The sequence below is a fragment of the Gossypium arboreum genome, chromosome 8, assembly GCF_025698485.1.
Source record: "Gossypium arboreum isolate Shixiya-1 chromosome 8, ASM2569848v2, whole genome shotgun sequence".
NCBI lineage: Eukaryota > Viridiplantae > Streptophyta > Magnoliopsida > Malvales > Malvaceae > Gossypium > Gossypium arboreum.
This window is the reverse complement of record NC_069077.1, coordinates 49,202,595-49,490,952: the sequence shown is the minus strand read 5'-3', so window position 1 is coordinate 49,490,952 and position 288,358 is coordinate 49,202,595. Positions and strand designations below refer to the sequence as shown.

Sequence of the window (288,358 nt, the reverse complement as noted above, 5' to 3'; positions counted from 1 at the left end):
AAAAAAAAAATTCACAAAAACCTAACCACTTTCCCCTTTTCTTTAACGTTTGTCTCGATTCATTACAAACTCGAGCATTGTGTAAATTGATATTGAGAGAGAGAGAGAGAGAGAGAGAGAGAGAGAGTAACAGGACCTAAAGAGGAGGAAATTGAGCAGAAGGAGCAGCTTGCTCAAGAAGCTTGGTGGATGAGTGGAGAAGATCGGTCCAACTACTCATGCCTTGCTCACTCGCCATAGCTCTCATGTGAATCACTGATGCGAGGGAAAGCTCAAGAATTTTACTCTTCAATTTATATTTTCTAAAACATATACAGAAAATGCAAGAAATGTATTTTTAAAATAGATACAAAAAATAGAAGTTTCTAAAACAGATTTGAACTTAGACTTACTAGATTTCGGCGAAAATCAAAGGGATGGAGATTTAGAGAAGGAGATTTAGAGATGGAGATTTAGAGAAGTAAGAAATGCAGTGAGAGAGATGCTGAGGATTAGGGATCAGTATGGCAACACAGAAATGGTGGAAGGATTTTGATTTGGGGATTTCGATTTGGGGGAAAAATTAAATATGTTTTGGGGATATCGATTTTAGGGGGAAATTTTAGACGTTCCAATGGGTAAAATTTGGGGATAAAATTAATAAGGGATTTTGGGGTTGTGGTTTAGGAGAAACAAAATAGGTTTTTAGTAGAGTAAAACGGCGTAGTTTTGTTCCAAGTAAAATGATTTTTTGTGACGTTTTTCATAAAAACGCCACTATTGCTTATCTTTTGCAGCTTTTTTCATAAAAACGCCACAAAAAATCATTTTATTTATTTTGCTTAAAATCCCTTGTTTTGTCTGGTGAAAATTATTAGTCAAATGATTTTATAAAATATTTATCATTAGTATTTTTATAAATTTATTTGATAATGTAATGCTGAATATATGAATTTCCTCTGAGACAAAGCCTAAAATACTAATTTAAAATTTTGTTTTTAGTGTTAGATTTTATAAAAAAATGTTGACTTTTTTTGTCACTTTTGCTCAATTTGAATATAGTATTGAAGTCGAAGCTATTAATTTCCTTTTACTTATTTGAAAGATAAAACCAAAATAATAATTTATATTTTCTTTTGGTTTAATGTATAATTGGAACCCGAGTTTGATATTTTTAGTATTTAATTCGAGTTTTAGAGTTAATTTGATGATAATTCATGTTTAGATAATAATATTAGTTAATATTTTTGCTAAAACAACCCTAAAATCATAATTAAATTACATCCATGAATGAAAATTTAAATAAATTCACAATTCACAATTGGCGTTGAATGTTAATTGCTAAGACTCAGTCAACAGTTGGGTGACATCCGAAAACCATCAAACATGTCGTCTAATTTGTATGCCAACACACCAATGTTGTTCAATTGTAGTTCATGTTTCAAAGGTTTAGACCTTTTTCTTCCCTTTCAAACCCCATTCAGTTTTAAGCTACACTTTTTCAAATCGAAATTCTTTAATTGTATGTGATATCATTTCAAACCCCATTCAGTTTTAATTCCATAATTTATTATGAACATAAGCTTTTACATTAATATCTATGTATATACACATCAACATCCATATGATATTTTTTGGAGTTTAGGGTTTTAGGGGTTATATTTAGTATTTAGGTGTTTTTAGGATTTAGGGGTTTAGTGTTTTAGGGGTTATAGATTAGTGTTTATTATTTTTTGGGGGTTTAGGGTTTTAGGGATTATATGACTTTTAGCGGCGTTTTGCCAAAAGCGCCGCTAATGCTCTGGTTTTTAGCGGCGTTTTACCAAAAGCGCTTCTAATGCTCTGGTTTTTAGCGGCGTTTTACCAAAAGCGCCGCTAATGCTCTGGTTTTTAGCAGCGTTTTACCAAAAACGCCGCTAATGCTCTATTTTTAACGGCGTTTTACCAAAAACCGCTGCTATTGCTCCGTGTTTTATAATTTTTGTGGCGTTTTTTGATAAAACGCTGCTAAAGCCCTATTTTCCTGTAGTGGAAGGATGGTTCTATGAGATTGTGTGTTACTATTGGCAGTTAAACAAGGTGACAATCAAAAACAAGTATCCGTTGCCAAGGATTGATGATTTGTTTGATCAGCTAAAAGGAGCGACATTGTTTTCATTGATTGACTTGAGATCTGGGTATTACCAGCTGCGAGTAAAAGAGCCGGATGTGCCTAAAACTGCTTTTAGAACAAGGTACGGTCATTATAAATTTTTAGTTATGCCATTCAGGTTGACAAATGCTCTTGCTGTGTTTATGGATTTAATGAATCGCATATTTCAGCCATACTTGGACAAATTTGTTGTGGTGTTTATAGATGATATTTTAATTTATTCAAAAGATGAGACAAAGCATGCTGAGCATTTGAGGATAGTTTTGCAAACTTTGAAAGATAAGCAGCTGTATGCTAAGTTTAGTAAAAGTGAATTTTGGCTCCGGGAAGTTGGATTTTTGGGTCATATTGTTTCAGGTGACGGTATACGGGTTGATCCTAGTAAGATTTTAGCCATTGTTGATTGGAAACCATCAAAAAATGTAACCGAGGTTAGAAGTTTCTTGGGGCTAGCTGGCTATTTTTGGCGGTTTGTAAATGGATTTTCTATAATTGCTGCTCCTATGACTAGACTACTCCAAAAGAATGTTAAATTTGAATGGACGGAAGAATGTCAACAGAGTTTTGAAGAATTGAAAAAGTTATTAACTGAAGCACCAGTGTTGGTACAACCCGAATCAGGTAAAGAATTTGGGGTGTATAGTGATGCTTCTCGAAATGGCTTAGTATGTGTACTTATGCAAGAAGGAAAAGTGGTGGCTTATGCTTCGAGGCAGTTAAAATCTCACGAAAGAAATTATTCGACTCATGATTTGGAATTGGCTGCTATAGTGTTTTCTTTGAAGATTTGGCGACATTATTTGTATGGTGAAAAGTGTCGATTATATACCAACCACAAAAGTCTTAAGTACTTGATGTCACAAAAAGACTTGAATTTGAGACAGCGAAGATGGTTGGAGTTATTGAAAGATTACGAGCTTGTTATTGATTACCATCCGGGAAAAGCGATTGTGGTTGCCGACGCTTTAAGCAGAATTGCTATTTGCTTTGAGAACTATGAACACTCGGTTAAAGATATCAAATGATGGTTTCATTCTAGCAGAGTTAAGAGCAAGACCGATGTTTTTACAAGAGATTTCTGAAGCTCAGAAAAATGATCAAGATTTGCAAGCCAAGAGAAAGCAATGTGAAGCTGATACGGGATCAGATTTCAGAATCGATTCTGATGGTTGCTTGATGTTTAAAAATCGAATTTGTGTATCGAAAAATGATGAGTTGATTCAAAAGATTTTGCATGAAGCACATAATGGTTGTTTGGTGGTTCATCCAGGCAGTACGAAAATGTATAATGACTTGAAGAAAATGTACTGGTGGAGTGGAATGAAAATAGATATTTCCGAGTTTGTATCAAAGTGCTTAGTTTGTCAACAAGTGAAAGCTGAACACCAAGTACCTTCGGGATTACTCTAGCCTATCATGGTTCCTGAATGGAAATGGGATCGGATTACTATGGATATTATATCAGGGTTGTCGTTAACTCCAGGGAAGAAAAATGCCATCTGGGTAATAGTTGACAGACTGACTAAATCGGGTCATTTTATTCCGGTATGTATGGATTATTCTCTTAATAAGTTGGCTGAATTGTATATCCGTGAGATTGTTAGACTTCATGGAATACCTTTGCCAATCATTTCGGATAGAGATCCGAGATTTACTTCACGGATTTGGAAAAAGTTGCAAGAGGCATTAGGTACAAAGTTAAATTTCAGCATTGCCTTTCATCCACAAACTGATGGACAATCAGAGAGAGTAATTCAGATTCTTGAAGACATGCTCAAATGTTGCGTATTGGAATTTCAAGGTACTTGGGAAAGGTACTTACCGTTGGTAGAATTTGCTTGTAATAATAGTTATCAGACGAGTTTGAAGATGGTACCTTATGAAGCATTGTATGGTCGTAAATGTCGGATGCCATTGTATTGGACTGAACTCAAGGAAAATCAGATTTATGGAGTTGATCTAATAAAATAAACCGAAGAAAAGGTCAAAAGTGATTCGAGATTGTTTGAAAGTCGCTTGGATAGATGAAATCTTATGCGGATTTGAAACGAAGGAAATCGAGTTTCAAGTTGGTGATAAGGTATTTTTGAAAGTGTCTCCATGGAAGAAAGTCATTAGATTTGGACGGAAGGGCAAGTTAAGTCCGCGTTTTATTGGACCATATGAAATAATTGAAAAAGTTGGACCGGTAGCATATCGGCTAGCATTACCACCTGAATTAGAGAAGATTCATGATGTGTTCTACGTATCTATGTTACGTCAGTATCGTTTGGATCCTTCACATATAATTTCAGCGACAAAAATTGAACTACGACCGAATATGACTTACGAAGAAGAACCGATTAAGATTTTAGCTCGAGAAGTCAAACAATTAAGAAATAAAAGTGTCGCTCTCGTGAAAGTAATGTGGCAAAAGTACAGGGTAGAAGAGACTACATGGGAACCTGAAGAAACTATGAGAAACCAATACCCACACCTGTTTACCGGTAAGATTTTCGAGGACGAAAATTCTTAAAGGGGGGAGAGTTGTAATATCCCGAATTAGGGCCTAATCAGAATAGTGGTTTCATGACCACAAATTCGAGATAGAAATAATTATTTTATAATTATTTTGATGTTTATGATATGATTGCATGATTGTGTAAAAATTTCATGATGAAATCCTATGCCTAAAGTGCTTAAATTTAAATTAGGGACTAAATCGAATAATTTGCAAAACTTGCATTCTAGGAGTTTTTAGTATGAAATTGTTTTGGAATATTAATGAGGAGGTCATAAATAGAAATTTGACCAATTTCTAAGTCTATGGACAAAAATTGGACATGGATGGAATTTTTGGAAAGTTTAGTAGTAAGGGCATTTTGGTCATTTAGTTATTAAAATGAATTAAAAACAAAATTAAAAGCCAATTTTTGTCCATCTTCTTCATTAGGATGAAAATTCAAGGGTTCTCCATGGTTAGGGTTTGTTTCAAGCTTCCAAGCTCCATAGTAAGTGATTCCGAGCCCCGTTTTTAATGTTCTTTACGTTTTTGGAATCCCGGTAGCTCGATTAAGCTTATGTTAGTAATAATTCAACCTAGGGTTCATATTTGGAAAAATACCCATAGGTGAAATTTGTGTATTTTGGTGTTTTATGACAGAATATGAGGTTTTAAATTATGTTAGACAACTTGTACTACTCGGTTTTAAGCGAAAACGAGTAAAAGGGCTTAATTGGTAAAAATGCCTAATAGTCATAAGTACATGTTAGAGTGTGAATTTGATGTTGCCATAGAAGGGAAAAATGATCAGCATGTCATAAAACATAAGAATAAGGGATGAGGTTTAATTCCCGAGCCTAGGGGCAAAAGTGTAATTATGCAAAAGTTTAGGGGCAAAAATGTAATTTTGCCAAAGTTCGTATTAAATGCTGTTTTGATGAATGTATGTATTAAATAAGATTAATTTGGCATTATAGATCAAGAGAAATGAGATTCAAGTCGCGATCGAGGGAAAAACAAAGTTTACAAAGAATAGGCTCGATTGTTAATAATTTTGTACCGAGGTAAGTTCATGTGTAAATGTAGTAACATAATTGTCATTTTAGGTAATTTAATGTTGTTTATATGATATGATGCTGATTATTATTATGAAATATTATGCTTTGTGGTTATTGTTGAATAATATGTAATTATGTGAATTACTTGATGAGTATGAACTATCACCGAAGTATCGATTTCGATATTCTGTGGAAGACGGCAAAGGTGTCACTAGGATGGTTGAGTTCCAAACTCGTTGAGTTGAGTCCGAGTTCGTGAGATGTAACTAGGCATCCGAGCTCGTTGAGTTGAGTCCGAGTTCACTTATGGATGCGAATGCCCGAGCTCGTTGAGTTGAGTCCGATTTCACTTATGGGCGGGTTACATGGTAGCTTGGCTACATAAGTTCTGTAGGCTATTGAGTTTGTCTAGCTGCGGGTATGGCTCTTATGTTCATGAGATCCGCGTATTCAAATTATATTCCGATGTGTTCAACGGGTGAATCTTACGTGAATAAGAAGGAGGCCTAAAACAAAGGTGACATGTTGGTAAGTGTGGTAAATGAGAAAATTTGACAGGTATGTGCTTAAACCCTCGGTTAAAAACTTGGTATGATGAAATCGTAGAAAGATATTAAATGTAAATGAAACATGAATGTCTTGGTGTTGTTTATGCAAATGATGTTTTATGTGAGATTGTGTGATTATGTTACTTGCTATTTGCATGTGAACTTACTAAGCATTTGTGCTTACTCCCTCCTTTTCTTTCATTGTAGCTTTGACAAGCCGGCTTGAGAATCGAGATAGGTCGAAGACTCGTTCACACTATCCGAAGTCTTAAATTCGTAAAATGGCTTGTGTATTTTGAATGTGGCATTGATGGCAAAACACTCACTTTCTGTAATTGATCTTATGATATAGCTATGGTTTGGTAAGAAAACGGTTTGCAAATTATTAGCCATTGGAATGGCCAATCTAAGTCATATTTGATGTTATGTATGTTTAAAATGCTATTTAGTCCATGAAAATCCTTATTAAAGTGAAATTTGCCATAAAATGAATCTAACAAAAAGAGTGATGTAAATTTGAAAAATCACTAAACATAATAGAAATGGAATTAAATGATGAGTAAGTTATGAAATTGAAGCTTAATTAGTCTATTTTCATATGGATTGAACAAAACAGGTATATAAATTATATTTTATGAGATATTTGAATTTTTGTGAAACAGGGCCAGAGTGATTTCTGGATCCCCTATTCTGACTTTAAAAATTCATAATAAATTGTAAAAACATAATTAGAAGTCATGATTTATAGTAAAGATCCCTTATTGAGTCTAGTTTTAAAAGAAACAAACTTAATAGTCATTGAAATTCTGTATAGAGAGATATCTGATTTGTAATATACAGAGGTCAGAGCAGTTAAACCCTAAAATAGGGGAGAATTTAACTAATAAACTGTACTAATTGGCTTGACCAAAAATTCTAGAAAACAATTAGTAAATAGATATATGAGTCTAGTTTCAGGGAAAATTTACATAATTGGATTTCGAGTTTCAGAACTCAAGATATGAATTTTTAACCGACTGTGACGCAGATTGCTAGCTTGACTGGAAATTTTAAAAATAAACTGTTTGAGTTGTTTAAGTAATGAATTAAGTCTGTTAACACCTCGTGTTCGACTCTGGCGACGGTCTCGGGTACGGGGCGTTACAAGAGAAACCTCCGGTAGACAAGATCCGAAAATAAGGGGCCGAGGAATTCTGGGCTAGCATAGGTGATGACCCGGAGAGGGTAGAGTTTTGGCTAGAAAATACCATTAGGGTATTTGATGAACTATCATGCACACCTGAAGAGTGCGTGAAGTGTGCAGTGTCGCTCTTGAAAGATTTGGCTTATTAGTGGTGGAACAGTCTCGTGTCTATTGTACTGAGAGAGAGGATCGTGGGAATTCTTCCAGGAAGAGTTCCGAAAGAAGTATATTAGTCAACGGTTTATAAACCAAAAGAGAAAGGAATTCCTAGAGCTAAAGCAAGGCCGAATGTCAGTGATAGAATATGATCGTCAATTTGTGAGGTTCAGTAAGTATGTGCAGGAGTGTATGTCTATAGAGGCCACTATGTGTAAGAGATTTGAGGATAGGCTTAATGAAGACATCCGAGTGTTTATTGGCATCTTAGAGCTATGAGAATTTGTAGCACTTGTCGAAAGAGCCTGTAGAGCAGAAGAGTTGATTAAGGAAAGACAGAAAGCAGCTTTGGAGTCTCGAGACTCAAAGAAGAGACAAATGAGGAAATCACATCAGTCCTCATCTAAAAGATTGAGAGAGTTTACTACCTGATCGAATGCTTCGGTGGCATATTCGAATAGGAACAAGAACCAGCAGAACACAACTTCTAAAGCCCATACCACTTTGGTCGCAAGTGTTGGTAGCACTCGGTCAAATAGACCAGAATGCTAGCAATGTGGTAGGCGTCGTTTTGGCGAGTGTCGAGGGAATGAAAGGGGCTGTTTCAAGTGCGGATCATTGGAACATTTCATCCGTGATTGTCCTAAATTGGATGAGAGAGAGAGAAAATAAGATATGAAAGCGAGTAGTACCCCTTTGAGGGGTAGGCCAGAGAAGAACCCTGGAAGTGGGGCTAGCAATAGAAGCATGCCAAGAGATGCTGTAGTGAGGTCCGAGGGCAAAGTGCCTGCAAGAACTTATGCTATACGAGCTCGAGAAGAGGTAGAGTCTCCCGACGTGTTCACGAGTACCTTTTCTATCCATAAAATATCTGTTATTGCTTTAATTGACCCGGGATCTACCCACTCTTATATTTGTATGGAATTGATACCTCGTATGAGTATGCTAGTAGAGTCCATTGAGTTTGTAATAAAAGTGTCCAATCCTTTAGGCAGACATGTACTAGTGGACCAAGTATATAGGAATTACCTTTTGACAATTAGAGGTCATTGTTTTCCGGCTAACTTGATGTTATTGTCGTTTAATGAGTTTGATGTAATCCTTGGGATGAACTGGTTGACTTCTCATAGTGTTAAAGGTGATTGTAGAAGAAAAGTTATTAAGCTGAAATGTAAAGACGGTAATATTCTTCGAGTTGGACCAGATGACTCAGATAATCTACCTGTAGTAATATCGTCTTTGACTACCAAGAAATATTTGAGGAAAGGATACGAGGCTTATCTTGCTTATGTGTTGAATACTCAAGTGTCTGAATTGAAGATTAAATTGGTACCAGTGGTTTGTGAGTTTACAGTTGTGTTTCGGGAAGAATTACCCAGATTGCCTCTGGTGAGGGAAATAGAATTCGAAATTTTGTTAGTCTACGGTACGACACCCATTTCTATTACTCCGTATAGAATGGCCACGACAGAGTTCAAAGTACAGCTGCAAGAGTTAACAGATAAACGTTTTGCAAGACTTAGTTATTCACCGTGGGGCGCACCAGTGTTGTTTGTGAAAAAGAAAGATAGGTCGATGAGGTTATGTATTGACTGTAGACAATTCAATAAGGTAACTGTGAAGAACAAGTATCCTTTGCCAAGAATAGATGATTTATTCGATCAGTTGAAGGGAGCCACGGTGTTCTCCAAGATAGACTTGAGGTCTGGTTATTGTCAGTTGAGAGTTAAAGAGCAAGATGTATCGAAGACTATTTTTCAGACAAGATACGGGCATTATGAGTTCCTCGTCATGCCCTTTGGTTTGACTAATGCACCGATGATGTTTATGGATTTGATGAACCGCATTTTTCAATCGTATTTGGACAAGTTCGTGGTGGTTTTTATTGATGACATGCTGATTTACTCGCGAGATTAGAATGAACACATAGAGCATTTGAGAACTTTGTTACAGACTTTGAGAGATAAGCAGCTTTATGCCAAGTTCAGTAAGAGTGAATTTTGGCTTAAAGAGGTCGGATTTTTAGGGCATATTGTGTCGGGTGACGAGATTAGAGTTGACCCAAGCAAGATCTCGGCTATTGTTGAGTAGAAATCGTCGAGGAATATAACTGAGGTTCAAAGCTTTTTGGGCTTAGCCGGATATTATAGACGGTATGTAAATGGATTCTCTATGATAGCTACATCGATAACAAGGCTGCTGCAAAAGGATGTCAAGTTTGAATGGACAGAAAAGTGCCAATAGAGTTTCGAGAAATTAAAGGCTTTGTTGACCGAAGCCCCAGTGTTAGAACAACCGGAGTCGGGCAAGGAGTTTGTGGTATATTGTGATGTCTTCTTGAATGGTTTGGGGTGCGTGCTTATGCAAGAAGGTAAGGTCATAGCTTACGCTTCAAGACAGTTAAAGCCATATGAGAAAAATTACCTTACGTATGATTTAGAGTTGGCTGTCATAGTATTCGCGTTAAAATTTTGGAGACACCATCTATATGGTGAGAAGTGTCGGGAGTTCACTGATCACAAGAGCCTTAAGTACTTGATGACTCAGAAGGAGTTGAATCTAAGGCAACAGCGATGGTTAGAGCTAATAAAAGATTACGAGTTGATTATCGAATACACCTGAGAAAAGCAAATGTGGTTGCCGATGCGTTGAGTAGAAAATAATTATTTGCGCCGAGAGAAATAAATGTCAGTATGGATTTGTCTGATGATGGTTCGGTTCTAGTAGAGTTGGGAGCTAGATCGAAGTTTCTTCAAGAAATCCGAGAAGCTTAGAAGGGTGATGAGAAATTGCAAGCCAAGAAACTCAATATGAGTCAGGAGTTGAATCAGATTTTTGTAACATCCTGATTTTAGGCTTAGTCAGAACAGTGGTTTCGGGACCACAAATTTGACGAGGAAAATTTCATTTTTATTATATTTTTATGGTCTACAATTTCACGGAATGATTTCATGAAAATTTTGTTCAAAAATTTCGACGTTTCGGCACTCAATTTCGTCAAAAGGACTAAATTGTAAAAAGTGCAAAAGTTGAGTTTTACATGTTAGAAGTGTTTAATTGTTATGAGTTTTTAAATCAAAGGTCCTTAAAATGGTAATTAGACCATTTTTAAGTTTGTGGACAAAAATTGGACATGGATGGAATTTTTTTGAAAGTTTAGTAGTAAGGGCATTTTGGTCATTTGTATATTAAATGAAATAAAATGGGAAAAATAATACAAAATGGTCAACTTCTCCATATGGAGGCCGAAATTAGCATGGGGAAAGCCATGGCTAGGGTTTTCAAGCTTTCCAAGCTCAATAGTAAGTCCATTCTAGCCCTGTTTTTCAAGTTCTTTACTTTTTTAGAATCCCGATAACTTGATTAAGCTTATGCTAGCAATAATTCAACCTAGGGTTCGTATTAGGAAAAATACCCATAGGTGAAATTTGTGTATTTTGGTGTTTTATGATAGAATATGAGGTTTTAAATTATGTTAGACAACTTGTGCTACTCGATTTTAAGTGAAAACGAGTAAAAAGGCTTAATCGGTAAAAAAACCTAATAGTCATAAGTGCATGTTAGAGTGAGAATTTGATGTTGTCATAGAAGGGAAAAATGATCAGCATGTCATAAAACATAAGAATAAGGGATGAAGTTTAATTCCCGAGCCTAGGGGCAAAAGTGTAATTATGCAAAAGTTTAGGGGCAAAATGGTAATTTTTCCAAAGCTCGTATTAAAGGCTGTTTTGATGAATGTATGTATTAAATAAATTAATTTGGTATTATAGATCAAGAGAAACTAGATTTAAGTCGTGATCGAGGGAAAAACAAAGTTTACAAGGAATAGGCTCGATTACTAATATTTTGTATCGAGGTAAGTTCGTATGATAATAATAATGCAATGTTATGTTTGAATTATATTTCTTACTATTATTGCATATATTGTATGATTTAATATATTGGAAAAGTTGATGGAATGGTGTTTATGATGAGGAAATATGACATGAAAGAATGTTACATTGAATGCAAGAAAATGATGATACATGACTAGTGATATATGAAATATGTGATTTATGTTATGTAAATTCTTAAAAGCTGATTTTCTATTTGAGTTGTGTCTTATTATACTATGAATGGACAATTGGTACTATGGATAGTGAGATCGACACTTCGAGTAAGTTCGTATATAAATAATCTATCGATTCTTTTTATGTCAATATATTTTGATATCATATGAAATGTGGCTGCCTATCAAATGGTTATTTGATGTAAATTATGAATTTAAATTGATTACGGACATTTTAATAAAATGTTGAAAAGTGAGGAATTTCCCGATTGAACCTTCGGAATAGAAATGATACAAATGAGCTATTGTGAGGTCACGTGTGTAGTACTAAGTGTAGGCTACTACGTGTACCAGATTGTTGGTCGCATGTGTAGTACTAAGTGCTGGCTACTATGCGTACCTGATAACTTCGATCACGTGTGTAGTACTAAGTGTAGGCTACTACATGTATCAAATGGTTAGGTCACGTGTGTAGTACTAAGTGCAGGCTACTACGTGTACCAGATAATTGGTCTCATGTGTAGTACTAAGTGCAGGCTACTATGCGTACCAGATAGCTTCGGCTCCAAGTGTGGAAATGAGAAAATGTATAGGCAATTATGTATCTGTTATTATTCCGATGAGTTCAATGGGAAATCGATTAAGTGAAAATAAATGTGAAAGTGATTATGTGATGAACAAGTGCAAGTATATGTTTATTTAAATTTATGAGCAATATGCTCGATATTTGAGCGAACCTCGGTAAAATGGAATGGATTAAGTGAAATTGTGTAAAAGTGAACTTTAGTAGTAAAACAGTGTTGGACAACAGCAGTGCATGAATTTGAAAATTTACCAAAAATTGTGGAAGTTGAATTAAATTTCAAATAAAATATGTAATTAAATTTTATTTAGTCTATTTTCACATAAAACAAATAGGGGAAGCAAATGAATCCATATTATGTGATATTTGAATTCTTGTGAGACAGTGTGTGAATGAATTCGAGATCCCCTATTCTGAATTGGAAAAATTGTTAAAAATTATAGAAAACTAATTTTTGGGTATAATTTATATGCCTAGAATCTTGGATGAGTCTACTTTTAATAAAAACAAACTAGAACATCATTCGAGTTTTGTACTATGAGATAAATAAATTTTAGTGAAGAAAGGTCGAAGCTGTTAAACAGCAAAATAGGGGTGACTTTGAATAATAAAATGTACTTATTGGAAGAACCAAAAATTCTGAAAATTTTATGGTGGAAAGATATATGAGTCTAGTTTTTGGGAAGATTTATAGATCTTAATTTGGAGTTTTGTAGCTCTAAATATAAATTATTTAGTGACTATTACTCAAGAAAATAGCTTAACCAGAACATGTGTAAATGTACAAATAAGTTAGTTTTATTGTGGGAAGCATGTTAGTAAATTTCTTATTATTATTTCATGTGAGCTTACTAAGCATAAAGCTTACCCATTCCTTTCCATTTCTTTTAGTGTTGTCAGGTTAGCTCGGGGTTGGAGACCGTCGAGGCAAAGATCACACTATCAAGCCAACACCTTGACAGTATAAACACATATGCTAGAATTATCAATTGAGTGGCATGTATAGGGACCTAATTTTATACCATGTGTTATTATAATTTGGCCAAATATATTGGTCTTTAGTGAGTTAATGATTCTGACTTATAAATCTAGTTATTTATGTTATGTTTGATATTGGTGATGTGCATATGCTTGGTTGTTATGCATGGTTGGTAATAAGTTGTTTAAGTTGTTTAATTGATGAATTAAGTTTAGTAACACTTCGTGCTCGACTCCGGCAATGGGCTCAGGTACGAGGGTGTTACAATTTTCATATTAATTCTGATGGATGTATAATGTTCAAAGACAGAGTTTGTGTACCCAAAGACAATGAGCTTATTTAGAAGATTTTGAGAGAGGCACATAGTGGTTGTTTATCCGTCCACCTAAGCAGTGTGAAAATGTACAACAACTTTAAGAAAATGTATTGGTGGTCGGGTATGAAAAGAGACATTTTAGAGTTTGTGTCTAAGTGCCTAGTGTGTCAGCAAGTGAATGCTCAACACCAAGTACCTTCGGGACTACTTCAGCCTATCATGGTCTCCGAGTGGAAGTGGGATTAGATCACTATGGATTTTGTGACGGGTTTGCCAGTAACCCCGAAGAAAAAGGATGCAGTATGGGTTGTTGTGGATAGGCTAACTAAGTTGGCACATTTTATACCGGTACGTACCGATTACTCCCTTGAGAGATTAGACGACTTGTACGTTTTTGAGATTGTGAGACTTCATGGAGTGCCGTTATCGATTATCTCAGATTGTGACCCGCGATTTACCTCGAGGTTTTGGAAAAAGTTACAAGAGGCTTTGGGAACAAAGTTGAATTTTAGCACAACTTTCCATCCGCAAACCGACGGTTAGTCAGAAAGAGTAATTTAGATATTAGAAGACATGTTGTGGTGTTCCGTCCTTGAGTTCCAAGGTTGTTGGGAAAAGTATCTACCGTAGGTTGAACTCGTCTATAATAACAGTTATCAGACAAGTTTGAAAATGGCACCTTATGAAGCTTTGTATGGGCAAAAGTGTCGAACACCCTTATATTGGACTGAGCTTAGAGAGAGTCAAGTTCACGGGGTCGATTTAGTTAGAGAGACTAAAGAAAAATTTAAAGTAATTCGTAACTGCTTGAAGGCCGCCTCAGATAGACAGAAATCCTACATGGATTTGAAATGAAATAAAATTGAATTTCAAGTTGGTGATAAGGTATTTTTGAAAGTGTCCCCGTGGAGGAAAGTCCTTAGATTTGGTAGGAAAGGGAAGCTGAGTCCTCGTTTTATAGGGCCTTATGAGGTTATTGAGACAGTAGGACCAGTTGCCTAACGATTAGACTTGCCACCAAAATTGGAAAGGATTGACGACGTGTTTCATGTGTCCATGCTACATCGTTATAGATTAGACCCTTCGCATGTGATTTAGCCGTCAGAGGTTGAGATTCATCCAGACATGACCTATGGTGAAGAGCTGGTCAAGATTTTAGCTCGGGAAGTCAAACAGTTGAGAAATAAGAGTATAGCACTTGTGAAAGTTTTATGGCATAGACATGGAGTCGAGGAAGCCACATGGGAACCCGAAGAGACTATGAGAGATCAGTACCCGAACTTGTTCACCGGTAATATTTTCGAGGACGAAAATCCCTAAGGGGGAGATATGTAGTAGTCCAATTTTGGGGCTAGTAGGAATATTGGTCTCGGGACCATAAATTCGAAGTTAGAGAAATTATTTTATTATCAAAATAGAGTCATAGCATGGTTATAATAGTGCATGAAAAATTTGGTGAGCAAATTTTAACGTTTGTGAGCCCAATTGCGAAAAAGGACTAAATCGCATAAAATTTAAAAGTCCTAATTTGATAGCTAAAGATGTCAAATAGCTAGGGGATAAAATTTTGGGGTCTTTAAATATCAATTATACCCTTAGAAACTAGGATGGCCTGCCATAGGAGACAATTTGATGGGAAAGTCAAAATTAGGTGGTGTTTGGTCACCAATTTTGACTAGTTTTAAATTAAATAAAACAAAGGCCACATCCCTTTTATATTTATTCTTCTTCATCGATTTTTACCAGCCATAGGATGGTTTTGAACTTCAAAATTTTCAGCAACTTGAAGCACTCACAAGTGATTTCTATGTCCTTTATTAATGATTTTTGTATTTTTGAGACCCTTGAAGCATGAGGTTTCAAATGAGGGGTATATCTTGAAATATGGTTGAAGGTATAGGGTTTTTCCATGAGAGCATTTAGGGTGTTTTCTGAAATTTTATGGAAGAATATGAGTCTTAATTGTGTAATCGACAACTTTTGTGGAAGGTGTTACCATGAAAACACCTAAATGGACTATTTTGCACAAGTTGTAAAATAGTTGATAAATGTGTCAAATATGATGAATTTGGAGTTTCTATAAGAGTAAAAAGAGTTCAGCTAAGCTTAAGATGCAAAGAAATTTGATAAAAATAGATTTTTGAGCATAGGGGCAAAATAGTCATTTTTGCCAAAGTCTAGGGGCAAAATGGTCATTTTACTGAAGATGTGAATTTTTAATTGCTTAATTTTATTTAGAGATTAAATGAGTGTGTTTTGCTATTTTAGATCAAGAATTGCCAAATCCAAACCTAGACCAGGGGAAAGCCAAGCAAATCGACTAAACCGACTAGTCGTGTACGTTTCGTAATCCAAGGTAAGTTGCATGTAAATAATACAACTACAATGTTATTATATGTGCTTGAAATATTATAGCATGAATTGCTTGATTGTGAAATTGAGAATTATAATGATAAATGAGATAGTAGAATTTCCGTTGGAACCATAGGAAGTAAATCAGATATTCATGCCATGACATTTTGGGTCATTCGTGTGTGAGCTAGTGTAAGAAATGTCTGGGACATGCATTGGCCACATTATGAGAGCCAGTGTAAGACCATGGGACATGGCTTCAGCATTGAGACGAGGGCTAGTGTAAGACATGTCTAGGACATGCATCGAACTCAAGGAATAAGCCAGTGTAAGACATGTTTGGGACATGCATCGACTACGAGATGATAGTCAATGTAAGACCATGTCTGGGACATGGCATCGACTTGAGATGTGAGCCAGTGTAAGACCATGCCCGGAACATGGCATCGGCACCTTACCCATGTTTGAGGTTTAATGAATATCCGGTAGTATTCCGAATGGTTCAACGATGAAAGTTATGTTCTTAATCTAGTGAGGAAAGTATAACCGTGTTGTGAGTGGCACAGGTACCTAATTGGTACGTATGAGATATGAGCTCATTGTATAATATGTGATGTGTATGGATGGTGATGAGTAAGTTATGTCTATGCTTACCTTGGTATTACGAGCATGTTGATTATTGGTATATCGTTGTTGTATATTTATTTATATGAAACTTACTAAGCTTTTATGCTTACTCCCTTTCCTTTCCATTTCCTTACAGTGTCGCCAACTAGCTCAAGGATTTTAGAAGCAAGAGATATCGATCACACTATCAACCGAAGCATTTGGTATAGTTGGATTTATATTTTTGAATATGGCATGTATAGGACTTAGATATTATTATTTTGTGTTATTGAGGCTTGGCCATATGTATTGGCTTGGGTTGTAAACCCTTCAATTTGTATTAAGCCTTGAATGATGGCTAACATTCATTTTGAATTTATAAAAGATGCATTCTCATGGTTGAATGAATGTCTATTGTGGCTGATTTAGCTATAGGCGTTATACTTGTTTCGATATTGGTCAGTATTTGTATGGAACTATATTTGTAAGGGTAGCAAGGAGGCTTGGTAAATAGCCTTATACTGTGCACACGATAGGCACACGGGTGTGTGTCTAGGCTGTGTGTGACACACAGTCTGCCCCATGGGTGTGTGGTCTAGCCGTGTGTCCCCTACATGTAAAGATTTCAAGTCAGTATGCATGATAATAAACACACGGGCAGAGACACGGCAGTGTCTCTCAGCCGTGTGGAGGGCACGGCCTAGCACACGGGCGTGTGCCTTCGCCGTGTGAGATCATGAGCATGCTGATGTCAGAAATAGAATGTTCATGTTTTTGCACACGTGCATGTCGTGGCCGTGTGAGGGACACGGGCCAATGACACGGGTGTGTATCTGGCCGTGTGAAAAGCCCTGTAGGTGTGAATTAGAAATTAATTCTACACGGGTATGGGATACGGACGTGTCCCAGAGTGCTTAGACCGTGTGAGTCACACGGGCCATCAGCTCTGCCATGTGAAAATGGTCACACTGGCGTGTTACCCTTCCACACGAGCGTGTGTCCCTGTGTTAAGTGACATTTTTCTATAGTTGGAGAAAGGGGCCGAAATGGTCCTAAATTATTTACAATGTGTGTTTTGGGCCTCGTAAGCCCATATTCAGGATGTGATGATAAGTTTTAAAATTGAACAAAGTTTTAGTAACTCGGAATGAATGAAAGCTTGAGTTTAAATTTGGGTAACGCCTCATATTCCGTTACAGTTTGGGATACGAGTATGGGTTGTTAAACAAATCACAAATCGATGCCAATGTCCCAGACATGGTCTTACATGAAATCACATATCGGAATCCTATATCATGACATATGTATCTTAACTATTCCAAGAGTTTGTACGGGGCTTTTGGACGTCGTAACTCGATCGATTCAGGCTTATAAATACTTCTCCATACTTAAACAAATTCGGCTTGAACATATATATACAAGCAATAGTTCAATTCGACACAAATATAATATATACGATCGAATTTAACGACATGTATTTACTTATGAACTTACCTCGTACGAAGACGAACAGACCGAGTCGACTATTCAATAACTTTAGATTTCCCCCAATACAAATTTTATTTTCTCTTTTCTTGATCTAAATTAATATAAATTAAACTTATTGAAGCAAATATTCAATCAAATTCATCCAAAAACACATAAATGGGCTAATTACACTTTTCCCCTAACATTTCACATTTTTCACAAGTTAGTCCCTATTTCACAAAACACAACGTATTCAAAATTTAACTGCAGCCATGTTAGGCCGAATTTACCCCTAGCCCATATAAGCCCATATGTTTCATTTATTTCACATTTTGACCCCTCAATTTGCAAAATTTACAATTTAGTCCTAAATAGACATTTTTATCAAAAATCACTTAATTAAACATACTAATCTAACTATATATATTTATTTTTCATCATCAAACACAAAAATCATCAAGTTTTCAACAATTTCAAAACACAAAATCATCATCAGTTTCCAAAATTGAGACATGGGCTAGCTAGAACACAAAGCAACAATATCAAAAACGTAAAAATCATCAAAAACTGAGCAAAACACATAACCAAATTATGCTTCAAGAATACCGAACCCTAAAACTCCGTGGATGAACACTTCCTTCTCAAGTTTCGGCAAAAACAAGGATGAATGCCACTAATCCTTTGTTTTATTTTATTTTATTTTATCAACATTAGTTCATAATTTACCATTTTAACCTTAATTAAATAATATAATCACTTTATAATGGTTGTCCATTTTTGTCCATGCATAATTCTAATGGTTAAAATACCACATAAGGATTCCATATAATAAAAACCATAGCAAATAGGTACTTTTTACATAAAGCATGCTAGTTTTGCATTTTACTCGATTAAGTCCTTTTTTCAAAATTCGACACACAAACGATAATATCAATTCAAATATTTTAAACAAGAAAAATAATATCAAAATATTTTTCTAACTCAAATTTGTGGTCTCGAAACCCCTGTTCCAAATAGGGTCTAAACCGGGCTATTATAATGTGTCTCAGCCATGTGTGATAGTGTTACACGGCCGTATGTCCCCTGGTGTTGAATTTGAAACCAAGTCAGTATGCCCCACACGGCCTCACACGCGGGCATGTGACTAGGTCGTGTGGCATAAGTCAGTATACCCTACAGGTTTGGTGCAGCATCACACACGGCCTAGCACACAAGCGTATATGGCCATTTTTAGGGCACACGAGCATGTGTGTCGGCCGTGTGACCCAAGTTAGAGAGTTACATGGGGTCAAACACAAGCTTGTGACACGACCATGTACTCCCATTTCAAATGTCCACACGGCCTGTGACACGGGCGTGTCTGGTGACCGTGTGTCTGGCCACACGGGTGTGTATCCCCTATTTTGGAGAAAATTTTTTAAAGTTTCGTAAAAATTTCTTGAAGTATCGGTTTAGTCCTGAACCACTCTCAATGCATGTTTAGGGCCTCGTAGGCTCGTATAAGGTATAAATTGTTTGAGATTGAACGATGATTGTATGTAATGATTGAGTGTATGAGAAAAGTATTTATAAATGTATTGTAAGTCTGGTAATGCTCTGTAACCCTATTCTAGCATTGAATATGGGTAATAGGTGTTACATCTTCAAGATGGAAGAAAAGGACAAAGCAACAATGGAGATATCTTAGAAAGAAGCGAGAATCAACAAAGTCTGATCGCTGTTCATCTGTAAGCAAAAAGGACATTATTCAATAGACTGTCCAGAAAATGAGAAGAAGGCAAAAAAGATTGTACAAATGATTCAATAATCACGAATAAAGATAAAAAAAAAGAATATGATATTAAGTCTGTCTGTTCCATTGGAGATGAACCTTCAGACAGGACTATTTGCAGTATTCCTGTATATTCTGATGAAACTCCAAAATCAGAATTAGAATATTCAGATGTTCATATGTTACAAGCCCAAGTCCAAAAAGGCCATGACAGCATAATACCAGTTCCCAATATTCCTGTTAAAATCTACTTAGACAAATATAGTAAGCTAATTACTATAATTGTTGTAACAGCCCAATTTCGGTGAAATCAGAACTGTGGTCTTAGGACCACAAATTTGAGCTGAAAAATATAATTTATTTTTATTTTATTAAATGATTCATATTATACTAGAAATTTCACGTGAAAATTTTGATAAGAAAATTTTATTGACTGAGTGCTTAATTACAGAAGGACTAAATCGCATAAAATATGAAAGTTGAATTCTAAGAGCTAGAAGGATCAAATAGCTATGGAATTCAAAACTTAAGGTCCTTATATGGTAATTAGACCATTAATAAAAAGCATATAGATATTTTTGGATGATTCATCCATGGAAAATGAGAAAAAGGCTAGGGACTAAATTGAAATTGAACTAAAAAAATTTAATTAAAAAGTTGAAAAGAAAATATCATCATATGTTCTCATCTTCTTCCCCAAAATAAATATGGAAACCCTTGGAGAGAGAGAAGAAACTTTCATGGCCAAATTTGGTAAGTTTCCTTGGCCCGTTTTTAGTAATTTTGATATTTTTGAAACCGGGATAGTTTAATCTATCTATTTAGAGGACTAATTTGAAAAGTTATCAAGGTATAAAAATTGGGTCAAGGATGTATATGCTGGAAATTTGAAATTTATGATAGAAAATGAAAGATTGATGATAGATAAACAACTTTTACAAAATGGTTTTTCATGAAAACTTGATTTAGGGACTAAAATGAAAAATGGTGAAAATCCATGGAAAATGCTAAAATGTATGTGCTGTAAAATTTGTATGTATATTTTGGGTACGCTTGGGTAGAGGGTCAGATTTCATGAATTTCATTTTCCGAGCCTAGGAACGAAATGGTAATTTATGGAAAAGTTTGGGGCAAAATGGTAATTTTGCCTGGGTTGTAATTGATGTAAAATTTACTCGTATAGATTTGGATAGACCAAATTCAGAGTTAGAATGAGGAAAAAGAGGAAAATGTCGAATTAGTAGATGTTTGTACACGAACCTTTGTCGAGGTAAGTTCGTGTAACTAAATTATGTTTATTTACAAGCTTGTTTTGATTGTGATTATGTAAATTGTATAAATGTCATATATATGTGAAAGGATTACATATCCGATCAAGCTTGATAAATAAAAATGTTCAAATTAATTGATAATTCCCGATAGATGTTAAAAGGGTAAATGATGAAAATGTTGCTTTTATGCTCGGAATGGATGTGGAATATTATCACATGAATTATATGGATGTTAAAGATGTATGAAATGATCACATACTGGAAAATGCTTGGAAATGTTAAATCCCGTTTGAATAAATGAAAATCGATGAATAAATATAATTGCCTAAAATAAATAAGGTCTTGCATTTGTTGTAGAAAGGATTTAACTCGGACGAGTAATCCTATTGACCTCATTTCTGAAAGGATTTAGCCCGGACGAGTAATCTTGATGTAAGTCCTCTTGAGTATATGTTATGTATTGGATTTAGCCCGATTGGGTAATCCAGATCAAGCTCTTTAGAGCATATGACATAAAAAAGATTTAGCTTGGACTGGTAATCCTGTTGTATACATGTGTAGCTCGAGAGTGTACTATCTGAGAATTTTACCTTAAGGGTACTATTGGACAATAATTGACGGATTCTGATTTCTACACCTTAGGTGTACTACCTGTGTATCCATTGATATTTCGAATAAAATCAACGGGTAAAGTTTTGACAAAGGAAAGGATGAATTTAAAACAAATTGACATGGAATGATACATATGATAAGCAAATATGATATGAAAAGAATATTACATGAAATACAATATGATATTTGTATATGGAAATTACTTGATGAGAATGTTCATCCTTGATCATAGACCCGTGCACCTTGAATGTACTACTACTTATGTGACCTTAATACGCGAATAAAATGAGTAAAGTCCTGACATGAAATGATCTGAACTCAAAATGAACTACTATGAAGCTATACTTGTAATAATAAGAGATGATCTATACATGTTAAATGAATACATGTTGTGAAAAGCATATGTGCATGGGAACTTGATTGTTGTTAAGCCCAAACATGTCTTGATGTTACTATGGAATATATGACTAACAAGGGCAATGAAGATGTGTGTAAGGCATGAGATCAAAGTGGTTGAATATGCCTTACTTTGTTACCTCAAATAGGATGAATGGTAAGTTAAGTACTGTAACACCCCAAACCCGTATCCATTGCCAGAACAGGGTTTCAAAGCATTATCGAAACATTGAGAAACATTTTCAGATAATTCATAACAATTACAATTCATTTACCAAGATCATTCATAATGTCCCTTGATTGGACCCTCGAGGCCCAATACAAGCATTAGAATCGAGTCAAGACTTAATCGACAACTTTAAAAATCATTCGGGCCTTTTCAAAATTTTTCCAAGGTGCAGGGCTCACACGCCCGTGCTAGAGGCTGTGTTCGACCTCGTGTAACTCTCTGACTTGCACACATGGCCATCCACATGCCCGTGTGCTAGGCTGTGTGGTTAATTAATTCAATTTGAAATTAGGTGTAGGTTTCACACGGCCAAGACTGTAACACCCCTCACCCGTATCCAATGCCGAAATAGGGTTACCGGGCATTATCGGACTTACAATACATATGAACATACTTTTCTCATGCATTCAATCATTTCATAAAATCATCATTTATCTCCAATCTTTTCATCCCTTATACGAGCCTACGAGGCCCTAAACATGCTTTGGGAGTGGTTTGAAACTAAACCGATAACTTAAAAAACTTTTACGAAACTTTCAAAAATTTCCCAAAATAGGGGACACACGTCCGTGTGAAAGGCCATGTGGACATTCGAAATGGGAACACATGGCTGTGTCCCAGCCCGTGTCTGACCCCGTGTAACTCTCTTACTTAGGTCACACGGCCAATACACAAGCCCGTCTGGCTAGCCCGTGTGCCCTTAAATCTGCCACAGACGCTCATGTACCAGGCCGTGTGCTAGGCCATGCCAAACCTGTAGGGTATACTGACTTGTAACACACGGCCAAGTCACATGACCATGTGTGAGGCCGTCTGGAGCACACTAACTTGTTTTCAAAATAAATACCAGGGGACACATGGCCATGTAATATGACCGTGTGTCAGACATGGCTCAGACACACGCCCATGTCTCTGCCTGTATGGACAAAAATAGACCATTGACCAAGCCATTTTTCCACCCATTTTGCACATACCTATACAAGTTCAATTGGTACCATTTTAAAACACAAATATGCAGCCAAAAGTCATCAACCAATAAACAATCATACTATATCCATTTCAACCAATTCAATACTCAATTCAATGATATTTACCTATTCAAATACCTATCAACTCAACTTGCTTTACTATACATAATTCAAATATATAATTCATTTAGTTAAACCATTCCAAACATGCATTATCAATTCAACCTCATTTACTCAATATAGGTCAATTACCTAACTCAAAACAAGCCTTTTTCACATATTTATACATTAACAAATTCATCATCACAAGCCAACTCAAATGGCTTAAATACATGTTCATCAAACATACTAAAATGACACAAGCCTATACATGCCATATACCATATATACACAACTTCAAAAGTACCAAAATAGATGTCCGATAGTTTGATGAAGTCTCTGACGATCCACGGATCCGAGCTAGCTTCGTAAAACTATAAAACATCGAAAATTAAATAAAGTACGCTATAAAGCTTAGTAAGTTTGTATATAAGTATGAAATAATCACAACATTTATTAACATTTTGAAATGGATAACATAATTAACATTTAAAGCATAAAATAATGAACTAATTAAAGTTTATCCATATCATAACTCATAAGTTCTCTTCTTCTTCTAACTTGTTACCTGAATTAGTTTTTCGTACATACCTGTACCGATACTTATCTATTTCTCAACAATTCTCTTATCAAACAACTCCGGCTTATAAATGCTTACGATACAAATACTTTGATTTTTCGATGCCATAGTCCAACTATGGTCTTACACATACATTGCCAAGGCCCTGCAATGGTCTTACATTCATATGCCATAACCCGGTTATGGTCTTATTATTCGATTTGCCACAGCCCAGCTATAGTCTTATTCAGCATCTCGTTTACTTAAACCGTACATTAAATTTAATATCTCCACATTTATCTATTAGAATAAATGCTATCTCAATTTCATCCATCAAATAAATAGATACACATTTAGATTCAATTATACGAACTTACCTCGTGTACTGAAATGACGAAACGGACCGACTATTCAATTACTTTGCTTTTTCCCCGATCTAAGTGCAAATTCCTCTTTTCTTGATCTATAAGTAATCAAAATCAACTTATTTATTCATGTATTTATTCAATTCAATCCAAAATACATATTAGTGTTATTTTATACATTTGTCCCTAAACTTTCACATTTTTACAAATTAGTCCTTATTACACAAAATCACAAATTCATGAAATTTCAAGACTAACCCATGCCTAGCCGAATTACCATTATACCCCTAGCAGCCCGTATTTTTCATTTATTCACACATTTAACCACACATTTTCACATTTTCACAAATAAATCCCTATTTTGCATTTTTACTCAAAATCATTTTACAAAACTTGTTTAACTATCAACAACTATTCAAAATCTATCATCAATCATTAAATTACCCAAGCATTCAACAATGGCAACATGATAAATCTTTAACAGTTTCTAAATTTAAGGTACGGGTTGGCTAGAATACGAAGCAACGATCTCAAAAACATAAAAATCATTAAAAACAGCGCAAAAACAAACTTACAATTGAGCTCTAAAGTGACCGATTACTTCAAACCCTTAAATGGTTTATTCTCCGTTCAATTTTGGCAATAAAAAAGAAAGATGAACAAAATTTTAACTTCGGTTTTACTTATTATTAATTTATTACTAAATTACTTATTTAACCTTAACTATTAATATTAAAAACACTTAATCTCTTGTCCATCTTTGTCCATTTAATGTAACAATGGTACAATTACAACATAAACCCCTCAAACATTTAAATTCATAGCTATTAAACCCTTTTAACTTATAGAATAGTACTTTTGCATTTTACGCGATGTAGTCCTTTTTCTCAAATTGACTATTTAAATGATAAAATTACTTCACGAAATTTTCACACAATCATATATTCATGCTATAGACCTTAAAATAATAATAAAATAAATATTTTGACCTTAGATTTGTGATCCTAAAACCACTGTTCTGATTTGACTAAAAACGGGCTGTTACAACTTTCCCCCTTAGGAATTTTCGTCCCCAAAAATCTTACAAGTGAATAGGTTAGGGTACTGTTTTCTCATAACTTCCTTGGGTTCCCACATAGCCTCTTCTACTCCATAACGTTGCCATAAGACTTTTACTAAAGCTATGCATTTATTTTTCAATTCTTTGATCTCTCGAGCTAGAATTCTGGCCGGTTCTTCATTGTACATCATATCATGTTGAATTTCAATCTCAGACGGAGAAATCACATGTGATGGATCAGATCTATACCAATATAGCATCGATACATGAAACACGTTGTGGATCTTTTCTAACTGTAACCCCGGCCTGGACATTATGGCCGAATTCGGTGTGTCACATTGAAGTGTTTTAGCGAAAACCGTGTTTTCATTGAAAACCCTTCTTAAAATAAAAGAAACCCTAATTAACTAAAAAAAACCTTTCAGTTACGAAAGCCTTGTTTAAAACATTTGACTTTTTTTAAAAAAAAAAAAACTTAGTACGTAGAAAACATACTATAATTTAAGAACTCCATGTTCAACTTCACGTAATTACATTGAAAATAATAATAACATAATGAAAACCTTATTACAACATGGTTTGAACACACTTAAAAAGAAATAAAAACTTAAATGCTAAAAAAAAAACCAAGTCTGAATTATCTTGCTAGCCGGCCACCTAGACTCCCTCAAAACATCGAACCTTCTATTGAGCATCACCTGAAAATAAAATAAAAGAAGGGGTGAGTTTTCCCAAACTCATTGTGTGTAACCCTCGGCAAAAACAAGCATTCAAAAAAAAACATCATTCATCAATCATGCAATACAATCCCATCCAAATTATCCATCCGCTACACACCAGCTCCGTCCCCCGTCACACCATGTGGGGATATAAAATCGACCAACCCAGCCCACACACCATGGTAGCCCGGTTGCGGAACTACCTTCATTTACATATTGGGCTTTAAAAGCCGTTAGTGAATCCACGATTGTCAAGCAACCATGCGATGCTTATATACTTCCTCCGTTCCATAATTCTCACCCATATGCAACCTATGCAGAATATCTTATGTATGCATATCACATCCATAAAACTTACATTCTACACCTAAGGGTATTTTGGTCATTTTTTTCCCTTAGGGGCATTTTGGTAATTTTCCCTTAATTACGGTTTTCACTTACCTTGGTCCGTTAACGAGTCTCGTGAGCTAAGATGAACGAACACTATGCACCAGGTAGGATTCTAGAGAAGAGGAGGTGAGTCAGTAAGACCGCTTAAGTACCAAGCTCTCCCTAGATCCAATCCTAGACCTGCATATACCCGTTGCCACACATTAACCCTTTGACTTGTCCACGGTCGCAACATATTAATTAATTCTTATGTGGATATCATATACTAGGCCCAAAACCCCTTACAATGCCCAAACAATTTCACATACCTGTATCTGGCCCATTAGGCCCAATCATATTCATATGGCCCATTAGGCCCAAATCACCTGTATATGGCCCATTAGGCCCAAATCACATTTATATGGCCCGTTAGGCCCAATCACATTCATATTCATGCTCACATACAAGTTCCTATCACATAGCATCAACATTCAGTTTTTGCCTATTATGTGCCCAACAGTCCATCGGGCCCATTTAGCCCATTCCGGCCAATATGGCCAAATCACAACCCAAGTCCACGGAATCGCTCGTAGGCCTCAGGCAACCTATCAGTCTCCCCCTTACTAGTGTTCATGCACTCGCAACACTACCGTAGCCAAACTTTCAGCTTTTCAGCATTTTGGCATTTCGGCTTTTGCCGACACATAATGTATGTGCAGTGTATGTACACGCCTGGTAAGCAACCGTGATGCGATCTCCTTAGCCCAAACCTACAATCGATATCACTCAAAGATTAATCACACGTACTTATCGATTACTTTACCAAAAGCCAAAATCTCACCTTAAACTTACCTGAACGCCAAGCCTTTACTAGCTTTTACTTTGATCACTAAACACGTGTATTTCTCAGATCTGAAGAGTAAATCGATAAGAATCCAAAACCGAGATCTGACACTAATTCCCTACCAAAGTTGATTAGAAAGAAGTGTGGGACCGAATACTCGATACTTATCAAAAATCGATTAGGAGAGCGAACACTTACACTAGAACTGACTGGGTGGAAAGAGTAGTGGCAGCACCAAGGGTATTCGGCTTTTAGAGATTTGAATGGCAACAATTGATTACTCAACACCAAAGAAGAGAGGAAGAAGAATCAACCAAACCAAGGAAAATGTTGAGTAGAGGAGGGATAAGAATTCGACACAAAGAAAGAAAAGAAAAAAAAGGGTTTTCGGCTTTTTAGAGAAAAGGGTTTTCGGCACAAAGCTTTTCAACCCTCCAATTCGGCACCTATTTATAGCCCTATAGCTGAATTCTTCAAGCCCAAGTTCCCAATTCGGCTCCACTTACTCCTCACTTCTCATCTCCTTGTTTTTCTCCTTGATAACCCCTTGATCCTTTCCTTAATTTTCTCTTCTGAACACTCCCCTTGGAGTCCATCTTCACACCACTTCCATCCTTCTAGAAGGCCAAAATTAAACTTTAAAAATACTAAGCTAGGATTCGAACCTTGGACCCTCTTTCTAGCTATTAACGCCACCTCACTACACCTTATGTGGCGTCATTTAACCACTCCACCACAGGCTCTTTTTTGTGTCCAATTGTTTCTTCATTTATTCAAAAGCCCACCTACTTGTCAGCCCTGATTCTTTTAACAATTAAATTATAATTTCTTCTACCCCTTAATTCGAACTCGAACTTAGCTAAGACCTATTAAAATTATCGCTTGGATAAAAATATTAAACATAATTTTTATTAAAATCGAAAATAATGAAAATTCGGGATTTCGGGATTTTGGGATTTTGGGATTTTGGGATTTTTAGATTTTAAGATTTTTGGGGCTTTACTACTCTACCCCCCCAAAAGAAATTTCATCCTCAAAATTCACCTGATTCAAATAGTTGAGGATGTTGACATCGCATTGCTTCCTCAGGTTCCCAAGTAGCCTCCTCAACCTTGTGATTACACCAAAGCACTTTGACTAATGGAATGGATTTCCTTCTCAGTACCTTAACATCACGACCAATTATTTGTATGGGCTCTTCCTCGAAAGTTAGGTCTGGTCTGACCTGTAACACCCCGAACCCGAGACCATCGCCGGTGTCGGATACGAGGGGTTAACGAGCCATATCCACATATTGCACCCACCAATTTGACATTTCCAGACAGGCTGGAAAACTGCGTCACTGTCGCCTTAAAAATCATATCTCGAGTTTCAAAACTCGGAAACTGATTCCATAAATTTTCCCTGAATTTAGACTCATACATCCTTCCATGGATTTATTTCTAGAATTTTTGGTCGGGCCAATTGGTACAGTTTATTAGTTAAAGTCACCCATGTTACAGGGAATGACTGCTCTGACCTTCGCGCGTTATAACTTGAATATCTCTCTTTACAGGGCTTTAATACTGGTGTCGTTTGTTTCTAATGAAACTAGACTCAAAATGGAATCTACAAATATAAGGCATGACTCCTAATTCTTTGTGGATAATTTATAGTAAATTTTTAAAGTCACGACAGGGGACCCAGAAACCGTTCTGGCCCTGTCTCACGATAACTTTAATAACTCTTAACAAGTAACTCCTATGACCGTTTCGTTTCTTCCATATAAAAGTAGACTCATCAAGGTTCATTCACATAACTTATTCACTATTTAATACCATTCCTACAATTTTTTGTGATTTTTCAAAACCACACCACTGCTGCTGCCAGCATCTGTTTTCAAGGTAACCTTCACCTATTTCATGATTTCACGATTCAATTGCCCCTCTTTGCATACATAGCACAAAGTGTGATCATGATTAACCATTCCAATGGCTAATCTTCTCAAAAAAATTCCATACCCCATAATGATTAACATACAACGATTATAGTATCATACTAAAAACGTATATAAGCCATTTTCGCATGGCTATCCAAATTTACACAAAACCGAAAGGTACATGACCTTCAACAATAGGGTAGTCCTATACATGCCATTTCAAAGTTCAACCAAAATTATACCAAAATGGAGGCTTTGATAGTGTAGATGACTTCGACTTTAATGATCCCGAATCCGATCGCTAACGAGCAAAATCTATAAAACAGAGAGCCAAAGCAACGGGGTAAGCATTTTTATGCTTAGTAAGTCCCAAGCAATAAAATCAGCTTTAACTAAAGCATTACATTCACATAGCCAAATGAATCATTTCATTAATACACATTCACATAATCATTCTTACTTCACACTTCATCATTATATACTTTCACAAGATGTCAACCAAATCAATAGCTGAAAACTCGTTAGTCGATTGAGCGAATGTTACTCAAACATATCGACTTTTCCGATGCACATATAAACATACCTTATTCTTTGGGCTTTTCAAGCGTAGTAATTAAATTTATTGTAGCAACCAACGCTCACCTCCAGCCCAAGCTTCTTCGGAATACAACCGGATATAACCACATGCACGAATGCCTTCGGGTCTTAGCCCGGATAGAACGACTTGCACAAATGCCTTCGGGTATTAGCCCGGATTTAACCACATGCACGAATGCCTTCGGGTCTTAGCCCGGATAGAACGACTTGCACAAATGCCTTCGGGTATTAGCCCGGATTTAACCACATGCACGAATGCCTTCGGGTCTTAGCCCGGATGTAGTCACTAGCACAATGGCCTTCGGGTCTTATCCCGGATATAATTACTAGCATAAATGTCTTCGGGACTTAGCCCGGATACCATTCAATTGCTCATGCACACATATACATCAATAATCATTACACGTCCATGTTTCATTTTCGTTGCTAAGGCTAAATCACAAACATATCACTAGCATAATCGCCTTCGGCACTTAGCCCGGGTATCATTCAAATACTCATACACACATAAATCAATAATCATTACACATCCATATTTCATTCCACATAATTCGAGTAGGGTCACTTCTTGAGGACTTACCTCGGATGTCGTCGAACGGCTTCAACGGCTATTCGACCACTTTTTCCTTCCCTTTATCGGATTTAGCTCCCCTTTGCTCTTGAGCTTAATGAATACAAGTAGAAGTATTCAATATTTTTATCAATAATGTTTACTAGTAAATCACATTCGGCATCTCATATCATCTCACTTTATTATAATTTATCGTTCAACCTTTGAACCAAAACGCCATTATATGGCCACATATACATACATCCATAGATTTAAGCTCAAGAATTTTAACATAACATCAAGTGCTCACATTACTCATGTGGCCGATTATACATGGTCATAAATACACAAAATCAAAAATAATTTCAAGGTTTTTCACACTATACATGTACTAGGCCGAATGTACATGCAAATTTCACAACATTCTTCAACAAATTTCTTCTTTAAACAAACATATTTATCACTTTCTTCATAATCAAAATATCATGTGCAAACATATATACACATATAGGTGCAAGGCCGAATTTCAAGGTGTCCATAACCATCCAAAACACAAATTTTAACTAACATGCAAGAAGCACAAACCATGCTCATGAATGCATCATGGCCGAATACATCACAATCATGCCCCTTTCAACTTCGGTCATGGTTAAACAAAGAACTCAATGTCTTACTCAAGATTGCTACAAGGAAATTTCAAGAGTAGTCAATCCATCATTGCATGCATCATTAGCAAGCTTCACATTTAGCATGCAATGGCTTTAACCCAATAACAACCTTGGCCAAATACCATTTCCATGGCATAACAAGGATTTGAACCATGGCTAACATGAACATCAAGTTAGCAACTAAAACATGCATGAATCTCATGACACAACCTCATACATACCTTAATCTTGATGCAAGTTTAGCCAAATCCCCTTCTAGATCTCTTCTAAACAAGGAAAATAAAGCAAAAAATCTCTTCTTCCTCTTAGGAATTTCGGTCAAGAGAGAATGAAAGGATGATCAATTTTTTTTTCTTTTCTTTTCTTCAATACACGGCAATAGGGGGGGTTCATTCACACACATTTTTTTTTCATTCATTCTTTATTACCCATGCTTATTTGTTTATTTCTTTTCTCCCTAGTGCACCAACAAAACATGTTTCATGACATGTTTTGCCCATCCACTCTTGCCATGGCCGGCCACTTCATGTTGGGGGGGGAAATTTGACATGCAAATCCCTTATTTTTGCATGCATGATCAACTAGTCATCACACATTTCCCCATCATACTTTCAAAGTTCACTACTAGGTCCTTTCTAGTGAAATTCACATTTATAACACTAAATCGAAACATCAAAAATGTTGCACACAAATTAACACATATCATAGGCATCAAAATAAATTTTAAATTATTTTTATGCCTCGGTTTTGTGGTCCCGAAACCACATCCCGACTAGGGTAAATTTTGGGCTGTCACATGACCTCAATTTCTTCTATCACCATGACATGGGAAGGATCCAAGCGATATCGTCTCAGCATAGAAACATGGAACACGTCGTGGATCTGGCTTAGTTCAAGAGGTAATTCCAACTGATAAGCGACTGGCACAACCCGCTTTACAACTTGATATGGTCCAATGAACCTTGGGCTTAGCTTACCCTTTCGTCCAAAGCTTAACACCTTCTTCCATGAAGAGACCTTAAGAAAAACTAAGTCTCCCACTACATACTCTATCTCTCGATGCTTAAGGTCAGCATACGACTTCTGCCTATCCGAGTCCTCCTTCAAACGATCCTGAATCAATTTTACCTTATCCTCAGTATCGGCTACTAACTCAAGGCCCAAAACTCTTCGTTCACCCAACTCCGTCCAACATGTTGGAGTTCGACACCTTCGCCCATACAGTGTTTCGTATGGAGCCATCCCAATGCTTGCTTGATAGTTATTATTGTATGCAAATTCAGCTAACGGTAAATAGTCCTCCCAACTACCTTGGAACTCAATCACGCATCCCCTCAACATATCTTCCAACACTTGGATCACCCTTTCCGACTGTCCATCAGTTTGAAGGTGAAATGTCGTGCTGAAATTCAACCTAATACCCAATGCCTCGTACAGCTTCTTCCAAAATCGCGAAGTGAAACGTGGGTCCCTATCAGATATTATGGAGACTGGCACTCCATGCAATCTTACAATCTCCGCCACGTACAGCCTAGCTAGCTTTTGAAACGAGTAATCAGTGCGAACCGGTACAAAATGGGCAGACTTGGTTAACCGATCCACTATAACCCATATTGAGTCTTTCTTAGCATGCGTCAAGGGTATCCCACTAACAAAGTCTATACCAAAGTAGAATCTTCACTGTCTAAAGCAATCCCGAAGGCAACTGATGTTCCACTTTCACCTTTTGACAAACCAAGAATTTACCTACGAACTCCATAACCTCGCGCTTAAGTCCAGGCCACCAATAAAGCTCACGCAAATTCCAATACATATTGTTTCCGCTAGGATGCATTGCATAGAGACCGCTATGTGCTTCCTATAGAACAGACTACCTTAGATCATCGTCCTTTGGTATACACATTCTCCCACAGAAACATAATACTCCTTCACTATTCATCCCAAAGTTCGATGTCTCCCTACTCTCCACTTGCTTAAAACGAACACTCAAAGTCTCATCCACTAATTATTTACACCTTATCTGCTCAACCCACACCGGCTTTACTTGAAGCTCAGCTAACAAGCTACCATCATCTAACAAACTTAAATGGGCAAGCATAGCTCTCAAGTCTATCTTAGCCCTACGACTCAATGTGTCGGCTACCACATTCACTTTGCCAGAGTGGTATTCAATCATACAATCATAATCCTTCAATAATTCCACCCACCTACGTTGCCTAAGGTTTAGCTCCTTTTGGGTAAGAAGGTACTTCAAACTCTTGTGGTCCAAATAAACTATGCACTTCTCCCCGTATTAGTAATGCCTCCATATTTTAGGTGCGAACACCACCGCAGCTAGCTCTAAATCATGGGTTGGGTAATTCGCCTCGTGAGTCTTAAATTGTTGTGACGCATATGCAACCACTTTTCCTTCTTGCATCAATACGCAACCTAAGCCTACATAAGACGCATCACTATAAACCGTAAACTCCTTCCCAAGCACTGGTTGGATCAACACAGGGGCCTCAATTAAAACTTTCTTGAGTTTTCCAAAACTCTCTTACTGCTTATCTGTAACACCCTTCGCCCGTATCCCTTGTCGGAACAGGGTTCGAGGTGCTACCAGATTTAAACTCATCCATTTATATAAAACCAGACCGTAAAAATTTTTGATCAATTTTAAACTTTTCATACACACGTATATTATCATTTAATCGGGCTTACAAGGCCCAAAATATTCATGAGGCATTATTAAATATTTACCAATATCTTAGTCTTGTATCATTTACTTACTCAACTTTACAACCCTATACATGCCATAGACTCAAAACACTAAGATTTATTTACGCCGATAGCGTAGACTTGACAATGTGATAATATCTTTGACGGCCTCCAACCCGAGCTAACCTGGCAACCCTAGCGAATATGGGAAAGAAAAGGGGAGTAATCTTTACGCTTAGTAAGTTCATAAGAAAACAATAAGCAACTCATTAACAAGTTTTATCAATGTTTACAACATAATCACAAATTCACTACAAGTTGTCTTCCTGAGAAATAGTCACTAAATTATTTATAATTGGAGCTAAAAAACTCCAAATAAATTTCCGTTAATTTTCCCTGAAAATAGACTCATATATCTTTCATCCATAAAATTTTCAGAATTTTAGGTTTGGCCAATCAATACCAGATTTTTCTTAAATTTTCCCATGTTTCATTGTTTGACTAATCTGACCACTCTTCACTACGAATCAAATTTCTCATTGTACAGAATTCAAAATATGTTCTATTTGATTTAATTTGAAACTAGACTCATTAAGGAGTCTAAGCATATAAATTTTATCTTATAACCATTTTTGTACAAATTATAATGATTTTCTAAAAACAGAACAGGGGACCCCAAAGTCATTTGACTCTATACCACGCCACTTCAAATATCTCATTATCAGCAAATCTTTTGCTTACACGGTTTCTTTTATAAGAAACTAGACTCATTAAGCTTTAATTACATAATTTATTCAGCTCCTAACTCAACTCCAACAATTTATGGTGATTTTCCAAAATCACGTTACTGCTGCTGTCCCAAGCAGATTTATTACAAATTTACTCTTTCACACATTCTTTGCATTCACATTATTTAAACATGTATATCACCAATCAATTTCGTCACATATCTATAATTTCACTCAAGCGTAATCTCAATACAATACATCATGCTCAATGATTCGCACAAAACCGTTCAAATTAGCAATTATAAGATGATTCTGCACATAGTCCACCCTTATCGATAATTTACGATGGTTTTGCCCTTACTCACATATATGACATAGGCATTTCACCTATGCTTCTCATTTCACACTCATAATTCAATTCCAACCGATCTAACATGCATAAGAATATATCACATACCTGGCCAACTTAATGCATTGAACAAATTCAATTGCCGATTTAACACAAGGTCTCATAGTCTTAGACTTTTATCAAATCACCGGCATTTAGCCTGCTAGGTTTTAAACCCGATAATATTATTCACCAGCTTAAAGCTTGCTAGGCTCAAAGTCCAAATATCACCATTATAAAGTCGTCTCATAAACAATTCATATAATATAGCATGTATACCTGTTCACTTTGCTCTATTTAATCATTCAATCACAATTTATAATTTCCCTTTGAATCATTCGATATTTTGCACACTAAGTGTCATTCTCAATATCTCGCACACTAAGTACCATTCTCAATATTTCGTACACTAAGTGCCATTCTCAATATTTCGTACAATAAGTACCATATTTGATTGCCCCGCACACTAAGTGCCACATTTTGTCGATATGTCATCAGACGTTAAAATATTCACGTATATACAATTTATACGATATTAAAGCATTAGAAACATAAATTTAACAATGCTTATTGCATACGAACTTACCTCGTTCATGTAACGATAAATTAGATCGATTTAATCGATGCTTCGTTTTTCCCTCGATATAGACTCGCATTGAGGCTTAACTTGATCTAATCAATCAAATTCAACTATTACAATTCATATTCTATTCATTTTAACTCAATTTCATATTTTGGTAAAATTACTATTTTACCTCTAAAGTTTTACTTTTATTCAATTTAGTCACTGAGCTCAAAAAAATGCAAATTAACTATTTTTAACCATAATTAAGCTTAACCGAATATTCATGGTATTAAAACAGCCCATAAATTACTTTATGGAAAAATTACATTTTTGCCCCTGATATTTCAACTTCTTTACAATTTAGTCCCTAAGCTCGAAAAATTAAATTCATTCAATTTTTGGCCAAATCCATGCATAGACAAATTTACTACTACTTCATAACAGCCCATATTTTCATTTATTCACACTTTCAACCACATAATTTCAATAATTCACAATTTAATCCAAAATTGACATTTTTACCAAAATTCACTTTACAAAACATGTATATCCAACAACAATAATTTATTTTCCATCATCAACTATCAAAATACTCATGCACTCAACAATGGCAACATTCAAATACTTTAACAGTTTTGAAATCGAGATACAAAGCTAGCTAGAATACTGAAGCAACGATCTCAAAAACATAAAATTATCAAAACCTAACACAAAACATACCTAAATCACTTCATGCAAATGCTGAAACTAAGGAAGCTTCAATGGCTTTCTTTTCTCCTCCATATTCGCCAAGAGATAAAATTTGCATGGCCATTTTATGTTTTATTTTTATTTAATACATTTTAATATTCCATTTACCTTTTGTCCTTTATAATAATACATAATTTCATATATGCCAAACCACCAATCTCCACTATCATAAAGTAATGGTTTAATTGATAAATAGGGACTTATACTTTAGTAAATCATGGAAAATAAACACTTAAACAATTAGAATGTAACTTTTTCATTTTTCGCGATTTAGTTCTTTTTGCTTAATTAACTATCGAAGCGATAAAATTTTTCAACGAAACTTTAATACCATCTTTTTGTCACTCCATAAATATTTATAAAAATATTTACGACTACATTTATATAAATGAGGTCTCGATACCTCATTTCCTAAACCCACTTGACCTTAGGGTCATACCACTTGAACTTAATAAATCACTTATAAAACAAATATCACAATATCAAAAACATTTTTAAAATCACAATTAACTCATAAATATTAAATATAATATTTACAAACCTACTCGCCAGATTTGGTGGCCCCGAGACCACTGTTTTGATTAACCCTAAAAATGGGCTGTTACATTATCTGTCCAAACAAATGGTACCTCCTTCCTTAACAACTTAGTTAAGGGTGCAACAATTACTGAAAAGCCCTCAACAAATCGCCTATAGTATCCTGCCAAGCCCAGAAAACTCCAGATTTTCAATACCGACTTGGGTGTTTTCCAGTCTAACACCACTTCAATTTTTCGAGGATCCACCTTAATCCCCTCGACTAACACCACATGTCCTAGAAAAATAACCTCCCTTAGCCAAAATTCACACTTACTAAATTTGGCATAGAGCTGCTTCTTCCTCAAAGTCTGCAACACAATCCTTAAGTGTGCATCATGCTCATCCTTATCTTTTGAGTACACCAAAATGTCATCTATAAAGACTACCATGAACCAATCCAAGTAGGGTTGAAAGACCCAATTCATGAGATCCATGAAAGCGGCAGGTGCGTTCGTCAGCCCGAATGGCATCACTAAGAACTCGTAGTGCCCATAACGAGTTCTGAAAGCCGTCTTATGAACATCTTCCTTCTTCACTCTCAATTGGTGATATCCAGAATGCATAGCAATCTTCGGGAAAACAGAAGCTCCCATAAACTGATCGAAAAGATTATCGATTCTCGGTAGAGGGTACTTGTTTTTAACAGTTAACTTGTTTAACTATCGATAATCAATGCACATTCGTAAGGTTCCATCCTTCTTCTTCACGAATAACGTCGGTGCTCCCCATGGGGACACACTTGGTCATATGAGCCCTCGATCCAACAATTCCTGAATTTGTGCCTTAATTCCACCAACTCCTTTGGTGCCATCTGATAAGGAGCGATGACACCGGTGCCGTCCCAGGTAATGACTCGATTCCAAATTTTACTTCCCTGCTGGGTGGTAACCCTGGCAGCTCCTCGGGAAAGACATTCAAAAATTCCCTAACCGTTCTCAACTCCTTAACAGTAAGGCTCTTAGCCTTTGTATCACTAATATAAGCCAAAAAGGCTTTCGTACTAACTTCTCAGCCTTAACATCGAAATCACGTTCGATAGATAGTTCCGACGTTCACCAATCACCACTACTTCCTTATCCTCCACCATTCTTAACACCATTCGCTTTGCAACACAATACAAGGTGGCTCAGTGCTTTACCAGCCAATCCATAACTAAGATTAAGTCAAATTCACTAAACGGCAATTCCATCAAATCTGCTAAAAAAGTAACCCCTTGAACTACTAAAGGTACCTCTCTAAACATCTTATTCACTCCTACAGACTGCCCTAATGGGCTTATCGCAGTCATCTCATTCGCAATAATCTCAAACATATCACCCAAAGACTCAATGTTATTGCATGCAACATATGAATGCGTCAATCCAATGTCAATCAAGGCTGTGTAAGGTAACTCATATATAAGAAACATACCTGTTATCACATTTGGGGCATCCTCGTCTTCTCGACGACGAGCAGCATAAACCAAAACTGGCTATATCGCCTCTGCATGGCCCATATTTTCGCCTGGTGCTTCGAGTCCACGTCCATTGTAGTTGCTGCCTTGGCCTGTCCACGGCTCCTTGGCGGCAGCTGTCCACCCCTTGGTGGCTGAGAACCTCCTTGACACACTACTAGCTCTCGACCTAGCGTTCAAGGGCAATCCTTGATCCTATGCTCCATAGAACAAACTCCCATTCACTTCCAACACTCGCCTCCATGCCTTCTCCCACAATCAGCACAAGGTGGCACTACTGGATTAGCAGCAAGAGGCCCTGCTCTAATTGGCCAATTATTTCTGGCCCTAGTCCTAGGCCTTTGTCCAACACCCGGGGTCTCAGCCTCCCTTTTATTCTTACCCCTTTCCTTCTTCTGGTTTAGGCGCTCAATGCGAGTTACCTCCTCTGCTATCTTTGCTTTCTCCATCAACTCCGAGAAAACTCGTTCCCTTTGTAGAGCTATCAGTACCCTGAGGCTATCTCTAAGCCCATCCTCAAACCTAATGCAACGCTCATACTCCATTGCCACCATTACCCTTGCATACCTACTAAGGTGTAGAAACTCCGCCTCATACTCTGCCACCGATTTATTTCCTTGGGTCAAGTTCAGGAACTCCTTCCTCCTAGTATCCACATAGCTTGCACCCACATACTTCCCTTGGAATACAACTTTGAAAAACTCCCAGGTGACCCGCTCCGATTGGGTGCCCTCTTTCACTGTCAACCACCACTGGTAGGCTTCCTCCCTAAGCAATGACACTGTCCCTTTCAAATTTTGCTTAGGTGAGCAGTCCAAATCCTCCATTATCCTTTCAGTGGCCTCCAACCAATATTCCGCCACATTAGGAGCCACGCCAGCCACGCCTTTAAAGATCTCAGCCCCATTCGATAGAAGTCGTTCTAGAATGGACCCCCGATTTTCGTTGCCATTATTAGGCCTAGCGACCCTTTCCAAAATCCTCAGCATTGCCTGTGACAATGCATCTTCTCCCGCAGCCCGATCATACTATCCATTCCCAGTCACAGGTGAGGCTGGAGCCTCTTCTACTCCAACATCGGGCATATGACCCGATGCCGACGATTCAGCCTAACACTTCCGCGGCCTCGGCCACGGCCCCTTGCACCTCTTCTAGCACTCATCGTCAATTCGTGTATTATCTGGATTAAAATTTTATGAAGTTTTAGTTAGTTTAATACTTACACCGATGTTTTAAGAAAATATTTAAAGAGAAGATCATTTTCGAAAATCCTCTACAGTTTCCAGATCCTACGGGCTTTAGTTCCATTCTAACAATCAACTAAAGTAGCCCTCTAAATATCTACTATATAACAATTTAAATAAACTTAAATCAATAGAAGTACTTACTTGGTTCAATGTCAGAGACTCGGTGCGCCGCTCAGCAAGATTTTCCCTTTTCTATAATAGCGTGATCCAATTTTTTTTAAACAAAAAAAGAAACCAAATAGTAATAAGGCTCACTTCACAGCCCGAGTTTTACAACCTGGACTCTGATACCACTAAATGTAACACCCCAAACTCGGCCTGGACGTTATGGCCGAATTCAGTGTGTCACATTGAAGTGTTTTAGCGAAAATTATGTTTTCATTGAAAACCCTTCTTAAAATGAAAGAAACCATAATTAACTAAAAAAACCTTTTAGTTACGAACGCCTTGTTTAAAACATTTGATTTTTTTTTTAAAAAAAACTTAGTTGCGGAAATGTAGAAACATACTATAATTTAAGAAATCCATGTTCAACTTCTCGTAATTAAATTGCAAATAATAATAACATAATGAAAACCTTATTACAACCTGGTCTGAACACACTTAAAAAGAAATAAAAACTTAAATGCTAAAAAAAAAAAACCAAGTCTGAGTTATCTTGCTAGTTGGCCACCCAGAGTCCCTCCAAACATCGAACCTTCTACTGAGCATCACCTGAAAATAAAATAAAAGAAGGGGTGAGTTTTCGCAAACTCAGTGTGTACAACCCTCCGCAAAAACAAGCATTCAAAAAAAATATCACTCATCAATCATGCAATGCAATCCCATCCAAATTATCCATCCGTTACACACCAGCTCCATCCCTTGTCACACTATGTGGGGATATAAATATCGACCCACCCAGCCCACACACCATGGTAGCCCGGTTGCGGAACTACCTTCATTTACATATTGGTCTTTAAAAGCCGTTGGTGAATCCACAATTGTCAAGCAACCATGCGATCCTCATATACCTCCTCCATTCCATAATTCCCACCCATATGCAACCTGTAATAGCCCAAAATTGGGTCTAGTTGGAACAGAGGTTTCGGGACCACAAAATTCGAGATAGAAATAATTATTTTATGATTACTTTGAGGTCTATGATATGATTTCATGATTGTGTGAAAATTTCGTGAAGAAATTCTACGCATAAAGTGCTCAATTTGAAGTTAGGGACTAAATTGAATAAGTTGCAAAACTTGCATTCTAGAAGTTTATAGTATGAAATTGCTTTGAAATATTAATTAGGAGGTATTAAATAGCAATTTTACCAATTTCAAAGTGATGGAAAAAAATTGGACATGGATGTAATTTTTGAAAGTTTAGTAAGGAAGGGCATTTTGGTCATTTGGTAATTAAAAGAAATAAAAAGGGAAAATAAAGCAAAAACTTACTCATCTTTTTCATGGAGGCCGAAATTAGCATGGGGGAAACCATGTCTAGGGTTTTAGAGCTTTCCAATCTCAATAGTAAGTCCGTTCTAACCCCGTTTTTCAAGTTCTTTACGTTTTTAGAATCCCGGTAATTTGATTAAGCTTATTCTAGCAATAATTTAAGCTAGGGTTCATATTTGGAAAAATACCCATAGGTGAAATGTGTTTATTTTTCTGTTTTATGATAGAATATGTGGTTTTAAATTATGTTAGACAACTTGTGCTACTCAGTTTTGAGTGAAAACGAGTAAAATGGCTTAATCGGTAAAAATACCTAATAGTCATAAGTATATGTTAGAGTGAGAATTTAATGTTTCCATAGAAGGGAAAAGTGATCAGCATGTCATAAAACATAAGAATAAGGGATGAATTTTAATTCCCGAGCCTAGGGGAAAAAGTGTAAATATGCAAAAGTTTAGCGGCAAAATTGTAATTTTGCAAAAGTTTGAGTTAAGGACTGTTTTAAATATTAAATTAATTAAATAAGTAAAATTTGATGTTTTAGATCTCGGAAAATGAGATTTGAACCTAGAATGAGAGAAAAATTGAAACTTAGAAAAGTTGGTAAAATGGCCGTTTTAGTATCGAGGTAAGTTCATATATATAATAAGCATTAATTTATGCATGTTTCAATTTAAAATTGATATATTTACTATGATTTCCGAGGTATTGTAAGTATGTAAGTTGGTATGATAATAATACAGCAATAGTGCTGCAATTTATATTTGAAAGTTAAATTTAGTGAATTAATTGAATTATGTTAAATTAAATGATTATGGTGCCCAGTTTATGAATTGATTTAAAAATATGTCTATGGTACATGAAGTGCATTGAATTATCATACATAAATGTGATTTCTATGATTATGGATATTATGGGAAATTGTAAGTTCATATGATTTTTAGTAAGGCAATGCATAATTTAATGTTATTGCCTTGATATTAAATGAGATGTAAGTTTATATGTAAGTAATACATCAATATTACTTGTATTATGATATTTTATAATAATATTGGAAATATATTTGTGGATAATTACTTGATTGGTGAAATTGTTGGAAAGAGAGAATCCGGTTGAACCTTGGAAAGATTGGATGATCTGATAGTATGTAGCTAGGTCACATGTATGGTGCTAAGTGCACATCATGTGTACAAGAGAGCTACAAGACATTATGATGTAGCTAGGTCACATGGGTGATCTATGTGTACACCATGTAGACAAGAGAGCTACGGGATATATGTAGCTAGGTCGCATGTGTAGTACTAAGTGTAGGCTACTACGCGTACCCGATAACTTCGATCATGTGTGTAGTACTAAGTGCAGGCTACTACGTGTATCAGATAATTAGGTCACCTGTGTAGTACTAAGTGCAGGCTACTACGTGTACCAGATAATTGATCGCATGTGTAGTACTAAGTGCAGGCTACTATGCGTACCAGATAGTTTGGCTACATATGTGGCACTTATGTGCAAACTTTCCATGTATCCGAATTATATTCCGAAGTGTTCAACGGGAGACTCTCTATGTATTGCTTTGTGAGTTTTGTGATGAATAAGTGCAGGAACTTGATTATGTGAATATGTCTTCATTAAGTGACCAGGATGTGGTGAGGTTATAAACAAGTAAGTTATACATGAGGATGATTTTATGGTGAACTTGTGATCATGGGCCTATACTTGTGTTGTATGAAATGTGGTGAAAATGATTTGTGATATGTATGTTAAAATGAGGTTAATACAAAGAAAATGTGAAAGAGTGAATTAGCAATAAAACTGTTTTGGACAGTAGCAGTGACGTGATTTTGAAAAATCACCAAAAATAGTAAAAATTGAATCAGAGACTGAATGAGATATTAAATTAAAGCTTAGTAAGTCTGTTTTCATATAAAAGAAACATGTCGATAAAAAGAGTTCTATATTTTGAGATATCTATGTTTTTATGAGACTGGTTCAGAATGACTATGTGATCCCCTGTTCTGACTTTGGAAAATCACAAAAATTTGGATAAAAATAATTAGAGGCTTAAACTTATATTTTTAAAATCATAAATGAGTCTATTTTCAATAAAAGTCAACAAGAACATTATCCGAGTTCTGTCTTGTGAGATAATTAATTTTTAGTGAAGAGAGGTCGAATCAGAGAAAGTGAAATAGGGAAATTTTAATGAATAAAGCAGACTAATTGGCTAAACCAAAAATTATGAAAATTTTATGGTGGAAAGATATTTGAGTCTAGTTTTAGGGGAAATCTATGGATCTTAAAGCTCGAATTATAAATAAGTAAGTGACTATGACTCGTGTGGATAGTTTGATGTGAGCATTTATTAGTAAATTGTGAAATCTACTTACAAGAATGCTATATACATTAAGGATGTGGAATGGGGAGGAGGAGGAGGAAAATAAATATATGTGGAATACATGGAAACTATGGTATATGAAATATTGATATAATAAAATAAATGATATGTGTTTATAAGAAAACAGAAAGAGAATGATATGAATCATGACGTGTATATATATCTAGATATATATATATATATATGACTAGTCTCAATGTAATGCTTGTTGGGTATGGAGTTGAATTGAATTGTTTCAGGAAAACATGTTATTTTGTGTATCCGAATTGTGGTATTTTATAAAGATATGATCTAGTTTTAAATATGAATGCTTGATGATTAAGCTAAAGATATTTCGTAAGATGGTAATCTTGGTATAAATGTATAAGTGGTACTATAATAAACAAGATAAAATGAGTATGAGAGACACATGTATGATGACATACAAATGCTATGTTTGTGGTTTAACTGAGAATATTTAGTCATTAAATGAATACCATGTTATATGTTTTTGATTTTGTATAAGTGTGTAAGAGATTAAGGTTGACCAAAGCTTGGAAAATAGCCAAGGTATATTCCACACAGGCAGAGACACAACCATGTGTCTTAGCCGTGTATGGAACACGACTTTGGGACATGGGCGTGTGGAGCCTTAAAGCATGAAATTTTCAAGATTTTCGTAAGTTCTCGGTTTAGTCCCGAACCCTTTCTAATGTATGTTTTGGGCTTCGTAGACTCAAATAAGGGACTATGTGTAAGTGAATGAATGTTTTGAAATATGAATGAAATTTTATGGCCCGTATTTTAGTTTAATGTTTGTATGTTTGTCCGGTAACGCCTCGTACCTTATCCCGGCCTCGGGTACGGGTAAGGGTTGTTACACAACCTAAGCAGAATATCTTATGTATGCATGTCACATCCATAAAACTTACATTCTACACCTATGGGTATTTTGGTCATTTTCGCCCTTAGGGGCATTTTGATAATTTTCCCTTAATTACGGTTTTCACTTACCTTGGCCCGTTAACGAGTCCCATGTGCTAAGATGAATAAACACTTTACACCAGGTAGGATTCCAGAGAAAAGAAGATGAGTCATTAAGACCGCTTAAATACCAAGCTCTCCCTAGATCCAATCTTAGACATGCATATACCCGTTGCCAGACCTTAACCCTTTGACTTGTCCACGGTCACAACATATTGATTAAGTTTTATGTGGAAATCATATACTAGGCCCAAAACCCCTTACAAAGCCCAAACAATTTCACATACCTATATCTGGCCCATTAAGCCCAATAATATTCATATGGCCCATTAGGCCCAAATCACCTGTTTATGGCCCATTAGACCCAAATCACATTTACATGGCCCGTTAGGCCTAATCACATTCATATTCATGCTCACATACAAGTTCCTATCCCATGGCATCAACATTCAGTTTTTGCCTATTATAGGCCCAACAGTCCATTGGGCCCATTTAGCCCATTCCGGCCCATATGGCCAAATCACAACCCAAGTCACAAAATCACCCGTGGGCCTCAGGCAATCTATCAGTCTCCCTCTTACGAGTGTTCACGCACTCGTAACACTATCGTAGCCAAACTTTCGGCTTTTCGGCATTTCGACATTTCGGCTTTTCGGCATTTCGACTTTTGCCGACACATAATGTGTGTGCAGTGTATGTACACACCTGGTAAGCAAACGTGATGCGATCTCCTTAGCCCAAACCTAAAATCAATATCACTCAAAGATTAATCACACGTACATATCGATTACTTTACCAAAAGCCAGAATCTCACCTTAACCTTACCTGAACGCTAAGCCTTTACTAGCTTTTACTTTGATCACTAAACACGCGTATTTCTCAGATCTGAAAAGCAAATCGGCAAGAATCCAAAATCGAGATCTGACACTAATTCCCTACCAAAGTCGATTAAAAACAAGTGAGGGACCGAATACTCGATACTTATCAAAAACCGATTGGGAGAACGAACACTTACACTAGAATCGACTGGGTGGAAAGAGTAGTGGCAGCGCCAAGGGTATTCGGCTCTTAGAGATTTGAATGGCAACAATTGATTACTCAACACCAAAGAAGAGAGGAAGAAGAATTGGCCAAAGCAAATAAAAAATTGAGTAGGGGAGGGATAAGAATTCGGCACAAAGAAAGAAAAGAAAAAAAAAAGGGTTTTCGATTTTTTAGAGAAAAGGGTTTCTGGCACAAAGTGAAGGGAAATTCGTCATTAGCTTTTCAACCCTCCTATTCGGCACCTATTTATAGCCCTATAGCCGAATTCTTCAAGCCCAAGTTCCTAATTCGGCTCCACTTACTCCTCACTTCTCATCTCCTCGTTTTTCTCCCTGATAACCCCTTGATCATTTCCTTAATTTTGTCTTCTGAACACTCCCCTTAGAGTCCATCTTCACGCCACTTCCATTCTTCTAGAAGGCCAAAATTAAATTCTAAAAATACTAAGCTAGGATTCAAACCTTGGACCCCCTTGCTAGCTACTAACGCCACCTCACTACACCTTATGTGGCGTTACTTAGCCACTCCACCACAGGCTCTTTTTGTGTCCAATTGTTTCTTCATTTATTCAAAAGCCCACCTACTTGTCAGCCTTGATTCTTTTAATAATTAAATTATAATTTCTTTTACCCCTTAATTCGAACTCAACCTTAGCTAAAACCTACTAAAATTATCGCTTGGATAAGAATATTAAACACAATTTTTATCAAAATCAAAAATAAAAAAAATTCGGGATTTCAAGATTTATGGATTTTGGGATTTTGGGATTTTTGGGGCATTACACTAACTCTAATGGTAGAGATAGTCGATATGCTACTGGCCCTATTCTTTCAATGATTTCATACGGCCCGATGAATCTGAGACTCAGTTTGCCTTTACGACCAAATCAAAGTATTTTCTTCCACGGGGACACTTTTAGAAACACTTTATCACCGATTTGAAATTCAATATCCTTTCATTTTAAATCCGCATACGATTTCTATTGATCTAAAGCTTCTTTCAAATAGTTGTGAATTAATTTACTTTCTCATCGATTTATCTAACCAAATCAACCCTGTGAATCTGTTTCTAATTAAGCTCAGTCCAATACAATGGAGTTCGGTAATTGCGACCATACAAAGTTTCATACAGTGTCATTTTATGCTCGATTGAAAACTGTTATTATACATAAATTCAACCAGTGATAAATATTTCTCCCAGTTCCCTTCGAACTATAAAACACAACATCTGAGCATATCTTCGAGAACCTGAATTATTCGTTCAGACTATCCATCAGTTTGTGGATGAAAAGTTGTACTAAAATTCAACTTCGTACTTAGGGCTTCTTGCAATTTCTTCTAAAATCGCGACATAAACCTCGAATATCTATCCGAAATAATTGAAATTGGCACACCGTGCAATCTCATAATCTCAGATATGTACAATTCAGCCAATTTATCAAGTGAATAGTTTGTACGTACCAAAATAAAATGTGCAGATTTCGTTAGTCGATTAACGAAAACCCAAATTGTATATTTCTTCTTCGGAGACATGAGTAATCCCGATACAAAATCTATCGTCACTCTATCCCATTTCCACTCCGGTATCATCACAGGCTAAAGCAAACCTGAAGGCACTTGATGTTCAGCTTTCACTTGTTGACAATCTAAACATTTCGATACAAACTCTTAAATGTCTCATTTCATACCTGACCACCAATATAACTATTTCAAATCGTTATACATTTTAGTACTTCCCTGATGTACGGATAAAAAACCATTATGTGCTTCAATTAAAATCTTCTTAATAAGCTTGGAATTCCTCGGTATATAAATTCTTCCTAGAAACATCAAATAATCATTAGGTCCGATTTGGAACTCTGAATCAAAAGTCGACTCACACTGAACTAGTTTGGCTTTCAATTCACTATCACATTTTTGAGCTTCACAGATTTGCTGAAGAAATAACGGTCTTGCTTTCAACTCAGCTACAATTAAACCATCTTCAGAGAAAGCTAACTGTGTATTCATCGCAGTCAAAGAAAATAATGACTTTCTACTTAAAACATCAGCAACCACGTTCACTTTCCAGGGATGATAATTAATTACTAGCTCATAATCTTTCAGTAATTCAAGCCATCTTTTTTGTCGCAAATTCAAGTCTTTCTGAGTCATTAAATATTTTAAGCTCTTGTGATCTGTATAAATGTGGCATTTCTCACCAAACAAGTGATGTCGCCAAATCTTTAATGCAAAACACAATCGCGGCCAACTCTAAATCGTGCGCCAAATAATTCTTTTCATGCGGTTTCAACTATCTAGAAGCATAAGCTATTACTTTGCCTATCTGCATCAATACACAACCCAGACCGTTCAACCATGCATCACTGAAAATTATGAATTCTTTACCCGACTAAGGCTGTACTAAAACTAGTGCCTCTATCAATAATGCTTTCAACTGTTCGAAACTTTTCTGACACTTCTCAGACCATTCGAACTTTACATCTTTCTGAAGTAATTAAGTCAGCGATGTAGCAAATGTCGAGTACCCTTTAACGAAACGTTGATAGTAACTAGCTAGTCCCAAAAAGCTTCTAATTTTGGATACATTTCTAGGTGGTTTCTAGTTAACAACTGCAGAAATCTTGCTCGAGTCAACTCTAATACCTTCGGCTGAAACAATATGCCCCAAAAATCCAATCTGTCAGAGCCAAAACTCACATTTGCTAAATTTTACAAACAATTGCTTGTCTCTCAAGGTTTGTAACACTATCCTCAAATGCTCAACATGTTTAGACTCATCTCAAGAGTAGATCAAAATGTCGTCAATAAATACAACAAAAAATTTGTCTAAATACGGCCTAAAAATCTGATTCATCAAATCCATAAAAATGGCAAGAGCATTAGTCAATCCAAAAGGCATAACAAGGAATTCAGAATATTCGTACCTCATTCTAAACACTGTTTTCGGCACATCTGAGCCTTTAACTCGTAACTGATAATAACCAGATCTCAAATTAATCTTTAAAAACACTGTACCCCTTTTAACTGATCAAACAAATATGAATTCTCGGTAGAGGATATTTATTCTTGATTGTCACTTTGTTGAGCTCTCGATAGTCTACACACATTCTCAAAGAACCATCCTTTTTCTTTACAAATAACTCTGGTGCACCCTAGGGTGAGAAACTCAGTTTTGCGAATCCTTTATCAGTTAATTCTTGCAACTGAGCTTTCAACTCTTTCAACTCTATCGGAGTCATTCTGTATGGAGCTATCGATATCGGTGAAGTTCTCGGTACTAAATCAATAGCAAATTCAACCTCTCTGATCGGTGGCAAACCCGATAACTCTTCTTGAAACACATCTGGATACTCAAAAATAACTGGCACTGATTCAATCTTTGTTTCTGACACTTTTGTATCAAGTACATTTGCAAGATATGCATCGCATCCCTTTTTCACATACTTCTGTGCTAACATTGAAAAAATTACAATTGGTAAACCTTTTAAATCATTTGATTCGATTCAGATAGTTTCATTATTCTAACATTTCAACTCAATTACCTTTTGTCTATAATTTACTATTGCACCATGCAACGTCAACCAGTCCATACCCAGAATAACATCAAACTCGTTAAATGGCAACAACATCAAATTAGCCATAAAGCAGTAACCCCGAGTCATTAACGGATAATTCTTGCAAACTGTCAACCAAGACATATTTACCTAAGGGGTTTGACACTTTTATAACAAACTCAGTAGAATCAACAAGTCAATTCTTATTAGACACTAAGTTCACACATATATATGAATGAGTTGATCCGGGATCTATCAATGCAACTACATCAGTGTCATAAAGTGAGAAAGTATTGGTAATAACATCTAGAGATGACGCTTCTTCGCAGGCGCGAATAGCAAAAGTTCTAGCAGGTGCTCTAGGCTAGAATCTCACAGCAGTATCTCATGTCGCACCTCTACCACCACTCACATTTCCAACATTATGGGATGGTCTTCCTGTCAAAATCGGGTTGTTTGATCTTACATTCTGAGATTTATCTTTCTCATCTAACTCAGGACAATCTCGAATGAAATGTTCAAGTGAGCCACATCTAAAACAGGCTTTACCATTCAGTCTACACTCTCCAAAATGTCATTTTTCACATCATCCACATTTAGGTTTATTCGATCTAACATTTCCCACACTTTCCACTGACATAGCTGGAGTTTTTGAACCCATAAATTGCTTCCCACAATCTCTATTGGAGTACTCCAATGATGCATTTGATTGACTATATGAATCTTGAGATTTCTGTGATGAAGAGTGATAGGGTTTATTCTTCAATCTCTTTCTCGAATCTCTAGCTTCAGAATCAACCTTTCTCTTTTCTTTGCCCAGTTCTTCAGCTTTACAAGCACTTTCAACTAATACAACAAATTCTTTTAAATCTAATATCCTGACCAAAAGTTTAATACCTTCGTTCAACCCATCAAAGTTATCACTTCAGTCGAAACATACTCTCGAGCATATTTACTTAACCATACAAATTCTCTCTCGTACTCAGTTACAGTCATGCGGCCTTGTTTTAGTTCTAAAAACTCTTTATGCTTTTGATCTAGAAATCATTAACTTATGTACTTTTTTCGAAACTTGGTCTGAAAAAACTCCCAAGTGACTCTCTCTCGGCGCCAGAGATATTAATATATTCCACCATTGGTATGCAGTGTCTCTCAAAAGGAATATAGGACACTTTAAACATTCAATCTGTAACACCCCGTACCCGAGACCGTTGCCGGAGTCGGACACGAGGGGTTAACGGGCTTAATCCACTTACTTGCACAAGACATTTTAAAATTTCCAGACGGTAGGCTAATCTGCGTCATGACACCTTAAAAATCATATCTTGAGCTCCACAACTTGAAAATCAATTTCGTGATTTTTCCCTGAAACTAGACTCATATATGCATCTAAAAATTTTTTCTAGAATTTTTGGTCGAGCCAATTAGTACAGTTTATTAGTTAAATTCCCCCATGTTACAGGGATCGACTACACTGACCTTTTCACATTATGACTTGGATATCTCCCTGTACAGGGCTTCAATACTAATGCCGTTTGTTTCTACAGAAACTAGACTCGAAAAGGAATCTGTACATATATGGTATGACTTCTAATTATCTCTGGTCAATTTATAATGAATTTCCAAAGTCGGAACAGGGACTCCAGAAGCGGTTCTGGCCCTATCTCACGAAAACTTAAATATCTCTTAACATACTGTTCATATGATCATTTCGTTACTTCCCTATGAAAATAGACTCGTCAAGGTTCGTTTACATAATTTATTCACTATTTAATTTCATTCCTACTATTTTTAGTGATTTTTCAGATACATGTCACTGCAGCTGTCAGCATCTGTCTTTAAGGTAGGCTTTACCTATTTCATAGTTTCCATGATTCAACTAGCCCTTTTACATATATAGCACAAAATATGATCATGATTAACCATCCCAATGGCTAATCGTTTCCAAACATTTCCATACCTCTTAATGATCAACATACAAATGATTATAATACCATGCCCAAAGTGTATATAAGTCATTTTCGCATGGCTATCCAAATTTATACAAAACCAAAGGGGTATGTGACCAATAACAAGAAGGGTAGTCCTATACATGCCATTTCAAAGTTCAACCAAAAGTATACCAAAAGGAGCTTTGATAGTGTGGGCAACTTCAACTTCAAAATCCGAGTCCGATGGTGACGAACCAAAATCTATAAAACAGAGGATCAAAGAAACAGAGTAAGCATTTAATGTTTAGTAAGTTTGAGTCATGAATTTAGACACAACCAAAGTATAGCATTCATGTAGCTAAGCAGATAATTTCATATGCACAAATTCTCAATATCATACTTACTTCACATTACCAACCCTTATATTCATACACAAAGATCAACTTAGCCAAAGGCCGTAGCTCATTTATCAACCGAGCGAATACTTATTTGTAAGGGCTCAACTAATTCAAAGCACATACGAAACATACCTCATTGTTGGGATTCTACAAGCGTATTAGCTGAAATTTTTATAGCAAGATCAATCATTCCCGAATCACGTACCTTGAATTTAACGGATATAGCTACTCGTTCAAAAGCTTTGGGACATAGCCCGATTATAGTAACTCGCACAAATGCCTTGGGACTTAACCGGATTTAGTAACTCGCACAATGCCTTGGGATTAGCCCGAATTAGTAACTCGCACAAATGCCTTCGGATCTTAGTCCGGATTTAGTCACTTAGCACAAAGCCTTCGGGACTTAGCCCGGACATCATTCGAATAACCATGCACATTTATCAATAAATCATGACACATTCGTATTTCATTTTCGTTAGCAACACTCTAACACGAGGCACTTATCACAATTGCAATTTCGGCCCAATAGCCACACACACAAAGAGCATGATTTTGATTTGCTTAAAACATGATCTAATCAAATCATAATCTAAGTTCCATTACTCGAAAACTTACCTCGGATGTGGTCGAACGTTTTCGGCGGCTATTCGATAACTTTTTCCTTTCCCTTATCCAACTGTGGTCCTCTAAGCTCTTGAGCTAATTCAAACAAAGTTAACTTATTAAAGTCTCGTTATGCTAGCTTATGGCCGAATATGACAAGGAGTTTGATAGGTCATATGGCCACCTTCTAGCTCAACTACACAATGGTCATATGCATTTTTAATCACATCAAGCAATTTAATACAATTCATTCGAACATCAAAAAGGAAACCTCAAGGTACTTAGCCCATATATACTTTAGGCATTAGAGTCACATATATATATGGAATCCCGAATCAAACTCAACATTTTAGCTAATATTCCCCCTTGGCCGAATTTTTCTAAGCCAAGATAAAAGCATCAATATGCTTGCCTCTAACCGAATACATGCAACCCCAATCTTCTTCCTATGGCCGAATATGCATGTCTATGTTGAGGCCGATTATATACTTAATACCACACATAAATGGCATACATTTTACTAACCAACGCATTACATATTATAACTCAATACGCATCCATCATTTACTCCATAACCGAAACACCATCATATGTAAATATATACCTTGAGATAATATATAGGTCATACCAATACATCGTGTGCAATCATATATATATATATATATATATATATATGTGCAAGAACCGAATCACAAAGTTGATTATAACCAAATATAAACATATATCCAAAACATAAATCTTACCTACCATGCAATAAGCATAAGTCATACTTATGGATATACCATGGCCGATACTTCCAACAACACCAAATAAAAAAATATACTTCATGGATCTAAGGTAGAACCAAGAAAGGAACTCATAATCATCAAGATGTAAGCAAACTACCATTGTTCATCTAGATTTAGCATGAAACACTACCATCACCCTTATTAATCTCCATAGCGAAAACCTTACTTATTCCAAAATCACAATTTCAACATGGGTTTACAAAATCACTTGATATCAACTAAAATTTCGAGAGCTAGTACAATCTTCCTTACCTTAATAATGACCTAAGATGACCGATTGCTTCACTCCTTCTTCTTCCTTTCAATTCGCCAAGAAAACCAAAGAACACCACTTGTTTTTTTTTTTCTCTCTTCCTTAGAACATTCGGCCAAGAGCTATGAAGAAAGATGGACACTTTTTTTTTTGTTTTCTTTCTTACACTCACGGCAATGGGGAGGGGGAGAAACAATCTCTCCATTCTTTTCCTTTTTCCATTTCTTTATTACCCATACTCATTATTTAATTGTTCCTAACATACATCACTACATAACATGTTTGTGACATGTTTCCACTCATAGCATGGCCGGCCATTAGCTCAAATATTGGGCAATTTGACATGCAAACCCACCATTTCTATAACATGCATTATTAAGCCACTTTACATTTGCCTAGCACATTTCTAATTTTTCTCACATAAGTCCTATGTACTCCATTCACATGCAATTAACTAAATTGTAGCTTAAAAAATTTCGGGCATTCATATTCACATATTTTAAACAATAAATATCATATTCAAATAATTTGGTGACTCAGTTTAGCGGTCCCGAAACCGCTTTCCGACTAGGGTCACTTTAGGGCTGTCACACAACCGGTGTGCAAGAAAGTTTATCAAACACTCAGATCATATGTTAAAGCCAAAACTCGGCTCTCTCAAGATCATCATCAACATTAGCCCTAAACTCTTTAGCCCCATGCTTACAAACTTTATCGACTAGCGGCTTGTTTATTCGTATTGGATCAATAACTTGAGGAACTATAAAGATTGGTTGAGGATTTGGTAGGGTGGAGGTTGTTGAGCAGCTGAATTTGTCCAGACATATTGATGAACCACTCATTCATCATCTAGAAAAAAGCTTCTTTAGACTCACCTCCGTGACTATTCGATACGGGTCTAGATTCAGAAGGCGTTGTCCCTTGAGCGAGAGTTGGCACATTACTCTCAACAGCATCTACTACAACTTGTTCGAGATCTATTACTATATGGAATCATAGTTTATAATGTCAGGATTCATCACTATGGAATCATAGTTTATAATGTCAGGATTCATCACACTATCACAGGTTATATATGTCATGTATAGCTAGACTCTCACACATGCTATGTTAGTCCTAAAATTGACTAAATCGTAGCTTTGATACCAATAAATGTAACACTCCTCACCCATATTCAACGCCAGAATAGGGTTACAGAGCATTATCAGACTTACAATTCATATAAACATACTTTTCTCATACGTTCAATCATTTCATACAATCATCATTCAACTTCAATCTTTTTATCCCTTATACGAGCCTACAAGGCCCATACATGTCTTGATGTTACTATGGAATATATGACTAACAATAGCAATAAGGATGTGTGTAGAGCTTGAGATCAAAGTGGTTGAATATGCCTTACTTAGTTATCTCAAATATGATGAATGGTAAGTTAAGTACTGTAACACCCTAACCCGTATATGTCGCTGGAACAGGGTTTCAGAGCAATATCGGAACATTCAGAAATATTTTCGGATAATTCATAACAATTACTATTAATTTATCAAGATCATTCATAACATCCCTTGCTTGGACCCTCGAGGCCCAATACAAGCATTAGAATCGAGTCAGGACTTAATCGAGAACTTTACAAATCTTTCGCGAATTTTCAAAATTATTCCAAGGTGTAGGGCTCACACACCCGTGTGGTCCAAGGGACATACCAATGCTAGAGGCCGTGTTTGACCCCGTGTAACTATCTGACTTGCACACACAGCAATGCCACATGCCCGTGTGTTAGGCCGTGTGGTTAGTTAATTCAATTCGGAATTAGGTGCAGGTTTCATACGGCCAAGACTGTAACACCCCTCCCCCTTATTAAATGCCGGAATAGGGTAACAAAGCATTATCAGACTTACAATACATATAAACATACTTTTCTCATACAAACAATCATCATTCAACTTCGATCTTTTTATCCCTTATACGAGCCTACGAGGCCCTAAACATGCTTGGGAGCGGTTTGGGGCAAAACTGATTTATAAAAATTTTACAAAACTTTGAAAAATTTCTCAAAATAAAGGACACACGCCTGCGTGGCCAGGCTGTGTGTCTTACACGACCACCAAACATGCCCGTGTCACAAGCTGTGTGAACATTCGAAATGGGAACACATGGCCGTGTCCTAGCCCATGTCCGACCCCATGTAACTCTCTGACTTGGGTCACACGGCCAACACACACGCCTGTGTACTAGGCTATGTGCTAGGCCGTGCCAAACCTATAGGGTATACTGACTTATACCACACGGCCAAGTCACACGCCTGTGTGTGAGACCACGTGGAGCATACTAAATTGTTTTCAAAATCAACACCAAGGACACACGGCCGTGCAACATGATCGTGTGTCAGACACAACTGAGGCATACGCCCATTTCTCTTCCCGCGTAGACCAAAATAGGCCATTGACCAAGCCATTTTGCGTCCTATTTTGCACACACCTATACAAGTTCAATTGGTACCATTTTAAGACACAAATATGCAGCCAAAAGTCATCAACCAATACACAATCATACTATATCCATTTCAACCAATTCAATACTCAATTCAATGCAATTTACCCATTCAAATACCTATCAACTCAACTTGATTTACTATACATAATTCACATATATAATTCATTTAGTTAAACCATTCCAAGCATGCATTATCAATTCAACCTCATTTACTCAATATAGGTCAATTACCTAACTCAAAACAAGCCATTTTCACATCTTTATACATTAACAAATTCATCATCACAAGCCAACTCAAATGGCCTAAATACGTGTTCATCAAACATACTAAAATGACACAAGCTTATACATGCGATATACCATATATACACAACTTCAAAAGTACAAAATAGGTGTCTGATAGTGCAGTGAAGTCTCTGACGATCCACGGATCCAAGCTAGCTTTGTAAAACTATAAAACATCAAAAATTAAATAAAGTAAGCTATAAAGCTTAGTAAGTTCGTATGTAAATATGAAATAATAACAACATTTATTAACATTTCGAAATGGATAACATAATTAACATTTAAAGCATCAAACAATGAACTAAATTAACATTTAAAGCATCAAAAAATGAACTAACATAAAGTTTATCCATATCATAACTCATAAGTTCTCTTCTTCCTCTAACTCGTTACTTGAATTAGTTTTTCGTACATACCTATAACGATACTTATCTATTTCTCAACAATTCTCTTATCAAATGGCTCCAGCTTATAAATGCTTACGATACAAATACATCGATTTTCCGATGCCATAGTCCAACTATGGTCTTCCACATACATTGCCAAGGCCCTGTCGTGGTCTTACATTCACATGCCATAACCCAGTTATGGTCTTATTATTCGATTTGCCATAGCCCAGCTATGGTCTTATTCAGTATCTTATTTACTTAAACCCTACATTAAATTTAATATCTCCACATTTATCTATTAGAATAAATATTATCTCAATTTCATCCATCAAATAAATAGATACACATTTAAGTTCAATTATACGAACTTACCTCGTGTACTAAAATGACGAAACGGACCGACTATTCAATTACTTTGCTTTTTCCCCGATCTAAGTCCAAATTCCTTTTTTCTTGATCTATAAGTAATCAAAATAAACTTATTTATTCATCTATTTATTCAATTAAATCAAAAATACATATTAGGGCTATTTTATACATTTGTCCCTAAACTTTCACATTTTTACAAATTAGTCCTTATTACACAAAATCACAATTTCATGAAATTTCAAGACTAACCCATGCTTAGCCGAATTACCATTATACCCTTAGGAGCTCATATTTTTCATTTATTCACACATTTAACCATACATTTTCCCAAACAAATCCCTATTTTGCATTTTTACTCAAAATCATTTTACAAAACTTGTTTAACTATCAACAACTATTCAAAATCCATCATCAATCATCAAATTACTCAAGCATTCAGCAATGGCAACATGAAGTGACCGGTTGCTTCAAACCCTTAAATGGTTTATTCTCCCTTCAATTTCGGCAATAACAAAGAAAGATGAACAAAATTTTAACTTTGGTTTTACTTATTATTAATTTATTACTAAATTACTTATTTAACCTTAACTATTAATACTAAAAACACTTAATCACTTGTCCATCTTTGTCCATTTAATGTAACAATGGTACAATTAAAATGTAAACCCTTCAAACATTTAATTTCATAGCTATTAAACCTTTTTAACTTATAGAACAATACTTTTGCATTTTACGCAATTTAGTCCTTTTTCTCAAATTGACCATTTAAACGATAAAATTACTTCACGAAATTTTCACACAATCATATATTCATGCTATAGACCTTAAAATAATAATAAAATAAATATTTCGACCTCAGATTTGTAGTCCCAAAACTACTGTTTCGATTTGACTAAAAATCTGCTGTTACAAAGACACACGCCTGAGTCTTCGTCTCTATGCCCAATTCTGAGCATTCTGTTTCTCAAAATTAAGGTGCAGGGGACACACGGCCTAAACACATGCCTATGTTACCAGGCCGTGTATCATACACGCCCGTGTGTCTGCCCGTGTGGACAAAATAAAGTCATTTCTAGATTCATTTCTCACCCAAAATTTCACCCAAGACCTGCACTTGAAAAACACATCCAATACTAACCAATCCAAGCATTCAAATTAAGCAATTTCATCATTCATCATGGCATAGCAAGCACAAGTTTTTATAAACTTACCTTGCTTAACTTAGGCACTAGCATCATTTGATCACATATACATAACATATCACGTATGTATATATATATTTCATAATAATCTACTTAGTCATACCAAAATGAACCATTACTAGCCATTCCAATAGTTAGGTTACAAAATAACATTTCAAGCCACTATTGGCCAAGTTGTCCTATACATGCCATTATAGCAAAATGTTTTTTATTAATTATACCTAAAGTGCCTAGTTGATAGTGTGACATTGCTCCAGTGATCTTCCAACTTTATGAGCTTCCGAGCACTATAAAATAGGGGAAAATAAAATGTAGTAAGCATTACATGCTTAGTAAGTTCATATAACGGAGACTAAACTTACCAATCTTGCTTCTTAAATCCAGGCATACATTGTTATGTTTCCCATCCAATAGGCTAAATTGCCTAATCACATACTTTCAATCAAACATGTTAGTCACCAAAATCTTCATATCAATCAAGTAACATGGATGAGCTCATCAACCAATATTCTTTCAAGTCATTATCATATCATATCAAGATTTTCATGCCATGTCAAGAGTTTTATATCCATTGAATCATTGAATTTCGATGGATGCTTAAGTAGTACACTCGAAGTGTACGATTCAATAATCTGTCAATTCCTTATTCAAGGGTACCCATTAGGGCACTTAACCATGAGCCACTTATCGTATAATATGATTACCAGCCAGGCCAAATCCTTTATATAACGTATGCTCAGAAGGGCTCGATTAAGATTACCAGTCTAGGTTAAACCCTAATAATAACATATGCTCGAGAGGTATTATATCGAGATTACCCGTCCAGGCTAAATCCTTTCTATAACAAGGTCATTGGGATTACTCGTCTGAGCTAAATCCCGTCCGCAACAAATGCAGGACTTTATTAGTTTCAAGAAAGAACATATAATCATCAAAATTCAATATTCAATCGGGACTTACCCCTTTATCATCATTTCAAGCATGAATTCAAACATTCATCATAACAATCAAACAAACCATATCATTGTAAGTCATATTACATACACACACAACATTTAATTAAACATATTTACAAGTTCGATTAAGTTACCCGAACTTACCTCGACACTTGTTCGCGTAAAAGTCTACTAATCCGAAATCCTTTCTTTTTCTCGATCTAAACTCGAATTAGTGTTATTTGGATCTATATAAATAAATTTAACCATCAATTTCACACATTTCATATTTAAATGGACTCAATTTACGTCCTAGGCAAAATTACCATTTTGCCTTTAACTTTTCCAATTCTGTAACACCCCTAACCCGTATCTGTCGTTGGAGAAGGGTTAAGAGGCATTACCTATCATAGAAAAAATTAAACAGACATTCATTTCAATACTAATCATCTAATAAAATTTTAAACCATTCTAACATGCTTTGATTCTATAATTCATACAATTTCCAAATTAATATTCAATCATTATAATTAAGGAATTGTGGCAATCGAATGCTTAACTTATAACCAAGTATATTTCATATCATATACCAATCATATATTAAGACATCCACTCATATAAATATAATTCATTAGCTACCTTTAAAAAACACTATTTATAGATATGCACTTCTTCACTATTTACTAAGTCAAGCCAAACCCCATATATAAGGCATATTTTAAACACAAACATTTAACTTAACAACTTAACCTTTAATAACCGAATCACAAACAAACATATCATAAGCATATAAAGGTATATTTTACCTATTGCTATCCAAATATACACAGCCCTTTACCATTTCCAAAATACATATGCATAGCTAATCTTTTAACAATATATTCGGTCATAAAATTTATTCTTCGATAATTCAACCAATTACACAATTTAAATCAAAACTCATTGTACCATTTATAACTGTACCTAAATGACCATCAAATAAATTACAAAACATATTCATACTTTAACATTTCAAACTGTACCTTAACAAACAATATGCAGCTATCACATATACATAACCTAGCTTATATGAGCATATGTATTATATCAAAACACATCATTTACCATTTATCTCACTTAAGCCAAATTTTATAATCAACCACCACATAAAATATACCACAAATCATACTTCCAAAATGAACTACTTTCATGGTCGATTATATTTCATCATTTACACATCTCATTTCCTAATTATATAACCAACATCACAAACATATTTAACATGAAACATACCTCTAAATTAAGCTTATAATATGATCATATATATACATGCCAACATTAGTATCATGATCAAGCCATTTTTTCATGGCTTATATAAATACACATACCAAAATCAACATATCCAAATATAATCTAGCCTATACATGCCATAGGTTCAATAATTCAGCTTATAAAGTACCAAAAACAGTCGATAGTGTGATAAACTTCACTGGCAATCCCCAAGCTCTTAACTTGACTCCAAAATCTATAAAACAGAGGCAAACATACACACATAGTAAGCTATCATAGCTTAGTAAGTCATAAGCAAATAAATAACTCAATAACATAATCAACTCAATTAATCAAACCAATTTATAATAACATAATCACATTTAATCTCAAGCTTAAAGTTTCATATAAAACATATACTTTCGTATATAATATAAATTTTACCTTGGCGAATATATATATCTATTATCAAAGTATCATTCAATTTCAAAGCCTTAATATCATTTTATAACCAAATGTCAACACACTCATATGCAAATACTAATGAATCCAACTTTAATATCACATACTTATTCATAACATGTGGCCGAATATAATTCACTAATACACATATATTTACATTAGCATCATGTTTAATTTGCATCATATATCAAATAACCAACTTACCTTATTTTCAAATAGATCAAATATAATTCACTAAAACACATCATTGCCCGTTGAACCATTCGGAATTGAATAGGATACTCAGATAATCATATATATCGTACAATGCCAACATCCCATACGTGGTCTTACATGCCATCACATATGGATGCCACTATCCCGGACAGGGTCTTACACGAATCAAATACGATGCCAATGTCCCAGACATGGTCTTACACGTAATAACATATCGATGCCAATGTCCCAGACGTGGTCTTACACGAGAACACATATCAGAAATCCTATGTCATGACATATGTATCCTAGTTATTCCTAAGGATTGTATGGGCTTTCGAACGTCGTAACTCTGTCGAATCGAACTCGTACACATAGATTTCAAGCTTATACATATTCGGCTTCCACATATATATTATCACATTATTCATTTTAGCATATATAGTTCATATTTAATCAAATAAATAAGATCTATTTGCTTATAAACTTACTTTGGACAATGATAATCGGAACGAGACGACTAATCGACAACTTTGGTTTTCCCCCGATCCAAATCCGATTTCTTTGGTTCTTAATCTAAACATATTCAAATTTTAAATCCAAACATAATTTTATTCAATTTAGTCCAAAAACACATAAATGGGAAAATTACCATTTTACCCCTAATATTTAACACTATTTACAATTTAGTCCAAATTGCACAAAACACAAAACATGCAAAATTTGCACACACCATGCTTATGCCGAATGCTACCCACATTCATACAAGTCCATACATTTTGTTTATTTCACATTTTACTCCCTCAATTTATTATTTTTGCAATTTAGTCCCAGTTACTCAAAATCATCAAAAATTCCAATACAAAACATATTAATCCAAAACATATCTTTCATAATTCATCAACTAACATCACAAAGCTCAATTATTCATCAATGGCATAAATCAAAATATTCATCAAAATCAGAAATTCAAGCATGGGCTTTGTACATTACATTGCAACGATCTTAAAAAGATAAAAATCATCGAAAACCGAGCTAGATACATATCTTAATCAAGCTCAACAATGGCCGAATACCCTAAGCTTTATTTTCTTTCTTTCTTTCTCAAGTTTCAGCAAAAAAAAAGATAATATGCATGGTTATTTTAATTTTATGTTTTATTATATACATATTTTACATATTTAACCTTTAAAATAAAATATAAAACCATTATAATATAAGGTCACAACCATCCATCATATATAATTGTGGTTTCATTGCAACTTAAATACCTCATGTAATAAAGACAGCATCAATTCGACCCTTTTACAATTGACCATCAAATTTTCATTTTACGCGATTAAGCCATTTTTATTAAATCGACACTCAAACGGCAAAATTAAAATACGAAAATTTCACAGATATAAATTCACATATAATAAACACAAAAAATAATTTTAAAATATTTTTCTGTCTCAGATTCGTGGTCCCAAAACCACCATTCCGAATAGGGTCTAAATCAGGCTGTTACAAATTCTAATTTTGTCCCTAGGCCCAGAAAGTGAAACTTGTGCAAATTACTCCCTATTCCAAGCCTAACCAAAGCCCCATTACAAATTTTCCAGCACATGTATTCATAAAATTTCAGAATTTTTCATCAAATTTTACAACTTTTCATTTTAGTCCCTAAATCATGTATTCATCAAAAACCACTTTGTAAAAGTTGTTTATCTATCAATAATCTTTCAGTTTCTACCATAAATTTCTAATTTCCAGCATAATACATCCATGACCCATTTTCATACCTTGATAAATTTTCAAATTAATCCCTCAAATAGAGAGATTAAGCTATCCTGGTTTCAAAAATACCAAAATTACTAAAAACGGGACAAAAGAACTTACCCAATTAAGCTTTAAAAGTTCCCCCTCTCTCTCCTAGGGTTTCCATAAAATTTTAGGTTGAAGATGAAAATAATAAGATGATAGTTTCTTTTATCATCTTTTAATTAATTTAATTATTACAAATTCCAATTTAGTCCTTGACCTTTTCTAATTTTTCTATGGATGTGTAACACTCATCACCCGTATACAACGCTAGAATAGGGTTACGGAGCATTACCGAACTTATAACACATATAACCATACTTTTCTCATACATTCAATCAATTCATACAATCATCATTCATTCTCAATCAATTTGTCCCTTATAATAGCCTACAATGCCTAAAACATGCTTTAGGAGTGGTTCGGGACTAAACCAATAACTTATAAAACTTTTATAAAACTTTGAAAAATTTTCTCAAAATAGAGGACACACGCCCGTGTGGACACGCCCATGTCGCCAACCGTGTAAAAACAAAGGGTACATACTGACTTGGGTCACACTGCCAAGCACACGCCCGTGTGTCTAGCCCGTGTGCCCTTCGAAGTGGCCACACACGTCTGTGTGCCAGGTCGTGTGCTAGGCCATGCCAAACCTATAGGGTATACTGGTTTATGCAACATGGCCAAGTCACACGCCCGTGTGCTAGGCTGTGTGCCAATTAGGGGGGTAGACTAACTTGTACCACACGACCAATCACACGCCTGTGTGTGAAACCGTGTGGAGCATACTAACTTCACTTCAATTTCAACACCAAGGGACACACGGCTATGTAACATGATCGTGTGTCACAAACAGCTGAGGCACAAGCCCGTGTCTCTATCCGTGTAAACAAAAATAGGCTATTTGTAAAGCCATTTTGCCACCCTATTTTTACTTGTAAAGCCAATTTGCCACCCTATTTTTACATACCTGCACAAGCATAATTTGCAACATTTATAACTCAATAGGCAGCCAATCCACAACATTTCATACACATTTTATACCAATTCAACATAGTATTCAAATACCTAATTAAAATTATGCATTTTCCATTCGTATGCTTATCCCATATCAAGAAAACATTTCATATTTCTATTCCATCTACTACTTGCCAAAACATACCATATTTGAGTGCTTATACACAACCAAAACATTATACCAAGTTAAGCCAAATCACATGGCTTTAACATATACAACAACATGTATGAAAATCACCATCTCAAGTAACTATAACTTTCATCTTTATAAATAGCCTATACATGCCATATTTACATATATTCATAAGTTCAAAGGTAACAATCGGCAACTAGATAGTGTGATGCATAACTCCTACTTTATCCGAATCGAGCGAGCTATTGAACCTCTATAAAACACAGAAAAGAAATAGAGTAAGTTTATAGCTTAGTAAGCCCGTATAATTTAGAATTTAACTTACCATTTATACATAATCAAACAATTAAACAAGGTATATCAAATTCACTTGTCAAATGCCTATACACAAGCATTCATCAACAAGTTAGTCACATAAGTATATGTAATCATCCGTCATCTCAGTTTAATACTCAATACATTGTATCATATCAAATACATATATCATGTGCATCATTTGTAACATTTCACTCTGTAACGCCCCGTACCCGAGACCATCGCCGGAGTCGAACACGAGGTGTTAACAGACTTAATTCATTACTTAAACAGCTCAAACAATTTATTTTTAAAATTTTCAATCAAGCTAGCAATCTGCGTTACAGTCGCTTAAAAACTCATATCTCGAGTTCCAAAACTCGAAATCTAATTCTGTAAATTTTTCCTAAAACTAGACTCATATATCTATTTACTAATTTTTTTCTATAATTTTTGGTCTAGCAAATTAGTACAGTTTATTAGTTAAAGTCTCCCCTATTTCAGGGTTCGACTGCTCTGACCTCTGTGTATTACAAATCAAATATCTCCTTGTACAGAGTTTCAATGACTATGCCGTTTGTTTCTAATAAAACTACACTAAATAAGGAATCTCTACATATAATTAATAACTTATAATTATCTTTGAACAATTTATGGTGAATTTCCAAAGATAGAACACGGGATCTAGAAATCGCTCTGGACCTGTTTCACAAATATTTCAACATCTCATAAAATATAACTCATATACCTGTTTTGTTCCATCCATATGCAAATAGACTCATAATTATTCAATTCCATATTTTATTCATCATCTAATTGTATCTTTACTATTTTTAATGATTTGTCAAACTCACATCATCATTCTTGTCTCGAATCTATTTTATGGTAAATTTTACCTATTTCATGGTTTCCATGGATTAGCTAGCAATTTAGCATACATAACACCAATATGATCATGATTAGCCATTCCAATGGCTAATCATTACCAAGCATTTCCATACCACTCAATAACCATATCATAAGACCATATATACAAAATGATTATAATGCTATACATGCCATACTCAAAATATACAAGCCATTATGCCAAGATGGTATACGGATAGTGTGAGTGTGCCTCCGACCGTTCCCGATTTTCGAGCTGGCTTGTCAACAATACAAGGAATGAAAAGGAGGGAGTAAGCATAAATGCTTAGTAAGCTCACATGCAAATAGCAAGTAACACAACTATATACGCAAACATAAAACATCATTTGCATAATCATCACCGAGACATTCATATCACATTTTCATTTATCATCTTACCATATTGTTGTTATATCGAGTTTGCAACCCGAGGGTTAAGTACATACCTGTTCAAAGTATTCATTTCACAACACTTACTAATACGTCCCTTTCATCTCGAGTATTCCTCCATTTGAGTAGAATTTTACCCGTTGAACACATCGGAATATAATTCGGATACATGGAAAGTTTGCACATAAGCACCACATATGTAGTCAAGCTACCATGTAACCCGCCCATAAGTGAACTCGGACTCAACTCAACAAGCTCGGGCATTCGCATCAATAAGTGAACTCGAACTCAACTCAACGAGCTCGGATGCCTAGTTACATCTCTCGAACTCGGACTCAACTCAACGAGTTCAGACATTCGCATCGATAAGTGAACTCGGACTCAACTCAACGAGTTCGGATGCCCAAATTTCCTAGTGACATGTCACTTGTATCCTAATCCATTCCTAAGATTCAACGGGACCTTTTTCCCAATCATGTGTCTCAACCATCTTTTACGGAATGCCGTTACCGATACTCGGTAGTATTTCACATTTTCCAAGTATATCACATAATTTGACATATTAACAAACAATTATCACAGTATAACATTTCATAATAATTATCATATCATTTAAATAACATTAAAACATTTAAAATAATAACTATGTTACCAACACTTACATATGAACTTACCTCGTATGCGAAAATCGCTACTTATACCATTTCGTCCACAACTTGGTATTTTCCCCATTTTAGCCCGAATTTTAGTTTTCCTTGCTCTATCATTTAAAATATAGTATAATTAGGACTCACATTATACAAATTGACCCAAAATCATATTTTGGAAAAATTACGATTTGCCCTAAACTTTTGCATATTTACACTTTTGCCCCAAAGCTCGTAAATTAAACTTCAGCCTATTTTCTTATGTTTTATGACATGCTGATCATTTTTCCCTTCTATGGTAACATCAAATTCTCACTCTAACATGTACTTATGACTATTAGGTATTTTTACCGATTAAGCCCTTTTGCTCGTTTTCACTTAAAACCGAGTAGTACAAGTTGTCTAACATAATTTAAAACCTCATATTCTATCATAAAACACCAAAATACACAAATTTCACCTATGGGTATTTTTCCAAATATGAACCCTAGGTTGAATTATTGCTAGCATAAGCTTAATCGAGCTACCGGGACTCCAAAAACGTAAAAATCATTAACGGACTTACAATCGAGATTGGAAGCTTGAAAAACCCTAGCCATGGTTTCTCCTTGCTATATTCGGCCATGGGGTTGAAGATGAGCAAAATTGGCTTTTAATTTTGTATTTTAATTCATTTTACCCCTAAATGACCAAAATGCCCTTACTATTAAACTTTCCAAAAATTCCATCCATGTCCAATTTTTTTCCATAGACATAGAAATTGGTAAAATTGCTATTTAAGACCTCCTAATTAATATTTCAAAACAATTTCATACTAGAAACTTCTAGAATGCAAGTTTTACAAATTATTCGATTTAGTCCCTAATTTCAAGTTAAGCACTTTATGCATAAAATTTCTTCACAAAATTTTCACACAATCATGCAATCATATCATAGACCTCAAAATAATCATAAAATAATTATTTATATCTCGGATTTTGTGGTCACGAAACCGCTATTCCGACTAGGCCCAAAATCAAGATATTACGACTCTCCCCCCCTTTAGGTATTTTCGTCCCCGAAAATCTTAACAGAAAAGTGGTCTTAACTTTTAATCTCATATTCGGTGCCAAAGAACTTTCACTTAGGCTGTACCTCCAATACATCTCTTTAATATTTCACATGATCTGAAAGCTTACAGTCTCAACTCTCAACTGTTCTTAAATTTTCAACCCTTCTCAGTTTCCCATGATATCTTGACATAAAACTCGGATCTTAACTTGATTAATGGAGACCGAAATTCCAAGAAATCCAACAATCAAAGAGACCTAAAATTCCATGAATCTGATGAGTAGGAATTCATTCAGTACAGATATGATTTATAGATCTCGCTAAACATTTAACAATAGGATACATCACATTTTCCTCTTTCTGCTATGGAATGAATTCTGATATGGCCTCAAGAATAATCCTTCTCATTTCCATCCCAATATCAACACTGACAAGGATAATTCTGATAGATCCCAATGCTCGGCTTTAACCCCTTTAACAACTCCGATTTTATGTAATATCGAAAGCTCTAAACTATCACATTACCCCATTATCTTGAAACACATCACAATTCATACAACGGTACATTACTGAAAGTCAGGAAGTCTTTACTCAATGTAGACTAGTCTAGTTCAGATGCTTCGGTTACCAATATTCTCATCTATCCAAACTCTATCAAAATGTAATAAACTTTTCAGCTTTCACATGACGAAAACCTTATCATTCGTAGTGACTTTAACTAATATCCAACTCTTTCTAATAAATATACACTTCTCGTTCGGACTATTTACTCTTTTATCAAGACAAAATGAAATTATATTATCGACTTGAGAAAATAATCCGACATAATTGTCACATGAAATCTTTCAAATAAATAATTAGCCATACCGATTGAAACTCGCGCTTTTATCACCTATGCCTTTACTTGATGTCAAATCCTTACGTAAATTAGAAAAAAATCCCAATACTAAAATCACCACATTACCAAGATCAAATTAGAAGTATAGTCATATTTGACATGATTATCACGAGCTGAAGAATGTACTTCGAACATGAGTCATTATTGACAAATTATAGAACAAAGATAACAAGAAAACCGAATAAAGAAATCCAAGATACGATACTATGCCGGAGAATCGAAAACCAAACTCATAGAGAAAATATAGAATACCCCGATAATTCTCCAAAGAAAGAAAGTCCAAAAGAAAACATCATTTAATCCCATTGGAATCAAATATAACAAGAACAATAGATCTTCCCATACATATATATCAGATGAAGCATCAAGTAGAAGAAGCAGAATCATAATATCATATGTATTCTCTCATCAATTCTTATCGATTTAAATGGAATAGAATACCCGATGAAATAGAGCAAAATAAATTATAAACCAAATCAGACTACCAATGCTTTCATCCAACACTAGAATTAGAAGACATTCCCATATAACAAGAATTTCTTCAAAAGATCAATAGCCATAGAAATATTTCTGAGAACGGGTAAACACATAGAACATCTCAAAAGAGATCGCTAAATCTGTCCAGGTCATAATCATCACACTCGGATAGTTCACATTTCAAATATCATTTCCTCAACTAGTTTTGCCATCACAAATTTCATATTAAACCATTCACTAAAGAAGGTCAGTTCTGAATAAATTTTGATTTACACTTTTCTCGACCATGCACCTGAGTAATTCGATTTACCAAAGAGAATTTCCTTCTCTAACTGGGATAGTGCATAATTCCAATAATCTTTATATCAATCCGATACTTTACTGACTCTGACTTTACTTATCAGCTCATTTTCAATCTTTAATCATACTTATAATTATTCTATCACTGAACTCTTTGGGTTCTCAACCGGAAACTTATTCAATACAAATCTCATGAAATTCTATTATAAGTACCACTTCGGTAAGGGGGAGGGGTTGTAGGACCTCTGACTCGACTTTCTTATACATACACATATGACACAACTTCCATCATCATAGCAACATCATCAAAATCATGTCATTCATTCAGGCAATGCAACATTCATGTTGGCTTACACAAATTTTCCTATTGTCCCATTTAGACAATATACTTATGCATACATTCTATGTTTTCTAGATAGCTTTACTTATCCATTCATTTAATTAAATTAATTCATGCTCATGACATCATATATGGCCAAACAAACATAGATATTTGCATCACAATCACAACATTCATTTCATGCATCATCATGTACATATTATTACAATCATATAATTCAGTCCAACAATTTAACATAGATAAGTTCATTTCATTATAATCCTTTATCTTATAAAAATTATATATCATTAGCATTCATCAACATTCGACATCCAAATCAAGACAAGGACATTTTCATTCGTATCATAATATTATGACTTTTATTCATACCTCTACTACTTTCTATTTATTCCGTTCATCTTATCAAGTAAGCCATATACACTACATCATATAAGCATTAAGCAAATATGGATATTTATCACATATGTATCATAAACTTTTATTCATACTTTTCTGAACCGAGACTTATCATAATCATAATTTTACTCAAATACCTTCACATAACATTGAACATGGTCGGCGCAGCTCGGTTGGAGAGTACCCTGTCTAAATAAGACGGTACTCATACGCGTCGGAAGACATCACACTATCACAGATTAGTGGCATGTATAGCTAAACTTTTACACATGCTAAGTTAGTCTGAGAACAGACTAAACCTGCTCTGATACCACCAAACGTAACGCCCCGTACCCGAGACCATCACCGGAGTCGAACACGAGGTGTTAATAGACTTAATTCATTACTTAAACAGCTCAAACAATTTATTTTTAAAATTTTCAGTCAAGCTAGCAATCTGCGTCACAGTCGCTTAAAAATTCATATCTCGAGTTCCAAAACTTGAAATCCAATTCCGTAAATTTTTCCTAAAACTAGACTCATATATCTATTTACTAATTTTTTTCTATAATTTTTGGTCTAGCAAATTAGTACAGTTTATTAGTTAAAGTCTCCCTGTTTCAGGGTTCACCGCTTCGACCTCTGTGTATTACTTAATCGAGATATCTCCTTGTACGAGTTTCAATGACTATACCGTTTGTTTCTAATAAAACTAAATTCAATAAGGAATCTGTACATATAAATCATGACTTATAATTATCTTTGAACAATTTATGGTAATTTCCAAAGTCAGAACACGGGATCCAGAAATCACTCGGACTGTTTCACAAATATTTCAACATCTCATAAAATATAACTCATATACTGTTTTGTTCCATCCATATGCAAATAGACTCATAATTATTCAATTCCATATTTTATTCATCATCTAATTGTATCTCTACTATTTTTAATGATTTTTCAAACTCACATCACATTGTTGCTCGAATCTATTTTATGGTAAATTTTACCTATTTCATGGTTTCCATGGATTAGCTAGCAATTTAGCATACATAACACAAATATGATCATGATTAGCCATTCCAATGGCTAATCATTACCAAGCATTTCCATACCACTCAATAACAATATCATAAGACCATATATACAAAATGATTATAATGCTATACATGCCATACTCAAAATATACAAGCCATTATGCCAAGATGGTATACGGATAGTGTGAGTGTGCCTCCGACCGTTACCAATTTCCGAGCTGGCTTGTCAACACTACAAGGAATGAAAAGGAGGGAGTAAGCATAAATGCTTAGTAAGCTCACATGCAAATAGCAAGTAACACAACTATATACGCAAACATAAAACATCATTTGCATAATCATCTCCGAGACATTCATATCACATTTTCATTTATCATCTTACCATATTGTTGTTATATCGAGTTTTCAACCCGAGGGTTAAGTACATACCTGTTCAAAGTATTCATTCCACAGCACTTACCAATACATCCCTTTCATCTCGAGTATTCCTCCATTTGAGTAGAATTTTACCCGTTGAACACATCGGAATATAATTTGGATACATGGAAAGTTTGCACATAAGTGCCACATATGTAGCCAAGCTACCATGTAACCCGCCCATAAGTGAACTCGGACTCAACTCAACAAGCTCGGGCGTTCGCATCCATAAGTGAACTCGAACTCAACTCAACGAGCTCGGATGCCTAGTTACATCTCTTGAACTCGGACTCAACTCAACGAGTTCGGACATTCGCATCGATAAGTGAACTCGGACTCAACTCAACGAGTTCGGATGCCCAAATATCCTAGTGACATGTCACTTGTATCCTAATCCATTCCTAAGGTGCAACGGGACCTTTTTCCCAATCATGTGTCTCAACCATCTTTTACAGAATGCCGTTACCGATACTCGGTAGTATTTCACATTTTCCAAGTATATCACATAATTTGACATATTAACAAACAATTATCACAGTATAACATTTCATAATAATTATCATATCATTTAAATAACATTAAAACATTTAAAATAATAACTATGTTACCAACATTTACATATGAACTTACCTCGTATGCGAAAATAGCTACTTATACCATTTCGTCCACAACTTGGTATTTTCCCCATTTTAGCCCGAATTTTAGTTTTCCTTGCTCTATCATTTAAAATATAGTATAATTAGGACTCACATTATACAAATTGACCCAAAATCATATTTTGGAAAAATTACAGTTTTGCCCCTAAACTTTTGCATATTTATACTTTTGCCCCAAAGCTCGTAAATTAAACTTCAGCCTATTTTCTTATGTTTTATGACATGCTGATCATTTTTCCCTTCTATGGTAACATCAAATTCTCACTCTAACATGTACTTATGACTATTAGGTATTTTTACCGATTAAGCCCTTTTGCTCGTTTTCACTTAAAACCGAGTAGTACAAGTTGTCTAACATAATTTAAAACCTCATATTCTATCATAAAACACCAAAATACACAAATTTCACCTATGGGTATTTTTCCAAATATGAACCCTAGGTTGAATTATTGCTAGCATAAGCTTAATCGAGCTAAGGGACTCCAAAAACGTAAAAATCATTAAAAACGAGGCTAGAACGGACTTACAATCGAGATTGGAAGCTTGAAAAACCCTAGCCATGGTTTCTCCTTGCTATATTCCGCCATGGGGTTGAAGATGAGCAAAATTGGCTTTTAATTTTGTATTTTAATTCATTTTACCCCTAAATGACCAAAATGCCCTTACTATTAAACTTTCCAAAAATTCCATCCATGTCCAATTTTTGTCCATAGACATAGAAATTGGTAAAATTGCTATTTAAGACCTCCTAATTAATATTTCAAAACAATTTCATACTAGAAACTTCTCGAATGCAAGTTTTACAATTTATTCGATTTAGTCCCTAATTTCAATTTAAGCACTTTATGCATAAAATTTCTTCACAAAATTTTCACACAATCATGCAATCATATCATAGACCTCAAAATAATCATAAAATAATTATTTATATCTCGGATTTTGTGGTCACGAAACTGCTATTCCGACTAGGCCCAAAATCAGGATATTACACACTCTCAATCATATAAACAGTAAATCATTCGATAACAGTAACTCATCTGTTTAAACAGTACTTCATCCATATAATAGTAATTTATCTGTATAACACATAACTTTTTCACATAATCAATAACAGAATTTATGTCTGTTGAACCTATTAGAATATCGATAGATACACTGGTGATACACACTAGGTGTATTAATCGGTAATCTATCAATTCATCATCATATCCACTCTTTCAAGCTATGATCGGTAAGCTCCTCCTGAGCTGATGAATAATAAGCTCTATGGAGTTGAAACAGTAAGCTCTGACGAGCTGAGAACAGTAATCTCTTACGAGCTGATATATCAGTAAGCTCATACGAGCTGAGGTGAGTCCACAACACATGCAGGATCTTGACCTAAATAGTAACCCTGGTGACATGTCACTCATATCCTACGAAATCCTACGGTTCAAACGAGGCTCGTTAACCGTCAAACTATATCCATAAGGCATTCGTATTTCAAGTAGATCATTTATTCAATTACATACATTTCAATTACATACATTCATTTCAAATAATTACAAGCATTTAAAAGTTAGATTTTAATTATATGAACTTACCTCAAATTGCTCGGATAGAAATTATCAACTATTTGTCCACTTTTCCTTTTCCTCGATCTAATCCCGATCTCAGCTTATATTGATCTATATATTATCAAATTTAGCACATTAAATATTCGGTCTATTCAATTTAGCCTATAATTCATATTTTGGCAAATTTACAAATTTGCCCCTAATGTTTCACACTTTTACAATTTAGTTCATGCAATTAATCATAAACCCATGCTTAATCGAATTTTAATAGTGTCCCTAGTAGCCCATATCTTTTATTTATTCACACTTTTAACCACCACATTTCACGTTTTCTCAATTTAATCCCTTTTTGACATTTTTGTCAAACACCACTTTAGAAAACTAGTAAATCTATCAATAAATCTTCATAATCTATCATTAATCATCAAATAAATCAAGCATTCAACAATGGCAACATATTAATTCTTTAACAATTTCAAATTTTAAGGTACGGGCTAGCTAGATACAAAGCAACAATCTCAAAAACATAGAAATCATTAAAAAACTGAGCAAAAATGGACTTACATGCTTAAAGATTTATGGCCAAACATTTGAAGCTCTTTTAATGGTGTTTTGATTCCTAAACTTGGTTATATGAAGAAGAAACAAGATGATATCTTGTTTTTCTTTAATTTAATTCATCATTTAATACCAAATTACATTATTAACCTTTGTTATAATTAATTAAAAATCATTTAATCATGTCCAAGAACGTCCACGTACAAAATTAGTGGTATAATTACCACATAAGGACCTTTACTTTAATGTTCTATAGCTACTTGACACTTTTAGCTAGTAGAACACAAATTTTACACTTTACTCGATTTAGTCTTTTTTACCAAAATTAGCATTCAAACAGTAAAATTTCTTTACTAAACTTTCAGACAGTAATTCTATCATGCTGTAAACTTTAATAAAATAATAGAATAAATATTTTGACCTCAGATTTGTGGTCTCGAAATCACTATTCTGATTTGACTAAAAATGGGTTGTTACAGGATGAGTCACCAAGAATCTACATACTTTTCTTTAATGGTCTAATTACCATGTAAGGACCTTAAGTTTTGAATAGGTATTTGATCCTTATAGCAACTAGAATTCAACTTTTGCATTTTATGCAATTTGGTCCTTCTCGTAATTAAGCACTAAATCGATAAAATTTTCGTATCAAAATCTTCACACGACTTATCTACCATATTAAGGACCATATAATAAAATAAAAATAAATTATATTTTTCAGTCGGATTTGTAGTCCTAAAATCACTATTCTGATTTCACTGAAAAATGGGTTGTTACACTATATATTATTTGATTAAGAAAGGGGAAACAAGTATGCTTATTAAAGAGTAAGACTGTAAACATGAATGCTTGTGATGATATATCATGTTGAATAATAGAGTTTGCATATCTTGAATGCTTGAAATGGTTGGTATTTGTATGTGTGATTCAAGCGTAGGTCATGGGTGAAATTTTGTGTGGGAAATAAAGTTAGAAATGGCTTTATTTTGTCCACACGGGTGTGTGTCTAGACCGTGTGTGACACATGGTCTGGTAACACAGGCATGTGGTTAGGTCATGTGTCCCCTGCACCTTAATTTTGAGAAATAGAATGCTCAGAATTGAGCACACGGGCAGAGACACGGGCATGTGTCTCAGTCGTGTGTGCAAGTCAGAGAGCAACCTAAATCAAACACGGCCTGCAGCCGGGCATGTCCTAGGGTCACACGGGCATGTCCCTTAGACCACACGGGGGTGTGAGCCCTGCAACTTGAAAATTTTTTGAAATGTAGTGAAAAATTCTTAGAGGTTTCAATTAAGTCCCTACTCAATTCTAATGCTCAAATTGGACCTCGAGGGTCTAATTAAAGGATGTTATGAATAATCTTGGTTAATGAATAGTAACTTGCATTAATTATTTGGGAAATATTCTGAAAAATTTTGGTAACGCTCCGTAACTCTGTTCCAACAACGGATACGAGTGAAGGGTGTTGCAATTGCATACTGGAGCAGTTGAAACCATTATGAACCCAGATGTTTTACCTACAGATTGATGGAAGCCACATGCCAGGTATTTTAATTCTATTACAAACCATTCTTTTGCTACCCACTTGATTAGTAAGCCCATTACTATTCAGTTCTTTCCAGGTTGTTGTGTTAGAACTACAATATTGGGTTCAAAACTTCCTGGAAAAGATATTGTAGTAGGTTTTGACCTCTACACAAAAGCCCAACACTTAAGAATTCTTCCTAATGGAGTACTTTTCAAAAATCTATTTCAACCTTTTGTCTCCACACCCAAACTTTTCTCCATCTAGTTAGAAAAAATTATTTTCAAATTGTCCAAGACCTAAAAGAAAAATCTTGTGTAGACTCTCATTCAGAATTCCTGCTCAAATGTCCAAATCCTTTATGGAAATATTCTGAATTCTTTATTACCCTTTCATTTAAGAAAAATGAAGACATAAAACCAACAAAAGCCAGTCACATGGGTATGGATCCGAATCATTTGTTGTTAGCAGAACAAAAATGCAAAGAGCTTCAACAACAAGATCTAATTGATCCATCAAATTCTCAATGGGCATGCGAAGCTTTCTATGTAAATAAAAGATCTAAGAAAATTAGAGGAAAGTTAAGATTGGTTATTAATTACCAACCTCTTAACCATTTCCTCCAAGATGACAAATTTCAATTGCCCAACAGAAATTCTGTAACACCCCGTACCCGAGACCGTTGCCGGAGTCAGACACGAGGGGTTAACGGGCTTAATCCACTTACTTTCACAGTCCATTTTAAAAATTTCCAGGCAGTTGGCTAACTGCGTCACTGTCACCTTAAAAATCATATCTTGAGTTCCAAAACTCGAAAATCAGTTTCGTAATTTTTCCCTGAAACTAGACTCATATGTCCATCTACAGAATTTTTTCTAGAATTTTTGGTTTGGTCAATTAGTACAGTTTATTAGTTAAAGTCTCCCCTGTTACAGGGTTCGACTACACTGACCTTCTTGCATTGCGACTTAGATAACTCCTTGTACAGGGCTTCAATACTTATGCCATTTGTTTCTAATGAAACTAGACTCAAAAATGAATCTATACATATATGGTATGACTTCTAATTGCCTCTGGTTAATTTATAGAGAATTTCCAAAGTCAGATCAGGGGATCCAGAAACCGTTCTGGCCCTGTCTCACGAAAACTTTAACATCTCATAATATACTGCTCATATGAATGTTTCGTTACTTTCCTTTGAAAATAGATTCATCAAGGTTCGATTACATAATTTATTCACTATTAAATTCCATTCCTACTATTTTTAGTGATTTTTCACATCCACATCACTGCTGCTGCCAGCATCTATTTTTAAGGTAAACTTTACCTATTTCATGATCCTCCATGGATCAACTAGAGTTTGTCATACATATACCAAAAGTGATCATGAATAACCATTCCCATGGCTAACCGTTACCAACATTTCCATACCTCTCGACGGACAACATACAAAACTATTATAATGCTATGATCAAAGTATATTTAAGCCATTTTCGCATGGCTATCCAAATTTACACAAAAGCGAAGGGTACATGACCAACAACAAAAGGGTAGTCCTATACATGCCATTTCAAAGTTCAACCAAAAGTATACCAAAAGGGGCTTTGATAGTGTGGGCGACTTCGACTTCAAAACTCCCGAGTCCGATAGCTGAAGAACCAAAATTATAAAACAGAGAATTAAATAAACGGAGTAAGCATTAAATGCTTAGTAAGTTTTGAGCAAAGAATTTAAGCACATCTGAAGTATAGCATTCATATAACCAAACAGATAATTCCATATATACATATTCTCAAATCATTCCTACTTCACATTCCAACCCCTATATTCATACATAAGGGATCATCTTAGCCAAATACCGGAAGCTCATTACTCGACTGAGCGAATATTATTCGAAGGGAATCAACTATTCCAATGCACATACGAAACATACCTCATTGTTGGGATGTCACAAGCGTATTAACTGAAATTTTTACAGCAAGATCGCTCATTCCCGAATCACGTACCTTCGGAATTTAACCGGATATAGCTACTCGTTCAAATGCCTTCAGGACATAGCCCGGTTATAGTAACTCGCACAAATACCTTCGGGACTTAACCAGGATTTATTGACTCGCACAAATGCCTTCGGGACTTAACCCAGACTTAGTAACTCGCACCAATGCCTTCGGGCTTAGCCCGGAATTACTAACTCCCACAAATGCCTTCGGATCTTAGTCCGGATATAGTCACTTAGCACAAAGCCTTCGGGACTTAGCCCGGACATCATTCGAATAACCATGCACATTTATCAATAAATCATGACACATCCGTATTTCATTTTCATTACCAAAGCTCAAACACAAGACACTTATCACACTTGCAATTTCCGCTCAATAGCCACATACAAAGAGCATGATTTTGATTTGCTTAAAACATGATCTAATCAAATCATAATCTAAGTTCCATTACTCAAAACTTACCTCGGATGTTGTCGAACGGCTTGGCGGACTATTCGATAACTTTTTCCTTTCCTTATCCAACTGTGGTCCTCTAAGCTCTTGAGCTAATTCAAACAAATTTAACTTATTAAAATCTCATTATGCTAGCTTATGGCGAATATGACAAGGAGTTTAATAGGTCATATGGCCACCCTTTAGCTCAAATACACAATGGTCATGCACATTTTAATCACATTAAGCAATTTAACACAATTCATTTGAACATCAAAAGAGGACCTCAAGGTACTTAGCCCATATATACATTAGGCATTAGAGTCACATATATATGGAATCATTAATCAAACTCAACATTTTAGCCCACACTCTCTTTTAGCCGATTATCTAAGCCAAGATAAAAGCATCATTATGCTTGCCTCTAACCGAACACATACAACACAAATCTATTTCATGTGGCCGAATATACATGTCTAGGTTGAGGCCGATTGCAACACTTAATACATTCTACAAGTATGGTCACTTGTATTGACTAAACACCATTTTGTTTTAAGTTCAAAACTTGGCTAATACACATATATACACTATTAAAGCATCCTCTCCCTTTCCATCAATTCAACACATGCATTACTCATTAATATACAAAATTATATTCGGCCTTGGCACACAACTTGCTAGCCGATTCTTCTCCATCTAGCAACTAATGCACATATGTGCTCATTTGTTAGACTCTACTTCATCTAACAACAACCATATTTCCTTCTACTTCCTACCATGGCGAATGCATCACAACACCATACCATTTCAATTTTGGTCATGGTTAAACAAAGAACTTAATGTCTCACTCAAAAATGCTAAAAAGAAGATTCAAGAGTCATCAATCCACCATCACATGCACCATTACAAAGCTTCACTTTTAGCATGCAAATGACATCAACACAATCCACCTTAGCCGAATGTCATCTCCATGACATAGTAAAGATTTGAACCATGGGCTAGTTAGAACTCAAACTAACAACTAAAAACATGCATGAATCTCATGGACAACATCAAACATACCTTAGTCTAGCAAACCACCATAGCCGATTTTCTCAAGCTCTTCCCCTTCCTTTCTTTCCTCTATTCGGCCAAAGATGTTCAAGAATGAACACTTTCTTTTTTTTTTTTGTTTTCTTTCCTTCAACTCACGGCAATGGGGGGGGAAACAATCACACACATTGCCCATGCTCTTTATTTTATTATTCCTTACATAATGCATTAACCCAACATGTTTATGACATGTTTTTAGCCATAACATTTTGTCCACCCATGCTCATGGCCGGCCACTACTAATTAGGGGGGGAAAATTGACATGCAAGTCCTTCCTTTTGATTACATGCACTATTAGATCCTTATAGATCAGCCTATCACATTTCAAAAGTGTCACACAAGTCCTATGTACTACATTCACATGCAATTAACTAAATCGAAGCTTAAAATTTTTGCACATTCATATTCACATATTTTAGACCATAAATATCACATTCAAATAATTTGGTGACTCGGTTTAGCGGTCCCAAAACCGCTTTCCGACTAGGGCCACTATAGGGCTGTCACAACTCTCCCCCACTTAAGAAATTTTCGTCCCCGAAAATCTTACCGGTAAACAGGTTTGGGTATCGTTCTTTCATAGAGTTCTCGGTTTCCCAAGTAGCTTCTTCGATTCCGTGTTTGAGCCATAACACTTTTGCCAACAGAACCCTTTTGTTTCGCAACTCTTTCACTTCACGAGCTAGGATACGAATCGGTTCTTCTTCATAACTCAAGTCAGATTGAATTTCAACTTCTAATGGTTTAATCACGTGTGACGGATCAGATCTATAACGTCGAAGCATCGAAACATGAAAGACTTCGTGAATCTTTTCAAGTTCAGGGGGCAAAATCAAATGATACGCAGCTGAACCAACTCATTCGGATATCTCATATGGCCCGATGAACCTCGGACTCAGTTTGCCCTTACGACCAAATCTGAGTATCTTTTTCCAAGGTGAGACCTTAAGAAACACTTTGTCTCCCAACTAATACTCAATATCTCTTCGTTTTAAATCCGCATACGACTTCTGACGATTTGATGCTGCCTTCAGACTTTCATGAATTATTCTTACTTTCTGTTCAGCATCTTTAATCAAATCCACTCTGAAAATTTTTCTTTCACCGAGCTCGGTCCAAAACAATGGTGTACGGCATTTACGCCCGTACAAGGCCTCGTAAGGTGCCATCTTAATACTTGATTGAAAACTATTGTTGTAAGCGAATTCAATCAAAGGTAAATACCGCTCCCACGAACCACTGAACTCGAGGATGCAACATCTCAACATATCCTCAAGTATCTAAATTATCCGCTCAGACTGACCATCGGTTTGTGGATGAAAAGCGGTGCTAAAATGCAGCTTGGTACCCAAAGCTTCTTGCAATTTCTTCCAAAATCGCGAGGTGAATCTCGGATCTCTATTCAACACAATAGAAATCGGTACCCCGTGTAATCTCACAATCTGAGAAACATACAACTCAGCTAGTTTATCCAATGAAAAATCCGTGCGTACGGGGATAAAGTGAGCCGACTTAGTTAGTCTATCCACAACAACCCAAATCGCATCTTTCTTACTTGCCGATACTGGCAACCCAGATACGAAATCCATCGTGACGCGATCCCATTTCCATTCGGGTATCATGATCGGCTGGAGTAAACCCGTAGGCACTTGATGTTCCGCCTTCACTTGTTGACATACTAAGCACTTCGAGAAAAAATCAAAAATGTCTCGTTTCATACCATGCCACCAAAACTGACGTTTTAGGTCGTGGTACATTTTCGTACTCCCCGGGTGAATTGACATTCGGCTACAATGAGCTTCGTTCAGAATCATCAAAATGAGTTCTGCATTTCTTGGAACACACAAACGACTTCTGAACTTCAAACAATCGTCTTCATCAATTTGAAACTCTGATTCCATATTTGGAACACATTCAGCCCGTTTTGCAACCAATTCATCATTGACTTTCTGAGCTTCACGAATTTGATGAATCAATAATGGTTTGGCCTTTAATTCAGTTACTAACACATTGTCGGGTAGAACAGACAAGTGTACATTCATCGCTCGTAAAGCAAACAGTGATTTACGACTTAAGGCATCCGCAACCACATTAGCCTTTCCCGGGTGATAGTCAATGACAAGTTCATAATCTTTCAACAACTCAAGCCAACGCCTTTGTTGCAGATTCAAGTCTCTTTGAGTCATCAAATATTTGAGACTTTTGTGATCCGAAAATACATGCCACTTCTCACCAAATAAGTAATGTCGCCATATATTCAAGGCGAATACGATGGTAGCTAATTCGAGATCATGGGTCAGATAATTTTTCTCATGTGGCTTTAATTGTCTCGACGCATAGGCCACAACTCGACCTTCTTGCATCAATACACAACCTAACCCAAGTAGGGGGGCGTCACTGTAGATGACAAACTCTTTGCCTGATTCGGGCTGCACTAGAATTGGAGCTTCATCAAATAAGTTTTCATTGATCAAAACTTTTCGACATTTTTCCGTCCATTCGAACTTAACATCTTTTTGAAGTAGCTTCGTCATGGGTGTGGCTATCATTGAGAAACCTTTTACAAACCGTCGGTAGTAACCGGCAAGTCCCAAAAAGCTCCAAACCTCAATAATATTTCTCGGAGGCTTCCAGTTAAGTATGGCCGAAATCTTGTTCGGGTCAACTCGAATACCCGATGCGGATACCACATGGCCCAAGAAGCTAACCTCTCTTAACCAGAACTCACACTTACTGAACTTAGCATATAACTGCTTATCCCGTAAAATTTGCAACACTAATCCCAGGTGTTCAGCATGATCGGTTTCATTTCTTGAATAGACCAAAATATCATCGATAAACACAACTACAAACTGATCCAAATACGGTCTAAAGATTCGATTCATCAAATCCATAAATATCCCAGGGGCATTAGTGAGCCCAAACGGCATCACTAAGAATTCGTAGTGACCGTATCTCGTTCTGAAAGTAGTTTTGGGTATATCCGAATCTCGAATTCGCAACTGGTAATAACCCGATCTCAAATCTATCTTTGAAAACACTGAGGCTCCCTTTAGTTGATCAAACAAATCGTCAATACGTGGTATCGGATATTTATTCTTTATTGTCACCTTATTCAGCTGACGATAGTCGATGCACAACCTCATGGTTCCGTCCTTCTTTTTCACAAACAATACTGGTGCACCCCAAGGTGAGAAACTTGGTCGAGCGAAACCTCTATCCGTCAATTCTTGCAACTGAGCTTTCAACTCTTTTAACTCGGTTGGTTCCATACGATACGGAGCTATCGAAATCGGCGTAGTCCCAGGTACAAGCTCAATACCAAACTCTACTTCCCGAACAGGTGGTAAACCTGGTAATTATTCGGGAAAAACATCTGGGTATTCACAAACCACCGGTACAGATTCGAGTTTCTTTTCCAATTCTTTGTCATCAAGTACATACGCAAGGTATGCTTCGCACCCCTTTCTAACATATTTCTGAGCCAACATTGATGATATTACAGCTGGCAACCCCTTTAAGTCCGTAGACTCAACTCGGATTATCTCATTATTTGCGCACCTCAAATCAATAGTCTTGCTTTTGCAATTCACAACCGCATCATGCACGGTCAACCAATCTAAACAGAGGATAACATCAAATTCATCGAACGGCAAAAGCATCAAGTCCGCCAGAAAATAGGAACCTCGAATTACTAGGGGACATTTCTTACACACTTTGTCGACAAGCACGTAACGACCCAAGGGATTTGACACCCGAATTACGAACTCAGTAGACTCAATAGCTAACATCTTACTAGATGCTAAGGTTTCACATATATATGAATGGGTAGAACCAGGGTCAATCAAAGCAATCACATTAGTATCAAAGAGAGTAAAAGTACCGGTAATAACATCTAGTGAGGAAGCATCCTCGCGTGCGCGTATAGCATAAGCCCTAGCAGGAGCATGAGCCTCAGATCTGGTCGTAGCATCCTTAGATCCTCTCTGACAACCACTAGCATTGCCCGTATTTCTAGATGGTCTACCTCGAGCAGTGGTAGCACGCGGTTTCCCACTCTGATTTGTATTCTGTTTAGACAACCGGGCAATCTTTAATGAAGTGGTCAACTGACCCGCACTTGTAACAGGAGCGGTCACAGAATCTATAACTCCCCGAATGCCATTTACCACAATACTGGCACTCTGCTCTGTCTCAACGATCAGTTCCAACACTGGCGACCGAAGTGACTCGTGCACTCACAAGGGGTCAATCGCGATCTCGTCTAGAAAAGCCCGAAGTGTCTCTAGACCGGCCTAAGCCATCTCTAAATTTCTTCGATGACTGTGGGAAGGGCTTCCCAAGACCTCTTCTGAAACTCCTTGCTCCCCGCCTCGGCTTTTCTTTTCTCCATCTCGAGCTCCTCGGCTTTGCAAGCTCGCTCGACAAGTGCCACAAATTCTCGGATTTCCAAAATGCCAACATACAGCTTTATATCATCATTCAATCCATCCTCGAAACGTTTACACATTACAACTTCTGAGAAAATGCATTCTCGTGCGTACCGGCTAAGCCTTACAAACTTTCGTTCATAGTCGGTAACCGACATGGAACCTTGTTTGAGTTCAAGAAATTCCTTCCGTTTTTGGTCAATGAATCTCTGACTGATATACTTCTTTCGAAACTCGGTTTAGAAGAACTCCCAAGTTACTTGCTCTCTGGGCACAACAGAAGTCAACGTGTTCCACCAATAGTAGGCAGAATCACGTAGCAAGGAGATGGTACACTTTAGGCACTCATCGGGTGTGCAAGATAGCTCATCGAGTACCCGGATAGTGTTGTCCAACCAAAATTCCACTTGCTCAGCATCATCGCTGTTTGTAGCTTTAAATTTAGTAGCCCCGTGTTTTCGGATTTTGTCAACTGGGGGCTTATTTGACCTTATTTGGTCAGTTACCGGAGGTATTGTAGGTGCGGGGGTGGTATTTGTCGGGAATGGAGGTTGTGGAACAGCCGTATTAGTTCGAAGGTATTGGTTGAACCAATCATTCATCACGCAATAGAAAGCTTGTCTAGCTTCATCATTCGGATTTCTAGCATTAGGTTGAGAGTCCGCCGGCGCTGTCCCTTGTGCGGGAGTAGGCGCTACACTCTCAAGATCATCAGCTACCGCTCGGTCGGGATCGGGATCCATTACTATAAATAAACACATTTGCAAATGTCAGAAATCACCACACTATCAAATAATCACATAAAATGGCATGTATAGCTAAACCCAAATCATTACAGTAGTCCTAGAATCGACTAAATCGTAGCTCTGATACCAATAAAATTGTAACACCCGTGCACTGAGACCGCTTTGAGTCGGACACGAGGGGTTAACGAGCTTAATCCACTTACTTTCACAAATCCATTTTAAAATTTCCAGGCGGTTGGCTAAGCTGCGTCACTGTCACATTAAAAATCATATATTGAGTTCCAAAACTCAAAAATCAGTTTCGTAATTTTTCCCTGAAGCTAGACTCACATTTCCATCTACAGATTTTTTTCTAGAATTTTTGGTTTGGCCAATTAGTACAGTTTATTAGTTAAATTCTCCCCTGCTACAGGGTTCGACTACACTGACCTTCGTACATTGCGACTTAGATAACTCCTTATACAGGGCTTCAATACTTATGCCATTTGTTTCTAATGAAACTAGACTCAAAAATGAATCTATACATATATGGTATGACTTCTAATTGTCTCTGGTTAATTTATAGAGAATTTCCAAAGTCAGATCAGGGGATCCAGAAACTGTTCTGGCCCTGTCTCACGAAAACTTTAACATCTCATAATATACTGCTCATATGAACGTTTCGTTACTTTCCTATGAAAATAGATTCATCAAGGTTCGATTACATAATTTATTCACTATTAAATTCCATTCCTACTATCTTTAGTAATTTTTCACATCCACATCACTGCTACTGCCAGCATCTATTTTTAAGGTAAACTTTACCTATTTCATGATCCTCCATGGATCAACTAGAGTTTGTCATACATATACCAAAAGTGATCATGAATAACCATTCCCATGGCTAACCGTTACCAACATTTCCATACCTTTCGACGGACAACATACAAAACGATTATAATGCTATGATCAAAGTATATTTAAGCCATTTTCGCATGGCTATCCAAATTTACACAAAACCAAGGGTACATGACCAACAACAAAAGGGTAGTCCTATACATGCCATTTCAAAGTTCAACCAAAAGTATACCAAAAGGGGCTTTGATAGTGTGGGCGACTTCGACTTCAAAATTCGAGTCCGATAGTGAAGAACCAAAATTATAAAACAGAGAATTAAATAAGCGGAGTAAGCATTAAATGCTTAGTAAGTTTTGAGCAAAGAATTTAAGCACATCCAAGTATAGCATTCATATAACTAAGCGGATAATTCCATATATACATATTCTCAAATCATTCCTACTTCACATTCCAACCCCTATATTCAAACATAAGGGATTATCTTAGCCAAATACCGAAGCTCATTACTCGATTGGCGAATATTATTCAAGGAATCAACTATTCCAATGCACATCTGAAACATACCTCATTGTTGGGATTTCACAAGCGTATTAACTGAAATTTTTACAGCAAGATCGCTCATTCCCGAATCACGTACCTTCGGAATTTAACCGGATATAGCTACTCGTTCAAATGCCTTCGGGACGTAGCCCGGTTATAGTAACTCGCACAAATGCCTTTGGGACTTAACCCGGATTTATTGACTCGCACAAATGCCTTTGGGACTTAACCCGGACTTAGTAACTTGCACCAATGCCTTCGGGCTTAGCCTGTAATTAGTAACTCCACAAATGCCTTGGATCTTAGTCCGGATATAGTCACTTAGCACAAAGCCTTGGGACTTAGCCCGACATCATTCAATAACCATGCACATTTATCAATAAATCATGACACATCCGTATTTCATTTTCATTACCAAAGCTCAAACACAAGACACTTATCACACTTGCAATTTCCGCTCAATAGCCACATACAAAGAGCATGATTTTGATTTGCTTAAAACATGATCTAATCAAATCATAATCTAAGTTCCATTACTCGAAAACTTACCTCGGATGTTGTCGAACGGCTTCGGCGGCTATTCGATAACTTTTTCCTTTCCCTTATCCAACTGTGGTCCTCTAAGCTCTTGAGCTAATTCAAACAAATTTAACTTATTAAAGTCTCATTATGCTAGCTTATGGCCGAATATGACAAGGAGTTTAATAGGTCATATGGCCACCCTTTAGCTCAAATACACAATGGTCATGCGCATTTTAATCACATTAAGCAATTTAACACAATTCATTTGAACATCAAAAGAGGACCTCAAGGTACTTAGCCCATATATACATTAGGCATTAGAGTCACATATATATGGAATCATTAATCAAACTCAACATTTTAGCCCACACTCTCTTTTAGCCGATTATCTAAGCCAAGATAAAAGCATCAATATGCTTGCCTCTAACCGAACACATACAACACAAATCTATTTCATGTGGCGAATATACATGTCTAGGTTGAGGCCGATTGCAACACTTAATACATTCTACAAGTATGGTCACTTGTATTGACTAAACACCATTTTGTTTCAAGTTCAAAACTTGGCTAATACACATATATACACTATTAAAGCATCCTCTCCCTTTCCATCAATTCAACACATGCATTACTCATTAATATACAAAATTATATTCGCCTTGGCACACAACTTGCTAGCCGATTCTTCTCCATCTAGCAACTAATGCACATATGTGCTCATTTGTTAGACTCTACTTCATCTAACAACAACCATATTTCCCTTCTACTTCCTACCATGGCCGAATGTATCACAACACCATACCATTTCAATTTTGGTCATGGTTAAACAAAGAACTTAATGTCTCACTCAAAAATGCTAAAAAGAAGATTCAAGAGTCATCAATCCACCATCACATGCACCATTACAAAGCTTCACTTTTAGCATGCAAATGACATCAACACAATCCACCTTAGCCGAATGTCATCTCCATGACATAGTAAAGATTTGAACCATGGGCTAGTTAGAACTCAAACTAACAACTAAAAACATGCATGAATCTCATGGACAACATCAAACATACCTTAGTCTAGCAAACCACCATAGCCGATTTTCTCAAGCTCTTCCCCTTCCTTTCTTTCCTCTATTCGGCCAAAGATGTTCAAGAATGAACACTTTCTTTTTTTTTTTGTTTTCTTTCCTTCAACTCACGGCAATGGGGGGGAGGGAAACAATCACACACATTGCCCATGCTCTTTATTTTATTATTCCTTACATAATGCATTAATCCAACATGTTTATGACATGTTTTTAGCCATAACATTTTGTCCACCCATGCTCATGGCCGGCCACTACTAATTAGGGGGGAAAATTGACATGCAAGTCCTCCCTTTTGATTACATGCACTATTAGATCCTTATAGATCAGCCTATCACATTTCAAAAGTGTCACACAAGTCCTATGTACTACATTCACATGCAATTAACTAAATCGAAGCTTAAAATTTTCGCACATTCATATTCACATATTTTAGACCATAAATATCACATTCAAATAATTTGGTGACTCGGTTTAGCGGTCCCGAAACCGCTTTCCGACTAGGGTCACTATAGGGCTGTCACAAATTCTCTTTTCTCCAGTCTGGCTAAAGCAAGAGTATTTTCAAAGTTCGATCTCAAAGTATGATTTTGGCAGTTAAGAATCCATCCAGATGATAGAGCTAAAATAGGGGGTTTGTATTCCTAACAAGCACTTCCAGTGGAAAGTCATGTCATTTGGATTAAAAACTGCTCATTCATTATTTCAAAAGGCGATGGTAAAAATTTTCCAACCTCTCATGGAAAATGTGTTGATCTATATTGATTACATCCTGTTTTATAGTCCAAATGAAGAATCCTATATTTAGCTCCTAGAAAATTTAAATCTCCCATTCTCAAACATGGGATAATGCTTTCAGAAAAGAAGATGCAAATCAACAAACTAGAAATTGAATTTCTGGGAATGAAACTGAAAGATGGATAGTACCCTCCAGGACCACATATTGCACGAGAACTTCTTAAGTTCCCAAATGAAAATCTGCCTAAAAAACAAGTTCAACAATTCTTAGAGATTGTTAATTATCTTAGAGACTTTATTCCTAAGGTTTCTAAGTATATTAACCCCTTAAGAAAGATGCTTAAGAAGGAACCTCCAATATGGTCATCTCCTCAAACAAGAGTTGTATAATGCCTCCCTCTGATGGAAAACGAATCCTACAGACAGATGCCAGTGACAAATATTAGAGTGTAGTACTATTTGAAGAAAAACAAGGAAAAAGACACATTTGCTGATTCAAAAGTGGAAGATTTTCTGAAGCTAAAATCCATTACCATTCCACTTTCAAGGAAATTTTGGCAATTAAGAAAGGTATCTCAAAGTTTGAATTTCTTCTTGCAAGCTATCATTTTTCTTGTTGAAATGGACATGTCTTATTTTCCTCAAATGCTCAAGTTTAAATAAAAGACAATCCCACACCCTCAGCTCCTTAGGTGGGCTGAATGGTTTCTAAATTCTTTTTTGACACTAAAGACATCAAGGGAAAGTATAATATTCTTGCTGATTTCCTTTCCAAGCCAAAGACTGAAATTTTTACTTTCACAAGAACCTCATCTAGTTGGCCTAAACCTATAATGATGAATAGGCCATCATCATCATCATCCTCAACCTTACCTATTTCTTACCCAATCACCCCTAACCTCAACCCAGAATTTCCACCAGAAGTTATGAACCTTGTTCATCAAAAAACCTTTCATCAAAAAGACTAAAGAAATGATGTTTGAATATCAATTTCAAGTCTTTAAAAATTTTAGAGGTCTTATTCTTAAACCTTGAGGTATACATCCAGAATACCCATTTATACACCTAATAAGGTTTGAGTTTGTTGAATAACCAGAAGAGCTAAAATGGTTTTTATGGTATATTACTCATCTTTACGATATTGCCATACATTTTTTTATTCCTGATATTCTTCACTACTTGACAAAAGCTATCCGAGGAAACATTGAATCTCAACATCAGAATTTTTTACTTTTCTAAGCTAGTTTCATCCTTTACCACAATGGTTGAATATGATAAACCAGTCTTACCATGAAAAGTTGGGGTTTTACATGATAATTATCTTTTATAAACCTCAATATTTCATACAATGTGGAAAATCAACTCAACTAGGATATTTTCCTACTGCTTGGATTCACAGAATTTTCCCTGATGATATCTGAAATTCTGAAAACCATTACAGAAATATTCAAAATTCCTTTGCTACCTTAACAAGGTCATTCCATTTGAAATATGGCCTCCTCCAAATGTCACTGCTCCATGGGATACTTGGCCAATTCAACAGAAACCTTATCATGAAGAAATTTTGAAGGCTATCCAAGAATATCATGAGAGTATTCCAGATCCAATAGAATGGTCTGAAGATTATCCTTGGTACTATAGCCAAATCAATCTTGACAAGATAAGTGTAACAGCCCGATTTTGGGCCCAGTCAAAACAGTGGTTTCGGGACCACAAATTTGACATAATAAAATTTATTTTTATTATATTTTTATGGTCTATAAATTCACGGGATGATTTTTTGAAAATTTCATTCAAAAATTTTGACGTTTGGGCACTCAATTTGGTCAAAAGGACTAAATTGTAAAAAGTGCAAAAGTTGAGTTCTACATGTTAGAGGTGTTTAATTGTTATGAAATTTTAAATTGGAAGTCCTTAAATGGTAATTAGACCATTGGATAATTTTTTGGACAAAAATGGATATGAAATGGGTGAAATAGAATATTTTTAAGTTAGGGGCATTTTGGTAATCTAGTAATTAAAATGAATTAAAAACAAAATAAAAGGCAAAATTTCTTTTCCATCTTCTTCCTTGATCAAATATTGCAAGAAGAAACCATGGCTAGGGTTTTCCAAGCTTCCAAGCTCGATTGTAAGTCTGTTCTTGCCCAGTTTTTAATGATTTTTACGTTTTTGAAATCCTCGTAACAAGAACTACCTATTTCTACCATTTATTTGAGTTATGATGAAGGTATAGGTTTGAACCATGTTAGAAATTTGTGCATTTTGATGTTTAATGGTAGATTGTGCATGTTTTTGGTTGAAGAAACAACTTTTGCTAAGTGATTTTCAATGAAAATGCTTAAAAGGACTAAATCGTAAAAGTTATAAAAATATGTAGTAAAAGTGTGTTCTAGTGGAAATTGTGGGCTATTATAGTTATGAAAATGATTCGGCTAGGCTTAAAATGCAAAAAAATTGAATAAAAATCATTTTACGAGCTCAGGGGCAAAAGTGTAAATATGAAAAAGTTTAGGGAAAAAACGTAATTTTTCCATAATATGATTTTTGGGTCACAATGAATAATGTGAAAATTAGAAAGCTAAATGTGATATTATAGATCAAGGAAAACGAGATTCGGACTTAAATCGGGAAGGTATGAGATTATGGACTAAAATGGAATAATTAGCCGTGCTCGGATTCGAGGTACGTTCGTGTGATAATAATAATAATGCAATGTCATACTTGAATTATAAATTGTATTATTGTCCCATAAATTGAATGAGTTATCATACAGATGCATACGACAAGAATTAGACAAGTAAGTACCTACGATAATGTTATCATTGATTGTGACTGAATCTAAATTAGTAAGTTGAAATGAACTTGTTGAGTTAAAGGTTATTGTATGCTATGCATAAGAAGTGATCTACAATATGTCTATGATGTGTGATGACAATGTGATGAATTGTGATTTCTGTTAAAAAGTGATTATCATGATTACTAACATTATGTGAAATCATGAGCTTAATTACCATCATGAGATTATGATTCGGTCCTAGGGACAAGTTTTGATGAGATGTGTATTCGACCCTGAGGAATGCTTAGGATTCAGAAATCATGACACTATGGTTAATGAGATCCAGTGTAAGACCATGTCTAGGACATGGCATTGACGTTGATATGTGTGCCAGTGTAAGACCATGTCTGGGACATGGCATCGGTGATGATATGTGTGGTAGTGTAAGACCATATCTGGGACATGGCATCGGCACCGATATGAGACTTTGTATAAGACCATATCTGGGATATGGTGTCGACATGTGGATGTAACAGCCTAATTTTAGGCCTAGTTGGAACAGTGGTTTCGGAACCACAAATCCAAGGTCTGAGAAATTATTTTTTATATTATTTTATGTTTCATAGCATGATTGTATAAGTGCATGAAAATTTTGGTGAATTAATTTTAGTGTTTGTGAGCTAAATTGAGAAAAAGGACTAAATCACATAAAGGGAAAAAGTTTTGTTTTGGTAGCCAAATGTGTTAAATAGCTAGAGAACCATAATTTGGGGTCTTTAAAGTGCAAGTAGGCGTTTAAATTAGTGGTGGCCGGCCATAGAGACAAAAAGAAGAAAGTTGTCAAAGTTAGGTGAGTTTTGCTGAGTAAATTGACTAGAAATGAAATAAAATAAAGAGAGAATGATATCATCTTTTTCTCATCTTCTTCTACACCAAAAATATCAGAAAATAGGGTGTTTTGAAAGCTCAAAAATATCAGCCACTTATATTCCTTGCAAGTAAGTGATTTAGATGGCCTTTCTTGATGATTTTTGCATTTTTCGGTATTCCTTGCAAGTAAGTGATTTAGATGGCCTTTCTTGATGATTTTTGCATTTTTCGGACCCTTGTAGCATGAGCTTTCTAATAAGGGAACTATTTTTCAAAATGGATGAAAGTCTAAGGTTTTTCCATGAAATCATTTATGTTGTTAGCTGAAATTTTATGGAAGAAAATGAATCTTGGTTGTTAAACAAACAGCTTTTGTTAAAAGGGTTTTCATGAAAACACTTAAATGGGCTATTTTGTAAAGTTTGTAAGATAGGTGGTATTTGTGTGAAATATTTGAAATTTTGAGTTGCTATAGGTATAAAAAGAGTTCGGCTAGGCTTGATTAATGAGGAAACTAGATAAAAATTGATTTACGAGCCTAAGGGCAAAATCGTAATTTTTGTAAAGTCTAAGGGTAAACGGTCATTTCACCCAATTGTGAATTGTATAATACTTTTATTAATGTGATGATTAAATGAGTGAAATTTTATTTTTATATATCAAGAAATACACAATCCGGACCTAGACTGGGGAAAAGCCAAGAAGCAGATTAAATACAATTAGTTCTTACATTTTGTGTGCCGAGGTAAGTTGTACGTAAATAATGTAATTTATTTGTATTTATGTATTGTATAATTAATATGGCATAAATTGTGGATTATTCCTGTGAATGTACATGATGAGAATTGATGTAGTAGAGACTCCCAGTTGAACCTTAGGAATAATTTGGATATCTATGCCATGCAATTTGGGTGATGTACGTGCTAGTGTAATACCTATATGGGACATGGCAACAACATTGATAGATGAGTGCCTATGTAAGACCAGTCTGGGACATGGCATCGACTTGATGTGTAAGACCTACCTAGGACATGGCATTGACTTGATGTGTGTTAGTGTAAGACCTGTTTGGGACATGGCATCGACATAGATAAATGGGAGCTGGTGTAAGACTTGTTTGGGACATGGCATCGGCCTCGATGTATGAAAGTCAGTGTAAGACCTATTTGGGACATGGCGTCGACTTAGATGTGAGATTCAGTGTAAAACCATGTTTGGAACTTGGCGTCGGCATCGTACCCTATGTTTGAGGCTTAGTGATTATCCTGTAGTATTCAAAATGGTTCAACGGGAAATTTACGGGTTATATCATAATGATAGAACTTATGACCATGTTGTGAGTGGTACAGGTACTTATATGAAATTGATTGTGACATCCCTAAATTGACCCTAGCCGGAAAGTGGTTTCGGGACCACTAAACCGAGTCATAAAAATAATTAACCATCATAATTGATGCTCATTATATGTATACATGCATGTGTGAAAATTTCATGTTTGGATTTTGTTAATTGTAAGTGAATTTTTATCAAATAGGACTTATGTGAGAAAATTTAGAAATGTGCTAGGCAAATGTAAGGTGGCCTATTAATACATGTGGGAAGGTGTTGTCCTTGCATGTCAAATTAGCCAAAATGAAGCAAGATGGCCGGCCATGCTATGGGTGGAAACATGTCTCCAACATGTTAGACTAGTGATGCATGTAGGAAACAATAAAATAAGAAAGTTAGCATTAAAGAAATGGAAAAAAGGAAAATGATGATAACAAAAAAAAAAGAGTGTGGATGCTTTCCCCCCCCTTGCCGTACATGAGAGAAACAAAAGCAAAGAAAGAAAGAAAAAAAAAAAAAGTTTTGTTGCTCATCCTTGGTGTCTTGGCCGAATAGAAGAGGGGAAATTGATAAAAGGAAGAAAGGAGAAATTTGGTTATGTTTTGTTCTTCTTGTCATGAACTAAAGGAAGAGAAAAAGGGGGGAGAAGAAGCTAGGTATTCGGTCTTCTACTTGTTTGATTGAGGTAAGTTTTAAGTAAATTCTTTGAGATTTCATAAAAATTTAGTTGATGGATAGGTCTTTGATTGAGCCCATGTGTGTATTTAGATCCTTGTGGTGATTTGGCCATTCGGCTAAGGTAGGAAACTTAGAAGATGATTTCTATTCCTTGTGTTTTGTGAGTAGGGAGCTTAGATTAAAGTTGAATAAGGGGAATATGTGTATTGAGGATTTTGGTAATATGGAAATTGGCTATGAGAGTGTGCATGTGGTCACTTGCGAATGTGGGTGTTAAGGTTAGTAGGTTGGCCTAATTCTTGCATTAGAAACTCATGAACTTGATTTAAATACTTTAAATTTATGGTAGTTAAATGGAATTGAAAGGATCTATTCGACCATAGTAGCTATTGAGGGTTTAAGTTTGTGATTCGTGTTAAATTTGATGATAGGAAGAAAAATTGGCTTGTGTATGTGTAGTTGCGAATGTGAATTTGGGTAACCTTTCTTGTAACATTAGCATTTTAAAAGTGGCTAATAGGATTTTTAATGAAATTTATGCCAAGGCCGAATGTATCATGAAATGAATAAAATGCTACATTGTGCTTATATGTATATTCGCCAAGGAAGCATGATATGAAGCTTGATAAGCTTGAAAGGCGAATGACCGAATTAGCTATAGGTCATGTAAGGGTTAATTTTATGCATACGTGAGTGTGTGGCATTAGTAGTTAATGGTATTCGCATTATTTAACTAAGAATTTAAAATGAATGTTTGAAAGTTAAATAGGTCACCCAAGTGACCGAATGTGTTAAAAGCAAAATATGATTGCCGTATGTGTGTGTTTGATTGAGAAGTAAATTTGTTTGATTTAGCTCAAGAACTCAAAGGATCAAAGTTGGACAAGGGAAAGACAAAGTAATTGAATAGCCGTTGAAGGCGTGCGATAACATCCGAGGTAAGTCATAAAGCATATATTTGGTATTGATTTAAATGATCATAATATATATGCAATTGTGTTTAATGAATTGATGTGTAAGTGGAAATGTATGTGTATGGAATGATGCCATCGTTGAATGTATAAAGGTAGTAAAATGCATAAAGTATTGGTCTTGGCACTAAGTGTGCGGGTATAAATGGACACGGTGACAAGATTGGCACTAAGTGTGCGGGTTTAAAATTTGTACAGCACTAAGTGTGCGAATTTGATTATATAGCACTATGTGTGCGAGCTGATTATATAGCACTAAGTGTGCGGACTTATTATATGCTTTTGCATCACTATTGGCACTGAGTGTGCGATATTATCGAGTTGATCACGGACAGCGGATCGGGTAAGTACCTTGAGCTCATGACGAATAGGTAATACGTTCATGCTTGGGGTTGAATTTGGTAAGCCTTAAATCTATGTGATGATTGAAATTGTATGGTTGTGCTGGAAAATGAGTTAATGTGTAAAAATGCTTCGATTACCTTGTTGTGTAGAATATGAAATGTGGATGTATGAATTGGTACAAGATTGGACCGAAAGGTCCGAGGTATTATGGTATAGATTCGATATGGACGAGTACCTAGCCTCATTTGTTGTACATGTAGTAGTAACTTTATCGATGGATTGACGAATGCTTATGACTTACTGAGTTGTAAACTCACTCGGTGTTTTCTTGTCACCCATTTTAGGTCTCTTGGACTCGTATTGTTGCGTGCTCGGAACTGTCGTTGAAGTCATCACACCGGCTGAAATCTTGTGGTATTGTTTTTTTGTTGTTGAAGAACATTTGGCATGTATAGGCTATTATATTTTGTCGAATTGTGGGTTGTAAACTTTAAGCCATGTGAAAATGGCCTATGTGGTCGTCGAGTGGGATGCTAGAACCTATAGCCACGAGTCTTAGAAACTCAAATTTTGTTAAGGTGGCCATAATTTGTGTCATGTATGATGGATGATTAAGGCCAAGGAAAAATTCATGAAATTGGCATAGTCTACTGCAGTAACTGTTGCGGACAGCAGCAGTGAGATGAGATTGAAAAATCACTAAAAATAGTATAAGTAGAATTAAATAGTGAGTAAATTATGGAACTGATCCTTGATGAATCTATTTTATATGGACGAAACGAAACGACCATATGAGCAGTATACTGGGAGATATTAAAGTTCTCGTGAGACAGGGCCAGAACGATTTCTGGGTCCCCTGTCGCGACTTTGAAAATTTACCATAAATTATCCAGAAATAATTAGGAGTCATGCCTTATATTTACAGATTCCATTTTGAGTCTAGTTTCATTAGAAACAAACGGCACCAGTATTAAAGCCCTGTACAGAAAGATATTCAAGTTGTAACGCGCGGAGGTCAGAGCAGTCGATCCCTGTAACATGGGTGACTTTAACTAATAAACTGTACCAATTGGCCCAACCAAAAATTCTAAAAATAAATCCATGGATGGGTATATGAGTCTAAATTCAGGGAAAATTTACGAAAGCAGTTTCCGAGTTTTGGAACTCGAGATATGATTTTTAAGGCGACGGTAACGCAGTTTTCCAGCCTGTCCAGAAATGCCAAATTGGTCGGTACTTTAAGAGGATTTGTCTCGTTAACCCCTCGTGTCCGACACCGGCGTCGGTCACGAGTTAGGGGTGTTACATTGATGATATGTGAACTCTATTCTTGTTGTACGAATAGTGAGGAATGATCATGAGTAAGTTGTGTTATGAACATTTACTCTTCGTGCGAATTATGACATTTTGGGAGTATGACCACATGTGGTAACATTGTTATTATTTCGATATTTACATGCAACTTATTCCACTTTCTTGTAGTGCCGCCAAATTTGTAACACCCCAAACCCAGCCTGGAAGTTTGGCTCGAATCTGGCGTGTCACATTGAAGTGTTTTTCGAAAACCATGTTTCCATTAAAAACTCTTCTTAATAATTAAAAACTTATACCCTCTTTAAACCTTGTTAGAAAACCTCAGCTGAATAACATTCTTAACAACTTTGTAAAAATCTTGGTAGTTGCGGAAGCTTAATTTAAAAAAATTGCAGATACGTGATGTTTTGAACAACAGTAGTTGCTTTGGAAAATCGTGTTCTAATACTAGAAATTATAAGAACAATAAATAAAATTCCAAATTTGAAATCCAAAAAATTACAACGGCTTTACTACAACCCACATACAAACATTTAAAAGTAATAATCAAAACTGTAACATAAACAGTGTGTGTCGCTTCCTCCGAGCCCCTCACAGCTCCGATCCGTCTAAGGCTGGAAATTACCTGAAAGGTTAATAAACGAGGTGAGTTTACGAAAACTCAGTGTGTAACATAACCCAACCATAGCCCAAAACAGATCAAACCTCAGAGTCAGACTTATCTAGGCCTTGGCCCAAGATCTGAAATCGAATGAAACCCATAGGTCCATAGCGATCTGAACAAATATATCATGAATGCGTAAATCCCAACCCGAGCCATCCATAACACCCCAGTACCAGCCTTACACCATGTGGGAGACTACTCGACCTACCCAACCGCTACACACCACGAAATTGCAGCGAGGTCGCGGATATTGTGACGAAGTCACCAGATCTGAATATTGTGGCTAGGTCACCGAACAAATATATATATGTGGCGAAGCCACCGGATTGCAAATGAGGTCGCGGATATTGTGACGAAGTCACCGAATCAGAATATATGTGGCGAGGCCACTAGATTGCAGCGAGGTGCCGTAACGCTTCCTCCATCAATATAAACCCATGTCCCATGCAATGAAATAATATGTCATGACATACGATCTGTAAAATGAACATCATGCTTTTCAAAAAAATAACCTTAGGGGTAAAATTGTAATTTTGCATGCATAAGGGTATTTCAGTAATTATTACCTATTGCTAAGGTTTCATGCTCATTCTAACGTTTACCAAGTAATCAGAAGTACTTACCTCGTCTTTTTACCAAAGTGAGCCTGTTGGCCCATTTGCCTGTTTTCGGCCCATTAAGCCCAAAAATACCGTTGTGCACGAAAATGCACACTCTGCAATCTAATCATCCAAATGCACCATATTCATTAACAACTGTCTCACGAGCACTCGTACGCTCGCGAGTTCACAAAATACCAACGTTTCGGTATTTCGGCTTTTACATATTCAGTCTAAGGGAGGGTGTCGTTTACACACCTGGTTGATGACGATTGATGACGATATCTCCCACGTGATAATCCTACAATCGATCACTAACACATTAGACTTACGAATTAACGATAACTAACATAAATCCACGTCAACTAACCCAATCATCACACAAGTTAGTCATTTACGCACGACGGGCAAAATGGTAATTTTACCCCACGAGGGTATCTCGGTAATTCTACCCTACAGGAGTATTTCAATAATTCTACCCTACAAAGGTATTTCGGTATTTCTCCCATACACGGGTATTTCGGTAATTCTACCCTACAGGGGTATTTCAATAATTCTACCCTACAGGGGTATTTCGATATTTCTACCCTACAAGGGTATTTCGATAATTCTACCCTACAGGGGTATTTCAGTAATTCTACCCTACAAGGGTATTTTGGTATTTCTACCCTACAAGGGTATTTCGGTATTTCTACCTTACAAGGGTATTTCGGTAATTCTACCCTATAGGGGTATTTCAATAATTTTGTAAATCGAGGGTAAAACGGTAATTCTGTAAATCGGGGTACTTTGATAATTTTACAAGTCGAGGATATTTCAGTAATTTTATAAATTGGGGGTATTTTAATAATTTTGAAAACTGAGGGTATTTCGATAATTTTACAAATCGAGGATATTTGGGTAATTTTATAAACCGGGGGTACTTTTGTAATAGCCCAAAATTAGGTCTAGTTGGAACAGAGGTTTCGGGACCACAAAATTTGAGATAGAAATAATTATCTTATGATTATTTTGAGGTCTATGATATGATTGCATGATTGTGTGAAAATTTTGTGAAGAAATTCTATGCATAAAGTGCTCAATTTGAAGTTAGGGACTAAATTGAATAAGTTGCAAAACCTGCATTCTAGAAGTTTCTAGTATGAAATTGCTTTGAAATATTAATTAGGAGGTCTTAAATAGCAATTTGACCAATTTCTAAGTGACGGACAAAAATTGGACATGGATGGAATTTTTGAAAGTTTAGTAAGGAAGGGCATTTTGGTCATTTGGTAATTAAAAGAAATAAAAAAGGGAAAATAAAGCCAAAATTGACTCATCTTTTTCATGGAGGCCGAAATTAGCATGGGGGAAGCCATGGCTAGGGTTTTCAAGCTTTCCAAGCTCAATAGTAAGTCCGTTCTAACCCCGTTTTTCAAGTTCTTTACGTTTTTAGAATCCTGGTAATTTGATTAAGCTTATTATAGCAATAATTTAAGTTAGGGTTCATATTTGGAAAAATACCCATAGGTGAAATGTGTTTATTTTTCTGTTTTATGATAGAATATAAGGTTTTAAATTATGTTAGACAACTTGTGCTACTCGATTTTGAGTGAAAACGAGTAAAAGGGCTTAACCGGTAAAAATGCCTAATAGTCATAAGTATATGTTAGAGTGAGAATTTGATGTTGCCATAGAAGGGAAAAGTGATCATCATGTCATAAAACATAAGAATAAGGGATGAAGTTTAATTCCCGAGCCTAGGGGCAAAAGTGTAAATATGCAAAAGTTTAGGGGCAAAATTGTAATTTTTCCAAAGTTTGAGTTAAGGACTGTTTTGAATAGTACATTAATTAAATAAGTAAAATATGATGTTTTAGATCCCGAAAAATGAGATTTGAGCCTAGAATGAGAGAAAAATCGAAAATTGGGAAAGTTGGTAAAATGGTCGTTTTAGTGTCGAGGTAAGTTCATATGTATAATAAGCATTAATTTATGCATGTTTCAATGTAAAATTGATATATTTCTTATAATTTCCGAGGTGTTGAAGTATGTAAGTTGGTATGATAATAATACAACAATAATCTTGTAATTTATATTTGAAAAATAAATTTAGTGAATTAATTGAATTATGTTAAATTAAATTATTATGATGCCAAGTTTATGAATTGATTTAAAAATATGTCTATGGTACATGAAGTTCATTGAATTATCATATACAAATGTGATTTCTATGATTATGGATATTATGGGAAATTGTAAGTTCATATGATTTTTAATAAGGCAATGTGTAATTTAATGTTATTGCCTTGATATTAAATGAGATGTAAGTTTATATGTAAGTAATACATCAATATTACTTGTATTATGATATTTTATAATAATATTGGAAATATGTTTGTGGATAATTACTTGATTAGTGAAATTGTTGGAAAAGAGAGAAATCCGGTTGAACCTTGGAAAGATTGGATGATCTGAGATAGTATGTAGCTAGGTCACATGTATGGTCTTTGGGTGCACATCATGTGTACAAGAGAGCTACAAGACATTATTAAGTAGCTAGGTCGCATGGGTGATACTATGTGTACACCATGTAGACAAGAGAGCTACAGGATATATGTAGCTAGGTCGCATGCGTGGTTCCAGGTGAAGGACACCATGTAGACAAGAGAGCTACGAGATAAATTGGCTAGGTCACATGGGTGGTACTAAGTGTTCACCATGTGTACAAGAGAGCCAAACTATATGATGGGTGGAGCTATATGCTGAAACCACCAAGTATCGAGGATAGATCCGAAGTGTTCAACGGGAGACTCTCTATGTATTGCTTTGTGAGTTTTGTGATGAATAAGTGTAGGAACTTGGTTTTGTGAATGATGTGTTCATTAAGTGACCAGGATGTGGTAAGGTTATAAACAAATAAGTTATACATGAGGATGATTTCATGGTGACCTTGTGATCATGGGCCTATACTTGTGATGTATGAAATGTGGTGAAAATGATTTGTGATATGTATGTTAAAATGAGGTTAATACAAAGAAAGTGTGAAAGAGTGAATTAGCAATAAAACTGTTTTGGACAGTAGCAGTGATGTGATTTTGAAAAATCACCAAAAATAGTAGAAATTGAACCAGAGACTCAATAAGATATCAAATTAAAGCTTAATGAGTCTATTTTCATATAAAAGAACAAATTAAGAAAAGGAGTTCTATATTTTGAGATATTTATGTTTTTGTGAGACTGGTTTAGAATGATTACGTGATCCCCTATTCTGGCTTTGGAAAATCAAAAAAATTTGGATAAAAATAATTAGAGACTTAAAATTATATTTTTAAAATCCTAAATGAGTCTATTTTCAAGATAAATCAACAAGAACATTATCCGAGTTCTGTACTGTGAGATAATTAATTTTTAGTGAAGAGAGGTCAGAACTATCAGAAAATGAAACAGGGAAAATTTTAATGAATAAACTGTACTAATTGGCTGAACCAAAAATTATGAAAATTTTATGGTGGAAAGATATGTGAGTCTAATTTTAGAGGAAATTTATGAATCTTAATTTGGAGCTCTGTAGCTCGAATTATAAATAAGTAAGTGACTATGACTCGTGTGGACAGTTTGATGTGAGCATTTATTAGTAAATTGTGAAATCGTACTTACAAGAATGCTATATACATTAAGGATGTGGAATGGAGAGGAGGAGGAGGAAAATAAATATATGTGGAATACATGGAAACTATGGTATATGAAATATTGATATAATGAAATAAATGATATGTGTTTATAAGAAAAGCAGAAAGAAAATGATATGTATCATGACATGTATATATATATATATGACTAGTCTCAATGTAATGCTTGTTGGGTATGGAGTTGAATTGAAATGTTTCAGCAAACATGTTATTTTATGATCTGAATTGTGGTATTTTATAAAGATATGATCTAGTTTTAAATCTGAATGCTTGATGATTAAGTGAAGATATTTGGTAAGATGATAATCTTGGTATAAATGTATAAGTGGTACTATAATAAACAAGGTAAAATGAGTATGAGAGACACATGTATGATGACATACAAATGCTATGTTTGTGGTTTAATTGAGAATATTTAATCATTAAATGAATACCATGTTATATATGCTTTTGATTTTGTATAAGTGTGTAAGAGATTAAGGTTGACCAAAGCTTGGAAAATAGCCTAGGTATATTCCACACAGGCAGAAACACGATCATGTGTCTCAGTCGTGTATGGAACACGACTTTGGGACACGGGCATGTGGAGCTTTAAAGTATAAAATTTCCAAGATTTTTGTAAGTTCTCGGTTTAGTCCCGAACCCTTTCTAAAGTATGTTTTGGGCTTCGTAGACTCAAATAAGGGACTACGTGTAAGTGAATGAACGTTTTGAAATATGAATGAAATTTTATGGCCCGTATTTTAGATTAATGTTTGTATGTTTGTCCGGTAACACCTTGTACCCTATCCCGGCCTCGGGTACGGGTAAGGGGTGTTACAACTTTGGTAATTTTGCTAATCGAGGGTATTTTGGTAATTTGGTAAACTAAAGTATTCTAAACAGGGATAACAATACGAATGGGCCTAAAGCCCATTTTCGGCCTAAATGGGTCCACACGCTCATGTGGCCCTTTTAGCCCAAATCTAGCTACAGATATGAGATTCACCTAGCCTAGTCCAATATTTACTACACAATCAAACAACTTATCCAATTGGGTCCGTAGGCCCATTGGGCCCACATGGCCCATTTCAGCCCATCGCGGCCCGAAGTAGCCATCCTACAGCTAGAGTAGTGAGAAATACACACCTGATAGGAGACTAGAGTTAATCTGCGCTCTGAGCACTATTAGCCGACGCCAAACCCAAACGAGCACGCCATAAAGCGATAGGGATCAGCCATAAAACGAGCACGCCAAACGAGTACGCCATAAAGTGAAAGGGATCAGCCAACTCTCCATCTACTCTTATGTTAGCTTCCCGATGTGGAATCCCTCCATCACCAGAGTTTAAAACCAACACCAACTCTTGCCGTCCCAACATAGCAAAATAATCAACCTTTGCGTGCCAAGGGATTCGAACCAAAGTCCTCTCACATGCCAACTCACGCCACCACCACTAGGCCATCAACTCATTTGTGTCATAAAACCAACACATTAAACTTTAAAATGCACCTACTTGCTTCTAGATTTATTGAAAAAAAAAACCAAAATATATTGCAAGAGCCAAGACTTGAACCTTGGACCCCTTGCTTCCTCTATGGCGTCACTTCCTTGTCCCCTAAGTGGCGCCACCTTGCCACTACACCGCACTCCTTTTTGTGGCACAATTTCCCCAACAATATTCTTAAGGCCTACCTACTACACCCAGGGTTTGATTCACCTTAAACCAAAATTTTGCTAGAGTCCAGATTTGAACCCAAGACTTCTCCAACACTTCTCAGCACACTTAACCACTAAAACAAGCCTTCATTAACGAAATTTACATGTAGAACAAAATATTATAAGCTGCCTTCAACCGCTCCCATACTCAAGGACCAAAACTTCTAGGCCCAAATCCAGGGTGTTACAAAATTAGCCCGTGGATTAAAGAACGTCGGAGGCATCGCTTACACTATCATTCGAAGCTTTTGGTATAGTTAGTTTTGTTATCTTGAGTATGGCATGTATAGGGATTGAGTTTTTTGTTATGTGTCATATTGTTAAGTTAGCCAATTATGTGACTTAGGATGAAAACCATTTTTTATTTTTGTATAAGGCCATGGTTAATGGCTAATATTCATTATTGATAATTGCAAATGATGATGCTCCCATGGATGAAAAAAATGTATGAATGACCAAGTGCATATTTGGTTTGCTTTTGAATGTTATGTTGTTGGTTGATTTAGTCTTATATTGCTATGTGGATTTGAGATATTTGTTGTTGTGTAGGTTGGTGCAAGTAAGGGTGGCAAAAAGGCTTGGTAGATAGCCTTTTTTTTTCCATACGGGTAGACACACAGGCGTGTGTCTAGGCCGTGTGTGACACACAGTCAGCCCCATGGGCGTGTTGTCCGGCCGTGTGTCCCCTACACCTTAAAATTTCAAGTCAGTACGCATGGTAGTAAAAACACGGCAGAGACACAGCTATGTGTCTCAGCCGTGTGGAGGACATGGCCTAGTACACGGGCGTGTGCCTTGGCCCTGTGCCCCTAAATGGTTACTGACTTCAGAAACAGAATGTCAAGGTTTTTTGACATAGGTTTAGACACGGACATGTCATAGCCGTGTGAGGGACACGGGCCATGGACACGGACGTGTGCCAGGCCGTGTGAAAACCCCTGTAGGTTCGAAATAGAGATTAATTCCACACGGGTTAGGGACATGGGTGTGCCCCGATGTGTTTAAGCTGTGTGAACTGCATGGCCATATCAAGAAGGCCACACAGACATGTTGCCCTTCCACACGGGCGTGTGCCCCTCTTTCAAGAGTCATTTTCCAGAGTTCTCTAAAGGATCCTGTTTGGTTCTAAATCATCATTAAACTTTGTTATGGGCCTCGTAGGCCCATAATAAGGAATTCTAGATAAGTATTGAAAAGGTTCAAATTTGATCAAGTTTTTATGATTTGTAAATGTAGGAATGCATGAGTTTAAGTTTAATAATGCCTCGTACTCAGTCTCGGCCTTGGACTCGGGTAAGGGGTGTTACAGCAGATCCATGTAAAACCATGTGGGACATGGATTTGGTACTTTATTTGGTGTATGATGATTCCAAACATCCTTCAGTATTCCAGGTGGTTCAACGGGCCATTCAAGATTGTGGTTAAGAAGTGGAGTAATATGTGAAAAGTGTTGGAAGGGTACAGGTATGTACACTAAGCTTATGGTTATTGAGATTTTGAAATGTCGAGACCTCAGTGAGCTAAGATGTATGAATTATGATTATGAATTTTGTTGCAATATCATGCTAACTCACATTGTGTAATTGAACATGGAATCCATGAAATAGTGTGTTCATGATTAGTTGAAAATGAACTTATGATAGTTATCATCATATTGCACTAAAATAGTTTTGAACAGCAGCAGTAATCTGACTTCAAAATTCCACCAAAAATTGTGTAAATCGAATTAGAGATTGAATAAAATATCAAATTAAATCTTATTGAGTCTAGTTTCACATAAAGGAAACGGTGTAAGAAAACTAATTTCATATTATGAGATATTTTAATTTTTGTGAGATAGGGTCAAAGTGATTTTGTGCTCCCATGTCTTAAATTTGAAAAATCACTAAAAATTTTACAAGAATAATTATGGGTCAGAATTGATATTACTAAGTTCTTAATGAATCTATTTTCAAGAGAAACAAACTGGAACATCATCCGAATCCCATACGATGAGATAATTATTTTTAAGTGAAGAAGGGTTGAAACTGTCAAATAATAGTATATGGGAAATTTTAAAGAATAAACTATACTTATTGGCTAGACCAACAATTCTAAAAATTTTATGGTAAGAAAATATGGGGGAGAGTTGTGACATCCCTAATTTGACCCTAGTCGGAAAGTGGTTTCGGGACCACTAAACCGAGTCTTATAAGTAATTAAAAGTTATATTCTATGTTTATGATGTTAGTAAATGCATGTGTGAAAGTTTCATGCATTAAATTGATCATTTCTATGTGAATTTATTAAAATGGACTTATATGAAACATTGTTGAAAGGTGATAGGCTAATCTTACAATGGTCTAATAGTACATGTATGCAAAAGAGTGGTTTTGCATGTCAATTTGCCCAAAAAAAGGGAAGAGTGGCCGGCCATGACAAGATTATGGGCAAGGGAACATGTTTCCAACATGTTTAGTTAGTGGATTATGGAGAAAAAATAAAGAAATGAAAAAAAAATGAGCATGGATGCCCCCCGCCCCTTGTTGCCGTGAGTAGAGGAAAAAGAAAGGAGAAAAATTTGTTCATCCATTCTCAATTCTTGGCCGAAAATACTAAGGGAAAAAGGAAGGATTTTTGCTTCATGCTTGGTTTAGAAGAGAACTAGAAGGAGATTTGGTCATACTTGTGTCAAGATTAAGGTATGTTTGAGGTTGTGTCATGAGATTCATGCATGTTTTAGTTGCTAACTTGTTGTTCATGTTAGCCCATGGTTCAAATCCTTGTTATGCCATGGAAATGGTATTTGGCCAAGGTTGATATTGTGTTAAATCCATTGCATGCTAAATGTGAAGCTTGTTGACGATGCATGTAATGATGGATTGACTACTCTTGAAATTTCTTTTAGCATTCTTGAGTAAGACATGGAGTTTTCTTTGTTTAACCATGACCAAAAATTGAAAGGGGATGGTGTGGGATGTATTCGGCCATGGCATACTCATAAGTGCGATTTATGCTTGTTGCATGATAGGTAAAAAAAATTTGTGTTTTGATATATGTGTATATGTGTTTGTACATGATGTTACAAATGGATGTAAAAATATATGCTAGATTGGGAAAATTTGATTAAATGTTCATGAGATGAAATTAGGTGATTAAAAGATGTTAGTTGACATTGTATATATATATATTCGGCCATTAAAGTGAGTATGTAGGTGATGTTGAATCAAGTTTTTGGTGCATATTCGGTTAGGTGTATAATCGACCAAATAGGTGATTAGTAAGAATGGTTGCCGAATATACAAGCATACATATGCATGTGTAGTTGAATTATGAATGTTTAGCAAGATGGTTAAACTAGTTGATTTATTTATTAAGCTCAAGGAGTTAAAGAAGGAGAATCAAGCAAGGGAAAGACGAAGGTCATCGAGTAGCCGACTTGGAACTATTTTACGCAACACGAGGTAAGTCATTAAGCATATATTTGGTGTTGATTTAAATGATCAATATATATATGCAAATGTGTTTAAATGAGTTGATGTGTAAATGGAAATGTATGTGTATGGAATGATGCCATTGTTGAATGTATAAAGGCAGCAAAATGCGTAAGGTATTGGTCTCGGCACTAAGTGTGCGGGTATAAATGGACACGATGACAAGATTGGCACTAAGTGTGCGGGTTTAAAATTGTACAGCACTAAGTGTGCGAGTTTGATTATATAGAACTAAGTGTGCGAGCTAAATGTATATAGCACTAAGTGTGTGGATTCACTATATGCCCTTGCATTACAATTGGCACTGAGTGTGCGACATTATCGAGTTAATCCCGGACAGCGGATCGGGTAAGTACCTTGAGCTCATGACGAATAGGCAATATGTTCATTGTCGGGGTTGAGCTTGGTAAGCTTTAAATCTATGTGATGATTGCAATTGTATGATTATGGTGAAAATGAGTTGGTGTGTGAAAATGCCTCAAATATCTTATTGTACAGAGTATGAAATGTGGATGTATGACTTGGTATGAGATTGAACCGAAAGGTCCGAGGAATTATGGTATAGTTTTGATATGGATGGAGTACCTAGCGTCGTTTATCGTTTCATGTTGTGATAATTTTATTAATGGATGGTTGATGAATGCTTATGACTTCTTGAGTTATAAACTCACTCGGTGTTTTCTTGTCACCCATTTTAGGTCTCTTGGACTCGTGTCGTTTATGTGCTTTCGGAACCGTCGTTGAAGTCATCACACCGGCTGGAAATCTTTTGGTATTGTCTTCGTAGTTAAACTAGGAGAACATTTGGCATGTATAGGCTATTTTGTTTCGTTGAATTGTGGGTTGTAAACTTTAAGCCATGCGAAAATGGCCTATGTGGTCGGTTGAGTGTGATCCTAAAACCTATAGTCACGAGCCTTAGAAACCTTAATTTTGATAAGGTGGCCATAGTTGTATTATGTATGATGAAATAGTTGGCCATGGAAGAATTATGAAATAGTCATTGTTTGCTTTAGTAACAGATGCTGCCAGCAGTAGTAAGGTGAGATGGAAAAATCACTAAAAATAGTAGAAGTAGAATTAAATAGTGAATAAATTATGAAATTGAACCTTGATGAATCTATTTTCATATGGATGAAACAAAACGACCATATGAGCCGTATTTTAAGAGATATTCGAGATTTTGTGAGACAGGGCCAGAACGGTTTCTGGATCCTCTGTTTTGACTTTGAAAATTTACCATAAATTATCCAGAAACAATTAGGAGTCATGCCTTATGTGCATAGATTCCCCTTTGAGCCTAGTTTCATTAGAAAGAAACGGTATGAGCATTGGAGCTCTGTACGAGATGATATCCAGGTCGTAATGCGCAAAGGTCAGTGTAGTCGAACTCTGAAACAGGGGTGACTTTAACTAATAAACTGTACTAATTGGCTAGACCAAAAATTCTAGAAAAAAAATGTGTAGATGGGATTATGAGTTTAGTTTCAGGGAAAATTGACGGAACTGATTTTCGAGTTCTGGAACTCGAGATATGACTTTAAGGTGACAGTGGCGCAGTTAACTAGCTTTGCTGGGCAAATCAAATATTTCGAGAGAGAAATAAAGGGAAGTAAGCAGGTAACACCACGTGGTCAAATCCGGTGACGGTCACGGGTTTGGGGTGTTACATTTTATTGGTATCAGAGCTATGGTTTAGTCGGTTCTAGGACTACCATAGCGCGTGTGAGTGTAGCTATACATGCCAAATTGCTAGTGCTTAATAATGTGATGACTTGACGGTTGAAATTTTTGTTTTGATTTGCAATGGAACCGGGATAGAGACCCTTGGCGGATGACGTTGAAAGTGTAGCGGCTGCTCCGCGCAAGGGACACCGCTGTTGAGCCTCGGTCATCCGCGAATAATCAAAATGAAGGGGCGAAACAAGCCTTCTTCACCATGATGAATGAGTGGGTCGCGCAATATGCCCGAACCAACCCGGCTGTCCAACCATTCCCGAATTTAAATACTCCACCCCAAGAGTCCGCAATGCCTCCGATTCTCGATCCCGTGAGGCTAAGCGAACCACCAGACTTGATTAGGAAGCGGGGCCGAGGAGTTCAAGGCCATAGTCATCGATGATGCCGAAAAGAGCCGAATTCGCTCGATAACACCATTCGAGTGTTAGATGAACTGTCATGCACACCCGATGAATGTCTTAAGTGTGCTATATCCTTGTTGCGAGACTCAGCTTACTATTGGTGGAGGACTTTAATTTCCATAGTCCCAAATGAACGAGTTACTTGGGATTTCTTTCAATCCAATTTGAAAGAAATACATTAGTCAACAGTTCATTGATCGAAGCGTAAGGAATTCTTGGAACTCAAGCAAGGCGGATGATCAGATCTCTGAATCTGAACATGAGTTCGTAAGACTTAGTCGGTATGCTCGAGAGTGTGTGGCTGATGAGGTTGCTATGTGTAAAAGATTTGAAGAAGGATTGAATGAAGACTTAAAGGCGCTAATGGGTATTTTGGAGATAAAGGAGTTCGTAACACTAGTCGAGCGAGCACGTAAAGCGGAAGAACTCGGAAAGGAAAAGAAGAAGGCTGAATTTGAAGCCGAGATTATCGTAAAAGATCGTGAGTAAAGCTCCGTTCTCGGCGATAAAGAAGTTCGGGGAGGACACTAATAAGTCGAGGCGATCGAGAATTTCCATCGAGCCCGACCATTGACGGACTCCAGAGCTACTTCGGTAGCTAGTGTGGGCAATAATCGTCAAGAGAGACCTGAATGCCCCAATGTGGAAGACGACACCTACGTGAATGTTGGGGTAAGTCATTAATAGGGCTGTTATGGATGCGGTTCAAGGACCACTTCATTAGAGATTGCACGGAGCTAGATGAGAGGAATAAGGCGCAAGATGCAAGACCTAGTGGAGCGACGGTGGAGGTAGGCCCCGAGAATCTCTGGAGGTAGGGGTGGTAATCGAGAGGAGCCTCTAATACGGTGTCCGATCCGAGACCCGTGTTCTGCTAGAGCATATGCCATCCGCGCACGAGAGGAGGCATCCTCCCCGACGTTATCCTTTGGTACTTTCACTCTCTTTGATACTAGTGTGATTGCATTGATTGACCCCGCTCTACTCATTCATATGTATGTGAAACCTTAGCATCCATAAGACTCTACCGTTGAGTCTCATGAGTTCGTAATTCGAGTGTCAAACCCTTTGGGTCAATACGTACTCGTTGATAAAGTGTGCAAGAGATGCCCCTAATAATTCGAGAATCTGTTTTCCTACCGATCGATGCTTCTACCATTTGATGAATTCGATGTTATTCTTAGTATGGATTGGTGACCGTACATGATGCGGTGGTGGATCGCAAAGGAAAACCATTGATTTGAGGAGTGCAAATAATGAGGTAGTCCGAGTCGAGTCTACTGATTTAAAAGGAGTGCCAGCGATAATATCTTCTATGACCGCTCGGAGGTATGTGAAAAAGGGGTGTGAAACATACCTTGCGTATGTGTTTGAAAGTAAAGAGACGGAAAGGAAACTCGAATCGGTACCAGTGGTTTGTGAGTATTCAGATGTTTTTCCTGAGGAGTTACCGGGATTGCCACCGGTTCGAGAAGTGGAATTCGGCATCGAAGTTGTACCGGGTACTACGCCGATCTCAATAGCCCGTATCGTATGGCATTAACGGAATTAAAGGAATTGAAGGTTCAATTGCAAGAATTGACGGATAGAGGTTTCGCTCGACCGAGTTTTTCTCCATGGGGCGCACCAGTATTGTTTGTGAAGAAGAAGGATGGAACTATGAGATTGTGCATCGACTATCGTCAGTTGAATAAAGTGACGATAAAGAACAAATATCCGTTGCCACGAATTGACGATTTGTTTGATCAATTAAAGGGAGCCTCAGTGTTTTCAAAGATAGATTTGAGGTCGGGGTACTATCAGTTGAGGGTCCGAGAATCGGACATACCCAAGACCTTTTAGAGCGAGTACGGTCACTCTGAATTCTTGGTGATGCCATTTGGGCTTACTAATGCCCCTACGGTATTTATGGATTTAATGAATAGAATTTTCAGGCCATACTTGGATCGGTTCGTAGTTGTATTTATCGATGACATTTTGGTCTATTCGAGAGATGAAACTGAACATGCTGAACACCTGAGGCTAGTGTTGCAAATCTTACAAGATAAGCGATTATCGCAAAGTTCAAGAAATGTGAATTTTGGTTGAAAGAGGTTAGCTTTTTAGGGCACGTGGTGTCCGCATCGGTGTCGAGGTGGACCCGAACAAAATTTCGACCATAGTCGATTGAAACCTCAAGGAATGTTACCGAGGTTAGGAGCTTTTGGGGCTTGCGGATACTATCGACGATTTGTGAAAGGTTTTTCGATGATAGCTGCACCGATGACAAAACTACTTCAAAAGATGTTAAGTTCGAGTGGTCGAACGTTTGTCAAGAAAGTTTTGATCGACTAAAACACTGTTTAACCGAGGCCCCAGTACTAGTACAGCCGGAGTCCGGTAAAGAATTTGTCATATACAGTGACGCATCCTTGCTTGGGTTAGGTTGTGTGTTGATGCAAGAAGGTCGAGTTGTGGCTTACGCGTCGAGACAACTAAAGCCGCATGAGAGAAACTATCCGACCCATGACCTTGAACTAGCGACCATAGTGTTCGCCTTGAAGATATGGCGGCATTACTTGTTTGGAGAAAGGTGTCACATTTATTCGGACCACAAGAGTCTAAAATATTTGATGACTCAGAGAGATTTAAACCTGCGACAAAGACGTTGGCTTGAGTTGTTGAAAGACTATGAACTCATTATTGATTATCACCCGGGAAAGGCCAACGTGGTGGCCGATGCTTTAAGTCGCAAGGCACTGTTTGCTTTGAGAGCGATGGATGCTCATCTATCTGTTTCACCCGATGAGGTGCTAGTAGTCGAATTAGAGACCAAACCGTTATTGATTCATCAAGTACTCGAATCTCAGAAGGTTGACGCCGAATTGGTCGCTAAGCGAGCCGAGTGTGTTTCGAATGAGGAATTGGAATTTCAGATTGACGACCATGATTGCTTGACATTCAAGGGTCGATTATGTATTCCAAGGAATTCGGAACTTGTTTCGATGATTTTGAACGAGGCTCACAGAGTCGAATGTCAATCCACCGGGTAGTACTAAAATGTACAATGACACAAACGCCAATTTTGGTGGCGGTATGAAACGAGACATTTCGAATTTGTTTCAAGGTGTCCGATATGTCAACAAGTGAAAGCGGAACATCAAGTGCCATCGGGATTACTTGACCGATCACGATACCCGAGTGGAAATGGGATCGAGTCACCATGGACTTTGTATCCGGACCGCCATTGTCGTGAGTAAGAAGGATGTGATCTGGGTCATTGTTGATAGATCGACCAAGTCTGCTCATTTTATTCTGTCCGCACCGACTTTTCGCTGATAAATTGGCGTAATTATCGTCTCCCAAATTATTCGATTGCATGGGGTGCCTATTTCTATCGTGGTGGATAGAGACCCAAGATTTACATCGCGATTTTGGAAGAAATTGCAAGAGGCTTTGGGTACCAAGCTGCATTTTAGCACTGCTTTTCACCCCCAAACCGATGGTCAATCTGAACGGATAATTCAAATACTCGAGGATATGTTGAGATGTTGCATCCTTGAGTTTAGTGGTTCATGGGAACGGTATTTACCTTTGGTTGAATTCGCTTACAACAATAGCTTTCAATCAAGTATTAAGATGGCGCCTTACGAGGCTTTATACGGACGTAAATGCCTTACCCCACTATTCTGGACTGAACTTAGTGAAGGTAAAATCTTCGGGGTTGATTTGGTTAAGGATGCCGAGCAAAAGTTCGAGTAATTAGTGAAAGTTTGAAGGTCGCCGGATCGCCAAAAGTCGTATGCGGATTTGAAAAGGAAAGACATTGAATATCGGGTTGGAGACAAGGTATTTCTCAAAGTCTCCCCCGGAAGAAGGTGCTTAGATTTGGCCGTAAGGAAAATTGAGTCTGAGGTTCATCGGTCCGTATGAAGTATCCGAACGAGTTGGACCAATGGCGTCTCGATTAATTTTACCCCTAAGCTTGAAAGGATCCACAACGTTTTCCATGTCTCGATGCTTGACGATATAGGTCGATCCATCGCGCGTAATCGCTCCGTCGAGATTGAGATTCACCTAATTTGAGCTATGAAGAGGAACCGGTTCGCATTCGATGCGTGAAGTAAAAGAGTTGCGCAATAAGAAAATCCCATTAGTGAAGGTGTTGTGGCATAAACACGAAATTGAAGAAGCCACTTGGGAACTCGAGGACTCTATGAAAGAGCGATACCCAAACCTATTTACCATAAGATTTTCGGGACGAAAATTTCTTAAGTGGGGAGAGTTGTGACATCCCTAATTTGACCCTAGTCGGAAAGTGGTTTGGGACCACTAAACCGAGTCTTATAAGTAATTAAAAGTTATATTCTATGTTTATGATGTTAGTAAATGCATGTGTGAAAGTTTCATGCATTAAATTGATCATTTCTATGTGAATTTATTAAAATGGACTTATATGAAACATTGTTGAAAGGTGATAGGCTAATCTTACAATGGTCTAATAGTACATGCATGCAAAAGAGTGGTTTTGCATGTCAATTTGCCCAAAAAAGGGAAGAGTGGCCGGCCATGACAAGATTATGGGCAAGGAACATGTTTCCAACATGTTTAGTTAGTGGATTATGGAGAAAAATAAAGAAATGAAAAAAAATGAGCATGGATGCCCCCTTGTTGCCGTGAGTAGAGGAAAAGAAAGGAGAAAATTTGTTCATCCATTCTCAATTCTTGGCCGAAAATACTAAGGGAAAAGGAAGGATTTTTGCTTCATGCTTGGTTTAGAAGAGAACTAGAAGGAGATTTGGTCATACTTGTGTCAATATTAAGGTATGTTTGAGGTTGTGTCATGAGATTCATGCATGTTTTAGTTGCTAACTTGATGTTCATGTTAGCCCATGGTTCAAATCCTTGTTATGCCATGGAAATGGTATTTGGCCAAGGTTGATATTGTGTTAAAGCCATTGCATGCTAAATGTGAAGCTTGTTGACGATGCATGTAATGATGGATTGACTACTCTTGAAATTTCTTTTAGCATTCTTGAGTAAGACATGGAGTTTTCTTTGTTTAACCATGACCAAAAATTGAAAGGGGATGGTGTGGGATGTATTCGGCCATGGCATACTCATAAGTGCGATTTATGCTTGTTGCATGATAGGTAAAAAAAATTTGTGTTTTGATATATGTGTATATGTGTTTGTACATGATGTTACAAATGGATGTAAAAATATATGCTAGATTGGGAAAATTTGATTAAATGTTCATGAGATGAAATTAGGTGATTAAAAGATGTTAGTTGACATTGTATATATATATATATATATTCGGCCATTAAAGTGAGTATGTAGGTGATGTTGAATCAAGTTTTTGGTGCATATTCGGTTAGGTGTATAATCGACCAAATAGGTGATTAGTAAGAATGGTTGCCGAATATACAAGCATACATATGCATGTGTAGTTGAATTATGAATGTTTAGCAAGATGGTTAAACTAGTTGATTTATTGATTAAGCTCAAGGAGTTAAAGAAGGAGAATCAAGCAAGGGAAAGACGAAGTTCATCGAGTAGCCGACTTGGAACTATTTTACGCAACACGAGGTAAGTCATTAAGCATATATTTGGTGTTGATTTAAATGATCAATATATATATGCAAATGTGTTTAAATGAGTTGATGTGTAAATGGAAATGTATGTGTATGGAATGATGCCATTGTTGAATGTATAAAGGCAGCAAAATGCGTAAGGTATTGGTCTCGGCACTAAGTGTGCGGGTATAAATGGACACGGTGACAAGATTGGCACTAAGTGTGCGGGTTTAAAATTGTACAGCACTAAGTGTGCGAGTTTGATTATATAGAACTAAGTGTGCGAGCTGAATGTATATAGCACTAAGTGTGTGGATTCACTATATGCCCTTGCATTACAATTGGCACTGAGTGTGCGACATTATCGAGTTAATCCCGGACAGCGGATCGGGTAAGTACCTTGAGCTCATGACGAATAGGCAATATGTTCATGCTCGGGGTTGAGCTTGGTAAGCTTTAAATCTATGTGATGATTGCAATTGTATGATTATGGTGAAAATGAGTTGGTTTGTGAAAATGCCTCAAATATCTTATTATACAGTATGAAATGTGGATGTATGACTTGGTATGAGATTGAACCGAAAGGTCCGAGGAATTATGGTATAGTTTTGATATGGATGGAGTACCTAGCGTCGTTTATCGTTTCATGTTGTGATAATTTTATTAATGGATGGTTGATGAATGCTTATGACTTACTGAGTTATAAACTCACTCGGTGTTTTCTTGTCACCCATTTTAGGTCTCTTGGACTCGTATCGTTTATGCTTTCGGAACCGTCGTTGAAGTCATCACACCGCTGAAAATCTTTTGGTATTGTCTTCGTAGTTAAACTAGGAGAACATTTGGCATGTATAGGCTATTTTGTTTTGTTGAATTGTGGGTTGTAAACTTTAAGCCATGCGAAAATGGCCTATGTGGTCGGTTGAGTGTGATCCTAAAACCTATAGTCACGAGCCTTAGAAACCTTAATTTTGATAAGGTGGCCATAGTTGTATTATGTATGATGAAATAGTTGGCCATGGAAGAATTATGAAATAGTCATTGTTTGCTTTAGTAACAGATGCTGCCAGCAGTAGTAAGGTGAGATGGAAAAATCACTAAAAATAGTAGAAGTAGAATTAAATAGTGAATAAATTATGAAATTGAACCTTGATGAATCTATTTTCATATGGATGAAACGAAATGACCATATGAGCCGTATTTTAAGAGATATTCGAGATTTTGTGAGACAGGGCCAGAACGGTTTCTGGATCCTCTGTTTCGACTTTGAAAATTTACGATAAATTATCCAGAAACAATTAGGAGTCATACCTTATATGCATAGATTCCCCTTTGAGTCTAGTTTCATTAGAAACAAACGGCATGAGCATTGGAGCTCTGTACGAGATGATATCCAGGTCGTAATGCGCAAAGGTCAGTGTAGTCAAACTCTGAAACAGGGGTGACTTTAACTAATAAACTGTACTAATTGGCTCGACCAAAAATTCTAGAAAAAAATGTGTAGATGGGATTATGAGTCTAGTTTCAGGGAAAATTGACAGAACTGATTTTCGAGTTCTGGAACTCGAGATATGACTTTTAAGGTGACAGTGATGCAGTTAACTAGCCTGCCTGGAACAGAAATCAAATATTTCAGAGAGAGAAATAAAGGGAAGTAAGCCCGGTAACACCACGTGGTCAAATCCGGTGACGGTCACGGGTTTGGGGTGTTACAAGTCTAGTTTCAGAGAAAATTATAGGATCTTAATTTGGAGTTCCATGGCTCAAGTTATTAATAATTTAGTGACTATGACTTGAGTAGATAGTTTGACTGGAATATGAGCAAATAGTGGAATTATGTGCAACTTCAATTGTGTCACCATGAGAATATTTTGCAAGAATTTGGCAAACTCACATTAATAAATTGCTTATTATTATTTTCATACAGACTTACTAAGCTATAAAGCTTACCCTGTAACACCCCGTACCCAAGACTGTTGCCGGAGTCGAACACGAGGTGTTAACAGACTTATTCCATTTATTAACACAGTTCATTTTAAAATTCCAGACAAGCTGGTTAACTGCATCACAGTCACTTTAAAAATCATATCGCGAGTTACAAAACTCAAAAACTGATTCCGTACATTTTTCCTGAAACTAGACTCATATATCCATCCACAAATGTTTTTCTAGAATTTTTGGTTGGGCCAATTAGTACAGTTTATTAGTTAAAGTCTCCCCTGTTACAGGGTTTGACCATTCTAACCTTCACGCATTACGACTTGGATATTTCCCTGTACAGGGATTTAATACTTATTCCGTTTGTTTATAAATAAACTAGACTCGAAAAGGAATCTATAAATATATGGCATGACTTCTAATTATCTCTGGTTAATTTATAATGAATTTCCAAAGTCGGAACAGGGGATCCAGAAATCGCTCTGGCCCTGTTTCACGAAAACTTAAACATCTCATAAAATACGGCTCATATGATCGTTTCGTTATTTCATATGAAAATAGACTCATCAAGGTTAGATTTCATAATTTATTCAATATTTAATTCCATTCCTACTATTTTTAGTGTTTTTTCAAATTCACATGACTGCTGCTGTCGGCATCTGTTTTTAAGGTAGACTTTACCTATTTCATAATTTCCATGATTCAACTAGCCCTTTAACATACATAGCACGAAAATATGATCGTGATTAACCATTCCAATGGCTAATCATTGCCAAGCATTTCCACACCTCTCAATAACCATATATATACAAAATGATTAAAATGCTATGCTCAAAATATTTAAGCCATTTTCGCATGGCTATCCAAATATATACAATACCAAAGTACTTGACTAACAACAAAAGGGCAACCCTATACATGCCATTATCAGAGTTCAACTAAAAGAGTACCAAAAGGGCTTTGATAGTGTGGGCGACTTCGACTTTGACACTCCCGAGTCCGATAGCTGACGAACCAAAATCTATAAAACAGAGAATCAAAGAAACGGAATAAGCATTTAATGCTTAGTAAGTTTTGAGCAATGAAATTAGGCACAATCAAGTATAGCATTCATATGACTAAACGGATAATTTCATATACACATATTCTCAAAATCATACCTACTTCACATTTCCAACCCTTATATTCATACATAAGGGATCAACTTAACCAAATGCCGAAAGCTTATTAATCGACTGAGCGAATACTATTTAAAAGGAATCAACTATTCCAATGCATATCTGAAACATACCTCATCGTTGGGATTTTACGAGCGATTAATTGAAATTATTACAGCAAGATCGCTCATTCCCAAACCAAGTACCTTCGGATTTAGCGGATATAGCTACTCGCTCAAGCGCTTTGGGACTTAGCCGGATATAGTAACTCGCACAAATGCCTTCGGACTTAGCCCGATATAGTAACTTGCACAAATGCCTTGGGACTTAGCCCAGATATAGTAACTTGCACAAATGCCTTGGGACTTAGCCCGTTATCATCCGAATATTCATGCACGTATATCAATAAATCATATCACATCTATATTTCATTTTCATCACTATAACTCAAACACAAGACACTTATCAATCATTCCCATTTTCTCAATAGCCACATACAAAGAGCATAAATTGATTTGCTTTATGACATGATCTCTATGCACATTCGACTACTCGTCATAGGTATAACTAATTATCTCGACATATAATTCAAGTAAAATCATTATATCACTGTTTATTTGTTATGCTTATACGTCATAACTTAATCAAATCATAAACTAAGTTCCATTACTCAAAGACTTACCTCGGATGTTGTCGAACGATTTCGACGGCTATTCGATCACTTTTTCCTTCCCCTTATCCAGCTTTGATCCTCTAGGCTCTTGAGCTAAATCAAACAATTTACTTCCCAAATCAAACATAGTCATACGACATCCATATACATTTTATACTAGCCGAAATGTACCACCAAGATATACTTTACTCAAATAATTTACTTTGGCCGAACATGTATAATGTTTTGTAGCTTAATATATTTAACATACACCATGTATTTATAATATTTTTGACAGCCAACTATCCATAGTCATGCACACACAATCAAAAATAAATACCCAAAATTTTCATATCCTTATGCCCTAAGCCGAATATACGTGTCATGTTCACCTACATTTTCTTTTTTTTTTCAAGTACAACATTCTCATATTCGGCATTAGTATCAAGCATAATAGCCAATTCTTCCCACTTTGAATCTATGCATCCATTTAATCATAGTTTGTTCAAGCACTCATACAACAAGACACATCCATATGACTAAAAATTCTAAGTTTAAATACAATACAACATTTTAGCACCATGGCCGAATACTTCATGAAGTTGTTAAGACCCATCCTTTTCAAATTCTCACACACACTCACATTCAATCCTTTTTATTAAGCACTCAAATTAAATCATCTTCATGCCTCATCACCATAACATCAAACACCAACCAAGAAGACAACACCCATGGCCGAGTATCATCTCCATCACATAGCAAAGATTTAAACCATGGGCTAGGTAGAACTCAAGCTAACAACTAAAAATATGCATGAATCTCATGGAACAACATCAAACATACCTTAGCCTAGTTACAAGCATGGTCGAACCTCTTCAACCTTTCTTCCTTTCTTTCCTTTGATTTTTCGGTCAAGAAGAACAAAATGAGAACCTTTTTTCTTCTTTTTTTTTCATCACCCCCCCAATTTCCATTATTTTAATACTAACCCTTTTTTATTTTATTATTTCTAACATAAAGCATTAGCTCAACATGTTTATAATAGGTTTTAACCCATAGCATGGCCGGCCACTAGTTCAAATTTTGGGTAATTTGACATGCAAACCCATCATCTTTACAACATGCATTAATAGGCCACTTACATTTGCCTAGCACATTTCTAAATTTTCTTACATAAGTCCTATTAACTAAATTCACATGCAATCGACTAAATCGAAGCTTAAAACTTTCACACATTCATATTCACATATTCTAGACAATAAATATCACATTCAAATACTTCGGTGACTCGGTTTAGCGGTCCCGAAACCACTTCCCGACTAGGGTCAATTTAGGGCTGTCACAACTCTCCCCCACTTTAAGAAATTTTCATCCTCGAAAATCTTACCGGTAAATAGGTTTGGGTATCGTTCTTTCATAGAGTTCTCGGGTTCCCAAGTAGCTTCTTCCATCCCGTGTTTGAGCCATAACACTTTTACTAAGGGAACCTTTTTGTTTCGTAACTCTTTCACTTCACGAGCTAGGATACGAATCGGTTCTTCTTCATAACTCATATCGGATTGAATTTCAACCTCTGATGGATTAATTATGTGCGATGGATCAGATCTATAACGTCGAAGCATCGAAACATGAAAGACGTCATGAATCTTTTCAAGTTTAGGGGGTAAAATCAATCTATACGCAACTGGACTGACTCGTTCAGATATTTCATATGGCCCGATGAACCTCGGACTCAATTTGCCCTTACGCCCAAATCTGAGTATCTTTTTCCAAGGCAAAACTTTAAGAAACACTTTATCTCCCACCTGATACTCAATGTCTTTTCGTTTCAAATCCGCGTACGACTTCTGACGATCCGATGCTGCCTTCAAACTTTCACGAATTATTTTTACTTTCGCTCAAAGATCTTTAATCAAATCAACTCCGAAAATTTTACTTTCACCGAGCTCGGTCCAAAACAATGGTGTACGGCATTTACGACCGTACAAAGCCTCGTAAGGTGCCATCTTAATACTTGATTGAAAACTATTGTTGTAAGCGAATTCAATCAAAGATAGATACCGTTCCCATGAACCACTAAACTCAAGGATGCAACATCTCAACATATCCTCGAGTATCTGAATTATCCGCTCGGATTGACCATCGATTTGGGGATGAAAAGCGGTGCTAAAATGCAACTTGGTACCCAAAGCTTCTTGCAATTTCTTCCAAAATCGCGAGGTGAATCTCGGATCTCTATCCGACACAATAGAAATGGGTACCCCGTGTAATCTCACAATCTGAGAAACATACAATTCAGCTAGTTTATCCAATGAATAATCCGTATGTACGGGAATAAAATGAGCCGACTTAGTCACCCATCAACAACAACCCAAATCGCATCTTTCTTACTCATGACAATGGTAACCCGGATACAAAATCCATCGTGATTCGTTCCCATTTCCATTCGTGTATCATGATCGGTCAAGTAAACTCAGAGGCACTTGATGTTCCGCTTTCACTTGTTGGCATATTAAACACTTGAAACAAAATCGAAATGTCTCGTTTCATACCACGCCACCAAAACCGACGTCTCGGATCGTTGTACATTTTCATGACTCGGTGAATTGACATTCGGCTACAATGAGCTTCGTTCGAATCATCGAAATAAGTTCTGAATTTCTTGGAACACACAAACGACTTCAACCTCAAACAATCGTCATCATCAATTTGAAACTCGATTCCATATTCAAACAAATTCAGCCCGCTTTTGCAACTAATTCATCATCGACTTTACGAGCTTCACGAATTTGATGAATCAACAATGGTCTAGCCTTTAATTACGCTACTAACACATTGTTGGATAGAATGCACAAGTGTACATTCATCGTCAGAAAAAAACGGTGATTTATGACTCAAAGCATCCACAACCACATTAGCCTTTCCTGGGTGATAGTCAATGACAAGCTCATAATCTTTTAACAACTCGAGTCAATGTCTTTGTCGCAGATTCAAGTCTCTTTGAGTCATCAAATACTTGAGACTTTTGTGATCCGAAAATACATGGCACTTCTCACCAAATAAGTAATGTCGCCATATTTTCAAAGCGAATACGATGGCAGCTAATTCAAGATCATGGGTTGGATAATTTTTCTCATGTGGCTTCAATTGTCTCGACGTATAAGCTACAACTCGACCTTCTTGCATCAATACACAACCCAACCCAAGTAAGGATGCATCATCGTAAATGACGAACTCCTTGCCCGATTCGGCTGCACTAGTCTTGAGCTTAGTCAAATGAGTTTTCAATTGATCGAAACTTTTCTGACACTTTTCTGTCCATTCAAACTTAACATCTTTCTGAAGTAGTTTCGTCATTGGTGTGGCTATCATCGAAAAACCTTTTACAAATCGTCTGTAGTAACTGGCAAGTCCCAAAAAGCTCCGAACTTCAGTAATATTTCTCGGAGGCTTCCAGTTAAGTATGTGACAGCCCAAAATTGACCCTAGTCGGGATGTGGTTTCGGGACCACAAAACCGAGGCATAAAAATAATTTAAAATTTATTTTGATGCCTATAATATGTGTGTGCTCATGTGTGACATTTTTTGGTGATTGATTTAGTGTTATAAAGGTGAATTTCACTAGAAAGGACTTAGTAGTGAACTTTGAAAGTACGATAGGGAATTGTGTGATGACTAATTAAAGCATGCATGCAAAACAATGGCCTTGCATGTCAAATATCCCTCTTTTTATAAGAGGTGGCCGGCCATGACAATGAGGGATGGGAAAAACATGTCATAGACATGTTTTGTTGGTGCATTAGGGAGAAAAGAAATAAACAAATAAGCATGGGTAATAAAGAATGAAAAAAAAATGTGTGTGAATGAACCCCCCCTATTGCCGTGTATTGAACAAAAGAAAAGAAAAAAAAAATTGATCATCCTTTCATTCTCTCTTGACCGAAATTCCTAAGAGGAAGAAGAGATTTTTGCTTCATTTTCCTTGTTTAGAAGAGATCTAGAAGGAGATTTGGCTAAACTTGCATCAAGATTAAGGTATGTATGAGGTTGTGTCATGAGATTCATGCATGTTTTAGTTGCTAACTTGATGTTCATGTTAGCCATGGTTCAAATCCTTGTTATGCCATGGAAATGGTATTTGGCCAAGGTTGTTATTGGGTTAAAGCCATTGCATGCTAAATGTGAAGCTTGCTAATGATGCATGCAATGATGGATTGACTACTCTTGAAATTTCTTTGTAGCAATCTTAAGTGAGACATTGAGTTTTTTGTTTAACCATGACCGAAGTTGAAAGGGGCATGATTGTGATGTATTCGCCATGATGCATTCATGAGCATGGTTTATGCTTCTTGCATGTTAGTTAAAATTTGTGTTTTGGATGGTTATGGACACCTTGAAATTGACCTTGCACCTATATGTGTATATATGTTTGCACATGATATTTTGATTATGAAGAAAGTGATAAATATGTTTGTTTAGAGAAGAAATTTGTTGAAGAATGTTGCGAAAATTGCATGTACATTTGGCCTAGTACATGTATAGTGTGAAAAACCTTGAAATGATTTTTGATTTTGTGTATTTATGACCATGTATAATCGGCCACATGAGTAATTTGAGCACTTGATGTTATGTTAAAATTCTTGAGCTTAAATATATGGATGTATGTATATGTGGCCATATAATGGCGTTTTGGTTCAAAGGTTGAATGATAAATTATGATAAAGTGAGATGGTATGAGATGTCGAATGTGATTGACTAGTAAACATTATTGATAGAAATATTGAATACTTCTACTTGTATTCGTTAAGCTCAAGAGCAAAAGGGAGCTAAATCCGATAAAGGGAAGGAAAAAGTGATCGAATAGCCGTTGAAGCCGTTTGACAACATCCGAGGTAAGTCCTCAAGAAGTGACCCTACTCGAATTATGTGGAATGAAATATGGATGTGTAATGATTATTGATTTATGTGTGTATGAGTATTTGAATGATACCCGGGCTAAGTCCCGAAGGCGATTATGCTAGTGATATGTTTGTGATTGAGCCTTAGCAACGAAAATGAAACATGGACGTGTAATGATTATTGATGTATATGTGTGCATGAGCAATTGAATGATATCCGGGCTAAGTCCCGAAGACATTTATGCTAGTAATTATATCCGGGTTAAGACCCGAAGGCAATTGTGCTAGTGACTACATCCGGGCTAAGACCCGAAGGCATTCGTGCATGTGGTTATATCCGGTTGTATTCCGAAGAAGCTTGGGCTGGAGGTGAACGTTGGTTGCTGTAATAAATTTAATTAGTACGCTCGAAAAGCCCAAAGAATAAGGTATGTTTATATGTGCATCGGAAAAGTCGATATGTTTGAGTAACATTCGCTCAATCGACTAACGAGTTTTCAGCTATTGAATTGGTTGACATCTTGTGAAAGTATATAATGATGAAGTGTGAAGTAAGAATGATTATGTGAATGTGTATTAATAAAATGATTCATTTGGCTATGTGAATGTAATGCTTTAGTTAAAGCTGATTTTATTGCTTGAGACTTACTAAGCATAAAAATGCTTACCCCGTTGCTTTGGCTCTCTGTTTTATAGATTTTGCTCGTTAGCGATCGGATTCGGGATCATTAAAGTCGAAGTCATCTACACTATCAAAGCCTCCATTTTGGTATAATTTTGGTTGAACTTTGAAATGGCATGTATAGGACTACCCTATTGTTGAAGGTCATGTACCTTTCGGTTTTGTATAAACTTGGATAGCCATGCGAAAATGACTTATATACGTTTTTAGTATGATACTATAATCGTTGTATGTTGATCATTATGGGGTATGGAATTGTTTTGAGAAGATTATCCATTGGAATGGTTAATCATGATCACACTTTGTGCTATGTATGCAAAGAGGGGCAATTGAATCGTGGAAATCATGAAATAGGTGAAGGTTACCTTGAAAACAGATGCTGGCAGCAGCAGTGGTGTGGTTTTGAAAAATCACCAAAAATTGTAGGAATGGTATTAAATAGTGAATAAGTTATGTGAATGAACCTTGATGAGTCTACTTTCATATGGAAGAAACGAAACGGTCATAGGAGTTACTTGTTAAGAGTTATTAAAGTTATCGTGAGACAGGGCCAGAACGGTTTCTGGGTCCCCAGTCGCGACTTTAAAAATTTACTATAAATTATCCAGAAAGAATTAGGAGTCATGCCTTATATTTTCAGATTCCATTTTGAGTCTAGTTTCATTAGAAACAAACGGTACCAGTATTAAAGCCCTGTACAGAGATATATTCAAGTTGTAACACGCGAAGGTCAGAGCAGTCATTCCCTGTAACATGGGTGACTTTAACTAATAAACTGTACCAATTGGCCTGACCAAAAATTCTAGAAATAAATCCACGGAAGGATATATGAGTCTAAATTCAGGGAAAATTTTCGGGATCAGTTTCCGAGTTTTGAAACTCGAGATATGATTTTTAAGGCGACAGTGACGCAGTTTTCCAGCCTGTCTGGAAATGTCAAATTGGTGGGTGCAATATGTGGATTTGGCTCGTTAACCCCTCGTGTCCGACACCGGCGATGGTCTCGGGTTCGGGGTGTTACAATTTTACTGGTATCAGAGCTACGGTTTAGTCGATTCTAGGACTACCGTGATGTGTTTGGGGTCTAGCTATACATGCCATATAGTGATAAATTGATAGTGTGGTGATTTCTGACAATCTGAATTTGTGTTTGTTTATAGCAATGGATCCCGATCCCAACCGAGCAATAGCTGATGATGTGGAGAGTGTGGCGCTTGCTCCGCGCAAGGGACAGCGCCCATGGACTCTCAACCTATGGCCAAGAATCCGAATGATGAGGCTAGGCAAGCCTTTTATAGCGTGAATGATTGGTTCAACCAATACATTCGAACTAACATGGCTGTTCCACAACCTCCATTTCCGACTAATGCAACCTCAGACCTACAATACCTCCGTGAATCGACCAAATAAGGTCAAGTAAGCCCCAATCGACAGAATTCGCAAACATGGGGCCACTGAATTCAAGGCTACGGATAGCGACGATGCCGAGCAAGCTGAATTTTGGTTGGATAACACTATCCGGTGCTCGATGAGCTATCTTGTACACCGATGAGTGCTTAAAGTGTACCATCTCCTTGCTACGCGATTCCGCCTACTATTGGTGGAGTACTCGACTTGTGGTGCCTAGAGAGCAAGTGACTTGGGAATTCTTTCAAACCGAGTTCAAAAAGTATATCGATCGAGATTCATCGACCAAAAGCGAAGGAATTTCTTGATCTTAAGCAAGGCTCTATGTCGATTCATCGACTACGAACGAAAATTCGTGAGGCTTAGCCAGACGCGAGAATGCATTTCGTCCGAAGCTATTATGTGTAAACGCTTGAGGATGGGCTGAATGATGATATAAGGATGTTCGTTGGCATTCTCGAAATACGAGAGTTCGTAGTACTTGTTGAGCGAGCTTGTAAAGTCAAGAGCTTAGAAAGGAGAAACAAAAAGTTGATGTGGGAACCGCAGAATTCAAAAGGTCCTCGGAAAGTCTCTTCAACAGCATCGAAGAGATTTCGAGATGATGTGAGCTGGTCTAGAGGCGCCGGGCTTTTCTAGACGAGATCGCGGTCGACCCCCGTGACTACACGAGTCACTTCGATCGCCATGGTGGAAATGATCGTAGAGAGAGCGGAGTGTCCGCATTGTGGCAAATGGCATTCGGGGAGTCAGAGGTTCCGTGATCGCTCTGCTATAAGTGTGGATCGGCCGACCACTTTATGAAGGATTGCCCGAGGTTGCTTGAACAAAATGTAAGTCGAGTGGAAACCCGGTGCTACCACTTTGCTCAAGTAGGCCACCTAGAAATATGGGCAATGTTAGTGGCGGTCGAGAGGATCTAGAGATGCTACCATCGGATCCGAGGCTCGTGCTCTGCTAGGACTTATGCCATACGCGACGCGAGGATGCTTGCCTCACCGGATGTCATTACTTACTTTCACTCTTTTCGATACTAATGTGATTGCTTTGATTGACCCCGGTTCTACTCATTCTTATATATGTGAAACCTTAGCATCCAAAGAAGACTTTGCCTATTGAGTCTCTTCGAGTTTGTAATTCGGTGTCAAACCCTTGGGTCATTACGTGCTTGTCAACAAAGTGTGCAAGAAAAGTCCCCTAGTATTCCGAGGTTTTTGTTTTCCCACGGACTTGATGCTTTTGCTGTTCGATGAATTGACGTTGTTCTTGGTTTGGATTGGTTGACCATGCACGATGTTGTTGTAAATTGCAAAAGCAAGACTATCGATTTGAGGTGCGCGAATAACGAGATAATTCAGTTGAGTCTACGAGACTTAAAGGGTTGCCACCGTAATATCGAAATGTTGGCCCGAAATATGTAAGAAAAGGGTGCGGCGTACCTTGCGTATGTGCTCGATGACAAGGAGTCGAAAAGAAACCCGAATCGGTGCCAATGGTTTGTGAATACCGGATGTTTTCCTCAAGAACTCGCCGGGTTTACCACCGTTCGGAAATAGAATTTGGCATCGAATTGGTACCGGTACCACTCCAATTTTGATAGCTCCGCATCGTATGGCACCAACGGAATTAAAGGAGTTGAAAGCTCGGTTGCAAGAATTGGTGGATAGAGGTTTTGCTCGCCGAGTTTCTCGCCTTTGGGTGCGCCGGTGTTGTTTGTGAAAAAGAAGGATGGAACCATGAGGCTGTGCATCGACTATCGTCAGCTTAATAAAGCGACGATAAAGAACAAATATCCGTTATTGCGTATCGACGATTTGTTCAATCAACTGAAGGGAGCTTCAGTGTTCTCGAAAATAGATTTGAGATCGGGCTATTATCAGTTGCGAATTCGAGATTCGGACGTACCCAATACTGCCTTCAGAACGAGATATGGTCACTACGAGTTCCTAGTGATGCCGTTTGGGCTTACTAATGCCCCTGCGGTATTTATGGATTTGATGAATCGGATCTTCAGACCATATTTAGATCGGTTCATAGTCGTGTTCATTGATGACATCTTGGTCTATTCAAGAAATGAGACCGAACATGCTGAACACCTGAGGTTAGTACTGCAAATTTTACGGGATAAGCAATTATATGCTAAGTTCAAGCAAGTGTGAGTTCGGTTAAGAGAGGTTAGCTTCTTGGGGCATGTGGTATCAGATCGGTATTCGAGTCGACCCAAACAAAATTTCAGCCATACTTAATTGGAAGCCTCCGAGAAATATTACTGAGGTTCGGAGCTTTTTGGGGCTTGTCGGTTATTACCGACAATTTGTAAAAGGTTTCTCAACGATAGCCACGCCAATGACGAAGCTACTCCGAAAGGATGTTAAGTTCGAATAGACGGAGAAATGTCAGAAAAGTTTCGATCAACTGAAAACCTATTTGACTGAAGCCCCAATTCTAGTGCAACCCAAATCTGGCAAAGAGTTTGTCATCTATAGTGACGCCTCCCTACTTGGGTTAGGTTGCATATTGATGCAAGAAGGTCGAGTTGTGGCCTATGCGTCGAGGCAATTAAAGCCACATGAGAAAAATTATCCGACCCATGATCTCGAATTGGCTGCCATCGTATTCGCCTTAAAGATTTGGCGACATTACTTATTTGGTGAGAAGTGCCATGTGTATTCGGATCACAAAAGTCTCAAATATTTGATGACTCAAAGAGACTTAAATCTGCGACAAAGACGTTGGCTCGAGTATTAAAGGATTATGAATCGGTCATTGACTATCACCCGAAAGGCTAATGTGGTTGCGGACGCCTTAAGTCGTAAATCACTATTTGCATTGCGAGCGATGAATGTACACTTGTCTGTTCTTCCCGACAATGTGTTAGTAGCTGAATTGAAAGCCAAACCATTATTGATACGTCAAATTCGTGAAGCTCAGAAAGTCGACGATGAGTTGGTTGCAAAACGGGATGAGTGTGTTCCGAACAAGGACTCGGAATTTCAAATCGATGATGACGATTGTTTGAGGTTTAGAGGTCGTCTGTGTGTTCCAAAGAATTCGAAACTTATTTCGACAATTCTGAACGAAGCCCATTGTAGCCGAATGGCAATCCACCAGGGGAGTACAAAGATGTACAACGATTTGAAACGTCAGTTTTGGTGGCATGGTATGAAACGAGACATCTCTGACTTTGTTTCGAGATGTTTAATATGTCAACAAGTGAAAGCGGAACATCAAGTGCCTTCAGGATTACTTCAGCCGATCACGATACCCGAGTGAAAATGGGATCGAGTCACAATAGACTTTGTATCCGGACTGCCATTGTCAGTGAGTAAGAAGGATGCGATTTGGGTCGTGGTAGATAGATTGACTAAGTCGGCTCACTTTGTCCCCGTACGTACGGATTTTTCAATGGACAAACTAGCCGAATTGTACGTTTCTCAGATTGTGAGATTACACGGGGTGCCTATTTCCATCATATCGGATAGAGATCTGAGATTTACCTCGCGATTTTGGAAGAAGTTGCAAGAAGCTTTGGGTACCAAGTTGCATTTCAGCACCGCCTTTCACCCCCAAACTGATGGTCAATCCGAGCGGATAATTCAAATACTTGAGGATATGTTGAGATGTTGCATCCTCGAGTTCAGTGGTTCATGGGAACGGTATTTGCCTTTGATTGAATTTGCTTACAACAACAGCTTTCAATCAAGTATTAAGATGGCACCCTACGAGGCTTTGTACGGTCGTAAATGCCGTACACCATTGTTTTGGACTGAGCTCAATGAAAGCAAAATTTTCGGGGTGGATTTGATTAGAGATGCTGAACAGAAAGTGAAAGTGATCCGTGAAAGTCTGAAGATAGCCTCCGATCGTCAGAGGTCGTACGCGGATCTGAAGCGTAAAGACATCGAGCATCAGGTGGGAGATAAAGTGTTTCTCAAGGTTTCACCTTGGAAAAAGATACTCAGATTCAGCCGTAAGGGCAAGTTCAGCCCGAGGTTCATTGGGCCATATGAGATATCCGAGCGAGTCGGTCCAGTGGCATATCGTCTGATTTTGCCCCCTGAACTCGAAAAGATTCACGATGTCTTTCATGTTTCGATGCTTCGACGCTATAGATCTGATCCATCGCACGTGATTAGTCCATCAGAGGTTGAAATTCAAGCCAATATGAGTTATGAGGAAGAACCGATTCGTATCCCGCACGTGAAGTGAAAGAGTTGCGAAACAAGCGGGTTCCGCTAGTGAAAGTGTTATGGCTCAAACACGGATAGAAGAAGCTACTTGGGAAACCGAGAACTCTATGAAAGAGCGATACCCAACCCTATTTACGGTAAGATTTTCGGGACGAAAATTTCTTAAGTGGGGAGAGTTGTGACAGCCAAAATTGACCCTAATCGGGATGTGGTTTGGGACCACAAAACCGAGGATAAAAATAATTTAAAATTTATTTTGATGCCTATAATATGTGTGTGCTCATGTGTGACATTTTTGGTGATTGATTTAGTGTTATAAAGGTGAATTTCACTAGAAAGGACTTAGTAGTGAACTTTGAAAGTACGATAGGGAATTGTGTGATGACTAATTAAAGCATGCATGCAAAACAATGGCCTTGCATGTCAAATATCCCTCTTTTTATAAGAGGTGGCCGGCCATGACAATGAGGGATGGGCAAAACATGTCATAGACATGTTTTGTTGGTGCATTAGGGAGAAAAGAAATAAACAAATAAGCATGGGTAATAAAGAATGAAAAAAAATGTGTGTGAATGAACCCCCCTATTGCCGTGTATTGAACAAAAGAAAAGAAAAAAAAATTTGATCATCCTTTCATTCTCTCTTGACCGAAATTCCTAAGAGGAAGAAGAGATTTTTGCTTCATTTTCCTTGTTTAGAAGAGATCTAGAAGGAGATTTGGCTAAACTTGCATCAAGATTAAGGTATGTATGAGGTTGTGTCATGAGATTCATGCATGTTTTAGTTGCTAACTTGATGTTCATGTTAGCCATGGTTCAAATCCTTGTTATGCCATGGAAATGGTATTTGGCCAAGGTTGTTATTGGGTTAAAGCCATTGCATGCTAAATGTGAAGCTTGCTAATGATGCATGCAATGATGGATTGACTACTCTTGGAATTTCTTTGTAGCAATCTTAAGTGAGACATTGAGTTTTTTGTTTAACCATGACCGAAGTTGAAAGGGCATGATTGTGATGTATTCGCCATGATGCATTCATGAGCATGGTTTATGCTTCTTGCATGTTAGTTAAAATTTGTGTTTTGGATGGTTATGGACACCTTGAAATTCGGCCTTGCACCTATATGTGTATATATGTTTGCACATGATATTTTGATTATGAAGAAAGTGATAAATATGTTTGTTTAGAGAAGAAATTTGTTGAAGAATGTTGTGAAAATTGCATGTACATTCGGCCTAGTACATGTATAGTGTGAAAAACCTTGAAATGATTTTTGATTTTGTGTATTTATGACCATGTATAATCAGCCACATGAGTAATTTGAGCACTTGATGTTATGTTAAAATTCTTGAGCTTAAATATATGGATGTATGTATATGTGGCCATATAATGGCGTTTTGGTTCAAAGGTTGAATGATAAATTATGATAAAGTGAGATGGTATGAGATGCCGAATGTGATTGACTAGTAAACATTATTGATAGAAATATTGAATACTTCTACTTGTATTCGTTAAGCTCAAGAGCAAAAGGGAGCTAAATCCGATAAAGGGAAGGAAAAAGTGATCGAATAGCCGTTGAAGCCGTTCGACAACATCCGAGGTAAGTCCTCAAGAAGTGACCCTACTCGAATTATGTGGAATGAAATATGGATGTGTAATGATTATTGATTTATGTGTGTATGAGTATTTGAATGATACCCGGGCTAAGTCCTGAAGGCGATTATGCTAGTGATATGTTTGTGTTTGAGCCTTAGTAACGAAAATGAAATATGGATGTGTAATGATTATTGATTTATGTGTGTATGAGTATTTGAATGATACCCGGGCTAAGTCCCGAAGGCGATTATGCTAGTGATATGTTTGTGATTGAGCCTTAGCAACGAAAATGAAACATGGACGTGTAATGATTATTGATGTATATGTGTGCATGAGCAATTGAATGATATCCGGGCTAAGTCCCGAAGACATTTATGCTAGTAATTATATCCGGGTTAAGACCCGAAGGCAATTGTGCTAGTGACTACATCCGGGCTAAGACCCGAAGGCATTCGTGCATGTGGTTAAATCCGAGCTAATACCCGAAGGCATTTGTGCAAGTCGTTCTATCCGGGCTAAGACCCGAAGGCATTCGTGCATGTGGTTATATCCGGTTGTATTCCGAAGGCATTCGTGCATGTGGTTATATTTGCAGATTCCATTTTGAGTATAGTTTCATTAGAAATAAACAGAACCAGTATTATAGCCCTGTACAGAGAGATATTCAAGTTGTAATGCGTGAAGGTCGAGCGATGTTCCTCGTAACATGGGTGACTTTAACTAATAAACTGTACCAATTGGCCCAACCAAAAATTCTAGAAATAAATCCATGGAAGGATATATGAGTCTAAATTCGTGGAAAATTTATGGAATCGGTTTCGAGTTTTGAAACTCGAGATATGATTTTTAAGGCGACAAGGACGCAGCTTTTCCAAATTTGTCTGAAATGTCAAATTGGTGGGTGCAATATATGGATTTGGCTCGTTAACCCCTCGTGTCCGACACCGGCGATGGTCTCGGGTTTGGGGTGTTACAAAGTATGGCTGAAATTTTGCTCGGATCAACTCGAATACCCGATGCAGATACCACATGTCCCAAGAAGCTAACCTCTCTTAACCAGAACTCACACTTACTTTACTTAGCATACAACTGCTTATCCCGTAAAATTTGCAACACTAATCCTAGGTGTTCAGCATGATCGGTTTCATTTCTCGAATAGACCAAAATATCATCGATAAACACAACTACAAACCGATCTAAATACGGTCTGAAGATCCGATTCATCAGATCCATAAATACCGCGGGGGCATTAGTGAGCCCAAACGGCATCACTAAGAATTCGTAGTGACCGTATCTCGTTCTGAAAGTAGTTTTGGGTATATCCGAATCTCGAATTCGCAACTGATAATAACTCGATCTCAAATCTATCTTTGAAAACACCGAGGCTCCCTTTAGTTGATCAAACAAATCGTCAATGCGCGGTATCGGATATTTATTCTTTATTGTCACCTTATTCAGCTGACGATAGTCGATGCACAACCTCATGGTTCCGTCATTCTTTTTCACAAACAATATTGGTGCACCCCAATGTGAGAAACTTGGTCGAGCAAAACCTCTATCCATCAACTCTTGCAACTGAGCTTTCAATTCCTTTAATTCCGTTGGTGCCATACGATACGGAGCTATCGAAATCGGTCTAGTCCCAGGTACAAGCTCGATTCCAAACTCTACCTCCCGAGCAGGTGGTAAACCCGGTAATTCTTCGGGAAAAACATCCAGATATTCACAAACCACCGGCACAGATTCAGGCTTCTTTTCTAACTCCTTGTCATCAAGTACATACGCAAGGTATGCTTCACACCCTTTCTTACATATTTACGAGCCAACATCGATGATATTACAGCTGGCAACCTATTTAAGTCAGTAGACTCAACTCGGATTATCTCGTTATTTACACACCTCAAATCGATGGTTTTTCTTTTGCAATTTACAATTGCATCATGTACGGTCAACCAATCCATACCGAGGATAACATCAAATTCATCAAACGGTAAAAGCATCAAATCGGCCGGAAAACAGGAACCTCGGATTACTAGGGGACATTTCTTACACACTTTGTCGACAAGCACGTAACGACCCAAGGGATTTGACACCCGAATTACAAACTCAGTAGACTCAACAGGTAAAGTCTTACTGGATGCTAAGGTTTCACATATATAAGAATGAGTAGAACCAGGGTCAATCAAAGCAATCACATTAGTATCAAAGAGAGTAAAAGTACCGGTAATAACATCTGGCGAGGAAGCATCCTCGCGTGCGCATATAGCATAAGCTCTAGCAGGAGCACGAGCCTCAGATCTGGTTGTAGCATCTCTAGATCCTCTCTGACCGCCACTAGCATTGCCCGTATTCCTAGATGGTCTACCCCGAGCAGTGGTAGCACCCGGTTTCCCACTCTGATTTACATTCTGTTCAGACAATCTCGGGCAATCTTTAATAAAGTGGTCAACTGATCCGCACTTGTAACAGGAGCGGTCATGGAATCTACAACTCCCCGAATGCCATTTACCACAATACTGGCACTCCGTTCTGTCTCGACGATCATTTCCAACACTGGCGACCGAAGTGACTCGTGTACTCGCAAGGGGTCGATCACGATCTCGTCTAGAAAAACCCGAAGTGTCTCTAGACCGGCCTAAGTCATCTCTAAATTTCTTAAATGACTATTGAACGGGCTTTCCCGAAGATCTCTTACGAAACTCCTTTACTCCCATATCAGCTTTTCTTTTCTCCTTACTGAGCTCTTCGGCTTTGCAAGCTCGTTCGACAAGTACCACAAATTCTCGGATTTCTAAAATGCCAACATACAGCTTTATATCATCGTTCAGTCTATCCTCGAAACGTTTACACATCACAGTTTCTGAAGAAATGCATTCTCGAGCGTACCGGCTAAGCCTTACAAACTTTCATTCATAATCAGTAACCGACATGGAATCTTGTTTAATTTCAAGAAATTCCTTCCGTTTTTGATCAATGAATCTTTGACTGATATACTTTTTTCGAAACTCGGTTTGGAAAAACTCCCAACTTACTTGCTCTCTGGGCACAACAGAAATCAACGTATTCCACCAATAGTAGGCAGAATCACGTAGCAAGGAGATAGTACACTTTAGGCATTCATCGGGTGTACAAGATAGTTCATCAAGTACCCGAATAGTGTTGTCCAACCAAAATTCAGCTTGCTCGGCATCGTCACTATCCGTAGCTTTAAATTCTATAGCCCCGTGTTTTCGGATTTTGTCAACCGGGGGCTTATTTGACCTTATTTGGTCAGTTACCAGAGGTATTGCAGGTGCGGGGGTTGTATTAGTCGGGAATGGGGGTTGTGGAACAGCCGTATTAGTTCGAATGTATTGGTTGAACCAATCATTCATCACGCTATAAAAAGCTTGTCTAGCTTCATCATTCGGATTACTAGCAATAGGTTGAGAGTTCGCCGGCGCTGTCCCTTGTGCGGGAGCAGGCGCTACACTCTCAAGATCATCAACTACCGCTCGGTTGGGATCGGGATCCATTACTATAAATAAACACATTTTTAATTGTCAGAAATCACCACACTATCAAATAATCACTTAATGCCATGTATAGCTAGACCCAAACGTATTACGGTAGTCCTAGAATCGACTAAACCATAGCTCTGATACCAATAAAATTGTAACACCCCATACCCAAGACCGTTGCCGGAGTCGAACACGAGGTGTTAACAGACTTATTCCATTTATTAACACAGTTCATTTTAAAATTCCAGACAAGCTGGTTAACTGCATCACAGTCACTTTAAAAATCATATCTCGAGTTCCAAAACTCAAAAACTGATTCTGTAAATTTTCCCTGAAACTAGACTCATATATCCATCCACAAATGATTTTCTAGAATTTTTGGTCTGGCCAATTAGTACAGTTTATTAGTTAAAGTCTCCCCTGTTACTGGGTTCGACCATTCTGACCTTAGCGCATTACAACTTGGATATCTCCCTGTACAGGGATTTAATACTTATTCCGTTTATTTATAAAGAAACTAGACTCGAAAAGGAATCTATACATATATGGCATGACTTCTAATTATCTCTGGTTAATTTATAATGAATTTCCAAATTCGGAACAAGGGATCCAGAAATCGCTCTGACCCTGTTTCACGAAAACTTAAACATCTCATAAAATACGGCTCATATGATTGTTTTGTTACTTTCATATGAAAATAGACTCATCAACGTTCGATTAAATAATTTATTAAATATTTAATTCTATTCCTACTATTTTTAGTGATTTTTCAAATTCACATCACTGCTGCTGTCGGCATCTGTTTTTAAGGTAGACTTTACCTATTTCATAATTTCCATGATTCAACTAGCCCTTTAACATACATAGCACGAAAATATGATCGTGATTAACCATTCCAATGGCTAATCATTTCCAAGCATTTCCACACCTCTCAATAACCATATATATACAAAATGATTATAATGCTATGCTCAAAATATTTAAGCCATTTTCGCATGGCTATCCAAATATATACAATACCAAAGTACTTGACTAACAACAAAAGGGCAGCCCTATACATGCCATTATCAGAGTTCAACTAAAAGAGTACCAAAAGGGCTTTGATAGTGTGGGTGACTTCGACTTTGACACTCCCGAGTCTGATAGCTGACGAACCAAAATCTATAAAACAGAGAATCAAAGGAACGGAATAAGCATTTAATGCTTAGTAAGTTTTGAGCAATGAAATTAGGCACAACTGAAGTATAGCATTCATATGACTAAACGGATAATTTCATATACACATATTCTCAAAATCATACCTACTTCACATTTCCAACCCTTATATTCATACATAAGGGATCAACTTAACCAAAGGCCGGAAGCTTATTAATCGACTGAGCGAATACTATTTAAAAGGAATCAACTATTCCAATGCATATACGAAACATACCTCATCGTTGGGATTTTACGAGCGTATTAATTGAAATTATTACAGCAAGATCGCTCATTCCCAAACCAAGTACCTTCGGGATTTAGCCGGATATAGCTACTCGCTCAATTGCCTTCGGGACTTAGCCCGGATATAGTAACTCGCACAAATGCCTTCGGGACTTAGCCCGGATATAGTAACTCGCACAAATGCCTTCGGGACTTAGCCCAGATATAGTAACTCGCACAAATGCCTTCGGGACTTGGCCCGATTATCATCCGAATATTCATTCACGTATATCAATAAATCATATCACATCTATATTTTATTTTCATCACTAGAACTCAAACACAAGACACTTATCAATCATTCCCATTTTCGGCTCAATAGCCACATACAAAGAGCATAAATTGATTTGCTTTATGACATGATCTCTATGCACATTTGACTACCCGTCATAGGTATAACTAATTATCTTGACATATAATTCAAGTAAAATCATTATATCATTGTTTATTTGTTATGCTTATACGTCATAACTTAATCAAATCATAAACTAAGTTCCATTACTCAAAGACTTACCTCGGATGTTGTCGAACGATTTTGACGGCTATTCGATCACTTTTTCCTTCCCCTTATCCAACTTTGATCCTCTAGGCTCTTGAGCTAAATCAAACAATTTACTTCCCAAATCAAACATAGTCATACGACATCCATATACATTTTATACTAGCCGAAATGTACCACCAAGATATACTTTACTCAAATAATTTACTTTGGCGAACATGTATAATGTTTTGTAGCTTAATAAATTTAACATACACCATGTATTTATAATATTTTTGGCAGCCAACTATCCATAGTCATGCACACACAATCAAAAATAAATACCCAAAATTTTCATATCTTTATGCCCTAAGCCGAATATACTTGTCATGTTCACCTACATTTTCTTTTTTTTTCAAGTACAACATTCTCATATTCGGCATTAGTATCAAGCATAATAGCCAATTCTTCCCACTTTGAATCTATGCATCCATTTAATCATAGTTTGTTCAAGCACTCATACAACAAGACACATCCATATGACTAAAAATTCTAAGTTTAAACACAATACAACATTTTAGCACCATGGCCGAATACTTCATGAAGTTGTTAAGACCCATCCTTTTCAAATTCTCACACACAATCACATTCAATCCTTTTTATTAAGCACTCAAAGTCAATCATCTTCATGCCTCATCACCATAACATCAAACACCAACCAAGAAGACAACACCCATGGCCGAGTATCATCTCTATCACATAGCAAAGATTTAAACCATGGGCTAGGTAGAACTCAAGCTAACAACTAAAAATATGCATGAATCTCATGGAAAACATCAAACATACCTTAGCCTAGTTACAAGCATGGCGAACCTCTTCAACCTTTCTTCCTTTCTTTCCTTTGATTTTTCGGTCAAGAAGAACAAAATGAGAACCTTTTTCTTTTTTTTCATCACCCCCAATTTCCATTATTTTATTACTAACCCTTTTTATTTTATTATTTCTAACATAAAGCATTAGCACAACATGTTTATAATAGGTTTTAACCCATAGCATGGCCGGCCACTAGTTCAAATTTTGGGTAATTTGACATGCAAACCCAGCATCTTTATAACATGCATTAATAGGCCACTTACATTTGCCTAGCACATTTCTAAATTTTCTCACATAAGTCCTATTAACTAAATTCACATGCAATCGACTAAATCGAAGCTTAAAACTTTCACACATTCATATTCACATATTCTAGACAATAAATATCACATTCAAATACTTCGGTGACTCGGTTTAGCGGTCCCGAAACCACTTCCCGACTAGGGTCAATTTAGGGCTGTCACATACCCCCTCCTTTCTATTTATTTAGTGTTGTCAAGTTAGCTCGGGGTTGGAGATCGTTGGAGGCAGCATCACACTATCAAATTAACAAGTTAGGGTATTAATAAACCTTAAGTGTTTTGAAGTGAGTGACATGTATAGAGACTTAGTAATTTATGATATGTGTATCATGATTTGGCCAATTGAGTTGGCTTATAATGATTCATTTGTAATGAGCCATGAGATATGACTCATATTTGATCATTGGGTTTTAAACCTAATTGATTTTGCATGACTGATTTAATGTCTTAATGATGTGCATGTTGTTATGGCTTGGTATCGATGAATGTATGATATGGTATGCATATTTGATGGATGAATTTTGATCAATAGATGTGACCATATTCTTAGTATAAAAGTGTAAATTTAGAGTAAGTTAATGATGTTAATGAAGAATAGAATTGGTGTGGAATGCCTTATGGAAACATGTTAATGTGAGTGTGTGATATGTGACATTAAGGATATGTATTAGACATGACTATGAATGCTAGATGACTATGTTGAGAATATCAACATGAAGACAACCATAGTATAAGGGTATAAGTGGTAGTGAAGACGACAAGGCCAAATGAATATGATTTGGTATGTCAAGACTTGATATAAAATGAGTATGAGAAACACAAGTATAATACATGCAAATGTTATGTTTGTGACTTAATTGAGGATGTTTAATCGTTAAATGGATGTCATGTTATATATCCTTGATGTTGTATAAATGTGTGAGGGATTATGGTTGACCAAGGCTTGGAAAATAGCCTAACTGTTAGCCACACGGACGTGTGACTCTCTAGACATGGAAAATTTCTCTAAGTGTTGTAAAATTTTTAGAAGTTCTTGGTTTAGTCCCGAACCACCCCCGATGTGTGTTGTGGGCCTCATAGACCCGTATAAGGGACGATATGCATGTGTTTGAATGTTTTTGAATTGGTTGAAATTTTATGGCTCAGTTTTACATGTATATGTATGTTTAAGCCCGATAATGCCTCGTATCCTATCCCGGCATCGGACACGGGTAAGGGATGTTACAATAAGGATCCAAGATTCTCAACCACAACATGAAGATAAGCATGAACATCAAGATAAAGATGAAGATTTTGATCCAGATGCACAGTATGATGCTCTCCGCCTAGAAATCTATCAGAAAAAACAAGAAAAGCAGGACCATATCATTGATCTTAGTCTCACATCAAATGAATACACTGACTATGATTAAAGAATAGAATCTCACTTTTACTATTTGCCTTCAATAAAGATGTTTTGTACTGTTTGCTTTATGTAAAATATCTGTACCATAAGTTTGTCTGTTTGTAAGCCTCTCCATCTGTATAAGAAGAGTTATATCCTCTTGTAAAAACAGATCAAGTTAGATCAATAAAATATCAGAGTGTTTTCTATCTATGGCTTTCTAAATTCCCTGCTTTCTCTCTAGATTTCCTTTTAAGATAAGATTGAGCTTATGAGTTAACTATGAGTTCAAATAGAGTATGCTCTGTGCTTGCCATATACATGGATCCTGCACATAATAAATATGCTCTGTGCTTGCCATATACATGGATCCTGCACATAATAAATATTAAACTCTGATCAAAGGTATCAATAATGCTGAGGATTAAGGAAGTTTCTTGATTTAAGGGTTTATAGCTAAAAGGCAGTGCTTGTTTTAATGTCCAAAAAGAAAAGTGGTCTGTGTTTTTGGCATAGCATACCTGCTACAATTCTTAAGTCTTGAATCCCGTCCTACAATTTTGATTTCCAGAAATATTTCATAAGTGCGTTCTGGAAATTTTGGGAAGGTGATACGCACACCTTCAGCTGGAAGAGTATTTTTCTGACGAATCGAGGGAAATAACTCCACTATGTTTGGTCGTGGGGATGATGCTGAAAGCAAATCCTACCTGATGAGACAATTAAATTGCATGAGGAGAGAATTAAAGGGATATCATAATTCTTTATTTTTTAAGGTGGTCTCACTTGAGTTAATCATTATGAATGGGTTTGGATGAGTGATGTGTTTATCTGTGGTTAATATAAAAATAATGGTGACGGTGATATTAACTACTATAACGATATTGTAGCGTGAGACAAAAACTAAACTAAACGCACCCCTAAACCCATCCAAACTCACCCTATATATAATTGCCTTAAAAATGCTTGATCATTTTGCTAATTTTAATCAAATACTAATTAACATTCACCAATGCCGCTGCTAGTTTGTTTTAATGATTCTTGTTCTTTTAATTTTCTTTTTCGAAAAACTTAAAAGAGTTACTTTCATGAATTTTTTTTGTAACCATGTAAAAGTTTTGTGCCCATGAGATTATAAAAAAGAAATAAAAAGAAGAGGAAGATACTACATCGACATGATTGGGTATGAAAAAGAATGATATTTGATTAATGTGGCCTGGAAGTGGAGGGCTCGCTCAGGACCACCACATACACCGCCGATGCCTAAATTCTGAGAGCGATGCCAAATTCATTAACATAGCGAATCGGAATGGCTGCCTTTGTCAATTATTACCAGTAATATGCTGCTACTAGCCTTTGATATTAGTGGTTTGATAGCTGTGGATCGAAAAAGATAGAATGGTAGCAGCTAGGGGCTTACGTGTTCCAAGAAAATGAACCCCACGAGCAGAAACGAGCGTGGGGAATGCAAGGGGCTCCATGCTCATGAAGCCTCGTTTTCGGTTTTGCTAGTGGCGGCGCACACTGATATCGATTTTAACTTTTCGATTTTTTTTTTAATTCCGTTATAATGTTGATATATGCCGATCCGTGTGGCATATCTCATAATGCTTCTGTTTAACCGTTACTCTTGTAGTCCACAAAAAAAAAAAAAAAAATCTCTATATAAGCAACGCTCTCATTCCATAGTCTCAACCAGAAGAGGAAACAACCAAACAAACAAAATATCATCCGCCATTTTCCTGATCTCCATGGAAACTAACTCTGATTGCTTTTGGCTTTTGTTTATTGCTTCCAAATGCAAAACTTTCTCCTCTCAAAACTCAGTTTGGCTTCTTCTTTTACTTTGCATGGGTTGGCTGGGTATGACCCTCTGTTTCTGGTTGTACCCTGGAGGTCCTGCCTGGGGTAAGTATCGTTGGCTGCGGAAGAGAGGTGCCGCGAAGCACAATATCATTCCAGGACCACGAGGTTTCCCAGTGCTGGGAAGCATGAACATCATGCTTAATCTGGCTCACCATAAAATTTCTGCAGCAGCTAAGTGTTTTGATGCTAAACGGCTCATGGCCTTTAGCTTGGGTGATACAAGGGTTATGGTTACATGCAACCCTGATGTAGCCAAAGAGATTCTTAACAGTTCCATTTTTGCTGATCGTCCTGTGAAAGAGTCGGCATACAGTTTAATGTTCAACAGAGCCATTGGTTTCGCTCCTTATGGGGTTTACTGGCGAACCCTCAGAAGAATTGCTGCCACACATCTATTTTGTCCTAAACAAATCAGCTTCGCCGAGGCACAGAGGTCTGATATCGCCTCTCAAATGCGTTCTATAATAGCATGTCGTGGTGGAACCGGAGAAATCTCCGTACGGGATATACTAAAGAAAGCATCTCTTAACAACATGATGTGCTCGGTGTTTGGCAGCAAGTATCAACTTGGCTCGTCAAATACTGAAACTGAACAACTCAACCAGCTTGTCGAAGAAGGTTACGACCTATTAGGGAAGCTCAATTGGTCTGATCATCTCCCATGGCTTGCTGGTTTAGACCTTCAAAAAATCCGGCTTCGATGCACCCAACTTGTTCCCAAAGTGAACAAGTTTGTGAGTAGAATCATTCAACAACATAAACTGCAACCTGAGACAATAAACCATGATTTCGTGCACGTTTTACTTTCTCTCACTGGACCTCATAGACTCTCGGACAACGATATGATTGCCGTACTTTGGGTAAGCAACAAAGCAAGCAATTTTATTTTATTTTTTTATAGGCATGGTTTTTTGCTTTCTAGCTGTGATGGGAAAAGAATCGAGGATGGAATCTTGGATCAGTTTGATGATTAGATTACGATAATATGTACATTTTCTTAGCTTTTAAGTACAATTAATTGCTTTGTCCTAATTACGCAGGAGATGATATTTAGAGGAACGGACACTGTGGCGGTTTTAATAGAGTGGATTCTAGCGAGAATGGTGCTTCACCCGGAAATCCAGTCAAGAGTGCAGGCGGAGCTTGATGAAGTTGTGGGGAAATCACGAGCGTTGATGGAATCAGATATTGAATCGATGGTTTACCTGCAGGCAGTAGTGAAGGAGGTTCTGAGGATGCACCCACCTGGCCCACTTCTATCATGGGCCCGGTTGGCAATCACAGACGCTACTATTGATGGATATCACGTGCCTGCTGGGACCACAGCCATGGTTAACATGTGGGCCATTACCAGGGACCCAGAAATTTGGGTGGACCCACTCAAGTTCATGCCAGAGAGATTCGTGTCCAAGGATAATATTACTGATGTGGAATTCTCGGTGTTAGGGTCAGACCTTAGGCTGGCGCCATTCGGGTCAGGCCGTCGGACTTGCCCAGGTAAGACATTGGGTTTGGCCACTGTTAACTTTTGGGTGGGATCCTTATTGCATGAATTCGAGTGGGTGCAATCGGATGCTAATCCAGTTGATCTCACCGAAAGGCTTAGGCTCTCCTGCGAAATGGCTAACCCTCTTAAGGTCAAAGTGCAGCCTAGGCGCAGATGAAATGATAATCGCACAATTTATGATGGTTCAATCTGAGATTATATACTATCCTTATTTAGCAACCAGTTGTTAGATATATATGGTAAGATTTAAAATGTATATATCTTGATGTTTTCTGTAGAAATATCAATGCTTCCTGACCTACGTCCCTACTATATATATGGATAATATTATGTAATTTTATTTAACTGCAATAAGGTTTTGATCATCTCATTTTTCATTTCTTTTTTCAATTTCCAAAGGCAACAGTTAGGGAGTCTTTGGTATAGAAAGTTATAACTTTTCAAGGAATGCATTGGTTAGAATGTTATTCTAACATTTGGGATGAAAAAAATTAATTTACTTTTATTAGAATGTTTTCTATTGAAGTTACTTAAAAATTGAATTTCTTAATAATTGGCCTAAAAGTTATTTTCTAAATTATCCTTTCAACTTATTCAATCTAAAAAAAAAAAATGGAAAAACACAATTTGTGCTTGTTTTGTCTTTTTTTTTTTTAGTTGCTACAATTTCGATTCATTTTCTAAAGCTTAAAACTTAAAACTTAAAACACAATTGTTTTCTCATTTTCTAGTACATAAAACTTAAAACTTGTAGAATTATGTAATTGTGTGAAAATAAGCTATTCATAGAGATATCTTATTGCTCCAGCAACAACATTAACATCACCTATTCTCAAATCTAAATTTTAAACTAATTCTTTGCCTAACTTTCTCATCAAGAACAACTTACGGCATACCACCTTAACAAAGCTTACATAAAAAATCCTGTGTTAAAAACAAATCTAACCGCTATGAAAAAAATGTTACATCTAAATCAAATTACTAGTTTAAAATTAGTAGTAAGATATTCAAGTCATATATATAATATATTAATATACTTGAATTTATACCTACAATGTAATGAGGAAAAAATTATAAATTGTAAATCTTTATAACCTTGACTTAACATGTAAGGTATTTTAATGTTTTCATATAATGGATTAGATCGAACTCGAGAATCATACTTTGTTAATAATAAAGATTATTGAAAATATTATTATTAAATATTTAATTTAAATAATTATTAATGATAAAATTATTTAAAATATTAAAATACATTAATATTATTTTTATTTGATAAGGATAATTTTGTTAAGTAACCTTACATTCTTAGGACAATGTTGAGTATATATCAAACAAGTTGGCTTTCTCAAGATTTTAATCAATATTTTCTAGTGTATATCAAACATTGTAAAATAATTTTCTTAACAATGACATTCTCATCAACCACATTCCAAGTTAACTTTATGAACGAAATATTGACAACAAATATATATATATATATATATATATATATATATATATACATAAAGAGAGAGAGAGAGATCCAGTTGCATCAGTGTATAACTTAACTTAAGTGATTTTACACCCTTCAAAAATTTTTTATATGATTAATATTTTATCTCATATTTTATTCTTCATTTATGTAGATCATGCATGTCAAGTTTGGCATAAATTAAAAAGTTCTAACTATTTCAGTATGTAAAAAAATTGTAACCGTTAAACATATATTAACATAAACAACTATAAAACCCCAATTCGGTCGTCTGACCAATGAACGATGGTGTTACCAGAAAAGCACAAAACATTTTGTAATGAAAAAAACTTTAGTTTTAGTAGTTAAGGCAATCAATATGATTTTAATAAAAATAATTTTAAAATGACGTTTAGCGAAATAATAGTTTTAAAACAAGACTAGAAGAAAATAAAAATATATGTTCCAAATGTCATACAATGCATTAAAAGAATTAAGACACAAATTAAGGGAAAACAAGAGTAAGCCTTAATTTGTATAACATAAAGGTTAATAAAATGACAAAGTGCCATCATTCATTATATACAAATGAGTATATAGAAGAAATTCAAACCCGCATTTACATAATTCCATTTCAATAGACTTAGACCACATGCCACCTCAATTTGATATACATGTTACAACAAAACAATGAATGGCTCATAAAAGAATCCGTTAGCAGGCTGAGTCCCTTCAAAAGTCCACTTTCTATACAAATCCTAAAATGGTAAGGGAAACTAGGTAAGTTCATAACGAACTTTGTGAGTTCCAATGATAAATAATATACTTTCGAACAAGGTTCTCAAGAAGTAAAATTAAGCCAGGCTTTTACAACACTTAGTAATACCAATAATTACCATAGATATCCAATATAGTTGCGTACGATATGTTGGCGGATTCATAACACCAAACAATAAGGGTTCATTGGCGGATACTATCTGTTGCAAAATGCAGTCACCATTAATTAATTTTCATGCAAATATTAGCCATGCCTGATCACAAAACACAAACAATTTCACACCACAACCAGGTTAGTTCACATGCGGATACTTTTCACTATTAACCACTAATCACGCGGATACCCATTCATCTAAACATTGTTCACGTGCATCAACTTTACATAACACTTGTATGCTTTGCATGGACTATTCATGGACCCCTTTCTTTGTAACACCCTTCACTTGTCTTTGACATTGGATTACGGTTACGGGATGATACCACACACAACATAACAAAATCATGCTATACCAATTCAAATTTCTCTAAACAAACTTTAATCATCAATCATATAGTAATAACATGTTATTCATACATTATCGAGGCTTAATCGAGCTTATGGAAGCTCTAAAACAATTCAGAACAAAACAATAACTAATTTGGAACATTTTAGAAAAGTATGGTAAAAATGTAAAACATAGGTCACATGGCCGTGTGGAGCTAAACCACATAGTTGTGTCCCCAAATCGTGTACCAGATTGATGCCATGTATTCAAGGTCACACGGCCGTGTCGCTAGGTTGTGTAACTAACTGTGGCCGTGTGAACTAATTGTCACCTAAACTATACAGACTACATGGCTATGGCAAATGCCCGTGTAAGGCACTTGACTGTGTGTCAAACCATGTTATAGACCGTGTGTACTTATAAGTTTCTTTTCAAATAAGTTACAAAACTTTAAGTTCTTTTACTCTACAAGCAACCATTAAGTCATTCTTCAACCTATTCAAATCAAATAAAATATGCCACAAATTACATAACCTAACCATTCATAATAGAATATATATATATAAACACCAATGTGCATTTTACCAAGTGTATTCCAAACCACACCTTTTTATCAACCTAAAACATACCTATCTTTTACCAAAGTTGATCGTATATGTATATCTCAAACATAGAGTTACTTATATACATATTCAAAGCTTACTATATCAATGAAAAAACTTAAACCAATAAATGCATATATCACAATTATCAACTAACACGTATACCATACATTTTATTCAAGATATACCATTTCCCAACTATGTCATGAACCAAGATTAAGCAAACCATCACCACACATGCATTCATCACATACTATATAAGCATACCATAAAAATATTTAAATTCAACATTATAAAAGGAAAATTACAACTTCAACTTATAGCTTCAAACCAACAACCCAAAGATCACCTATATACATGCCACAAAACATAATAAACGAGTCAAAATCTACCAAGACTGAAGCTTGATGGTGTGAGCCTTGAAAATTGATCCGATTGCCTAGTTCTGCAAAACACCAACTACAGAAAATAGGAAATGAAACAGAGTAAGCTTATATAGCTTAGTAAGTTCATAACTACTTACACAAAACTCTTACCTTAGTTTATAATTAAGTAAACAAATATAAATAATGTAATAAGATTTCCTGTCAAGACATTTAAAACAACAAGTTGAGCATTTCACGTATTAATCATATAATCTCTCAATCACTCAGTACGACATGCTTCTATATCATTCAAAAAGAAAGATCTAACATATAAATCATATTAACCAATTGATCACGAAATTTCATATTCACATTCATATACCATTTCTTTTAAACATATATCTTTATCACCATATATTACATTTACAAAATGAGTGTTTTATACATATAATTATAAACTTTATGGTAATTGTGATATCGTTTCAACACAACCTTTAAACACATATTCATCATATATTCAATTTCAACAGCTAATATTTCAATAGTCATATAAACACATCATTTCCAAGCAATTCAAGAAGTCAATACATATGCTTTCTTTAACAGATATCCTGAAGAACTATAACAAAATAATTTGGATACTCGAGTAGCTATGTAACACCCCTTGCCCGTGTCCGAGACTGGGAATGGGCACGAGGCATTACCTGACTTAAACACATGCATACAATCCTTTCGATGTCATCAAGACTTGTTCAAATTTAAAAGTTTTTCGAACTTTGTCTAAACTCCTTAATATGGGCCTACGAGGCCACAAACATCAATTGGAAACCATTCGGGACCAACTCGGGTCCTTTAACCAACTTTAGAAAAATAACCCTTGAAACAGGGCACACACTCGTGTGGAAGGGCAACACGTACGTGTGGAACTTTTACATGGTTGTGTTGATGGCCCGTGTGGTTCACATGGCCTAAGCATCCAGGGACACGCCCGTGTAGATTATTTTTCAATTCAAACCTACAGGGGTTTTCACAAGGCCTAACACACGCCCGTGTCCATGGCCCGTGTCCTTCACACGGCCATGACACGCTCGTGTCTAAAAACCTTGACATTCTATTTCTGATGTCAGCATCTAATTAAGGGCACACGACCAAGGCACACACCCGTGGGTAGAGGACACGGCTGAGACACACGGCCGTGTCTCTGCCCATGTGTTTATTACCATGCATACTGACTTGTAAAATTAATGTGTAGAGGACACACGGTTCAACAACACGCCAGTGGGGCTGACCGTGTGTCACACACGGCCTAGACACACGCCCGTGTATCTACCCGTGTGGATAATATAAGGTTATCTACCCGTGTAGATAATCTACCAAGCCCTTTACCACCCTGAAACACAATATAACAACATCCACCATACTGAGGATTAACATAACATGATTTCTCAATCCAGCAACCACATTTAAGGTCTCTACACATTTCACATTTACTTAAGCAACCAAAAATTTTCTCATTCATGAAAGATCTTTTTTATTCATATAATAACTTTCAATATTAGCCATTTTTCCATGACCTTATACAAAATCAATCAAATACTAAAACAAGCCAACACATTTGGCCCCAAAACAATGTAACACTAACACAAAATCAAAAGTTCCTATACATGCCATAATCAAGTAAAAGAACTAATTATAACAAATGCTTCGATTGATAGTGTGATTGATGCCTCCGATGTCCGTTGATCCACAAGCTAATTAAGCGGCACTATAAGAAAATAGAAAGGAAATAGGGTAAGCATAAGCCTTAGTAAGTTGCATGAAAATAAACAACAACTACTTATCATAAAACAATGTGCTCATAACCTTTCATAACTTATTCACGAATACCATAAATAGACGTAAGTACAACTTACTCATCACCATCCAATACAACTCATATTGCATACATTGAGTCCCTATCTCATACATTTCAATTAGGTACCTGTACCACTCATCACATGATCATAACTTTTGTCATTTCAATATAAATCATAAATATTTTGTTAAACTATTAGGAATAATACCGGATACTCAATAGCCCTAAAATGGGTTAAGATGCCGACGCCATGTCCCAGACACGGTCTTACACTGGCTCTCATGTAGCGGGGATGATGCCATGTCCCAAACAGGTCTTACACTGGCTCTCATCTATCGATGTCAATGCCATGTCCCAGACAGGTCTTACACTAACACACAACAAGCTGACGCCATGTCCTAGACAGTTCTTACACTAGCTTGTATATCGCGAGGCTGATGCATTTCCTAGACATGTCTTACACTAGCTCTCGTCTCAATGTCGATGCATGTTCTAGACATGTCTTACACTGGCTTAAATATCTCGAGGCCGAAGCATGTCCCAAACATGTCGTACACTGGCTCTCATGTTGTGGCTGATGCATGTCCCAAACATGTCTTACACTAGTACACAAATGATCCAAATGTCATGGCATGAATATCCGATGATTCCTAAGGCTCAACCAAAAGTTCTACTACCTCAATTCTCATCATGCTTAATCATTTCCACAATCAAATAATTTATGCTGTAACGATTTATTCATACATGATAACAATGTAGTTGTATTATTTACACACAACTTACCTCAGATTACAAAATGTAGGCGAGTAGTCAGTTTTAGTCTACTTGCTTGGCCTTCCCCCTATCTAGGTTCAGATTTTGTAATTCTTGATCTATAATGATAAAAATTCACAAATTTAATCATTTTATTGATCTAGGTATTCAACAATGTATAATTAGGCAAAATAATCATTTTACCCTTAGACTTTCACAAAATGACTATTTTACCCCTAGACCCGAAAATCAATTTTTATCACATTTTCTCATTAACCAAGCCTAGTCGAATAATTTTCATACTAGGAGAAGCCCACAATTCTCATTATTTCACACATTTATCACCTATTTTACAACTTACGCAAAATGGTCCTTAGTTAGGGTTTCCATGAAAACTACTTCACAAAAATTATTTATTTCACAACCATGATTCATTTTCTTCCATAAAATTTCAGAAAAAACATAAACACTCTCATGGTAAAACCCTAGAATTTCCACCATTTTGCAAAATAGTCCCTTTATTTGAAACCTCATGCTACAAGGGTTCTAAAAGTAAAAAAATCATCAAGAAAGACCATCAAAATCACTTATTTGTGAAGGTTACAAGTTGCTGAAATTTCAAGCTTTCAAAAACCCATTTTTTGCTAAAACATTCAGTGGAGGAGAAGGAAAAAATGAAAAAGATGATGGCTAGACACTAGGGTAATATTTTGTTATACATTAAGTCACCTACCCATTGACCATTTGAATTTGTTGTCCACTATGGCTGGCCGTGAGCTTCTAAAGGGTCTATTTGCCTTTTAAAGACCCTCAATTTTGGTTCTCTAGCTATTTGATTCCCTTAACTATCAAAATAGGACTTTTTCACTTTATGTGATTTAGTCCTTTTTCACACAAATGCTAAAATTACTTCACCAAATTTTTCATGCATCCATATAATAATGCCAAAATACATAAAATAATATCAAAAATAATTTCTCTAACCTCGGGTTAGTGGTCCTGAAACCACTGTTCCGACTAGGCCCAAAATCGGGCTGTTATAAGTTAGACCATAATAGAGAGCACTGTAGTGTTATTAGAGGCACTGTAGTGCAATAAGAGGCACCATAGTGCATTCCAACCCAATTGGCATACCAATTGTACCTTAATCATTTACTACATTCAACTAGGCATTTAAACAAGATTGCTTAACATTTAATAATCAGAGGCACTTTCACATTATCATTACATATGCTATAGCAATTCATGTTCATTAAAAAATTCATCTAATTCATAATTCACACACCAGTATTTAACATTTCTCAATTTAGTCCTTACTCACATTAGCAATTATATATAACATTTTCCATGTCAACTCACAATACCAATAAGAATATAAACATAATTTAACAGCTAACAATATGTATAACACCTTTTAATATGCTATGAATTTACCTAACACAACCAACAAACCAATTTGTTCGTACGGATTATTCTAAAATTTTGCCTTTTTCCCCAATTTTCCTTTTACGATTCAGTCCTTAATTATGTGAAAGGTCGAATGTCTAATAATGCCTGAAGCTTCTCCTTCACTTATCCATGGTGATTTTTTGGTGAAAAAGAAGAAATGAAAAGATGATACATTTGTTTTATATTTTATTACCTTTTAATTAATATTTTAACATTAAAAAAATTAACATGTAAATGTTTAATTAATAAGCACTAACCATTCATTACACTAAAAAAAAGGTTAATTTTCATTTAAACCCTTGAACAATCATTAATAATGTAACGCCCCAAATCTTTAATAATTGTTTTTGTATGGTTGTGTCACACAACTGTGTATCTGCTTCAGTGGCTAGGTGTTCTGGGAGTGTCTGAGAAGTCTTAGGTTCAAGCCTGGGCTTTTGCAAAAAGTTTTGTTTTTAAGTAATAAACCCTTTCTGTTAGTTAGTAAGCTTTTAATTAATATGAGTAAAACATGACAAAAAAGGCCTACTAGTCTAGTGGTAAGTGGCGTGTGGAGTGTGCCTTGGGGTCTGAGGTTCGAGGCTTGACGATGCAAAAGGAGCATTTTATTTTGCTACAAGTGTTGTAGAAGTGTCCTAGGTTGACCGAAATTGAGGTGTTTGAATAGAGTTTGAATGGGTGTTGAGAAAATTATGGTGGAGAGATTCTAGGAGAGAGTTAAGAGAGGAAAAAGTGGAATTTGAGGTGTGATAAAGTTGTTCCAAAATTGAATAGTAGGTGCATAGGGATTTTTGGCTGAAGGAGTTGTTCTCTAAAACTTTCGGCATTGTCTACTCTTTTGGTTTCTTTCTCTCCATTTCGGGTTTTGCCAAATTTTGGTTCTTTTCATTTTCATTTCTGAAGCTGAGTAGTGCTATTTTGAGTACCTTTTGGGTGTAGTCACTTTCGATTTTACTCTCCTCTCAACCCTCTTGTCCACGGACTTTCTTTTCCTTCACACCTTTTCCCAAACGGTTCTTCTTCCCTTTGGGCGAATATCTATTGCCTTCCTCTCTCTTAAACTCTTTCAGTTTTAACCTTAGGTGATTGATTCTTCTTTCTTCTTCCTTCCTTTCTCAAATTCAATTCAATCTTTGTTGGTCGAATACTTCTCTTTCATTTACCCTCTTTGTGCCGACTCTTTCTTCTGCTTCTTCTTTGTCAATCTTAGTGGTAGGTGCTGCTATTTAGATTTTTCTCACCCTTTTCCCTTTCTACTATATCTATAGTTCTCATCTAACACCTTCTTTTCCTACCGACAATTGCTAGGTGTGTAGTTGCGCTAGCTCTGCCTCTATTATAGCGAGTAATCTTTTTGGGGATAGTGGACCGATCGCCCTCCTTGCCTAGTTTCGGTTTTACACCTTCGGTAAGTGGTTGTGCGCTTGGTTCAATTTATGTGGGTGTACTGTGTTAGTTAATAAGTTCGCTTGGAACGTAGGTAATCTATAAAGGAGTTCGTAATCGGTCTCGTGCATCAGTTTAAGGGTGTGATCTTCATTAGTTCGACAAAGGCAAGTATTAGTGAAATTTTTGCGATAAGTATTAAAAGGAGATGTTAACCCTATGGTCATTGATTAATGGAGTATTTTGATTGAATGTAGGCTTTGGGCTCGTGGGCTACTTGCACATCTTCGTCTAAGATGTGTAATCACACTACCATAATCGTAAATTGGCAAAAGCCGGAATAGGTGACTGTCAACCCTATACGAGCGTGCACTCGCTCATGTGGTAAACCGAACGCATAAACGAGGGCGTTTGATTGTAGAGGCCACCATGAGCATTTTCTTGGGCTTAGGCCGCTTTGGGCACGTTGGGCCAAAATAGGACGTGTGGGCCCCACGGGCTTGTGTCCCCATACAGGTAAACCACACGGACAGGTGGAGGTTGTTGGGCTAGGCTATGTAGTTCACACAGCCAAGGCCATTATTGGGCTTTGTGGGCCCACATGGGCCCGCATTATGGGCCTTGGGCCCATTTTTTATTGTTTAACTGTTAAGGTTGCACGGGTCACTTGAGACGACTGTGGACCTACTGTTAGGTCGGTAAGTATACCTAGATCCCAATTGATGAAAGGAGTGTTATGCCTTTATGAGGTAAAATAACTAATATGCCCCTATGATTCTTATGATTGTAACCAAGCATGACATTTTGCATACATGTACGATATTATGACATGACGCATGACATATTGCATGGGGATGGGTTTATTATGATTGGAGGAAGTGTACTGTACTGGCATCTCTGCTGCAAATACTATTTAGTACCGCAACCGGTGCTATATTCTGGAGTGTAGGGATGGGTGGGTCGATTTTATCCCCACATGGAGTGTAGGGCTGGACGGAGTGGAGTGTAGAGGTTGGTTGGGTAGGATCTTTGTTTGCATTCTGCACTGATACTGTTACTGAATTGGGCTAAGGCCCACACTGATATTGTTACTGAATGAGCTAAGGCCCTAATCGACATCGGATCACATCGAACAGGCTTAGGCCTGCATCGTATTTTCCTATTATATGTTTGACTGTCTGTTAGTTAAGGGATTATACACTGAGTTTTCGTAAACTCACCCTACTATTTAACTGTGCAGGTAATCCCCAGTCTTAGGCCGATCGGTGCTACAAGGGACTCAAAGGTGGCCACACAACTGCATGGACTTTTATTATAAATTTTTAATTGGTATTTCTAATTTGGGCATTTGGTTATGTAATAAGGCTTCCTTAACTTTTACTCTTAATTTGGGTTTTGAATATTTTGATTTATATCTGTTAGTAGTAGGACACGGGTTCTCAAAAAGATAAATGGTTTTCTCAAAACACCACGTCTACGCAACATATTTCAAAAAGCTTCCACAACAAACAACGTTTAAAAAGGCAACTACAATTTAATATGATTAACATTTTGCTAAACAACTTGAGTTTTAAACATTGAACCAAACAACCTAAATACTAATTAAGATTACAAAGATGTTTAATATTGAATGGGGGTTTTTTTCCAACGAAATTTTAATTTTATGAAAAACACTTTAATGTGGCATCGCCAAATCCGACCGTAACATCTAGGCCAGGTTTGGGGTGCTACAAATAATACATTTTAGCTAATAAAAAACAATAACAATTAACTTTTACGGTTTTTACAATTTAGCCTTTTTTCCTTAATTAACCATCCAAACACTAAAATTTTTGGACCAAACTTCAATTCACCTATAAAATAGCTTCGTAAATATGTAATAAAAATATTCACGAGTTTGGTATACAGAAATGAGGTCCTTATACCTCATTTTTCAAAATCACTTGACTCTCAGTATTCACCACTTATACCTTGACTAACTGACCAATTAATAAAAACTATTAAATCACGATTTCCTATTATACTATGTTTAAATCATAACTATTAATTAAATATATCTATGAACTCTCTTATTAGAATTGTGGTCTCGAAACCATTATTTTCGACATCACTGAAAAACGAGCTATTACATTTTTGCGTTAGCTTCTAATCCATATATCGCTTTAAAGAGCCACAATTTTGTATTCAGAGTATTGCTTTGTTGAACGAGTATTCCATATATCCAACTAAACCTCTGCAAATCTTCTTTATTATTTAAAACACTTATATGTTCCCCTGCAAGTCCAGGATATTCAACAATCTCGATTTGCATTTGCATGACCTCTTAAAGGTAAATATAATATCATATCATAATCTCTATACATTTCTCTCATCACATCTCAATAGTTTCCACGATTCCCCCCTTCCATCATTCTGGATATAGAGCTTGTGCACCAAAGAAAAATGTCTATATACAACCATTCATGTATATACTGTAATCATTTTAGTTTGTTAACACAGACATGCACAGTTGGTTTGAAAAAACTTACTTACCTGATGGACAACATTATCATGAAATTAGCTAGGATTTAACAAGAACACAGGTGAAAAGCACTCACCAAAGATTTCTAGGAAAAGCCTTTCTATAAGTTCTTTCCCTTTTGCACTTGGGCCTTCTCTCGTTTGTTTAGCTAAATAAAATTAAACACTCTATTAAGTACAGAAACAACTAAACTTTTAATGTAAAAGTAAGAATTGAAAACATGCAAGCATTAAATTAAAGAAAGTTCCCTTCATTTTGACCTCTAATAGAAACCTATATAAATGGTTTCTGCAACCCTATCATTTCCTGGTATTAAATTAAAGAATAACTCAAGAATTTACTAGTAATTGGCTTGAAAAAGTCAGATACGAATCAAGCTGAAAGCTGGTACCTTCTTCACACAGTGAAGAACATATTAGGTTTCTTCTTGAAGAACAAAGATGAACAGAGAAACGACAAATAAAGTCCTTCTCCATTAAGCTTTCATCCTATTTATATAGGAATTAGTCCATAATTCCATTATAACGGGTTACCTAATCACTTTACATGCAAACACAATTCCATTAATCACACATGGTTCCACTAATCAATCACAATTCCACTAATCAAACACCATTAACGAGGCTCTATAGATGTCATCCAAAATGACACGTTTCCTATGTAAGACTTGACACGTGTCCTATACGTGTCTTATCGACTGGGGATTCTAAATCAACAAACTGATGCACCACTTTTGAACTCATCAATGGTGGGTTTACAACGGAAAAGCTTGTCAAATACGGAATTGGAATATGCAAGATGAAGGAACCTAGTGAAACATTTTGTAAGAGAAACTTCGCCAAAAGAAACAAGTCAATTCTCGTGAATTTAACTAGGTCATGTATGAGTCATTGCCAACCCCACTTAGTCAACCAATAAAATGCAGACAAGAAATACTTAGAGCATGACAACTTTTCCACCCTTGGAGAATTTCTTCTCCAAAATTTCTTACTTACAAAGAGATAAAGGTATTGCTATTTCATAATGCTTTTTGTTTCCACGTGGCCTCTTCCACTTTATGATTTCTCCAAAAAACCTTCACCAAAGGAATCCTTTTGTGCCTAAGCTTTTTTACTTCCATATCTAAAATTTGGACAAGTTCTTTATAATTTAGGTTTGGCTTCACATTTAGGGTCTCCAGTTGTACCAGATAACCCAAATCCAAACGATATTTTCTTAACATCGATACATGGTAAACATTATAAATATTGGATAATTTTAGCAAAAGGGTTAAATGATACGCTATGGGCCCTACATGTTCCAAAATCTTGTATGGCTCGATTAATCTTGGGCTAAGCTTACCCTTCAAGCAAAAATGGATGATCTTTTAGGGTGAAACTTTAAAGAAAACTTTATAGCCAACTTCATAGAAGATGTCCTTTCTTTTACAATCCATATAAGACTTTTGGTGATCCTAAGTCGACTTTAAATGGTTTCTGACAATTAGAATTTTCCTTTTTTATCTCACGAATTATATTCGGGCCAACTAGCTTTCTTTCACTGAGCTTCATTCAACATATTGGAGATCTACACTTTCTTCCATTCAAGGCCCTAGAAGAAGACATGCTGAGGTTGGAGTGATGGCTATTGTTGTAGGCGAATTCTACTAATGGAAAATATCTTTCCCATTTCATTCCAAAATCAATCATAAAGCTTCTAAGTATGTCCTCTAAGACTTGTAACACTCTCTCAGATTGATCATCCGTCTATGGACGGAAGGCTGTGTTGAAACGAAGTTTGGTTTCCAAAGATTCTTGTAGTTGTTTCCAGAACCTAGATGTAAACTTCGGATCTCAATCAGATATGATAAACAATGGGATACTGTGCAGGAGAACTATCTATGATATATAAATCTTCGTGAGTTTTTCCAAGGAATAGTTCGTAAGAAGAACTACAAAGTGAGCCAACTTGGTAAGCTTATCCACGATCACCCAAACTACATTTTTCTTCGACGTACTGGGAGGTAAACCTGAAACAAAATCCATAGTAATCCTGTCCTATTTTCACTTTGGAATTTCTAGCAGGAAAAGCTTTCCTGAGGGAGCCTAGTGCTCCACTTTAACTATTTGGCAGGTTAGACATTTTGCTACGAACTCTGTTACTTCCCTTTTTATTCCGGACCACCAATACAAATTTTTCAAATCACGATACATCTTGATGCTTCCTGGGTGAACTGAGAAAGGTCCCTGATAAGCTACTTTTAGAATTTTTTGCCTTAAATTATCCCTTTAGGAACGTACAACCTTTCCATAAAGCGCAGTTCACCATTTACTCCAAGGCTAAAATTTTTTACATCACTGAACTCTATCCACTACTTTAAATCACCTCATCTTGAATCCTTTGACTACAACTCCATAAGCTGGGAAAGGAAAATAGGTCGTACCATTAATTTAGCGAGCAACAATCCATCATTCGTTAGGCGAACTCTCGCGTGCAAAGAAGCCAAACCTATTATTAACTTCCTATTCTACGCGTTTGCCACTACATTTGCTTTTCCTAGATGGTATTTAGTCGTCAAGTCATAGTCCTTTAGCAATTCCGTCTAATGTTGCTGCTACAGGTTCGAATCCTTTTAAGTAAATAGGTACTTCAAGCTCTTATGATATGAGAATATGCGATACTTCTCCCCATACAAGTAGCGCCTCTAAAATTTTAAAGCAAGAACAACAACAGCCAATTCCAGATTATGCGTTTGATAGTTCTTCTCATGAGATTTAAGCTGGTATGACACATAAGTGATGGCATTCCACTTTGCACGAGTACACATCCGACGCCATTCAAGGATGCATCAATACAAACCACAAACTCCACCTCAATTTCAAGCTAAGACAAAATTGGGGCTTCAATCAGAACTGTCTTTAACTTGTCAAAACTCTCTTCACACACTTCACTCCATAAAAACTTATTACTTTTCTTTAAAAGTTGCATCATAAGTGCTGCTAGCATGGAAAACACTGTTACAAGTCTTCTATAATAACCCGCCAATCCCAGAAAGCTTATCACTTTAATGACGTTCTTTGGCAGACTCTATTCCAAAACAACTCTAATCTTCTCAGGTTACACTTTGATACCATTAGCAGAAATAACATGGCCCAAAAGTGGACTTTGCTTAGCCAAAACTCACATTTTCTAAATTTGGTGAAAAGTTGATTCTTTCAAAGGATATTCAGTACTACTCGCAAGTGTTCCTTATGCTCAGCTTCACTCTTGGAGTACACTAAACTGTCATCGATGAAGATGACCACAAACTAATCCAAATAAGGTTAAAAAACCTTATTCATCAAATCCATAAGCACCATAAGAGCATTTGTCAAACTGAAAGGCATTACCAAGAACTCATAATGTCCGTAATGGGTGTGGAAAGTGGTCTTTAGAACATCACCACCCTTTATATTGACTGAATAGTATCCGAATTGGAGATCAATCTTGGAAAATAGTTTTACTTCTTTTAGTTGATCAAATAAGTCTTCAATTCTTGGTAGCGAATACTTATTCTTAACTATCACCTTATTTAACTTGTGATAGTTTATGCATAACCAAAGTGTCCGATCCTTCTTCTTTACAAACAGTATTGATGCACCCCATAGAGAGATACTAGGTCTAATGAAATCCTTATCCAAAAATTCTTGTAACTGAGCCTTCAACTCTCTTAGTTCTAGAGGTGTCATACGATAAGGAGCACACGAAGTAAGAGCGATATCAGGTGTGACTTTAATCGAAAACTCAACATCCCTAAGAGCGATATCAGGTGTGACTTCAATCGAAAACTCAACATCCCTATTTGGTGGTACGTCCGAAAGTTCTTCTAGAAACACATCTAAAACCTCACTCACAATTGAGACTCGATCTATACCTTTCCTTTCCACTGTTGATTCTAAAATTTTAGCTAAATAGGTATCCTCTCTTCTTAAAAACAATCTTCGAGCGATGACAGCAAAAATCACATGGTTTCTAATGTCGCATCTTACTCCAAAAATAAGCACTTCATTACCCTCCCTAGCTACCAATTACACACCTTTGGAACGTTAGTCAATAAACACATCATGTCTAGCCAACCAATCCAAGCCTAGGATAGCGTCGAACTTATAGAAGCTCAACAACAACAAATTCACCGAAAAGATGTTTCCACCAAATTCCAGCAGACAATCCTGAATTACTTCACTAACAAAAGTAATATAACCTAGGGAGTTGGTAACCAGCACATTTATCTTAGTAGGGACTACTTTAAAACTCTTATCATTTACAAACTTAGTGCAAATATACGAATGGATTGACCCTGGATCTATCAATACATGAATGCCAAAGCTAAATAAAGTACAATTACTAGTTATCACATCCAGAGCATCTGCATCTTCCTTGGCTCGCATCACATAGGCTCTATCAGAGGCCTTTAAACTTGGGTTCACTGCAGTTCTTCTTTGAACTCCCTGAGTTGTACCGAACTTCATGGCTACTCTCGATCTCTTTCTAGGTTGGGATTCACAAACTATTTGCACTGATTTCTCAATATTTTTACCTTTTTTAGGGCAATCCCTGACAAAATGATCAAGTGATCCACATCCATAACAAGCATCATCCACTTTCCAAAAAGTCCCAACATGACTCCACCTACAAGTGTTGCAAGTAAGAGCCTTTGCCTTCTTGGAGCCATCAGTGCTCAGCATGGAAGTGGCTTATCGAACACTTCAATCTCGGTGGAATCAAATTTTCTGAAGCTTTTTAGAAGGTGCATGAAAAAAGCTCTTTATATTGATGGGCCTCTTAATCCAATCGTAAAAATTGAGCTAGTTGCCCCATGTTTGTTCCTCACACGATCCCTGACCTTATTCCTCTCATGGACCGTCATCTCCCTCATTTGGGCCTTAGCCGTCAAAACAAAGAAGCCCCTAATCTCTAGTGTAGACAACAACACTACGATTTCTTTATTTAAACCCCATTCGAACCTAACACAAAGGTCCTCATTTTTTGATACCATCTCTCAGTAGTACTTTCTCAATCTAATGATTTCACGTTCATATTCTAAGATTGTCATCCTCCTTTTCTTGAGCTCTAAAAATTCTCTCTTTATTTTCTTGATGAAGAGCTTATTGATGTAATTCTCACGAGACTTCTTCAGAAAAAATTCCCAATTCACCTGTTCTTGAGGGATTATGCTTATCACAGTGTGCCACCATTGGTAAGCCTCTTCTTCAAGCAAAAAGACTGTACAATGGAAATTATCGGATGGGGTACATTGTAGTTTTTTGGTTACCTAAAAGAATCTTAAAAGCCAATTCTTCGCTACAACAAGATCATCATCCTTTCTTCCATTGAACTCTTTAGCTTGCTTTTATCATATTTCTTTTATAGGAACTTCCTAATACGGGTTCATGGCTGGAGTAGGAGGTGTAGGAGCCACTGGTTTTGTCATTTTAGCATTTATTTGAGGAGTGGAGGATGGTACAACATTTACGAATCAATCAAACCATTGCACCATCATTTCTAATCGGGTTTTATAGGCTTTGCCATGTACGACTCCTTGGCTCTTTTAGGGGCCAAAACCTCTGGATTATGAAAGGGAATTGCTTTATATCTCTTCATCGATAGTAGCTCAAGATTTGTCAACTTTAGGATCAATATTAACTTCAAAACACAAACTGAAATTAGTATTTCAATAAGGGACTAGCCAGAGAACTGTAACATGTATATCGAGGCCTGTTACTAAATTTAATATTTCGACAATTAGTTAAATCAAATCTACGATACCAATAAAACTCTAACACAACAATTCAACCATTTGACAAGCAAATGACTATGTTACCAAAAAAAAAAAATTCGTAACGACAAAAAAACTTTTTTTTTAGTAGTTAATGCAATCAATACGAGTTTAATAAAACAATCTTAAAATGATGTTTAGCAAAGTAGTAGTTTTAAAACAAGACGTAAAGAAAATTACAATATACGTTCCAAATGTTATACGATGGATTAAAAGAATTAAGGCACAAATTAAGGGAAAATAAGAGTAAGCCTTAATTCACATAACATAAAGGTTAATATACTAGCGAAGTGCTATCATTCATTATATACAAACAAGTATATAGAAGAAATTCAAATCTGCTTTTACATAATTCTGTTTCAAGACACTTAGGCCACAGGCATATACATGTTACAACAGAATGATGAATGACTCACAAAAAAGTTAGCTAGCAGGCAGAGTCCCTTCAAAAGTCCACTTTCATTACAAATCTTAAAACAATAGGGGAAACTAGGTAAGTTCATAACGAATTTAGTAAGTTCTAAGGATAAATAATATACTTTCGAATAAGGTTCTCAAGAAATAAAATTAAACCAGGCTTTTACAACACTTAGTAATACCAACAACTATACATAGATACCCAATATAGTTGCGTACAATACATTGGCAGATTCATAACACCAAACAATTAAGGTTCATTGACGGATACTATCCGTCGCAAAATGCAATCACCAATAACTTATTTTTCATGCGAATATTAGTCATGCCTAATCACGAAACACAAAAAATTGCACACCGCAACCAAGGTTAGTTCACATGCGGATACTTTTCACTATTAAGCACCAATCACGCGGATACCCATTCATCTAAACACTATTCTTGTATGTAACACTTGCATTCTTTGCATGGACTATTCATGGACCCCTTCCTTGCATTAACTTTTGATCCACATATCACTCTGAAGAGCCACAATTTCGTATTCATAATATTTCTCTATTAAACTAATATTTCATATATCTAACCAAACTATAACACCCCTTACCCGTATTCAATGTAGGAACAGGTTACGAGGCATTATCGGGCTTATAACACAAACAATCATACAATTCCGAGTCACAAATTTATGTCCAAATTAAAGCCATTTGCATTTAATCATAAAGTCCCTAATACGAGCCTACGAGGCCTAAAACATGCATTGAAAGTGGTTCAGGAGTAAACTCAGAACTTTAGAAATTTTTACTAAACAGGGGTCACAAGCCCATGTGGGTATAGGACACGCCTGTGTGGGCAGGTCGTGTGGTCATACACGCTCGTGTCCTGACCCCGTGTAACTCTCTAACTTGTAAGTTATGAACAAATTGAGATCACACGACCAAGTCACACGTCTGTGTGCTAGGCCGTGTGGAAAAATTAATTTTCATAAAATAGGTGTAGACTTCACATGGCCAGGGCACACGCCCGTGTTCGAGGTCGTACTGTCCACACGGCTGAGACACATGCCCGTGTCTCTGCCATGTGCTCAATTCTAAGAATTCTGTTTCTCAAAATTTAGGTGCAGGAGTCACACGGTCAACACACATGCCCATGGGACAGGCGGTGTGTCTCACACGGCATAGACACAGTCTACCCATATGGACAAAATAAAGGCTATTTACCAAGCCATTTGCCACCCTTATTCACACATGCACATACACCAATCCAATGACACAAAACATAATTTACATAGGAAACTAAAACATCCACAAATATGACCAACACACGCCAATACAATAGCAACATCCATCATACTCACAATATTTATTATGCCCTAAATGCAAACCTCACGTATACTAAGTATCATTAACTACTTTCAAGACACCTATGTGTGCACAAATTTATCATCTCATCAATAGATCACACTTCCAAACATTTCGCATTCATGCTATGAATCATGTTCCATCATTCACCAAACATATCATGACCATATCACCAAAGTCATTGGCACATAAATAAATATATTTAGGCTTACAACCATTTTAGCCAAAATAAGCCAATTACATGGCTAAATACCAAATCAACTTAAACAAATATAAGCCAATACATTTGGCCAAATCAAATGACACATAAAAAAATGACCAAGTCTTTATACATGCCATACTTCCAAACTACTAACATCATCAAATACCCAAAATAACAGTTTTGATAGTGTGAGGCGAATCTCCGATGATATTCGATCCAAGCTAGCTTGGCGACGCTATAAAAACATGAAAAATAAAGGAGTAAGCTATATAGCTTAGTAAGCTCGTATGTAAGAAATAAGCAACCTTACCATGCACATAACATTCAAATAATGTAACATAATTAAATGTAAACCTACCCTAGTTACATAATCATAATTCATTTCATCATAAAACTTACCTCATGTTCATCATTTCACACATTTAATAAGCATGAGCTTTATGTACATATTTGAGCCATCTCGAAATGAATTTACATATATTCTCATCTTTCACATACCCGTGAACCACTCGTAATAATAATGTCGGATACTCAGGAAAATTTGCACACTAAGTGTCATATGTATAGCCAAAGCTACCTAATTCTCACATCACATAATTGCTCAGTCTTGAGCTATCGACGGGCCAGCTCACACAAGTTGTTAATTAAGACGTAGTTACACGGTGCTGCTCACATAAGCTATCAAGTATCCGCAACATGTGCCGGTATACTCAGCCACCGGTAGAATGTACAAGACCAGCACCCGGATCACATAATCACATAACACATAATGACCCTAGTGACATGTCACTTGTATCCTACCCTATTCCTAAGGCTCAAAGGGATTTCTACTTGTCGATTCGTCGTTGAACTCATTCGTAGGATCATACTCATTCTCAAAATCAAACATACAATTCATGCAATATTAAAGCATTTAAATACAATTATTCGAAAGCTTATTTTTAACACACGAACTTACCTCGGTAAAAAATGGATAATTGTTCGATTTAGTCCACAACCTTGTTCTTTCCCCCGTCTAAGTCAGAACCTCGTCTTTCTCGATCTATAATATCAAATTTAACTCCTACAATTATCACATTATTCATTTTAATCCCAAAAACATCTTATGGCAAAGATTACATTTTTGCCCCTAACTTTTTAACATTTTACATTTTAGTCCCTAGGCTCATAAAATGATTTTCATTCAATTTCATCATATCTAAGCCTAACCGAACCTATTTCTTACTCATAACAGTCTATTTTTTTTCATTTATTCACATTTATTCACATTTGTACACATATTTTACATCTTTTACAAATAGGTCCTTGTAACACCCCAAACCTGGCCTAGCGTTATGGCCGAATCTGCGATATCACACTAAAGTGAATTTCAAAAAATGTAGTTCCGTTGAAAATTTTGATCTTTTAAAAAAAACCTAGTTGTGGTGAAAATCTATAATTTCTTATTCATTGTTAAAAGCCCAAGTTGATATAGCAAAGTGTTACTTATTTTAGGTTGTTGTTGAACTGTTAAAACCTTGTCTGTTTACGGAAGCTTGTAGAAAATATTACAATAGCGTGGTGATTTGAAAGCATATATATATATATATATATTTAGAAAAACTGCGGCATACTTCTAACAAATATGATTTAAAGTAAATAAAATCTCAAACCAAGGAAAAACTTTAAAAGGCCTTATTACATAACTGAAACCCAAATTAAAAAACTTAAAGAACGAAAATTTAAAACAGTAGCAAAACCAATCGTGTGGCCCCTGTCGAGTCCATCGTAGCACCGACTTCCCTAAGGATTACCTGCACATGAAAGCAGAAGGATGAGTTTATGAAAACTCAGTGTGTAATCCTTTATCAACAAACAATTGTACGATGGCAGATCTGATGGGCCTAAGCCCGTTTGATGAATTCAATCTCAGTTAGGGCCTTAGCCCAAAACAGTAACAGTATGCGGCCTTAGCCCATCTCAGTAACATTAACAGAAATGCAATCAGAATCCTGGCCATCCATCTTCTACACTCCACTCCGTCCAGCCCTACACTCCATGTGGGGATAAAATCGACCCACCCATCCCTACACTCCAAAATATAGCACCGATTGCGGCATTAAAATAGTATTTGTAGCAAAGCTGCAAGTAATAGGCTTATAGCCTTTCAGTACACTTCTTCTAATATCATATATCCCAACCCATGCAATGCAACATAATATAAATGTATTTATAGTAAAAATGGCATGCTCAAACAGTCATACATCACATAGGGGTATATCAGTCATTTCATCAGATTAGGGTCTAGGTATGCTTACCGACCCAACAGTAGGCCCACAGTCGTCTCAGGCGACTCGTGCAACCTTAACAGTCAAATAGTGAAAATGAGCCCAAGCCCATAATTCGGCCCATGTGGGTCCACACGCTCATGTGGCCCATAAAGCCCAAGAATAACCTTGGTCGTGTGAGCTACACAGCCTGGCCCAATAATCTCCACGCTTCCGTGTGGTTTACCCTGTTAAACACTAACCTAGAATCAAACACGACCCAATGTCAGTCCTTAAACCATTAAGGTTAAATGCCCTCTTACAAGCACTTAATCTTCAATAATACACGTTACCTACCTTGTTTGAGCAAATACGGTTTACTCCCCCTTTAAACCAGTGATCTCAATTGACTTCTAAAACCTTGACAGAATCTGCATTGCATCTTAACCTTATTAACTTTCACCATGAATGCAAATAACTATAACCAAAATATCAAGAACTTACCACCACGTAAACTAAGAATGGATGATAGGAGTAATCGGCCTAAACTACACAAGAGCGGAATTCACAAGATAATAGAGGCAAAATGGAATGGCTGTACCTTAATCAGAAAATATCAATACCGGGAGATGTTAGATGAAACTATTAGTGTAACCTAAAGAGAGGAAGAATTACCACTTACCTACACAAGTCGAAAAATAATAGCCCAGAACCGAAAGAGTAGAAGGAGAAGTATTCGGCTTGATCCCTAGTTGTAATGAAGAAAGAGTTGTGAGGGAAGACAGAAATGGGGAAAAGTAGATGTATACGGTTTAGACAAAGCAAGAGGGGAAACTTGACAAAAGCTGAAGGAATAGAGATGAGGAGGGAAAGGGGGTATTCGGCCACAAGAAACCAAGATGAAGAGAAGGAAGGACAACAACAAAAGTAGTAGGTCAAAGTTTGAGAGGGGGAGAGGTAGAGAGAATTCGGTCACAGAACCAAAAAAAAAGAATAAGATTGCCAAAAACAGAAAAAGGAGATACCCGAATGGTCTTTTTCTATGCTCAACCCCAAGAAGAGAAGAAGTATATACCCAAACCAAAAATGCTGAGAAGAAACTAACCAGAAACACCCTATCACTAATCAATTTTCAAAGAACAAAAGAAAAGAACCAAAACTACTCCTTAAACGAAATAGAGTACTTCCATTTACCACAGCTGAAACTCTAGAGTGCCACAGTTAAAATTTAGTACACTACTCCCTCTCCCCTTATTTCCCACGATTTTCTCCACAATATCCTCTTCAAATTCAGCTACACACTTTCCCTCACCCCTCAAACACTCCAACCACCCATAAGCATCAGAAACCCACTAACTTACAACTTCTTACATGGCACATCAGCAAAATAAATACTCCTTCCGCTCTATAGGACTTGAACTCAAGATCTTAGTAGCAATGACACGCCACTTACCTCTAGACTAGTAGGCCCTTTTTGTTGTACTTTACCCAAATTTATTTAAGAGGCCTATTGACTAGAGACAGGTTTAATTCAAGTAAAAACAAAATTTTGTACAAGCCAAAGCATGAGCTCAGGACTTCTCCAATACTCATCTGGACCCTCAACCACTGAAGCAGACATACATTTATGCAACACAACATATAAAACAAATACTTAGATTTTTGGGCGTTACAGTCCCTATTTAACATTTTCATCAAAAATCACTTGGTAAATGTTGTTTACCTAACATCAAACATACATTTTCTAAAATTAGACATCAAAATACAAAAATATTCAACACGGGAAAAATTTTAGGTTTTGATTTTCTTTCAAATTAATCCTTGAAATAGTTAAATCAAGTCACAACATTCACAAAAATGTAAAAATCATTAAAAACGGGACAAAGACGGACTTACAATTGAGCTTGGAAGCTTGACCAAAACCCTAGCTATGGTGACTCTTCAAATTCGGCACAAGGGGACTAAATTGAAAAAGATGACATCTTTCTATTTGTTTTATTTGTCTCTATTTACCATTTTACCAAAATTCCCTTCACTTAAAACTTTGAATTTTTTTCTAACCATGTCCATTTTTGTCCAACTTAAAGTATAATGGTCTAATTACCATTTAAGGACCGTCAATTTAAAATTTCATAGCAATTAGACACCTTTAACTTCTAGAACACATATTTTGCACCTATTGTAATTTAGTCCTATTAGTCAAATTGGACACCCTATCGATAAAATTCCTTAACGAAATTTTCACACAATAATTCAATCATATTGTAGACCTTAAAGAAATATTAAAATTAACATTTCTACTTCATATTTGTGGTCCCAAAACCACTGTTCTGATTTGACCCAAAAATGGGTTGTTACACAAACCTCCTCAAATCCTTCTTGTTAATTCGAACACTTATGTGTTCCCCTCCATGGTCGGGGTATTCACCAATTTTAGTTTGCATTTACATGCCCTACTGGAGGTAAATCTCATATCATATCATAATCTTCATACATTTCTCCCATCACATCTCAACAGTTTCCACCATTTCCGCCTTCCACCATTTCGGATACGGAGCTTGTGTGCCAAGAAAGAATGTCCATTTATAAACATTCATGAATATAATGTTCTGATTTTAGTTTGTTAACATAGACATGCACAGTTGGTTTCAAGCAAACTTACTTACTTGACAAACAACATTATCATGAAATTAGCTAGGATTTAACAAGAATACAAGTGAAAGGAACTCACCACAGACTTCTAGGAAAAACCTTGCTCATTTTACAGTTCTTTCTCTTTTGCATTAGGGCCTTCTCCAGTTTCTTTAGCTAAATAAAATTAAAAACTCTATTAAGTACAGAAACAACTGAGTAAGAATTGAAAACATGCAAGCATTAACTCGAAGAAAGTTCCTTTCCCTCTAACCTCCAGTACAAACTTATATAAATGGTTTCTTCAACCTTATCATTTCCTGATATTAAACTAAAGAAGGAATCAAGAATTTACCAGCAGTTGAAAAAGTCATATACGAATCAAGCTAAAAGCTGGTACCTTCTTCACACAGTGAAGAACACACTAGGTTTCTTCTAAAAGAACAAGGATGAATAGAGAAATAAAATATAAAGTCCTTATCTGTTAAGCTTTCATCCTATTTATATAGAAATTTGTCCATAATTACACTATAACGGGTTACCTAATCATTTTACATTCACATACGATTCCACTAATCAACCACAATTCCACTAATCAATTACTAGTAACGAGGATTTACAAGTGTCATGCAAAATGACATGTTTTCTATGTAAAACTTGACATGTTTCCTATACGTGTCCTACCAATTGCGAATTCTAAAACAACTATCCTATGCACCACATTTGAACTCGCCAATGGCGGGTTTACAATGAAAAAGCTTACCAAATGTGGAATACGAATCAACAAGATGGTAAAACCTAGCGGAACATTCCGTAAAAGAAACTTTGTCAAAAGAAACAAGTCAATTATCACGAATTTGAGTAGCTCATACATGAGTCATCACCAACCTCACTTATTCAACCAACCAAATCGCGAACAAGAAATACTTGGGGTGTGACAACAATATTTTATATCGATATGATAGATATATCAGATCGATTAAAAAATTTACATGCAAGACAAATATACTCATCTTAATAAATTCAATGATTGGATTGATAAAATATTAATTGTATAAAAAGTTAAGAAAAGATGTAAAACCACTCAAGTTTTACACTAGTGTAAATTGTAATAGCCCGATTTAGGGCCTAGTCGAAATAGTGGTATTGGGACCACAAATTCAGAGTTGAATAAATTATTTTATTATTATTTTGGAGTCATTTCATGTTTATATAAGTGTATGAAAATTTTGGTCAGTTAATTTTGACGTTTGCGAGTCCAATTGCTAGAAAGGACTAAATCGCAAAAATGAAAAAGTCTTAAATTGATGGCTAAGGGTGTCAAATTTGCCATGTATTATAAATTGGGGGTGTTTAAAGTGAAATTAAGCCATTAAATAGATGATGGCCAGCCATGAGACAAGGAAAAATCAAAATAGTCAAATATTAGGTGAAGTTGGTGACTTATTTTGACTAAAAAGAAATAAAATAAAATAAAGATGATATCATCCTATTTCCCATTTCTTCTCCTCCGATTTTTCAGCCATTTTTTAGGGTTTTGAGGTTAAAAAATTTCAGCAACTATTTCCTCTTACAAGTAAGTATTTACATACTTTTGTTGATGATTTTTGCATTTTTGAGACCCTTAAAGCATGAGCTTTCAAATGAGGGTACTATTTTGCAAAATGAATAAGAGTTTAGGGTTTTTCCATGAAAGGATTTGTAATTTTTGCTTAGTTTTTGTGGAAGAAAATGAGTATTGGGTGTCTTATAACCAACTTTTGTTAAAGGTGTTAGCATGAAAATACCTAAAAAGACCATTTTGCACAAGTTATAAAATAATTTTAAATATGTGAAATAGTGAGAATTTGGAGTTTCCATAAGAGTAAAAAGGGTTCGGCTAGGCTTAAGATGTGAAGAAATTCAATAAAAATCGATTTTCAGACTTAGGGGTAAATGATCATTTTGCAAAAGTCTAAGGGTAAATTGGCCATCTTGCCCAATTATGAATTTTAGAGTGCCTAGATTGATAAAATGACTAAATAAGTGCATTTTTCTATTATAGATCAAGAAGTACCGAATTCGAACCTAGACCGGGAGAAAGCCAAGCAAATTGACTAAATCAACTAGTTGCCATATTTTGTAATCCGGGGTAAGTTGTATTTAAATAATACAACTACAATGTTAATATATGTGTTGAATTGTACTTGAGATTAATATAGCATGAATTTCTTGATTGTGGAATTAAGAAAGCATGATGGTAATAAAGATAGTAGAGTTCCCGTTTGATCTTGGGAAATAGATCAGAGATTCATGCCATAACATATGGGTTATTGTGAGCTAGTGTAAGACATGTTTGGGACATGCATCGGCCACATTATGAGAGCCAGTGTAAGAACATGTCTGAGACATGGCATCGGCATTGAGACGAGTGCTAATGTAAGACATGTCTAGGACAAAAATCGGCTACGAGATGTGTCAGTGTAAGACCATGTTTGGGAGATGGCATCGGCACAGATATACTAAAACTTGTGTAAGACCATGTCTGGGACATGGCGTCGATGTCTGACCCCATATTTGAGGCTAAATGAGTATCCGATAATGTTCCATATGGTTCAATGGTGAAAGTATGATTTAAAGTTAACTAGGAAAGTATAACCATGTTGTGAGTGGTACAGGTACCTATATGGTATGTATGAAATGTGAGCTCAATATATGCTATATGAGGTGTAATGAATATTGATGAGTAAGTTTTACTTATGCCACTTGTGTATTATGATACTTGTTGATGAATGGTAAAGATATGTTGTATATTTATTTATGTGCAACTTACTAAGCTTTATGCTTACTCCCTTTCCTTTTCCATTTTCTTATAATGCCACCTATCTATCTCAAGGATCAACGGAAGTCAGAGATATCGATCACCCTATCAATCGAAGCTTTCGGTATAGTTTGATTTATATTTTTGAATATGGCATGTATAGGGCTTAGACTTTGTTTTTTTTTTTTGTGTCATTGAAAACTGGCCAAATGTGTTGGCTTGGGTTGGGAACCCTTCATTTTGTATTAAGCCTTGAATGATGGCTAATATTCATTTTGATTTATATGCAAAGATGTTATTTTCATAGATGAGTAAAATGCACAAATGGAATGTTGTTTATTATGGCTGATTTGGTTGGTTGGGATAGTCTTATCTTAATTGTGGTTGCTACTATGCAGGTTGTGTAAGTAAGGGTGGCAAATAAGCTTGGTAAATAGCCTTATATTGTCCACACGGGTAGACACACAAGCGTGTGTCTAGACCGTGTATGACCCACGGTCTGCCCTATGGGCGTGTGGTCTGGCCATGTGTCCCTTGCATGTAAAAATTTCAAGTCAGTATGAATGATAGTAAACACACGGGCAAAGACACGGTCGTGTGTCTCAGCATTGTGATGCACACGGCCTAGCACACGGGTGTGTGCATTGGCTGTGTGATATTTTGGGATATTGACATCAGAAATAGAATGCCCATGTTTTTGTACACGTGCTAGGACACGGGCATGTCATGGCCGTGTGAAGGACACGGGCGTGTACGAGGCTGTGTGAAAACCCCTGTAGGTGTGCATTTATAATTAATTCCATACAGATGGAGGACACGGGTGTGTCCCTATATTACCTAGGCCATGTGAACCACACGGGCCATCAACACGACCCTGTTGAAATGGCCACACGGGCGTGTTGCCCTTCTACATGGGCGTGTATCCTGTTTCAAAGTTAAATTTTCTATAGATGGTTTAAAGACCCGGGTTGATTCTGAATAGTTTCCAATGGTTGATTTGGGGCTCGTAAACCCATAATAAGAAGTTTTAAGTAGAAATTGAAAAAGTTCTAATTTGGATCAAGTCTCGGTGACTTGGGGAACGTTTGTGTGCATGAGATCGAGTTAAGTAATGCCTCGTATTTTGCTCCAGCATGGGTTACAGGTATGGGGTGTTACAAAAACGGTTATAGATATATGTTAATATACTCTTTTGGTACCTAAGTTTGGTTTCCATGTTCAGTTTGGTATCATAAATTTTTTTTATTTTGCTACTTAAGGATTTTTTTTGTCTCAATTTAGTACTTGAGTTTGGTTTTAATGTTCAATCTGGTACAGAGCTTTTTTTAATTAATTACCTATGTTTGTTTGCTATAGCACATGTGTCAAACATTTATTAAGTAACATGATATCATTTGATCTGAATACCAAATTAGACCTTAAAACCAAACTTAAATATCAAATGATACATTAGTCCTCCTATATATTAATTCTACAAATAGAGAATCTTGTTTTTATGGACTATTGACATAGATGTCACAATTCATTATATAATCTTGTTGTGTCTTATTTTTTTAATAAACACTACAATACACTCATAATTTAGGTAAAAAATTGTAACATCCCACTTGGTGTAGTCCTAATGATTCAGTTACTGTTTGTCGAAGTATGGTGTTTAGAGCAATTTCTGAGTGGGTAAGGTATTAATTGTGACTAAGTATGTAAGTCTATGAATGCGCCGTTGGGCGAGCTTAATGGTTTGGCAGACTCTTCTAAAGAGTACACACCACTCTAGCTATTAGATGAATATGTTAAGTCCTCAATTTGAGAGAACCATTTATTATATTATTATATTGTTATTTTGGTTGAACAATTTAGTTAGACAAATGAGAATTGGTTAGAATAGAGCTAAGTTACTGTAGCCAATAAGACTCGCATTTATGATAAGATAGAAATTTTTTAGTTACAGGAATTGAGGAGGTTAGTGGGATAATCAGATTTATCCACTAAACCTAGCTTCCTTATCTATTTGTATAAAGTTGGTATTAGCTTACTGAGTAAGCTTTTACGTTTTCTCTTGTATTCACATTTTCTTCTCAAACTTTCTCTACACTTTTCACTCAAAAAGCCTAAAACCAGATACCTGCTTGAAGATTTGGGTTCACTATACTCAGCCAACTCTCTTGCTGTTTTAGCACCTGGTAAATGTTGATGAACCTTAGGTTATTTTCATGGTTATTTACATGACTTTAGGGCTGCATACTTAAGCATTCGTTTTAAGTGTAATGAAAAAAACTTCTGGATTTTGGGTTTACTGTTAATGTTCTTGTAAACTTGTTTAATTTTCTGGTGAAACGATTTAATAAGTTAACTACCTATATTATAGCTCAAGATACTCCCGAAGGCTCTCGATATAAGGGAAAAGGTCTTGTTGTTTAACATTTTCTGCATTTTTCTGGTGAGTTCGTTCTTATTCTATGCATGTATAATGCTTCTGTTTATGTTTGGGTTAAGGTAAGTATACCATTTTGTGAAGATGAAATGTTTGTGCAAAAGTGACGATGTTTGTTATTAATGGTCTAGTTTGGTATGCCCATATTAAAGATGTAAGAACCTTTCTTTGTGCTTAAGCCACTATCCCTTGACTTGAAATGAATCATACGATCTGAATGACAAAGGAAATGAATTCATGGCAATGCCTGAAATGAAATGAGCATTGAACTGGCAGATCACGATACATGAAAACTGTCGTGTAGCTTCTAGTTGGGCCAGTGTTATTACAAACCAGATTGACAAATCTGGACAAAGGAAAAAAGGAATGAATGAATGACAACTTTGAACATGGACCAAGGTTTGTGGCTAACACGAAGAAGGTTGTCTGTATGATTGCATGGGCATAGTGTACATGCCAAAAGAACAATGTTGGGTGTATAGTTTGTCTATGTTTGGTATTCGCCAACTGGCGAACTGTGTGACTGTGTTGAGTTAGAAAGGTTTACTCGATTTATGTGTGATTATTGCATTGTTTTCCTCTGAAACTCATTAATTTCTTTGAACTTACTTAGTTACCTTTCCTTTTCAGGCCTACTAACGAAGTAAAGGAATCTCTGAAGACTAGGCCAAAGGACTATCGTCGCCGTGAGACTTCTTATATTTTGTGTTATTCATGACATGGGATGGTGTCGAGACATTTACATTTTGAAGAATTTAATTTGTATCTAATTCATGATCATGAACCTATAGTTCTAATGATATTTTCAATAAATTATTTATGATTTTCAAAGGACGCTATCTTATTTATTCTTCAATGATAAATAGTTCATATTTTATACTAACTTAAACTGTAATATAAATTAGTATACGTTAAATACGATTTTCAAGAAAATGATCTTAAGGCAGTGACACATCATTCCCGGATCCTCCTTAGGATCAGGTGATGTGTTACAAAAATTATTAAAAAATTATTAGAAATTTATAAGGTTCAATAGTTATAAATTATTATGTTTTATATTTAAATCTTATTATATGTTTTTATTAATTTTATATAAAATATAAAATCATAAAAATAAAATCATAAAAATATTTTTATAAAAATAATCAACTTTTAATAATTTTCTAATTGAATTAGTACTAAATTCCAAAAGTGAATCCAATAATGCAGGCAGGCCTTGGTCCCATTGCTATGTTTGACCTTCTAAAATTATAATTTAATTTAATTTTTGTTTTTCTAAATTTAAAATTTATACTTTCAGCTCCAAAGAATTTTTAATTTTATTTTGACCTCTTTTAATACAAAATTTTACCTTTGCCCTTATTCGATTGATAAATGACATCGATTCATTCAAATATTTAATTTGTAAAGATATTAGAAATTTTATTACGTATTTATGTATGTAGAAATTATATCTTTAGAACATAAAGGTTGCTTAAAAATAACATATAAATATATAAAAAATCATTTATAATAAATATTTATTAAAGTTTCATATAAAAAATTAAAAGTTACTTTAGTTTAAATGGTAAAAAAATTATATGCATGGTATTTTTAGTTTCATATAAAATTATATGATTATGGACAAATTTTATTGATTTATAAAAAAATACCCACATAATCATATAATCTATTTTACAAATAAAATAATTTTTATAATTTATTAATTAAATTGAAATTTAATTTACGAATGAAACGGACTTAATAAAAACTTTATAAATATTATAGATATACTAACAGCTCTACAGGTTTCTGAATAGAGTCATGTCCACGGCAGTTTTTCTAGACTGTCCATGGAACTCTAAGGAGATGTGGAAGCCACTGTGCATATCAAGCATATGGTAACTAATATCATACTCAGATGCAATGTCTTTTCTAAACTGTCGAAGGAAGTCTAAGGAATCGTGAAAGCCATTGAGCATATCAAGCACGGTAACCAATATCATACTCAAGAGGGAAAACTAGGGAGGCTAGCCTGGCTTGGCTCTCCCGAAAAATTTTATTTTACACCCAATAATAAAATTATAAATAAATTTATAATAAAATTATAATTTGATTGTCCTAAATATAAAAAAAATTACTTAATCCTTTAAAAAATTATTAGTACATGATAAAATTATATTTTAATGCCTTAAAAATTTCTAATTTAATTCCCCAAAAACCTAAAATTTATTTTAGTTTCGCCCTAATCATATTATCTTAATCATACGGATTGGTACCATTGTTTTGGTTTTGAATTAATGCGAAATAATTTAAGTTTCATTTCTATCAAAACTCTAATGTGTTTTGATTTGCTTTAATTAATATTAGTTGTATTAGTGTATACCAACTTGTACCGGTTAATATGATACTGCAATATTTTAGATTAACACTTAATTGTTTTTTTAATAAATTTAAATTTTACATTTAAAAAGCTTATATATATATATTTATATGTGTATATTTAAAAACATTGAAAAAAAAAAAAAATACATATCAAAATTCAAAACATGACAAACATGACTTGTTATTATTGGGAGCCACCTCCTCTCGGGTGGATGAAATTTAATGTGGCTGCCATTGTTTTTGAAGATAAAACGAATTGTGGTCGGATTTTGAGAGATGATAAAAGAGTGGTTTGTGCGTTATTTTCGCGGCAGATCGAAGCTAAGGGAACAGAAATGGTAGAAATAATGGCAATTAAAAAAGCAGTAGATATGTATATTAGATCGGGTTGGAAGGTGCATGTTCCATTAATAATTGAATTATGCTCGTTTGTTGCTTCGGAATGGCTGACAAATAAGAGTTATAAATCGTGGTCGTTACGAAAATTGTTTGGGGACATCGACTATGGCACTAAGTTGTTGGCTCAATTCCAAGTTGCGATTATTCATAGGCAAAGTAATTGTATGGCAGATGCTTTGGTGAAAGCAGGTATATCGAGATCTTCAATTTTTTAAAGCCTCATGGTGAATTTGCTAAACGCATTCTTGTACTTGTTGTGCGGAGATTTTCGTATCTGACTGTCAGTTGTATTCTTGTTGTATTCTTGTTGTTCTTGAAAGAGTTGATGATTCCATCGTCTTTCTTGACTTATTTTATTTGACTGAACAAAAAAAATCAACACACAAAATATTAAAAAAATATATATGCCTTAATTTGAAAACAGTATTTAAAACTTTTATTAAACAATAATTTAATAGGAATTTGAATAGTACTACTCTATCCTCTAACATTGTATAGATAAAAAAGAAAAAAGTGCATTATCCACCTTACTGAACCTTAATTTAGAAAGAGAAGTATATATAATAGATGGTGACGAAATATGTCGGCAAAGGACGAAATAATTGCTAAACTATACTATATAACTTGGAATAGTAAAAGCGCTAGGTGAAACAGCAGGAAGCTAAAATAGTGGAACATGGATTGGTTGCTTTTACCTAGCCTGTTCGATCAGTACAAATAAAGAACATGAGCAGGTGTCGCAAATAGGCTACCTAAATATAATAAACAACAAAAAAACTGGCTATCCTTTGCTATTAGAAGTCCAGCTTAGCCGGTGTAGGCTTCAAAATCCAAGTGAGGGCAGCTATATCAGTCAGATGCACCAACCTAAAACAAACAAAAACACATACTGGTAAGACTTTCAACTCTAATAAGTGGAAAACACATTGAAAGAGGCTGTCCCTTCCTCTCTATGTTTTAGTAGTCCTTATAACCAGCGAACAATTTTGGACATCTCATCCTTCTTTGGTCTCAACTTAAATTCTCGCTTAAACCATATCTTTTGAATTACATTATACGCAAGGGTGACGGGAAGATATGATAAGTCACTAGTCAATAGCAATTGATGTGGTGGTTGTTAGAAGTGTTCATAGATCAAGTTAAGTTTAACAAAAATTTTAGGCTTGTTTATTAGGTTTAGATTCGATCTAGATAAAAAATACTAAAATTCGGGCATGATTCAGGCTACCTATATTAAAATTTTTATATTATTTTTATATAACTTTTTAAAATATATAATACATAAAAATACTAAAAATATTAAAATAATGAAAAATTGCAAATAAATTTAAAAATATGTATACTTAAATAATACTAAGATAAGTACAACTTAAGAAGCAAATGACTTTAAAATAGTAATAAAATTAACAATAAAATAAGAATTTTACAATACCCAAATAATAACAACAAAATAGTAGTAACATAATAGTAAAATTGTGGCAAAATTGTGAGAAAACAACAAAATAGCAGAAAAAAAAAAAAGAAAACAGCTCAACAATTTTTTTTTGCAAATTTGGATCGGGTCGGGCTTGGGCCAAAAAACCTTATCCGAGGCCCGACCTATTTTCTAAAGGGCTTTAGTTTTTTGCCCAAGCTTACTTTTTTAGACCTATACTTCTACTGAAATCCTCTCACTTTTTGGGTGGGCCTTCAGGCTAGGTCGGGTTGCCTGACTCATGGACAAGTTTAATGGTTGCTTATCTCATTCTTTAACAACAAAGTCGGGAGTTTAATCCTATCCATAAAAATGAAGTACATTTTATGACTAGTGATTTACCTCTTCAAAGCATACCTCTAATAAGAGAATTAATTACTATTATCGATGATGGTTATCCTAATTTCAAAAAATAAAACCTAGTCAATGGCACGTGAAATGCACGTGAATGGAAAGACCGCAAAGGGTACTTCGCGAAAAGTACTTCACATTGAAAGCAACTTTGTCCATTGTCCCAGACATCGATTGTGATCTTCACCGTCTGTTAAGAAAACACCCACCTTTTTAAGACATGTCTTAATCCTATAGAGGCTTAACAAAACCCAAATTAAAAAGTTGGTTGTTTTTACCTGCAAACATTTTAAAATATGTCCAAAATTTCTGTTAAACCAGTGTCTTTTCGCTTTGTCACGGTTCATCTCAATAGTCACTATTACCCCCTTCCCTCACGTCTTAATTTCTTGCACCACCCAAACTATGGATCTATATATCTACATATATAGCTGCTGCTAAAACCAAATCATATCAAATCAAATGTAGATGCAGAGTTTGTGACACGTATATTTCATAATCTGTATCTTGATTTTTGCAAAATCCTATGAATTGGAAAGCAAAATGTTATGCTCATAATGACACATGGTGGTGTCTCAACTTGGACCATACACTTGAAAATCATCGACTGATTCGTAGTTATCCCTGGACAGAGCTAGGTGTGGTTGCCAAATGAGATCCTAGTACAGATGTATCAAACTATGATCATGTGGTCGGGGGAAGGGGACTGTGCTACACATACAAAATATAAAGTAATCGGTACAATATATGACAATGGGGCTAGCTAGCATATATATGGCTCATATTTTACCGTCTTTTTTAACACCTATTGTGCTTCCGAACAAGTCCCACCAATGGTCCTTGCTGCTTGATTGACGATAACCCTACTCATTTCATTAGGTGTGTTATTTGTCCTTAATATTATTAATACTATTATATAATCTAAAAATTTTAACCTAATTGATTTATATAACCTGTAACGCCCCGTACTCGAGACCGTCGCCGGAGTCGAAAACGAGGTATTAACAGACTTAATTCATTACTTAAACAGTTCAAATAATTTATTTTTAAAATTTTCAGTCAAGCTAGCAATCTACGTCACAGTCGCTTAAAAATTCATATCTCGAGTTCTGAAACTCAAAATCCAATTCCGTAAATTTTTTCTGAAGCTAGACTCATATATCTATTTACTAATTGTTTTCTAGAATTTTTGGTCAAGCCAATTAGTACAGTTTATTAGTTAAAGTTTCCTCTGTTTCAGGGTTTGACTACTCTGACCTCTGTGTATTACGAATTAGATATCTCCCTGTACAGAGCTTCAATGACTATGATGTTTGTTTCTAATAAAACTAGACTCAATAAGGAATATGTACATTAAAGCATGACTTCTAATTATTTTTTTAAAATTTATGATGAATTCTTAAAGTAAAAACAGGGGATCCAGAAATCGCTCTGGCCCTGTTTCACAAAACTTAAACATCTCATAAAATATAACTCATATACCTGTTTTGTTCCATCCATATGAAAATAGACTCATAATTCTTCAATTCCATATTTTATTCATCATCGAATTATATCTCTACTATTTTTAATGATTTTTCAAACTCACATTATTGCTGCTGTCTGAATCTATTTTATGATAAATTTTACCTATTTCATGGTTTCCATGGATTAGCTAGCAATTTAGCATACATAACACCAAATATGATCATGATTAGCCATTCCAATGGCTAATCATTACCAAGCATTTCCATACCACTCAATAACCATATTATAAGACCATATACACAAAATGATTATAATGCTATACATGCCATGCTCAAAATATACAAGCCATTATGCCAAGATGATACACGGATAGTGTGAGCGAGCCTCCGATCGTTCCTGATTTCTGAGCTGGCTTGTCAAAACTACAAGGAATGAAAAGGAGGGAGTAAGCATAAATGCTTAGTAAGTTCACATGCAAATAACAAGTAACACAACTATATAAGCAAACATAAAACATAATTTGCATAATCATCATCGAGATATTCATATCACATTTTCATTTATCATCTTACCATATTGTTGTTATATCAAGTTTTCAACTCGAGGGTTAAGTACATACCTGTTCAAGTATCCATTTCACAACACTTACCAATACGTCCCTTTCATCTCGAGTATTCCTCCATTTGAGTAGAATTTTACCCGTTGAACACATCGAAATATAATTTGGATACATGGAAAGTTTGCACATAAGTGCCATATATGTAGCCAAGCTACCATGTAACCCGCCCATAAGTGAACTCGGACTCAACTCAACGAGCTTGGGCGTTCGCATCCATAAGTGAACTCGGACTCAACTCAACGAGCTCGGATGCCTAGTTATATCTCTCGAACTCGGACTCAACTCAACGAGTTCGGACATTTGCATCCATAAGTGAACTCGGACTCAACTCAACGAGTTCGGATGCCCAAATATCCTAGTGACATGTCACTTGTATCCTAATCCATTCCTAAGGTTCAACGGGACCTTTTTCCCAATCATGTGTCTCAACCATCTTCTACGGAATGTCGATACCGATACTCGGTAGTATTTCACATTTTCCAAGTATATCACATAATTTGACATATTATCAAACAATTATCACAAGTATAATATTTCATAATAATTATCATATCATTTAAATAACATTAAAACATTTAAAGTAATAACTATGTTACCAACATTTACATATGAACTTACCTCGTATGCGAAAATAGCTACTTTTACCATTCCGTCCACAACTTGGTATTTTTCCCATTTTAGCCCGAATTTTAGTTTTCCTTGCTCTATCATTTAAAATATAGTCTAATTAGGACTCACATTATTCAAATTGACCCAAAATCATATTTTGGAAAAATTACAGCCCCTAAACTTTCGCATATTTACACTTTTTCCCCAAAGCTCGTAAATTAAACTTTAGCCTATTTTCTTATGTTTTATGACATGCTGATCATTTTTCCCTTCTATGGCAACATAAAATTCTCACTTTAACATGTTTTTTAGAAATTGGTACAATTACTCTTTAAGGACCTCTAATTAATAATCTAATTCAAATTTATGCAAAATGCTTCTAAAACACAAGTTTTGCAATTTATTCAATTTATTCAATTTAGTCCCTAATTTCAAATTAAGCACTTTATGCATAGAATTTCTTCACGAAATTTTCACACAATCATGCAATCATATCATAGACCTCAAAATAATTATAAAATAATTATTTCTATCTCAAATTTGTGGTCTCGAAACCACCATTCCGACTAGGCCCAAATCAAGATATTACAACTCTCCCCCCTTTAGGGATTTTCGTCCTCGAAAATCTTACCGGAAAAGTGGTCTCCACTTTTAATCTCATATTCGGTGCTGAAGAACTTTCACTTAGGCTGTACCTCCAATACATCTCTTTAATTTCTCATATGATCTGAAAGCTTACAGTCTCAACTCTCAACTGTTCTTAAATTTTCAACCCTTCTCAGTTTCCCATGATATCATGACACAAAACCCAGATCTCTACTTGATTTAATGGAGACCAGAATTCCAAGAAATCCAACAATCAAAGAGACCTGAAATTCCATGAATCTGATGAGTAGGAATTCATTCAATACTGATATGATTTATAGATCTCGCCAAACATTTAACAATAGGATACATCACATTTTCCTCTTTCCGCCATGGAAATAATTCTGATATGGCCTCAAGAATAATCCTTCTCATTTCCATCCCAATATCAACACTGGCAAGGATAATTTTGATAGATCCCAATGCTCAGCTTTAACCTCTTTAACAACTCAGATTTTATGTAACATCGAATGCTCTAAACTATCACATTACCTCACTGTCTTGAAACACATCGCAATTCATTCAACAAGACATTCTTGAAAGTCGAAGTCTTTGCTCAATGTAGACTAGTCTAGTTCGGACGCTTGATTACCAATATTCTCATCTATCCGAACTCTGTCAACATGTAATAAACTTTTCAGCTTTCACAAGACGAAAACCTTATCATTCGTAGTGACTTTAACTAATATCCAACTCTTTCTAATAAAGATACACTTCTCACTCAGACTATTTTCTCTTTTATCCGTACAAAATGAAATTCTATTATCAGACTTGAGAAAAATAATCCTGACATAATTGTCACATGAAATCTTTCAAATAAATAATTCACCATACCGACTGAAACTCGCGCTTTTATCACTTATGCCTTTACTGATGTCAAATCCTTACACAGAAATTAGAAAAATCCCAATACTAATGTAACACCCCGAACCCGAGACCATTTCCGATGTCGGACACGAGGGGTTAACAAGCCAAAACCACTTATGGCACCGGCCAATTTGACATTCCCAGGCAAGCTGGAAAACTGCGTCGCTGTCGCCTTAAAAAGCATATCTCGAGTTTCACAACTCGGAAACTGATTCCGTAAATTTTCCATGAATTTAGACTCATATATCCATCCATGGATTTATTTATAGAATTTTTGGTCCGACCAATTGGTACAGTTTATTAGTTAAAGTCGCCCATGTTACAGGGGTCGACTACACTGACCTTCGCGCGTTTCAACTTGAATATCTCTCTGTACAGGGTTTCAATACTGATGCCGTTTGTTTCTAATGAAACTAGACTCAAAAAGGAATCTGCACATATAAGGCATAACTTCTAATTCATTCTGGATAATTTATGGTAAATTTTCAAAGTCGCGACAGTGAACCCAGAAACCGTTCTGGCCCTGTCTCACGAGAACTTTAATATCTCTCGGTATACTGTTCATATGATCATTTCGTTACTTTCATATGAAAATAGACTCGTCAAGGTTCGATCGCATAATTTATTCACTATTTAAAAACATTCCTAAAAATTTTGGTGATTTTTCACATCCACATCATTGCAGCTGGTAGCATCTGTTTTAAGGTAGGCTTTACCTAATTTGTAGTCTCCATGGCCAACTATAGTCTTGCCATACATGGGTCCACATATGATCATATTTAGCCATTCCAATGGCTGATCATGTGACCAACACTCCCATTCCAATCCATAATCACATCATGAAACCATATATAATTACAAACCACAAATGGTCTAATTCCATACTCCACTATTACGAACCATTTTCGCATGGCCGTACACATATACATCACAAGTACTTAAAAACAACCGAGGGTAGTTCTATACATGCTATATCCAAAGTTCAACCAAAAGAGTACCAAAAGGGGGTTTGATAGTGTGGATGACTTCACTTCAATGATCCCGAATCCGATCGTTAACGAGCAAAATCTAAAACAGAGAAACAAAGGAACGGAGTAAGCAATTTATGCTTAGTAAGTTTCGAGCCATAATTTACACACAACCAAACCATAGCATTCAAGTAGCTAAACAATAATTCATATGCACAATTTCTCAAAGACATGCTTACTTCGCAATCCCAACTCTTATATTCATACACAATAACGGCTTAGTTAATGCCGATAGCTCATTTATCATTAGAGCGAATATTCATACGCACTTACTCATAGTGTGCAAAGCACACACAAAACATACCTTGTTGTTGGGAACTTCACAAGTGCATTAACTGAAAATTTTACAGCAAGCTTATAATTTTCAAATCACATACCTTCGGAGTTTAACCGGATATAGCTACTTGTTCAAACGCCTTCGGGACATAGCCCGGTTATGGTAACCCGCACAAATGCCTTCGGGACTTAACCCGGATATCACAACTGGCACAATTGCCTTTGGGCTTAGCCCGGATATCATAGCTCGCACAATTGCCTTCGGGCTTAGCCCGGTTATCACTCGAACATTCATGCACATCTTTGTTTCATTTTCACAACAAAACTTTTATGCACAATTCACTTAACAAAAATATCATTTCGGCTCAATGGCCATATACAAGGCGAATTTCGATTGCTTATTACTTCATTCAATCGAATCAAAATCTAAGTTTCGATACTCGAAAACTTACCTTGGAGATTATCGAGCGCTTCCAACGGCTATTCAATCACCTTTTCTTTTCCTTTATTGGAGCTAGTTCTCCTTTGCTCTTGAGCTTAATGTTAACAAATAAATTGATTTAATCGTTTTGAATATCAAAAGGGGAATCCAAGGTACTTAGCCCTTATAAGGCCGCACACACTTACATCTACATACTTGAGCTCAATAATTATAACATAGCATCAAGCACTCATATGGCCGATTATACTTAGTCATACTTGCACCAAATCAACAATAAATTTCAAGGTTTTTCACACCATATATGTACTAGGCCGAATGTACATGCAAATTTCACAAAAACTCTTCAACAATTTCTTCTTTAAACAAACATATTTATCATTTATTTCATAACCAAATCATCATGTGCAAACATATATACACATATAGGTGCAAGGTCAATTTCAAGGTGTTCATAACCATTCAAAACACAAATTTTAACTATCATGCAAGAAGCATAAACCATGCTCATGAGCATACCATGGCCGAATACATCACACACCACACCCTTTCAATTTTTGGTCATGGTTAAACAAAGAACTCAATGCCCTACTCAAGAATACTAAAAAGAAATTTCAAGAGTAGTCAATCCATCATTACATGCATCATCAACAAGCTTCACTTTTAGCATGCAATGGCTTTAACACAATATCAACTTTGGCCAAATACCATTTCTATGGCATAACAAGGATTTGAACCATGGCTAACATGAACATCAAGTTAGCAACTAAAACATGCATGAATCTCATGACACAACCTCATACATACCTTAATCTTGATGCAAGTTTAGCCAAATCTCCTTCTAGATCTCTTCTAAACAAAGAAAATGAAGCAAAATCTCTTCTTCCTCTTAGAAATTTCGCCAAAGGAAGGAGGAAAAAGATGAACAAATTTTTTTCTTTGCTTTTCTTTCACTCACGCAAAAGGGGGAAAGGATGAGCAAATTTTGATTTTTTGTTTCTCTTCCTACATGCTTAATTTTTTATCATTTATTACATCATGCATTAACAAAACATGTCATAACATGTTTTCCTTGCCCATATTCCTTGTCATGGCGGCCACTATACCATCTTTGGGGAAATTTGACATGCAAATCCTTATTTTTGCATGCATGATCAACTAGTCATCACACATTTCCCCATCATACTTTCAAAGTTTACTACTAGGTCCTTTCTAGTGAAATTCACATTTATAACTCTAAATCGAAACATCAAAATGTCACACATGAATTAACACATATTATAGGCATCAAAATAAATTATAAATTATTTTTATGCCTCGGTTTTGTGGTCCCGAAACCACATCCCGACTAGGGTCAATTTTGGTGTCACAACTCTCCCCACTTAAGAAATTTTCGTCCTGAAAATCTTACCGGTAAATAGAGTTGGGTATCGCTCTTTCATAGAGTTCTCGGTTTCCCAAGTTGCTTCTTCTATCCCGTGTTTGAGCCATAACACTTTCACTAGCGGAACCCGCTTGTTTCGCAACTCTTTCACTTCACGTGCTAGGATACGAATCGGTTCTTCCTCATAACTCATATTGGCTTGAATTTCAACCTCTGATGGACTAATCACGTGCGATGGATCAGATCTATAGCGTTGAAGCATCGAAACATGAAAGACATCGTGAATCTTTTCGAGTTCAGGGGGCAAAATCAAACGATATGCAACTGGACCGACTCGCTCAGATATCTCATATGGCCCAATGAACCTCGGACTCAATTTGCCTTTACGGCCAAATCTGAGTATCTTTTTTCCAAGGCGAAACTTTAAGAAACACTTTATCTCCCACCTGATACTCGATGTCTTTTCGTTTCAGATCCGCGTACGACTTCTGACGATCGGAGGCTATCTTCAGATTTTCACGGATCACTTTCACTTTCTGTTCAGCATCTTTAATCAAGTCCACCCCGAAAATTTTGCTTTCACCGAGCTCCGTCCAACACAATGGTGTACGGCATTTACGCCCGTACAAGGCCTCGTAAGGTGCCATCTTAATACTTGATTGAAAACTATTGTTGTGGCGAATTCAATCAAAGGCAAATACCGTTCCCATGAACCACGAACTCGAGGATGCAACATCTTAACATATCCTCAAGTATCTGAATCATCCGCTCGGATTGACCATCGGTTTGGGGGTGAAAGCGGTCTTTGAAATGCAACTTGGTACCCAGAGCCTCTCAACTTCTTCCAAAATCGCGAGGTAAATCTCGGATCTTTATTCGACACGATGGAAATAGGCACCCCGTGTAATCTCACAATCCGAGAAACGTACAAGTCGGCTAGTTTGTCCATCAAAAAATCCGTACGTACGGGGACAAAGTGAGCCGACTTAGTCAATCTATCAACAACGACCCAAATCGCATCTTTCTTACTCGCTGACAATGGCAGTTCGGATACAAAGTCCATCGTGACTCGATCCCATTTCCACTCGGGTATCATGATCGGCTGAAGTAATCCTGAAGGCACTTGATGTTCCGCTTTCACTTGTTGACATATTAAACACCTCGAAACGACGTCGGAGATGTCTCGTTTCATACCATGCCACCAAAACCGATGTTTCAAATCATTGTACATTTTCGTACTCCGGGTGGATTGCCATTCGGCTACAATGGGCTTCTTCGAATTATCGAAATATGTTCAATTCTTTGGAACACACAGACGATTCTCAACCTCAAACAATCGTCATCATCGATTTGAAACTCCGATTCCTTGTTCGGAACATACTCAGCCCGTTTTGCAACCAGCTCATCGTCGACTTTACGAGCTTCACGAATTTGATGTATCAATAATGGTTTGGCTTTCAATTCAGCTACTAACACGATTAGCGGATCGAGCGGACAAGTGCACGTTCATCGCTTCGTAAAGCTAATAATGATTTACGACTCAAGGCATCCGCAACCACATTCGCCTTTCCGGGTGATAGTCAAAGACCGACTCATAATCCTTTAACATTTCGGGCCAACGTCTTTATCGCAGATTTAAGTCTCTTTGAGTCATCAAATATTTGAGACTTTTATGATCCGAATACACATGGCACTTCTCACCAAATAAGTAATGTCGCCATATCTTTAAGGCGAATACGATGGCGACCAATTCGAGACCATGGGTCGGATAATTTTTCTCATGTGGCTTTAATTGCCTCGACGCGCAGGCCACAACTCGACCTTCTTGCATCAATACGCAACCTAACCCAAGTAGGGAGGCGTCACTATAGATGACAAACTCTTTGCCGATTCGGGTTGCACTAGAATTGGGGCTTCATCAAATAAGTTTTCGATTGATCGAAACTTTTCGACATTTCTCCGTCCATTCGAACTTAACATCCTTTTGGAGTAGCTTCGTCATTGGCGTGGCTATCGTTGAGAAACCTTTTACAAATAGTCGGTAATAACCGGCAAGCCCCAAAAAGCTCCGAACCTCATTAATATTTCTGGAGGCTTCCTATTAAGTATGGCTGAAATTTTGTTCGAATTCGACTCGAATACCCGATCTGAGATACCACATGTCCCAAGAAGCTAACCTCTCTTAACGAACTCACACTTGCTGAACTTAGCATATAATTGCTTATCCCATAAGATTCGCAAGACTAACCTCGGTGTTCAGCATGTTCGCCTCATTTCTTGAATAGACCAAGATGTCATCAATGAACACGACTACGAACCGATCCAAATATGGTCCAAGATCCGATTCATCAAATCCATTTTCGAGAACACCGAGGCTCCTTCAGTTGATCGAACAAATCATCGCTCTGTGATAACGGATATTTGTTCTTTATCGTCGCTTTATTAAGTCGACGATAGTCGATCTACAACCTTATGGTTCCACCCTTCTTTTTCACAAACAACACTGGTGCACCCCAAGGTGAAAAACTCGGGCGAGCAAAACCTCTATTCACCAATTCTTGCAACTGAGCTTTCAACTCCTTTAATTCCGTTGGTGCCATACGATACGGAGCTATCGAAATTGGAGTGGTACCAGGTACCAATTCAATGCCAAACTCTATTTCCCGAACAGGTGGTAAACCCGGAAATTCTTCAGGGAAAACATCCGGGTATTCACAAACCAGCGCACAGATTCGGTTTCTTTTCTAACTCCTTGTCATCTAGAACATACGCAAGGTATGCTTCGCACCCCTTTCTTACGTATTTCTGGGCCAACATTGCTGATATTATAGCTGGCAACCCCTTTAAGTCCGTAGACTCAACCCGAATTATCTCGTTATTTGCGCACTTCAGATCAATAGTCTTGCTTTTTCAATTTACAACCGCATCGTGCATGGTCAACCAATCCAAACCAAGAATAACGTCGAATTCGTCGAACGACAAAAGCATCAAGTCCGCCAGAAAACAAGAACCTCGAAATACTAGGGGACTTTTCTTACACACTTTAATTTATGTTTTGTTCAGATAAACTCGGGCAATCCTTAATGAAATGATCGACTAATCCGCACTTGTAACAGGAGCGGTCACGGAATCTACAGCTCCCCGAATGCCATTTGCCACAATGCTGACACTCCATTCGGTTTCGACGATCATTCCGAACACCGAGACCGAAGTGCCTCGTATACCCAGAAGTCGATCACGATCTAGTCTAAAAGGCCCAAGCGCCTCTAGACCGCTCACATCTTCTCGAAATCTCTTGATGCTGTTGAAGAGACTTTCCGAGGACCTTTTCAAATTCTCCAGTTCCCACATCAACTTTTGATTCTCCTTTCTAAGCTCTTGACTTTACAAGCTCGCTCAACAAGTACTACGAACTCTCGTATTTCGAGAATGCCAACAAACATCCTTATATCATCATTCAGCCCATCCTCGAAGCGTTTACACATAATAGCTTCAGACGAAACACATTCCCGAGCGTATCTACTAAGTCTAACAAATTTTCGCTCGTGTCGATGCGGACATAGAGCCTTGCTTAAGATCAAGAAATTCCTTTCGTTTTTGGTCGATGAATCTCGATGATATACTTCTTTGAACTCGGTTTGGAAAAACTCCCAAGTTACTTGCTCCCTAGGCACAACCGAATTGAGTACTCCACCAATAGTAGGCGGAATCGCGTAGCAAGGAGATAGTACACTTTAAGCACTCATCGGTGTACAAGATAGCTCATCGAGCACCGGATAGTGTTGTCCAACCAAAATTCAGCTTGCTCGGCATCGTCGTCATCCGTAGCTTTAAATTCAGTGGCCCCATGTTTTGAATCTGTCGATTGGGGCTTACTTGACCTTATTTGGTCGATTCTGGGAGGTATTGTAGGTCTTGGGGTTGCGTTAGTCGGGAATGGAGGTTGTGGAACAGTAGTGTTAGTTCGAATGTATTGGTTAAACCAATCATTCATCACACTATAAAAGGCTTGCTTAGCCTCATCATTCGGATTCTTGGCAATAGGTTGAGAGTCCATGGCGCTGTCCCTTGCGCGGAGCAGGCGCCACACTCTCCACATCATCAACTATTGCTCGGTTGGGATTGGGATCCATTGCTATAAACAAACACAAACTCAAATTGTCAGAAATCACCACACTATCAATTATCACTTAATGGCATGTATAGCTAGACCCCAAACATATCACGGTAGTCCTAGAATCGACTAAACCGTAGCTCGATACCAATAAATTGTAACACCCGAACCCGAGACCGTTTTGATTAGCCGGACACGAGGTTAACAAGCCAAAACCACTTATGGCACCGCCAATTTGACATTCCAGGCAAGCTGGAAAACTGCGTCGCTGTCGCCTTAAAAAGCATATCTCGAGTTTCACAACTCGGAAACTGATTCCGTAAATTTTCCATGAATTTAGACTCATATATCCATCCATGTATTTATTTCTAGAATTTTTGGTCGGGCCAATTTGTACATTTTATTAGTTAAAGTCGCCCATGTTACAGGGGTCGACTACACTGACCTTCGCGCGTTTCAACTTGAATATCTCTCTGTACAGGGTTTCAATACTGATGCTGTTTGTTTCTAATGAAACTATACTCAAAAAGGAATCTGCACATATAAGGAATAACTTCTAATTCATTCTGGATAATTTATGGTAAATTTTCAAAGTCGCGACAGGGAACCCAGAAATTGTTCTGGCCCTGTCTCACGAGAACTTTAATATCTCTCGGTATACTGTTCATATGATCGTTTTGTTACTTTCATATGAAAATAGACTCGTCAAGGTTCGATCGTATAATTTATTCACTATTTAACACCATTCCTAAAAATTTTGGTGATTTTTCACATCCACGTCATTGCAGCTGGCAGCATCTGTTTTAAGGTAGGCTTTACCTAATTTGTAGTCTCCATGGCCAACTATAGTCTTGCCATACATGGGTCCACATATGATCATATTTAGCCATTCCAATGGCTGATCATGTGACCAACACTCCCATTCCAATCCATAATCACATCATGAAACCATATATAATTACAAACCACAAATGGTCTAATTCCATACTCCACTATTACGAACCATTTTCGCATGGCCGTACACATATACATCACAAGTACTTAAAACAACCGAGGGTAGTTCTATACATGCCATATCCAAAGTTCAACCAAAAGAGTACCAAAAGGGGTTTGATAGTGTGGATGACTTCACTTCAATGATCCCGAATCCGATCGTTAACGAGCAAAATCTAAAACAGAGAAACAAAGGAACGGAGTAAGCAATTTATGCTTAGTAAGTTTGAGCCATAATTACACACAACCAAAGCATAGCATTCAAGTAGCTAAACAATAATTCATATGCACAATTTCTCAAAGACATGCTTACTTCATAATCCCAACTCTTATATTCATACACAATAACGGCTTAGTTAATGCCGATAGCTCATTTATCATTGGAGCGAATATTCATACGCACTTACTCATAGTGTGCAAAGCACACACAAAACATACCTTGTTGTTGGGAACTTCACAAGTGCATTAACTGAAAATTTTACAGCAAGCTTATAATTTTCAAATCACATACCTTCGAGTTTAACCGGATATAGCTACTCGTTCAAACGCCTTGGGACATAGCCGGTTATGGTAACCTGCACAAATGCCTTTGGGACTTAACCGGATATCACAACTCGCTTACATTGCCTTGGGCTTAGCCCGATATCATAGCTCGCACAATTGCCTTGGGCTTAGCCGTTATCACTCGAACATTCATGCACATCTTTGTTTCATTTTCACAACAAAACTTTTATGCACAATTCACTTAACAAAAATATCATTTCGGCTCAATGGCCATATACAAGGGCAGAATTTCGATTGCTTATTACTTCATTCAATCGAATCAAAATCTAAGTTTCGATACTCGAAAACTTACCTTGGAGATTATCGAGTGCTTCCAACGGCTATTCAATCACCTTTTCTTTTCCTTTATTGGAGCTAGTTCTCCTTTGCTCTTGAGCTTAATGTTAACAAATAAATTGATTTAATCGTTTTGAATATCAAAAGGGGAATCCAAGGTACTTAGCCCTTATAAGGCCGCACACACTTACATCTACATACTTGAGCTCAATAATTATAACATAGCATCAAGCACTCATATGGCCGATTATACTTAGTCATACTTGCACCAAATCAACAATAAATTTCAAGGTTTTTCACACCATATATGTACTAGGCTGAATGTACATGCAAATTTCACAAACACTCTTCAACAATTTCTTCTTTAAACAAACATATTTATCATTTATTTCATAACCAAATCATCATGTGCAAACATATATACACATATAGGTGCAAGGCCGAATTTCAAGGTGTTCATAACCATTCAAACCACAAATTTTAACTATCATGCAAGAAGCATAAACCATGCTCATGAGCATACCATGGCCGAACACATCACACACCACACCCTTTCAATTTTTGGTCATGGTTAAACAAAGAACTCAATGCCCTACTCAAGAATACTAAAAAGAAATTTCAAGAGTAGTCAATCCATCATTACATGCATCATCAACAAGCTTCACTTTTAGCATGCAATGGCTTTAACACAATATCAACTTTGGCCAAATACCATTTCCATGGCATAACAAGGATTTGAACCATGGCTAACATGAACATCAAGTTAGCAACTAAAACATGCATGAATCTCATGACACAACCTCATACATACCTTAATCTTGATGCAAGTTTAGCCAAATCTCCTTCTAGATCTCTTCTAAACAAAGAAAATGAAGCAAAAATCTCTTCTTCCTCTTAGAAATTTCGGCCAAAGGAAGGAGGGAAAAAGATGAACAAATTTTTTTCTTTGCTTTTCTTTCACTCACGGCAAAAGGGGGGGAAAGGATGAGCAAATTTTTGATTTTTTTGTTTCTCTTCCTACATGCTTAATTTTTTTATCATTTATTACATCATGCATTAACAAAACATGTCATAACATGTTTTCCTTGCCCATATTCCTTGTCATGGCCGGCCACTATACCATCTTTGGGGAAATTTGACATGCAAATCCTTATTTTTGCATGCATGATCAACTAGTCATCACACATTTCCCATCATACTTTCAAAGTTTACTACTAGGTCCTTTCTAGTGAAATTCACATTTATAACTCTAAATCGAAACATCAAAAATGTCACACATGAATTAACACATATTATAGGCATCAAAATAAATTATAAATTATTTTTATGCCTCAGTTTTGTGGTCCTGAAACCACATCCCGACTAGGGTCAATTTTGGGCTGTCACAACTAAAATCACCACATTACCAAGATCAAATTAGAAGTATAGTCATATTTGACATGATTATCACGAGCTGAAGAACGCACTTCGAACATGAGTCTTAATTGACAAATTATGGAACAAAGATAATAAGAAAACCGAATAAAGAAATCCAAGATAGAGAAACCCAGAATAAAGAAATCCAGAATAAAGAGATCCAGGATAAAGAAACCCAAGATACGATACTATGCCGGAGAATCGAAAACCAAACTCATAGAGAAAATATAGAATACCCCGATAATTCTTCAAAGAAAGAAAGTCCAAAAGAAAACATCATTTAATCCCACTGGAATCAAATATAACAAGAGCAATATATCTTCCGATACATATATATCAGATGAAGCATCAAGTAGAAGAAACAGAATCATAATATCTTACGTATTCTCTCATCAATTCTTAATGAGATTTAAATGAAATAGAATACCCGATGAAATAGAGCAATATAAATTATAAACCAGTCAGACTACCAATGCTTTCATCCAACACCAGAATTAGAAGACATTCCCATATAACAAGAATTTCTTCAGAAGATCAATAGCCATATAAATATTTCTGAGAACGAGTAAACACATAGAACATCTTAAAAGAGACTGCTAAATCTATCTAGTCATAACTGTCACACTCAAATAGTTCACATTTCAAATATCATTTACCCAACTAGTTCTGCCGTCACAAAGTTCATATTAAACCATTCACTAAAGAAGGCCAGTTCTGAATAAATTTTGATTTACACTTTTCTCGACCTTGCACCTGAGTAATTCGATTTACCAAAGAGAATTCCTTCTCTAACTGGGATAATGCATAATTCCAATAATCTTTATATCAATCCGATACTTTACTGGCTCTGGCTTTACTTATCAGCTCATTTTCAATCTCTGATCATACTTATAATTATTCTATCACTGAACTCTTTGGGTTCTCAACTGGAAACTTATTCAATACAAATCTCATGAAATTCCATTATAAGTACCATTTCGATAAAGGGGAGGGGTTGTAGGACCTCTGACTCGACTTTCTTATAGATACACATATGACACAACTTCCATCATCATAGCAACATCATCAAAATCATGTCGTTCATTCAGGCAATGCAACATTCATGTTGGCTTACACCAATTTTCCTATTGTCCCATTTAGACAATATACTTATGCATACATTCTATGTTTTCTAGATAGCTTTACTTATCCATTCATTTAATTAAATTAATTCATGGTCATGACATCATATAAGGCCAAACAAACATAGATATTTGCATCACAATCACAACTTTCATTTCGTGCATCATCATGTACATATCATTACAATCATATAATTCAGTCCAACAATTTAACATAGATAAGTTCATTTCATTATAATCCTTTATCTCATAAAAATTGTATATCATTAACATTTATCAACATTCAACGTCCAATCAAGACAAGGACATTTTCAATCGTATCATGATATTATGACCTTTATTCATACCTCTACTACTTTCTATTTATTCCGTTCATCTTATCAAGTAAGCCACATACACTACATCATATGAGCATTAAGCAAATATGGATATTTATCACAACATGAACTTTCATCTCACATATTATCACATATGTATCATAAACTTTTATTCATACTTTTCTGAACCGAGACTTATCATAATCATAACTTTACTCAAATACCTTCACATAACATTGAACATGGTCAGTATATTTCGGTTTGGAGAGTACCACTGCCTAAATAAGATTTGTACTTATACGTGTCGGAAGACATCACAATATCACGATCGCTGGCATGTATAGCTAAACTTTTACACATGCTAAGTTAGTTCGAGAACCGACTAAACCTACTCTGATACCACCAAATGTAATGCCCCGTACCCGAGACTGTCGCTGGAGTTGAAAACGAGGTGTTAACAAACTTAATTCATTACTTAAACAGCTCAAACAATTTATTTTTAAAATTTCCAGTCAAGCTAGCAATCTGCGTTACAGTCGCTTAAAAATTCATATCTCAAGTTTTGAAACTCAAAATCCAATTCTGTAAATTTTTCCTAAAACTAGACTTATATATCTATTTACTAATTTTTTTCTAGAATTTTTGGTCAAGCCAATTAGTACAGTTTATTAGTTAAAGTTTCCCCTATTTCAGGGTTTGACTGCTCTAACCTCTGTGTATTATGAATCAGATATCTCTACTTACAGAGTTTCAATAACTATTCTGTTTGTTTCTAATAAAACTAGACTCAATAAGGAATCTGTACATATAAGGTATGACTTCTAATTATTTTTTTTAGAATTTCTGATGAATTTTTAAAGTCAGAATAGGGGATCCAGAAATCGCTCTGACCCTATTTCACAAAAATTTAAACATTTCATTAAATATAACTCATATACCTGTTTTGTTCCATCCATATGAAAATAGACTCATAATTCTTGAATTCTATATTTTATTCATCATCTAATTATATCTCTACTATTTTTAATGATTTTTCAAACTCACATCACTGCTGCTGTCTGAATCTATTTTATGGTAAATTTTACCTATTTCATGGCTTCCATGGATTAGCTAGCAATTTAGCATACATAACACCAAATATGATCATGATTAGCCATTCCAATGGCTAATCATTACCAAGCATTTCCATACCACTCAATAACCATATCATAAGACCATATACACAAAATGATTATAATGCTATACATGCCATGCTCAAAATATACAAGCCATTATGCCAAGATGATACACGGATAGTGTGAGCGAGCCTCCATTGTTCCGATTTACGAGCTGGCTTGTCAAAACTACAAGGAATGAAAAGGAGGGAGTAAGCATAAATGCTTAGTAAGTTCACATGCAAATAGCAAGTAACACAACTATATAAGCAAACATAAAACATCATTTGCATAATCATCACCGAGATATTCATATCACATTTTCATTTATCATCTTACCATATTGTTGTTATATCAAGTTTTCAACCCGAGGGTTAAGTACATACCTGTTCAAAGTATTCATTTCACAACACTTACCAATACGTCCCTTTCATCTTGAGTATTCCTCCATTTGAGTAGAATTTTACCCGTTGAACACATCGAAATATAATTTGGATACATGGAAAGTTTGCACATAAGTGCCATATATGTAGCCAAGCTACCATGTAACCCGCCCATAAGTGAACTTGGACTCAACTCAACGAGCTCGGGCGTTCGCATCCATAAGTGAACTCGGACTCAACTCAACGAGCTCGGATGCCTAGTTATATCTCTTGAACTCAGACTCAACTCAACGAGTTCGGACATTCGCATCCATAAGTGAACTCGGACTCAACTCAACGAGTTTGGATGCCCAAATATCCTAGTGACATGTCACTTGTATCCTAATCCATTCCTAAGGTTCAACTGGACCTTTTTCCCAATCATGTGTCTCAACCATCTTCTATGGAATGTCGATACCGATACTCAGTAGTATTTCACATTTTCCAAGTATATCACATAATTTGACATATTATCAAGCAATTATCACAAGTATAATATTTCATAATAATTATCATATCATTTAAATAACATTAAAACATTTAAAGTAATAACTATGTTACCAACATTTACATATGAACTTACCTCGTATGCAAAAATAGCTACTTTTACCATTCCATCCACAACTTGGTATTTTTTCCATTTTAGCCCGAATTTTAGTTTTCCTTGCTCTATCATTTAAAATATAGTCTAATTAGGACTCACATTATTCAAATTGACCCAAAATCATATTTTGGAAAAATTATAGTTTTGCCCCTAAACTTTTGCATATTTACACTTTTGCCCCAAAGCTCGTAAATTAAACTTCAGCCTATTTTCTTATGTTTTATGACATGATGATCATTTTTCCCTTCTATGGCAACATAAAATTCTCACTCTAACATGTACTTATGACTATTAGGTATTTTTACCGATTAAGCCCTTTTGCTCGTTTTCACTTAAAACCGAGTAGCACAAGTTGTCTAACATAATTTAAAACCTCATATTCTATCATAAAACACAAAAATACACAAATTTAACCTATGGGTATTTTTCCAAATATAAACCCTAGGTTAAATTATTGCTAGCATAAGCTAAATCAAGTTACTGGGACTCCAAAAACGTAAAAAAAAATTAAAAACGAGGCTAGAACGGACTTACAATCAAGCTTGGAAGCTTGAAAAACCCTATCCATGGTTTCTCCTTGCTATATTCAGCCATGGGGTTGAAGATGGACACATTTGGGTTTTAAAATTTGTCTTTTAATTCATTTTACCCCTAAATGACCAAAATGCCCTTTTTACTATTCTTTAAATTTTTACCCTTCCAAGCCCATTTTTGTCCAAATTGTTTTTAGAAATTGGTAAAATTACTCTTTATGGACCTCTAATTAATAATATAATTCAATTTTATGCAAAATGCTTCTAAAACACAAGTTTTGCAATTTATTCAATTTAGTCCCTAATTTCAAATTAAGCACTTTATGCATAGAATTTCTTCACGAAATTTTCACACAATCATTCAATCATACCATAGACCTCAAACTAATTATAAAATAATTATTTCCATCTCGAATTTATGGTCTCGAAACCACCATTCCGACTAGGCCCAAAATTAGGATATTACACAACCACTATTAAAATTAAATATGTTTTGAATTTAAATTTCAATATTTGCAATTCAGTTTTAATCCATGCTAGTGCATTTTTGTCATACCCAAAGACCAGATTAGTAAAATCAGATAAATAGGATTCGATTGGTGAACCGAAAATTGTAATTTGATAGATAATTAAATAATTAGAAATTAATTAAGTAAAATTTTAAAGTAATTAGAATTAAAAATTTTAGGTTAAGATATTAAAATTAGGTGTCCTAGAATTAAGTTGGTTAAAACGAACTTTAAAAACGAGATCAAATTTTAAAATAATTTAGAAATAAGTTTTAATTGAAACTAAGGACCAATTTGGAAAAGGGAGGAAACTGTAGGTGGTCAAAGGGGCAAAAGCTAAATTTTTAAAAATTGGTTGGTTATTTAAACCACCCATCGTCTCCTTCACTCCCATTCTACAGCTCTCTCAAAACTTTGCCAAACACCAAATTAAAGCTTTTCTCCCAAAATTAGCTAACCTTTTTTTGATTTCTAAGCTCTCCAAACATAGAACCTCTTTTCAAATTTGAAGATTAATCATGTTTTCATCCTCAAATCCTCAAGAGGTCTTCACACGTTTTAGCTCGATTTAGTTCCATAGCTCATTGATTTTGTGAAATTGAGGTGAGATTCTAATTATTTATGATTAAACTAAGTGAGTTGTTATTTCAATATCAGATTTGAGTGATTTAATCAAGATCTCAATAGATCACTTGATTTTAAGTTGATTTTTGGCTTGAAAATAGTAGATCTTATGTGACACCCCTAATCTGACCCTAGTCGAAAAGTGGTTTCAGGACCACGAAACCGAGTTTTATAAATAATTGAAAGTTATATTCTGTGTTCATGAGGTGAGTAAATGCATGTGTAAAAATTTCAAGCATTAATTTTGCCATTTGTATGTGAAATTTTGAAACGGGACTTATGTGAAACATTGGTAAAATAGGTTAGGTTAATCTATAAGGATCTATTAGTGCATGTTATGAAAATAATGGGTTTGCATGTCAAATTTCCACCTATGACAAGTAGTGGCCGGCCATGATGGGTTATATACATGAAATATGTATTAATTATTAGTTAGTAGCTTTATATTTTATAACATAAATAAATAAAAAGGGGAAAAAGTAATTGAATTAAGGAAATGAAGGGTGATGAAAAGAAAAGCTTGAGTTTCTTTCTTCTTGGCCGAATGTAAAGAGGAAGATGGGAGAAAGGCATTCGGTCATCTTAAGTTAGCATTAAGGTAAGAAGTTATGTTAATTCTTAAAATTTTGGTTAATCTTGAATGAGGTATCAAGTTATTTTAGTAACCCATGTTAAATTTTTGATATTTGGTGAATGAATATGGGTTTCAGTCATGGTAAATAACAAGGAATGTGGTTGTTGTTCTTGTTAATTTGGATGAATTTTTGGTGAATAGGTGTTTGAATCAACAAATGATCATGTGTGTACACTAGGTGCTAGTTGAGAAGAATCGGCCACTATATTGGAGGCCATTGCCAAATATGAATTTAGTTACTGTGAGTGATGAATGTGTTTTGAGTTGATGGAATAAGAGAATGCTTAAAGATGTGTTACAACAAATTATATGTTAAGCTAGGGTTGTTAAATTATCAATCTTTCTTCCTAGCCGAATATGTGTTTATAAGGTTGAGTTGTGTTGAATGTTTTAAATAATTTAAATGCAAACTAATGGAATTTAGCTTTGCCGTACCTGTGTTAAAATGATAGAATTAGTAGGAAATGGGTATGAGCTTGTCAAATTTTTGAAATTAGGACCTTGTGAACTAAATGATATTCGGCAATGGTACTTTTTACATGAGGAATTCGGTGTTAATTGTATTAAATAAGGTTGAGGTAGTTGCCGAATATGTTTATAATTAAGTAAGGTTAATAATAGAGCAATGAGTGGCTAGTAGAATCTAGTTAGTCTTCTTGTTGTATTCGGCCATGAGTTTGTATAATTGGTTTGTAATAGATTAAATTTGTTTATTCAAGCTCAAGAGCTGAGGGAGTCTAATTCGGATAAGAGAAAAAGCTACCTAACCGAATAATCGATCTGTAATCATTCGACAACTTCCAAGGTAAGTTCTTAAGTAATTGAGTTTGATTTCTTTGTAAGTTTAAGTTTTAAAACGGGATGAATATGAATTATGTATATACGTTAAGGTCAATGACTTTTCTAAATGACGGCATATATGATATTATGCTTTAAATATGTGAATGAGAACTTTACAGAGTAAATGGTATAAATCTGCTAGGGACAGCAGCAGTAGCGTGTTTTGGAAAAATTACCATAAATTGTGAGAGTTGAGTTAAAGGCTGAATAAATTATGTAATTAAAGCTTGATGCGTCTAGTTTCGTATAAAAGAAATCGTGTAAGTAAAGGGGTTGCCGATAATGAGATTTTCAAAGTTGTGTGAGACAGAGTCAGAATGGCTCCGAAATCCCCTGTTCAGTATTTGGAAAATCATTATAAATCGTAAAAAAATGATTATAAGATAAAATTATATGCTTAGACTCCTTAATGAGTCTAGTTTCAAACAAAATAAACGAAAACATATTTTGAATTCTGTACAATGAGAAATTAAATTCTTAGTGAAGAGTAGTCAAAGTAGTCAAGCAGTAAAATAGGGGAAATTTTAAGAAAAATCTGGTATTGATTTACCAAACCAAAAATTCTGAAAATTTTTTGGATAGAGGATATACGAGTCTATTTTCATGGAAAATTAACGGCACAAAATTTGCAACTTCGTAGCCCTAGTTACAAATAATTTAACAACTGTTGCTCGGGAAAATAGCTTGTAGAGAATTTGTGGTTATGTTGTAAACATGGATAAAACTTGTTTTAGTTGCTCATAAGCTATTGATTAAACCCATACGTGAATTCTAAATTGTGATATAATAAAATGATATACGAGTGTTAGATGGATCTTTGATATTAAAATTTGTGAAATTGTAAGTTTATAAGTATTCGAATATGAAATGATAGTATGGCATGAAATTGAATTATTCATTGGAAAATGATAGATGTAGATTCAGCCATGACAAAGTCTATACATGAAAGTATATGTGGTATGTGAAGTATATTTGGATAATTGTGATGTGAATACATGAAAATTTATATTTTGATTTAGGATTTTATGTGATGAATGTGAATGTGTATATATGAGATAAGGCCGAATGGCCAATGTGATGAATGTGAACATGCATATGTGTGATAAGGCCGAATGGCCAATGTGATGAATGTGAACATGCATATATGTGATAAGGCCGAATGGCCAATGTGATGAATGTGAACATGCATATGTGTGATAAGGCCGAATGGCCAATGCGATGAATGTGAACATGCATATGTGTGATAAGGCCGAATGGCCAATGTAATGAATGTGAACATGCATATATGTGATAAGGCCGAATGGCCAATGTGATGAATGAGAACATGCATATATGTGATAAGGCCGAATGGCCAATGTGATGAATGAGAACATGCATATATGTGATAAGGCAAAATGGCCAATGTGACGAACGTGGAAGTGTATATATGTGGTAAAGCCGAATGGCTAATGCGAAATGTGTATGAGATGGATATGAGGTAAAGCCGAATGGCTAATGCGAAACGTGTATGAGATGGATATGTGGTAAAGCCAAATGGCTAATGTGAGAGATGTAGGGGATGTATATATATATATTGTGGCCAAATGACAAACGGCGGAAGGTGTGTTTTATTAGATATTTGATGAAGTAAATGAATAACAAATGTGATAGTCGATGTGAATGTTGTAACATGTGAATAAATATGCATGAAACTCTATGATGTAAACCCGTGTGTAACACCCCGAACCCGAGACCATCGCCGGTGTCGGACACGAGGGGTTAACAAGCCAAGTTCACATATTTTGCCCCCCAATTTGACATTTCCAGTCAGGCTGGAAAACTGCGTCACCGTCGTCTTAAAAATCATATCTCGAGTTTCAAAACTCGGAAACTGGTTTCGTAAATTTTCCCTGAATTTAGACTCATATATCCATCCATGGATTTATTTCTAGAATTTTTGGTCGGGCCAATTGGTACAGTTTATTAGTTAAAGTCACCCATGTTACAGGGATCGACTGCTCTGACCTTCGCACGTTATAACTTGAATATCTCTCTGTACAGGGCTTTAATACTGGTGCCGTTTGTTTCTAATGAAACTAGACTCAAAATGGAATCTGTAAATATAAGGCATGACTCCTAATTATTTCTGGATAATTTATAGTAAATTTTTAAAGTTGCGACAGGGGACCCAGAAACCGTTCTGGCCCTGTCTCACAATAGCTTTAATATCTCTTAACATGTAACTCCTATGACCATTTCGTTTCTTCCATATGAAAATAGACTCATCAAGGTTCATTTACATAGCTTATTCACTATTTAATACCATTCCTACAAATTTTGGTGATTTTTCACATTCACATCACTGCAGCTGGCAGCATCTGTTTTAAGGTAGGTCTTACCTATTTTGTAGTCTCCATGAACCAACTAGTCTTGCCATACATAGGTTCATATATGATCATTTTAACCATACCAATGGCTGATCATGTGACCAACATTCCCATCTCCAATCCATAATCACATCATGACACCATATATATATATACAAACCGCAAATAGTCTAAGTTTGTACTTCACTTTTACGAGCCATTTTAGCATGGCCGTACACATATACATCACAGCATATTTAAACCAACAAGGGTAGTCCTATACATGCCATTTCAAAGTTCAACCAAAATTTATACCAAAATAGAGGCGTTGATAGTGTGGATGACTTCGACTTTAATGATCCCGAATCCGATTGCTATCGGCGTAATCTATAAAACAGAGAGCCAAAACAGCGGGTAAGCATTTTATGCTTAGTAAGTCTCAAGGAATAAAATCAGCTTTAATTTAAGCAATACATTCACATAACCAAATGCATCATTTCATTAATACACATTCTCATAATCATTCTTACTTCACACTTCATCATTATATACTTTCACAAAGTATCAACCATTCCAATAGCTGAAATTGTTAGTCGATTGAGCGAATGTTGCTCAAATATGTCGACTTTCCAATGCACATATAAACGTACCTTATTCTTTGGGCTTTTCGAGTGTACTAATTGAATTTATTACAGCAACCAACACTCACCTCCAGCCCAAGCTTCTTGAATACAACCGGATATAACCACGTGCACGAATGCCTTGGTCTTAGCCCGGATAGAATGACTCATACGAATGCCTTGGTCTTAGCCGAATGTAGCCACTAGCACAATTGCCTTGGTCTTAACCGGATATAATTTCAGCATAATTGTCTTGGGCTTAGCCCGGTATCATTCAATTTCTCATGCACACATACATCAATAATCATTGGACATACATATTTCATTTTCGTTACTAAGGCTCAAACACAATTATAATCACTAGCATAATCGCCTTGGGGACTTAGCCCGGTATCATTCAATACTCATACACACATAAATCAATAATCAATACATCCATATTTCATTCCACATAATTCAATTAAGGTCACTTCTTGAGGACTTACCTCGGATGTTGTCGAACGGCTTTTACGGCTATTCGATCACTTTTCCTTCCCTTGTCCAATTGTGGCCCTCTAAGCTCTTGAGCTAATTCAAACAAATTCAATTTATTAAAACCTCATTGTGCTAGCTTATGGCGAATATGACAAGGAGTTTAAATGGTCAAATGGCCACCCTTTAGCTTGAATACACAATGGTCATGCACATTTTATACTACATCAAGCAATTCAATACAATTCATTCGGGCATCAAGGAAAAGCTAAGGCCTTCAATAGGCTACCTAAGGCCGAATATACATGTCCATGTTGAGGCCAATTATGCACTTAATACCACACAAAAACAGCATGCATTTTACTAGTTAATGCTTTGCATGTTGTAGCTCAAAACTTATAATATAGCATCAAGCACTCATATGTGTGCTAGGCGAATGTGCTTGCAATTTCACAAGCATTCTTCAACATCTCCTTCTTTAAACAAACATATTCATCACTTACTTCATAGCCAAAACATCATGTGCAAACATATATATACATATATGAGCATGGCAATTTCAAGGTGTCCATAGCCATCTAAAACACAAATTTTAACTAACATGCAAGAAGCATGAACCATGCTCATGAATGCATCATGGCGAATACATCATAATCATGCCCTTTTATCTTCAATCATGGTTAAACAAAAGAAAACTCAAAGTCTTACTCAAGATGGCTACAAAGAAATTTCAAGAGTAGACAATCCATCATTGCATGCATCATCATCAAGCTTCACACTTAACATGCAATGGCTTTATCACAATACCAACCTTGACCAAATACCACTTCCATGGCATAACAAGGATTTGAACCATGGCTAACATGAACATCAAGTTGGCAACTAAAACATGCATGAATCTCATGACACAACCTCATACATACCTCAATCTTGATGCAAGTTTAGCCAAATATCCTTCTAGATCTCTTCTAAACAAAGGAAATGAAGCAAAATCTCTTCTTCCTCTTAGTATTTTTGGCCAAAAGGAGAGAACAAGGATGAACAAATTTTTTGTTTTCTCTTCTTGGTTGCACGACAATGGGGGAATGCTACTCTCTCACACACTTTTTTTTCATTCTTTTCTTACCCATGCTTATTTGTTTATTATTTCTCCCTAATGCCCAACAAAACATGTTTCATGACATGTTTAGCCCATATCTCTTTGTCATGGCCGGCCATCACTTGTAAAGGGAATTTGACATGCAAGTCCATTATTTTGCATGCATGCTTTAATTAGTCATCACACATTTCCTATCGTACTTTCAAAGTTCACTACTAAGTCCTTTCTTGTGGAATTCACCTTTATAACACTAAATCAATCATCATAAAATGTCATACATGAGCACACACATATTATAGGCATCAAAATAAATTTTAATTATTTTTATGCCTCGGTTTTGTGGTCCCGAAACCACATTCCGACTAGGGTCAATTTTGGGTGTCACAACTCTCCCCACTTAAGAAATTTTCGTCCCGAAAATCTTCTTGGTAAATAGGTTTGGATATCGCTCTTTCATAGAGTTCTCGGTCTCCCAAGTAGCTTCTTCTATCCCATGCTTGAGCCATAACACTTTCACTAGCGGAACCCGCTTGTTTCATAACTCTTTCACTTCTCGTGATAGGATACGAATCGGTTCTTCCTCATAACTCATATTAGCTTGAATTTCAATTTCGATGGACTAATCACGTGCGATGGATCGGATCTATAGCGTCGAAGCATCGAAACATGAAAGACATCGTGAACCTTTTTGAGTTCAAGGGGCAAAATCAAACGATATGCCACTGGACCGACTCGCTCGGATATCTCATATGGCCCAATGAACCTCGGGCTCGACTTGCCCTTACGGTAGAATCTGAGTATCTTTTCCAAGGCGATACCTTGAGAAACACTTTATCACCCACGATACTCGATATCCTTACGCTTCAGATCCGCGTCACGACTTACGACGATCGGAGGCTATCTTGACTTTCACGGATTACTTTCACTTTCATTCAGCATCTCTAATCAAATCCACCCGAAAATCTTGCTTTCACCAAGCTCGGTCCAAAACAATGGTGTACGGCATTTACGACCGTACAAAGCCTCGTAGGGTGCCATCTTAATACTCGATTGAAAGTTGTTGTTGTGGCGAATTCAATCAACGGCAAATACCGTTCCCATGAACCACTAAACTCGAGGACGCAACATCTCAACATATCCTCAAGTATCTGAATTATCCGCCGGATTGACCATCGGTTTGGGGGTGAAAGGCGGTGCTAAAATGCAACTTGGTACCCAAAGCTTCTTGCAACTTTTTCCAAAATCGCGAGGTAAATCTCGGATCTCTATCCGACACGATGGAAATAGGCACCCCGTGTAATCTCACAATCTAAAAACGTACAATTCGCTAATTTGTCCATTGAAAAATCCGTACGTACGGGGACAAAGTGGGCCGACTTAGTCAATCTATCTACCACGACCCAAACCGCATCCTTCTTACTTGCTGACAATGGCAGTCCGGATACAAAGTCCATTGTGACTCGATCCCATTTCCACTCGGGTATCGTGATTGGCTGAAGTAATCTGAAGGCACCTGATGTTCCGCTTTCACTTGTTGACATATTAAACATCTCGAAACAAAGTCGGAGATGTCTCGCTTCATACCATGCCACCAAAACCGGCGTTTCAAATCATTGTACGTCTTCGTACTCCCCGGGTGGATTGCCATTCGGCTACAATGGGCTTCATTCGAATTATCGAAATGAGTTCAATTCTTTGGAACACAGACGACTTCGAACCTCAAACAATCGTCATCATCGATTTGAAATTCCGAGTCCTTGTTGGAACACACTCACCCGTTTTGCGACCAACTCGTCGTCAATTTACGAGTTTCTCGAATTTGATGTATCAATAGTGGTTTGGCTTTCAATTCAGCTACTAACACACTATCGGATCGAGCAGACAAGTGCGTTCATCGCTCGTAAGCGAATAATGATTTACGACTCAAGGCATCCGCAACCACATTCGCCTTTCGGGTGATAGTCAATGACCAGCTCGTAATCCTTTAACAGCTCGAGCCAACGTCTTTGTCGCATTTAAGTCTCTTTGGGTTATCAAATATTTGAGACTTTTGTGATCCGAGTACACATGGCACCTTTCACCAAATAAGTAATGTCGCCAAATCTTTAAGGCGAACATGATGGCGGCCAATTCGAGATCATGAGTCGGATAATTTTTCTCATGTGGCTTTAATTGCCTCGGCGCATAGGCCACAACTCGACCTTCTTGCATCAATACACAACCTAACCCAAGTAGGGAGGCGTCGCTATAGATGACAAACTCTTTGCTTGGGACTCAAAGTTGCACTAGAATTGGGGCTTCATCAAATAAGTTTTAGTTGATCGAAACTTTTTGGCACTTCTCCGTCCATTCGAACTTAACATCCTTTTGGAGTAACCGTCATCGGCGTGGCTATCGTTGAGAAACCTTTACAAATCGTCGGTAATAACCTAAAGCCCCAAAAAGCTCGAACCTCGGTAATATTTCTGGAGGCTTCCAATTAAGTATGGCTGAAATTTTATTCGGTCGACTCGAATACCGTCTGAGATACCACATGACCCAAGAAGCTAACCTCTCTTAACCGAACTCACACTTGCGAACTTAGCATATAATTGCTTATCCGTAAAATTTGCAGCACTAACCGCGGTGTTCAAAGATGTTCGGTCTCATTTCTTGAATAGACCAAGATGTCATCAATGAACACGACTACGAATCGATCCAAATATGGTGCGAAGATCCGATTCATTAAATCCATAAATACCGCGAGGGCATTAGTGAGCCCAAACGGCATCACTAGGAACTCATAGTGACCATATCTCGTTCAAGGCGCTCTTGGGTACGTCCGAATCTCGGATTCGCAATTGATAATAGCCCGATCTCAAATCTATTTTCGAGAACACTGAGGCTCCCTTCAGTTGATCGAACAAGTCATCGATACGTGGTAACGGATATTTGTTCTTTATCGTCGCTTTATTAAGCTGATGATAGTCGATGCAAAGCCACATGGTTCCATCCTTCTTTTTCACAAACAACACTGGCGCACCCCAAGGCGAACAACTCAAAGTGAGCAAAACCTCTATCCACCAATTCTTGCAACCGAGCTTTCAACTCCTTTAATTCGTTGGTGCCATACGATCGGAGCTATCGAAATTGGAGTGGTACCGGTACCAATTCGATGCCAAATTCTATTTCCGAACAAGTGGTAAACCCGCAATTCTTGAGGAAAACATCCGGTATTCACAAACCACGAGCGCAGATTCGGGTTTCTTTTACGATTCCTTGTCATCGAAAGCACGTCGCAAGGTATGCTTCGCACCCTTTTCTTACATATTTTCGGGCCAACATTGCGATATTACGGTGGCAACCCTTTAAGTCCGTAGACTCAACCCGAATTATCTCATTATTCGCGCACCTCAAATCGATAGTCTTGCTTTTGCAATTTACAACCGCATCGTGCATGGTCAACCAATCCAAACCAAGAATAACGTCAAATTCATCGAACGGCAAAAGCATCAAGTCCGCTGGAAAACAAGAACCTCGGAACACTAGGGGACTTTTCTTGCACACTTTGTTGACAAGCACGTAATGACCCAAGGGTTTGACACCGAATTACAAACTCGATGAGACTCAATAGGCAAAGTCTTACTGGATGCTAAGGTTTCACATATATAAGAATGAGTAGAACCAGGGTCAATCAAAGCAATCAAATTAGTATTGAAAAGAGCGAAAGTACCGGTAATGACATATGGAGAGGCAGCATCCTCGCGTGCGCGTATGGCATAAGTCCTAGCAGGGGCACGAGCCTCAGATCTGATGGTAGCATCTCTAGATCCTCTCTGACCGCCACTGACATTGCCCATATTTCTAGGTGGCCTACCTCGGCGATGGTAGCACCGGGTTTCCACTCGACTTACATTACATTCAAGCATCCTCGGGCAATCCTTCATAAAGTGGTCGGCCGATCCACACTTATAGCGAGAGCGATCACGAAACCAACAGCTCCCCGAATGCCATTTGCCATAATGTAGACACTCCGCCCTCTCTCGGCGATCATTTCCACCACTGGCGATCGAAGTGACTCGTGTGGTCACAAGGGTCGATCGCGTCCTCGTCTAGAAAAGCCCGAACGCCTCTAGACCGGCTCACATCATCTCGAAATCTCTTCGATGCTGTTGAAGAGAATTTCGAGGACCTCTTCGAATTCTCCGGTTCCCACATCAACTTTTGTTTCTCCTTTCTAAGCTCTTGACTTTACAAGCTCGCTCAACAAGTACTACGAACTCTCGTATTTCGAGAATGCCAACGAACATCCTTATATCATCATTCAGCCCATCCTCGAAGCGTTTACACATAATGGCTTCGGACGAAATGCATTCTCGCGCATACCGGCTAAGCCTCACAAATTTTCGTTCGTAGTCGGTAACTGACATAGAACCTTGCTTAAGATCAAGGAATTCCCTTCGCTTTTGGTCGATGAATCTCTGACTAATATACTTTTTTCAAACTTCGGTTTGAAAGAATTCCCAAGTCACTTGCTCTCTAAGCACCACGTCGAGTACTCCACCAATAGTAGGCGGACTCGCGTAGCAAGGAGATGGTACACTTTAAGCACTCATCGGGTGTACAGGATAGCTCATCGAGCACCGTATAGTGTTATCCAACCAAAATTCAGCTCGCTTCGGCATCATCATCATCCGTAGCCTTAAATTCAGTGGCCCCATGTTTTGAATCCTATCGATTGGGGGCTTACTTGACCTTATTTGGTCGATCACCGGAGGTATTGTAGGTCTTGAGGTTGCATTTGTCGGGAATGGAGGTTGTGGAACAGCCGTGTTAGTTCGAATGTATTGATTAAACCATTCGTTCATCACACTATAAAAGGCTTGCCTAGCCTCATCATTCGGATTGCTGGCCATAGGTTGAGAGTCCGCCGGCGCTGTCCCTTGCGCGGGAGCAGCGCCACACTCTCCACATCATCAGCTATTGCTCGGTGGGATCGGGATCCATTGCTAAAACAAACACAAAGTCAAATTGTCAGAAATCACCACACTATCGATTCATCATTTAATGGCATGTATAGCTAGACCCCAAACACATCACGGTAGTCCTAGAATTGACTAAACCGTGGCTCTGATACCAATAAAATTGTAACACCCCGAACCCGAGACCATCGCGATGTCGGACACGAGGGTTAACAAGCCAAGTTCACATATTTTGCCCCCCAATTTGACATTTCCAGTCAGGCTGGAAAACTGCGTCACCGTCGCCTTAAAAATCATATCTCGAGTTTCAAAACTCGGAAACTGGTTTCATAAATTTTCCCTGAATTTAGACTCATATATCCATCCATGGATTTATTTCTAGAATTTTTGGTCGGGCCAATTGGTACAGTTTATTAGTTAAAGTCACCCATGTTACAGGGATCAACTGCTCTGACCTTCGCGTGTTATAACTTGAATATCTCTCTGTACGGGGCTTTAATACTGGTGCTGTTTGTTTCTAATGAAACTAGACTCAAAATGGAATCTGTAAATATAAGGCATGACTCCTAATTATTTCTGGATAATTTATAGTAAATTTTTAAAGTTGCGACAGGGGACCCAGAAACCGTTCTGGCCCTGTCTCACAATAGCTTTAATATCTCTTAACATGTAACTCCTATGACCATTTCGTTTCTTCCATATTAAAATAGACTCATCAAGGTTCATTTACATAGCTTATTCACTATTTAATACCATTCCTACAAATTTTGGTGATTTTTCACATTCACATCACTGCAGCTGGCAGCATCTGTTTTTAAGGTAGGTCTTACCTATTTTGTAGTCTCCATGAACCAACTAGTCTTGCCATACATAGGTTCATATATGATCATTTTAACCATACCAATGGCTGATCATGTGACCAACATTCCCATCTCCAATCCATAATCACATCATGACACCATATATATATATACAAACCGCAAATAGTCTAAGTTAGTACTTCACTTTTACGAGCCATTTTCGCATGGCCGTACACATATACATCACAACATATTTAAACCAACAAGGGTAGTCCTATACATGCCATTTCAAAGTTCAACCAAAATTTATACCAAAATAGAGCGTTGATAGTGTGGATGACTTGACTTTAATGATCCCGAATCCGATTGCTATCGGCGTAATCTATAAAACAGAGAGCCAAAGCAGCGGGTAAGCATTTTTATGCTTAGTAAGTCTCAAGGAATAAAATCAGCTTTAATTTAAGCAATACATTCACATAACCAAATGCATCATTTCATTAATACACATTCTCATAATCATTCTTACTTCACACTTCATCATTATATACTTTCACAAAGTATCAACCATTCCAATAGCTGAAATTGTTAGTCGATTGAGCGAATGTTGCTCAAATATGTCGACTTCCCAATGCACATATAAACGTACCTTATTCTTTGGGCTTTTCGAGCGTACTAATTGAATTTATTACAGCAACCAACACTCACCTCCAGCCCAAGCTTCTTGAATACAACCGGATATAACCACGTGCACGAATGCCTTGGTCTTAGCCGGATAGAATGACTTCGCACGAATGCCTTGGTCTTAGCCCAATGTAGCCACTAGCACAATTGCCTTGGGTCTTAACCGGATATAATTTCAACATAATTGTCTTGGGGCTTAGCCCGGTATCATTCAATTTCTCATGCACACATACATCAATGATCATTGGACATACATATTTCATTTTCGTTACTAAGGCTCAAACACAATTATAATCACTAGCATAATCGCCTTGGGACTTAGCCCGGGTATCATTCAATACTCATACACACATAAATCAATAATCAATACATCCATATTTCATTCCACATAATTCAATTAAGGTCACTTCTTGAGGACTTACCTCGGATGTTGTCGAGCGGCTTTTACGGCTATTCGATCACTTTTTCCTTCCCTTGTCCAATTGTGGCCCTCTAAGCTCTTGAGCTAATTCAAACAAATTCAATTTATTAAAACTTCATTGTGCTAGCTTATGGCGAATATGACAAGGAGTTTAAATGGTCAAATGGCCACCCTTTAGCTTGAATACACAATGGTCATGCACATTTTATACTACATCAAGCAATTCAATACAATTCATTCGGGCATCAAGGAAAAGCTAAGGCCTTCAATAGGCTACCTAAGGCCGAATATACATGTCCATGTTGAGGCCAATTATGCACTTAATACCACACAAAAACAGCATGCATTTTACTAGTTAATGCTTTGCATGTTGTAGCTCAAAACTTATAATATAGCATCAAGCACTCATATGTGTGCTAGGCGAATGTGCTTGCAATTTCACAAGCATTCTTCAACATCTCCTTCTTTAAACAAACATATTCATCACTTACTTCATAGCCAAAACATCATGTGCAAACATATATATACATATATGAGCATGGCGAATTTCAAGGTGTCCATAGCCATCTAAAACACAAATTTTAACTAACATGCAAGAAGCATGAACCATGCTCATGAATGCATCATGGCGAATACATCATAATCATGCCCTTTTATCTTCAATCATGGTTAAACAAAAGAAAACTCAAAGTCTTACTCAAGATGGCTACAAAGAAATTTCAAGAGTAGACAATCCATCATTGCATGCATCATCATCAAGCTTCACACTTAACATGCAATGGCTTTATCACAATACCAACCTTGACCAAATACCACTTCCATGGCATAACAAGGATTTGAACCATGGCTAACATGAACATCAAGTTGGCAACTAAAACATGCATGAATCTCATGACACAACCTCATACATACCTCAATCTTGATGCAAGTTTAGCCAAATATCCTTCTAGATCTCTTCTAAACAAAGGAAATGAAGCAAAATCTCTTCTTCCTCTTAGTATTTTTGGCCAAAAGGAGAGAACAAGGATGAACAAATTTTTTGTTTTCTCTTCTTGGTTGCACGACAATGGGGAATGCTACTCTCTCACACACTTTTTTTTTTCATTCTTTTCTTACCCATGCTTATTTGTTTATTATTTCTCCCTAATGCCCAACAAAACATGTTTCATGACATGTTTAGCCCATATCTCTTTGTCATGGCCGCCATCACTTGTAAAAGGGAATTTGACATGCAAGTCCATTATTTTGCATGCATGCTTTAATTAGTCATCACACATTTCCCTATCGTACTTTCAAAGTTCACTACTAAGTCCTTTCTTGTGGAATTCACCTTTATAACACTAAATCAATCATCATAAAATGTCATACATGAGCACACATATTATAGGCATCAAAATAAATTTTAATTATTTTTATGCCTCGGTTTTGTGGTCCCGAAACCACATTCTGACTAGGGTCAATTTTGGGCTGTCACACCGTGATTAAAGACCAGACGACCATATGTGGTGACTATGTCTGGGTTAAGACCCCCTGACTTCGTGTGGAGATTTCATCTAAGCTAAAGGTCTCACCGATAATCCGAGTAGAGTTTAAAGCTATAAGACTTCGCAATAAGAATTGCTTATAAATATATTCAATGCGAAAGGTTAAACAGGTATGTACTCCAAGTTTATATGTGAGCTTGATTTGAACTAAATCATAAGGTAGTTATGTGATGCATACGTGAGGAATCTATAAGACTATTCCTATGATTATGTGACATCGAATCAGTATGAGGGGTTATGTGAAATTATACAATATATCTATGTCACAGGAGCTCACTTTTATGTGAAAGTTTATTTGCCTATTATATATGATGAGATGTGCATATTCGGTAAAGGGATGGTATGCCCAAAGGAAAAGTGAAATAAAAATACGAACAACTATGTTATAATTTGATTGTTATCTATTGACACTGCTTAAAACTTACTAAGCATTGTAATGCTTACTCCGTTTACTTTGTTTCCTTTGTTTTATAGATCTCATTTGGAAGCTACAGGCTCGGGGATCTTCAGCAACTAGTCACACTATCACTATCCACTGCTTGTTACTGTTATGTTCGAATTATCTTATGGCATGTATAGAATAGACCAGTGGCCAAAGAATATTTTGGTTAATGTATATAAGCCATGCGAAAATGACATCTTTTGAATGTGTACTTATAGAAGTTTAAATTGTATCCCTGACTGTCTTTAGTATTTATCTAAAGGAATGTTCTTAAAAAAAAAATTTACTGTTCTGATATGAGTTTCAAGTCCGGTAATGCCCCTTCACCTATTCTGGCGACGGATATGGGATAGGGGTGTTACATCTTATTTTAAAGTGATTTCTTGTAACAACTCGATTTCAAAGCTAACCAGAATAGTGATTTCGGAACCACTAAACCAAGGTTGAGGAAATTATTATTTTCTATATATTATTTTATGTATTGTAGCATGATTAGATAAGTACATGAAAATTTTGGTAAATTAATTTTAGCGATTGCTTGCCTAATTGTGAAAAAGGACTAAATTGCATAAAGTGCAAAAGTCCTATTTTGTTAGATAAGAGTGTCAATTATCTAAAGAACCTAAATTGGGGGCCTTAAAGAGCAATTAGACCCTTAGAGAATAGGGTGGCCGGCCATAGGGGGGACAAATTAATGGGAAAGTCAAAATTAGGTGGTGTTTTAGTCACCAATTTTTACTAGTTTTAAATAAAATAAAACAAAAAGGCTTCATCTTTTTATTTCTTGTTCTTGAACTGATTTTCTCCCAAAAAATGGCCATGGAAGCTTGAAAAATTTCAGCAACTTTAAGCCTTCACAAGTAAGTGTTTCTAATGAGATTTCTTGAAGATTTTTACATTTTTGAGATCCTTGTGTCATGAGTTTTCTAATGAGGAGACTATTTTGCAAGAAAAACAAGTCTAGGGTTTTTCCATGAGAGCTTTTAGGTTTTTTTTTCTGAAATCTTATGGAAGAATATGATCCTTTGGTGAGTAATAAACAACTTTTGTGAAGGGGTTTCTCATGAAAACCCTAATAGGGACTGTTATGCATGAGTTGTAAAATAGATGATAAATGTGTGAAATAGTGGAAATGTTGAATTATTATAAGAGTAAAAAGGGTTTGGCTAGGCTTATAGTATGCAGAAATTCGATAAAAATCAATTTTCGAGCATAGGGGTAAAATAGTTTTTTTTTTGAAAGTCTAGGGGCAAAATAGTCATTTTTCCCAATTATGAACTTTCAGGCATCTAAATTGATATGCTGATGAAATAAATGAATTTTATTAATTTAGATCAAGAGAAACGTGATTCGGGGCTTGATTGGGGTAAGAATAAAGTTTACGGGGATTAAGCTCGTCTTCATCATTTTGTATTAAGGTAAGTACATATGTAAATAATGTGTTATTGAAGCTTACTTTGGTATATTTTAATAATATACATGTGTAATTAGCTTATGGTTGTTACGTATCTAAATTCTAATTGTTGCCATGAATGTTTAAATGACATGTTATGCGAGTAAATTACAATGTGAGCAAATGCGTTGCTATTCGATTAGATAAGAAGTCCCGTCAAACCTTAGACATAGCATAGGATACAAAGGGGTATGTTATGAAAATAATGTGGTTTGAAATCATGTGTTGAGTTAGAGTTCATGAGATAAATGCTATAGGTAACGTGGGTCCAGGTACTATCCGGATACTGACTTTGTGTACAGACCCGTGAGTGGCTCAATGAGCATACGTTACATGATAGCTATGGGGTCTGAGTACTGACTTAATAAAATGGCCCGTGAGTGGCTCAACTGTGAGCGTTTCATAGCACAAGGTAGCCCTGATTTCTTATATGGCATTTAGACGTAAATTCATCTTTATGTATTTCGAGAGTTCAACGGGTAACCCGAAGATTTAGTTTGTGAATACTTTGATAAGGTATGTATACTGAACTCATGGTTAAGACCTAAGTAAAGGACTAGGTGTATTAAGTATACATGAATGAAAAGAAGAGTAAGATAGAGACGTTAAGTGATTTATATCTTTTAAGCATGACAAGCTACCGTTGGATGAATATGATTTTCTTATAATTACACTTTATTTGCATATATGTACTTACTAAGCTCCCACGCTTACCCTCATTTCTTTCTTTCCTTATAGTGCTGCCAAGCTAGCATCGGGGATCTAGTGACATCAAAAACTTTAATCACACTATCACTTAAGATCTTGGTATACCTAGTTTTATTGTTATGTTTTCTGGCATGTATAGGGACTCAAGTCGTTGTTTAGTGTTTTGTTAGTTAGCCATAATGTGTTGGCCAATATGATGAATATGATACTCATTTTGTATAAGTCCATGGATGATGGTCAATACTCCTTTTTATTTACAAATAAAAGATGATATTTTTATGGATGAGTAAATTACATAAAGAAAATGTTGTCCATTGTGGTTATTTTGGCTATGTGATGTACCCTTATGTTAGGATTGAGTGATTTTTGTGCAGGTTACATAAGTAAGGGTGACAAAAAGGCTTGGTAAATAGTCTTATTTGGTCCATAAAGGTAGGCACACGGGCGTGTGTCTAGGTCTTGTGTGACACATGGTTCACTACATGGGCGTGTAATATGGCCGTGTGTCCCCTGCATGTGAGAATTGCAAGTCAGTATGCATGGTAGTAAACACACGAGCAAAGACACGATCATATGTCTCAGCTATCTAAAGGGCACGGCCTAGCATACGGGTGTGTGCCTTAGCCGTGTGGCCCTAGAGGATTGCTGACGTAAAAAACAGAATGTCCAAGTTTTTGCACACGGGCTAGGACACGAGTGTGTCATGGCCGTGTGAAGGAGACGAGTCAGAGACACGAGCGTGTTCTAGGCCGTGTGAAAACCCCTGTAGTTGTGCATGTAGAATTAATACCACACAGGTATAGGACCCGGGCGTGTCCCTGTATTGCTTAGGCCGTGTGAGCCACACGGGCCAACAGCACGACCATGTTGAATTGTCACACAGGCATGTTGCCCTTCCCACACGGGCGTGTGCCCTTGTGTTAAGAGTTATTTTTAAAGTTCTTTAAAGCAATCAGATTGTTCCGAATGGGTTCCAATGGATGTTTTGGGCTTAATAGGCACTTATTAAGGAGTTTATAAATAAAATTGAAAAGTTTTAATTTGACCATGTTTTGGTGTTATGAAAAATGTCTATATGCATAAGTTTAAATTAGGTAATGCCTCATATTCCGACTCGGCGTGGGGTACAGGTGTGGGATGTTACACTTATAACTCATTTTGATGTAATTAAAAGGTTTATAGCCTTGATTTAACAAATCCTTAAAGAATTTCATGAATTAGATGATTTTTCTTATTGAGATTAAAAACGAACATGATTTTTCTAGAAAAACTAGATTAATATAATTGAATAAAATTAATGGTTTAGGTATGCAATTAAATGATATTTAGGACGTATGAAGTTGAAATATAAGCTTAGAAATGAGATTTGAGTGGTTGAGCACCTATTTTGTAACACCTTTAACCCATATCTATCGCCGGAACAGGGTTATAGAGCATTATCAGAGTTTATAGAACAAATATAATTAATTCATGTCATTTACTATTCATATCCAAATCTAATCATATTCAATCATGTTGTCCCTTAAATGGACCCTTGAAACCCAATTTATGCATTAGAAACAAGTTAGGAATAAATCGAAATTTCAAAATTTTTCGCGAAATTTCAAAATTTTTCTTAGATGCAAGGGACACATGCCCGTGTGGGTAGACCGTGTGGCTCACACGGCCAAGTGGCACGCCCGCGTCTTAGGCCATGTGGGCATTCGATGTAAGGCACATGGCCGTGTCCCAACCCATGCTCAAAATTAGGCTAGCTACTGATTTGAGTCACACAGCCAAGCCACATGTCTGTGTGCTAGGCCCTGCGAGCGTACTAACTTGCATTAATTAGGTGCAGGGTTCACACGGCTAAGTCACACACCCGTGTGCTAGGCCAAGTGAGCATACTGGCTTGCATTAATTAGGTGCAAGGTTCACAAGGCCAAGGCACACGCTCGTGAGCTAGGCTATGTTCACACATGGCTGAGACACACGCCCATGTCTCTACCAGTACGAAAATTTTTGGGCATTCTGTTTCTCAATTTTAAGGATGCAGGGGACACATGACCAAACCACAAACCTGTGCACATGCCGTACGTCTACCTGTATGGATGAAAATAGGCCATTTTCAAGGCCACTTTTCTCACCCAAATTTGCCTTCAACCTACAACAACACTTAAATACAGTCACTAACCAATTCAAGACATTAAAACCAAGCCAAAACCAATCTTATACATGATATATCATCAAATGTATTTAAGTATTCGAACTTACCTAATTGTATAATCATATAAGTTTATCAAAATTTCAATCTATCATACCAAGCACATATATATTAAACATGATATAATCTCCTATACAAACATCAAATATACTATCACTAGCCATTCCAATAGCTAGTTACAACCAACCATATACATGCCATCATAGGACAATTTAACCTATACATGTCATTATACCAAAATAAGTTTTCTATTTATACCAAAACGAGCTGAAGGACAGTGTGATGATGCTCCGATCGACTTCCAACCATTACGAGCTTCCGAGCACTATAAAACAAAGAAAAATAAATAGAGTAAACATATAATACTTAGTAAGTTCGTATAATTGGAAATTTAACTTACCATTTTTTTCCATTAAAATAAACATGCAAAATGCATCAAATATGTTTGGCTAATAGCCTAAACACCCAACTTCATCAAAACATGTTAGTCATTATAATTCATATAATTGCCAAGAAACATGAATGAGCTCATCATGTAATAACTTTCATACACATATACTATTCTTATCATATTTCCATATAACATATACATTTCTATGATAAATCATCTCAAGTTCAGTTTAGCTATGTTAGAATTTTGCCCGTGGAATTTATTTGAAATATCGATGGATACATATGTAGTACAGTTAAAGTGTACAAAATTATAATCTGTCAATTCATATTCAGGGGTACTCATTAGAGCACATAATCAAGAAGCACTCTCTCAAGCCATATAATAGGAAGCTCGTGTGAGCTATGTAACAGGAAGCTTATCTGGGCTTAATAACAGAAAACTCATAAGAGTTTAAAACAGAAATCTCATGTGTGCTTAATGGGATAACTCTAAAGAGTTATTATCAAGAAGCTCCGAATAGCCATATAAAAGGAAGTTCAAGCGAGCCATATCAGGAAGCTCTCAAAGAGCCTATATCAATATGCTCATAAAAAGCTACGGTATGTCCGCAATACATGCAGGATCAATATCGATCATATAACAGGGCGCTCACAAAGAGCTGTGGTATATTCGTAACACATGTAGGATCAATACCTATCAGGATGCTCGCAGGAACCATAAATTGGGAAGCTTGAGAAGGCTTATAACAGGATGCTCTTCTGAGCTATGGTGTGTCCGTAACATATGCAGGACTACAACCAATATGGGAAACTTGTATCCATCGATTTTCATTTATTCAAACAGAACTTAGCATTTATCGAGCAGTTTCGAATATTTAATCACTTTCACATAGATGGAAATTATACAATTTTACATATATAACATTTAATTTAAAAATATAAATACACATAACTTAGCTACACGAACTTACCTCGACACTTGTGTGTATACGAGAATCTACTAATCTGATAGTTTTTGTTTTCCTTGATCCAACTCCGTACTAGGTCTATCCGGACCTATACGAGTAAATTTAACTCAATTTAATACAATTCATATTCAATTCAACTTAATTCACATCTTAGGCAAAAGTATCATTTTACCCCTATTCTTTTAATTAATTTCAATTTCGTCCCTAGGCTCGGAAAATAAAATTTGTGCAATTTAGTCCCTATTCCAAGCCTAGCCAATTTTTACATATAACATTTACAGCTTATGTATTTCACAAAAATAAAAAAATTTCCATGAATTTTACTTCTTTTCAATTTAGTCCCTAAATCACAATTTCATGAAAATTTCCTTTACAAAAGTTTCTCTATCAACAACCTTTCATTTTCTACCATAAATTTCAAAATTTCAGCATACTCATCCATGGTAAAAGTTGAAAACTTTAATAACTTTGCAAATTGACCCCCAAAATAGATAGATTAAGTTATTATGATCTCAGAAATGTAAAAATTACTAAAAACGAGACAAGAATGCTTACCTAATTAAGCTTGCTTGAAATTCTCTCTTTTAGTTAGGGTTTCCATAGAAAATTTTGGGGAAGATGATGATATGAAATTATTTTATTCATTTAATTAACTTATCATCTATTAATTTTTCAACTTTCCAATTTAGTCATTTTCTTTTTCTAGTTTTCCATGGATGAATCATCATAAATATCTACTAACTTGTCTTAATGGTCTATTTTCCTTATAAGGACCTCAAATTTTAAATTTCATAGCTATTTGATCCTTCTAGCTACTAGAATTCAACTTTTCCACTTTATGTAATTTGGTCCGTTACTACAAATTAAACATGAAATCGGTAAACTTTTCTTAACGAGTTTTCACACATTATTCCTATCATAATGCAGATCATGCAATAATATTAAAAATTTTCTTTTTGACTCGGATTTGTGGTCCCGAAACCACTGTTCCGATTTCACTGAAAATGGGCTGTTACAACTCTCTCCTTTAAAAAATTTTTGTCCTAAAAAATCCTACTAGTAAAGAGGTTCAGGTATTGCTTTCTCATTGTTTTCTCCAATTTTTAGGTTGTGTAACAGCCCAATTTAGACCATAATCAGAACGGTGGTTTCGGGACCACTAATCCGAGTTAGAAAAATATTTAAAATTTAATTTCTGTGTTTATTATGTATGAATTTATATCTGTGAAATTTTTGTGATTTAATTTTGTCGTTTGAGTGTCCGATTAAATAAAAGGACTTAATTGCATAAAATGAAAATTAGGTGGTTATTTGTAAAAGGGGCTGAATTGCACTTGGCTTTTTTAAATAGAAGCCTTAAAGTTGCAATTAGCCCAATATTAGGTGAAATGGACGGCTAAAGACATATATTATATAACTTTATTATTATTTCATTAAGGTTATTGAATTAATTTATTTAATAAACATATAATGGTTAATAATAAGGTTATCAAATTCATTTCTTATTTCCTTATTCTCCATTGCTGAAACTTAATAAAAGAAAAAGAAAGAACAATAGCTAGGGTTCGGTCAATTTGATAAAGTTTATTCAGAGTCTATTGAATTTGTAATTAGAGTATCGAACCCCTTAGACAAGTGTGCGTTGGTTGATAAAGTGTGCAAGAACTGCCCACTGATGATTCAGGATAGTTGCTTCCCAGCTGATTTGATATTGTTGCCATTTGACGAATTTGATATAATTCTGGGTATGGATTGGCTAACGTTGCATGATACTGTTGTGTATTGCAAAAGAAAAACGATAGATTTGAGATGTCAGAATAATGAGATTATCCAAGTTGAGTCAGATGATCTGAATGGTTTCCCAGTAGTAATTTCATCGATGTTGGCTCAGAAATATATGAGAAAAGGTTGTGAAGCTTATTTTGCTTATGTGCTTGATACGAAAGTGACTAAAAAGAAGATCGAATCAGTGTCAGTTGTGTGTGAATATCCGAATGTGTTTCTTGATGAGTTACCAAGTTTACCACCGATTTGAGAGGTCAAGTTTCACATTGAGTTAGTGCCAGGAACTACGCCAATATCAATAGCTCAATGACTCTGATAAAGTTAAAAGAATTAAAAGCTCAGTTGCAAGAATTAACCGATAGAGGATTTGCAAGACCAAGTTTCTCGCCCTGGGGTGCTCCCGTATTATTTGTGAAAAAGAAAGATGGCACTATGAGAATGTGTATAGACTACCGACAATTGAATAAAGTGATGATCAAGAATAAATACCCTCTACTGCGGATAGATGATTTTTTAGATCAATTGAAATGGGCTACAGTGTTTTCAAAGATAGATTTGAAATTGGGCTATTACTAGTTGCGAGTTAGAGACTCTGATGTGCCAGAGACTGTATTTAGAACGAGGTATGGTCACTATGAAGTTTTGGTTATGCCTTTTGGACTAACGAATGCACCTGCTGTCTTTATGGACTTGATGAACTGGATTTTCAGATTGTACGTAGATTGATTTGTTGTTGTGTTTATAGATGATATTTTGATCTATTTGAGAGATGAAACTGAGCATATCGAGCATTTAAGAATTGTATTGCAAACTCTTCGTGATAACAGCCATATGCAAAGTTTAGTAAATGTGAATTTTGGTTGCACGAGGTTGGTTTTCTAGGGCATATTGTGTCAGCATCGGGTATTCAGGTAGATCCGAGTAAGATTTCTGCAATAATGGATTACAAGCCTCCAAGAAATGTATCTGAAGTCCGTAGTTTTCTGGGACTAACTAGTTATTATAAACGATTTGTGATAGGATTTTCGATGATTGTGACTTTGTTGACGAGACTTCTTCAGAAAGATGTAAAGTTCGAATGGTCCAAAAAATGTCAGAAAAGTTTTGATCAGCTGAAAACTCTTTTGACTGAAGCTTTAGTGTTAGTACAGCTAGAATCGGGTAAAGAATTTAGGATCTATAGTGATGCGTCGTTGAATGGTCTGGGTTGCGTTTTGATGTAGGAAGGCAAAGTCATAGCTTATGCCTCGAGATAGTTGAAGCCACATGAAAAGAATTATCCGATGCACGATTTAGAGTTAGCAACAATTGTGTTTGCGTTGAAGATTTGGCGCCATTATCTATTTGGTGAGAAATGTCATGTTTATTCAGATCACAAGAGTTTGAAATATCTGATGACCCAGAAAGATTTGAATTTACAACAATGAAGATGGTTAGAATTGCTAAAAGATTATGAGTTAGTAATTGACTACCATCTGGGGAAAGCAAATGTTGTTGCTGATGCATTCAACCAGAAATCTTTATTTGCTCTACGTACAATGAATACTCAGTTGGCTTTATCTGACGCCGGCTCGGTTGTAGCTGAGTTGAAGGCAAGACCGTTGTTTTTATAGTAGATTTGTAAGGCTCAAAAAGTTGATAATGAAATCTTAGCAAAATGAGCTCAATGTGATTCAAACCCTAATTCAGAGTTTCAAGTTGATTCAAATGACTGTTTAAAATTCAAAGGCCGAATATGTGTTCTGAGAAATTCAGAGTTGATTTAGATGATTTTGAACGAAGCACATAATAGTCATTTATCTGTTCATTCGGGAAGCATGAAAATGTATAATGATTTGAAACAACTCTATTGGTGGCATGGTATGAAACTTGACATTTTAGAGTTCGTTTCTAAATGTTTGATTTGTCAGCAAGTTAAAGCAGAGCATTAGGTACCATCTGGTTTATTGCAACCTATTATGGTTCCTGAGTGGAAATGGGATAGAGTAACTATAGATTTTGTTTTGGGTCTGCCCCTAACTCCGAGTACGAAAGATGCAATCTGGGTTATTGTTGACCGATTGACAAAATCAGCTCATTTCATTCTGGTACAAACAGACCATTCACTTGAAAAGTTAGCTAAATTGTTATATCTCCTAGGTTATGAGATTACACGGAGCATCTGTTTCTATTGTTTCGAATAGAGATCCGAGGTTCACATCGAGATTTTGGAAGAAACTACAATATGCGTTAGGTACAAAATTACATTTTAGTTCCGCATTTCACCCACAGACGGATGGTTAATCTGAGTGAGTTATTCAGATACTCGAGGATATGTTGAGATGTTGCATTTTTGAGTTCGAAGGTACGTGGGAAAGGTATTTATCATTGATTGAATTTGTGTATAACAATAGCTTCCAATCGAGTATAAAGATGGCACCATACGAAGCTTTATATGGTCGTAAATGTAGAACACCGTTGTACTAGACTTAGCTTAGCGAGAATAAGATTCACGGGGTTGATCTGATTAGAGAGAATGAAGAAAAAGTGAAAGTGATTCGTGATAGTTTGAAAACAACGTCAGATCGATAGAAATCATATGTAGATTTGAAACGGAAAGATATTGAGTTTTAGATTGGGGATAAAGTGTTGTTAAAAGTATCTCAGTGGAAGAAAATACTTCAATTTGGTCCTAAAGGCAAATTGAGTCTGCAATTTATTGGACCGTATGAAATCATCGACTGAGTTGGACCAGTTGCTTATCGGCTAGCATTGCCATCTGAGTTAGAAAAGACTCATACTATATTCCATGTATCGATGCTACGAAAATACGGGTCTTACCCTTCGTGTGTTATTTCCCCGACCGAAGTTGAGATTCAGTTAGATTTATCTTACAGTGAAGAACCGATCCAAATTCTAGCTCATGAGATCAAAGAATTGAGAAATAAAAGAATAGTGTTAGTAAAAGTATTATGGCATCGACACGAGGTTGAAGAATCTACGTGGGAACTCAAAGATGCTATGAGAAAACAATATCCAAACCTATTCACTGGTAAGATTTTTGGGGACGAAAATCCTTAAGAGGGAGAGTTGTAACAGCCCGGTTTTAGCTAAATCAAAATAGTGGTTTTAGAACCACAAATTCGAGGTTGTAAAATTATTTTAATATTATTTTTGGTGTTATAGCATGTGATTAAACATGTGTGAAAGTTTCGTGAAACAACTTTATCGTTTGGATGCTTCATTTGACAAAAGGACTAAATCGCGTAAAATGCAAAAGTAGCATGCTATAATTTAAAAGTGCTTAATTGCCATGGCTTATTAGATGTGAGGTCCTTATGATGTAATTAGACCATTGATAGCGAAATTTGACATAAATGGTCATCCGTTATAAGTTTGATTAATGTTTTAATTAAGGGCATTTTAGTAATTATATAAATAAAGGTTAATTAAACAAAAATAAAGCCAAATTAGTCCATCTTTGTCTTCCTTAACTGAATAGAAAGAAATAAAAGAGATTTTGCAAGCATTTTAGGGTTCGGCAACTTAGAAGCTTGATTAAGGTACAATTTTGACTCGGTTTTTAATGTTTTCTATGTTTTTGTGATCGTTGCTTTGAGTACTAGCTAGCCTGTACCCTAAATTATGAATTTGTTAATGAAATTGTGAGTTTTCATTGATGAATGCTTGAGCTTTTGAATGATTGTTGATGAATTTTGAAAGCTTGACGATAGATATTAAAATTTTGTTAAGTGATTTTTGACAAAAATGTCAAATAGGGATTAAATTTTGAAAAGTGTAAATTGAAGGATTAATTGTGTGAAATATTGATAAATATGGGCTGTTATGGAGCCTATAGATATTCAGATAGCTTGGGTTTTGTTGAAATTGTTGTAAATTGTGTTTTTATGAAATAGGGACTAAATCGAGAAAATGTGAAATTATAGGGGTTAATGTGTAATGTGACAGCCCAAAATTGACCCTAGTCGGGATGTGGTTTTGGGACCACAAAACCGAGGCATAAAAATAATTTAAAATTTATTTCGATGCCTATGATATGTGTTAATTTGTGTGTGACATTTTTGATGATCGATTTAGTGTTATAAAGGTGAATTTCACTAGAAAGGACTTAGTAGTGAACTTTGAAAGTACGATAGGGAAATGTGTGATGACTAATTAAAGCATGCATGCAAAACAATGGACTTGCATGTCAAATTCCCCCTTTTTATAGGTGGTGGCCGGCCATGGCAAGGAATTATGGGCAAAGAAAACATGTTATGACATGTTTTGTTAATGCATGATGTATTAAATGATAAAATAATTAGATGTGGGAAGAGAAACAAAAAAAAAATGTGTGTGTGAGTGTAGCATCCCCCCCCATTGCCGTGTAGGTAAGAAAGAAAAACAAAAAAATTTGTTCATCTTTTTCCCTCCTTCCTTTGGCCGAAATTTCTAAGAGGAAGAAGAGATTTTTGCTTCATTTTCTTTGTTTAGAAGAGATCTAGAAGGAGATTTGGCTAAACTTGCATCAAGATTAAGGTATGTATGAGGTTGTGTCATGAGATTCATGCATGTTTTAGTTGCTAACTTGATGTTCATGTTAGCCATGGTTCAAATCCTTGTTATGCCATGGAAATGGTGTTTGGCCAAGATTGATATTGTGTTGAAGCCATTGCATGCTAAATGTGAAGCTTGCTAATGATGCATGTAATGATGGATTGACTACTCTTGAAATTTCTTTTAGTATTCTTGAGTAGGGCATTGAGTTCTTTGTTTAATCATGACCAAAATTATGGTGTTGTGATGTATTCGGCCATGGTACATCCATAAGTGTGATTTATGCTCATTGCATGGGAAGTAAGATTTGTGTATTGAAATTTTGTTCATGTTTAGTTACAACCAACTTGAGATTCAGCTCTAGCATATATATATATGTATATATGTTTGCACACGATGTATTGGTGTGACATATATGCTATTTCGAGGTGTATATTTGCTTGTGATGATGTCTCGATTATGAAGTAAATGAGAGATGTGCATTGAGCTACGATATGTAATGCGTTAGTAGTAAAATGTATGCTGTTTTTGTGTGGTATTAAGTGTATAATTGTCCTCAACATGGACATGTATGTTCGGCCACAAGAGGGGAAATTGGTGTGCATGCATTCAGTTAGAGGCAAGCATATTGATGCCTATTCTTGGCTTAGAAAATTCAGCTAAGAGGAATATTAACTAATGTGTTGAGTTCGATTCATGATTTCGTACATATGCGACTTTGATGCCTAATGAGTATATATATTGGCTAGGTATCTTGAATTCCTCTTTCGATGCTCAAATGATAAAACCAATTTATTTGTTAAAGTAAGCTCAAGAGCAAAGGGGAGCTAAATCCGATAAGGGGAAGGAAAAAGTCGTCGAATAGCCGTCGAAATCGTTCGACCACGTCCGAGGTAAGTCTTCAAGTAATGATGTGACATCCCTAAAGTGACCCTGGTCGGAAAGCGGTTTCGGGACCGCTAAACCGAGTCACTAAATCATTTGAGTATGATAGTTACTGTCTAAATATGTGAAAATGCATGTGTGAATTTTTAATTCTTTGATTTAGTTAATTTGAATGTGAATTGAAAGAAAAGGGACTCATGTGAAAGGATTCAATTATATGTGGCTAATTTTAAGAGGTTAATAAAGGAATGAAGTAAAATAAATGGAGTTGCATGTCAAATAATCCATTTGACAAGGATAGTGGCCGGCCATGACAAAATTATGGGCAAGGAAACATGTTTCCAACATGTTATGTTAGTGGGGTATGTAGAAAACAATAGAATAAAAGCTAGTAATAAAAAAAAAAGGAAAATGATGATAGCAAAAAAAAGTGTGTGGATGAAAAAAAGTGTTCATCTTTGAACATGCTTGGCCGAATTGAAGAAGAAAGCAAGAGAAGGTTTGGTCACCCTTGAGCTTGAATTAAGGTAAGTGAGTTCATGTTGGTTCTTGAAAGGTTAGCATACTTTAAGCTAGCTACTAAAATTTCCTACTTAGCCATGTCAAAATCTTGGTTGTGTGGTAATATTGGGTAATCGGCCATGGAAGAAATTGAGGAAAAGGATTGTTGTCTTTGTGTTGTAATGAGTATTTGTGGATGGGTGAAGTTTGAGTTAGTTAAGTGTTCATGTAGATGGTTTGGGTGATAGGAAAAAAAAAAAATCGGCTTGTGTGTGTATGGATAGTTGCCGAATGTGTGTATAGTCAAAGAAGAAATCCTTAAAGTGTCTAGTTAATTGATGTTAGGTAAATGGTGTGTGTAAATTATTTAAAATAAAATAATTGTATGAGTATTAAGGCTGGTACATGAATTCGACCTTAGAAGAAATTTTAGTATAATAAGCTTGGATGTTAATAGGTTATTGCTTTAATGACCGGGTGTGTCAAGGGATAATGCATGGACTAATTGATTAATAAGTGTTAAGGGAAGGTGAATAAATGTCTATTTGATAAGCTATATATATATTCGGCTAGGAAGGCTGAAGGTTAAGTCATAGAGATTTTGGTGATATTCATATTCGGTCATAAGGGTTTTATGTGTAACTTGGCTATGTGGGTTACGAGTTAAGGTAAATTGCTTATTTGATATGGGTATTCGGCCATAAGCTAGCATGATGGGACTTTAATAAGATAAATTTGTTTGAATTAGCCCAAGAGCTTAGAGGATCGAAGTTGGACAAGGGGAAAGAAAAAGTGATCAAATAGCCGTTGAAGCCGTTCGACAACATCCGAGGTAAGTCCTCAAGAAGTGACTCTACTCGAATTATGTGGAATGAAATATGGATGTGTAATGATTATTGATTTATATGTGTATGAGTATTTGAATGATACCCGGGCTAAGTCCCGAAGGCGATTATGCTAGTGATATGTTTGTGATTTAGCCTTAGCAACGAAAATGAAACATGGACGTGTAATGATTATTGATGTATATGTGTGCATGAGCAATTGAATGGTATCCGGGCTAAGTCCCGAAGACATTTATGCTAGTAATTATATCCGGGATAAGACCCGAAGGCCATTGTGCTAGTGACTACATCCGGGCTAAGACCCGAAGGCATTCGTGCATGTGGTTAAATCCGGGCTAATACCCGAAGGCATTTGTGCAAGTCGTTCTATCCGGGCTAAGACCCGAAGGCATTCGTGCATGTGGTTATATCCGGTTGTATTCCGAAGAAGCTTGGGCTGGAGGTGAGTGTTGGTTGCTGTAATAAATTTAATTAGTACGCTCGAAAAGCCCAAAGAATAAGGTATGTTTATATGTGCATCGGAAAAGTCGATATGTTTGAGTAACATTCGATCAATCGACTAACGAGTTTTCAGCTAATGATTTGGTTGACATCTTGTGAAACTATATAATGATGAAGTGTGAAGTAAGAATGATTATGTGAATGTGTATTAATGAAATGATTCATTTGGCTATGTGAATGTAATGCTTTAGTTAAAGCTGATTTTATTGCTTGGGACTTACTAAGCATAAAAATGCTTACCCCGTTGCTTTGGCTCTCTGTTTTATAGATTTTGCTCGTTAGCGATCGGATTCGGGATCATTAAAGTCGAAGTCATCTACACTATCAAAGCCTCCATTTTGGTATAATTTTGGTTGAACTTTGAAATGGCATGTATAGGACTACCCTATTGTAGAAGGTCATGTACCTTTCGGTTTTGTGTAAGCTTGGATAGCCATGCGAAAATGGCTTATATACGTTTTTAGTATGATTCTATAATCGTTTGTATGATGATCATTATGGGGTATGGAATTGTTTGAAAAGATTAGCCATTGGAATGGTTAATCATGATCACACTTTGTGCTATGTATGCAAAAAGGGCCAATTGAATCGTGGAAATCATGAAATAAGTAATGGTTACCTTGAAAACAGATGCTGGCAGCAGCAGTGGTGTGGTTTTGAAAAATCACCCAAATTTGTAGGAATGGTATTAAATAGTGAATAAGTTATGTAAATGAACCTTGATGAGTCTACTTTCATATGGAAGAAACGAAACGGTCATAGGAGTTACATGTTAAGAGATATTAAAGCTATTGTGAGACAGGGCCAGAACGGTTTCTGGGTCCCCTGTCGCGACTTTAAAAATTTACTATAAATTATCCAGAAAGAATTAGAAGTCATTCCTTATGTGTGCAGATTCCATTTTGAGTCTAGTTTCATTAGAAACAAACGGCACCAGTATTAAAGCCCTGTAAAGAGAGATATTCAAGTTGTAATGCGCGAAGGTCAGTGTAGTCGACCCCTGTAACATGGTTGACTTTTACTAATAAACTGTACCAATTGGCCCGACCAAAAATTCTAGAAATAAATCCATGGATGGATATATGAGTCTAAATTCAGGGAAAATTTACGGAATCAGTTTCCGAGTTTTGAAACTCGAGATATGATCTTTAAGGCGACAGTGATGCAGATTTCCAGCCTGTCTGGAAATGTCAAATTAGTGGGTGCAATATGTGGATTTGCCTCGTTAACCCCTCGTGTCCGACACCGGCGATGGTCTCGGGTTCGGGGTGTTACAAATGACCCTACTTGAATTATGTGAAATGAAATTATGGATGTGTAATGATTACTGATATACGTGTGTATGAGTATTTGAATGATACCCGGGCTAAGTCCCGAAGGCAATTATGCTAGTGATTATATTTGTGTTTGAGCCTTAGTAACGAAAACGAAACATGAATGTGTAATGATTATTGATGTATGTGTGCATGAGCAATTGAATGATATCCGGGTTAAGACCCGAAGGCAATTGTGCTAGTGACTATATCCGGGCTAAGACCCGAAGGCATTCGTGCAAGTTGTTATATCCGGGCTAATACCCCAAGGCATTTGTGCGAGTCGTTATATCCGGGCTAAGACCCGAAGGCATTCGTGCAAGTTGTTATATCCGGGCTAATACCCGAAGGCATTTGTGCGAGTCGTTATATCCGGGCTAAGACCCGAAGGCATTCGTGCGTGTGGTTATATCCGGTTGTATTCCGAAGAAGCTTGGGTTGAAGGTGAGCGTTGGCTGCTGTAATAAATTTAATTAGTACGCTCGAAAAGCCCAAAGGATAAGGTATGTTTACATGTGCAATGGAAAAGTCGATACGTTTGAATAATATTCGTCAATCGACTAACGAATTTTCAGCTCTTGAATTGGTTGATATCTTGTGAATGTATATGTTGATGAAGTGTGAAGTAAGTATGATTATGTGAATGTGTATTAATGAAATGATTCATTTGGCTATGTGAATGTAATGCTTTAGTTAAAGCCGATTTCATTGCTTGAGACTTACTAAGCATAAAAATGCTTACCCCGTTGCTTTGGCTCTCTGTTTTATAGATTTTGCTCGTTAGCGATCGGATTCGGGATCATTGAAGTGAAGTCATCCACACTATCAAACCCCCCTTTGGTACTCTTTTAGTTGAACTTTGGATATGGCATGTATAGGACTACCCTCGGTTGTTTTCAAGTGCTTTTGTGTTGTATATGTGTGCGGCCATGCGAAAATGGTTCGTAAAAGTGGAGTACGGAATTAGACCATTTGTGGTTTGTAATTTTATATGGTTTCATGATGTTATTATGGATTGGAATGGGAGTGTTGGTCACATGATCAGTCATTGGAATGGCTAAACATGATCATAGGTGGACCTATGTATGACTAGACTATAGTTGGTCCATGGAAACTACAAAATAGGTAAGACCTACCTTAAAAACAGATGCTGCCAGTTGCAGTGACGTGGATGTGAAAAATCACCAAAATTTGTAGGAAAGGTATTAAATTGTGAATAAGTTATGTAAACGAACTTTGACGAGTCTATTTTCATATGAAAGTAACGAAATGATCATATGAACAGTATACCCAGAGATATTAAAGTTCTCGTGAGACAGGGCCAGAACGGTTTCTGGGAACCCTGTCGCGACTTTGAAAATTTACTATAAATTATACAGAAAGAATTAGAAGTTATGCCTTATATGTGCAGATTCCATTTTGAGTCTAGTTTCATTAGAAACAAACGGCACCAGTATTAAAGCCCTGTACAGAGAGATATTCAAGTTGTAACACGCGAAGGTCAGTGTAGTCGACCCCTGTAACATGGGTGACTTTAACTAATAAACTGTACTAATTGGCCCAACAAAAAATTCTAGAAATAAATCCATGGATGGATATATGAGTCTAAATTCAGGGAAAATTTACGGAATCAGTTTCCGAGTTTTGAAACTCGAGATATGATTTTTAAGGCGACAGTGACGCAGTTCTCCAGCCTGTCTGGAAATGTCAAATTGGTCGGTGCTATAAGTGGATTTGTCTCGTTAACCCCTCGTGTCCGACACCGGTGATGGTCTCGGGCTCGGGGTGTTACAATTTTATTGGTATCAGAGCTACGGTTTAGTCGATTCTAGGACTACCGTGATATGTTTGGGGTCTAGCTATACATGCCATTAAGTGATGAATTGATAGTGTGGTGATTTCTGACATTCTGAATTTGTGTTTGTTTATAGCAATGGATCCCGATCCCAACCGAGCAATAGCTGATGATGTGGAGAGTGTGGCGCTGCTCGCGCAAGGGGGACAGCGCCAAGGACTCTCAACCTATGGCCAGCAATCCGAATGATGAGGCTAGGCAAGCCTTTTATAGCGTGATGAATGATTGGTTCAACCAATACATTCGAACTAACACTACTGTTCCACAACCTCCATTCCCGACTAATGCAACCCAAGACCTACAATACCTCCGTGAATCGACCAAATAAGGTCAAGTAAGCCCCAATCGACAGAATTCGTAAACATGGGGCCACTGAATTCAAAGCTACGGATAGCGACGATGCCGAGCAAGCTGAATTTTGGTTGGACAACACTATCCGGTGCTCGATGAGCTATCTTGTACACCGATGAGTGCTTAAAGTGTACTATCTCCTTGCTACGCGATTCCGCCTACTATTGGTGGAGTACTCTGACTTCTGTTGTGCCTAGAGAGCAAGTAACTTGGGAGTTCTTTCAAACCGAGTTCCGAAAGAAGTATATCAGTCAGAGATTCATCGACCAAAAGCGAAAGGAATTTCTTGATCTTAAGCAAGGCTCTATGTCCGTTACTGACTACGAGCAAAGATTTGTTAGACTCAGTAGATACGCTCGGGAATGTGTTTCGTCCGAAGCCATTATGTGTAAACGCTTCGAGGATGGGCTGAATGATGATATAAGGATGTTTGTTGGCATTCTCGAAATACGAGAGTTCGTAGTACTTGTTGAGCGAGCTTGTAAAGCCGAAGAGCTTAGAAAGGAGAATCAAAAAGTTGATATGGGAACTGGAGAAATTCGAAAAAGCTCCTCGGGAAAGTGTCTTCAACAGGCATCGAAGAGATTTCGAGAAGATGTGAGCCGGTCTAGAGGGGCTTCGGGCCTTTTTAGACGAGATCGTGATTGACCCCCGGTGGGTATACGAAGCACTTCAGTCTCCGGTGTTGGGAATGATCGATGGCCCGAATGGAGTGTCGATATTGTGGTAAATGGCACTCGGGAGTTGTAGATCCCATGACCGCTCCTGTTACAAGTCGGTCACCGACCACTTTATTAAAGATTGCCCGAGATTGTTTGAACAAAATACTGAATCAAAGTGGGAACCCGGGTGCTACCACAACTTGAAGTAGGCCACCTAGAAATATGGGCAATGCTAGTGGCGGTCAGAGAGGATCTAGAGATGCTACCATCGGATCCGAGGCTCGTGCTCTGCTAGGACTTATGCCATCTGCCAAGACGCCGAGGATCTTTGCCTCACCGGATGTCATTACCGGTACTTTCACTCTTTTCGATACTAATGTGATTGCTTTGATTGACCTGGTTCTACTCATTCTTATATATGCGAAACCTTAGCATCCAGTAAGACTTTGCCTATTGAGTCTACTGAGTTTGTAATTCGGGTGTCAAATCCCTTGGGTCATTACGTGCTTGTCAACAAAGTGTGTAAGAAAAGTCCCCTAGTATTTCGAGGTTCTTATTTTTCGGCGGACTTGATGCTTTTGCCGTTCGACGAATTCGACGTTATTCTTGGTTTGGATTGGTTGACCATGCACGATGCGGTTGTAAATTGCAAAAGCAAGACTATCAATCTGAGGTGCGTGAATAACGAGATAATTCGGGTTGAGTCTACGGACTTAAAGGGGTTGCCAGCTGTAATATCAGCAATGTTGGCCCAGAAATATGTAAGAAAAGGGTGCGAAGCGTACCTTGCGTATGTGCTCGATGACAAGGAGTCGAAAAGAAACCCGAATCTGTGCGATGGTTTGTGAATACCGGATGTTTTCTGAAGAATTGCGGGTTTACCACTGTTCGGAAATAGAGTTTGGCATCGAATTGGTACCGGTACCACTCCAATTTCGATAGCTCCGTGTCGTATGGCACCAACGGAATTAAAGGAGTTGAAAGCTCGGTTGCAAGAATTGGTGGATAGAGGTTTTGCTCGTCCGAGTTTTTCACCTTGGGTGCGCCACGTTGTTTGTGAAAAGAAGGATGGAACCATGAGGTTGCAGCATCGACTATCGTCGACTTAATAAGCGGCGATAAAGAACAAATATCCGTTACACAGTATCGACGATTTGTTCGATCAACTGAAGAACCTCAATGTTCTCGAAAATAGATTTGAGATCGGGCTATTATCGATTCTGAATTCGAGATTGGACGTACCCAAGACGCCTTGAATGAGATATGGTCACTACGAGTTCCTAGTGATGCCGTTTGGGCTTACTAATGCCCTGCGGTATTTATGGATTTGATGAATCGATCTTCGCACCATATTTGGATCGGTTCGTAGTCGTGTTTATTGATGACATCTTGGTCTATTCAAGAAATGAGACCGAACATGATGAACACCGAGGTTAGTGCTGCAAATTTTACGGGATAAGCAATTATATGCTAAGTTCAAGAAGTGTGAGTTACGGTTAAGAGAGGTTAGCTTCTTGGGGCATGTGGTTTACGCATCGGTATTCGAGTCGACCAATAAAATTTCAGCCATACTTAACTGGAAGCCTCAGAAATATTCTTGAGGTTCGAGCTTTTGGGGCTTGCCGGTTATTACCGACGATTTGTAAAAGGTTTCTCAACGATAGCCATGCCAATGACGGCTACTCGGAAGGATGTTAAGTTCGAATGGATGGAGAAATGTCAAAAAGTTTCGATCAACGAAAACTTATTTGATGAAGCCCCAATTCTAGTGCAACCCGAATCGGCAAAGAGTTTGTCATCTATAGTGGCGCCTCCTACTTGGGTTAGGTTGCGTATTGATGCAAGAAGGTCGAGTTGTGGCCTATCGTCGAGGCAATTAAAGCCACATGAGAAAATTATCCGACCCATGATCTCGAATTGGCTGCCATCGTATTCGCCTTAAAGATATGGGGACATTACTTAGTTGGTGAGAAGTGCCATGTGTATTCGGATCACAAAAGTCTCAAATATTTGATGACTCAAAGAGACTTAAATCTGCGACAAAGATGTTGGCTCGAGCTGTTAAAGGATTATGAGCTGGTCATTGACTATCACCCGGGAAAGGCGAATGTGGTTGCGGATGCTTTAAGTCGTAAATCATTATTCACTTTACTGACGATGAATGTGCACTTGTCCGCTTCGATCCGACAATGTGTTAGTAGCTGAATTGAAAGCCAAACCATTATTGATACATCAAATTTGTGAAGCTCAAAAAGTCGATGATGAGTTGGTTGCAAAAGCGGGTGAGTGTGTTCCGAACAAGGAATCGGAGTTTCAGATCGATGATGACAATTGTTTGAGGTTCAGGGGTCGTCTGTGTGTTCCAAAAAATTCGGAACTTGTTTCGATAATTCTGAATGAAGCCCATTGTAGCCGAATGGCAATTCACCCGGGGAGTACGAAGATGTACAACGATTTGAAACGTCGGTTTTGGTGGCATGGTATGAAACGAGACATCTCCGACTATGTTTCGAGATGTTTAATATGTCAACAAGTGAAAGCGGAACATCAAGTGCCTTCAGGATTACTTCAGCCGATCACGATACCCGAGTGGAAATGGGATCGAGTCACAATGGACTTTGTATCCGGACTGCCATTGTCAGTGAGTAAGAAGGATGCGATTTGGGTCGTTGTAGATAGACTGACTAAGTCGGCTCACTTTATCCCCGTACGTACGGATTTTTCAATGGACAAACTAGCCGAATCAGACGTTTCTCGATTGTGAGATTACACGGGTGCCTATTTCCATCGTGTCGGATAGAGATCCGAGATTTACCTCGCGATTTTGGAAGAAGTTGCAAGAAGCTTTGGGTACCAAGCTACATTTCAGCACCACCTTTCACCCCCAAACCGATGGTCAATCTGAGCGGATAATTCAGATACTTGAGGATATGTTAAGATGTTGCATCCTCGAGTTCAGTGGTTCATGGGAACGATATTTGCCTTTGATTGAATTCGCTTACAACAATAGTTTTCAATCAAGTATTAAGATGGCACCCTATGAGGCTTTGTACGGTCGTAAATGCCGTACACCATTGTTTTGGACTGAGCTCAATGAAAGGAAAATTTTCGGGGTGGATTTGATTAGAGATACTGAACAGAAAGTGAAAGTAATCCGTGAAAGTCTGAAGGTAGCCTCCGATCGTCGAAAGTCGTGCGCGGATCTGAGCGTAAAGACATCGAGTATCGGTGGGAGATAAAGTGTTTCTCAAGGTTTCGCCTTGGAAAAAGATACTCGATTCTAGTAAGGGCAAGTTGAGCTGAGGTTCATTGGGCCATATGAGATATCCGAGCGAAGTCGGTCCGGTGGCATATCGTTTGATTTTGCCCCTGAACTCGAAAAGATTCACGATGTCTTTCATGTTTCGATGCTTGACGCTATAGATCGATCCATCGCACGTGTTTAGTCCATCGAGGTTGAAATTCAAGCCAATATGAGTTATGAGGAAGAACCGATTCGTATCCTAGCACGTGAAGTGAAAGAGTTGCGAAACAAGCGGGTTCCGCTAGTGAAAGTGTTATGGCTCAAACACGGGATAGAAGAAGCTACTTGGGAAACCGAGAACTCTATGAAAGAGCGATACCCAACCCTATTTACCTGTAAGATTTTCGGGGACGAAAATTTCTTAAGTGGGGGAGAGTTGTGACAGCCCAAAATTGACCCTAGTTGGGATGTGGTTTCGGGACCACAAAACCGAGGCATAAAAATAATTTAAAATTTATTTTGATGCCTATGATATGTGTTAATTTGTGTGTGACATTTTTGATGATCGATTTAGTGTTATAAAGGTGAATTTCACTAGAAAGGACTTAGTAGTGAACTTTGAAAGTACGATAGGGAAATGTGTGATGACTAATTAAAGCATGCATGCAAACCAATGGACTTGCATGTCAAATTCCCCCTTTTTATAGGTGGTGGCCGGCCATGGCAAGGAATTATGGGCAAAGAAAACATGTTATGACATGTTTTGTTAATGCATGATGTATTAAATGATAAAATAATTAGATGTGGGAAGAGAAACAAAAAAAAAAAGTGTGTGTGTGTAACATCCCCCCCCATTGCCGTGTAGGTAAGAAAGAAAAACAAAAAAAATTGTTCATCTTTTTCCCTCCTTCCTTTGGCCGAAATTTCTAAGAGGAAGAAGAGATTTTTGCTTCATTTTCTTTGTTTAGAAGAGATCTAGAAGGAGATTTGGCTAAACTTGCATCAAGATTAAGGTATGTATGAGGTTGTGTCATGAGATTCATGCATGTTTTAGTTGCTAACTTGATGTTCATGTTAGCCATGGTTCAAATCCTTGTTATGCCATGGAAATGGTGTCTGGCCAAGATTGATATTGTGTTGAAGCCATTGCATGCTAAATGTGAAGCTTGCTAATGATGCATGTAATGATGGATTGACTACTCTTGAAATTTCTTTTAGTATTCTTGAGTAGGGCATTGAGTTCTTTGTTTAATCATGACCAAAATTATGGTGTTGTGATGTATTCGGCCATGGTACATCCATAAGTGTGATTTATGCTCATTGCATGGGAAGTAAGATTTGTGTATTGAAATTTTGTTCATGTTTAGTTACAACCAACTTGAGATTCGGCTCTAGCATATATATATGTATATATGTTTGCACACGATGTATTGGTGTGACATATATGCTATTTCGAGGTGTATATTTGCTTGTGATGATGTCTCGATTATGAAGTAAATGAGAGATGTGCATTGAGCTACGATATGTAATGCGTTAGTAGTAAAATGTATGCTGTTTTTGTGTGGTATTAAGTGCATAATTGGCCTCAACATGGACATGTATGTTCGGCCACAAGAGGGGAAATTGGTGTGCATGCATTCGGTTAGAGGCAAGCATATTGATGCCTATTCTTGGCTTAGAAAAGTCGGCTAAGAGGAATATTAACTAATGTGTTGAGTTCGATTCATGATTTCGTACATATGCGACTTTGATGCCTAATGAGTATATATATTGGCTAGGTATCTTGAATTCCTCTTTCGATGCTCAAATGATAAAACCAATTTATTTGTTAAATTAAGCTCAAGAGCAAAGGGGAGCTAAATCCGATAAGGTGAAGGAAAAAGTCGTCGAATAGCTGTCGAAATCGTTCGACCACGTCCGAGGTAAGTCTTCAAGTAATGACCCTACTTGAATTATGTGAAATGAAATTATGGATGTGTAATGATTACTTGTATACGTGTGTATGAGTATTTGAATGATACCCGGGCTAAGTCCCGAAGGCAATTATGCTAGTGATTATATTTGTGTTTGAGCCTTAGTAACGAAAACGAAACATGAATGTGTAATGATTATTGATGTATGTGTGCATGAGCAATTGAATGATATCTGGGTTAAGACCTGAAGGCAATTGTGCTAGTGACTATATCCGGGCTAAGACCCGAAGGCATTCGTGCAAGTTGTTATATCCGAGCTAATACCACAAGGCATTTGTGCGAGTCGTTATATCCGGGCTAAGACCCGAAGGCATTCGTGCAAGTTGTTATATCCGGGCTAATACCCGAAGGCATTTGTGCGAGTCGTTATATCCGGGCTAAGACCCGAAGGCATTCGTGCGTGTGGTTATATCCGGTTGTATTCCGAAGAAGCTTGGGTTGAAGGTGAGCGTTGGTTGCTGTAATAAATTTAATTAGTACGCTCGAAAAGCCCAAAGGATAAGGTATGTTTACATGTGCAATGGAAAATTCGATACGTTTGAATAATATTCGTCAATCGACTAACGAATTTTCAGCTCTTGAATTGGTTGATATCTTGTGAATGTATATGTTGATGAAGTGTGAAGTAAGTATGATTATGTGAATCTGTATTAATGAAATGATTCATTTGGCTATGTGAATGTAATGCTTTAGTTAAAGCCGATTTCATTGCTTGAGACTTACTAAGCATAAAAATGCTTACCCCGTTGCTTTGGCTCTCTGTTTTATAGATTTTGCTCGTTAGCGATCGGATTCGGGATCATTGAAGTGAAGTCATCCACACTATCAAACACCCCTTTGGTACTCTTTTAGTTGAACTTTGGATATGGCATGTATAGGACTACCCTCGGTTGTTTTCAAGTGCTTTTGTGTTGTATATGTGTACGGCCATGCGAAAATGGTTCGTAAAAGTGGAGTACGGAATTAGACCATTTGTGGTTTGTAATTTTATATGGTTTCATGATGTTATTATGGATTGGAATGGGAGTGTTGGTCACATGATCAGCCATTGGAATGGCTAAACATGATCATAGGTGGACCTATGTATGGCTAGACTATAGTTGGTCCATGGAAACTACAAAATAGGTAAGACCTACCTTAAAAACAGATGCTGCCAGTTGCAGTGATGTGGATGTGAAAAATCACCAAAATTTGTAGGAAGGGTATTAAATTGTGAATAAGTTATGTAAACGAACTTTGACGAGTCTATTTTCATATGAAAGTAACGAAACGATCATATGAACAGTATAACGAGAGATATTAAAGTTCTCGTGAGACAGGGCCAGAACTGTTTCTGGGACCCCTGTCGCGACTTTGAAAATTTACTATAAATTATCCAGAAAGGATTAGAAGTCATGCCTTATATTTTCAGATTCCATTTTGAGTCTAGTTTCATTAGAAACAAACGGCACCAGTATTAAAGCCCTGTACAGAGAGATATTCAAGTTGTAACACGCGAAGGTCAGTGTAGTCGACCCCTGTAACATGGGTGACTTTAACTAATAAACTGTACCAATTGGCCCGACAAAAAATTCTATAAATAAATCCATGGATGGATATATGAGTCTAAATTCAGGGAAAATTTACAGAATCAGTTTCCGAGTTTTGAAACTCGAGATATGATTTTTAAGGCGACAGTGATGCAGTTCTCCAGCCTGTCTGGAAATGTCAAATTGGTCGGTGCTATAAGTGGATTTGTCTCGTTAACCCCTCGTGTCCGACACCGGCGATGGTCTCGGGCTCGGGGTGTTACATGTAAAATGTCCCAAATTATGTGTTTTGGATGAAATCAAATGAATTGAGGAATAAAAGAGTTAATTTTGAATTTATACAGATCAAGAAAGAAAGAAATCGGATTTATATTGGGGAAAATTGAAGGTTATCGAGTAATCGACCCGATTCATCAATTTCAAGTACGAGGTAAGTTTGTATGTGATAATTTCATTTCAAATACAAGTTAAATGCTTTGTTATTACATAAAAATGATAATGAGACTACGTATAGTGTTGAATAGTGAAAACGACTCTACGAATGCATTTGATGATAGAAACGAGAGGTGTGAAAGCTCAATTGAACCTTAGGAATAGTTTTGGATGTTAGTGACATGTTATTAGATTAATGTATTGGTTTCGGGCCACGATATCGGACCTTAGGTACGAATAATACCTTAATTTGGCTACGGGCCGTGGTATAGGTATTCAGAGAGGAGTTTACCTTGATTTGACTACGGGCCGTGCTTAAGGTACTCCGGGATAATTTACCTTGATTTGGCTACAGGCCATGGTATAGGTACTTATCAATTGTGATCTTTGAGTATCCGATTTCTATTCGAATGGTTCAACGGGTAAAGAATGACTTAGTTGAGAAAGAGGTTAGTACGAGGTGGTACAGGTACGTACGGAACCTATTCGAGCATTATATTGAGAAAGTTCAATAATATTATATTGGATCATGTTTTGAAACTTGAGAAAGGTTTGTAGTTAATGTGATCTTGATTTGGTAATGTGAAAATGGTTGAATTACATTTAATTGATGAATTGAGTTAATCACTTACGAGCTTACTAAGTTATGGAGCCTTTTGTGTGTTATTTGTCTATGTTTTATATATTATCGAAGTTAGCTCGGGCACGAGGATCGTCGGGGAACATCATCCAACTATCGATCTACTTAATGGTACTTATGAGCTTTGTATATATGGTACATGGCATGTATAGGCTAGTGTCATTTCGGTATGTTTGGAGTCATGATATTTTCCATGAGATTTGGCTTGTAAATGTTGGTATATGGCCATTTAAGTTGGATTCAATTATATGTTTGATAAGTGATATATGTAATGTATATAAGTTATCATGTGTTTTGGCATGTTTATCAAGGTTGATATGGCTAGGTGTTTGTTCATTTGATTAGTTATAAGTTGGTGTTTTAATGCTTGAAGAATGGTATATTATGGTGTGATTTATAGATGATGATTTGATATGTTTGAGAGGTAAGATTTAGTTAATGAAAAGGTGATGAAATGCAATTATAAGTTATGTGATTTTTGATGATTTTGGTATAATAATTTGGTATGTTTTGAATAAGGAAATTGAGTAGTAGAAATGGCTGATGATAGTTGGCACGATATGTGTATAAATTGACATGTTTTGGTTGTTTATAAGTGAAATGAAATGGTACCAATTTGGTTGCTATGTGTGCATGAGAATAGGGTGGCAAATTGGCTTTTCAAATGGCCTATTTTTGTCCACACGGGCAGAGACACGGGCGTGTGTCTCAGTCGTGTGTGACACACTGTCATGTTACACGGCCGTGTGTCCCCTGGCGTACCCTTCGATTTAAAAATAGGGAATGTATACTGATTTGCACCACATGGCTGGAGACAGCCTGTGTGCCACTGCCGTGGGAAAACTAGGGAGGTTACTGACTTGGGTCACATGGCCAACCACACGCCCGTGTGCCAGCCCGTGTGTCTGGTGTCCATGTGAGGCACACGGCCTGTTCACACTGGCGTGTGACCCTTAAATGATTGAAATTTTTAAGTTTCCCAAAGTTTGTAAATGTTATCGGTTTAGTCCCGAACCACTTTTCAGCTTGTTCTAAGGTCTCTAGAGCCTGATAAGGGACAATGTGAATGTTTGAGAATGGTTTATGTTAATGAATGCATAATTGTATGAGAATGATGTATATTGATTGGTAATTCCTCGTAACCCTATTTCGACTACAGATACGGGATAGGGGTGTTACAGCGTTGCATACTTCAGTTTCTACCAGAGTACCCCGTAGATGTGACAAAATGATCATAGTATTTCTTTAATTTTTTTTGAAGCCGACGATTGTGATATTCTCATAAATCTTTTACTTAAAGTCTGGGCTTCCATCTCTGCCTGCCTCATTTCTTAACTTATTTCTTCAGCTTTATGTGCCCGATCAACCAGTACTACAAATTCTTTCAGTTCCAGAATCCCAACTAATAACTTAATATATTCATTTAATCCCTTTTCAAAACGTTTACACGTGGCAACTTCAGTCGGGATACATTCTCTAGCATATTTACTCAACCAAACAAATTCCCACTCGTATTCAGATACAGTCATATTCCCCTGTTTGAGCTCTAAAAACTGTTTCCTTTTCTGATCAAGGAATCTCTGGCTAATATACTTCTTTTTAAATTCTGTTTGGAAAAATTCTTATGTAATATTTTCCCTCGGTACAATAGAAACCAGTGTATTCTACCATTGATAAGCTGAATCTTTTAGCAGGGATACAACACATTTCAAACATTTTTCAGACGTGCAAGATAATTCATCCAGAATCCTGATGGTATTTTCTAGCCAGAATTTAGACCTTTCTAGATCATCTTTAGCAGTAGCTCTAAATTCTTTTGCCCCATATGTACAAATTTTATCTACAGGAGGCTTTCCAGTTATAATAGATTCAACATCTTGTGGCGTATCAGAAACTGGTTGAAAAGCAGAAGGGGGAGGTTGCTGTACAGCGGTATTTGTTCTTAGTTATTCAGTGAACTATTCATTCTTCATTTGAAAAAAGGCTTCTTTAGCTTCCTCACCTCGGCCTTCTGATACGGGCCTTCTACTACTAAAAGCAGCTCTTTGAACTGAAGCTTGAGCATTGCTCTCAGCTTCCTCGGATTTAGCTTGGTCGGACGACATTACTATATGAAAAAACATGTTTGAAATGGTCAAGAGATATCATACTATTATAATTTATATAATGGCATGTATAACTAAACTCTACTTGCTAAGTTAGTCCAAAATTGGCTAAACTATAGTTTTGATACCAATAAATGTAACACCCCTAACCCATATCCGTCATAAGAATAGGGTTAGGAGCATTACGAGAGTTTACAGAACAAATATAATTAATTCTTGTCATTTATTATTCATATCTAAATCCAATCATATTCAATCATATTGTCCCTTAAATGGACCCTTGAGGCCCATTTCATGCATTAGAAGCAAGTCGAGACTAAATTGGAAAATCAGAGAATTTTTTGCGACATTTCAAAATTTTTCTTAGATGCAGGGGACACACGCCCGTGTGGGTAGACTATCTGGCTCACACGGCCAAGTGACATGCCTATGTCTTAGGCCGTGTGGGCATTTGATGTAAGGCACATGGCCGTGTCCTAGCCCATGCTTAAAATTAGGGTAGCTACTGGCTTGGGTCACACGGCCAAGCCACACACCCGTGTGCTAGGCCGTGTGAGCATATTGACTTGCATTAATTAGGTTCAGGGTTCATATGGCCATGCCACATGCCCGTATGCTAGGCTGTGTGTCACACATGGCTGAGACCCACACCTGTGTCTCTGTCAGTGTAAAAATTCTTGGGCATTCTGCTTCTCAATTTTAAGGATGCAGGGGACACACGACCAAACCACACGCCCGTACGCATGGCCGTGTGTCACACGCTTGAGACACACGCCCGTGTGTCTACCATTTTGGACGAAAATAGACCATTTTCAAGGCCACTTTTCTCACCCAAATTTGCCTTCAACCTACAACAACACTTAAATACATTCACCAACCAATTCAAGACATTAAAACCAAGCTAAAACCAATCTTATACATGATATATCATCATATGTATTTAAGTATTCAAACTTACCTATTTGTATACTCATATAAGTTTATCAAAATTTCAATCTATCATACCAAACACATATATATTAAACATGATACAATCTCCTACAAAAACATCAAATAGACTATCACTAGCCATTCTAATGGCTAGTTACAACCAACCATATACATGCCGTCATTGGGCTATTTATACCAAAACGAGCTGAAGGAGAGTGTGATTATGCTCCGACCGACTTCCAACCTTTACTATGACACCTCTAACCTGTATCTGACGCCGGAACAAGGTTATGGAGCATTACTGAACTTATAACTCAAACAATCATACAATTCATGTTTATTTCTCATTCAAAACAAAAACCATTCATAATGAATCATATAGTCCCTAATAACAGCCCTCGAGGACCAAAATAGGCATTAAAAATGATTCAGGACTAAACAGAGTACTCAAGAAATTTTTCAGAAAACATGGAAAACTTTCAAAGTGCAAGGGACACACATCCGTTGGAACACGAAAATATACACACTTTTTCATGCCTTTTTTAACTCAAATTCATGCAATTTCGGTAAAATTCTTGTCAAAAAATAAATAATTATTATAAAATAATTAAATTGCACTCAAATTATGAACATGTTGAATTTTAATTAATTTCATATCAAAATTTGATAATTTTTTTTATTATTTTTGACAGATTTGCAGAAAGGGGGAAAAACGACTCTACAAACACTACTAGAAGCACAAAACCGAGAAGTAATTTTGAAGCATGAAGGCGAAATAATTTTTTGGCTTAAGATGATCCAAATTTATGTGTATTAATTCATAATATAATTAATTTTAATTTTAATTCAATTTAATTTGGGTTAAATAAATTATTATTAATTAATTATGAAAAGTGGACCAGTTGAGCTGAACCGAGAAAACCGATCCAAACGAGCACAAGGTAGCCCAAAGCTGTCCTACATGTTGATCCAATTAGGTTGTTTGACTGATTATTTGACTTGTAAAATGGCCCTTGAAGACTCATTCAAATTGCATTCGAACCCCTCCACTATTCATGTCTTTTAAGATTTGCCTCTACCTTAAAATAGCAAGTCTGAATCCTTCAAACTTGCCACATGTGTAGCCGGCCATGGGGGACTCTATGGCTTCTGATTTTTGTTAATTTTAGTAGCCATATCAACCTATAAATACCACCATTGGCTGCTCATTTCAAACACACCTCAACTTTCTTCATCTTTTCTCTTCTCTCTCAATTTTCTCTCTTTATTTTCCATCCATTTTTCTTTATTCTCTTGCCGATTTCATCTCTTGAAAAAGATTCATTCATCCAACATTTGGAGCAGCATTAAAGTGTTCATAGCAGTCTAGGTTCGACAAGAACAAGCAGAGAAGGAAGAGTGGAGCAAATCTATAACAACCCTTACCCGTACCCGAGACCAGGACAAAGTACGAGGTGTTATCGGACACATACTCAAATATTTCGAAAAGACGAGTCATAAAATTTCATTTTCAAATTCAAACCAATTGAACAAAATCATATTATCCCCATTGTGGACCTACGAGGTCCAAATCATACATTAAAAAAGCTCTGGGATAGAATCAAGAACTTAAGAAAATTTTATAAAAATTCCTAGGGTTAAGCCTCACACACCCGTGTGCTTGGGGACACTCCCGAGCCCCTTACCCGTGTTGAATTATTGGATTTATTTTCCATTTCGAACCTACAGGGGTTTTCACACAGCCAAGCACACACCCGCCTCCCTGGCCCGTATCCCTCACGCGGCCTAGACACGCCCGTCTGATCCCCCGTGTCCAAAAACTCTGACATTTTGTTTATGACATCATCATTCATTTTTGAGGCACACGCCTGTGTGCTAGGCCGTGTCCTCCACACAGTTGACACACACGGCCATGTCTCTGCCTGTGTGTTTACTACCATGCAAACTGACCTAAAATTTTTAGGTGCATGGGATACACAGCCAGGCAACATGCCCATAGGGGCTGACCTTGTGTCACACACAGCCTAGACATATGCCCGTGTGGACCTTTTTAGGGCTAATTTCCAAGCCTTTGGTCACCCGCTAGCAACTATACACACTTATAGACTTCAATAGTATTTAACATGTCCTAATTATACTCTTAGACAACCTTGGCACAGCTCATTTCGTGTTAACCTCATTTCATCGGTTAAGTACATGCTAAATTATCCTTTGCGTAGTAGGAATTAACATAGCACATTTTACACTTACGCTTAGGCCATATTATAACCATATACCATTATATGCTATATCAAATCTGAAGTTGTTAGGTCCCATTTCATGCATCCATCCATAATAAACCTCATTATCATATCTCATGAAACATTTTAACATAAACATGCATCATTAGTAGGTTTACAACCTACATCAATATAAGCCATATCTCATGGCCATATACAAAAGAATAAGTATACCATTTAAGCTCTTACATTGGCTAGCCAAATGACACATATAACCAAATAACCAAAAACCCTATACATGCCATTAAACAAAATAAAACTGTCTATATACCAAAGCAGAACAAGTCGATAGTGTGTTGATTCTCCAACAGTTTTCCAATCTTCCCAAGTCCATGAGCTCTGTAAGACAAGGAAAAGAGAAGGGGGTAAGCATTTATATGCTAGCTTAGTAAGTGCAGATAACTTGAAAGTAAACTTATCGGTTAATTAGCATACAACCATATTAAGCAATGATTCCAACAAGCATGGAATAGTTTCCCTATCTCATGCACTTAACCATCAAGTTAGTCTCATAACAATGCATCATATCATTAGTCTTAGATAAGCTCATCAATTCAATATTTCCATCTCTATTACTCAGGTTAATCCCGTTGAATTTCTCTGAAATCTCGATAGATGGCCCAATTACCGTCAAGTCATACAAGTGATCATTACAAGTACGCACTCCCGCAAACCTTACATCTCACGGTGGGATTACCAGTCCAGGCTAAATCCCCCGTAGTAATAACTTATAAATCAATGTCGAGATTACCAGTCCAGGCTAAATCCCTTTTAACAAAAATTGCTCTCATAAGCTCAGGTCTAAATTTGCTAGTCCAAGCTAAATTCAATCCTCAATTGGATTACCCGTCCGGGCTAAATCCTTAATGCAGCCATATTCTTCGGGAGGCTCGATCACTCAAGGAACACCTGTCCGGGCAATATCCTTTCTATTTTGAGATCATCGGATTACCCGTCTGGGCTAAATCCTTTTTTACAACATGTAGGATCTCATGTTATGTAAGCCATAATTTCTCCATCGGATTTCCCTTTTTATTTCATCCGGGACATTTATCATCTTTGCATTTACACTAGCACATTTAATGGATTATCATGCAATGGGTATATCAATTTTCATACATTCAACAACATGCTTTACAAGGATATTAAGAGTTTACTTCGGGTTATACGAACTTACTTGATAGTCGTTTCGGATTCGTTCTAAGTTATTCCGAAACCTTTTGTTTTCCACAGTCGACCTCCGAAATTGGTTCCTCGGGGTCTATATCAATAAAATTAGACTATTAATACATTACAATTTTCATTTTAGGATTAAAACTCACCCCAGAGAAAATGACTATTTTGCCCCTAATCTTTCTACCCATTCTCACAACTTTTACAATTTAGTCCTTCAAGCCATTTCCATGAAAAACCACTTAGTAAAAGTTGTTTACCATCCTTTAAAATCTCATATTCCTTCATAAATCATCAAAACACAAACATCTCATGCATGGATAATTTTCTAAATATGAACCCTAGCATGAGATATGGGTGGAAATAGAAAGAGCATGTTACGAGGATCTGAAAAATATGAAGAGCATTAAAAACGGGGCTAGGGAGCACTTACTACTAAGCTTGAAATGTTGAAAACCCTAGCTATGGAGAGCATGCAAATTTTGGCAGCTTGAAGAAGATGAACAACATGATTTTGGTTTGTTTTTCCCTTTTTATTATTTAATTAACCAAATGAATGCCCTTCCTTACTAAACTTTCATAACTTTCCATGGATGCCCATTTTTGTCCAAAAACTTAAAAATTGGGTAAATTACTCTTTAGGGACCTCTAATTAATATTCCAAAGCAATTTCATACAAATTGCTTCTAGAACCCAAGTTTTGCTATTTATTCAAATTGGTCCCTAATTTTCAATTTGACACCTTACACATAAAATTTCTTCATGAAACTTTAGCACATGCTCATTCTCATATCCTAGACCTCATAATAATCATAAAATAATTATTTTAACATCAAATTTGTGGTCCTGAAACCACTATTCTTACTAGGCCCTAGTTCGAGATGTTACATTTCTCCTCATTACGGACTTTCATCCTCGAAAGTCTTACCAGTAAACAGGTTTGGATATTGACTTTTCATGGTTTCTTCGGGTTCCCATGTAGCCTCTTCCACTCCGTGTCGATGCCATAAAACTTTCACCAAGGCTATATTCTTATTCGTCAACTGTTTGACTTCTCGAGCTAAAATCTTGATTGGTTCTTTACCATAAGTCATGTCCAGTCTAATTTCATCTTCTGTAGGTGAAATCACATGTGAGGGGTCTGGTCGATATCGTCGCGACATGGATACATGGAATACATCATGAATCTTTTCCAATTTGGGTGGCAATGTTAAACGATAGGCTAATGGTCCAAGTCTTTCAGTGATCTCATATGGTCTGATAAATCGCGGACTCAATTTGCCTTTCCGGCCAAATCTGAATACCTTTTTCCATGGAGACACTTTCAAGAGCACTTTATCTCTAACTTGAAAATCGATCTCCTTTCTTTTCAAATCAGCATGTAACACCCCTTACCCGTACCAGAGGCCGGGATAAGGTACGAGGCGTTACCGGACAAACATACAAACATTAAACTAAAATACGGGCCATAAAATTTCATTCATATTTCAAAATGTTCATTCACTTACACATAGTCCCTTATTTGAGTCTACGAAGCCCAAAACATACTTTAGAAAGGGTTCGGGATTAAACCGAGAACTTACAAAAATCTTGAAAATTTCATGCTTTAAGGCTTCACACGCCCGTGTCCCAAAGTCATGTTCCATACACGGCTGAGACACATGGTCGTGTCTCTGCCTGTGTGGAATATACCTAGGCTATTTTCCAAGCTTTGGTCAACCTTAATCTCTTACACACTTATACAAAATCAAAAGCATATAACATGGTATTCATTTAATGATTAAATATTCTCAATTAAACCACAAACATAGCATTTGTATGTCATCATACATGTGTATCTCATACTCATTTTACCTTGTTTACTATAGTACCACTTATACATTTATACCAAGATTATCATCTTACCAAATATCTTCACTTAATCATCAAGCATTCATATTTAAAACTAGATCATATCTTTATAAAATACCACAATTCAGATCATAAAATAACATGTTTGCCTGAAACATTTCAATTCAACTCCATACCCAACAAGCATTACATTGAGACTAGTCATATATATATACATGTCATGATACATATCATTCTCTTTCTGTTTTCTTATAAACACATATCATTTATTTCATTATATCAATATTTCATATACCATAGTTTCTATGTATTCCACATATATTTATTTTTCTCCTCCTTCTCTCCATTCCACATCCTTAATGTATATAGCATTCTTGTAAGTACGATTTCGCAATTTACTAATAAATGCTCACATCAAACTGTCCACACGAGTCATATTCACTTACTTATTTATAATTTGAGCTACAGAGCTCCAAATTAAGATCCGTAAATTTATCCTGAAACTAGACTCACATATATTTCGAAAATAAAATTTTCATAATTTTTGGTTTAGCAAATTAGTACAGTTTATTCATTAAAATTTTCCCTGTTTCACATTTTGACAGTTCTGACATCTCTTCACTAAAAATTAATTATCTCACAATACAGAAATCGGATAATGTTCTTGTTGATTTATATTGAAAATAGACTCATTAGGGATTTTAAAAATATAAGTTTAAGCCTCTAATTATTTTTATCCAAATTTGTGTGATTTTCCAAAGTTAGAACAGGGGATCACGTAATCATTCTGAACCAGCCTCACAAAAACATAAATATATCAAAATATAGAACTTGTTTTCTTGCTATATTTCTTTTATATGAAAATAGGCTCATTAAGATTTAATTTAATATCTCATTCAGTCTCTGATTCAATTTCTACTCTTTTTGGTCATATTTCAAAATCACGTCACTGCTACTGTCCAAAACAGTTTTATTGCTAATTCACTCTTTCACACTTTCTTTGTATTAACCTCATTTTAACATAGATATCACAAATCATTTTCACCACATTTCATACATCACAAGTATAGGCCCATGATCATAAGGTCACCATAAAATCATCCTCATGTATAACTTACTTGTTTATAACCTTACCACATCCTGGTCACTTAATGAACACATCATTCACATAACCAAGTTAATGCACTTATTCATCAAAAAACTCACAAAGCAATACATAGAGAGTCTCCCGTTGAACACTTCTGATCAATCCTCGATACTTGGTGGTTTCAACACATAGCTCCACCCATCATAGAGTTTGGCTCTCTTGTACACATGGTGAACACTCAGTACCACCCATGTGATCTAGCCAATTTATCTCGTAGCTCTCTTGTCTACATGGTGTCCTTCACCTAGAGCTACGCATGTGACCTAGCTACATATATCCCGTAGCTCTCTTGTCTACATGGTGTACACATAGTATCACCCATGCGACCTAGATACATCATAATGTCTTGTAGCTCTCTTGTACACATGATGTGCACTCAGCACCATACATGTGACCTAGCTACATACTATCTGTATCATCCAATCTTTCCGAAGGTTCAACCGGGATTTCTCTCTCTTTTCCAACAATTTCACCAATCAAGTAATTATCCACAAACATATTTCCAATATTATTATAAAATATCATAATACAAGTAATATTGATGTATTACTTACATATAAACTTACATCTCATTTAATATCAAGGCAATAACATTAAATTACACATTGCCTTATTAAAAATCATATGAACTTACAATTTCCCATAATATCCATAATCATAGAAATCACATTTATGTATGATAATTCAATGCACTTCATGTACCATAGACATATTTTGAAATCAATTCATAAACTTGGCACCATAATCATTTAATTTAACATAATTCAATTAATTCACTAAATTTAACTTTCAAATATAAATAACACATTATTATTGTACTATTATCATACCAACTTACATACTTTCAACACCTCGAAAATTATAATAAATATATCAATTTTACATTGAAACATGCATAAATTAATGCTTATTATACATATGAACTTACCTCGATACTAAAACGATCATTTTACCAACTTTCCCAATTTTCGATTTTTCTCTCATTCTAGGTTCAAATATCATTTTTCGGGATCTAAAACATCATATTTTACTTATTTAATTAATGTACTATTCAAAACAGTCCTTAACTCAAACTTTGGAAAAATTACAATTTTGCCCCTAAACTTTTGCATATTTACACTTTTTCCCCTAGGCTCGGGAATTAAACTTCATCCCTTATTCTTATGTTTTATGACATTCTAATCAGTTTCCCTTCTATGGCAACATCAAATTCTCACTCTAACATATACTTATGACTATTAGGTATTTTTACCGATTAAGCCATTTTACTCGTTTTCACTCAAAACCGAGTAGCACAAGTTGTCTAACATAATTTAAAACCTCATATTATATCATAAAACTACAAAATAAACACATTTCACAATTGGGTACTTTTCCAAATATGAACCCTAGCTTAAATTATTGCTAGAATAAGCTTAATCAAATTACAAGGATTCTAAAAACGTAAAGAACTTGAAAAACGGGGTTAGAACAGAATTACTATTGAGCTTGGAAAGCTTGAAAACCCTAGCCATGGTTTCCCCCATGCTAATTTCGGCCTCCATGAAAAAGATGAGTAAATTTTGGCTTTATTTTCCCTTCTTATTTCTTTTAATTACCAAATGACCAAAATTCCCTTCCTTACTAAACTTTCAAAAATTCCATCCATGTCCAATTTTTTTCCATCACTTAAAAATTGGTAAAATTGCTATTTAAGACCTCCTAATTAATATTTCAAAGCAATTTCATACTAGAAACTTCTAGAATGCAAGTTTTGCAACTTATTCAATTTAGTCCCTAACTTCAAATTGAGCACTTTATGCATAGAATTTCTTCACGAAATTTTCGCACAATCATGCAATCATATCATAGACCTCAAAATAATCATAAAATAATTATTTTTATCTCAGATTTTGTGGTCCCGAAAACTCTGTTCCAACTAGACCCAATTTTGGGCTATTACACAGCATACGACTTCTGCCTATCTGATGCTGCTTTCAAGCAATCCCGTATCACTTTAACCTTTTCCTAAGTTTCCTTACCTAGGTCAACTCTGTGAATCTGGTTTTCTTTGAGTTTTTTCCAATACAGTGAAGTTCAACACTTCCTGCCATACAAGGCCTCATAGGGTGCCATTTTCAAACTCGTCTGGAAACTATTGTTGTAGGCGAATCCCACCAATGGTAAGTATTTTTCCCAGCTACCTTGAAATTAAAGAACGCAACACCGTAATATATCCTCAAGAATCTGAATCGTCTGTTAAGATTGACCATTAGTCTGTGGGTGAAAAGTTGTACTAAAATTCAACTTTGTACCCAAGAGTTCTTACAGCTTCTTCCAAAATCTAGAAGTGAATCTCGGGTCCCTATCTAAAATAATTGATAACGTTACCCCGTGTAATCTCACAATCTCAGATACATACAAGTCGGCCAACTTGTCAAGTGAGTAGTCAGTTCATACTGGAATAAAGTGAGCTGATTTTGTTAGCCTATCAACCACAACCCAAAAAAGATATTTCTTTTTCGGGGTCAACGGTAACCCGTCACAAAATCCATAGTAATCCTATCCCATTTCCACTCGGGGACCGTCAAAAGATTTAACAAACTTGAAGGTACTTGGTGTTTAGCTTTGACTTGCTGACATATCAAGCATTTCGATTGTGACAGCCCAAAATTGACCCTAGTCGGGAAGTGGTTTCGGGACCGCTAAACCGAGTCACTGAAACGTTTGAATGTAATATTTATTGTCTAGAATATGTAATTATGAATCTGTGAAAATTTCAAGTTCTGATTTAGCCGATTGCATGTGAATTCAGTTAGTAGGACTTGTGTGACACTTTTGAAAAGTGAAAGGCTAATCTATAAGGACCTAATAGTGCATGTAGTCAAAGGGGAGGACTTGCATGTCAAATTCCCCCCCCCCCAAGTTGTAGTGGCCGGCCATGACAAGGAATCATGGGCTAAACATGTCATGAAACATGTTTTGTTAATGCATTAGGGAGAAACAATAAACAAATAAGTATGGGTAATAAAGAAAGAAAAAAAATGTGTGTGTGTGAGTGAAACCCCCATTGCAGTGCATTGTGGAAGAGAAAAGAAAAAAATTGTTCATCCATCTTTTCATTCTCTCTTGACCGAAAATACTAGAGGAAGGAAGGAATTTTGCTTCATGTTTGTTTTGGAAGAGGATTAGGAAGAGGTTGGCTATACTTGCATCAAGATTAAGGTATGTTTGAGGTTGTGCCATGAGATTCATGCACGTTTTTAGTTGCTAGCTTGATGTTCTTGGTAGCCCATGGTTCAAATCTTTGCTATGCCATGGGAATGAAATTCGGCCAAAGTAAATGTGGTGCTAATGCCATTGCATGCTAAATATCAAGCTTGATAATGATACATGTGATGGGGGATTGAGGACTCTTAGATTTTCTTTTAGCATTTTTTGCATGAGATACTAAGTTCTTTGTTTAATCATGACCAAAATTATGGTGTTGTGATGTATTCGGCCATGGTACATCCATAAGTGTGATTTATGCTCATTGCATGGAAAGTAAGATTTGTGTATTGAAATTTTGTTCATGTTTAGTTACAATCAACTTGAGATTCGGCTCTAGCATATATATATGTATATATGTTTGCACACGATGTATTGGTATGACATATATGCTATTTCAAGGTGTATATTTGCTTGTGATGATGTCTCGATTATGAAGTAAATGAGAGATGTGCATTGAGCTACGATATGTAATGCGTTAGTAGTAAAATGTATGCTGTTTTTGTGTGGTATTAAGTGTATAATTGGCCTCAACATGGACATGTATATTCGGCCACATGAGGGGAAATTATTGTGCATGCATTCGGTTAGAGGCAAGCTTAATGGTGCCTATTCTTGACTTAGGTAATCGGCTACCTTGTTGTGAGCTAAGGCCGAATGTGTGCGTAATTAAAGAAATTGACTAAAGTGCTTAGATATGTGATGTTGAGTCAATGATATGTGTATTCGGCCAAGGCTAGCAAGCGAGACTTTAATAAATTAAATTTGTTTGAATTAGCTCAAGAGCTTAGAGGGCCATAATTGGATAAGGGGAAGGAAAAAGTGATCGAATAGCCGTTGAAGCCGTTCGACAACATCCGAGGTAAGTCTTCAAGTAATGACCCTACTTGAATTATGTGAAATGAAATTATGGATGTGTAATGATTTCTGATATACGTGTGTATGAGTATTTGAATGGTACCCGGGCTAAGTCCCGAAGGCAATTATGCTAGTGATCATATTTGTGTTTGAGCCTTAGTAACGAAAATGAAACATGAATGTGTAATGATTATTGATGTATGTGTGCATGAGCAATTGAATGATATCCGGGTTAAGACCCGAAGGCAATTGTGCTAGTGACTTTATCCGGGCTAAGACCCGAAGGCATTCGTGCAAGTTGTTATATCCGGGCTAATACCCGAAGGCATTTGTGCGAGTCGTTATATCTGGGCTAAGACCCGAAGGCATTCGTGCGTGTGGTTATATCCGGTTGTATTCCGAAGAAGCTTGGGTTGAAGGTGAGCGTTGGTTGCTGTAATAAATTTAATTAGTACGCTCGAAAAGCCCAAAGGATAAGGTATGTTTACATGTGCAATGGAAAAGTCGATACGTTTGAATAATATTCGTCAATCGACTAACGAATATTCAGCTCTTGAATTGGTTGATATCTTGTGAATGTATATGTTGATGAAGTGTGAAGTAAGTATGATTATATGAATGTGTATTAATGAAATGATTCATTTGGCTATGTGAATGTAATGCTTTAGTTAAAGCCGATTTCATTGCTTGAGATTTACTAAGCATAAACATGCTTACCCCGTTGCTTTGGCTCTCTGTTTTATAGATTTTGCTCGCTAGCGATCGGATTCGGGATCATTGAAGTGAAGTCATCCACACTATCAAACCCCCTTTTTGGTACTCTTTTGGTTGAACTTTGGATATGGCATGTATAGGACTACCCTCGATTGTTTTTAAGTTCTTTGTGATGTATATGTGTACGGCCATGCGAAAATGGTTCGTAAAAGTGGAGGATGGAATTTGACCATTTGTGCTTTGTAATTATATTTGGTTTCATGATGTGATTATGGTTGGAATGAGAGTGTTGGTCACATGATCAGCCATTGGAATGGTTAAATATGATCATATGTGGACCTATGTATGTCAAAAATTATAGTTGGCCCATGGAAACCACAAGATAGGTAAAGCTTACCTTGAAAATAGATGCTGGCAGCAGCAGTGGTGCGGATTTGAAAAATTTCCAAAATTTTTAGGAATGGTATTAAATAGTGAATAAGTTATGTAAACGAACCTTGACGAGTCTATTTTCATATGAAAGTAACGAAATGATCATATGAATAGTATACCAAGAGATATTAAAGTTCTCGTGAGACAGGGCCAGAACAGTTTCTGGGTCCCCTATCGCAACTTTGAAAATTTACTATAAATTATCCAGAAAGAATTATAAGACATGCCTTATATGTGCAGATTCCATTTTGAGTCTAGTTTCATTAGAAATATACGGCACCAGTATTAAAGCCCTGTACAGAGAGATATTCAAGTTGTAATGCATGAAGGTCAGTGTAGTCGACCCCTGTAACACAGGTGACTTTAACTAATAAACTGTACCAATTGGCCCAACTAAAAATTCTAGAAATAAATCCATGGATTGGTATATGAGTCTAAATTTAGGGAAAATTTACGAAATCAGTTTCTGAGTTTTGAAACTCGAGATATGATTTTTAAGGCGACAGTGACGCAGTTTTCCAGCCTGTCTGGAAATGCCAAATAGGTCGGTACATCAAGAGGATTTGTCTCGTTAACCCCTCGTGTCCGACACCGGCGATGGTCTCGGGTTCGGGGTGTTACATCGATACAAATTCAGAGATGTCTTTTTTCATGACATTCCACCAATACATTTTTTTCAAATCGTTATACATCTTGGTTCTTCCCGGATGAATAAAAAAACGGCTATCATATGCCTTTTCCAAAATTTTCTGAATAAGCTCGTCGTCTCTCGGTACATAGATCCCATCTCTGAACATCAAGCAACCGTCGGAACCAATCCAAAAATCTGATTCAGTGCCTGACTCGCATTGAGCTCTCTTGGCTTGCAAGTCACTATCATTGATCTGAGCGTCGCAAATTTCTTGTAGAAATGTAGGTCTGGCTCTTAAGTCTGCCAAAACTGAACCATCATCCAACAAAGTCAATTGCGTGCTCAAAGCTCTCAAAGCAAGTAAGGATTTTCTGCTCAGTGCATTGGTGACCACATTCGCCTTTCCCGGGTGGTAATCAATGATCAGCTCATAATCTTTAATCAACTCTAACCATCTCCACTATCTCAGATTCAATTCCTTTTAAGTCATCAAGTACTTCAAACTCTTGTGATCAGTGAATATACGGCATGTCTCACCATAAAAATGGTGTCTCCAAATTTTTAGGGCAAATACAATGTCTACTAGCTCCAAGTCATGTGTTGGATAATTTCTCTCGTGTGGTTTCAATTGCCTCGAAACATAGGCTATCACTTTACCTTCTTGCATCAGTACGCAGCCCAGTCCATTCAAGGATGCATCACTATAAACCACAAATTGTTTTCTAGGCTCAGGTTGTACTAGTACTGGAGCTTCGATCAGCAATGTCTTCAATCTCTCGAAACTCTGCTGACACTTCTCTGACCATTCAAACTTAACGTCCTTTTGCAGTAACCTCGTCAAAGGAGTTGCAATCATCAAAAATCCTTGTACAAAGTGTTGGTAGTAGCTAGCCAGGCCTAAAAAGCTTCTAACCTCAGTTACGTTCTTCGGTGGCTTCCACTCGACAATAGCAGATATCTTATTCAGATCAACTTGAATGCCATCACCCAAAATAATGTGACCTAAAAATCCTACCTCTCGAAGCCAGAACTCGCTTTTGCTGAACTTAGCATCCAATTTCTTGTCTTCCAAGGTCTGTAAAACACTCCTCAGATGTTCAGCATGCTCGAACTCATTACGGGAATAGATCGAAATATCATTAATGAATACCACAACAAAATTTTCCAAGTATGATCGGAAAACACGATTCATTAAGTCCATAAACGCAGCTGGGGCATTCATTAGACCAAAAGGCATGACCAGGAACTCGAAATGACCATACCTCATCCTGAAAGTGGTCTTAGGCATGTCCAACTCTTTAACTCGCAACTGGTAGTATCCGGATCTCAAACCTATTTTTGAAAATACAGTGGCTCCTCTCAATTGATCAAACAGATCATCAATCCTCGGCAATGGAAACTTGTTCTTGATAGTTACCTTGTTAAGTTGTTGGTAGTCTATACATAGCCTCATCGAATCATCTTTCTTCTTTACAAATCATACTGGAGCACCCCACAGCGAAAAGCTCAGTCTTGCAAAACCTTTATTCGTCAGTTCTTACAACAGTTCTTTTAACTCTTTCAGTTCGGTTGGCGCCATCCTATACGGAGCAATAGAGATAGGAGTTGTCCCAGACACCAGCTCAATACCAAACATAGAGAGAGGAGTTGTCCCAGGCACCAACTCAATACCAAACTCTACTTCTCTGACAGGAGGTAATCCGGGTAGCTCTTCCGGAAACACATCCGGATATTCGCATACTATCAGTACCGATTCCAACTTCAACTCAGATTCTTTAGTATTCAACACGAAAGAAAGGTAGGCTTCATATCCTTTTCTCACATACCTTTGACCCATCATTGAGGTAATCACAATCGGCGGAGTATCCAACTCATTTGAATCAATCTGAAGAATCTTACCATTTGAACATTTCAATTCGATATACTTGCTACCAAAATTTACAATCACATCATGCACATCTAACCAATCCATGTCAAGTATTACATCAAACTCATCAAATGGAAATAACATAAGATTAGCCGGAAAACTATGACCTTGAATCGTCAACGATAATTCTTACAAACTTTATCAACTAGGATTGACTTGCCCAGAGGGTTTGACACCTTAATCACAAATTTCGTAGGTTCTACAGACATATCCATGCTAGACATCAACTTCATACAAATGTACGAATGGGTTGACCCTGGATCAATTAAGGCAATGACACTAGTATTATATATAGAAAATGTACCCGTGATGACATCGGGAGCAGAGGCTTCATCTTGAGTGCGTATTGCGTAAGTTCTTGCGGGGGCTCGAGCCTCTGATTTTGTAGTAGCATCCTTAGCAATAGTTCGACCGCCACTTGCACTTCCGGGATGTCTCGGGAGTCTACCTTAAGAAATAGGAGCATTTGGCTACAGGGCTAGTTCAACCAATTTATTAGCTTGCTTCGGGCAATCTCTGAGAAAGTGGTCAAGAGACCCATATCTAAAACATGCTCCACTCTTCATTCGACACTCTCTGAAGTGAAATTTGTTGCAGCTTCTACACTTTGGCTTTTGATCATCTACACTTCCCACACTAGTTACCATAGGGGAGGAAGACTTCAGGTTATGTCGTTTGGAGCTTCTTGCTCTACCCGAATATCCTACCGATGAAGTGGAGCGTTCTTGATGACTTTTCGATTTCTTTGTCGGGAAGGAGTGTGCTCTACCACTAGACCTCTTACTCGAAACTTGAGCTTCTCTCTTGGCTTGCTTTCTTTCATTATTTAATTCTTCGGCCTTCTTGGCCCAATCAAATAATGCAGCAAATTCTCGTATTTCTAGGATCCTAATCAGCAATTTAATTTCCTCATTCAAGCCTTCCTCGAAGCGCTTACACATTTCCATATTTGATTGAACCCACACCATTGCATACTGACTTAACCTTACGAATTCCCTTTCACACTCTGACACAGTCTTATTTCCTTGTTTGAGTTCCAAGAACTCCTTCCTCTTTGAGTCTAAAAACCTTTGACTGATGTATATCTTTTTAAACTTAGCTTGGAAGAACTCCTATGTAATGTCTTCCTTTGGTACCACTAAAGATATCATCTTCCACCAGTGGTATGAAGTATCTTTCAGAAGAGATACAGCACGCTTCAAGCATTCCTCGGGTGTACATGACAATTCATGCAAAAATCTCACAGTATTCTTGAGCCAGAACTGAACTCGTTCAGCATCATCCTCGACCTTAGCCCTAAACTCTTCAGCCCTGTATTTCCTAAGTTTATCCACTAGGGCCTTACCAATTCTCACTGGTTCAACAACCCTTGGTACTTCATCAAGTCGGTTAGTAGGTGGAGGTAGACCTGGTATTTCAGGGTAGTTTCTCAGGTATTCCCTGAACCACTCAGCCATTATATCAAAAAAAGGCTACTCTCTCCACTTTCTAGCCTTCAGACATAGGCCTTCTACTACTACTAGAAATAGCTCACTGTACAGAAGCTGGAGCATGGCTCTCAGCTCCCTCAGACTCATCTTGGGCTTGATTGGAAGATATTTACTATATTCAAATACAATTAAAATGGTTAGGAGATACCACACTATCATTATTTGCATAATGGCATGTATAGCTAGACCTGAGACATGCTATGTTAGCCCGAGAATTAACTAAATCGTAGCTCTGATACCACTAAATGTAACACCCCTTACTCGTACCTGAGACTAGGACAAAGTACGAGGCGTTACCGGACACATACTCAAACTTTTTAGAAAGACGAGTCATAAAATTTCATTTACAAATTCAAACCAATTAAAAAAAATCATATTATCCCCATTATGGACCTACGAGGTCCAAATCATACATTAAAAATGATCTGGGATAGAATCGAGAACTTAAGAAAATTTTATAAAAATTCCTAGGTTAACCCTCACATGCCCGTGTGAAGGCAAGGCACACTCCCTGTGCTTGGGGACACGCCTATACCCCTCACCCGTATTGAATTATTGGATTTATTTTCCATTTTGAACCTACAGTGGATTTCACATGGCCAAGCACACGCCCGTGTCCCTGGCTCGTACCCCTCACACGGCCTAGACATGCCCATGTGATCGTCCTTGTCCAAAAACTCTGACATTCTATTTATGACGTCATCATTCATTTTTGAGGCACACGGCCAAGGCACACACCCGTGTGCTAGGCCATGTCCTCCACACGATTGAGACACACGGTCGTGTCTCTGCTCGTATGTTTACTACCATGCAAACTGACCTAAAATTTTTAGGTACAGGGGATACATGGCCAAGCAACACGCCCATGGGGGTTGATCGTGTGTCACACACGGCTTAGACACATGCTCGTGTGTCCACCTGTGTGGACCTTTTTAGGGCTAATTTCCAAGCCTTTGGTCACTCGCTAGCAACCATACACACTTAGACTTCAATAGTGTTTAACATGTCCTAATTATACTCTTAGATAACCTTGGCACAACTCATTTCGTGTTAACCTCATTTCATCGGTTAAGTACATGCTAAATTATCCTTTGCGTATTAGGAATTAACATAGCACGTTTTACACTTTACACTTAGGCCATATTATAACCATATACCATTATATGCTATATCAAATCTGAAGTTATTAGGTCCCATTTCATGTATCCATCCATAATAAACCTTATTATCACATCTCATGAAACATTTTAACATAAACATGCATCATTAGTAGGTTTACAACCTACATCAATATAAGCCATATCTCATGGCCATATACAAAAGAATAAGTATACCATTTAAGCTCTTACATTGGCTAGCCAAATGACACATATAGCCAAATAACCAAAAACCCTACACATGCCATTAAACAAAATAAAAGTGTCTATATACCAAAGCGGAACAAGTCGATAATGTGTTGATTCTCCAACAGTCTTCCAATCTTTCAAAGCCCACGAGCTCTGTAAGACAGGGAAAAGAGAAGGGGGTAAGCATTTATATGCTAGCTTAGTAAGTGCGCATAACTGGAAGGTAAACTTACCAGTTAATTAGGATACAACCATATTAGGCAATGATTCCAACAAGCATGTAATAGTTCCCCTATCTCATGCCCTCAATCATCAAGTTAGTCTTAGATGAGCTCATCAATTCAATATTTCCATTTCTATTTCTCTTGTTAATCCCGTTGAATTTCTCAGAAATCTCGATAGATGGCCAAACTACAGTCAAGTCATACAAGTGATCATCACAAGTACGCACTCCCGTAAACCTTACATCTTACGACGGGATTACCAGTCCATGCTAAATCCCCTGTAGTAATAACTCATAGAGCAATGTCAGGCTTACCAGTCTAGTTTAAATCCCTTTCAATGGCAATTAATCTCATAAGCTCGGATTTGAATTTGGCAGTCCAGGCTAAATTCAGTCCTCAATCAGATTACCCGTCCGGGCTAAATCCTTAATGCACCCATATTCTTCGAGAGGCTCGATCACTCAAGAAACACCCGTTCGGGCTAGATCCTTTCTATTTTGAGATCATCAGGTTACCCATCCGGGCTAAATCCTTTTCTGTAACACATGTAGGATCTCATGTCATGTAAGCCATAATTTATCCATCTGATTTCCCTTTTTATTTCATCTGGGACATTTATCATCTTTTCATTTACGCTAGCATATTTCATAGATTATCATGCAATGAGTATCTCAATTTTTATACATTTAAGAACATGCATTACAAGTATATTAAGAGTTTACTTCAGGTTATACGAACTTACCTGATAGTCGTTTCCGATTCGTGTCTCTGTTATTCTAAAACCTTTTATTTTCCATAGTTGACCTTCAGAATTAGTTCCTCGGGGTCTATATCAATAAAATTAGACTATTAATACATCACATTTTTCATTTTAGGATTAAAACTCACCCCCGAGCAAAATTACTGTTTTGCCCCTAACCTTTCACAATATTTACAATTTAGTTCTAAGGCTCGTATAATAAAATACATGTAATTCCTTGGCTATCCAAGCCTAGACGAATGTTATTCACACTTATAGCAGCCCATGTTGTTCCTTCATTCTATATTTTTCTACCCATTCTCACAACTTTTACAATTTAGTCCTTCAAGTCATTTACATGAAAAACCACTTAGTAAAAGTTGTTTACCATTCTTTAAACTCTCATATTCCTTCATAAATCATCAAAAAAAAAAAAACATCTCATGCATGGGTAATTTTCTAAACATGAACCCTAGCATGAGATATGGGTGGAGATAGAAAGAGCATGTTACGAGGATCTCAAAAATACGAAGAGCATTAAAAACAGGGCTAGGGAGCACTTACTACTGGGCTTGAAATGTTGTAAACCCTAGCTATGAAGAGCATGCAAATTTTGACAGCTTGAAGAAGATGAATGACATGATTTTGGCTTATTTTTCCCTTTTTATTCTTTAATTAACTAAATGACCAAAATGCCCTTCTTTACTAAACTTTCATAACTTTCCATGCATGCCCATTTTTTTCTAAAAACTTAAAAACTAGGTAAATTACTCTTTAGGGACCTCTAATTAATATTCCAAAGCAATTTCATACAAATTTCTTCTAGAACCCAAGTTTTGCTATTTATTCAAATTGGTCCCTAATTTCCAATTGGACACCTTACACATAGAATTTCTTCATGAAACTTTAGAACATGCTCATTCTCATATCCTAGACCTCATAATGATCATAAAATAATTATTTTAATGTTGAATTTGTGGTCCCAAAACCACGATTCCGACTAGGCCCTAATTCGGGATGTTACAAAATCAGTCAAGTCATGGAGAAACGCTAGATTTGATTCTTGTTCCCTATCCTTTTAATTTTTTCTGTTGTTATTATGAACATGTCTATTAATATTTGTGATGTTGAAATGTTTAATTTAATTGATATGGCTTAAATTTAATTTGTATTAGGTTGATTGCATTTCATCGACTTAATTTATTAAAATTATGTTTGTGTTGTTATAGGCCTTGGTAAGATATTTGATTAAGTAAAACCATGACTAAGTTATTCTTGCATTACAATTGTAAGTTAACTAATGAATTAATTATTTAAACGGATTGAAATTGTAATTAATTGACATAATACTTAATCAGTGTATGTTTAATCATCTAAGGTAGCTGAGAGTTGAATTAACAATAGTATTTAGTGATACATTTGCCTTGCATAACTTGCAAGATTATTGTGATTAAACTATTTCAAGGTAGAAATACATTGTTACCTCACGTAATCTTTTATGTGCTTATGAGATTGAATTAATTGTTTGAATTGGTATAGAGATATGTACAAGAGATTATTTTAATTTCATAAGTATGTGCATTAACACATTTGTTTATTAAAATTTGTTTAATCGGTTGAATTGAAATAGAGATTTAGTCAAGAGATAAATAGATTTTGGTAGGTAAGTATGTTCATAAGTTAGCAAATCACCGTGTTGCCGTGAATTTTTTCGTAACAGTATAAAACATGAGTTTTATAATCCTAAGTTAAGATATGTAATTAATCTAACACAATTATGTCATCTTGATTAAATCATCTTTTGATATCATGCATTGGAACTTTAATTTAATTTATTTATTTTACTTTGTTTTCTTATTTTAAATCATCTCTTCAAAACAAAATATTTTTATTCACCAAAGTGTTTTAAATTGCATTCATAAATAATTCATTTCATAGTCCCTGTGGGTACGATAACTCAACATTTACTTGTCACTTTATTACTTGTTGCGATTGTGTACACTTGCACATTTCCATCGTTCCACCCGTGTGTCCAGACCGTGTGTCTCACACGGCCAAGGGACACTCCCGTGCCTCAGGCCATGTGCGCATTCAAAATGGGATCACATGGCCGTGTCCCAGCCCGAGTTCGACCCAGTGTAACTCTCTGACTTGGGTCACATGGCCAGACCACACGCCCATGTGCCAAGCCGTGTACCCTTCGAAATGGCCTCACACGCCTGTGTGCTAGGCCATGTGAAAACTGGAGATTATATTTTCTTGTACTACATAGCCAAGCCACACGCCCATGTCGTAGGCTGTGTAAAGCTATTGACTTGATTTCTATAGAAGTATCAGGGGACACACGGCCGTGTGTCACACAGTTGAGACACACGCCCGTGTCTCTGCCCGTACGGACAAAAATAGGTCATTTTCCAAGCCATATTCCTCACCCACATTGGTACCGACCTATATATATCAATTTTTATATAACCATGACATAAATAGGCACTTAAAATCAACCAATCTCAAGTTTATAACATATACTTTCACACATACAATAGGATACTCATAATCACATCTATTGACCACTTTGACACATACCAATTATGCTTCCAAAATATACTTAAATGGTCATACTCATATATGAGACATTGCCTAAAATTAACATGTATGACACATATAAATCTCAAATATTTGATACCTAAAATATCAATTCACAACCAAGGCATTCATATGGCATTCATTTAACTTATACCATGGGCTATTTACATATTTACATAAAAAAATATATGCCCAAATTACAAGCATATTCAAATGGCTAAAGCACAACAAAATATGTAGACTATCATTAGCCAAAATGACCTATACATGCCATTATAACCAAAATTATAAAATCATGAGTACCACAATAGATGATAGATAGTATGATGATATATCTGACACCTTCTAACCCAAACAAGCTTCTAATACCTAGATACACACAAAAATTAACACAAAGTAGACATGAAATTCTTAGTAAGTTCGTAACTCAAAAATAAAATTTACCACTTCAATTTATAAGCGTAATCCATTTAAATCAATCCAACGTGTCTTGGCCTCGGTCTAAACAACAATAACCTCTCAAAGTTAAATATCACAATAACTAGCCAATTCATCTCAAGATGGTCAATACTTAAGTACACACGACTTATGAGCATATATATAATCCAAGCCTATGGTTAAAAATATTTCAATCATCCAAAAACTCATACCTTTCCATACTTTCATAACAATTTTATCTGGCCAAATCATAACACATGTTCATCAACCAAGTTAGCCATGTATTCATATAAAACTGAAATCATGTATGAGTTCAACAATTATTTCGATTCTATGTACATGTAACATCTATACTATTATACGTATATCATATATAAAACACTTCTCGTATTTTACATAAACACCTATAATAGTTCGTATCGAACTCATGTAACCTTAAATCATCATAATGCCCATTGAACTATTTGGAATACTATCGAATACTTGGGTATCTCGCACACTAAGGGCCAATACGTGGTCAAAACCACCTCTATCTCATATCTCATATTGATTCTCACTCTAAAGCCCTCACTGGGTCTGCTCACGAAAATTTCTAAGGGAGGAGAGTTATAACAGCCCATTTTCGGTGAGATCGAAACAGTAGTTTCGGGACCACAAACCCAAGCCAAAATAAAAATTTATTTTATTTTATTTTATGGTTGGTATCATGAGAGAAAATTCACATGAAAATTTTGGTAGAAAAATTTTACTGATTGTGTGTTTAATTAGGGAAAGGACTAAATTGCATAAAATGCAAAAGTTGAGTTCTAGTAGCTATAGGTAGCAAATAGCTATGGAATTCAAAACTTAAGGTCCTTATTTTTTCCACACGAGTAGACACATGTGAGTATGTCTTGGCTGTGTATGACACACGAGTTGTCCCATGGGCATGTGGTCCGGCTATGTGTCCCCTGCATCTTAAAAATGAGAAACAGAATGCTCAGGATTGGGCACACGGGCAAATGCACAGGGGTGTGTCTTAGCCGTGTGGTTGACACGGCCTTGGACATGGTCGTGTTACACGGTCGTGTGAAAATTGCTCCTAAATTTCAAAAATAAAATTCGCCACACGACCTAGCACTCAGGTGCGTGACCTGGCTGTGTGACTTCAATTCTTCATGCCTTAAAAGTCAAAGAGTTACACGGGTTAGGGACATGGGTGTGTGTAGTACACGACTTGACCACACGGGCGTGTCCCTAGACCATAAGGACATGTGAGCCTTGTAAATTTGGAAAATCTTTGAAATGTCGTGAAAAGATATATAAGTCTTTGATTAAGTCCTGACTTGATTCTAATGCTGGTATTGGACCTCGATGGTCCAATTAAGCAATGTTTTGAATGATCTCGATAAATGAATAATAATTTATATCTATAAAATGTTCTGAATGTTCCAGTAATAATCTGAAATCTTATTCTGACGACGGGTATGGGTTAAGGGTGTTACATTTAGTGGTATTAGAGTTATAGTTTAGTCGATTCTCAAGCTAACGTAGCAAGCATGAGTCTAGCTATACATGCCATTACATAAATTATGATAGTGTGATATCTCCTGACCACTTTTAAATGTATTTTCATATAGTAATGTCTTCCAACCAAGCTAGAGCCGAGACTAAGGAAGCTGAGAGTGCTGCTCAAGCTTCCGTTCAACGAGTTGTATCCAGTGGTAGTAGAAGGCCTGTATCTGAGGACCAAAGTGAGGCGGCAAAAGCAGCCTTCTTTGAATTAATGGATGAATGGTTTAGTGAATATATGAGAACAAACTCTGCTATTCAACGACCTCCCCCACCTGCTTGACAACATGATGAAACGCCACAGGATGCTTGACCTGTTAGAACTAGTAAGGCTCTAGTAGATAAAATTAGAAAACATGGGGTTGAAGAATTTAAGGCTACAGCCAATGATGATCCAGAGAGGCCGAGTTCTAGTTGGAAAATACTATTCGGGTTCTAGATGAGTTATCATGTACACTAGCCCAATGTCTGAAATGTGCGTTATCTTTGTTGAAAGACACAACCTACCATTGGTAAGAAACCATATCTTCTGTGGTACCAAGGGAAAATATTACATGGTAATTTTTCCAAACAAATTTTAAAAAGAAGTATATTAGTCAGAGATTCTTGGACCAAAAAAGAAGGAATTTCTAGAGCTCAAACAAGAAAGTATGAACGAGAATTTATTAGATTGAGCAAGTATGCTAGTGAATGGGTTCAGACTATAGCCGAAATATACAAACAATTTGAAGAAGGGCTAAACGAAGATATTAAGCTGTTAATTGGAATTCTAAAATTAAGAAAGTTTGTGGTGTTGGTTGAACGAGCACACAAGGCGGAGGAATTAAGCAAAGAAAAGAGACAAGAAAAAAGGGAAGCTTGGGTTACGAGCAAAATATTTATGAATAAGACGCAATCATCTGATTCAAAGAAATCAAAGAATTACCATAAGCATTTTTGTAACAATTGAGTTTCGGTGAAATTGGAAGAGTGGTCTCGAGACCACAAATCTGAGCTAAAAAATAAAATCTATTTTTATTTTATTATATGATCCATATTATACTAGAAATGTTGTGTGATAATTTTGAGAAGAAAATTTTATCGATTATGTGCTTAATTACGAGAAGGACCAAATCGCATAAAATGCAAAAGTTGGATTCTAGAAGCTAGAAGGATCAAATAGCTATGAAATTCAAACTTAAGGTCCGTATATGGTAATTAGACCATTAATAAAAAAGTATGTAGATGTTTTTGGATGATTCATCCATGTAAATTTAGAAAAAGGCTAGGGACTAAATTGAAAAGTGAAAATATTAATTAATTAAAAAGATGAAAAGAATATAAAAATCATATATTCTCATCTTCATCCCCAAAATAAACATGGAAATCCTAAGAGAGAGAGAAGAGACTTTCATTGCCAAATTGAGTAAGTTTCCTTGTCCCGTTTTTAGTGATTTTAATATTTTTAAAATTGGGATAGCTTAAACTATCTATTTGGGGGATTAATTTGAAAAGTTATCATGGTATAAAAATTGGGTCAAGGATGTATATGTTGGAAATTTTAAATTTATGGTAGAAAATGAAAGATTGATGAAAGATAAACAACTTTTACAAAGTGATTTTTCATGAAAACTTGATTTAGAGACTAAAATGAAAAATAGTGAAAATCCATGGAAAATGTTGAAATTTGTGAAATGCATGTGCTGTAAAGGTTGTATGTATAATTCGGCTAGGCTTGGGTAGAGGGCCGAATTTCATGAATTTCATTTTCCGAGCCTTGGGACAAAATGGTAATTTATGGAAAAGTTAAGGGCAAAATGCAAATTTTTCCTAGGATGAAAATTTAGTCTACAAGAATATAGAATGTGATAAATTGATGTTAAATTTACTTGTATAGCGGATAGACCAAATTCGGAGTTAGAACGAGGAATGAGAAAAATGTCAGATTAGTAGAGTTTACGTACGAACCTTTGACGAGGTAAGTTCGTGTAACTAATTTTGTATATGCTTTTATGCTTGATTTAAATGTTGTGTTTGTGAATTTTATTAATGTCACAAATATGTGAAATGATCACCTACTCGATATTGCCCGGTAAATGAAAATGCCTGATAAAATGGTAAATGAATAAAATGTTACTTGTATGCTTGACATGAATGTGGAATGTATTTTACCCGAATTACATAAATTTTACGGAGGTATGAAATAATAAAATGCTTGATAATTCTTGAAAAGTGTTTAAACCTTGGTTGAATAAATGGAAAATTGATGGATATGTGATTTCCTGAAATGAAGAAGGTCCTGCATTTGTTGCGGATAGGATTTAGCTCGGATGAGCAGTCCTTCGACCTCAATTCTGATAGGATTTAGCTCGGATGGGTAATCCTGATATAAGTACTCTCGAGCATATATTATGGATTGGATTTAGCCCGGACGGGTAATCCAGATCAAGCTCTTTAGAGCATATGTCATAAAAAGGATTTAGCATGGATTCATAACCCTATAGTATATATATGTGGCTTGAGAGTGTACTCTCCGAAATAGTACCTTATGGGTACCATTGAATATGAATTGATGGATCCTAATTCGTACACCTCGAGTGTACTAATTATGTATCCATCGATAATTCAAATAAATTCAACGGGCAAGGTTCCGACAAGGGCAAATATAAATTTAAAACAAATTGACATGGAGTGGTGTATATGATATGGAAATATGACATGAAAGAATATTACATGAAATGGAAGAATGATAATACATGACAAGTGATTTATGAAATATGAGATGATGATATTTGTACATGGAAACTATTTGATGAGAATGTTCATTCTTAATTATAGACTTGTACACCTAGAGTGTACTACTTGTCACTTTGATATTCCGAGTAATATGTGTAAAGTTTTGATGCGAAATGAACTATTATGAAATTATACTTGAAATAATGAGATGAATTATGTATGTTGGATGAATATATGATGTGGAAAGCATATGTGCTTGGAAACTTGATTATTGTTGAGCCATACATGTCTTGATATTACTATGGAATAAATGACTAATAAGGGCAATGAGGATGTGCGTAGGGGTTGAGATCAAAGTGGTTGATTATACCTTATTTAGTTACCTCAAATAGGATGAATGGTAAGTTAAGTACCGTGTTATACAAACTTACTAAGCATTTTATGCTTACTATATTTTATTTTCCCCTGTTTTAGAGTAATCGGAAGCTTGTTGGATTGGAAGCTTGGTGGAGATTACTCACACTATCCATCGGCCCATGTCGGTATAGTATGGTGATTCAATTGCAGTTGTAATGGCATGTATAGGATATGTTGGCCATACCGGCATATAAATGTAAACGATACTTGTAATCTAGCCATTGGAATGACTAGTAATGATTGTTTTGATATACATGTAATGTCATATTATGTTAGCCACATATACATTAAGTAGTTATCAAATTATATCTAACATGAGAACATAAGCAAGGTAAGATTGTAAACATGTATGCATGAAATGATATGCCATCATGATAGATGGAATATACTTGATTATAATGCTTGAAATGGTTAGCAACTATATGTGATGATATATCATGTTAAATGATAGAATTAACTTGAATAAAATGCTTGGATTTGTTGGGTCATGAATGCAAGATGTGGTGTAGGATTATGGCAAAGATTGGGGTGAGAAATGAAGCTAGGAATGGCTTTATTTTGTCCACACGGGTATGCGGATAGGCTGTGTGTCCCCCGCACCTTAATTTTGAGAAACTGAATGCTCAGAATTGAGCACACGGGTAGAGACACGGGCGTGTGTCTCAGTCGTGTGTACTACATAGTCTAGCACACGGGCATGTGACATAGCCGTGTGTGCAAGTCAGAGAGTTACACAGGGTCGAACACAGCCTCTAGCATGAGGATGCCTCTTGGACCACATGGGCGTGTCAGCCCTACACCTTGGAAAAATTTCGAAAAGTTGCAAAAAATCCTTTTACGTCCCGACTTAACTTTAATGCTCATATTCGGGTCCAATTAAGGGATGTTATGAATAATCTCGGTTAATGAATAGTGACTTGCATGAATTAATTGTAAAATGTTTTAAATGTTCTGGTAACGCTTATGAACCGTATTCCAGCAAAGCATACGAGTTAGGGGTGTTACAGTTTTGCTACATCAAAGGAGTATTCGGGAAAAGAACGAAGTTCTAAATGCACCAACCCGAGGTCTTTGTCTCCCTTAACATCTAGTCTTGGGAGTGTTGGAAACCCCAAACTACGATGCAATGTCTGTAATAAATTGCATTTTGGAGAGTGTCGGATGAGAAGCGGGGTGTAACATCCTGACTTAGTGTAACACCCCTAACCCGTATCTGTCGCCAGAAGGGTTACGGAGTATTACTAAAATTATTCATGTGCGAATAATCGAACAAAATATAATAGTGAATAATCATCTTATTGATCTTTGCAATTAAACAAAACCGAATTCACAAGGTATTAATTTATCATGTATAAACAATTTCACAACCTATACGTACATATGATTTACAACGTGCCTTGCACTAATATATGCATCATAAAAAGAGGATCACTATTCATTTGGTGGTTTGCCATTATAGCCGAATGCAAAACTAATTTGAAATACACATAGAATTTAGCTCATTCATATAAATAATAAATACATCCCATAGGCCAAATTCTAAGTAAATTTTTTTTATTTTATTTTATTTTTTTAAGTGACCTATTTAATTTAATAATTAGCCACCCATTAGTATCGTTTCACTTAATCAAAAGAGTTGTATTATAAAAGCAAACATAGCCACTTTTGAAATATTAAAGTTTAAGTCATATTCGCATGGCCATGATTACAAAAATAAATATTATGGCATGGAAATCCCAAATTTAAAGTCTATACATGCCATAATGTTATACTTAAGACTAACAAAAAGGGGTACCAAAATGTTGCAGGCAGGTGCGATGACTTTGATGACGGTCCCGAGCACACAACGAATCAAAAAAAAATCTAAATAAGAGGCAAGTAAACACACCAAATGAGTTTTCAACTTAGTAAGCCGTAAGCAATATAATGCAAACAATTAACTTGATATATCGAAAGAGAATCTAGAAAAGTCCACATTACAATTAACGCTTCAAAGTAAAATTTAACTCCTTTTTATCTCACTCTGATTGACATCTACTTATTATAATAATATTCTTTTGCAAAATCAACTATCACAGCCGTACCAATCTATGCCATATATCACTTAGATTATTAATCTAACTACAAGTCAAGTCATGCTATTCAATCAAAGTATCATACAACCAAATGCCTTAAATCTTTTCCTCAAAGTATTAAATAGTGACGAAATAGATGGATTCTTGCATATACGTTTCATGAGTCCAATTTCTTATTTCACTCAATAGCTTTAATTCTTCATTCAGTTCCTGCACTTATTGTATCAACAACCGATTTCGCACACATAGTACTCGGTCAAGGAAATTCGCACACATAGTGCCATGCTAACTCGCACACATAGTTCCTTGCTAATCCACACACGTAGTGCCATTCAAATTCGCACACATAGTGCCAATGTCATTTCATTATAAACAAATCAATTGACTTAATCCAATATGTATATACGACCACTTATCTATCAATCGAGAAAATATATATATACAAAAGTAGTTCTTTCATGATATGTGCGCACCATTTATGTATAAAATAACAAATCTTATAATTGCTTATGGACTTACCTTGTGTTGGATGAAACGGTTCCAATCGGCTACTCGATACCCTTTGTTTTTCCCTTGCTTGATTCCCCTCCTTTGGTTTCTTGAGCTAGAAAAAACAAATTGACTAGTTTAATTACCTTGCTAGTTTATTTATATCCCACAATATTAATAGTTTCATATCACAAGAATCACACGGCAAAATTTGATTTTCATCTACCTTATGCTTTCATTAAACTTAAGCAATTCGGTTCCCATTTACACATTCAATGTAACACCCCGTACCCAAGTCCGTTACCGGAGTCGAACACAAGGTGCACACAGACTTAACCTAATCATTTTCACAGTCAATTAAAAATTTCCAGACAAGCTGGTTACTGCATCACTTTCTCCTTAAAAATCATATCTTGAGTTTCAAAACTCGAAAACTGATTCCGTAAATTTTCCCCGAATTTAGACTCATATATCCATTTGTGGATTTATATCTAGAATTTTTGGTCAGGCCAATTGGTACAGTTTATTAGTTAAAGTCACCCCTGTTTCAGGGTTCGACTACACTGACCTTTGCACATTGCGACCTGAATATCTTCCCGTACAGAGCTTCAATACTCATGCCGTTTGTTGCTAATGAAACTAGACTCAAAGGGAAATCTATACATATAAGGCATGACTTCTAATTGTTCCTGGAAAATTTATGGTAAATTTTCAAAGTCTAGACAGGGGATCCAGAAACCGTTCTGGCCCTGTCTCACGAGAACTTTAATATTTCTTAGTATTCTGTTCATATGATCGTTTCGTTACTTTCATATGAAAATAGATTCATCAAGGTTCGATTACATAATTTATTCACTATTTAATTCCCTTCCTACTATTTTTTAGTGATTTTTCACATCCACATCACTGCAGCTGACAGCATCTGTTTTTAAGGTAGGCTTTACCTATTTCATAGTTCTCATGATTCAACTAGCCCTTTAACAAAAATAGCACAAGATAGGATCATGACTAACCATCCCAATGGCTAATCGATTCCAAACATTTCCATGCCTCTTAATGAACAACATACAGTGATTATAATTCCATGCCCAAAGTATACTTAAGCCATTTTCGCATGGCTGTCCAAATTTACACAAATCGAAAGGTACATGACCTACAACAAAAGGGTAGTCCTATACATGCCATATCCAAAGTTCAACTAAAAAAAGTACCAAAAAGGGCTTTGATAGTGTGGTTGACTTCGACTTTGATGATCCCGAATCCGATCGCTAACGAGCCAAAATCTATAAAACCGATAAACAAAGAAACGGAGTAAGCAATTTATGCTTAGTAAGTTTTGAGCCATAAATTTACACACAACCAAAGCATAGCATTTAAGTAGCTAAACAATAATTCATATGCACAAATTCTCAATGACATGCTTACTTCACAATATCAACTCTTATATTCATACACAAATAACGGCTTAGTCAAGGCCGGTAGCTCATTTATCAACGGAGCGAATGCTCATATACACTAGCTCATAGTGTGCAAAGCACATACGAAACGTACCTCATTGTTGGGAATTTCACAAGCGTATTAACTGAAAATTTTTACAGCAAGTTCATTCATTCCCAAATCACGTACCTTCGGAGTTTAACCGGATATAGCTACTGTTCAAACGCTTTGGGACATAGCCCGGTTATGGTAGCCCTCACAAATGCCTTCGGGACTTAACTCGGATATCACAACTCGCACAATTGCCTTGGGCTTAGCTTTGGATATCACAACTTCGCACAATTGCCTTGGGCTTAGCCCGATATCACAACTCGCACAATTGCCTTGGGCTTAGCCGATATCGAACTTCGCACAATTGCCTTGGGCTTAGCCCTGATATTACCGAACATTCATACACATCTTTGTTTCAATTTCATAACAAAATTTATGCACAAATCACTTAACAAGAAATGTCATTTCGGCTCAATGGCCACATACAAAGGGCACGATTTTGATTTGCTTATAACATCATCTAATCGAATCAAAATCTAAGTTTCGATACTCGAAAACTTACCTCGGATGTTGTCGAGCGATTCGATGGCTATTCGACCACTTTTTCCTTCCCTTTATCGGATGTGGTTCCCCTTTGCTCTTGAGCTTAATTTAACAAATAAATTGATTTAATCATTTGAGCATCAACAAGAGGAATTCAAGGTACTTAGCCCACATATATTCACTAGACCTTAAAGTCACATATGTACGGAGTTCATGAATCAAACTCAACACATTAGTTAGTACTCTCCTTAGCCGAATTTTCTAAGTCAAGATAAAGCCTTCAACATGCTTACTCATGGCCAAACAACACATCAACCTAGGTACTCATTCATGGGGCCGATTATGCATGTTGATGTTGAGGCCAATTACATGTTTAGTTCCACACATGAATGGCATACATTTTACTAGCTAATGCATTACATATTGTAGCTCAATGCACTTCTATCATTTACTTCATAACCGAAAAATCATCACAAGAAAATATTTGAGATAGTATATATGTCATACCAATACATCATGCGCAAACATATATACATATAGGTGCAAGGGCCGAATCTCAAGTTGTTCATAACCATCCAAAACACAAATTTTTACCTATCATGTAATAAGCATAAATCATGCTTATGAATGCACCTTGGCCGAATACATCACAACCATACCCTTTCAATTTTCGGTCATGGTTAAACAAAGAACTCAATGTCTTACTCAAGAATGCTAAAAGAAAATTCAGAAGTAGTCAATCCACCATCACATGCATCATTAACAAGCTTCACATTTAGCATGCAATGGCTTTAACACAACATCAACCTTGGCCGAATACCATTTCCATGACAAAGCAAAGATTGAACCATGGGCTAACATGAACATCAAGCTAGCAACTAAAACATGCATGAATCTCATGGCACAACCTTAAACATACCTTAATCTTGATACAAGTATGGCCAAACCTCCCCTTAATCCTCTTCTAATCCAAATATGGAGCAAAAAATTTCTTCTTCCTCTTTAGAATTTTCGGCCAAAGAAAGAATGGAAAGGATGAACAAATTTTTTTCTTTTCTTTTCTTCCACATACGGCAACAATGGGGGGGAATACCACACACAAATTTTTTTTTTTGTTTCTCTTCCTACATCCTTAATTTTTAATCATTTTATTACATCATGCATTAACAAAACATGTCATGACATGTTTTCCTTGCCCATAATCCTTTGTCATGGCCGGCCACTATCAATTAGGGGGGGAATTTGACATGCAAGTCCTCCCTTTTGATTACATGCACTATTAGGCCCTTATAGATTAGCCCATCACATTTCAAAAGTGTCACACAAGTCCTAATGACTGAATTCACATGCAATCGATTAAATCGAAGTTTGAAATTTTCACACATTCATAAATACATATTCTAGACAATAAATATTATGTTCAAACATTTCAGTGACTCGGTTTACCGGTCCCGAAACCACTTCCCAACTAGGGTCAATTTTGGGCTGTCACATTCAAAAATCATATCACGAACATTGTTATTATGACCTTGCCTTTTTCCTTTTGACTTTTTTTTGAGCTAAATGTACTTACTCCCTTTACTAATTATTCCATACAAATTTAAACTAACCATTCGGCTATGGACCACCTAAGATCCAAATACTATAAACAACCCAGTCAATACTTCAGTAAAACACACACACATATATATATGTACGGCAACCACCCCTTGCTAAATACTCACATATATAAATTTAATAATTTCCACTTCATCTTACAACCGTCATTGTTTAAGACATTAAAACCTCAACTAATGTTTATCTAATGTCTCAAGGCCGAATGCATATAAATTTTTAGTATACATATAAAGTTTATACTTTAAATAAATTATTCACATACTAACAGGCCGAATATCATCTTCACTAAACGTTTAAACCATAATTCCTTAACAATTTTTTCACTTCCGGCATTATCACTACCAAAATAACAATTGCACATCACTTTGTCATTTAACACATAGATTCACCACATAACCACCTTGACCGAATACTTCTAAAAGTAGCAAAAGCTCCACATTTGTTCATACCGTCATTTAAGTTCACATATATCTATTTAGCTAGCTCATTTTCACCTTTCTAATATTTCTATCCAAAACATCAAAACACTATCCTCTTAGCATTTATCCATTATAACCGTATGCACATTTTGTCACCAAATTAAAAAAAAATCAACATATGGGTTATAATAAGAGCTTGACTACTAACTAAATTTTCATAAAATTTAATAGGAATAACATAAAATCCTACCTTAATTAACCCTTAAGATGGCCGAATGCCCTTGACATTTTCCTTCTTCTTTCACTTATGTTTTCGGCAATGAGGATGGAAGAGAAACATTGAATTTCCTTGTTTTTATCACCCCCACTTAATATATTATAACTTATTTTATATTATAACATATTTCTAATATATAATCTATTATTATAAAAAGCATATAATTATTGTATACCAACCCCATTACCGTGCCCTTAATTTAAAAAGGTAAAATAGACATGCAAATCCACCATTTTAGTAATTCAACCAGTTAATCCCTTGGACATTTACCTACCATATTTTCAAAGTTCTCAAGCAAGTCCTTTTTAACTAATTTCACGTCTAAAAGACAAAATTAAAATACCAAATTTTCAAACATATAAATTCACAAAATAAAAACATAGAAAATAAGATATATATATATTTAAAAATTTTCTGACTCAGTTTTGTGGTTCCGAAACCACTTTTTCGATTAGGGTCAAATTAGGACTGTCACAACTCTTCCCCTTTAGGGATTTTTGTCCCTGAAAATTTTACCGGCAAATAGGTTAGGGTAATGTTCTTTCATCGAGTCTTCTAGCTCCCAAGTCGCTTCTTCAACTCTGTGTTTGATCCACAAAACTTTCACTAATGAAATTTTCTTATTCCGCAATTCTTTCACTTCTTGAGCTAAGATACGGATCGATTTTTCCTCATAGCTCAAATCTGATTGAATCTCAATTTCAGATGAATTAACCACATGTGAAGGATCAAATCTATACCGTCTAAGCATCAATATATGGAACACATTATGAATCTTTGCGAGTTCAGGTGGCAGAACCAATCTGTAAGCAACCGGCCCTATCCGTTCTGCTATCTCGTACGGTCCAATAAATCTTGGGCTCAATTTGCCCTTACGGCCAAATCAGAGTATTTTTTCCAGGGTGAGACCTTCAAAAATACTTTATCACCAATTTGATACTCAATATCTTTGCGTTCCAAATCTGCATATGATTTCTGACGATCCGATGCTGCTTTCAAACTATCACTAATCACTTTCACTTTTTCTTCAGCGTCTCTGATCAAATCAACCCCGTATATCTTATTTTCACTGAGTTCGGTCCAATACAGTGGTGTGCAGCATTTACAACCGTATAAATCCTCGTACGGTGCCATCTTGATACTTGATTGGAAGCTATTGTTATATGCGAATTCAATCAAAGGTAAATACTCGAGAATGTAACATCTCAACATATCTTCAAGTATCTGAATAACTCGTTCAGATTGGCCATCTGTCTGGGGATGGAAAGCAGTGCTAAAATGTAACTTAGTACCCAACGCTTTATGCAATTTTCTCCAGAATCGAGATGTAAATTTGGGGTCTCTATTAGAAACAATAGAAGTAGGTACTCCATGTAGTCGAACAATTTGAGAAACATATAATTCTGCCAATCTATCGAGTGAAAAATCCATACGAATAGGGATAAAATGAGCGGACTTTGTCAATCTATCAACAATAACCCAGATTGAGTCCTTCTTGTTCTACGTCAATGGTAAACTAGATACAAAGTCCATCGTTACTCGATCCCATTTCCACTCAGGTATCATGATCGGCTGTAGTAATCCCGAAGGCACCTGATGCTCCACTTTCACTTGTTGACATATCAAACATTTAGAAACAAAGTCAGAAATGTATCTTTTCATACCATGCCATCAATATTGTCTTTTTAGACCGTTGTACATTTTCGTGCTACCAGGATGGACCGACATTCGGCTACAATAGGCCTCACTCAAAATCATCGAAGTAAGTTCTGAATTTCTCGGGACACATAATCGACCTCTGAATCTTAAACAATCATTGTCGTCAATTTGAAACCCTGAACCCGTATTAGAATCACATTGAGCTTGTTTAGCAACCAATTCGTCATCGATTTTCTGTGCTTCACAAATTTACCGTATTAACATTGGTTCTACTTTTAATTCCGCTACTAGCACATCATCAGTGGAAATAGACAGATGTACATTCATTGCTCGAAGAGCAAATAGAGATTTTCGACTTAGGGCATCAGCCACCACGTTTGCCTTACCTGGATAATAATCAATGACAATTTCATAATCCTTTAATAATTCAAGCCACCGTCGTTGTCTCAGATTCAAGTCTCTCTGAGTCATTAAATATTTTAGGCTTTTGTGATCAGTATAAACATGGCATTTCTCTCCAAACAGGTAATGACGCCAAATTTTAAGAGCAAACACAATTGCAGCTAGCTCGATATCATGAGTTGGATAATTTTTCTCATGAGGCTTTAGTTGTCTCGAAGCATACGCAACAACTCTACCCTCCTGCATCAACACATAACCCAAACCATTCAAAGAAGCATCACTGTAGACTACGAACTCTTTACCAGACTCTGGCTGAACTAACACAGGAGCCTCCGTCAAAAGGGTTTTCAGCTGGTCAAAACTTGTCTGACACTTCTCTGACCACTCAAACTTGATATCTTTCCGGAGTAGTTTTGTCAACGGTGTTGCGATCATCGAGAAACCCTTAACGAATCGTTGATAGTACCCAGCGAGTCCCAAAAACCTTCAAACTTCAGAAACATTCCTCGGAGGTTTCCAATCAAGAATGGCTGAAATTTTATTCAGATCTACTCCAATACTCGAAGCGGATACAACATGTCCCAGAAAGCTGACCTCCCTTAACCAGAATTCACATTTACTAAATTTTGCATACAACTGATTATCTCGCAAAATCTGAAATACAAGCCTCAAGTGTTCGGCGTGTTCGGACTCGATGTGAGAATAAATCAGAATATCATCTATGAACACCACTACAAATAGATCTAAATATTGTCTGAATACCTGATTCATCAGATCCATGAAAACCGCAGGGGCATTAGTGAGCCCAAACGGCATCACTAAAAACTCATAGTGTCCATATCTCGTTCTGAAAGTAGTCTTAGGAATGTCAGAATCTCTAACTCGCAACTGATAATAGCCAGATTGCAAATCAATCTTTGAAAATACGGAAGCTCCTTTCAACTGGTCAAATAAGTCATCTATCCGCGGCAACGGATATTTATTCTTTATCGTCACTTTATTGAGCTGACGATAATCAATACACATTCGCATAGTTCCGTCTTTCTTTTTCATGAACAGAACTGGAGCACCTCAGGGTGAAAAGCTGGGTCGCACAAAACCTCTATCAGTCAACTCTTGCAATTAAGCTTTCAATTCTTTTAACTCAGTCGGTGCCATACGATACGGAGCGATCAAAATTGGTGTCGTACCCGAAACCAATTATGTGCCAAACTCTACTTCTCTAACAGGTGGCAATCCCAGTAATTCCTCAGGAAACACTTCTGGATACTCAAAAACTACATGCACAGTCTCGAGCTTTCGTTCTGATACTTTGCTATACAGTACATATACAAGATAAGCTTCATAACCCTTTCTCACATATTTCTGAGCTAACACAGAAGATATCACTGCCAGTAACCCACTTAGATCACTAGACTCAACTCGAATCATTTCACCACTCGAACATCGCAAGTCTATAGTATTTTGCTTGCAATTTACCACAGTGTCATGTTCGGTTAACCAGTCCATTTTGAGAATAATATCGAATTTGTCGAAGGGTAACAGCATCAGATCCGCCGAAAAATGGAAATCTTTAATTATCAATGAGCATCTCTTGCATACCTTATCAACTAACACATACCGACCCAAAGGTTTGACACTCGTATCACCAACTCAGTAGACTCAACAGGTAGAGTCTTACTGGACGCTAATGTTTCACATACGTAAGAATGAGTCGAACCAGGATCAATTAAAGCAAGCACACTAGTACTATAGAGAGTGAATGTACTAATGATAACATCAGGGGAGGATGCCTCCTCTCGTGCACGGATGGCATAAGCTCTGGCAGGGGCACGAGTCTCAGATTGAACAGTCGTATCAGAAGTCCCTCTCTGATTACCACTCCTGCCTCTTGTATTTCTTGGTGGTCTACCTCTAGTTGTTGTACCACTCGATCTCGCACCTTGCACTTTATTTTTCTCATCAGGTTCCGTGCAATCTCGAACGTAATGATCCCGCGAACCGCATCTATAACAGGCTCTGTTAATAGACTTACCCCAACATTCACTTACATGACATCTTCTACATTGTGGACATTCAGGTTTTTCTTGCCGATTGTTGCCAACACTAGCAACCGAAGTAGCTCGAGAGTCCGTTGATGGTCGCTCCTTAATAGAAATTCCTGCAGTCGTCTTTGATCTGTTAGTATCGTCTCTGAACTTCTTTGCAGCCGAGAAAAAAGTTTTACCCACCGATGTTTTATGGAAGTCTCTAGTTTCAGATTTAGCTTTCTTTTCTCCTTTCCAAGCTCTTCAGCCTTGCAAGCTCGTTCAACCAGTGTTACGAATTCTTTTATTTCTAGAATACCCACCAGTAGCTTTAAATCTTCATTCAATCCCTCTTCAAATCTTTTACACATGGCAACTTCATCAGCTACACACTCCCGAGCATATCGACTGAGCCTTACAAACTCACGTTCATATTCGGATACTGTCAAACGACCTTGTTTAAGCTCCAAAAATTCTTTGCACTTTTGATCAATGAATCATTGACTGATATACTTTTTACAAAACTCCGCCTGAAAGAAGTCCCAAGTAACTCGTTCCTTCGGAACAATCGAAATCAAGGTTCTCCACCAATAGTAGGCCGAATCTTGTAATAAGGATATGGCACACTTTAGACACTCATCGGGTGTGCAAGATAGCTCATAAAAAACAAGAATGTTTTTATCAAGCCAAAACTCAACCCTTTCAGCGTCATCAGTAGCTGTGGCTCGGAATTTCTCGCCCCCGCGCTTTCTAATCAAATCAACAGGAGGTTTACTCAACCTCAAAGGATCAGTAGTTGCTGGTATTATAGGTACCGGAGAAGGATTATTTAAATTCGGGAATTGTTGAGCAGCCGGGTTTGTTCGGGCATATTGTGCAACCCACTCATTCATCATGGTAAAGAAGGCTTGCTTAGCCCCATCATCTTGATTACTTGCAGATGGTTGAGGTTCAACAGGCACTGTCCCTTGCGTAGGAGCAGGCGCTACACTCTCAACGTCATCCACTAACGCTCTCTTTGGAGTGAGTTCCATTTACTAATCAAAACAACAATTTCAACCATCAGAAGTCATCACACTATCATATACTAGCATTATGGCATGTATAGCTAGACTCATACGCACTATGGTAGTCCTAGAATCGACTAAACCGTAGCTCTGATACCAATAAATTGTAACACCCCTAACCCGTATCCGTTGCCAGAAGGGTTACGGAGTATTACTAAAATAATTCATGTGCGAACAGTCGAACAAAATATAATAGTGAATAATCATCTTATCGATCTTTGCAATTAAACAAAACCGAATTCACAAGGTATTAATTTATCATGTATAAACAATTTCACAACCTATACGTACATATGATTTACAACGTGCCTTGCACTCATATATGCATCATAAAAAGAGGATCACTATTCATTTGGTGGTTTGCAATTATAGCTGAATGCATAACTAATTTTAAATACACATAGTATTTAGCTCATTCATATAAATAATAAATACATCCTATAGGCCTAACTTCTAAGTAAATTTTTTTTTTTAAGTGACCTATTTAATTTAATAATTAGCCACCCATTTAGTATCGTTTCACTTAATCGAAAGAGTTGTATTATAAAAGCAAACATAGCCACTTTTGAAATATTAAAGTTTAAGCCATATCCGCATAGCCATGATTGCAAAAATAAATATTATGGCATGGAAATCCCAAATTTAAAGTCTATACATGCCATAATGTTATACTTAAGACTAACAAAAAGGGGTACCAAAGCGTTGCGGTAAAAAGATGACTTTGATGACGGTCCAGAGCACACAACGAATCAAAAAAAAATCTAAATAAGAGGCAAGTAAACACACCAAATGAGTTTTCAACGCAGTAAGTCGTAAGCAATATAATGCAAAAAATTAACTTGATATATCGAAATAGAAACTAGAAAAGTCCACATTACAATTAACGCTTCAAAGTAAAATTTAACTCCTTTTATCTCACTCGATTGACATCTACTTATTATAATAATATTCTTTTGCAAAATCAACTATCACAAATTGCATCGATCTATGCCATATATCACTTAGATTATTAATCTAACTACAAGTCAAGTCATGCTATTCAATCAAAGTATCATACAACCAAATGCCTTAAATCTTTTCCTCAAAGTATTAAATAGTGACGAAATAGATGGATTCATGCATATACGTTTCATGAGTCCAATTTCTTGTTTCACTCAATAGCTTTAATTCTTCATTCAGTTCCTGCACTTATTGTATCAACAACTGATTTTGTACATATAGTGCTCGGTCAAGAAAATTCGCACATAGTGCCACGCTAACCCGCACACATAGTGCCTTGCTAATCCACACAAGTAGTGCCATTCAAATCCGCACACATAGTGCCATTCAAATCCATACAAATAGTGCCATTCAAATTCGCACACATAGTGCCAATGTCATTTCATTATAAACAAATCAATTGACTTAATCCAATATGTATATACGGCCACATATCTATCAATCAAGAAAATATATATATATACAAAAGTAATTCTTTCATGATATGCGCGCACCATTTATGTATAAAATAACAAATCTTATAATTGCTTATGGACTTACCTTGTGTTGGATGAAACGGTTCCAATCGGCTACTCGATACCCTTTGTTTTTCCCTTGGTTGATTCCCCTCCTTTGGGTTCTTGAGCTAGAATAAACAAATTGACTAGTTTAATTATCTTGCTAGTTTATTTATATCCCACAATATTAATAGTTTCATATCACAAGAATCACACGGCAAAATTTGATTTTCATCCACCTTATGCTTTCATTAAACTTAAGCCATTCGGTTTCCATTGACACATTTAGATATCATATCACGAACATTGTTATTATGACCTTGCCTTTTTCCTTTTAACATTTTTTTTGAGCTAAATGTACTTACGCCCTTTACTAATTATTGCATGCAAATTTAAACTAACCATTCGGCTATGGACCACCTAAGATCCAAATACTATAAACAACCCAATCAATAATTCAATAAAACACACACATATATATATATATACGGTGACCACCCCTTGCTAAATACTCACATATATAAATTTAATAATTTTCCACTTCATCTTACAACCGTCATTGTTTAAGACATTAAAACCTCAACTAATGTTTATCTAATGTCTCAAGGCCGAATGCATATAAATTTTTAGTATACATATAAATTTTATACTTTAAATAAATTATTCACATACTAACAGGCCGAATATCATCTTCACTAAACATTTAAACCATAATTCCTTAACAATCTTTTCACTTTCGGCATTATCACTACCAAAATAACAATTGCACATCACTTTGTCATTTAACACATAGATTCACCACATAACCACCTTGACCGAATACTTCTATTTAGCTCTACATTTGTTCATACCGTCATTTAAGTTCACATATATCTATTTAGCTAGCTCATTTTCACCTTTCTAATATTTCTATCCAAAACATCAAAACACTATCCTCTTAGCATTTATCCATTATAACCGTATGCACATTTTGTCACCAAATTAAAAAAAAAATCAACATATGGGTTATAATAAGAGCTTGACTACTTACTAAATTTTCATAAAATTTAATAGAAATAACATAAAATCCTACCTTAATTAACCCTTAAGATGGCCGAATGCCCTTGACATTTTCCTTCTTCTTTCACATATGTTTTCGGCAATGAGGATGGAAGAGAAACATTAATTTCCTTGTTTTTATCACCTCCACTTAATATATTATAACTTATTTTATACTATAACATAGTTCAAATATATAATCCATTATTATAAAAAGCATATAATTATTGTATACCAACCCCATTACCATGCCCTTAATTTAAAAAGGTAAAATAGACATGCAAATCCACCATTTTAGTAATTCAACAAATTGATCGCTTGGACATTTACCTACCACATTTTCAAAGTTCTCTAACAAGTTCTTTTTAGCTAATTTCAAGTCCAAAAGACAATTAAAATACCAAATTTTCAAATATATAAATTCACAAAATAAAAACATAAAAAATAAGATATATATATTTAAAATTTTTTTGACTCAGTTTTGTGGTTTCAAAACCACTTTTCTGATTAGGGTCAAATTAGGACTGTCACATTTAGGGCCTAGTCAGAATAGTGGTTTCAAGACCACAAATTTGAAGTAGAAATAATTATTTTATGATTATTATAAGGTTTAGGATGTGAATGCATTCTTGTGTGAAAATTTCATGAAGAAATTCTATGCCCAAGATGCCCAATTTATTTTTAGGGACTAAACTGAATAAGTTGTAAAATTTGAGTTCTAGAAGCTTTTAGCATGGATTTGAGTTGGATTGTTAATTAGAGGCCCTTAAATAGGAATTAGACGAAGTTCTAAAATTTTGAACAAAAATAGACATGCATGGATAAAAATTCAATGTTTAGTAAAAAGGGGCATTTTGGTCATTTGGTTAATTAAAGAATAAAAAGGGAAAAATCAAGCAAAAATGTTGTCCATCTTCTCTAAGGGTGCCAAAAATTTGGGAGTCTCTATAGCTAGGGTTTTCAACATTTCAAGCTTGATTATAAGTACTCCCTTGTAACACCCCGAACCCGAGACCATCGCCGGTGTCGGACACGAGGGGTTAACGAGACAAATCCTCTTAAAGTACCGACCAATTTGGCATTTCCAGACAGGCTGGAAAACTGCGTCACTGTCGCCTTAAAAATCATATCTCGAGTTTCAAAACTCAGAAACTGATTCCGTAAATTTTCCCTGAATTTAGACTCATATATCCATCCATGGATTTATTTCTAGAATTTTTGGTAGGGCCAATTGGTACAGTTTATTAGTTAAATTCACCCATGTTACAGGGGTCGACTACACTGACCTTCACGCGTTACAACTTGAATATCTCTCTGTACAGGGCTTTAATACTGGTTCCGTTTCTTTCTGATGAAACTAGACTCAAAATGGAATCTGTACATATAAGGCATGACTTCTAATTCTTTCTGGATAATTTATAGTAAATTTTCAAAGTTGCGACAGGGGACCCAGAAACCGTTCTGGCCCTGTCTCACGAGAACTTTAATATCTCTCGGTATACTGTTCATATGATTGTTTCGTTACTTTCATATGAAAATAGACTCGTCAAGGTTCGTTTACATAACTTATTCACTATTTAATACCATTCCTACAACTTTTGGAGATTTTTCAAATCCGCACCACTGCTGCTGCCAGCATCTATTTTCAAGGTAAACTTTACCTATCTTGTGGTTTCCATGGGCCAACTATAATTTTGACATACATAGGTCCACATATGATCATATTTAGCCATTCCAATGGCTGATCATGTGACCAACACTCTCATTCCAAACCATAATCACATCATGAAACCAAATATAATTACAAAGCACAAATGGTCAAATTCCATCCTCCACTTTTACGAACCATTTTCGCATGGCCGTACACATATACATCACAAAGAACTCAAAAACAATCGAGGGTAGTCCTATACATGCCATATCCAAAGTTCAACCGAAAGAGTACCAAAAAGGGGGTTTGATAGTGTGGATGACTTCACTTCAATGATCCCGAATCCGATCGCTAACGAGCAAAATCTATAAAACAGAGAAACAAAGGAACGGAGTAAGCAATTTATGTTTAGTAAGTTTCGAGCCATAATTTACACACAACCAAAGCATAGCATTCAAGTAGCTAAACAATAATTCATATGCACAATTTCTCAATGACATGCTTACTTCACAATCCCAACTCTTATATTCATACACAAATAACGGCTTAGTTAAGGCCGATAACTCGTTTATCATTGGAGCAAATATTCATACGCACTTACTCCTAGTGTGCAAAGCACACACAACACATACCTTGTTGTCGGAATTTCACAAGTGCATTAACTGAAAATTTTCCAGCAAGCTTATAATTTTCAAATCACATACCTTCGAGTTTAACCGGATATAGCTACTCGTTCAAACGCCTTGGGACATAGCCCGGTTATGGTAACCCTTTAAATGCCTTGGGACTTAACCCGGATATCACAACTCGCACAATTGCCTTGGGCTTAGCCGGATATCATAGCTTGCACCATTGCCTTGGGCTTAGCCCGATATCACAACTTCGCACAATTGCCTTGGGCTTAGCCGATATCATAATTCGCACATTCATACACATCTTTGCTTCAATTTCATAACAAACTTTTATGCACAATTTACTTAATCAAGAATATCATTTCGCTCAATGGCCACATACAAGGGCACAATTTCGATTGCTTATTACTTCGTTCAATCGAATCAAAATCTAAGTTTCGATACTCAAAAACTTACCTTGGAGATTATCGAGCGCTTCCAACGGCTATTCAATCACCTTTTCTTTTCCTTTATTGGAGCTAGTTCCCCTTTTCTCTTGAGCTTTATGTTAACAAATAAATTGATTTAATCGTTTTGAATATCAAAAGAGGAATCCAAGGTACTTAGCCCTTATAAGGCCGCACACACTTACATCCACATACTTAAGCTCAATAATTATAACATAGCATCAAGCACTCATATGGCCGATTATACTTAATCATACTTGCACAAAATCAACAATAAATTTCGAGATTTTCACACCATATAAGTACTAGGCCGAATATACATGCAAATTTCACAAACATTCTTCAACCATTTCTTCTTTAAACAAACTTATTTATCATTTACTTCATAACCAAATCATCATGTGCAAACACATATACACATATAGGTGCAAGGCCGATTTCAAGGTGTTCATAACCATCCAAAACACAAATTTTAACTAACATGCAAGAAGCATAAACCATGCTCATGAGCATGCCATGGCCGAATACCTCACACACCATACTCCTTTTAAATTTTTGGTCATGGTTAAACAAAGGACTCAATGCCCTACTCAAGAATACTAAAAAGAAATTTCAAGAGTAGTCAATCCATCATTACATGCATCATTAGCAAGCTTCACATTTAGCATGCAATGGCTTCAACACAATATCAACCTTGGCCAAATACCATTTCTATGGCATAACAAGGATTTGAACCATGGCTAACATGAACATCAAGTTAGCAACTAAAACATGCATGAATCTCATGACACAACCTCATACATACCTTAATCTTGATGCAAGTATAGCCAAATCTCCTTCTAGATCTCTTCTAAACCAAAATGGAGCAAAAATCCTCCCTTTTCCTTAGTATTTTCGGCCAAAGAAGTGAAAAATGGATGAACAAAATTTTTTCTTTCTTTCTCTACAACTCACGGCAAGGGGGCATCCATGCTCATCTTTTTTTTTGTTCATTTCTTTAATGCTAATTCTTATTTTATTTCTTCATACATAACTCACTAACCAAACATGTTGGAAACATGTTTCCCTTGCCCATCAACACCTACCTTGGCGGCCACTATGCTTCTTTTGGGGAAATTTGACATGCAAATCCCTTATTTTTGCATGCATGATCAACTAGTCATCCCACATCTTCCCATCATACTTTCAAAGTTTACTACTAGGCCCTTTCTAGTGAAATTCACATTTATAACACTAAATCAAATCATCAAAATATCACACACAATTTAACACATATCATAGGCATCAAAATAAATTTTAAATTATTTTTATGCCTCGGTTTTGTGGTCCCGAAACTACATCCCGACTAGGGTCAATTTTGGCTGTCACAACTCTCCCCACTTAAGAAATTTTCGTCCCAAAATCTTACCGTAAATAGGGTTGGGTATCGCTCTTTCATAGAGTTCTCGGTTTCCCAAGTAGCTTCTTCTATCCGTGTTTGAGCCATAACACTTTCACTAGCGGAACCCGCTTGTTTCGCAACTCTTTCACTTCACGTGCTAGGATACGAATCGGTTCTTCCTCATAACTCATATTGGCTTGAATTTCAACCTCGATGGACTAATCACGTGCGATGGATCGGATCTATAGCGTCGAAGCATCGAAACATGAAAGACATCGTGAATCTTTTCGAGTTCGGGGGCAAAATCAAACGATATGCAATCGGACCGACTCGCTCGGATATCTCATATGGCCCAATGAACCTCGGGCTCAACTTGCCCTTACGGCGAATCGAGTATCTTTTTCCAAGGCGAAACCTTGAGAAACACTTTATCCCCCACCTAATGCTCGATGTCTTTACGCTTCAGATCCGCGTACGACTTCTGACGGTCGGAGGCTATCTTCAGACTTTCACGGATTACTTTCACTTTCTATTCAGCATCTCTAATCAAATCCACCCCGAAAATTTTGCTTTCACCGAGCTCAGTCCAAAACAATGGTGTACGGCATTTACGACCGTACAAAGCCTCGTAGGGTGCCATCTTAATACTTGATTGAAAACTATTATTGTAGCGAATTCAATCAAAGGCAAATACCGTTCCCATGAACCACTTGAACTCGAGGATGCAACATCTCAACATATCCTCAAGTATTTGAATTATCCGCTCGGATTGACCATCGGTTTGGGGGTGAAAGGCGGTCTTTGAAATGCAACTTGGTACCCAAAGCTTCTTGCAACTTCTTCCAAAATCGCGAGGTAAATCTTGGATCTCTATCCGACACGATGGAAATAGGCACCCCGTGTAATCTCACAATCTGAGAAACGTACAATTCGGCTAGTTTTTCCATTGAAAAATCCGTACGTACGGGGACAAAGTGAGCCGACTTAGTCAATCTATCTACCACGACCCAAACCGCATCCTTCTTACTCGCTGACAATGGCAGTCCGGATACAAAGTCCATTGTGACTCGATCCCATTTCCACTCGGGTATCGTGATCGGCTGAAGTAATCCTGAAGGCACTTGATGTTCCGCTTTCACTTGTTGACATATTAAACATCTTGAAACAAAGGCAAAGATGTCTCGTTTCATACCATGCCACCAAAACCGACGTTTCAAATCGTTGTACATCATCGTACTCCCCGGGTGGATTGCCATTCGGCTACAATGGGCTTCGTTCAGAATTATCGAAATAAGTTCCGAATTCTTTGGAACACACAGACGACCCCTGAACCTCAAACAATCGTCATCATCGATCTGAAACTCCGATTCCTTGTTTGGAACACACTCACCCATTTTGCAACCAACTCATCGTCGACTTTTGAGCTTCACAAATTTGATGTATCAATAATGGTTTGGCTTTCAATTCAGCTACTAACACATTGTCGGATCGAGCGGACAAGTGCACATTCATCGCTCGTAAGCGAATAATGATTTACGACTTAAGGCATCCGCAACCACATTCGCCTTTCCGGATGATAGTCAATGACCAGCTCATAATCCTTTAACACTCGAGCCAACGTCTTTGTCGCAGATTTAAGTCTCTTTGAGTCATCAAATATTTGAGACTTTTGTGATCCGAATACACATGGCACTTCTCACCAACTAAGTAATGTCGCCATATCTTTAAAGGCGAATCGATGGCGACCAATTCGAGATCATGGGTCGGATAATTTTTCTCATGTGGCTTTAATTGCCTCGGCGCATAGGCCACAACTCGACCTTCTTGCATCAATACGCAACCTAACCCAAGTAGGGAGGCATCACTATAGATGACAAACTCTTTGCCGATTCGGGTTGCACTAGAATTGGGGCTTCATCAAATAAGTTTTCATTGATCGAAACTTTTCGACATTTCTCCGTCCATTCGAACTTAACATCCTTTTGGAGTAGCCGTCATTGGCGTGGCTATCGTTGAGAAACCTTTACAAATCGTCGGTAATAACCGCAAGCCCCAAAAGCTCGAACCTCGGTAATATTTCTCGAGGCTTCCAGTTAAGTATGGCTGAAATTTTGTTCGGTCGACTCGAATACCCGATGCAGATACCACATGCCCCAAGAAGCTAACCTCTCTAACCGAACTCACACTTCTTGAACTTAGCATATAATTGCTTATCCGTAAAATTTGCAACTAACCTCGGTGTTCAAGCATGTTCGGTCTCATTTCTTGAATAGACCAAGATGTCATCAATGAACATGACTACGAACCGATCCAAATATGATCGATGATCCGATTCATCAAATCCATAAATACCACGGGGCATTAGTAAGCCCAAACGGCATCACTAGGAACTCGTAGTGACCATATCTCGCTCAAGGCGGTCTTGGGTACGTCTGAATCTCGAATTACATGAATCGATAATAGCCCGATCTCAAATCTATTTTCGAGAACACCGAGGCTCCTTGAGTTGATCGAACAAATCGTCGATCTGTGATAACGGATATTTGTTCTTTATCGCCGCTTTATTAAGTCGACGATAGTCGATGCACAACCTCATGGTTCCATCCTTCTTTTCACAAACAACACAGCGCACCCCAAGGTGAAAAACTTCGGATGAGCAAAACCTTTATCCACCAATTCTTGCAACCGAGCTTTCAACTCCTTTAATTCCGTTGGTGCCATACGATACGGAGCTATCGAAATTGGAGTGGTACCGGTACCAATTCGATGCCAAACTCTATTTCCGAGCAGGTGGTAAACCCGCAATTCTTGAGGAAAACATCCGGTATTCACAAACCAGCACGATTCGGGTTTCTTTTCGACTCCTTGTCATCGAGCACATACGCAAGGTACGCCGCACCCTTTTCTTACATATTTCGGGCCAACATTGCTAATATTACACTGGCAACCCTTTAAGTCCGTAGACTCAACCCGAATTATCTCGTTATTCGCACACCTCGGATCGATAGTCTTGCTTTTGCAATTTACAACGCATCGTGCATGGTCAACCAATCCAAACCAAGAATAACGTCGAATTAAATCGACGGCAAAAGCATCAAGTCCGCCGGAAAACAAGAACCTCGAAATACTAGGGGACTTTTCTTACACACTTTGTTGACAAGCACGTAATGACCCAAGGGTTTGACACCGAATTACAAACTCGATGAGACTCAATAGGCAAAGTCTTCTTGGATGCTAAGGTTTCGCATATATAAGAATGAGTAGAACCGGGGTCAATCAAAGCAATCACATTAGTATCGAAAAGAGTGAAAGTACCGGTAATGACATCCGGTGAGGCAAACATCCTCGGCGTGCGCGTATGGCATAAGTCCTAGCGAGCACGAGCCTCGGGTCTTGTTGTAGCATCTCTCGACCCTCTCGACCGCCACTAGCATTGTGCAGATTTCGGATGGCCTACTTGACGTTGGTAGCACCGGGTTTCCACTCGACTTACATTTTGTTCAAGCAACCTCGGGCAATCCTTGATAAAGTGGTCGCCGATCCACACTTATAGCGAGAGCGATCACGGAACCTCAGACTCCCGAATGCCATTTACCACAATGTCGACACTCCATTCGGTTTGACGATCATTCCCAACACCGGAGACCGAAGTGCCTCGATACCCATTGGGGTCGATCACGATCTCGTCTAAAAGGCCCGGCGCCTCTAGACCAGCTCACATCTTCTCGAAATCTCTTCGATGCTGTTGAAGAGACTTTCCGAGGACCTTTTCGAAATTCTCCGGTTCCCACATCAACTTTTGATTCTCCTTTCTAAGCTCTTGACTTTACAAGCTCGCTCAACAAGTACTACGAACTCTCGTATTTGAGAATGCCAACAAACATCCTTATATCATCATTCAGCCCATCCTCGGCGTTTACACATAATAGCTTGGACGAAACACATTCCCGGCGTATCTCTGAGTCTAACAAATTTTCGCTCGTAGTCGATGTGAAATAGAGCCTTGCTTAGGATCAAGAAATTCCTTTCGTTTTGGTCGATGAATCTCGATGATATACTTCTTTG

The 288,358-nt window shown here is 36.6% G+C and overlaps 1 protein-coding gene across 1 annotated transcript; it reads left to right on the top strand.

Annotated features, from left to right (window-relative positions):
* The first annotated feature begins 139,054 nt into the window (after positions 1–139,054).
* On the top strand, positions 139,055–141,423 carry LOC108469085 (cytochrome P450 78A3-like). Its single transcript, XM_017769975.2, has 2 exons — positions 139,055–140,411; positions 140,592–141,423. The coding sequence occupies exons 1-2, from the start codon at positions 139,266–139,268 to the stop codon at positions 141,213–141,215; spliced, it is 1,770 nt and encodes a 589-aa protein (XP_017625464.2). The 5' UTR covers positions 139,055–139,265; the 3' UTR covers positions 141,216–141,423.
* Positions 141,424–288,358: the final 146,935 nt, after the last annotated feature.

Excerpts from the sequence above, each read along its gene's own strand:
- LOC108469085 (XM_017769975.2), top strand. The coding sequence starts at position 139,266 with ATGCCGATCCGTGTGGCATATCTCATAATGCTTCTGTTTAACCGTTAC. Across the intron at positions 140,412-140,591 it reads ATATGATTGCCGTACTTTGG|GAGATGATATTTAGAGGAAC; the intron begins GTAAGCAACAAA and ends CTAATTACGCAG.